At 27.8% G+C, this 262,500-nt stretch overlaps 9 protein-coding genes across 10 annotated transcripts in view; 6 read left to right on the top strand and 3 right to left on the bottom strand.

The window, feature by feature from the left end:
- LOC100213604 (transmembrane protein 272) overlaps positions 1 to 5,182 on the top strand; it is a 21,408-nt gene extending 16,226 nt beyond the window's left edge. Inside the window, exon 5 of the mRNA XM_065788957.1 lies at positions 4,646 to 5,182. Coding sequence (XP_065645029.1) covers positions 4,646 to 4,977 — 332 coding nt within the window. The 3' untranslated portion in view covers positions 4,978 to 5,182. The remainder of the gene's footprint in view (positions 1 to 4,645) is intronic.
- A 33,386-nt stretch (positions 5,183 to 38,568) lies between these two features.
- Positions 38,569 to 39,327, bottom strand: LOC136074638 (uncharacterized). The gene has a single exon (XM_065786975.1). It carries the CDS (start codon positions 39,325 to 39,327, stop codon positions 38,569 to 38,571), a length of 759 nt encoding a protein of 252 aa, XP_065643047.1.
- An 18,039-nt stretch (positions 39,328 to 57,366) lies between these two features.
- On the bottom strand, positions 57,367 to 68,061 carry LOC100212457 (histone deacetylase complex subunit SAP130-A). The gene is made up of 16 exons (XM_065788956.1): positions 67,595 to 68,061; positions 67,375 to 67,406; positions 66,891 to 67,163; positions 66,137 to 66,515; positions 65,967 to 66,031; positions 65,763 to 65,869; positions 65,620 to 65,678; positions 61,872 to 61,982; positions 61,445 to 61,640; positions 61,243 to 61,338; positions 60,911 to 61,132; positions 60,539 to 60,831; positions 59,276 to 59,392; positions 58,919 to 59,016; positions 57,609 to 57,818; positions 57,367 to 57,514 (listed from the first exon to the last, which is right to left on the bottom strand). The coding sequence occupies exons 1-16, from the start codon at positions 67,743 to 67,745 to the stop codon at positions 57,434 to 57,436; spliced, it is 2,490 nt and encodes an 829-aa protein (XP_065645028.1). The 5' UTR covers positions 67,746 to 68,061; the 3' UTR covers positions 57,367 to 57,433.
- A 459-nt stretch (positions 68,062 to 68,520) lies between these two features.
- Positions 68,521 to 74,418, top strand: LOC100208936 (beta-1,3-galactosyltransferase 6). Its single transcript, XM_065788954.1, has 2 exons — positions 68,521 to 69,325; positions 74,016 to 74,418. Exons 1-2 carry the CDS (start codon positions 68,572 to 68,574, stop codon positions 74,306 to 74,308), a joined length of 1,047 nt encoding a protein of 348 aa, XP_065645026.1. The 5' UTR covers positions 68,521 to 68,571; the 3' UTR covers positions 74,309 to 74,418.
- A 347-nt stretch (positions 74,419 to 74,765) lies between these two features.
- Positions 74,766 to 93,417, top strand: LOC100204984 (upstream stimulatory factor 2). The gene is made up of 6 exons (XM_065788955.1): positions 74,766 to 74,814; positions 75,002 to 75,346; positions 81,783 to 81,938; positions 82,536 to 82,629; positions 87,794 to 87,852; positions 92,951 to 93,417. The coding sequence occupies exons 2-6, from the start codon at positions 75,223 to 75,225 to the stop codon at positions 93,271 to 93,273; spliced, it is 756 nt and encodes a 251-aa protein (XP_065645027.1). The 5' UTR covers positions 74,766 to 74,814; positions 75,002 to 75,222; the 3' UTR covers positions 93,274 to 93,417.
- A 19,565-nt stretch (positions 93,418 to 112,982) lies between these two features.
- On the bottom strand, positions 112,983 to 118,111 carry LOC136075528 (uncharacterized). The gene is made up of 7 exons (XM_065788950.1): positions 118,000 to 118,111; positions 115,656 to 115,921; positions 115,307 to 115,417; positions 114,538 to 114,726; positions 114,088 to 114,308; positions 113,786 to 113,945; positions 112,983 to 113,137 (listed from the first exon to the last, which is right to left on the bottom strand). The coding sequence occupies exons 1-7, from the start codon at positions 118,047 to 118,049 to the stop codon at positions 113,052 to 113,054; spliced, it is 1,083 nt and encodes a 360-aa protein (XP_065645022.1). The 5' UTR covers positions 118,050 to 118,111; the 3' UTR covers positions 112,983 to 113,051.
- Positions 118,112 to 129,340: 11,229 nt separating this feature from the next.
- On the top strand, positions 129,341 to 242,860 carry LOC100211630 (E3 SUMO-protein ligase RanBP2). The gene is made up of 32 exons (XM_065788951.1): positions 129,341 to 129,489; positions 129,562 to 129,629; positions 130,989 to 131,030; positions 139,630 to 139,701; positions 143,743 to 143,786; positions 143,933 to 143,979; positions 158,580 to 158,639; positions 159,226 to 159,294; positions 171,373 to 171,433; positions 171,530 to 171,649; positions 172,379 to 172,487; positions 172,601 to 172,742; positions 177,793 to 177,967; positions 178,325 to 178,404; positions 178,851 to 178,907; positions 179,008 to 179,089; positions 181,235 to 181,324; positions 181,769 to 181,866; positions 192,617 to 192,783; positions 193,834 to 193,957; positions 194,086 to 194,142; positions 195,607 to 195,671; positions 197,957 to 198,017; positions 202,399 to 202,536; positions 202,621 to 202,914; positions 203,436 to 203,917; positions 207,481 to 207,599; positions 207,861 to 209,311; positions 209,619 to 209,815; positions 211,383 to 211,657; positions 237,067 to 240,649; positions 241,614 to 242,860. Exons 1-32 carry the CDS (start codon positions 129,379 to 129,381, stop codon positions 242,758 to 242,760), a joined length of 9,687 nt encoding a protein of 3,228 aa, XP_065645023.1. The 5' UTR covers positions 129,341 to 129,378; the 3' UTR covers positions 242,761 to 242,860.
- On the top strand, positions 185,867 to 188,003 carry LOC136075065 (uncharacterized). The gene is made up of 3 exons (XM_065787302.1): positions 185,867 to 186,954; positions 187,108 to 187,351; positions 187,602 to 188,003. Exons 1-3 carry the CDS (start codon positions 186,350 to 186,352, stop codon positions 188,001 to 188,003), a joined length of 1,251 nt encoding a protein of 416 aa, XP_065643374.1. The 5' UTR covers positions 185,867 to 186,349.
- A 6,619-nt stretch (positions 242,861 to 249,479) lies between the features above and the next one.
- Positions 249,480 to 257,822, top strand: LOC136075529 (uncharacterized). 2 transcript variants are annotated; one of them, XM_065788953.1, is made up of 7 exons: positions 249,480 to 249,601; positions 253,291 to 254,247; positions 254,426 to 254,616; positions 254,752 to 254,905; positions 255,019 to 255,128; positions 256,026 to 257,318; positions 257,512 to 257,822. In XM_065788953.1, the coding sequence occupies exons 2-6, from the start codon at positions 254,157 to 254,159 to the stop codon at positions 256,335 to 256,337; spliced, it is 858 nt and encodes a 285-aa protein (XP_065645025.1). In that variant the 5' UTR covers positions 249,480 to 249,601; positions 253,291 to 254,156; the 3' UTR covers positions 256,338 to 257,318; positions 257,512 to 257,822. The 2 variants fall into 2 exon arrangements, with proteins under 2 accessions (XP_065645025.1, XP_065645024.1); XM_065788952.1 differs by having other exon boundaries at positions 249,480 to 254,247.
- The last annotated feature ends 4,678 nt before the right edge of the window (positions 257,823 to 262,500 follow it).

Raw genomic sequence — 262,500 nt, 5'->3', positions numbered from 1 at the left:
ATGTATATATAAATATTAGAACATGTACAAAAAATAGCCCACTTGCTAGATCATGGTGTCACAAAACTGTGCTCTAAGTTTGTTATTATTTGTGTTGTGGTTGCTAATTATATTTATTGTTGTTACTAATTGAATGTTTTTGATATTTTTTGTCTTTTTATCTAAATTATTATAGATTAATCCTTTTTTTTTTTAATTAATTTAATTTACGCTTGCTTTAATTTATTAATATTGCTGTTTATTTTTATGTTTGCTTGTTTATTTTATTTAGGTGTCACTCCAATGAATAGTTTTTAATTATATGAGTGACACTCAACTTAAAATTATAAAAATTTGTAATTTTCAATTTTTGGTAAAATAAATGAATAATACATGTGCAACAGTAAAAATAGTTATGAAGTCTAAATAGTCTTGGGTAATAAATCTTGTTAAAACTTTTTTATTTAATAACATAAGTAATAGTTTTTAACAACTGTATGTTTAAGCTGTTGTAAAAATTTTAATATAAATATAATGCTTGTTGATTTCTCTGTCTCTTTAACATATAAACGTAAAATTATAAATACATGTGTATATTTAAAAAAAAAAATACTAGCTAAAAAAACTTTAGTTTATAATTAAACTTTAAAGTGCAAAAAATTTAAACAACAAATCAAAATTGCCCTATTTATTTTGCTTAAACCTGCTCTAAATGCATTTTAAAAATAAACAATTTTTGTGAATCAAATTATTTTTAATTATTTAAAGTTTTTTTGCAATTGTATAATATACAATTGCGAAAAAATTTTAAATAATTGAATATAATTTGGTTTACAAAAATTGACACAATGTCCAAGTCACAAGTCATTGCATATACAATGTATATGCAATGACTTGTCCTCTTTTATAAATATCATAAAATTCTTTACTCTAAAGATCCATTTAAAAACAATAACATACTCAATATTATTAGTTAAAGATTTACCATATTCCTATTTTTGTGTATAAACTTGACAGGAAAAATAACCACAATAATTTTTAATAAACTTTTCAATATAATTAATTATATATATCCTACAAGGTTTTCAAATTACAACTAAAAGCAATCAAAGTAACAATAAGCAACCTAAAATGCATTATTTGGCTACTAATTCTTCTATTGCTACTGCTGGACTAAAATTATAAAACACTTTATTAAAACAATGACGTCAAAATTGTTCTTCTCTTTTTTTATTTAAATAAAATTTAAAAAAAGTTTTCTACTGATGTTAACAAATTCTTTCTCTTTCTTATCTTATTTTTCTTATTTTTTTTTAAGTTTAATATTTTTATTTGACTATTATTTTTATTTGTCTATATTTTATTTGACTATTAACTACTATGATTTAATATTATTTGTACCTAAAAATAGTAATCTATTTAAATTAAAAGTAGCATATACTATATTTGTATATAATTTTTAAATTGTACACAGTAATTTTATTTTTGTTCACATGAACAAAAATAAAATTACTGTGTACAATTTAAAAATTATAAGACATTTGTTACAATGAAACCACGTTACAACTAACGGGACATTGTGATAAGACAAATATTGTCTTTGCTTTTTCCTGGTCATGTAATTATTATTTAACTTTTAATGGCAAAACATAACCATAAATCATGTTGCACATTAAAAGAAAATCCGTTAAAGTTTCTTGGCCCTTATTACACCAACATTGTGGAAAATCCTTTGAAATAACAGAGTAACTATTCAGAAACGCAGACTATTTTTGTAAAAACAATTTTCAACATTGATTCTGAAAAAAAATATTTCCAACCAATTTCGACTTAGTTGGTTAAAAATATTACTTTTATAATTAAGTGATAATAATCTAAAAAAACCTTGTTTTTAATTTAAATTAAAACCCCAAAAATTTTAATACCTACCTATTTTCTACGTTATTTTAATCTATTAAATAATATGATTTTATTGCATTCTTACATCTATATTCTATTTCATTCTCAATATATTCTGTTTATTCGCGTAAAAATTTATTTAAGTTGTAACCCAGTGGCACAAACGTCAGTGGAACGTCTTTATGACGTCTTATAAACGTCCTCAAAACGTTCTGTGTCTGCCGGGAACACAATACTTAGCGACAAAACAAAAAGTAGTGTCATCTTTCTGCTCCATCCATTAACTTAATTGTAAACTTATGTATGTTAATACTTTTTAAAAAGATAAAATACAAGAGCGAAAGAAAAATTTAAATTACCATTTAAAACGAAAACTCTCAAGATTCTCTTTTTTAAATCGAGGTCGTTATTCATATCGAGGTCGTTACTTATTTAACAAAATACTGTCTAATATCAAATCACTGAAAAAATTTGAATAATGAAAACTCTTAATAATAAAATTACAAAAATCTAATTATTAAATTAAATAATTATAAGAAATTTTTTAAAACTACTTTCATTCAAAACAAAAATCTGAACCAAAACCAAAGTTTAATAACATTAAAAATAAAAAGAATAACAAAAATACTTATTAAAAAATTTTCAAAATGAAATTTCCATCAATTACAAAATGAACTGACTTGTTTATGTATACATTAGACGTGTTACTACACGTCTTGTTTGTGTATACATTAGACGTGTTCTAGCACGTCTAATGTACACATAAACAAGTCAGTATTAACTAACAATACACACAAAAGTTAGTGTAAAGGTACTCGACGGACTGATTTTAGTCTTCTACAAGCTCTCTATGACTAGGTATAAGTAATTCCAATCTAACATTTCTTATTTTAAAAAAAAAGTATAATATTTGAAAATGTTCGATAAATTAATACTTATTGAAGTATTTCACAAGATGAAAAAATTTACAAGATATAGTCATATTATTACAAATATTTTATTTGGAATAATATGAGATATATTTAACGTAGCAGCATTATACATTTATATTATGCTATTGTTCCATCATTTTATTATATTTATTTCATTTTATACCGAAGTTGTATACGACTGTTTCTTGGATACTTTCTTGGAATATTTTAGACTTTATGCTTACGATGTTTATTTTTTTATATATTTATTCCATCAATCTGTTATTTTAGAAAGTTTACTTTGTTACATTGCAGTTATAATATATATATATATATACTTAGGTCGTTAGGAAAGTTCGTAGAACTCCCCTATTAAAAAAAAAAGAAGAGTTTTTTTAAATTCTATTTTATCAAATGTTCAAAATAATGTCCATCGTTATCTATACAAAGTTGCATCCTTTAAAGCCATTTGTCAAACGTTTTTTTATATTCTTCTTTGGGTATACTTTGAAGTAGCTTCGTTATGCGAGTTTTTTGACTTTCGACGTCAGTATTGTCATCAAGGGTTTTTTTTATCAAGTTGAATAGCCAATAATCGGATGGAGTCTGGTGAGTATAGTGGGTGGCGAATTATTTTAATTCCAGCTTGGTTTAGAGAATTTGTGACGGTTTTAGTCACATGGGGTCGAGCGTTATCATGGAGAAATTTGAAATTTTGAGTGCCTGTTATAGGTCTTTGCTAATTTATTTCGCATATAAGAGGTTTCAAACAATTTTTTATATAATATGCCTCAACTCTATTCTTGCGATTTTGATCGGTTAACTCGTGGGGTATCCAACGTGATGTTAGTTTTCTTTTTTTCAAGTGCGTTGTGAATGATTTTGTTGATTGTAAAACGATAAATTGATGTCAGGGCTTCAATTATATCATGTGTTGCATGCGGATTTTCTTCAATAATGGCTCGCACACGTTCAATATTTTCAGCTGTATACGTGGTTCGAGGGTGCCCTGATATATATATATATATATATATATATATATATATATATATATATATATATATATATATATATATATATATATATATATATATATATATATATATATACATATATAAAAAAAAAATAAAAAATAAAAAAGTACATTAGGAACAAATTTTAAAAAAAGTGAAATGCTTAAGAAAGGGTTTAAACAAGTAAAGTTTTATTTATCAACTTGGGACAAGTTAAGTTTTATTCATCAACTTGGGACAAATATCAACAAATTCTGCTAACGTAAATATAGGTTTTAATGAATAGTTTATCGAACACCCCATCCTCCTTCATACCCCCTAAAATTGCCTCTGTATATATGTATCGAGTATCGCTATCACATGTAGCAAACATAAAATTTTCTAGTCGAGTTGTTGAAGAAACACTTTGATAAGTCCTTATAAGTAAAAATTTAAACTAACGAAAGCTTAGCCGTGTATAAACAATTATATTAGGCAACGTATGGTGAATATATCTTTTGAAGAGGTTTCTTGAGTGAGTTTACATGTACAGTACTTTTATAAAGTTCATACGAATAACAATAGGTGTTATTCTTAGGTGAATATAGAATAACACTAGGTGTTATATATATCACCTAATGTTGTTCTATGTTTATACGAATAACACAATGTTATATATATTTTTAAAATTTAATTAATTTGGAGAATAAAAGCAGATTATTTTAACTATATGTTATAAATTTTTTTTATTTTTAAACACTAAAAAATTAGGCATATAACATCTTTATTAATTTTAAAAATGTGAAATCATCTGACTAAAATATAACTTATTTTTAGATATTCTAACTTTTTTCTATTGTTTAGGAGCGTTAAAAATAAACAAGTGTCCAATAGAACCAATGATTCCAATTTATTTGATTATTTCTGGAGCAACTGGTATTTTAACTGTGCTACTCACCTTTATTTCTACTATCTCTAAACAAAGGTGTTGGTATGGTTTAGTATTTTTGACATCATTGTTTGCGTTATGCTGGTTCGTTGCCGGTAATATATGGGTGTTTAAAAACTATAAAAAGAGAAGTTATTGCGACGAAAAAGCATATTACTTAGCATTTTGGTTTATTGTTTTAACATATATTTTTTCAGTTTTAAGTTGTTGTTGTGCACCAATAGTAGGAAAACAAAATGTTAAATAAGTTTTAAACAAGGACGTATGAAATGATAACGGTAGTGAACAATAGGTAGTAAACAACAGCCGAAAATGTGAACATTAGTCGTCTTTTGAAACTCTTTATTTACTTAGACACTTTTTGCATTTTAAGCTATTTAAAAACTAAACTTTAAAAAAGCCCAATAATAGTTAATACTTCTTAAACAAAATTACATTAACAATTAAAACAAGTTTACATTTTTTAAGTTTTAAACACACACATATGCAAAATAAGTACTTAGAAATAACGTATTTAATAATAATTATTTTCCATTCGTGTGTGCTTGTGTGTGTGTGAAAGTTTACTTTATATTATATATCATTATTCTTAACGAAACGTCTTGTGCAATACGTAAATGTACAGTTCTTAAATTTTTTGCAGAACTCTGGATAATTCAAAAATTTTTGTTAGCTTTTGTTTGCCGAAGTAAAATGAAATCTACATTGGAGAATTCCCATTGGAGAATGAAATTATTGAATAAAATCATTGACTAATTTGAACTCACTCGTAAAAATAATTTTCAGAGAACATTTTAGATTATTAATCTTGTTATTTTTGCCTGATTGTTCGTCAAACTCAATTGTGTGCTAATGGCGCATGAACTTTAAGTGTAATTGAAACTCTAAAGGCTTTAAATGCTTTCTAAAAAAAAAATAACTTTTGGAGGAACTGACGACATTCTCGTAGTAGGTTTGTCTGACTGCATCAAATGTTTTAAGTTCAGCAATAAACTTTCCACCATCAAATTTAATCATGCAAATAAAAATAATTTTTCTCAAATAAAAACATAATTTAAGAGATGTTTACAATGATTTCCGTTAAACTTTCCTACATACATTTGTGGTCCGTTGATACTAAATTTGTTTGACAAGTCGGGATCCTTCAAAAAAATATATTTTTTTAATGATTAAATATCCTGTTGGTAAATCTCTGAACAAGTACAACTTGTTCCAAGTGTTCCATTTTCTGTGGTTTACGAAATTATTGTTTATTGTAAAAGATTTTATACCACTTTTTGAGGCAAATTTATATCTTGTCTTTTTTTTTAACCTTATCAAAATAATAATCCAGACTTTTAGAAACCGACCACCTCCGCCAATGTCTACTTTGATCATATCATCATGTGGTATAAAGTCAACGATATTTTTATTCAATCCAACAAAGTCATTTAAAAAAATTATTGAGCGCTGAGCATTTTCATTTTATTTATCGCTATTTGATGTATGCTGTTCCACAAAATATATATAAACACGGAAACTCCAAAAGGGTTTATTTTTTTAAAGATGCAGAAGTCGAGTTTATTTTTTAGTTTTTTTAGTTTTTTACCTTTTTTTAGTTTTTTTAGTTTTTTTAGTTTTTTAGCTTTTTTATTTTTTTTATTAGTTTTTAGTTTTTTTGTAGTTTTTGCCTTTTTTTAGTTTTTTTAGTTTTTTTAGTTTTTTAGCTTTTTTACTTTTTTTATTAGTTTTTAGTTTTTTTTGTAGTTTTTGCCTTTTTTTAGTTTTTTCAGTTTTTTTTTTAGTTTTTTATTCACACTCCGCTTAAAGATGGCAGCTAAGTTTATAAAGGAAAAATCATTTAAAGAAAATAAACAAACGTTTAATGATATTGACAATGTAATAGAGTCTAATAAATTTCTTAGCGATTTTGAAAGTTTTTTACAAGATTTTTCGGAACCACAAGTAATCTTGAGAATGGAACATGCGACAATTTTTGTAAATGCAATAAATATTATTCATAAAAGGAATAAAAGAGCAGATATGGTTACTATTTATGACGAAGTATTAAAACATTTCAACAGCCGACTTAATAAATTACAAGTAAGTGACCCCTATAACATTTTTAGGTTACATTACGTTTTGTAACGTAAACGAGATTCGTTACGTTACGTGCAAAATGTCCGTTATTTTTACGTAACCGAGACGTAAGATTTTACGTAACGACACGTAACATTGTTACGTAACAATACGTGCAAAATGTCCGTTATTTTTACGTAACCGAGACGTAATATTTTACGTAACAATACATAACATGGTAACGTAACGTTACGTGCAAAAATGTAATTTTTACGTAACCGAGATTTTACGTATAACGTACATTTAAACTTAATACGTAACATTTAGACCTAATAAGGTGTGATCATGGTCACCTACGGCGACTTTCAATTTGCGACATTTCGAGTTATTGAATGCAATTACAAAAGCAATAAATGGATTACATATTAGTCACAGCTTACACTTATAGCTGACACAGTTCAGTCTAAACAACAGACACCATCATCTCCAGCGTAAGGGGTAAACAGATACTTTTACAACAATAGTAATCACAGTAAAACTTGAAACAGCAACCATCAATACTAATAAAAATTCTTCTAATATTTAATTGTATTAAAAGCTTACTTTAATACACAATATATAACATAATGCAATTAAGAGCTTGTCAAAATTGACATTATAAACACATTTTTGATTGTGGGGTAATAAAAACAAAAAAATGTAACGTGAAAATTTTTAGAAAAAAGGCAGATTAAAATAGTAAATATAAATTTTTCTTAGTTTTACATTTAAAAGTTGTTTGAAATAAAGAGAATTTGCAAATAAAGGGGGATCGATCGCACCTGATTACCCTCCTCCCTTAGTCTGGCTTCTGCCTTGATTACTGCGCGTTTTGCATGCATTGGCATTCGTTTTAATTGATCCCCGACTGCCTCTGCCACCTTATGGACGTTAATGCGTTTTTGCGATCTTAGCCGCAGAGAACCTTTAAAATATAAAAATAAAATCTACATCTTTAAAGGCATAGAATCGATAAAAAAAAAAAAAAACATTTATCCAATTATATAATTATTGAAATCACATTAGCACAACAGTAAAACTTTTTTTGACAAAATAAATTTAGCGGCATAACACCTCGAAAAATGCCCCAAATTGTCCCCAAATTACTTGACTTTGAGCGCAAGGTAAATCTCAATATTTTGTAAAAAAAAAATTTTAATGTGATTATAATGGTCCAATTTCTTTTTTAGATTATTGTGTTTTCTGGTTTTTTCGTATTTGTTGTTTAAAATAAAATAAAGTTTCGCAAAATTTAGTCAAAAAAATAAAACTTTATTGCGTATTTGCCCATAGTTATTTTTTTCCTAAATCTTTTTTTTTAACTTAAACAACATTTATGAAAAAAACCGGAATACATAAAAAAAATTTGGGTCATTATCACATAAGAAATTTTGTTTTCAGAAAATATTGAGATTTACCTTGCGCTCAAAGCCAAGTAATTTGGAAACAATTTAGCGCATTTTCCGGGGTTTTTTGCTGCTTGAGCACAAGGTAAATGTCAATCTTTTTAGAATTTTTTTTTTGTAATCGAATTTTTTTCATATTTGCTCCATATTGGCTTTCTTGTGTATTTTCGTTTTATAATAAAAAATCTTTTGAACACCCCTAATGTCTAGCTTAAAAGCCGAAAAATTCAAGCATAACTTTAACTATCATTGCTAATTGTATATGTATAAATGTATTTCTAATTAGGAGTCGTTCATTAAGTACGTACGCTTTTATTTTAATCCTTCTTCCCCTCCCCTTTTTAGTACCCTCCACCTCAATAAAAGAATCTACACTTTTAACGTACCTACCTTTTTTTTAGTTTAGTGTCTTCTTTTATAATTTTGACATACGCTTTTTTTAGTACCCCCACCTCAATAAAAGAACCTACGCTTTTAACGTACCTACCTTTTTTTTAGTTTAGTGTCTTCTTTCGTTTATAATTGACCCCTGATCCCCCCTCCCCCCAAACCGTATTTACGCCATTTACAGATATAAATATAAGGTACACGCTCAATGGAGTGTTCATACATCAACTGTGTATTGTTTCATGTACCTCAAAATAATACTTTTCTACCGCATTGAAATCTAAGTTTTAATCAAAAAAGTTGCAAAAAAAACTTGAGTATTAAAAATGTTTTAATATGCCGTCTTCGGATTTATAGATTATATTATAGATTTTTTTGACGTTATGTTGCGTCTTAGTTTACACTTATTAAAAGTGCACTGTTATAATTATAAGTGTCATGGTTTTTTTTTAATTTATATTTATAAGTTAAAAAAAACCATACTGGTATATTTTTAAACTTTTAACAATATACAAAAAATTAGTTCTAATTTTTTTTTATAACAAATTTGTCACGAAAACAGCGTTTCGATTCGCGAAGTTACAATTAACTAATTGCAACTTTGCGATTTGAATTTTTAACAAAATATTTTTCTAAAACTTTTTTTAGTTACTTATGTCTTGACAAATGCATCGTTGAATACCATAACTCATAAATGAATTACAGTATTTAACAAATTTGTTGAATTAACAATGTTGTAAATGCCCTGAATAGATTTGTCCAGACCATTGTAATAAAAAAAGTTTATTTAAAAAAAAACTAACCCACAAGCAATCTAATTCCTTTTATATATGATGTTTACTGTAACCATTAGTCATGTGAAGTTACGTAATAAGTAAAAATTAATTTGCGAATTTAACGCGTCACTAATTTAAAAACTTAAGTTTCTGGGACTACGTACTTTGTCACTTAGGGGAAAGACTATGTTGATAAATTCGTTAGCAATGTCAAAAGTGTGGTTTCTGGCAAACGTACTGCCCGATCCCGAATGGGCAATAGAACGTCTGCATAGAGCCATTTTCGAAAATCTGTGGCAAAAGACCAATTTCAATCCGGTCAAAAGAGAGACACTTTTTTTACCCGTCAAAAGCGGGGGTCTCGGAATTTTATCACCGAAGGAGCAAAGTCTTGCACTTCGCCTCAAAACACTCTTTCAACTGAAAGAATGCGAAGAGGACAAAGCTCATGACTATTAATACTTTTCAAAGTATTGGTTGGCGAGTTCACTTATAAAATTTACGAACCAAAACCAAAGCTGGAACTTTTTAAAGCAGAACAATTTTCCAAAGCACTGGGACAACAAAACGTCTCAGTACTACAAAACAACAATAGAAATATTAGGCAAAAACGGGTCCCTTTTTAACGTCCCCCTAAAAACAATCAAAAACTTTTACTTAGAAGTGGCAAAAAACAAAAAGACAGTGGTCCCAGCAGAACTTTTCTGGAACGGTTCAACGAAAACAACAATGCCGTGGACCCAAATTTGGAAAAAAAACTTCACCTCCCACGCATGCGGACCGACTCAAAACACCCTCTTTCGTTTCTTACACAACAGTTTACCTTCTGCGGCCTTGCTAGCCAAAAGCACAAGGCAGCAGATCGTCAAAAACAACAAATGCAAAACTTGTGGTAAAATCGAGGACAACATGCACATCTTTGCCTACTGTCCTCCTTCTGTAGATATTTGGGAGTATTTTAAACACGTATATTACTCCTTGACATCCCAAAACAACTTTTCTCCAATAAATTCAATTTTCTTGATTGAAACAGCGAATTTATTGGAGAAATCCCCACTTCGCAGCTGCTGTTGACACTCACTCAAACCATCATGAGTGCAATACGGAAAAGTAGATGCCACCACATGTTCAGGAACAAAAAAGTTGACCCAATGGCAGTGATCAGGGTAATCATCAGGAACATCAGGAATATTATTACCTTAAAATATAATTATCATGTCCGTAGAAACACCGTGGACATTTTCTGTGAGTATTTTTGTATAAAAAATGTTTTCTGTCAAGGAGAGAATGGAAACTAAACATATGAGCTAAAATAAAACTACGACTCCTTGCATGTTTAGTAAAGATTTCCTTCCCTCTTGCAATTTTTCCTATGTTATACAACAAAATTATTATTATATATGATTAGCAAATCACTGCCAGCCCTTATTTTATAAACTATAATTTTAACACATAAGTGTTTTTCTATAATGTTCGTCACGTAATGTTTGTGTAAAAGTCCTGTAATTCTTTAAAATTTCTTTTCATCTTAACCCTTTTACCTGATAAATCTTCTTTCAACCTACTTTAGAATTTCTCCTTTTTTTGTAACCTAATCTAAACTCTCGATTTCTTTCCGCACAACGGCAAAAAAATATAAACCAAAAAATATAAAAAAATATAAAACCAAAAAACACACAAAAAAATATAAAATCAAAAAACACAAAAAAATCAAAAAATCAAAAATATAAAAATACATATTATAAAATAAATACAAAATAGAAAATGTACATATTTACTAACACGTGTGAAATCTATACATTGTAAAAGTTTAAAAAATCCTGAGTTAATGTAAATTATAAAGAATAATTGTAAATAATTATTATTTTGTAATAAAAGAAAAAAAAAAAAAAAATTTAATTTATTTTACGTTACCTTACGTCTATCTTAATACTCTTTAGAGTGTAACCAATTAAGACATGTTAAGTTAAAAAAATCCATTTACGTCACGTAGTTTAGTTACGTCTCGAATCTATATTTAGTAACGTTACGTTGCGTCTTATTTGGTTACACTTTATAAAGTTAAAAAGAAAACTAATTGGACGTAACGTTGTGAATTGAATTTTTTTTTTTTTTTTTCGTGACAAAGTAACCAATTGAGACGAAGCTATTTTACAATAAAAATAAAATAAAAGATGATTTTTAGCAATACGGCAATATAAAACAAACATTTACTGCATTATCAAGTTTATATACTTAATATTTAATTAAAAGTTAGAGAATGTAACCTTGTTACCAATTGTAACCGATTAAGACGTAACGTAACTTTAAAATGTTATAGGGGTGACTTTCTTAATATACTGGTATCAAAAAATATTTTTAAATAAAAATTTAATTAATCCAAGAAATGATGAAACTATTAACGACATCCTTCAAAAAAGAACATGTTAATAATTCAATTGATGTTAAAAATAAAGATCGTTTATGTAACGAGTTAGTTAAAGTTCGTCATCAGTTAAACATTAAATATTTAAATTTTAAAAAGACTAATATTTCTAAACCATCTGAACCAACAATTTCTATTAATAATGAAATTAATTTTCAGTCAAATCAGAAATTTAAAAATGTTGAAAACCAACTATCCTTAGTCAGAAAAAAAATGCATTCCGATTTTTTAAATTATAAAAATCTTGCACGAAAACAAGATGCTCGCTCTGATATTGTAAAAAAGGAACAAAAAAATGTGAAAAATAAAAAAATTCATGAAAAACAAATAAGCCATACTGTTAAAGTTTATCCTTACGATAACAATAAAAAGCAAATAAACAATGCTGATAAAGATTATCCTTACGATTACCAAACTGAAGGAACAAACAGGAACAACTTTAATATGTGGAGACTCTGTCTTAATGGAAATTAACGAAAAAAAAATGCATAAGTTAGGAAAAGTTAAAGTTAGAGTCTTCCGTGGTGCTACCATAGAAGACATGTATTCTAATCTAATTCCTCATTTAAAAAAAGTACCAGCTAAAATTATCCTGCATATTGGAACAAATAATTGTATAAACGATTCGTCTGAAACTGCCATGGAAAAACTAAAAGATCTTTTTTCCTTTATTTTGAAATCGAACCCAACTTGTTCAATAATCTTATCTACACCAATTCGTCGATTCGATAATGCAAAAGCTCAACTTACCACGATACGTTTAAACGATAAATTAAAACTGAGTAATTATAATATTATTGATAACTCAAATTTATTTAATGAACACCTGGGGTTACGTGGTCTCCACCTTAATACGCGAGGATCTGGTAGATTAGCCATGAACTTTATTGCATTTCTGAAGTCTATTTGGTAGAAATTCCCATGTGATTTTTGATCACCAAACTTACCTACCAAGTATTAATGAAGATCTTAGTCTAAATTCTGATTTGGATAAATTAAGGGCCAAATATCCAAAAAATGTCAGTCTAGCGTTTATTATTATAAGTTCGATCCGTAATAAATTTTCTGATATTACTACCTTTATAAAAAAACCTGTTGATATTCTTATCATTGGTGAAACAAACTAAATGATTCGTTTCCAACTAATCAGTTCTTATATTCAGGTTATAAAACCCCCTATCGCTTGGATATTTCTCATAATAGCGGAGGCATTCTTGTGTACATCAATGATAATATTCACTCAAAAAGGTTTACAAAAAAGGACTTTCCAAATGATATTCAAATTATCTCTTTTGAAATTAAACTAGGAATGCGGAAATGGCTAGTAATTGCTGTTTATAAACCCCCAAATCAGAATTGTGACTATTTCTTCAATCACCTAAAAGGAGTGCTTGACTTTTATATACAATCACATGTAGATTATATTCTAATTGTACACATAGTTTCTAGTTCCGTCAAATCACACCTGATGATATTATAAAAATTATAGGGTCTATGAATAATAATAAAAAAAACTAGTGGTGATATACCAACTTTTATGTTAAAATCTTATATTGTTCACTTCAGGGATAGCCTTACAGATTGCATAAATAATAGTATTCATGATGGTAAATTCCCGTCTTTTCTAAAAATGGTTGATGTTATTCCATGTTTTAAGAAGAATGACGCAACTGATAAGTCGAATTATCGTCCAATTAGTATTTTACCAGCCCTTTCTAAAGTTTTTGAAACTATTTTATATGAACAAATCTTGATTTTTATTAAGACTAGATTTGTTTGGTTTCCGAAGAGGTTATAGAACTCAGCAGGCCCTTTTTTGTTACTTAATAAGTGGCATGATTGTATTAATAATGGAGGTGTTAATGGATCAATATTAATAGACCTCTCAAAAGCGTACGATTATATCCCGCATGACATACTAATAGCTAAATTAAATGCCTATGGTTTTTCGAAAGAAAGTCTTAATCTCTTGCTATCCTATGTTTGTGGCCGCAAAAGAAGGTAAAAGTAGGTTCTTTGGCCTCAAATTGGGTGGATATATTATCTGTAGTGCCCCAAGGGTCAATCCTTGGACCTATTTTGTTCAACATCTTTATAAATGATTTATTTTTATTTATTAAAGATACGGAACTTTGTAATTTTGCTGATGATAACACTATTTATGCTTGTGATTTTAGCTTTGAGGAGGTTATTGTTCGTTTGCAAAAAGAAGTAACTAATACCACCAATTGGTTTCAGTTAAACTCGATGGTTGCTAACCCAGATAAGTTCCAATTTCTTTTAGTTGGCTTAAAAAACGCGAAAAATATATCGCTAAAAATCGGTAATATAAGGGTTTTTGCCTCCGATAAGGTAAAACTACTTGGTATAACAATTGATAAAGATCTAAAGTTTGGGGAACACATTAAAAAGTTATGCAGTAAAGCTAATGGTAAATATTTTGCTCTTTCACGTATAAGAAATTTTTTATGATAAATCTATTTTGTTGTTTAATGGTTTTATTTTGTCTAAATTTTCTTATTGTCCTCTAATTTGGATGTTTTGTTCAAAAAAAGATGACAAACTAATAAATAGAATTCATAAAAAGCTTTACGTATTGTCTATAAAAGATTTGATTTGTCCCAGGATGAATTATTAAATTTTGATAATAGTCCAAGAATCAAATTTAGAAATTTGAGATTTCTTATGATCGAAACTTTTAAATCTATTAAACATCTAAATCCAATATTTGAATCGGTGTATACAAAAACAGTCATAAAAACTATTTTTTCGGGGAACGAGAAAAAACTTATTAAATCCAAAATTATTACTTTAACGAATTCAAAAAAAAAATCTGGGTGCTTTTTGACATCTTTAAATATTAGATTTGTTAAAATATAAATCAAAATTTGTGATATATATATGTGTTATACATAGTTAAAGTTGTCTGACTTAAAAATAGTTTTTTTGACTTAGAACGTTTTTGTATACATCGATTCATTTATGAGAAACATTTTTACTATAAAAAAAACTTACGTATAAGTTGTAGCAAAAAACTCATTCTACCTTCTAAAGGCTCCATATATAATGCTTCATGCTGTACGTTATATAGAGCCACCTCGCTCTGGAACACTCTAAATATATCATTTTTTTTTTTTTTTAATTGTTATGAGATCATGTCCGCAAAAAGGCTTGAAGTGTTCAAAAAACATATCAAGAAATGGTAATAATTGCGTTTGCAAAATTTGTCATTTTTAAAATTTATTTTATTTTATGCTGACTTATATCTTTAGTTAAGATTGTATTACTATAATATATATAATATATATATATATATATATATATATATATATATATATATATATATATATATATATATATATATATATATTTATATATATATATATATATATATATTTATATATATATATATATATATATATATATATATATATATATATATATATATATATATATACATATATATATATATATATATATATATATATATATATTTATATATAGGGGAGATGGGGGCGCATTGATCGCCGGGGCAGTATGATCTTTTGGCTTTTACTCGTTCATTTTTGCCTTACTAGAAGTGAGGTTGCAATTTAATTAACCATTATGCTTCCCTAATTGATTATTCGTAATATTTTTTCATAAGGTTATCAGCGTCAAAAAAAATAAAGAAAATATTGTTTTTCGTCATAAAAAGTGATTTTTTTAAATCGTACTATAATTCAAATATATTTTTATTATGTCTGTATGGGTTAACAACAATTTTATTTTAAATTTGTAAGTGTTAGGTGTATAATATAATATATAATTTTTATTTGGCTGCAATTTATACAGTAGATATTGCTATCAATATGTTACCTATACCTATTGGGGTACATTGATCTTTGACTATGCGGGGCCCATTGATCGGAGGATCAAAGTGCCCCATAGAAGACGAAGTGCCCCATGTTTTTGTTTATAAGCAATACAGTTAAACGAATGGAATTGTATTTATAATTTAAAAAAAACTATATATAAACAAACAATAGCTTTTAGCATTTCATTTTTTAAATCTACTTATGTTATAAGCTAGTAATAATAATACTATTATTTTATAATATCAGAAGAATAATATTTAACATAATAATTAAAAAATGTTTAACATAATACTATTATGTTAAATATTAGCATTTATTAAAAACATATGTTTTTATTGATATATTTTTTTACAGATCTTAAAATGGTTAGAAATAGAATTAAAAAAACAAATAAAGTTGCTATACCAAGTGAAACAATGAAAGTAGCTGTTAATAAAGTTTTAGAAGGAACACAACTGAATGTTGTAGCGCGTCAGTTTAACATAGATAGAATGACTTTAAAAAGATATTGTCGTAAAAAGAGGCTTAATCCAAAGGAAGCTTTCAAGCCTAACTACAACAATAGACAAGTTTTTACAGCAGAAGATGAAAAAAGTTTATCAAGTTATTTACTAATTGCATCAAAAATGAACTATGGCCTTTCAACTAGGTCAACGCGATTATTGGCATATGAATTTGCTTTAAAAAACAATAAGATATGCCCATCATCATGGATCAAAAATAAAATTGCAGGCTTTGATTGGTTGCAAGGTTTTATGAAAAGACAACCAGAGTTGTCTCTACGAACACCTGAAGCAACGAGCTTCGCTCGATCAACAGCTTTTAACAAACACGCTGTAAGAGAGTTTTTTCAAAATCTTAAAACGGTAAGAAATTGATATAAATATAATCCTAACTGTATATATAATGTTGATGAAACTGGTTTAACAACCGTTCAAAAGCCGGTAAAGGTTTTAGCTGGTAGAGGAAGCAAACAAGTTGGAAGAATCACATCTGCAGAACGAGGAACATTGGTAACTGCATGTTGTGCCTCTAATGCTATTGGAAATTCCATTCCTCCATTATTTATTTTTCCTAGGGTAAAGTTTCATGATTACATGATTAAGGAAGGACCTCCTGGATGTGTGGGATTTGCAAATCCTTCTGGTTGGATGAACTCAGAAATTTTCATAGAATGGATTAAACATTTTGTTAAATATTCAAACTGTTCTCAGGAATCTCCAGTTTTGTTACTTCTCGACAGTCATGAAAGTCATATTTCTGTTAAAGGCTTGGAGCTTGCAATTCAACACGGAATTACAATGATAAGTTTTCCTCCCCATTGCAGCCATAAATTGTTATTGGACCATTGAAAAGGTTTTACAATTCTGCATGTGATAATTGGATGGTTTCAAACCCAAGACCAATGACCATTTATGATATTGTTTCGATAGTTCGAGAACCGTATACAAAAGCTTTCTCACCATCTAATATACAGACAGGGTTTAGAGTAGCTGGCATTGAGCCATTCAATTCTGAAATTTTCAAAGATTACGAATATTTACCATCATCAGTTACAGATAGAGCTGCTCCAGATACAGCTACTATCACTCCTGTCAACAACATGGAATCTGAAATGATACCAGCACATGTTAATCACATAGAGTCTGAAATAACTATAGTAATTATTGAAACAAGTATTTTAAACAAAGTGTCAACAAGTGTTGCTTCTATAATCTCACCTGAGGTTTTAAAACCTTACCCAAAAGCATCTGCCAGAAAAAAAAAAGTTAAAAGTAGGCAGTTAAAAACAAGGATCTTGACTGATACTCCTGTCAGAAATGAAATTCGTTTGTCAAAAGAAAAGAAAATTTTGAAGCAAACCAAAAATCAACAAAAAGTCTCCACAAAAGATAAGAAAGAAACTAAGAATTACTTGCTTAGGAATAAAAAACAATGTAAACCAAAAGCTGCTTCACAACTTGACTTTCACAAATGATGAAATATTCTTAATCAAAATATTGTACTTTTAACAAGTTTTGTAAACTTAAAAGTTGTATTCTTATTTCAGTCTTTATATTTCAGTTCTTATAAATTTCAAGTTGTTGTAAAGTTTTAAACGTATATAAAGCGGGTAGCTTATAGCTGCTGTGATTTATACATTTTTTAATTAAAAATTAGACTAGTGGGTTTAACTGCTATATTTAAAAAATAATTAAAAAATTTAGATGTATTATATGTTATACAATATTACCCTTTGACTAAATTATTTACAAGATTTAGTTACAGAAGTGTTAAACGTTTAGATAATATTACGCATGTAAGATCAATGTGCCCCAAGTCGGAGATCATAGTACCCCATAGTTTGGGGTACATTGATCTTTTGAGAGGGTTGTTTAAAAGTTAAAATTATTCATGTTTATCATTTTTTTAAATCAAAATATTTATATATTCCAAAAGCCAGATAGTTCTACATGTGTTTCGTAGTTAATAAGTTTTTACATCTCTTTCAGGTTCTGCGCAATTTTCAAAACACTGCTACGGCGATCAATGCCCCCCCTATCTCCCCTTTGTATATATACTTTTTAAATTGAAACAATTGTAAATTTTCTTTTTTTTTTTTTTAAATTGTTGTAATTTTTTTCATGACATTTTTATGAGTGTGTGTACTGTCTATATGTGTTAACTAAAACTACCTTGTAAAAATCAACTGGAAATAAAGTTTTTAAATTAAATTCGATGCAAGCTCTTGACTTATTTTGAGCCATCGGTATAGCAGGAGGCGTGAACTTTCTAGATAAATGCTTTTCCTCGGTGCTCTGTGGCAATACCGTTAGGTCATCTTGGGGTAACTAAAACAAAAATTAAACAAAAAAAGCAATCCAAATAAAATTAGTTTTTTTAAATATAAAACACCTTTTAATAAGACATGTACCAGAAAAAATCTATTTTTTACAAAAAAGAATATTTATTTAACTATTGTATTTCGAAATTGAATGTTATATATATTTTAAAAGTACATATATTAATATTCTTAAATTTCACTTTGTGAAGTTTTGTAGGTGAAAGTTTGTAAAGTTTTGTAGGTGAGAGCGCACGCACTTTGCGTTTTACACTCGACATCAGGTTTTGGACAGTCTTCGGCTGGATTTTCTTGGTAGCTCTAATTCATTTTGTTTTTGAATGTTTTCGGCTTCTTTCACATTGAACCTTAGTTTTCTTTTGAGTAGAGCCCAATATCTTTCGATTCTTTTATGTATATTTTGGTGTTTATTGTTCCCGCAGTCACAAAACAAAAGCTTCTTCTACCACATTCACAAATTGCTTGCCAAACTAAGACTTTTTTAGCGAATTTTTGGATTCCAATACATTTATAATTGGAATTCAGTTTCTTGCGATTAATTGCTGAATAAATTGGTGTGTTGGAAGAGATCGGAAATATGCAGCACAATAAGTTTCATCGTCAATAATCAAACAAGATTTTTTGGCACATAATGTTTTTATAAAGCAGCTTTTAGCAATGAATTGCGACATTTTCTTGTTATTCTTCACAACGAGGAATTTCTTTTTATATGATTTATAGCAACAATTTTTCTTTACTCTTTGTATAGTGGAAGCACTTGTCTTAAATTTATTTGCTAAAGTTCTGGTCTCTTAAATTTATTTGCTAAAGTTCTGAGAAATCTCTGGTTTTCTGTCTAAGGCATCTTTCACTTTTTTACCAAGATCTCGTCTAACAAAACATTTTTTTCTTCCACTTCCTGATTTCCTTTTGATTGTACCAGTGTCCTTAAAACGTTTCACAACGCTCTGCACTGTTTTCAAAGCAACCTGCAACTTTTTAGAAACTGTTTTGTTTGATACACCAGGATTTTCAACGAGAAAATGCAAAAATTTTTTCTCGCTTCTTATCTTGATTTGATGACATTTCAATTAAAACTAATTTTTTTGATAACCGAGTTGTTTAAATTTTGAATGACAATATCACAATGGCATTTAAAAACAATTAGCTATTGAAAATGATGCACGGTTTCCGTAAACACCACATCAGAACACTCGCAGATTTTTTCTGGTACATATCTTACAATCAAATATTATAAATCACATTTAGGAATCGCTTATAAAATAGGATCGAGGTCAAAAAATCAATATATCATCTATTAAAGAAACAACTTTTTTAAGCTAATTTTTTAAAGTAGAAAGTATTTGGTTCATTTTTTTTGGGGGGCTTTTTTGCATATAAACTTTGAAAAGATATAGTGGTTAAGTTTATCTTACAATTGAATATAAAGCTAAGAACATTAAAAACATTTAGTAGGTATTTATTAAGAATATTTATTAAGAATATTCATATTGAATAAAATAGGTTTGGCATGAGTATAAAAAATTTTAAAGTTTGTTAAATGTGCTAGATGCTTCTGTTGCCGATAAAGAGGATCCAATTGACTTTTTTTAGTAATTATTGTTGAATTAGTAATAAGTTATAATTGAATTAGTGAGTAAATTAATGCATGTCTGTAAACAAAATTTTTTTCTTTGTATAAACTTCCGATGTTTTTTTGAAACTTTGTTCCGCAAGGCTTTTGTTCTAAATTCAAGTCATAAAATAGTGTTATGACTTGAATCTAGTGTTACTAGACAGGAAAAAGTTTGTGTCGTCAGCAAACATTACTGTCATTAAATTTGAGGCAGTATAAAGATCATTAATATAAATGAGAAAAGAAGTGGTTCAGGTATAGACCCTTGGCTGACACCACATGTTATATCTAGTAAACTTGAAGAGGAGGATAAATCAATTTGCACAAACTGCTTACGATTGCTTAAATTGTTTTTTAGTAAATTTTGTGAATTCTTAATCGAATCCTCAATATTTCAGATGAAGTGCTAAAGTAGTCAGATGAAGTACTGATTGTTTATTTCTATTCAGATGAAGTAAAAGAAAGATTGGTTAGTGAAATTAGTATTTTTAAATCTATATTGATCTGTGTTTAGTATTTTACTTATAGAAAGATGATCATAAATTTTATTATGTATAAGAATCCTTTCAAAAATCTTTGAAAAACCAGAAAGTACAGAAACTTGACGATAATAAGTTATATTTGACAACTCTTTTTTTGAATATTGGTGTAACTTTCTTTTTTTGGCTATCTTTAGTTTACCAAGAAATATTCCTTATTTTATTGAACAGTTAATGATCTGAAAAGAGTATAGTTTTTATGATCTCGTAAGAACCGAATGTTATGTTACCATTTATACCATTATTTCACATTCAAACTCTTTAATGGAAAGTTCAAATTTATTTAGTATAGAATTTACGGGAAGATTAAAATCATTTATTGCTTTAAAACATTTTGTGTGGATATTCTAATTTTTGCACAGACATTTTCCATATATCTTAGAAAGTTAAAAAAATTTTTACGGGTTAATTGGATACTTCATTTAAACTTTCTGGAAACTTTATTTAAAAAAATTTGAAAACAAATGCAGTATATAAGGGGCAGTTTATATGATTCGGGATCACCCGGTGTACCGGAAAAATTAAGACCCCAGAAAATTATGAGTCATAATTTCCTGGGAAATTATGATCAAAGCGGTAAAATAAGACTCTAAAAACTTACAATTCGAAAAAAAATTTACAAAGTAGTCATTCTATTATGCAGTGAATAGAATATACTTTTGAACATTGCGAATAGAAAATAGAATAGAATTTGGAATAGAAAAGTTGATTTGAACGCAAAAAAAAAAAAAAACATGTTTATGCTTAAATAACACGCTTTAACCTTTTTTCAATAACAAATAAACAACTTTCACAAATAAACTTACGTGAGCTACAGTATCGGACAAAACGAATGCAACCAAATAATGCTAATTTAGTTTCTTTATATAAAAGTGCTGTATTTTTCCAATTTAGAGAAATAACTATGTAACTGTTTAAAGACAAAGTTCTTCAAGTTTTATTCATCACAAAGTTCATTATTTGTACACGAAAATTAATAAATTAATCAAAAGTATTAAAAAAAGTTGATTTCCTTCTGGACAAAACATGTGCAACTCGACAAAATGTTGACTAAGCTGTATTTCGCTATCAATATTTCGTAGCGAATCCTTTGTTGTCGATCACAGCCTTGCATCTTCGAGGCATAGATTCGATCAGGTGATCAGTGAAACTTTGTGGAATCGCTGCCCAGGCTTTTTGGATTTGTTCAAACAGTTGATCCTTATTACCAATACCTTCACGATTAATTCTGCGGTTGACGATCTCCCACAGGCTCTCGATAGGGTTGAGATCCGGAGATTGAGGCGGCCCATTTTATTGGCATATTCCATTCAGCATGAGGTAATATAACATCTTTCAGGATATTTTTATACGTGAAACGGTCTATTATTCCATCGTTTCGATGTATTGAACCTAGACCGTTAGCAGAAAAACACCCCCAGACCATTACATTGCCTCCACCTTGCTTGACGGTCTTATGGCAGTAATGTAAATCGAGGCGTTTTCCGGCCGGTCAACGTACACGGCAAATACCCTCGCTCCCAATGATGTTGAACCTCGATTCATCACTGAACAGGACAGTTCGCCATTTCTGCACATTCCAGTCAATATGAGATGTAGCAAACAGGAGTCTTTTCTTCTGATTTTTTTGTGAAATCAGCGGTTTTTTTGCAGGGCGTTGAGAAAACAATCCGGCTTCAACAGCACGTCGTCTGATTGTTCGGTCCAATACAGGCAGCTCTAATTGCTTTTGTATCTCGACTGATGATATCCAGGGATCCTTCTTGATGGATCTGACAATTGTAGAATCCTCTCTAGAAGTGGTGGAACGCGGTCTTCAACCTTTGCTACCTGCTGCCAACTTCCCCGTAGAACGATATTTGGAACATAGTCTTGATACGGTCCATTTTTTCACGCGATATTTATCACAAATACTTTTTTGTGCCATTCCACTTACGTAATCGCCAAAAATTTTCTTTCTTAGTTCCAATCCAAGACTGTCGGGAGCCATTTTTGCCCTTGAAGTTATAAAAATAAATAATCACGTTTCTCAAGACTTACCGTGTTACATTTACCTTGTGATGATACAATAATGCTCTGTGGAACACAACGTCTTGGTTGGATGTGGACTGTATTGATGTAATGAAACACTTGTTGTATTTCACTTCTTGTATTGATGTTCTTCGATAAAACACTTTGATAAAACTTACTTTGATAAAATGTCTTGATAATACTGACTGATTGACTTCCATATACTGACTGAATTACATGTCGATTTACATGTCTCATATATATTAAACCTGTGTGAACCTGTTCTGGAAGATTCTAGATGCTTCTTTTCGATGCTTCTGGAAGCTTCTGGATGCGTCTGGATGTTTCTGAATGTTTCTGGATATTTCTGGATGCTACTGGATGCTTCCAGATGCTTCTTCTGGAAACTTCTGGAAGCTTCTGGATACTTCCTTTAATTATTAAAAAACTTCCGTGACGTTGACCCGGACCAGACTTAAGAAAATGAAACGAAGCAAAAAAGTTGCACTTGTTTTGTCCGCTGCAAAATGGCACTTGTCAACGAAATTCTGCCTGTGTGCTGTCACCTGTCAGCTGATTGCTCATGTCATGGCATGCTATGACTCCATACTCTTAAACTGTTTGCTGTGGTAGTATAGTTCGTTTCGTTTTTAAGACATGTAAAATTACACTTTTTAGCATTGTTTGATGTTGGTTGCAAATGTTTTGTCCAATACTGTACTTCATAGCGAAAGAATGAAAACATTTTGATTTTTATAACATAGAAGATTATCTTAGAAATAAAACGTACCCTTCAAGTGTATGTTTTATTTCTATAATATAGTATAACGTTATCTGTGGAAATATAGTAGAACTAGGTTTTTTTTTTATTCGTTCCCAGTAAACACAGATTGGTTCAGAATTGGTCAATATTTAGTCGAAATCGGTCGAAAAATGGATAAAACGTTTAGCGATTAAAAATCGATTGTTGATTTGAAATGTATATTAAGCCACGACCAAGAGAGTGTTTTTTTTGGAAAACTACAAAGAGTCACCCTGGAATTTGTTCATTGCAATATAAATAACAACAAAAATATAAATTTAACTTTGTTTAAATTATATTCAGTTTGGGAAAATGGTTCAAATATTCACCTTTAATTGAATTTTTAGCCATTTTGACGTTTTTTACAGTCTCGTTTATATTTTTTGAAGCCTTTTTATTTTTAAGGAATATTATTTTATCAACACTAAACTATTGGGAACATAATCAGAACAGTTTTTATTTTGCATTTTTCATAGTAAGCTGTTTTTAATTAAATCGCACAGAAAATTACAAAATTAGATATTCATTTTATAAAATAATCACATTTTTTTATTCTCTTTTCGACTTTGGTTCTTTGCCAAAATGAACTTGTGTCTCTTTTCTTGACCATAAACCTGCTTAGCAGTTTCGGAGGTTAGTTTTACGGCTCTCTCAACGGATTGAGAATTGTTAAGAAAATCAATTAGGCAAAGTTTTTGTCCAGATTTAAATGCCTCCCTGATCTTTTCTGCTGTTGCGCTAAGTGTCGCTAGTGGCTCAATCTGAATTTCATCAACAGAAACAAGAAAATCCCAAGAAATAGAATCAAAATTTATTTTCATGACCGATTTTGGCTTAAGCTGAGTTTTGAAAGTAATGTCTTTTTTTAATTTTCTTATTATAAGAATTTATTTAAGAGCTCGATTTTTTATATGCATATTTTCTTCCTGCAGCATGCAGTAAAGAAAAGTTTCCTGCAAACAACAGTATGAATTTCCCTGTAGATTGGTAAAAACGATACTTTGAATCCTGCTCTCTTGAAGCTTACCAACTAAATATTTTTATATAGGAGTAGACAAGCGTCTTTGTATTGTCCAGAGTGCTTGATACCAAACCACATTACACAGTAAATTTGCACAATATACTTAGTTACTGCTAATAGCTCAAGAGATGGCTACTTAGTCCTAACATATAACATCATATTTCTGAGAGCTAAAGTTAGCCATCTAGTATGACAATCTAGTCCAGGTTTTTTTGAAACAAACTTTTCAGAAATAAAACCTTTTGAAGTACCAACGCAATACTCATAGAGTTTGCGCTGGTCTGTACTAAGATCACTTATAATCTCTCTGTTAAAAAAACAACTCTATCTTTGACTTTATGGGCACAAATTGAAACAATGGCTGTTCATGAAAGTTAGATTAGATGCAGCTTCCCCAATTGGCCCCTTGAAAGAATTAGGACTAATTGTTTTTCCATCTAATTCTGATATGTTGTGTCGCAGTGGCAGTATATTCTGATGCAGCAAACATCCTAAAAGGGGTAAGTTTTTGTTCATAATTTTTTCAAGTTTGACAACCAAACCACTATCGCAACCTGCATTTGAACTTGTATTATCTAAAACAACCGCTATTAAACTCTGAACACTGTTATATTTTAATAAAACATTAGCAGTAGCATTTGCCATGGTTGCACCAATTCCATTAAGTATAACTATATGAGTCAAATACATGGCTATCTTTATACTAACAGGCCGTGTAAACGTACAAAATGTTTGATAAACTGGGGGCCATTGAATAATACAGCTGATTTATGTATTATATTAAATAAACGTTTGTAATAAATTCTTTTGAATGAGAAAACACAGATTTAACATTATTCAAGTAAAAAACAAGTTTAATAATCCTAACTTAGCAATAAATAAGTTAAATCTGTGAAGTAAATGTTTTATTAGCGAAACTAGATTAGATAATTTTGATAAATAATAGATAAAATGCATAATTAAAAAAAGTTATTTTAAAATAAAAACAGTTGGTTTATAATACATTCATTGAGAAACAATACTAGTCTAGAAGGAATGTACAGGGAAGACAAAAAATAAAATGAGTTTAGTAGATAATATGTTCGCAAAAGTCATTAGATTAAGTACAAATACAAATATGAAAAAATATTAAAGTTCTATTTACTTTGACAGCTTTATAAGTTGTTGCTTTGGTTCTTTTGATGATCTGGGATTATACAAAATACTATGGTTATTATACAAAATATTACATAAAATTACTCCATTTTTTTTTTTCATTCTGAAACCATAAAAATCAGAAATAACATAACGAATAATATTCAAAACCACAAATAATCATTTCAGGATTATACTTTTTTGTTCCAATGATAACAGGACTTACTGCATCAAAATGTTCCTGAAGTACATAAACTTTGTTGCTTTTCATCAAAGTATTAAGATATCTCCAACATTCTTCAAGTTGTGAATATGATTTAAATTTGGTTATTCTGTTTTTGAGAAACTTTGGATGATATTTTTTATACCACAATTAAATCCTTCAAAGATCAAATCATTCTTAATCTTTATCAAAACTCTGGGTATTGACGTATTTTTTTCAAAATCAGTAAACTGTATGCATAACGAATTGTTGGTAAAGTACCAAATAAAACATTTCAAAAAATCAAGACTGCCAGTTTTAACCTTATTTTAAAAATGCTCAAAATTGAATACTTTATTTTGTTGATTGAAAAGATGGAGTTCACCTGTAATTATACTGCGTACTTCAGACAAAGTTTTATTGGTTCGAGATGGACCAGGTTTTGTAGGAAAAAGACTTTTTTTCACACAAGTAAACAGTGAAGGTGGGTCACGAGGTCTCATTTTACCATGCTTAATTTTTATATAATTGGGTGGAAAATGACGCTCACATACAACAGTAGTGTCACTATCAAGTATATTATCCCGTGGTATTATAAAAATCCATCGAGCACATTCTTCTTTATCAGTTGGTAACCGAAACACCTTTTCTTTATTTTCTTTATTATAGTTGTCATTACAACTCATCACACAACATTTCTTTGGCATTTTTAAAATTTTATACCAACTTTAAAAACAATCGATACGTTTCTATCTTATACAATATAGTGTAAGTACAACGATTTCCTTTAAAAAAAACTTTTTATCAATATAGTTCTTCAAGCGAACTTCTTAAATTCTGGCTTTTTTAACATTGAATAAAACTGGCCCCCAGTTTTCACACATTTTGCACGTTTACACGGCCTGTTAGTATAAAGATAGCCATGGTCAAATAACTTTGTGACGTGGGTCCACTCTCTGTTGTAAATGTTAGATGATATTCTTCTTTGATTGCAGCAACAATGACTGGATCTCCATTAATGTTATACCTAATAGAATGTGTTAATGTAGACTTGTCTTTTTTTCCATCAATTCAAATGACCTCTAGTTCTTTAACGTCAGCTAAATGTTTAGAGTTTATGATGCTGCTGATTCTTTTATTTTCACCAAAAAAAAATTTTTCCGTTTTTTTTTGTACTTTATTACTCTCTTTAACAATTCCATACCCAATCAATACAACTGTTGCCAATGCAGCTGTTGCAACATCGTTTATTTTAAACCTAAGAGCGGCTTTTGCAAGTTTGTTAAATAAGTTTAATTTCTTTCAGCTGGTGCAGTTAAGGAAAAGTCAGGATCTGTTTCTGAGTCATTTTTATTATCTAAATCACTATCCATATAATGATCACATTGGATTTCTGGAGCAAGTGAGTAAAGCAGATCTTATCTGCTCATTAATTTCACGATCTTGCTTTCTTTTTTCTTCGGCAACTGCTTTTTTATCAATTGTACGAATTTGAAATCGTCCAATAGTTCCAATTTTCAATTTTTGATCTTGAAAATATTCTCTATCTGATAGTGGTACCTAAAAAATTAAAAACTTTTTTTAATTGTAAAACAAAAAGTTATAAAATATTTTCAAGAAAAGAAAAGTGACACGTGACAACTTTTACAATTACTGCACACCAAGTCAATTAAAATTAAATGTATTATATATTACAAAGACATGTAAAAGTCAAACAAAAAATACACATATAATATATTATTGTGTTATATGACAATTATGTGTTTCCTAATAATATTATATAATATAACAAAATGATTTGTTGTCAAAGTCAAAGAAAAGTAATTTTGTTCATTTTCTGGCATGCTTTTGATTCTGACTACTCGATGTTTAACAAACTATAGATTTAAATCAAATTAACTTTCATAATTTTAACTTGTTTACCTTTTTGTTAACTTCACAACTTGTAATCTGGTGGATCCCTACTCTTCACCGATCTATAAAAAAATATATCTTATTTATCCCCCAAAAAAATTTAAATGAAAAGTATTACTGCAAATCCTGAAACTATGTTATAATAAATATTTTTATTTTATAATAATAATAATTTTAAAATATATTAAATTAAAAATAGGTCTTTCCCACCCATCAAAAAAAGTTGTCTACGGCCTTAAAAGTACCGTAAAAAAGTTGTTTTTTTTTATCTTACTTTTATATATATATATATATATATATATATATATATATATATACAGTGGGCAAAACAATTGTCCGTACATTAATGAAAAGTATCTATATTTGATACAAAACAACATTTAAAAGTATTTAGATAGTTGTAATTAAGAGTTTTTAAAGAAATATTATAATATTAAAGTAATTTTAAGTGTATTAGTTAAAAATATATCAATATATGAAAAGTTATATAAGTTTATTTAAAAAGAGTTAAATGTTCAAACAAAAAAATTGTCCGTACACTATGTTCATTTTTAAATTAAAATTAGTTAAAATTAAATTAATATCTTGTTGGAGCACCATCAGCTTCAATAACTGCTCTACAACGATTTTTCATTGATGAGACGAGTTTAGACGTAATTTCTTAATTAATTGATGACCAAACATCTAAAATCAATTCTTTGAGCTCGTTTTTATTCTTTGGAGCTCGATCTTTCATTCTTTTTTCCACCACCGACCATAAATGTTCTATAGGGTTCAAATCGGGCGGTTGTGCAACCCAATTCAACACGTTAATGCCATTTGCAGCAAGATATCGGGTTACAGATCCAGCTTTGTGCTTTGGATCGTTGTCATGTTGGAATATAAATTCCGTTCCAAGTCCTAATTTTCCTGCCAAAGCCACCAAATTTCGTTCTAATATGGATCTATATAAGTGTTGATCCATTTTCTCATCAATAAATTCAATTTTGCCAACACCGGACGCACTCATGCAGCCCCAAACCATAACATTTCCACCACAAAATTTAAATGTTGCCTTCAAACACTTCACATTATATTCTTCTCCGACTCTTCTATAAACTTTTGCACCACCATCAGCTCCAAATAAATTAAATTTACTCTCGTCTGACCAAATAATCATATTCCAGAATGTATCATTCTTCAGAACATGTTCCTTTGCCCACTGCAACCGTTTTCTCTTGTTCACTATGCTGATGAATGGTTTTCTCCGAGGCGTCCGTGCAAAAATATTGGCTTCATGCAGTCTGTTCCTAATTGTTTGTGGCAATAATTTAATATTTAATTCATTTTCCAGCTCTTTTGATACTTCTACGGCATTTTTTCTTCTATTCTGCTCGATTTTTCCAACGATGCACCTGTCAACTCTTGGCGTTGTTGATCTTTTTCTGCATCGTACACCATTATTTGCCACTGATTTTGTTTTTAAATACTTTTCCCATATATATATTGAACAGAGCTTGGTGGTATTATCAACATTTTTGCAACTTTTCTAATTGATAATCCCTTTTCCCTATCAAAAATTACTCGTTTACTATAAGAAAAGAATGTAGTCAATACTATATTCTTTTCTTTTTCCTTCCATCATAGCCACGTAGTTAAGAAAAGGTTTATTTTTATTTATTATAGTATTATTTAACCTAAATGTACAAGATATTAATATAAAAATCATTTATAAGCAAAATTTTACCTTTTAAATCAAATGTACGGACAATTTTTTGGTTTTAAAATTTTTAAAACTTTTAAATAAGTTAATTATAATTTAAATTGTCGGGAGAAAATTAAAGATGGTGTATCGTTTTTATTTGTTTTCTTGTGCGCTATCTATTGGTTTAATTTATTTTTTTCTATCATTTAAAGTTTTAAAGCTTTTTTCAAAAAACCTTATTTTTAATTAATCTACGGACAATTATTTTGCCCACTGTATATATATATATATATATATATATATATATATATATATATATATATATATATATATATATATATATATATATATATATATATAAAGGTATAATATAAATATAAAGGTATATAATTTATATACCTTTCAAAATTAATTAATTAAACAGAAAAAAAAAACTTATTAAAATAAATAATAACTTTTGCATCAATCAAAAATTTAAACAAAAATCAAACTGCAAATTTATACTTTAGAATAATAATATAATAAGTTAGTTAAATAGTAATAACTTATATTAAGTAGTTTGTTCACATAATACATTATTTCTAGTGTAAAACAAAAAGTATGAAAAAACAATAATCTACTTAAAATAAAAAATTACCGCAAACTTTGTTATTTTAATTATTAAGTTTCCATATTATAAGTTATAACACCCCTCGTCCCTTAATTATGAGAATTTACTTAAATTGATATCTCTAAATGATTATCAACTTCTGCAAGTTTATTTTTCTTTAAGTCCAAGGCCGTAGACAACATTTTTTGATGTTTGAGCAAAGCAATTTTGAAACATGAAGAAAACTCCATATTTACGTATGTTCATATATATGAGGAATGCGGATGCTATGCAAAAAAATGCGGTGATTGGAGACTGGGAACAACAAAAAACCCAAAACGTTAGCCCCTAGCCCCAAATAGGAGGGCAATGAGTCAAATTTGTTTGTTTTTTTTCAATCTTAAATTTAATTCATATTCATCGACGAATTTTATATTTGATTCAATTATCTCTTGTTGTTCGGTTTTTATGACCTTATAAAGTTTACACCCACTTCAAATTGAGGGGGCTATAAACTTTATAAGGTCATAAAAGTCGATCAACAAAAGATTATTGAATCAAATTTGAATTTCGTCGATAAATATAAACTAGGTTTCAGAAAAAAAAAAAAAATTTGACTTACTGCCCTTCCATTTGGGGCTGGGGGCTAACGTTTTGGGGTTTTTGCTACTCCCAGTCTCCAATCACCGCAATTTTTTGCATAGCATTCTTATTCCTCATATATATGAAGATGCTTAAATAGGGAGTTTTCTTCATGTTTCAAAATTGCTTAGCTCAAACATCAAAGAAAGTTGTCTACGGCCTTGAAGTCTATATATTTATAGTATAAGAACGAACTCCAGGGTGACTCTTATTTAATCTTGAAGCTGGCAATGCCTTAATATATATTTTTAAAATTTTTATATGCACGTTTACTAAACGTCAATCTAATGTTTAGAATATCGACTTCATTAGTCGATATTGTTAACCTTTAATCGGCATTAATTAAAAGTAAACATTTATAGATTTGAAATCTACGCTTTAAATCTTTTTATCTTTTTTTTTTTTTTTTTTTAATTTTTTTTTATACTGTTATTTAGGTGCCCCAAGAAGACCTAACGGTCTTGTCACAGAGCACCGCGGAAGTGCATTTAACCAGAAAGTTCACGCCTCCTTCCTTACCGTGACGCGAAAATATGTTGAAGGCTCGTTTTGAACCTGGATCTCTTGTTTATAAAGCAAGCGCTCTAACCACTGCGCCACGGCCGCACATCTTTCAATATATATGCTCATTAAACGTCGATCAAACGTTTACGATAATGACTAATATAAGTCGTTATTCCTAACGTTTGATCGGCGTTTAATAAACGTTTATTATATTAAAAATAAAGTAATATAACCATTGGTCAGAAGACTTGCATAACAGCTTAAGTCACGCGGTTTATATAGGCATAACTAAAACGAAAATAAAAACTTATTAAAAAATTATTTTTTATTGGCTAAATAATTAAATGCGTTTTCAAAAAGCAACTGAAAGCAAAACGACTGATAAATAATTATAAACGAGTGTCGGGTGCGCCACTTTAAATCATGGAGGTCTAATAACTAAATATTTATTTTTTTATTTAGCATTATTTATGCATTTTAGCTTGTTCATTATTTATGCATTTTGACTTGTTCTTAAAACTTTTGTGAATATCTCTGAAAAAGGAGTTGCAACATTAAAAAATGCAACTTTAATACTCTTAAGGAAACATACAACATGTATCCCCCCACCCTTAGAGCGTGACGTAATTTATACAACATACAACATTGCTTAAATTAAAGCTTTTAAAGTTTATATTCAAAGGTCCAGAATACAAATTAAAATCAATATTTATTAAAGAATCTGCAAATTTACGAATTTATGCACCAGAAGAAAGTGTTGAGATGATTTTGATTTATGCCATGCAACAATCATAGAACTCATCCCCTGAACACAAGTGTGACCCCCATGCAAGTATCAAATGATCGTCTCTTAATTAAGCTTGTTTAATTGAACGAAAACTTAGCATCTTACTTCCAAAGATATATATTGATACATTGGAACCTTTTTGAAATTTTTTTAATTATAAAATGGAAACAATTTTGTAAGTACAAAAACGCTAACAAGAACTTTTGGAAAATCTATCGGACTTGCTAGCCAACTCTCAAATTGCATAAATGATAGAAATAGCTAGTCAACTATCAAACTGAATAGGTGATAAAAACGGCATCTTGGCTTATCTTGACACCTTAGAAACACTCCTAGCATACCATGCATTGAATCTTCTAAAAAACAAAGGTATGTAAGCTAAACCAATCACCCTTGCAAGTTACTTTTTTATTGCTCAGGAATGAGCTGTATAAGTTAACAGAGGTAAATTCTGGAAAGTTAGGATAGTTGGTTGTACGACAATCTTATGGAAGCAGGGCAAAAGTGAATTTGTAATGCTTTTGGTAGCCATAAAACTTTCCAATTAATATTAAGTGCCAGAAAAAGAACCCAACACACTTCCCAGTTTCTGGAGACCATATTTAAATAATGCACTATGATAGTTGTCATTTGTTATTAACATTCACTTCAAATGACATGGTTACCTGCGCACTAATCTAACATGGAATTCTAAAACGTGTTTAAATTCTCTTTTTAAACTTCTTTTTTTTTTGTTTTTTTGTTTTTGTTTTTTGTTTTTGTTAATTCACCTTCCCAAGACCCAGAAGGTCACTACAGACGAGGTGGCTACTTAATTGTGGTTTTAAGCTCTATATATCCGAAGCATGAAATTTGACAAACAAGGCCGCTGCGCGAAGAAACGACTTGAGCGCAGTGCTACCAGGGACGTGGTGGGGTTCGAACTCGGAACCTCACGCTTATGAAGCGAGCGCTCTACCACTACACCACTACCGCATCTTTTGAATAATAGAAAGCTTGAAGTAACAGCTCTTTGCTTTGGGTTATGCAAGTATTTTGTTGAATGGCAAATCCCTCTTTGATGTTTATATATATAAAAACATTTATTCGTCATTTATAAACATTTTAAAACGTTCTTGTTTTACTACTTTCATCAATAAAATTTAAATAAAAAAATTAATAACCGCAGGCGCAAGTAAAAGACAGAAGTCTTGTCATCAAACCCCTATAGGGTAGACCGGGGTCAAAAGTAACAGGGGTTGGTTGTATCAGTGTGAATATCTCTGTACATACTGTAGATAAGACGCCGCCATATTCGATGATTTTTACCTACAATCGATGTCCACTGTTGCATTAGTTTGTTTGCCACCGGTGCACGAGTCGTTCGCGTATTTTGTGGTGCATGGTGTTTATTTGTGCAAAACTAACATTTTTACACCGTATTTGGAAGACAATAATATAATTTCTGTATCAGGTGAGTACATTCTGTTTTGGTAATTCCAAACTATTGTTATTTTTACGTAATTTAGTGTGAATTTAGATTATCTTTACCACGATTAAATAAAAAATATATATTGTCAAACGAAAATGAACCTACCAAGGCGGTTGTCTCAATGAACGACACAAAATCCCGGGGTCAATTGAACCAATACAACCGACCCTAGGATATCATTTTTAATATTTTTTATATTTTATTTGCATTTGAACTGACGAAATAAATATTTTTTATGTTCGTAGTGGTTCGTAACTCTGTATTTTACTTGTAAGTAACGAAGTATACAGATTTCATATTTTAGGTTTTTTTATATTATATTTCGTAAACGTTGACACGAGCAAAGAAAATGTCAAAAAAAACTTATTGAATACATATTAAACTCATTGTTATATACTGATATGGATTTTTTCAACCTCAGGATGTCCCGAAACCGCAAAAAAAGAACAGATAGGGGTAGCCAATCCCAATCTTCTTACGAATCTGCCTACAATTATGTAGTCAAAGATGGAGTTTCTAATAGAAAAGCTGCACAAAAGCATGGTTTGTGCTATGCGTCATTACGAAGGTATATTTTAAAAAGAAAAACATCAAACGAACCTGTATATGTTGGTTACCATGCATGGAGCAAAGACCACGAAATTTCTATGACGAAATATATAATGAAGGCAGCTAATATATATTACGGATTATCGCCGCGGGAAATTAGAAGACTGGCATATGAAATTGCATTTATATATGAACTCAATATGCCGTTACAAATGGAAAAATAACAAATGTGCAGGGGAAGATTGGTTCAGCGGTTTCATGAAACGACACCCGGTATTGTCAATAAGATGCGCCCAACAAGCTTCAATAAAGTAAATGTGAATAAATACTTTGAAAATTACGAAAAGGTTCTCGACAAACACAAATTTGAACCAAAAGACATATACGACGTACATGAAACCGGTGTCACAACAGTTCAGAAACCATGTAAAGTTGTGACGAAAAGAGGATCTCATCAGGTCGGCGCCTTAACTTCTGCTGAACGTGGAAATCTGGTTACCGTTGCGTGTGCAGTGAATGCTGTAGGAAATTTTATACCCCCTACGTTTGTATTTCCTCGGATTAGATATCAGGATCACTTCGTTAGAGACGGTCCAGTGGGAAGTATTGGTGCTGACAACAGCTGTGGCTGGATGCAGGAAAATGACTTCCTGGTATTTTTGAAGCACTTTCAAAAGTACACATCGTCGTTAAAAGATAGAAAATTCTCCTCCTTTTAGATAATCATTTGTCACATGTTTCAATTCGCATTCACCTCTACTAATATTCAAGCTGAGTTTAGGTTTACCGGTATTTATCCATATAATAGTCAAGTTATTACAGACTTAGATTTTGCGCCATCATTTGTTACGACAGACCAAAGCCAGTAGAAAGACGAATTCTGGAAAACAGACCAGTTACAGAAGACAGTCCATTGATAAACGATAGACAAATGTCAGAAGTGACACCATTGTCAGAAAACAGGCAACAAAATTTTGCAGATGATCCAATACCGTCCATGTAAACAGTTTTTAATCCTGAAAGCGTTCGCCCATTCTTGAAAGCTCCACCTAGAAGGGAAATCACAAGAGGAAAAAAGAAAAGAAAGTCGGCTGTGTACACAGATACACCCGAAAAAGGAAAAATTCAGAATGGAAAACCGTGAAATGGATAAAAACAAAACAAAACATGCAGCTAAAAAAAGAAAAGTAGGGAAAAATATAGACAGCGATGGCGACGAATGTTTATGCTTAACTTGTTTGACGCCTTTCTATAAAAGTAAACCTAACGAAAAGTAGGCTCAGTGCATGGACTGCAAAAATTGAGCACATGAAGATTGTGCAAATCAAACCGATTATTATGTTTGCAACAATTGTGAATCTGAATAAAAGTTTGTTACTTTATATAATTTTGATGAGAAGTTCCTAAATATTTTTAATGTTACGGGATCATTGTGATTTATTTTTGTTTTTTTAGTAAGTAATGTAGTAGAGCCAATTTCAATGTTAATCTTTATTCTTAAATTATAGGTTTCGATGTCGTTTTTTGTTTTTGTGATTGACTGTATATTTTCTTTATTACCTTTTTTGATATTCTTTGAGATATTGTTTTTTATTTGTTAATGTCACAAGAGAGAGTCACAGTTTATTTTTTGGATACAAAAATACTTAAGTAGGCTAAATGTCTCGTTTTTTTATTTTCTTCATAATAATTTTTCACTTCGAAATATTTTTGTCAATTGTTAAGTGAAATAATTCACATTTATAAACTTTTTAGAATTTATAGATATTTTTCATTTGTTGTATTGTCTTGTGGGTATAAAAACATAATAAATTGGACCTCGTTTCCTTTATTGTTCTATTAATAAAAAAGATAAATTGAAAAATCTTTGAGCGAATGTCCCTATGGAAAGACCAGTAATTCCTCAATAGCCTGCCGTGATACAATCGACCCCAAAAGGTGATTCAACTGTCCCGGGGTCCGGGACGGTTGTATCACCTTACCATTTTGTGAATTTTGTTCTATTTCTCAGTTATTTTCTGTTTTGAAATCCGTCATATTACATTCATTAATTAGATGAATATATTAGCTATACAGATACACTGTTGCTTTTTGTGTATCTTGAATAGTCTCTTGGTATTTCGGCTCAAAGTTAAATTGATACATTCGACCCCGGTCTACCCTAGTAAGCGTAAAATATTTTTTACAAATTCCTCATTATATAAATTTACAAATACTCGTTATATAAAACAAGTTAATATATAATTACAACAGGAATACGATAAATTGCAAAAATTAAATAAATACATACAGTAAGAAATATTAAAAGATTTTTTTTTATTTAAAAATACAAAAATATGTTTGTGTCTGTTAATTCAAGTAAATATTCTTTAATTATATTTTTTAAACAATTTGTTGAAGTTATACTTTTCATATTTTCATTAAAACTATGTGTCACAGACGAGGTCCTTTATATGATATTGAGTAATCAGATGTTTTAAGAGTTGACTTAGGTAAATTAAAATTATGGATAGAGCACCTCGTTAAGTTTTTATGATTAATTTTTAGAAATCAGTTATTAAAGAAATTTGGAAGCATGTCATTTTGGTATTTAAACATAAATAACAAGTTTTGGAACACGTTTAACTCATAGACATTTAGAGCTTTAATTTCCCGGAGTAACGACATGGAGTGGGCTTGTTGTGAATGAAATGTTGGGTTTGTTGTGAATGAAATGCGCGTTTACTATATGAAATAAGCGACTTTTAAAGACTATTTTTATCCGTCTTTTGACATGGACATTAAAACTATGACGCACAAATAAAAGTTGCTATGACAACACTGATGCTTGACACTTTTGCTATACTTTTGAAAAATAGAATAAAAAATATACGATAATGATATCTTCAGCACATAACTACATAGCTTTCCATATTAATAAAAATTTTTTTTTTTTTTTCAAATTTATTTAGATGCCCCAAGAAGTCCTTACGGTCTTATCAGAGCACCGCGGATGAGCATTTAATTGGAAGTTCACGCCTACTTCCTAACCGATGTCGCAAAACTTGCCCAGAGGTGGGGTTGAACCACGGATCTTTTGTTTCTGAGGCAAGTGCGCTACCACTGCGCAACGGCTGCTCTAAAATAAAAATTGAAAAGTAAAAAAATCTATGTGTCCTGTTTTTAAAAACCACCTTTTTTTCCCTTGTCTCTTTTTGCCCTTTCTATTCTGACCCCGACCCGTTTTGCATGACGTCTTTCATTTATGACCTCTTGAGCAATTGTTAAAAAAGCAATATTTCAATTAATTAAACTCTATTATTCATTTCTCCTACTTTATATTATACTGATTATCAAAAGTTTAGCAATTTGTTTATCATTAACTTAATATCTTAAAATATCTTGGTGCAAAATATCTTAGTGCAAAGTTCTTGGTCTTGGAAATTTCTAGGTTTTCTACAGAAGTTCCATTTCTCTGGGAAATTAAAACTTGTAGTGTTCTGATATTATAATTTCATCAATCAAGATTTGGAGTTTAATTAACTATTGTTTTACTTATACCTTTAATTTACTTATGTTTACTTAGTTTTACTTTTCATTCTCTTTCTTTGAATCTATGTTGACTTGAGAATTTGAAAAAACTTAAATCATTGAATAGTAAATCGTTGACTGAAGATATAGGGTTGTTGCAGGGCCGGCGCCAGAGTATTTGGCACCCTAGGCGAATCTGACACGCTGCGCCCTTACTCCCTCCCCAATTTACTTTCAAATAGGAATGCTTAAGTTATGTTATTACATTTTATATATACATTCGGAAGAATACATACATCCTTATTCATAAAGAAGTGTATATTCATGTAACTTTATAATATATTAATAAATAACTTCAAAACTTCGCTTTTCGCGCCTTTGTTTTTGCAATTGTAGAAACGAGTTTCGTCAGGGTAATGTTTCTAGTAATATTATGTTCACTTGACAGAGTAGCTAATCCAGCAAGTCTTTCTTGCTGCATAGACGTTCTCAAAAATGTTTTTATCAGCTTGAGTTTTGAGAAGCTTCGCTCACCGCTAGCCAGGAAAACTGGAAGTGTCAAGAGGATTCTTAAAGCTATAACAGTGTTGGGGACACAATCTGTTAGATTATTTTTTAATATAAAATTTAGTAAATCTAGTGGCAATGTACACCTTGCAACTCGTCTTGAAATTGATTTCAGTTCACTACATAGATCAACTGCATCGATATCTTTGGAGTCTCCATGTTGCAAAGCTTTCTCAAGATTCAAGCAATGTTCCATAACTTCTTTGCTAGCTACACTCTGTAAACTGTGAACATCATAGAGAAAACCAAACAACGAACTTATTGTTTGTATAAGAGTAAATCTTTCTTCAATCGATTGTATTGCAGTGTCAAGAATAGCGAATTAAAAGTTTATTTTGAATTTTTCTTTTTTTATCTTGAATAGGTTTGTCATCTCCTTCATACGTAAATTTATTCTTTCTTCTGATACGAGTTGATTCGGGTTCAAAAAGTGCAGGTATCTCTAAACTGACTGCAATTTCAACTACATCAACTAGTATTTTCTTAAACTCCATTTCATTTCTGCGATTTACAAGAAACTTCTTAATTTTTTTAAGACTTTTTTTAAGTTTATAGCTCCATGCATATCTAATTCTTTTGCCTGAAGTTGCATACTAGTCATATTGATCTCAAACAATACGTCGTACCACACAACCAGAAAAACAACAAACTTAAAACTAGAAATAGCGTTTGCAATAAACCGTGCATCAACCCGTGTTGAATTACCAGATGCTCCTGTTAAATTTGTGTCGTTCGCAATCTCTGCCAGAGCATCGTAGATATCACCAAGTCGATAACGGAGAGATTTTAAAGCATCAATTCGGCTTTCCCACCTTGTTTCATTCAGTTTTTTAACAGTGAGATTAGAAACATATTGTGATAAAACTTCCCAGCGACGATTTGATGCAGAAAAGAATACATATACACTTTGCACTGGATCAAAGAAGGCTGTTGCTTCTAAGCAACATTTAACTGCATCATTAACAGCCAAATTCAATGTATGTGCACAGCAAGGAATAAACAATACTCGGGATTGATCTAAAAATTTTCGTTGGACACTCTTATTTTCCCCCCTCATATTTCTGCCATTATCATATTCTTGACGGCGTAAGTTTTCAATAGATAAAGACATCTTGCCTAACTGCGTAATGATAGTTTCAGCCATAACAGCACCAGTTGTCTCCTTTAGAGGCACAAAATCCAAGAAATGTTCCTTTATAGATGTTGTTGCTGCAATGCCATTTTCTGGATTTGAAATCACATCCAAAAAGCGAATGATCATAGTCATTTGTTCAACATGACCCGCATCAGGTGTGCAATCTATAATTATTGAAAAGTACTTAGCATTACGAGCAGATGTTAGAACTTTTTGTTTGATTGCATCGGATAAAAGATGAATCAATTCATTTTGTATGTCCTTGCCTAGGTAATGTACATGTGTTTCATTGTCTTTACCTTTCGAAGATGCTCATCCATAAGTGGGTCAAACAAAGCTAAAAATTCTACAAATTTCAAAAAGTTTTCGTTATCCGGAATAAAAAATTCCGAGAATTTTTTTCTTTTGCCATCGTGGATTGAAATAACAAAGGAAACTGCTAAAAATAATAAAAATGATCACCTCGTGTATTTTTAATATCTTTAAGATAAAATATTATTTTAACTTCTTTATAAAAGTTTTAAAGATACATTTTAAAACTTTTAAAGCTCCATAAATATAAATAATAACACTTTATTAGTATAAAAACACAATATAAATCAGTTAATTTGTTACAATACTACTTCGTAATGGCTATCATAGAATATTTAATTAAAATTAGTTTCTCACTATTTCTGAATAAACACGCCAGCAAAAACAATTTTCTCAATAAAGTTAAACGTGCTAAAATTTTCTATAAATAAGTAATAAAAACTTTGCATTGTTTCAATTGCTACAAAGTTTCATTCTGCATAAAAAGTATAAAAAGAAAAAGAAAATCGCGTCAAATGAAACAAAAGTATCAAAGTTGATTCTTTTGTTTTATTTGACGCGATTTAAAAGAGTACTTTTTCAAATCTCCGAAAATTTAATTTAAAGAGATTTGAAAAAGATTTTAGCAACGTTTTTAATATATTTATTTTTTATGTAGCTAGTTTAGGTGCCGCCCTAGAAAACTTGCCGCCCTAGGCGGCCGCCTAGTTCGCCTAGCGGTTAAACCGGCCCTATATATATACATATATATATATATATATATATATATATATATATATATATATATATATATATATATATATATATATATATATATATATATATACACACACACGCACACGTATATATAAACATATAACATATACGTATACACTTATACGTACATACATACACACATCCATACACACACATATATAGTTGTACATACATACATGTACACACACACATATGTATATATATATATATATATATATATATATATATATATATATATATATATATATATATATATATATATATATATATATATATATATATATATATATATATATATATATATATATATATATATATATATATATATATATATAATACATACAATACATGTGATACATACAATACATACAGTAGGCCTTGGTGAGTATATACAAGTGTACATACAGTATGTTTAACTGTATATACTTTGTTCCAGATAACACATTAGGCAAATATTTTGTTTAATTAAGTTTATACTATGACAACAGTATAATACGTAGGGGAGACCGGGGCTAGTTGGCCGCAAGGGTAAGTTGACGAATTGCGTTTATCTTTAGAGCCTTTCATCAGAAAGTGACAAAAATTACTCAGAAACTTCCTTATTGATCATTTCATCATTCACTGTAGTAGTGTCAGGATTCGCGCATGCGCATGGGAGATATTGAGATTTATGCGTTTTTTGGACAAAAACGTAACTTTTAGAACATCGCTTCCTTATTACTTTACAAAGAAAATATTTAATCGCATGAAAAAAAAATTGTTGTAAAAGTTCTAGTCACAGTTGGTTTACTATATCCAGCCAGACTTTTTTTTCAAAGCTGCCGTTTTTCAGGATCTATAGACTGTTTATTTAAAAAAAGCTTTCGGGGCTAGTTGACAAATTTTTTACGGGGTAAGTTGGCTCATAGCATTTACTATGGAAAAAAATATTTATTCTTATAAAATTAATTTTTTTTTTTTTAATTTTTAACAATATTGAAAATATTTATTCTTACAAAAAAATTAAAAAAAAAATTTTTTTAGTTTTTTTTCCACAGATAAAAGGTGGGTTACTGTTTGGCTTTTATACGGACTAATATTTGGTACCAGCTAAAAGTAATATTAAATTTTGAGATAAAATTGTTGCAAAAATTAATTTAAAAAAAATTTCTATTAATTTTGCACTTAATAGTGCATTAATAATCATTTTTATAGTTTGTGCCAACTTACCCCGTGGTGGGGTAAGTTGGCGCAAATTTTTTTATTTTTGAGGGTCCGGAAACGCCCCAACAATTTTTTTTTGTAAATGAATGCAAATTTTATAAGATATCCTAATCCATACTCTTTAAGACTACACTTTAATATTTTAAAAAAAATGTACTGTTAGGGCTACAGAGCTCATAGAGTAAAAGCCGAGCCAACTAGCCCCGGCCTCCCCTACTTACATAAATGATATATGTAAAAACGCATTGTACTAATTAATTATACAAAATATTTGCCTGATACATAAATACAATAACAATAATAAAATATAAATAAATGCAATAACAATAATTATGATTTTTTAAGTTCGAAAGCATTAACATTGGAGGATAAAATAAAATATGCAAAGAAGAATATCGGTATTGCATCTATATTGTTGTTTAAATATATAAATTTACATCATAAATATATACACTAGTGGCCATTGAATTAAAGCCACTTGATGATTTTGCTGTAAAATGAAATATGTATAAAAAAGTAAGAACAACGTCATGCCGTTCGGTTTGTTTATATATGACGTCATTATTATTTATGTTATGCATATTATGCATATACACGTGTTTGGCTTAGTATTCAATTAAATTTCATGATTTCTTGCTGAAAAACTATAATGTTGTTATTGCTTATTTTAGTGTGATAATGGGGAAAAAGCCAGATATTAATGATTTTGTCAAGGGGCAAATTGTATTATTGAATGCTGAGCGTTATTCTCAGCGTGATATTGCAAAGAAACTGAAGATTTATAGAGGTGCCGTTGAGAATGTTTTAAGATCTGGAGGTGTTTCACGACGTTCCAACTGCAAGGGAGTACGAAAAACAAATCATCGTGATGATCGTTATTTGAAGAGCATTGTTGTGTCTAGTCCGCATACTTCTTTTGCACGCGTTTCAAGCCTAGCTAGTGACAGGGGTATTCAAGTGAGTGCTAGGACTGTTAGGAGACGTCTGTCAAATGACTTTGGTCTTGTAGCTCGCAGACCAGCTAAGAAACCTCTAACCACGAAACAACAACTCCTCCAGCGATTGAAGTTTTGCCGTGCGATGAAAGACAAGTCAAGGGAGTGGTGGGAGAGAGTCATGTTCACAGATGAAAGTACCTTTCAGCAGCTACGTGGCCCTGGTTACAATTATGTCAGACGTCCTGCCTCTCAGCGATTCAATCCCAAATACACCATCAAAATTGTCGAACATCCACCAAACGTCATGATCTGGGGTGGCATCACAGCAAGTGGTCAGTGTGGACTGCACATCTTCGATAAAGGGGAAAAGGTCAATGCCAAAAAGTACTTGGAGGTTCTTGAAAGTAAGCTTCAAATCCACATGAACATCTCAGGAGCAACAATTATGCAACAAGACTCAGCCCCTTGTCACACCGCAAAGGTTGTCCAAAAGTGGTTTTCAGACAACAACATTGAACTTCTTTCCAATTGGCCATCAAATTCACCTGATCTAAATGTGATTGAAAATTGTTGGCAAATTATGAAAAGGAAAGTTGCTGCACATTGTCCTACATCAGATTAAATACCTGAAAGAGGTTTTGAAGCGTGTGTGGACGACAGAAATAACACTGAAATACTATAGAACACTTGTTCATAGCATGCCTGATCGCATTAATGCTGTGCTTAAAAATAAAGGATATCCTGTGAATTACTGACTTTTATTCATCGTTTGAGCTAGAACTTTATTCAGTGTATTGTAAGGTTAAAATTGCATTTGATAATATGCCTGCTAGACCTTGTTGCTAGAGTAAACTGTGTATTTTCCAAAAATTTGCTGCTGGCTTTATTTCAATGGCCACTAGTGTACAAGGTATTCATTATAAAATGACATAATATATACTCTACTATATTATAATATATATTCAAAAGTATATATGTGTATACAGTATTTACACATACATGTTTAACATAAAAGTATAAACTAGGGTTTTAAAAGCAAGTGTTAGTAGAGCTATACTTTGACATTAAAAAAAAAATTGAATCCAATATGCAGAAAAAAGAAACAAATTAAGAACATATTAATCTGAAATTTTAAAAAAAAATTTAAGTTTCAACGCTCAGAATTTTTTTTTAATGAATTGTTTACATATATAATCTCCTGAGAAAGATTAATCACTAGAAAGACTAACAAGACTATTATCACAAAGTACCGTTTGCATATTTTGAAACCCTATACAGGCTCAGAATAGCCAGAAAAATGAGCAATCTGATTCGCTGATTTTGAAAGAGAGGCAAGTGCGATTTTGTTGAAAAATATAATGAAAATCAAAACAAACAGATTTTTGAAATAAATTTCAAAGTAATGATATACTAAGTTTATCAATAAAAGTCATGTGTTACTATCAACACAGGAAATTCATTTTATTTTAGTACTCTTCAGAGTATTTAAAATGTTAAAATCAAAAATCTATTTGTACAAGAGAATTTTCACTCGTAAAAATTTCAATTAAGTTTATCTTGGTGATGAAGATTTTATCTATTGTTTAATTTTAAGAAACGAAAAAAAAAAAACGTGTTGAAGTAAATTTGAAAAAATCTACAAATGTGTTTCTCTTAAAATATGCTCTTGGCCTTTAAGCATTCTCAAATACATAGTTTATATAAGTATGTTGTACGAGACTAATAGTGAAGCACTTTTGCATACAAAGTTTATATGCAGTTTTATGTGACTACTGGTGAAGAACTTTATTTATAAACTGATTTACATGTTTATTATAAAGAGTTGAAAATTAGAGTTTTTTAAAAAAGAAAATTTGCACTAATTGCAAAACTAGCTTACATGTTCAATGTTATTATATGAGCTCTGAGGAGATTTTGTTTTCATGCTTTGTTTCAACCATAGTTTGGAGGAGGCTGATATATTTTTTTATTACGTAACTTTAATAAAACATCGTGTTAAACCATTCAAAACTTTTTTTAAATTTAACAAAATTTAGACAGACTAAATTAAGTTATAATATATTTGAAAATTTAACAAAAGAAGTGATATTTATGTTTGTCTACAGAACAGTAATTTTTGTACAGTTACATATAAACACTGACATTAAAAGCAAGAAAAAGTATTGAAGTCAAATAAGTTAACCAAATAAAAGTGGATTATGGCATAAATAAAAGTGGATTATGGCAAATGATTGTGGCATTTTTTGTATTGCAGTAATTGAAAAAAAAAATGATTTAAAAAACTAAACTAAGTGGTTAAAATCAATCGTTTTAATGAAAAAAGAGTATTAAAAAAAAGAAAAGAAAATTATCAAAAAAAGAACAAAATAAGTTGTCATGCTATGAATATTTTTGCTATTATAAAATGTGTTTTGTATGTATAAACTCTTGAAATATTTCACTTGAATTTGCATGTGTGCAATTTTGCAAGATTTCTAAATGTGTTTCTTATCAAATATAATGTCTGTGTTCTATAAAGCATGCTCGATACAAAGTTTATATCCAATTGCACCAGACTACTGGTAAAGTACTTAAAATATGCAAAGTATAAATTTTAAGCTGAGGTAGAGGTTGTTCTAAGCTCGTTACTGCATCTTTATACCAACTTGTTAATTATAAACAGTTTAACATTTAAAATTTTGGAAAAAGATAATTTTTACAGATGTTTTGCCAAACTAGCTTACATGCTTTATATAAATCTACGAACCCTGAAGAAGTTACTGTTCAACCTAAATTTTAAGAAGGCTGATAAAGCGTACATCAATATTTTTCTTTATATATTATATAGGATGAAAATTGGATATTAATCTAATGTAAATAATTTGAATAATAAATTGGATAATAATCTATTGGAAAATTTAACAAAAAAAGTGATGTTTGTTTTTACACTGAACATTAAAACTTTACTGAGTATTAAATTCAAAAAATTTAACCAAATAAAGGTGAATTATGGCAATTTTTGTAATAAAAATAACTTCATCAAAATTAGCTTTTACATTTGAAGAAGCAAGTTTTCAAAAAAATTGTTAATATTACATCAAAATAAAACATAACGCATCTCTGTTTTTATATTAATATACAAGAGATATTTAGTGAAATTTGAAAAAAGAACACTTGTTTTTATTGGTTATATTAAAAATTATATAATAAAACTATAAATAAAATTGGTAAATATGGAGTACATTTTATTTAAGATTTTTTTTCTAATTTTTTTAGAGCAGACATATTTTCTTTTTCTTCTAGAGTATATAATGTAAAATAAATTATTAGCATTATAAATATGTAAAATTTATCAAAGTTTGCTGCTTTATTTAATATTATTTACCATCAGTTACTATTAAAGGATACACATTTTATATTAATTATAGAATACAATAATGAGTATTTTGTTCAGGTTAAAGGCTATATATCAACAAAAATGTATTGAGTTTTGAAATTGAAATAAACAACAACATGAAATTGCATGTTTGCAATCTTTCTTGTTTCTACCTTTTTACACTTAGTTTTTCATAAAGGTGTGGTAAGTTGAGAGTTATTGCTTTTCAGTAATCAGTTTCCTATATCAAAACACACTTGTGGACATCAGGTTATAGATTTTTTCTAATAGCTTACAATGCTTTGTGACCAAAGGATATCTAAATTTGCTCTTGCTTACAATTGCTTTTAATTTAAGAGTGTTGCAAATCATCTGGGCCAGCTATAACAACCAATAAGCAATATTCTCAAATTTTTTTAGTGTTGTATATAATTTATATATAGGAGTAATAAGTGTAAAGTTCTAAAAAGAATTTAGGCTATTGTTTCAAAATACTTTTCTTGCTAAATAATTGGATAAATGGGAACTTAATTTGAAAAAAAGTATACTAAGTTAATTATAGTCTATTGATATTAGTAAATAAATTTTAAAACTGTTTTAAAAAATCTATTGTATGAGAATCACAGCATAGTCAAGTTTCACCATCTGGTTTATAGTTTGTTACAATGGTTGTCTTTTTTATATCTTAGAATTAGAAAAACAATTAGAAAAACAAAATTATTTTTTGAAATCTTTATTTTTAGAAAAAAATTCTGAAAATTACGGATGTTTTGAGTTGTGAGGGTTTGTATAAGTATTTTTATTATATTGCACAAAATTGGATAGAAAAATCATAATTTTTTTTTGCTATTATTATTTGGTTTTTTATGAAATTACTCAAATTCACTTTTATTATTCAATATGTTTTTTGACATTTGTTTTGATTAAAACATACGCGTAAAATGCCTCTCTTTCAAAATCAGCGAATCAGATTGCGCATATCTCTGCCTATTCTGAGTTTGTATAGGGTTTCAAAATATGCGTACCGTTTACATTGTCACCGTCAGTTCATATCACAAAAAAGAAGATAAAATACAATATAATTCAGATGTCACAAATGCCAAATAAATTAGATATGAATAAGCAATAGTATAAATTTTTTTTGTTTTATCAAAAAATAAATAAAGTTAAAATAAAAATATTAGTAATAATGACTTTTTTCCAGTTTAACAATTTGACAAACTTTTTAAAAGGATATTAAAAAAATCGTTTTTTTTTTCTTTTAAGATAAATTTAGATTCTCTTTTAAATTGTTCTGAAAAGTATAGAAGATAAACCCTGTTTTGTTTTAAGTATGAATGGCAAAACTTGGCATATTTTAAGTTTATAAAAATTAAAGGCATTAAGTTTCCTTAAAAGAGATTCACCATTACCTGTTGTGTTGACGCCAAATAAAAATCCTGCATGCATTTCTTTGTTTACTCACGGTCGTTTAAAAGCGGCAAGTTATTATACTCAAGCGCATTTAAACTTTCAAAAGTTTTTTAAGATTTTAATGATGGCTACGGTCTTTAGTTACGAAAATATTTATTTAATAACAATCATATATTTATAATTTTAGGTATTAATAAATATCTAAAACTTATTCTTTTAATAAAATTATTATTATGATTAATCAGTTTATTGATAATAAAATAAAATAATAAGAAGGAAAACGTCTAAGTATATTAAAATACGTTTTTTATGCAATCATTATGTATTTGTCTTACGTCTCATTTGTTTACTTTTTTGAAAATCATTAAAAAAATTTCTGAGCGTTGAAACTTAAATTTTTTTTTTTTAATTTCAGATTAATATGTTCTTAATTTGTTTCTTTTTTCTGCTTGCTGGATTCAATTTTTTTTAATGTCAAAGTGTAGCTCTACTAAATTAGAAAAAATAGAAGGCCAGTTTTCTCGAAAAGTGTTTTTAAAGAAGCAGCTTTGAAAGTTTAAAAAGATGGTTAACAAATGTTGCGTTGTAAATTGTCGTTCAAATTATCATAATTATGGTGAAGTATCTACAGTAGTATTTTCGTTTCCAAAAAATGAAGAGTTAAAAAGATTGTACACCTACTAATTCTTCCGTTATGTGCATCAAACACTTTGAAAAAAAAATATTTTCAGAAAGGTAACACGAATCAACGTTTTAGATTAATAAAAAAACTAAAGCCTATTCCAACTATTTTTGATTGCACAAATTTGACTTAAGAAGGTTCATCGCAACTTATAAAATCTTCTAATTCGTTAAGAAAATCACCAACTAAAAGAATATTTCAGCCAGATCAAAATGAACAGTTTTTATTGAATGATTTGATTAGTAGCTTTGACGATATTACTGAAAGTCTTGCTTCAGATGGTTTTTCATTCTTGAAGTATCATGATCATGTAATTTTTTTATAAATTGAGTCATAGTACTTTATCTATTCCAGAAGTTACAGAGTGCATTCGTGTAAACAATGAGATGCATGTTAAATTATTTTACAAAGGTTCACCTCTGCCATTACCTCAGTGGTTTCGTCAAGGAAGAGATTGTTGTTTATCTTGTAAAAGTATGCTTCATAATTTTCCTACCTACATTAAATCACTAGCCGAACAATTTTCATCTGTATTGACTGAATTACAGTAAATTAAATATATGAAAAAATCTATTTATTCAGCCAATATTATAAAATATTCACTGATATTACGATATACTTCTATGCAGTCATACCAACTTTTGTGCGAAGAATTACCTTTACCATCACTACTTAAAAAAATAACTAGTGGAAATATTGATGCTCTAAGTTGTGCAAAACGTTTAGAATTAGAAGGTAAGATATCTCAAGACATTTGCTTGATTTTTGATGAAATGTACTTGCAAAAATGTGAGGAGTATTTTGCTGGAGAGATGATTGGTAGTGATGAGTCTGGAGAAATGTATAAGGGAATAGTTTGTTTTATGATAGTTGGCCTGAAACAAAACATTCCATATGTGATTATAACGTCTCCTGACAAAAAAATCAATACTGAATGGTTGAAAGAAGAAATTTTTGAATGTCTTCGTATTTTAACTGAATGTGAATTTAATGTTAGAGTTATTGTGTGTGACAACCATTCCTCTAATGTTTCTTGTTTTAAAAAAATTCTTTGTGCATCGAATCAACAAGCCAAAGATTTGTTTTTTATTTACAATCTAACAAAAATTTACCTTTGTTTTGATGTTGTACATCTTATTAAAAACATCAGAAATAATTTTTTAAATTGCAAAAGATTTTTATTTTCAGATTTTAACTTTAATGGATTTAAAGATCCTATAATTGTATGTGGGGGAGAAATTAAATGGAGCACCTTCCATAATATTTATGAAAAAGACCTCGCTCTTGATGCTGGCTTGCGTAAAGCACCAAAAATAACAATGAAAGTATTACATCCTGGCAATTTTAAACAAAATGTTTCTTTAGCACTTGCAATTTTTGATGAAACTACATCTGCAGCGATTCACTCATATTTTCCTGATCTTAAAAGTAGTGCAGGTTTTCTTACATTATTTAACAAGTGGTGGGTTTTATCAAATTCTAAATGTCAATATTCAACATGTAATATTTTAGGTAATGCAGTCGTTTCTGGTGATAAAAAACCTGAATTTCTTAGGGCAATGGCACATTGGATTGAAGCTTGGCAATCACAAAAGATACCAAACTGTGAGAAGTTTACTTTAAGTGTTCAGACGGCTGCAGCACTAATAAGAACACTTAATAGTCATGCCTTATTGATCGAGGACTTACTTAATGATGGATATCACTTTGTTTTAACTGCGAGATTTCAAAGTGACCCATTAGAAAGGAAATTTGGACAATATAGACAAATGAGCGGTGGAAGATTTTTGGTGGGTTTAAAAGATGTCACTATTTCTGAAAAAATATTAAAAATTAAAAGTATAGTTAAAGAAAGTAATAACTTTGATGATAGTTTGAAAATACTTCTTGAGTCAGAAAATAATTTAACAGATTTGAAAAACTTTCTTCTTGATATTGATAAAGCTGAGTGTACTCCAGAAATCATGACACTTGCATTAGAAAGTAGGGAAGTAGGTGCTCATATTGCTGGATATATAGTATATATATAGTATATATATTGCTGGATATATAGTAAAGAAACTTAAAAAACGTTTTGGTACATGTTGTAAAGAATTTTTATGTTGTGTCAATATTGATGAAAGCAATCCTGATCATACTTATTTAACAACTATTTCTAGGGGTGGTCTCACTATTCCTTCACCATCACTTTTGGATTGTTTGCACATCCTTTGCTATGATTGACTACTCTTATAACAAAATAAAGAAATTTAATTTTCATGCACGACAAGCTTTAGAATATTTTTTAAACCACTTTTATGACTCTTTTCAGACATTTTCTTGTCCCATGTATGAGAAAATTGGGATAAAACTTGCTGGAAGAATTGTTATCAACATTTTTCTTAATAATAAAAGAATTATATCTACCAGCGAAGTAGCTGTTGATCATGTAAAATCTTTTAAAAAGAAAAAATTTGAGAATGTTTAATAAATTATTTATAATATAAATATTTTATTTTTTAATGAAAAAAGAAAAATATTTTAATATTTTTTATAACTGTTCTTGTTTCTTACATTGTTTTTACTAATTCTAAATTTTAAAATAAAGACTCTTTTTATTTATTTATTTCTTAAGAAATGTTCGTTTAATATCTAAAATTATGAATATATACAACTTTAGTGGACTTTTTAAATTTAGAAAGTAAAATAATTTTGAAAATGTTCAAAACGTATTAAGTTTTTGAAACATTACGATTTTAAAAACTGGCCTTCTATTTTTTTCTTCAAAATGCAAAATATCCGGCCGTATAAATAAAGTCGGCCATGTATACACATATATACTTTTAAATATATACAATAATATAGTAGAGTATATAGTATGTCATATTATAACGAATACTTTGTATAAATTTATGATGTAAATTTATACATTTAAACAACAAAATAGATGCAATTTTGATATTTTTCTTTGCATATTTTATTTTATCCTCCAATGTTAATGTTTTCGAGCTTAAAAAATCATAATTATTGTTATTGTATTTATTTATGTTTTATTATTGTTATTGTATTTATGTATCAGGCAAATATTTTGTATAATTAATTAGTACAACGCGTTTTTACATATATCATTTATGTAAGTACGTATTATACTGTTGTCATAGTATAAACTTAATTAAACAAAATATTTGCCTAAGTGTTATCTGGAACAAAGTATATACAGTTAAACATACTGTATGTACAACTGTATATACCCACCAAGGCCTACTGTATGTATTGTATGTATCATATGTATTGTATGTATTATATACATATATATATATATTTATATATGTGTGTGTGTGTGCATGTATGTATGTACAAATATATATGTGTGTGTATGTATGTACGTATAAGTGTATACGTATATGTTATATGTTTATATATACGTGTGCGTGTGTGTATATATATATATATATATATATATATATATATATATATATACATATATATATATATACATATATATATATACATATATATATATATATATATATATATATATATATATATATATATATATATATATATAAATATATATATACACACACACACGCATGTATACACAACCCTCGGAATTAGGAATCGACCTCAATCTTTTAGAGGTCGGCAAATAAAGTTTAACACAAAGGTCTTACCATAAAACATAGAAACGAGGTCGGCAATGTGATTCCCAATAATTAATAGTTAAAAAATATAAAAATCAAATAATATGAAATTCTATTTAGTCTTTATACAAATATATATTCAGTTTTCCACAAAAAAAATCCTACTACTGTTGGTTTCAGCAGTCATTCCATAACCAGTATTCATCTTGAAATCTACTAAAAATACTGTATAAGCAATGCTTATATATTTTATAAACTTTATTCAAAATCTTCTGAATCTTGTATAATATTATTGTATTTTACTTCATTACGTATTATGATAACAGTTGAACAATGGTCATTCTCCTTGTTTTAGCCATGATATATCAAAGGAAGCTATCCACCAATTTTATTTGACATGAAGTGATTAGATAGTGACCCTAAATATAATTAACATTTGAAGTTCAAAATTGTTGTAATAAATGTTGGAATCAATAACATTTTCTCTTCTTGTTTCAAAGATAAAAGAAGATATAATCTCAACAGTTAAAAACATTTATTTGTGAGCAGCAAAGTGACCTGAAAAATGATGTCAAGCAAAAAAGAACAAATCATTAATCAATGGCTTTGAATTTGAATTTTTTTATTTCACTCAATTTAACAAAATTATAAACTAAAATATTTTGCACTTTATTAGATTTTAGTAGTTACAGATTATTAAAAGACTGGAAAATGAATTTTAACATAGTTTAATTTCAATTTTAACTTTTTTGTTTATTGCCTGTATATTATGTAAAGTATTATTCTTAAACTATTAGGTTAATAAATAGCTATTTAGAAAAGTAAAGAAAATTTTGTTGACTTACTACAAAATATCGTCGTGCCCTAGGTTAGGTTACCATTAATTTAGAAACAATTTTTACTTATAAAGGCCTTTAATATCGAGTTTTTTAACATGTGGTTTTTAACAACTTTGTGTGCAAACTTTTTATAAAATTGAAAAATAAATTTTTAAAAAACAGCCTCTACTGAAAAGTTTCAAATTCAATGCAGCCTGGCTCTTCACTTTGATTAAGCTCTTCATTGTCATCTTCACTACCACTTTTATTATTGTCATCATCAATATTATTGTTTTGGTCTAAAGTTTCCGTCTGTTTTACATAAAGTACATCCACTACTGCTAAATGGATTGCATAGCATAGTAAATGTGATTTAGTAGCTTGATTAAACCACCAAATTTAATCATAACGTCTGTAGTGGTAAAAACAATATCACAATTGAGGAGTGGAATTGCAAAACCAGATAATTCGCTTTTTTTGGAGTAAAAAAAAAAGACTTTTTTTTTAAAAACAAACGTTTGCGAGAATATAAGTTTTTATGTGTGCTGTTTTGCTAATTGTTTTATTTTTGTTTATTGTTATTAATTGAGTGTTTTTATATTTTTTGTCTTATTATTTAATTTATGATAGCTTTATCGTTATTATTATTATTATCATTATTTTTAAATTAATTTATTTTATTTATTGTTATTGCTGGTGATTTTTTTTGTTTTTTTTTTAATTTAATTTAGGTGTCACTCCAATGACTAGTTTTTAACTATATGAGTGACACCTAACCTAATTTTGTAAAATTATAAAAAACTTGTAATTTTTCAATTTTTGGTTGATTGGATTAAAAATGAATTAAAAAAAAACGTTTCATAAAAATGGAGGACGTAATTTAAGAAAAAAAACGTTTACAAAAAAAATCACTAAAATCACAAAAGCCATATTTAAATAGTTACAATTGAGTTTTAGCTACATCAATCCTTAAAAAATATTAAACATTAAAATTACTCATTTTCTGAGGCAGAGAGGCGTTTTGCACAATACATCTATCCGATCGGAAAAAACGCGCAGAAATATTGAGGTCTGGATCCAAATTGTGTGGGTTTATAAATAAACTTTTGGGTGTAAAAATAAACTTTTACGTACAAAGGATTTTTTGCGTGTTTCTGGAACATAGAGGGAATTGGTTGCTCGTGTATTTTCTGCCTTGGAAAACTTTATTGAGCCTGTACTAACTGCTACCGAGGCAGTCGAAGAACTTAAAGATGAATATCAAAAAAAACTTTGAATTAATAATGTTAAATGCAGTGATCCGTTTATCTTATTAGATGGTTGGTTACCTGAAGAGGACAGTATTAAACAATGGCCAATGGTTTTGTGTCCAGATATTTTTAACTATCGATTTAAAACCGGCTTGCACAATGGTTTTAAATCAATGGCTTCCAAATCGAAAAGATGTTTTACCTGTTAAATTAAAAATCTAGATTTTAGCAGAAAAAATTTTTCCCAACATTTAAGAAAAGAAAAACCATTTTTTATACAGTTTGTATAAGAAATTTAATCCAATTTCTAATTATTCTACTAAACTTAATCTTCAGGATGTTGCAAAATCTTTTAAAGAAATAGCGCCTAATTCCATCATTTTTAATACTGTCCCGAAACCAGATATTGACTTTAGTTTAGAAGTAGTGAACGACATTAGTACTTTTCAATTAAATCTAATAAGTGTTAATGATATACTGGTAATGTCAAAAGATATATTATCACTTGAAAAAAATATAACACTTCATGGCACTTAATAATATGGCACTTAGAAATATTGAAGAAATTGAGCAGTTGACCAAAGGACAAAATAAAAACAAATACTGGTATGAATATAGAAAAGGTGTTACAACAGCTTCAAAAAGTAACGATATTTGGACAAACATGAACAAATTAAATAAAATTGATGCTGATATGTGGGAGTTAAATCAACGTATATCTGGCATGTCAAATGTTAATTCAAACATACACGCTATAAAGTATGACAGGGAAATGGAACAGAATGCTGTTAACTGTTTTTATGAAATTTTAAAAATCAATCATAAAGGTGTAGCAATCCATGATTATAGGTTATTTTTAGATAGAGATATTCCCTTCATTGCTGGTAGTCCTGATCATATTGTTACTTGTTTGTATTGTCTACCTGCATGTCTTGAAGTTAAATGCCCATTTTCTATAAAATACTTGTCCCCACTTGATCCGAGCGTAAAACTTCCATATTTGATTAAAAATAATGTTGGTATTTCTTTAAACAAAAATCATCCATATTATATGCAATGCCTTGTACAAATGGCTGTTACAAGGCACCATCACTCATATTTTATGGTCATGGAAATTTTATTGAACATATAAAATTTGACAATAACAAATGGGAAGGAATCAAGTGTAAATTTATAGACTATTACTATAAATGTTATTTGAGCACAATTTTTATTCAACACTAAGCTTTGTTGAATAATTAGAAATTGGATTAAATTTGTTATGCAAACTGCCTACAAGTGGTTATTCAACTTATAATCAACCAAACTTTATGGCTTGTGTCATTAATACGTTATGAATGTCTGAAAGCAAGAATGGTTGGGAAAACCATTGGCCATTGTTTAATACTGTCCTCTTCAGGTGACCAATCATCTAATAAGATAACTGATCACTGCATTTTACATTGTAGTATCATTTAAAAGTAGCATTTAGTACAGGCCTGATAAAGATTTCCACTGTTACAATATATGGCAGTTTGTTTTTTATTTGAAAAGGAAAAATAAATATGGCTACATTTCTAGAAATTTCTGTTTTTTCTATTCAAATTCTGATTCTGACTGCCTTAGCTCCCTTAATTTGCGTTTCAGCCCCCCCCCCCTCCAACGATAAAAGTGACAACTATGTCAAAATTATATGACTGTTCCTTTTTTTACATGACCGAATTCCTGGGATCGTCCAACATCAGTCCCGGCATTTCGAGAACGAACGTGCGGGGCGATTAACACCCCCTTTTTGTAGCAATCGATCTCTGCTTCTACCATTTGTCCTCTTTATTGAGTAAATTTTGTTATAAAGATCAAGCAATATTATATAGCAATATTATAAAGTGCCTCTTTTTTGAAAGATCTATGGTTCGTGAGTTATAACTGTTTAAAGTGGGAATTACGGCATAATAAAAAACTTTGCCCTATAGACTCGTAAGCAAGATATATCGTTAGGAAAGTAATTCAACGCGAAGTAAATTTTTTCTTTATTTGACACTATAATGATAATAATCTTTATTTGACACTATAATGACATTTTCATACCCCCTCCCCTCCTGCCACATGGTTTTAATATTATTAATACTTGAAATATTAGTACGCTTTATTTCTAGAAATAAGTTAACATTAATATTAATTTATTTAGAATTAATTTTGTGCTGTTTTTTCATTCACGCTCGCAAACGTGATCACTATTTTTAGGGCTGTTCAACTTTTATATCCTTAGCAGGCCGTGAACGTGGGCGGCGATCACCTTTTATTAATTGGCAAGTGAACATGAACTGCCACCTCAATTTTTTGAGTTTGCGTACATACACTTGTTGAACATATATTGAATTATATATATATATAAAATATATATAAATAATAAAAAAATATTGATAATAAATAATAATCAAGATCAATTAAAACATTTTTATAAATTTTAGCTTGCGAAGTAGCTTCATTCAGGAGGCACCAATTTTTCTTCAACTTAAAGCATCATATTTTTATATTGAATGATTATAAATAATATATTTATTTTAATATACTCTGAATAATTAAGAAAAATAAACAATTACACTCTAGCTATATCAATAACTGAAATAGATAACATTTGCTTATAAGTCACCTAACCTTACTGGTTGATGTAAAGTTAGGTAAAATACTTAAATCATTTCTGTCAATTAATGACAATTCTTTGCTTGCAAAAGTATGTTTAGGGGAAAAATTGGCAACAAAAAAAAAAAAAAATTTAACACTCAGGAGGCACCAATTTTTCTTCTCCTTAAAGCATCATATTTTTATATTGAATGATTATAAATAATATATTTATTTTAATCTACTCTGAATAATTAAGAAAAATAAACAATTACACTCTAGCTATATCAATAACTGAAATAGATAACATTTGCTTGTAAGTCACCTAACAATCACGACAAGAAATGAAGCGATAACAGCATAGTTAAGTGCTGGTTTTATAGTTGTAAAATGGCGCCAAATATCACTTAGTAATTTCTTAAAACTTACTTTAGAAAATACTTGCTTAAGGCAGTTCAATAAGAATCGATACATGTTTTTTACCTTCGATGCTATGATGTTGCTAAAAGGCAGTATCGCTTTCATTGTACTTTTTTTATATGAAAAATAAAAAGCTTTATATAGATTACATTTAAAAATGAATAACTTTTATTTTTCAGCATGAATGCTAAGAAAAATTAAAAAAAAAAAAAAATCGAAACTTTTGATCATACAACCTTAAAGTAAGTTTTAGTATTTTGAATAAAATAAACGTTTTTAAATCTTTATTTAATTGAGCTATTTTTGAGTATAGTTAATGAAATAGTTAATGAAACATTTTATTTAATATCACAAAACTTTTTGACTAATTTTTATACTGTTTTAATGCAATTTTTTAATTTCAAAACATTTTACTATTAGGTGTGGAGAGAAACTTCACTACGCCATACTTGGTTGATAAAATTAAACCTTTTTTTTAAATCTCTTTTAAACTACTACCTTTTGACCAAAATTAATAAATAATAATAATAAATATAATAATATTAAAAATCAAAAAAGAAATAATCACTTTTTTAATGAGTTTTTAAAATATAGCATGACACTTGCGATGAATTGTTGAGACATTGAAAACCAGCGTAAGCGGCAAAAATTTATTTAATGTTATGTAACTTCTATTTTTAAAATTTATGTAATTTAAAATTTAAATCAAAGGTAAGTTATAATATACAGGCACACATCTACTCCATTTTGTAACCGTACAAAAGCAACCCCCTTCCCGCGCAAAAAGAGATACTCTCAGCTTGGATATATCCGTTTACTATGAATTGGTTTATGAAAATATTTACAATAGAGTTGGTAGGTAGGTTGCTAAGAAGCTTTTTTCTTCAACCGAGCTTTCGGCTTGTACTTATTTAGTATATCAATTGCTTTATTCTTATGAACGAGTGCCTAAAAAGATTTCAAGAAAATTGATATTTAAAATTACTATTTTCACAAAATTTTATTTTATTACTATGGTTATTTTTACTAATATTAATATTACCTTGAAAAGATTTTGTTTCGTTTCAACTAACTGCTCCATGCTGCATTTACACCGCTGTATATTTCCTTGAATAAGTTCGTGAATAAGACGAAGCTGAGCATCTTCGCCCGAAAGTGATGTTGAGTGAATACTTGTCGGTGAACTACAGGGAGTTCGTATTTTATCTTTCCAATTAGCGAATTCAGCACTGATTTCATCTTCAATAGAGATCTGAAATTAATTGCAAAAATATTTTAAAATCAAGATAAGAAAACATGTTTATCTTCAATCGCTCTTATTTCAGATTAGTAAGAATTTCTCCCAGACAAGCAATCAAAAATTTTGGTTAATCTGAATATTTTATATGTGACGTTTGTATGTGTTGTAGTATTTTAGACAACGTAGTATTTTGAGAATGTCAAGTGAAATCAAAAGCGTCCTACGACTCTACGGATTAGATATGTAATGAGACCTTTTTTTTTTTTTTCTTTTCAACATCTTCACTTCCAACAAGGCTGCAAGCAACCCTTATCAGAGTTGGAAATTATTGGAAGAGAAAAGAAGAAGTTTATAGAGCAAGATAACGATTGACAGACGAGATAAAACATTGCAAACTATATGAATCAGGAAAGCAAGAAAAAGGATGCGAATTCTAAAGAACTGATGTTCTAGGAAAAAAAACTAGACGAATAAGAATTTTTGTAGCACTTAAAAACAGTCACAGTAAAAGTATGAGACTTGAATTGAATGACAAGTAACACGAGAATTAATTTTAGTAGAGACGCTAGCACTTTAGAACAGTGCCCATTATAGTATTTATAGAAAAGAGAAAGAAAATCAACATTATGACAATGTGATAGTGGTTGGAGGTTGGCTGCAAGAGCAAGTCCAACTATGTTTACAATACGTTTCTGCACCTTGTTTAAAAGAGAAAGGACATCATTAGAAGATCCGCCCAAAAATATGGTATTCCATACAAGGCCGGATTTGGGATTTATAGAGATAGAGAATAGAATCTGAAGTAAGAAAGTGTCGAGCTCGATAAAGAGATGCAACCTTAGCAGATGCTACTTTTGCAACTGATTTGATATATGGTTTAAGAAAGAATGGAAGTAAGAAGTAATCCTAGAAGATGAAGAGTAGATGACTCATCGAGTACCGTTCATACCGTTCGGAAGAACTAGATTATTGTGATAATGATTAGCTGAATAAAAAGTTTTATTTGAACTAAAGTTCGTCAGCCACTGAGAGTCCCATAATATAGCAGAAGTGATCAGTTTTACTACAGTTATTATTAATATTATGTAAATACAGTTAAAAACTTATTTTACCAAGTCATCAATCTGTGTTGTTAAATAATGTAACTTCCAACCAGAGGCTGCTTCGATTGCACCTTTTGTTACCAGTCTTTCTTGAGAAGGCTTTTCCTCTAAAAAAAAGTAATAAATTAAGAAACCTGGATATTCTAAGCTATAAGTCTGTAAGTTTGAAGTCTTTCATCAGGTCTAAGTTTTGTCATTTTGTTGTCACTTTTTATTTTTGCAACGATTGTTTTACAACATAAACTCTGTTGTACAGCAGACATTAACTTGTAAGTTACTCTAGAGAATGTTTTCATATCAAAACTGTTAACAACATTTCTACAACTATTATAAGCATTAATAAAGATTAAAGAGTACTAGCACTACCTTTCACTTTCATATCAGAAGCACGATAGAAATGATTATAAGCAGCTTTTGTATTAATTTTGTAGTCACCAATTATACTAAGTGTTTTGTGACGATAAATAGGATGATGGTGATCATCTAAAGTAATTAAATATTCACATAAATTAGTTATTACAGCTGCTAACTTATCATAATTATACAAGAAACTTTAACAATATCTGCTAGAATAACAGCAGTTCATATTGAAATTCTGTATAAACATTTGTAACAATTAAATAAATAATATACTACTAGATTTAATTATATAATAAATATAAATCTTATCACTTAAGAAATTGTAATGAAAGAGAGGCTATAGTAAAAAGAAAGGCTTTAGTAAAAATATCAACTGACAGGTTAGAGTGTTAGCAAATAATATCTACAAATGGGTGTATCAAAAACCTACTATTTTAAAAAATAAAAACTGAATTAAAAACTAATACTAAAATATACTAATTATATTATGTTTGTAAAAGTAGTTTTTCATAACGTCAATTTTAAATAATTTTTTAAATAATTATTTAAAAAGACTTAAATGAGATCAATTGTTATTTTTTAAAGCTCTAATTTTTTTAAGCCCTAGGTACTTTTGTAATTTGTGTCTTTACTCAAAAACACATCGATAACGTATTAATCAGAATAATATTATAAAAAAAAAAGTTCTCCAAAAGTATATTATTTTGGGTCTCAAAAGAAGCAAAATTTATAAAAATTTAAAACCATCATTTTATAAAAAAATTATTATTTTAAATTTACATCTTACAAAATTACATCTTAACTACTAAAAATAAAAATAATTTTTACAAAAATATTTTATCAAACTTTTTTTCTCTCAATGTTATTTATAAAATGATAATTATTTTTGATATTTTTATATAAGTTTGCTTATTTTGGGACCCAACATGATACTTTCGAAGAACTTTTTTTGTTGTTGATAATATTAGGGACCTGTCTGATGTTTAAGATATTCATGGGAGCCCTGAAAATATTTTTTTTCAAAATTTTTTTAATCCCAGTATTAATTTATTATATAGAACACATTTAGAGGGTGGAAGCAGACATTTTAAACCTTTACAACCTAAAATACATACATACATACATACATACATACATACATACATACATACATACACATACATACATGCACACATACATATACATACATTTGTACATAAAGTGTAAGTATATCATAAAAACATACAATAAAATGTTAAAACATGATATAAAAAATCATAGTATAAATACTTGATATGGTTGAAGGCAAAGTTGAAACAATTCCATTAACTGTGTGACGATGGTTATCAAAATGACTTGTCTCAATTAAATCACTTTTTAATTTCTTTTCAGTAGAAGATGAATTTGCAAGTGTAAAAAGGTTCTTATAACTCATGTTATTAACAGGATACACTGATTCAACAGTGGCTTTTGGAGGACTTATATCCTTCATTGTTTCATTTGATTTTAAAAATTCTTCTTCATCGTCTGTCATATTAGAGTTAATAAGACGCTTAGGTGTATACTTATCTTCTGTAGTGATTCTAAACAACAATCAAACATATTACATCAAATAAATCACAAAGAAAAAAATATTAGAAAGTAAAAAAATTGTATTCATACATTAGCTGTTTTCTTGGTTTTTTTTTTGGAGAAGCTTCAATTAAGTGATTAACAGAATTTGTTAAAAGCTGTGATTTAGAACTAGCTGTACCAGTTATGGCAGTGATAATGCCAGTAGTTGTGGTTGTGAAAACTGCTAATGTTACAGAAGTTGATTTGATTTCTGAAGTTATATTAACAACTGAATGACTAGTCGATATGTTAGTTGCTGATTTATCTTGACTAAATTAAAATTATACATTAAAAGATAATATTATTATAATATATTATACATTTGCTGGTAATTATATACTGGTGGAAAATCACCATCTTACAAAAATGTTATTAAATACCTTATTAGCAGAGGTGGACTTTTAATTTTAGCAGGAGGTAATGAACTTTGAAATAGATCTTTTTTTACAGGACTAGAATTGCGATCTGCTGTATACCTGAAATGAAAATTTGTTTTTTACACGAAAAGAAGCAAACACAATAATTAATTTAAAAAAATGTTCAATACTACATTTTGCAAGCAAATTTTTTTAAAAGTATTACAGCACACTGCTTTCTCCAGGACGCTTTCTTAAAATACTTGGTCTAACTGTTGTTTCATTTGTATTTAAGAGTGATGTTGTGGTAAAAATCGGCTGGAAATTGCTGGGGTATAAAGTATGAATATTCAAACTCCCATGGATTGTCAGACCCTCACTTCGAACAGGTTCATTAGCATGAGAAGATACAATAGAATTATCTAAACAAATTTATTTTAGGATAAATATTTACTTCATCATTTACTAAAAAACTCAAAGCAAACAAAAAGTTTCACATAAGATGTGATATCCATACAAAAAAAACAGCAACAAAAAAATTATTATTTAATATCAAAGCAAATAACTAAAAAACAAAAAAAAAAAACCAAAAAATTAAAAAAAAAAAAATTAAACTATAAAACTATACATTTTCAGTTATACTGCCATATTACCTTTTGCTGGAATAGTTACAAGCGGAATTGTTGGCAAAGTCCTATCAATTGCAAACATTGGCACAGAGCTGGAAGGTGGACGTACAAGTTGATGTGAAAAGCTTTGAATCCCTATTAAAAAAGGTTCATTACAAAATATGATTAAAAATCTCCTATAAAAATGATTCTTTACTTAAAAAATTTTTTTTTGTTAAAGTGAAGATCATATTATAATTTAAAAGTTAAGAAAAAATCAGATTTTAACTTTGAAGTCAAATAAAGAAAAGAAAAAGATGTTAGAGCATAGGGTAATTCCCTGGGTCAAATGATCCAGAAATTTTTGAAAATGTCAATCTATATCTCAGATTTTGTTGATTTTTTACAGTTGAAACCATTTAGTAAAATAAGAATTCCTTGAAAATTCCAGCTTCTAGCTCCAAGAAGATCCTGAAATATGACCATTTTACTTTTAGCAGATATTGTTCAGGTCCCACTTGTCTCCTCAAAATTGCAACGTTTATTTAGAGGTTTCAAGTCGCATAACTTTAAAAATGTTTGATCTTTTTACTTAAAAACTTTTACCTTGTTACTTTCAGTGGTGATGAATCAAATAAAATGGTCAGAAATGTAAAAAATTATTATTAAGTACCTGTGTTTATCAATTTAAAAAAATTTAGGTAAGTTTTTTATATACCTGATGCTCAAGAAACCCATGTACCCTTGATGATATCGAAAAAATTTTTATCATGAGGCTGTGGCACCAGGGCCATCCCCTGGTGTCCCAGCCTTATGATAACTCTGATAATTGATAGGTAGATTTCACTACCTATCAGTTATCATGATAACTGATAGGTAGTGAAAAATCTATTGCAGTATAGTGAAAAATCTATTCTGCTAAAAAAAAAAAGGGCTACATGACTAAGCTCCCAGTCTTAAGCAATTTTAACATGCACATATATCAGCACTTCAAAAATCCCAAAAGTTTCAGAACTCCAACTAGTCTGGAAGGTAGTGAAAAACCATTTGCAATATTCTGCTATAAAAAAGTGACTGTGTCCCATTATCTATATATAGAAATCCATATACTTGCAGATCAAAATCCTTATGTTTTTTGAAAGATAAATGATTATAGAATGTGTAAAACTTTTTGTTTTGATATAATCAAGGTCACATAGGTTTCTTGGGCATTAAAAACAAGTACATAAAAAAATTGTTTAAATTTATTTAAATTGATAAATACAGGTATTAATAATAACTTTTTATATTTCTGATCTTTCTATTGGATTTGTCACCCCTGAAATTAGTACAAGGTACAAGTTTTTAAGTAAAAAGATAAAATATTTTTAAAGTTATGTGACTTGAAATCTATAAATAAACATTGCAATTCTGAGGGGACAAGAGGGGTCTGGCCAATATCTGCTAAATGTAAAATTTTTTAGCAGATATTGGCCATATTTCAGTATCTTCTTGGAGCCAGGGACTAAAATTTTTAAGGAATTCTCATTTTACTAAGATTTTATCTGAGAAAAATAAAAATAAGGATACAACCGTTTATTTTTTTAACTTATTTGTATGTGGCATGTCTTAATGGCCAAAACTCTAAGATTCTGTACCAAGTGAATGCCACCAATATAAATATAATTTTCCCCATTGTTAAAAAAAGTGCAAACTAAATTAAAATTTAATTAAAATCAGACTATTATACCCAATAGATAAAAAAAAAAAAATTTTACTTTCATTTATTTGGTAAAATAGGCAAAATGGTAGCAAAACAAAAATTTACATTTTTATGCACAGAACGAATAAAATATACCCTTATATCTTTAAAAATATCTTTACAAGACGAAATTTTAAGTATTAACACTAGATACATCAATGAAAAGAGGTTTGGTGACTTTTTAAGGTTATGAAAGGTGTAAAAACATTCTCTTTTGTCAAGATTCAATAATAAATCTAATTAGGGACAATAATTAAAAAGAAAAAAGTATTTTGTTTCCAACAAACTACCCTAGATAATATGGTTCTTGTTTCATGTAGAGTGCTCTGAGCCATTTGTTCATTCTGTTCATACAAGTTCCATCTGTTGAGTTAGCTTTCAGATAAGTGAGTTGGATGGTCCAAAAATAATTAGCTTGCAAAAATAAATAGCTTGTGAGTTGTCAAAATTCAACAGCTTAAAGAATTTCTTTATAAATGTCTTCAAAATTTGTGCAACAGACCACAAGATAGTTTGACTTATTGGCATTTTTGGATTGTCTTGAATGTAAAATTGATTAATTAACGTGTGTAAAAAAAAGTCTGATAATTGCCAACCAAATATTTTAACTTTGATTCAAAGTTTGACTCTACAATTTGTGACTTAAAAACTTTGTTAAAGAGATTACCCCTTGGAGTCTAGACAAGGTGTGTTTATTTTATAATTAAACATTAGAAAAAGTTTTGAGTTAACTAAATTCACCAAAACAAATTTTTTATCAAGATTTAACTATAAACTATAAATTTAGAAAAAAACAATTTAGCTGCTTTGTTTTTTTGCTGTCTTGTTTAAGGACTTACAATTCTGCATAGCTTTTTTGATTTAAAAAAATCTGATTTGAAAAAAGAATGTGAAAAAAGAATTTGAAAAAAGAATGCATTCACTGTAAAAAAGAATTTTTTTAAATTTTTTATTTAAACAGAAGTTTGAATTTTTTTTTCTTTAACTAGTCTATGGGGGTTATTATTAAATATTAGTGCTGCATTTCAGTTTATGAAGTCACTGGGGAATTTTGACAAAATTAAAAATGTAATTAAACTTTTTTTAAGCATTTCTTAAAAACTAATTTTATTAAAACATTTTTCAAATGGTTGTTATATTTTTTAGAATTTTATAAATAAAGCTGATGTACTTTTATTTGCATAAAAGAGTACAGTAAGAAATCTAATTAAAATTAATACTTAAACAGCATTCTTTTACATATATATGAGGTCACCTTTTATATACTTAAAAAATATTTTATTTAAACAATGAGAACATTGTTTTAATTTTAACCGGTCTATTTAACGCTAAATTTATTTTTGCCTATCAAAACATTTTTTAAAATTAACTTCAATAAATCAATATCAATCAATAATCAGTATTAACAATAGATATTTGACAAATTGTTAAATTTTTATTAATATTAACAGCTAAATTGACTGTTAACTCGGATATGGATAAAATTAACAAAATATTTTAATAATTAAAATCAAATTGTTTATATAAGGCCTTTTTTGAATGATAAAATGTGCTAATTCCTTCTTATTGTTGTATATAAATTGCTAACTGTATCTTTAGGTTACATATATACGGAAAAAAGCCTTATATCTCAATTTATTTTTTTATATCAGTACTTTCTGCATTTTCATAAACTTTGTAATTGTTTGCTTAATTTTTTTTTAACTTTCACTTTTACCTCTGCATACTCATGCTGAGACCACCATAAATCATGCCCAAAATACCTTAACCCTCAATAATACATTTTAACAGAAACACAGACTTTTAAAAACATGTTCAGAAATATCTGTCAAGCTTAATTCCATTTTTTCATATAAAACTTTACTTTAATTGATAAAGTTTAAACTCTTTTAATGATTGTGAAGAAATTTAAATAATTAAAAAACCTAATATTATAAACTTAACATGTGCAACCTAACAATTCCTTGTATATAAAACTCTTGTCCCATTCTATTTTCGAACATTAAGAAGTAAACTGACATATTATTAAAAATATAAGTGCTAAAAGCATACCCATATCATGCAGAACATATGCAGTATTTATTTGATGATAACCAACTTGATGAAGCGACCTAGAAAAAAATATTAATAAATCAAAAACTTAAAATGGCTATTTCAAGTAACATAAGATAGCTGTTAAACACTTGCGTAAATACCTTGCTTCACTACTTGTAGCCGAATTCGCTGCTATAATTGTCGTAGCTGGATGCAATGCTGTTTGAAAGCGAGTATAAGGTGAAGGAACTATAGTTTGACGTATATCCTTAATTAAATAAAATAGGTTTAAAGTTTAGGCGCAAAATAGGTAATAATAAAAAAATACTTGAAGTTAAAAAAAATTAAACAATAAAACTATTTACTAGGTGATCCGAACGAGAAGTTGTAGCTGGAATAATAATACTTGATGAACCTGAATATGTCTTACCTAATGTATAATTTTAAAAAGATGTATAGTGTGAAATAAACAACATCACAATAAAATAATCACCTTGTAGAAACTAGTTCGAGAAATTAAATATAATTTTTATACCTATTCCCAACTTGAAAGCTGAACCAGAAACATTAGAAGAAATTGAGTTAGACTGACTTGTTGAATTTATTTTCAGCATTCCTGAAGAGGTACCTAAATTCACACCTTTAGTCAAAAAAGAAGCTGGAATTTGTGGTGTATGAAGCGATGCTGTACCAGATGCAATTACTTGTATTGTTGCAGAATGTTGTGATAAAGCTTGTGTGTTTCCTCTAAGTCCATGATTATGGGGATCAGAGATTAAAGCAGCTCTGCCATCATTTCGCTGATCACTAGATTGACCATGAGTAGCTATATTTGGAGAAGCTATTCTGCTAACTACTGCAGAAGTTAAAACAGTTGGTAGTCCAGGAACATGATTACCAATAGGAAGTTGAATCTTAAAATAAAAATTCTTTTATTCAGCGGATTCAGCCAAGTAAGAAGCTTTTGGCTTACAAGTTAAGCTTTTTTAATCATATAACAGTAGCTGTATTTTTTAAATTTAAAATAAAAATTTAGAAAAAAAACATTATTGATAAACTGATCCCTATGCATATAAAATTAAAAAAAAAAAAATTCACAATTATCCAAAATATTTTTAATTGTATGTTTACTTGTGTGTTGTATTTTTATATATTATCAGGTAACAAAATGTTAAAAAGCTCTTAATAAAAAACTAAATATCTTTTGTCTTCTAATAATATACTTAGTATTTTACACTAAAGCTGAATAAAAATAAATTATATGCTACTACAGCAGAAAAAAAAATTACTTGAGTTGAGTTTTTTGTAGGCTTCAATGAAGGTAATCTTTGTGGTCCAGTTGCTCTTTGGGAAGTTACAGATGTTCCAATACCCAAAGGAACATGTGCATGAAATGAAGGCCTTGGATTTATGGATCCCTTAACCAAAGTATTATGGCTTATTGGAGTTGGACTTATAATATGAGTGGAGTTATTTATGTAGTTAGTGATTAGTGGTGGAACTACATGAACTTGAGAAGATCCATGAGTAGCAGGCACAATGTTTCTTGGTTTATTTGCAGTCTATAATAAAATAAAGTTAAGATATTTTTATTTTTAAATCTTTAAATTTAATAAACAGTGTTATATAGTATTTAATTACAATATTATTAGTATTATATATTTTCTATGAGCTAACAAGCTACTATTTCTAATTTGCTTATATTATATACAATTTAATATAACACATTTAAGATGCATTAAATTTTCATTACAAATACTACAAATACAATACCTTAAGTAAATCCACTGCTCTATATCCAGTATCTAAAAAAAAAGTTAGATTTAAAAAAAAAAGAATGGTAATTTGATAAACAATTATAAACAAACATTAATGCAACAAGTTTTATACTTTATAATGTAAAAGATCTAACTTTTATTTGTTAAACGGTTGACAAGCCATAAAAAGATAAAAAATGTAAATAAAAGTAAATATTTGGAAAAGAAGTTTTTACCAAAAGAGTGTTGTCCATAATTGGATTTCTCAAGCTTATCTTTCTCCATCGTTTGAGCAACTGTAATGTTACGAATATTTGCTGGACTAGTTAGAACTACTTTTCGAATGCCACTGAAGATATCTTTCCTTTCCTCATGCATTCGTTTCATAACAACCCATAAGCGCTCTTTAGTTGTAATCCAGTTTTAAAAAAAAGTCCAAAAATTTTTCTTGGTAAATAAACTTATACAGGATGGATAAAGTAATGGTAAAATTGATAGTATTTACAAATTAAAAGGTTAACGAAATGTTCAAATTTACATATTTCATCCTCATTCAAAGAAACATTTGAACACACACCAGCCGCGCATGTCTTCTGTCGGCAAAGGGGGTACATACGATTATCGACATTTCCATCAAACAGTGAAAACTACTAGCTCAAAGTCTTTCCTTCAAAAACATTATCCAATTTAAAAATAACTTGCTAAAGAATAAAAAGAATAAAATCTGTAAATAAAATTTCAAAATTTTATCTTTTTTATATTAAACTAAAAAAACTATCCATTAACAGTCGAAAACTGCAGCCCCCATGTATAATTACAATAATTTATTCGCATAATTAGTTAAAACCGATCTGCAAAAGTTCAAAACAAAGAATTTCATTGGGCAAGAAAATGGTGAGTTTTGCTTTCTCATTTGGCTTAAAGTGCATAAATTAAAAAAAGTATTTACTAATTAAATTAAAAAACATTTACTCATATTAAAAATTTAAATTTCAAAACTCATTCCATAAATTATGTCTTTTTTACTAAAAAAAAACTTATATTTTACAAAAATTTTAATTCAAAGTATTTAAATTTTGTTATCACATTTTATACCAAAAAGTAAAAAAAAAAAAAAAAGAAGTTAATTATGCGCATTAAAAGTCATAAATGTAAATAACTGTAACGTTTCAAGTATATTTTGAAAATTGAGAAATAATTTAAATGGGACAAAATGATCACTAGAAAATTAAAATTCATTCTTGTTCAAAAGTGGTCTCTTTTTGGGTTAATATTATTAAATATATTTCTATTAGGAATTTATTTACGATGTATACTGCAAAGTAATTGCACTCAAAATGTTAATAAACTGAAAAGCTATAGCATGATTGCTAAAAGAAACATAAATAATGGCCCGACAAACTGTTTTTTACTTGTTTTTGTAATATCATCTCCAAGTGGATTTTTACGCAGAAAAACTATTAGAGAAACCTGGCTACAATCTGATATATATAGTGAAGAACAAGTGTGTCGAAAATTTGTTGTTGGAACTAAAAACTTGAGCCCTGTGTTGATAGCAGAATTACATAGTGAACAAAATATTAATAAAGATATGTTATTTCTTAATGATCTTGTAGACTCTTATCATTCTCTTACTACAAAATTACTACAAACTATAACTTGGGTGTCTAACAATATAAAAAGCGTTTATGTAATGAAAGTTGATGATGATTCTTTTGTGCGTTTAGATATTCTTATAGAAGATTTGAAAAAAAAAAGCACTTTAAGTCGAGTTTATTGGGGTTATTTTAGAGGGGATTCAAATGTAAAAACAACGGGGGAATGGGCTGAAAATAATTGGATTCTATCAGATCACTATTTACCATATGCCCTTGGTGGTGGATACTTGATAAGTTATGATTTAATTGAGTATTTAGCTGCCATTCATGATATGCTTCAGTTGTATAACAGTGAAGACGTTTCTTTAGGTGAGTAATTTTTATATATTTTGACATTAGTTATAGTTTATTAACATTAGTTATAGTAATTCCAGGAATATATTTTTTACCACGTTTTCATGATATTTGGAATATTTATTTGAATTGTTCTACAAATTATTAGGAATTTTATTTAAATTGTCCTAATACTTCAACAACAAAAAAAGTCATTGAATTTTGGTAATTTTAAATCCACTGAGAATTCCATATTATACGCAGTGCCATTGGGCTAGCTAACACCTTGATATATATACACACACACACACACACACACACACATATATATATATATATATATATATATATATATATATATATATATATATACATATATATTTAAACAACTTTAAAAAGTATTCTACACAATAGAGTGCTCAATGTTCTTAAAAGAACAGAGCAATTATATTAGTAGTAGAAAATCACTCAACAAAATTTTTTTTCCATTTAACACTGTGTTTCATCAACAAAGATTCATCAGAAATGAATGATCAAATTAATAAAACTTCAATTTATACCAAAAATTAAATGGAAGGAAGTTGCAAATGTCTTAACTACTGTAAATTTTCACACATTTGTGAAATTTGCTGACACTATTATAAAAAGAACTCTTTAGAAATGATTACTTATGCTATTTTTTTAAAATGTTTTTTTAAAAAGGGTAGTTAATGTAAATATTATTTGAACTCATTTATTTTTATAGTTTTTTAGGAGAAACTTATTTTCGTACCTACATTTAGAAATTAATTCCGATCTTTTGTTTAATAAGCATTCTTGATTTGCATGTGTAATTATTTCAAATTTTTCTTGTAGGCATAGTATGCATTTTTTGGAAATATTGTTATATGCAGGCGCTGTTTTAAGGATAGACCAATTCAGTATAAAGTCATCAATATTTTTTTCTTTTAATTCCCATATATATTTTGACAGCATGGTGTCTTTTGAATACTTTTTATTCTTGAAAGATAGCTTATGATTGGCAAAACGTTTTTTCCATTCACCCTCTGTTATGCCAATATATTGTTTATCAGGTACATTCTTAGAGGAAACAACACATTTATATACCACATTTTTTGATAAACAACTTCCACTCATTGGACAATAGATTTTTTGTTTACAATTACAATTTTCTGTAGTTTTTTCATTTAGGATTTCTTTTTTGTTTAACAAAGCCTTATTGTGACCTTTTAAAATTCTTTCCATATTTTTTGTGCAACTGTAGCTAACTTTAATTGTATTTCGATTAAAATTTTTATGTAATTTATTAGATTGCGGGAAATGCTTATCGACCAATTTTAAAAACACTTTTCCTATGTTAGTAGAAACATTTTTGCTATATGGGGGGTTGAACCAAATTACATTTCTAGTTCTATTTCGTTTTTTTGTATTCTTTTTTTCAGGGTCAAATTTTAGTTCAAAATTTTCAAAACCACTTTTTTTAAGGGCATCTTCAAATATTGGTTAAGAGGAATTGAACACATTTTCATTTGAGGAGTTTTGGTTTAGTCTGTTATTAATTGAAATTGGGATTTGTTTTAGAACTTGGGGTGGATGGTTAAAGTTAATGTTAATATATAATAGTTCATTGTTTGGTTTTTTGAAAGGCTTATATGAATTTTCAGAGAGGTTAAATGTGACATCAAGAAAATTCACAATTTTTAAATTTATGTTTATTTCGATTTGAAAGCCAATATTTTTAAAACTTTTTATAATATCTTTTCTAATTTTGTCGAGCTGTGGACCAGATTTTCTACGCATTACTATTAAACCATTGTCGCGATAAAGGCCTAAATCTTTTATATTGATTATTTTACTTAACAAATCTAAAATATATAGTCCAACAAATTCACAAATTTCTGCTCCATCATAACTGCCCATTGTTACATCAAAGCAGTCATGTATGTTTTTCTTTTTCCAAGTTTCCTTATTAAAATAAAGTAAGGTTTTTCTACAATGTTTTATTATACGGATTGTGTCATCAGGAATAACTGTGTGGCTTTTTGCAAATTCAATAGTCTTATCTAAAATATCTGCGGTTATTGAGGGGTAAAAATCATTAATGTCAAATTGAATAAATGTGCAGTCATTTTTATTTTCGATTATGGAGAACCAATTTATAACATCAGTGGTATTTTTCCACTGTTGCAAATTTAATTTATTTCTAAGAACATTATTAATTTTGTCCAATTTAATTTTGCTTATATGTCCGATCTCACTTTTTGAGGGAACCAATAACCTACAAGGAAGTTTGTTTTGAAAATTTGGTTTATGGTCTTTTAGTGTTATGAAGGCTTGGGCAGGGGCAGTTGATTCGATTCTATTATCAAGGTTTATTTTTTTAGCAATACTTTGCGCTTCTAAATTAATTGCCTTTTCCAAACTTTTAGGGGCTTTTTCATAAGAACTAGTAATATTGTCGCGTAAAATTTTTTCATAGTTCTCTGTTGTGAGTTGGTAAATATTATTTGTTTTATCAGCAAAAACTAAAATATTAGGGTTTGATTTAATTTTTTTAACATCTAACTTTAATTCTGTTTCAAATTCGTTAAAACAATTTAGTACATTTTTTGTAATAAGAATCTAGCTTTAAATATATATATATATATATATATATATATATATATATATATATATATATATATATATATATATATATATATATATATATATATATATATATATATATATTTATATATATATATATATATATATATATATATATATATATATATATATATATATCTACATATATATATATATATATGTATATATTGATTAAATACTATATTGTTATATATCATTGGAACGGTCTTTAATTAATACAAAAAATTACAGCATTTTTAGTACCGGATTTTTAATATATTGATTTCTTAAAGAAACTGTGATCAAATTTTAAGTTTTTCTTCACTTAAAATGTCATTTTTAATGAAATAAGGTAGGTGGTAAAAAAAAAAAAGTTTTTAAAAGTATTTAATTTTTACCATGAAATGTAACTTTTTTTTTTCAAATTAATTTAAAAGATAGGAAAAAGTTTAAAAACTTTAAAATTAAAAAAAAAAAAAATTTATTGATAAATTGCCTGCCCAAATCAAAACCCTCGATTGATGTAGCAGCTGTGTTCTACCTATTTGCAATTAATGTAGCAACACTCCTCGCATATTCTACCTGTTTTTCAGTCAATTTAGTAGTACTCTTCACATATTCTACCTATTTGTCAATGTATGTAAATATTAAAAGAATAAAAATTTAAAAAAATTCAATCGATATCTTGCTTCATAAACTTCATCTTTTCTCTTCTAGTAACTTCCAACTCTAATGGTGGTTGCTTGCAGCGATGTTAAAAGTGAAGATGTTTAAATATATATATGTATATATATATATATATATATATATATATATATATATATATATATATATATATATATATATATATATATATCTATATATATATACATACATATATACATATATACGTATATATATATATATATATATATATATATATATATATATATATATATATATATATATATATATATATATATATATATATATATATATATATATCTATATATATACGTATATATATATATATATATACATATATATATATATATATATATATATATATATATATATATATATATATATATATATATATATATATATATATATATATATATATAATTTAAAACCTGTCATAGAATTTAATTAAAGTATAGTATACCTAAAATGTATATTTTATCAAAAGTAGACAACTTTTTGGGGTACTTTTGTTCCATCACCATGATTTTTGTGCAAAATTTTTTCATTTGACTTATTTAGTTTACAAATATTTGAAAGCGTCATATCTAAAACATCAACAACAACAAAAAAAATCCTGATTATTCATATGAGTGTATGCTCTGATAGAATTGCCTCTTAAATTATTTGTCACAGCCCTATGTTGTAAAGAATTTTCTTAAGAAACAAAGTTTATGGTTAAGTTAAAATAGCATCAGTTAATGTTTTGTGTTTGATGCCAAATAGTAATGGAAATTTTGTGCAGGAAAAGTATCATTTATTGATATATTTTAAAGTTATAAAGTTTAAAATAAAGTTGAAAACACTAACAAAACTGTGTAATAAAAATGCTTTTGACTTGATTGGTTTTCGACTTTTTGTGTCTCAGTTGAAGATCAGGATGGGATGTTAAAAAAATTTATTTTATAATTTTCAATAATTCTTTTATTTAAAAGCAGCTCCTAATTATTTTGGCTTGAGGTTTTGGTCAATTTTTTGTTGGTCAAATTTAGGCAATAAGCAAATAATAGTATTAATAATATTTACCCTACCCCAAATATTAAAACAATGGTCAAGAATTATTTTAAATTTATTATCTAAATTTGTATGTTCCTTGATAGATTTCAAATTTTATATAATAATCTTTTATAAGAAATAATCAGAAATTAAGACTAAAATTTAAACACCTTAAGTTTGATTTTGTAAACTTAGAGTGTTAAATTGATCTAATATAACTATGTTGGTCATTTAATTATATATATATATATATATATATATATATATATATATATATATATATATATATATATATATATATATATATATATATATATACTATATATATATATATATATATATATATATATATATATATATATATATATATATATTTTATTTAAAGGAGTTTGGTTAGCACCATTAAAGTTAAATCGAATTCATGATATACGATTTGATACTGAGTTCAAAAGTAGAGGTTGCAGTAATCGACATGTTGTATCACACAAACAAAAACCTGAAGACATGTATGAAAAGCATAGAGAACTTCAATATAAGAATAGACTTTGTAAAAAGGAAACTGAATTGATAATGACATTTGATTACAATTGGAATGTCCGACCATCCAAGTGCTGCAAACGGGTTCCACTCTCTGCATTATCGAATCTAACTAGCAGCATTTATGATAAAATAATTTAATATATTAAATTATTTGTATATGTGAATATGTATACTCAATAATTTTTTTCAGGAAAAAAAATTTTATTTTTTATTTTAGTATAAAAAACTTTAAATGCTTTAAGATGAAATTTTTTGATTATTTTATAGCCTCTGAGTTCTATGCTAAAAAAAAAAAAAATCAGTTCTATGCTGAAAAAAAAGTCAGAATAATAGAACTGGTAGATTTTTGCTTCTTTTGCTTATTTAACTTGTTCAGCTATTTTCATAAATTCGTATCGAAAAGTAGCGGTTATAAAATAAAAATTAAGGTGAAAAGTAAAAAAAAAGATTTTGAAGTACTCTTTGTGAATTGTTTATATTAAATTGATATCAATAATTTTACTAATAGCCGTTTATTTTTAAAGTTTGTCAAGTTTTAATTCACTATAAATAATGAATTAATTGCTTTTACATTTTATCGTTAAATTCATAGTAGGCTTTTTTCACAGACGCTTGAATTTTAGATGACAACAGTGAAAACAGTGGTCAGTCTTTTTTTGGTGATTGTATTATTAAATGATATAAAAATATTTATATATATGTATTATTTTTTCGCTTTTTAAAATATTTTTCTAATCGTTACAAACTTTCTTTGTTAGTATTTATTATGAATACTTTTTTAAGGTTGTGAAGGCAAATAATTTAACACGTGTAAGAATTTTTTTTTAAAAGGTTAGACCACGCATCTAAAAAGGGTGAGGCAATGTTACAAAAAGATTTAGAGGAATTTCTTTCTCACAACACGGAAGGCGAAGGCTTCCAGTCGATCATGTGATATCTTTAATCACGCGGTACAGAGAAACTTCAAAAAACGAATCAAATTATACATTACATCCCATGTGATATAAATTCATCGGAATTTAATACTTAGTGGGTATTTTTAGTACTTACTAATGACAACATTATTCGAGGAAGCGGAAAGTACGAATCCGCCATCACCTTCTCTTGATTTGCTTGACTCTTCTATAAAGAATGACTTAGACTCCATTAGAAAACTTCCTACGTCTTTACAAGCTGGTAAGGAATATAAATCTGTTGTTTAATTTTATGATCTGTGGTTAAATCTATACTATCAATATGCATTTTTTTAAAATTGGTTTAAAACTAAAGTCATTCGAGCCAGTCGAGCTTTGTACTGATATAATAAGCATCCGCAGAATTTTTAAACTACTTCTTCTTTATTTTTCACGGTTTTTCACGATTGTTTCTAAATCTTTTATGAAATAGTTTATTTTTCACGGTTGCTTTGTGTAGATTGTTTCTAAATTTTTTATGAAATAATTTATTTTTAAATTCTTAACTCTGTGTTAATAGTTCATATTATCATCTTATATGGTCACCTTATATGTATGTTGGAAGATGTACATGTATGTCACAATTTTTTTTTTTTTTTTTCACCTCTTTATGCATAATGCATACTGTGCATGTATCTGTGCAGTGTAAATTTTTGGAATGCATTATTGTTTAAAAAAATGAAACACTGTATAGTAAAAATACCCTAGCCATTCTGGAAAATTGTAATAAGCTCCAATATTAAAAGTTCAGTCAAACTAATTATTATCATTAAATTTTCCTTGTTTGAGGATCATTCTATGCCAATATAGTAAATAACCTGGGTTGAACATTGACCGGAGCCAGGTTTAATAAAACAGCAGGTCCTGCGTTTGTGAACAGGACTGCATAAACATTAATACATTCTTAAGTATATATTTTAATTCAAAATTCATGTTATATTTTATATGTATATGTGTGTGTGTGTGTTTGTGTGTGTGTGTGTGTATGCATGCATGTATATTTATATATAAACATCATCATGATCATCATCCTTATGATCATGACCATTATAATCATCATCATCAAACATTGCTTTATAGCCTTTTCCTTTTATGCTGTTTAAATCTAATTAATAATCTTGAGCATTTTTGTTCCTTAACTAAAGCTCATTTATGCCATATGTAATGCTTTTGTTTTTTCTTGTTGGTTTTAAGTCAAGTCTTCTACACCACATTTTTTTCCCATAATAAGGCAGTGTTATTTGCATAAAACTTTTCCTCTTGTTTGACTCTTGAATCAAATAATCATACTCTTCTAGCTATTTCAGTTAAACAGATTAACTTATTGTTAGACATCCAAGTCACTCTGGCTCAACAGTGTTCTCCGGAACTTTCTTCAATCCTCTCTTTAAAATATTAAGTGCTAAACAAATGGTTCCAATATTTAAAAACTCTAGAAAACACTCTGACCTCTCTAACTATCCTAGGACTAGTCTTCTATTTAGTATTAGTTTTTTTGCTCCTCTATTGTTTATTATCTACAATAACAATCTTACATCTGAATTTGCTGACATCTCAACTTAATACTCTTGTCTTGACAAAAAGTCTTGTCTTCACTTTTTGATTGCTTAGAGCAAACATACAAACTTAAATCTGATCTCACTTCTGTAACAGCTTGGTGTATGCAGTGGCTTGTGGGTTTTAACTCCAACAAAGCTCAGTTTTTACTGTGAACAACTCACAATATTATTTTTATTTTTATATTGACAAATAACAATCCTCTCACTCATACAAAGTCTAATAGCACATTATAAATATAGCTGGACCTGCTTTATCTGCCAAGCTTGAGCCATTCTCTGATTGTTTTAAAGTTTTTTTTTTTTTTAAAGAGAGCATTTAACAGGAAATTCATGCCTCTTTCCGTACTTATGTTGCTTGTTGGGCTAGAGCTGGCATCGAACCTAGGACCTCTGGGTTCTGAGCCAAAACTTTAACCACTGCGCCATGGCTGCTTAAAGGTTGATTTTTTTTTCTTTTCTACAAATACTATCATGGTTGCTGCTTAAACAAGTTATCACCTCTAGTTCAATCAAACAAAACTCATTCTCGCTCGGCTTGTAATTCAGTAAAGTCACATCCTTTTATTGTATCCGTTATTTGATGTTATATAAATTTTTATTCGTTGAGTTTATCTCCTTGCACATCAACAAAACCTTAAAACTCTCACCCATCTTTATGTTTTCCTGATCATACAACCTACAACTTTTTAAGCCTTCAGTTGACCGTTTCCTTTCTCTTTCATTTTTTTTCTAGCTCAAAACTTAATAAAATAAGTATGGTAAACATTCTATTGTTTATCAGTGCATCTCGTAATGAAACAAGAACCTTTTATGCATTTTGAATGAGTCCAAAAAACTACTTCCTAAAATACTTTATCTTAAACAAAATCAACTTAAAGATTTCTGAAAAAAATTTATTTTAACTTTTAGACATTACTATTAAAATATTCTTTTAATTTATTTTTTTATTATTACTACAATTATCATCAGTACTTTTTTATTTGTTCATTTTTTCTTTTTTATTATTATTATTATAACCTGCAAATTATGATTTCTACATGTTTGTTTTTAATGTATGCTCTATCTGCTTTAATCTGTGTTTATGGTCCATGTGTTTCAATGTATGTCTTTGCTTATTATTACTTATATTATATTTAAAATTAGTGTGACTCCTTTCAGATTTCTGTTTGAGTGACACATTCCTAATATATCATTAGCTTATTATTATAAATAATTTTATGCTTATAACATCCATTATAATATTTATTATTATTATTTTTCATTGTAATTATGTAAACATATTTATTATTACCATTACTATAATATGTATTAATTTCGTTATTATTTATTGTTATTATTACTATTATTGTTATTATTTATATTTTGGAAAATAAATAGCTTGTTGTTGTTTGTTGTTGTTATATATAATGCCAGTAATTAATAGTAAATTTATGCATAAATTTATAATAAGTAAAGTATTATAAGTTTTTTCCTTGCTCTGGCTATAAACACCTGCTAAATCTTATAATTTTGCTGGGTTTGGGTTTGTAAAAAGTCCTATCTTTTGTGCACTTAATTTAATACTACTTACATTACTTTTATATGTTTTTTATATGTACATATATTATATTACTTTTATATGTACTTCATTATTTACACACACAGTGCTCAAAGTGAAACGGGATGCTATCTCGTCGCCTTTCTATATATATATATATATATATATATATATATATATATATATATATATATATATATATATATATATATATATATATATATATCAGGTCTTGTTAAGAAGCTTTACGCCTTTTTTTTTCTACTTTCCATTTTAAAAAAATTTAATTTGTATTTATTTTATTATATTTAAATTAAACTTATTATTAAATATTAATAAATTTAAATTTTTTTATTGAATTTAATTATACTTAGTTTTACCACTATTTTTTTTACTGCTAAAATTTTTAAAATATGTTCAAGAAAATAAAATTCTTTATAATAAATTTAATTCAAGTTACTTTAAAATGTTTGTTTTGCATTTAACTATTTTGTTTATTTATAGTTTTGAATATATAAATTTTTTTCATTGCACTAAGAAAGTGTTTAGTGCACTTACAACTGTATATAAATGCATTGCCAGATAAACCATAATCAAGCCTGTGGGAAAAATTATTTTAGATAATTTTAATGTAAACTTTATTCATGAAAAGATTTTTTTTTTTTTTTTTTTCCGTTTTGAAAATGCTTTTTAACAAAAGTTTTTTTTTATTACAAATTTTTTAGATTGATTATAGAATAAACATCTATTTAAAATGATTAACTAGTTTATGAGTAATTTATGCAAAGATTTTGATTTAGCCAGAATTTAAAAAAAAAATCTTAATATTCTGAGAAAGCGATTGTTTTTAGAAATAGTTTTTGTATAATTACATGAATTATCTTTTTCGGGATATTTCCGGAATTCCGTATATTTTTCTTAACTTTTAGTATTTCTGGATAACCAAAATGCTTTCCATACATACAGGTTTAAGAATATATTTTTGTAATGAATTTGTTTTTTAAGCTTTCTCACTCATAAAATTAGGTAAAGTTTGAAAAAAAAACTTGGAAGAAACTCAGCTAAAAGCAAAATTAGGAGGAAAATATGTTCCAGATTTTTTCCGGAGACTTTACCAAAACAATTTTCAGGTTTTTTAAAATATGATCTATGATAAATAAGTATAACTTTTTTTAAGCACATTTTTTTTAGAAACATTTAAATTTTATTGATAATTTTTCTTAACATTATTATCTTAACATTAACAATATTGTTTTGTTTGAAAATATTTTATAAAAAACTTTGATTTTTAATGTGGTTTTAAATAACAATGCAGTACTTTAAAATAACAACTAACTTATTTTTAACTTTTAACAATGTAAATATGTTATTGAGTTAAGTTACATTTACTTGTGTTTTCCATTACACAACAAAATCTTGTAACAAGACCTGATATATATAAATAGAGAGAGAATTTTTTTAAATATCATATTATCTCAAAAAGTTAAGTTATAAAATTAACTTTTTAAAAATTTAATACCTGTTAAAAACCATGAAAAATCTTTAAAGAAAAAACTTATACAAAATAACGAACCATTAAAATGGTACTTTTTTAAAAAGTGAATAAAACATCTTAAATTTTTTGGGAATAGAAGGAACTTCATAAGATGACTCTTGACTTGATTTAACTAAGTAAAATTTATACCACATTAAGTATTTTAGATCTTTTTTTTTTTACCGAGGCACCTATTAATTTCATAAACTGCGATATAACTTGTCTTATTAAAGAAATGGTTGCAAAAAGATTTAGCGTGCTACTTTTTTTGTAGCTCACCATAGATATATCATATTTATTACCATAGATACATCGTATCTCTATCATGTGAAAGATTATGGAGGATACAAGTGTGATTAATGATAGCTATCTTATGTATTAGGCCGGGTAAATAAAAAAATGCAATTGCTTTTACTCAGAGTTTTTATAATAATTACTCAGCTCTATGTTAATTAAAATTTGAGCAAAATCTTTCAAATTTTTATTCATGTAAAGCTGAACAGTTACTCCAAATATGCTGAGTAAAAGCATTTGCTTTTTTTTTATTCACCTGGCCTAATATTTGTTTGTTTTGTTTGTTTATTCAGAAATTAATAATATTTATAATTTTTTTAGTTCATAAAGAATAAAATGATATGAATAAAAAGAAAAGTATATTAATGAAGAGGTGCATCACCTTGCACCTCCATGCTGATAAATTGGTCAATGACAAATATAAAGTCTATACTTATACTGTTAGTGCATCAAATTGGCTTTTGAATGTGTCAGTTGAAAAAGGAGTTAACAACGCTTGTCAGTAAGGCATTCCATGCATTTACTAGGCAACCATAATTGCATGGCGAATTTGAGATGTAGTCTAGCATACGATTTGTAAAGGACTTATCAAAGTCTGAGACCTTTGCATCTGAAAGATATCTTAAGCCGACTAAGTACCTGGTTTGCTCTTCAGCCACTGCTTTAACTTGATGCTTGACTTTCAAGTCTTCTAAAACAAAAACACCTAGATCGCGTATGACTGAATTCGTACCCAGTTATTGTCTTTCCCATCTGATCAGTCATTGTGTAGACATAGACTGATTTGTTGAAGCAACCTATGTGCATGCATTTGCATTTGTCCAAGTTGAAGATCCTTTTTGGACCATTCTACTGCTTTTTCAATGTCTAGCTGGAGATGTGCTTTGTCCTTCTCTGTTTTGATGACATATAGTATTTTGCTGTCGTCAGCATACATCTTGATATTGTGAGCTATGTTGTCAGGTCGGTCATTTATGCAGAGGATGAAGAGCAATGGTCCTAGCACGGATCCCTGAGGCACTCCACCTCTTTCCACTCAGATTCAGCTTTGCCAACAACAACCATTTTCTTTCATTTAGCCAGCCAGTTTGATATCCACTTGAACAGTGAGCTGTAAACCATAAGCTCTTAGTTTATGCAGAAGTCTTTGGTGCAGCACTTTGTTGAAAGCTTTCGCAAAGTCAGTGTTTATCATGTCTATGGCATAGCCATGATGTACTGTGTCTGTCAGAATGTCGCAAGCTTAGATGCGCATTCTTGCTTATTTGATGCTAGTGATACCGGTCTGTAGTTTGAGCACTTTCTTATGCTACTGGTCTTGAAGATAGGTGTTATAATTGACAGTTTTCATAGATTAGGTACTTTGCCTTCGGAGAGAGACTTGCAGTAGCTCATTGCTAATGGTACAGAGATCACAGCAGCGCAATTGCAAAGTACACAAGGGTACATTCCGTCATACAGTTTAGATTTTGTTTCAATTAGCTTTTCAAGTTTTTGCTGTACAGTTGCATGCGTGATTGTAGCTTCATTTAAATCGCACTTTGTTTGCGTTCGATCTCTAAAATTTGGCATTTGATCTAGAGGCTTAACAGGGTTGCTACTTAATGGTATTGAGTCATATATTGTAGCGAAATTTAATGAGTCTGAAGTTGAGCTATCAAAATACTCATTAGTTTAAAGTTCATGATAAATATTTTTAATGTCACTGTGCAATTTATTTTTAAATTATTTTTAGGTTCTTTATATGCAGTTGGTGGTGGTCAACTTCAGCAAGTTATAACATCAAGTGAAATAAGCACATTAGCTGCTGTTGCAGTTGATGGAAGCAGTCAAGATGGACCTCGTTATACATATTATCCTGCAGTTCAAACTAGTGATGCAAATCAGCATGGTACTTGTTTATTATTTGAGTCTACTTTTTTATATCTCCTATTTCAGTTAGTTAATCTATAAATAAAAATTTATAATAGATTCTATTTATAATCAATTAATAGATTCTCGAGACTCTTAGTTATTATTTTTATTAAATACTTAATTTTTATTTAAATTAAGATAACTAAGGTTTTCTAAACAAAGTCAATTTGATTCTGAAAAAACGTTTAGTTGAAAAGAGCTTTCAAAAAATAAAAAAATTTCATAATTACTATATCTTTCACAACCAAACTTGTTGTTTGATGTATTTGCACATGCTGTTATCCATCTCATTTTTTTATATAAGTTTTAAGTTTTTCCAAATTTGAGTGGCATGATTGGTAAAAAAATATTTAAATAAATAAATGGCTACTTCTTTCACTACTAAGTTCCAGCTCCAGCATCATACTGAAATATAGCTAGGCTGGGGCTTTGGTAGACCAGCGTTTGTCAGAAGTAATTATGTATATAGACATTTATTGCAGAAAAAAGAATTATTTTTTTTTACTTAAATATGTTTTGAATAAATCTAAGTTTAATCTAACTAAAAATGCTGTATCTAAATTTGTTTTGACAGGACAATTTTATGTGATGATGTCACCACAAGATGTTATTCCAGTCACTGGTGCTGGGCAGAGAATTATTGCTCCTAGAGCACAAAATTTACCATCGTAAGTAAATTTTTATGTTTCTCCTTTTTTTTTGCAACTTTCTCTCAAGCCTTGAACTCCAAAATAAAAGCCTTGACAAACAAGCTTCACTGTTGACTGTTGTGTAGAGTGCATGCTTCTACCAGGGAGTTCTACAACTTGAAACTTCACTTACAAAGTAAGTGCTTTGAAGCGAAATTCCCACTACATCCCTGGTAGTACCATGCTCAACTTGTTTCTCTGTGCAGCAGCCTTGTTTGTCAAGGTTTGTGTTAAAGAGTTTATAGAGGGTTGTAACCACAATAAAGTAGCCTCCTTGACTGTAGTGGCCCTCCCGGCCTTGAGGACATAAATTACATTTTTTTTTAAAACAGTAGTACTTTTTATGCTACATTAACCCATGTTTAATGTGTAAAAATTTATTCTATAAACCATGTGGCTTTAGTTTGCACAACATACACATATGTAAAACCAAAAGCCACTGTCAGTGGCTAGTGGTAGTGAAACAATTAAACTTTCTCAAAATATATTTAAATCTATACCAATCTAACAGCAGCACCATTTTAAAACATTGCCTTTTAGTACAAGTAGCTTTAAAGAAAACTACACTAATTTCCAATTTTTGCCCAAATACAAAAATATAAAATCATAAACATCAGGTCATTAGCTTTATCCCTCCTTTTTCACTTAATGTCAAAACAAATGCAGCTAAGATGTTTTTTAGTTCTCTTTTAATTTTTTGAAAAGTTTTAATAAGGGTATTGTAAACTTTGGTTACAGTTGTCTTCAAAATATCAGCAATAATTCTCACAATAAAATTTTATTAAACATTCTTAACCATGACGTTCAATTATGTGATTGTTAACCAGTTTGTATATGCCCACTTAGAAATATAGAAATCTCTTAAACAAAAACACTTACACCTGTAATCTAAAATCTTGCTAAAGCACTAGGGTTGACATAACATTGTGCTAACAGAAAAAAACATTTAAATATTATTAAAAAATTGTATAGTGTTTGCTTGATGGAAAAGTTCCTCATAATTGTTTCACCATTTGATTTGTTGAACAATAGTCTCAAAGTAGAAATGCCATTGATGATCAGATATAAACTCTCGATTGAAGAGCGTTTTTCTAAAAGGCGCTAATTCACATATTTTTATTGTTTTGAGAAAAACACAAAAAACTAATTGTTCGGCAATGATTTTTCTAATGTCTATAATTTTGTAATCGTAGATAAAGATGATGAACAAATTTTTTATTGGTAATTAACATTGTTAGATATGTGCATTTATCAATAAAAAATTCAAATGTTGAAAAAACTCATTTTTTGAAAAAATGGACTTGGTGCCTTTTAGAAAAATGCTCTTCAATTACAAAAAGTTTAAGTCTAATACAACTCAGGATTACTATTTTTACTATTTTATTCTTTAATTAAAATTTAAATATTTAATTAAACAGAATTTAATTAAACATTAAGATATATTGTCTTGACCATCAATTCATTTGCAAGTTTTGTGTCATGCAACAAAAAAATGCATTTCTATTAGTATTTGGTTTACAGGGTTTTAACAGAAGATACATATGGTAAATTACAGTTCAAGGCAATAAAACTGAAAAATTGCATTTTTTGAGATACATGGTAATCACTTTTCCCTGACAATGTATGTATATACATCAAGAAAAATTTAAAAACTTTCTTATGGTTGATCCAATGGGTCTAAAAATAAGAAATACTTTCATTTGTATACAAAAAAATAGAGGGGCAAGATAACATAATTGTTTTGTTCAATCAAAACTTTAAATTCAAAGATGTTCGAAGAAACTTGACAAGTCTGAGAGTTTTTTTACCTTTTATTTGTCTTGCTTGCAAAACATTACTAAGTTTGGTTTAACAACATTACTAAGGTTGGTAAAGCAAACATTACTAAGGTTGGTAAAACAAACTAAGTTTGGTTAAAAGTGGTATCAGTTGTTATTGTGCAGTTTAGATTGAATTGTTATTGTCAACATGTTTATGAATTGTATATTAGGCAAAGTTGTTTAAAAAAATAGATGAATAGAGACTTTATCTGAAAATTTTTATGTTCGCAGTTTATTAATACTCCTATCTACCATAAATGAGTTTTTTCCTGGAAATCTAGAAATTTACTTGAAATTCTTTTAACTTTTCTAAAAAGTACTGAGTTTTTTGCTATTGATTTGTGAAAAAATAGATTATTTTTTCACAAATCGTTTCACAAAAAACACTCCGAAATTTTTGAAAACTTTAAAGAAAATTAAAGTAAATTTCTGAAATTCCTAGAAAAAACTCTATGTATCTAAACAATAGTACCTTTTTTAAATCTTAAAATTTATAATTAAACAATTTAGTATTCTAAGTTTTATCTAAAACCAACAGAAGTTCGTCGAGAAAAATCACTTGTGCCCAAACCTCCTCAACTAAAGTAAGCCCTTCTGGAGCCTCAAAAAGTAAATAAATTTAAAAAAATATATATGAATATACAATCTATTAAATATTATATCCTAGCTCGTGCTAATGATATTTAGTTGTAGCTGAGGCTCTGTAGTAGCCACTTTAAAAAAGTATGTTATATACTCATTAAATGCAAGAATTGTCAAATGATTTTTATTTGACAATTTGGTATGAAAATCAAATTTGATATGAATATCAAAATTGTTCAAAATCGTGCTAGCCAAGCAGTAGTTAATGTTTGTAAATAATTACGTGGTATTGATGGTTATTAAAAAAAGCCATAACAAAAAAAAAGTTGCTATTGAATTTATAAAAGGCACTTCTTTGGAACTATTTAAGAAAATGTGTTAAGCATAGGTGAGTTTTTTCAGGGAATTCCAGAAATTTACTAAAAATTCTTTTAAGATATTTTTTGGTATTAATTTGTGAAAAGATTATATAAAATTTTAAATATTGTTTAAATATTTAATTAAAAAATATTGTTATAAGCTATTAGTATAAAATCGCATTTATTGTCTCATCTGTTTATTTTTTTTCACTATTCTCTGCCTACTGATTATATGTCTGTATTTTTTTATATTAATATTTTTTTATATTAATATTTAATTAAAAAATATTTTAAATATTTTTTAATTAAATATTAACTTTTGCATTTAAGCAAATATGTTTTCTATAACTAAAATTTTCAAGAGACCGATTTTCACAATAATTATTTTTCTTTTTAATTTTTTTAAATTAACTTTTGGGAATATTAAAAATTCGATTACATAAGAAGTTAATTGAAGATTAAGTCAGCAAAGATTAAGTCAAACAAAGCTATGTCATCATTTTTTTAATAATTAAAAATAAATAGGTACATTTATATTGCCATTCGGCACTCCAAATAACGTACATATTAGCAGCACTTTCACGAATGGAGTAAAGCCTGCCATTAAACCTATTGTAAGTTTTAAAGATCTAAAGATCATCGTGTTTAAAAAAACTTGAAAATGTTTAGAAAAACTGCTTTTTATAAGGGATTGTTCATAAAGTATGTACACTTGGATGAGGGAGAGGGGTCTGCAAATGGGGTATATAAGATGTGGGGCAGGTGGTCTTTTACAAAAGTAAAGAGACACTTAGTTCAAAGCATATTATAAAATGTAGGTGGGTTAAAAGCATCGGCACTTTTAGGGAGGTGGAGGGTACTCAAAAAAGTGTGTAGCAATATGCGAGGGGGGGGGGGTGAATAAAAGCGTACATATTTTATGGATGATCCCTAATCTGTGAGTAGTATTAGGTGCAGCTTTTCATGCTGGACTTGTTTTTGATATGAAAATAAAAAATTCTTCTTTTAACATAGATGAGTGCTTCTCAGCAAAAAATAAAAAGGTTTTTAGTATAAAGTAAGGTTTTTAGCATTTTTTTGCAACAAAGTAAAAAATAAAGATGTATTAAAACACTAAACATCATATTGGTGTGCAGAAGATTTTAAGTGTAAAAAAATATTTGGAGGTTAGTAAAGTTATCAAGTTAAAAGTTATCAAGTTAAAAGTTATCAAGTTAAAAGTTATCAAGTTAAAAGTTATCAAGTTGAAAGTTATCAAGTTAAAAGTTATCAAGTTAAAAGTTATCAAGTTAAAAGTTATCAAGTTAAAAGTTATCAAGTTAAAAGTTATCAAGTTAAAAGTTATCAAGTTAAAAGTTATCAAGTTAAAAGTTATCAAGTTAAAAGTTATCAAGTTAAAAGTTATCAAGTTAAAAGTTATCAAGTTAAAAGTTATCAAGTTAAAAGTTATCAAGTTAAAAGTTATCAAGTTAAAAGTAAGGCCTAAGTATATTAAGTAGTCTTCATGTTGAGCAATCATTCAGCATGATGAACACCATAGTTAACAAAAAGACAAACTGTCTTGATACTTTAGCGTACTCTGCTATATTTATATTTATTGCTCAGTTTAATGTATCAATTATTCGCAAACAAGACCACAGCGGTTTTTTAAACTACGAGATATATTGCATGACGCAGTTAACAAAAATAACTGTGGTCATTTACAAATTGCAAGCAAAAGCTATATTTAAAAAAATGAAATTCCATCAGAAAAACAGAAAAGTTGAAGAAAGGTTTTTGATATCAATTCAGCACAGATAAAAAAAAATAATCGCAAAACATGAACTGTGCAAAATAGCTTTAAAATCTATCATGCAAAAAAATGCAGAAAAAAAAGCTTACAAATGTTTTGCAACAGAAAATGATAAGAATAAAAAATATTGATTTGTGAACCGTTGTCTGACATTTTATATTTTAAAAGTAAATAAATTATTACGCTTTGCAGATTGTTAATGGTAAAACTGAAATAATATATTCGATTTTAGAGAATTTTAGAGAAACATAATAATTCAGAAGTTTTTAGTTTACTTTATTTATCTCTTTACTAATGTTCTAGAATTTACCCACATACCTTCGTTACTTTGTTGACTGTAAAATTTTCTGGGATTTTCATAGTCAAAAACTCAACCATGGTGTTTAAGTCTCATCTACTTTAGGAACTGTGAAAGTAACAATTTTTCAGCTAAATTGTTCATTTTTCTATTTCACATAAAACAAAGGAATAGTTTCTCATTGATAAAAGTTGTTGTGTGAGAAATCTTTGAATTTTTATATGTTGATGTATAACATTAAAATTATTTATATGTTGATGTATAACATTACAAAAATATTTATCTATTGCAGGAAAATGGAAAATTCACGTTCCTCTCGTGATGAAAGGAGGCGAGCTACACATAATGAAGGTGACTATTTTTTTCAGGTATTTTCAGGTTGAACAAAAATATGTGAAAAAGTAAAATAAGTGCAAGTGCTAGAGTTATTATAATAACTATCACATATACTATATAGAGTTATTATAATAACAACTATCACATATTACTATACATATATATATATATATATATATATATATATATATATATATATATATATATATATATATATATATATATATATATATATATATATAATATAGGTTAATATATATATATAGGGTTAACTATAGGTTTAGAGCTACTTTAGCTGCTTTAGAGTTTTATGATTATTTAGTTATTTTTTGATAGGTTTAATATTGTCTAAGATTACCTATTTTTGAATATTCAATTTTATCTTGGATAGACCATATTTCAAAACAAAATGTTTAAGATATACTGAAAAATTAAAACCAAATTTGAAAATTAGTTAAAGATATTTAAAACCTTTAAAGTAATTTTTTAAAAGAAATTCCTAGTTAACTAAAATAATCATATTTAATATTGTAATTAATAATGTAAATTAAGAGGTTTAGTTCTTCTCCCTTTTGTAACACACCATTGGCTGGTAAGCCTGCGTTAGTAACTGGTTAGAGTCACTCCAAATAATTCTACATCTATAGTAATTTACTTTATGTTTGCTTACAGACCTTTTTTATTGCCATACATTTATATGGACATTTATTGGGTCTCAAACAATAACATAGACGGCTGTCTTTAAAAAAAGTTACTTCTGGAACAATATTAATTAAAGTGAAAAACCAGTATTTTAATAAAATAAAGAACAATGACTACAGAAAATTATTATCTTTTTGTTGTTTAGATTTAAGTTAAGGTCTATGGTCTATAACTAAATCTAAAATTTCTCAAATCATAACAATTTTGATTTATAACTGATAACATTGGCTACAACTAATTAAAACATGAAATGCCAATTTTCTGACTGAAATTTCAATTTCTTCAACATACTTATATTTTTGAGATGTAATGAGAATTTTCAGCATACTGTATTATTGATCAACTCATTTTTCAATCAACTTAACAACTGTCTGTTCCAATATATTTTGCATATTAAAGCTTTATTTCAAATTTATGACTATCAAGAATGACCAGAATAAAGATAAAAGTTTAAGAAAGCGTTTTTTTTTTAACTAAAAGAGTGCCTTCTTAAAACTTTATGCTCTGTTAAATGTATGTATACTTCGCTGTGTGAAAAATACGAAAAGTTGAAATGTAGGTTAGTCACTTTTTTATAAATGTTATATAAGTAGACTATAAATGGTTAAAAACAATTCAAACCTCAGTAGGGCATATGAAAATTGTTACTGGTATTATTATTGTTTTTATTATTTTGTTGCAGTTAAATTAGTATGTTATTGTAGATTGTAGACTATGTGACACAGTTTTGTTGATGAACTTTGCTCAGCAGAATTAAAAAGTTATCAGATCAAAATGAAAGTACAAATGGACATTCTTAAAACTTTATGCTCTGTTAAATGTATGTATACTTCGCTGTGTAAAAAATACGAAAATAAAAAGTTGAAATGTTCAAATGGACAGATGTCCAGTTGAAATGTTCAAATGGACAGATGTCCAGTTGAAATGTTCAAATGGACAGATGTCCAGTTGAAATGTTCAAATGGACAGATGTCCAGTTGAAATGTTCAAATGGACAGATGTCCAGTTGAAATGTTCAAATGGACAGATGTCCAGTTGAAATTTTCAAATGGACAGATGTCCAGTTGAAATTTTCAAATGTCCAGTGAAAAATCAATAATTGCTTAGAAGTGAAATAATAAATGTAACAAATATTAAAAAAATTATAAGCTCTTAATGTGCAGCAATCAAAGTTATCTATTGTCATGGTTACAAATAACCTAACTGTGTATGTATAACTTGATACGGATGTATAAAAAGAGGTGAAATAGAATTAATAGTTTTTTAAATAGTGTAGTTATATTTAAAATAGTATAATTAATAGTTTTTTAAATAGTCTCAGTTATTAGCAAGATGCATGTGCATTATAGTTAAATCTGTGTTCTGTTAATATCTGGTAGACAAATATGTATAAATGAATGTCTCGGTACAATATAAATTTGTAGTATACAAAAAAACTTTTATAAAGTTTTTCCTCTATATTTGCACATTATAATAGACAACACCAGGAATTTGCTGATGATCGTACTACATATAAGTTTTATCATCTTCAATAATATAGAAATTTTTATAAGTATACTTGTCATAAAACTTTCTTCAGCAGGCTCTTGCACTTTTATTTTGAATTTCAGAACAGTTAGGCACTTTGATATTTTTGCACGTTCCTTTAGTAAGTGGCTTGGATTATTTATAAAACTGTTAACCAGTTTTATATCTTGATATACCTCCTTTCCACCATTAGCAGGTTTGCATTTAATCAATTTTGTTTAGGAAAAACGTTAAATAACATGACTAACGGTGTAGGGATTTATTTGCAACTTTTCTGCTATTGAATTTCTAAATAGAAGTAACTTCTATTTAGATTTTACAAATATTTATGCAAAATATTTTTTCTAACGGCTTCTTCTTTTGTCATTTTTAAAACTCATTTTTAAAAATTTAAATGGAAAGTTAAAAAAGTTAAATGGGAAAACTAAAACATTTTTTTTAAACTTTTATTATGCCAACAAAATGCAAACACAGTTTAAAATATTTTAATATAACCACTGAAAAAAACTGTTATGTTTTCTCTTTCACATTTATTTTGTGTACACGCTTTACTAGTCGAGAATGAAACATAGCAGAGATAATCGAAATGAGTTCCCTTCGTACCAAACTTTAGCTCTAACCAACTGAGCTATCTTGGCTTTTGAAACTTTTAGCTCTAACCAATTGAAACTTTTTCTTGAAACTTTTAGCTTTAACCAACTGAGCTATCTTGGCTCGATGGTTGATGAAAACCTCCACACAAACCCAAAGATTATAACACAGTGTAATTTCTATATAACATGCATACAGTTGTAAGTTAATTGATTATTGTATAATAGTAAGTACTATTACTGTTTAAAGTATATAATGCGAATAATGGTTCATTTATTCCCAGTTTATATATTTGTATATTTAAAGATGATAGTCATTGTAAATGTGGGTAAAACAGAACATATAATTGTTGAATTTGTCACAAATATAACTTAATATAACATCATTGTGATTTAAAAAAGAAAAATTAAAAGAAAAATTTAAAAATAAAATTTATACAAATTAAAGTAGAATTATTCGTTTTGCAAATAAAAGGCATGTATAGAGTACATGTCTTTTATTTACAAAACTAATTAAGCTGTTGCTAACAGCCACACAAAGATTGAGACTACGAAGTCTTAAATGACATTAGGAAGCATTCCTAATATCTTATAAGATTTAGGAATCCCATCTCCCCCTTATGCATTTGTATGCTTTCAACAACCCTTCCCTCCTTTCTCCCTATCTGCGTACGTACACATTTTTTATTATAAAATTAACTGTTCCCCATGGCATAAATTTTTCAAATTGTTAAAAACAAAAAAGTTTTTAGTTTTTAATTCAACATAACTTATCCATAACATAATAATTATTTTTTAATCTTTTTTTTATTATTATTTTGTTTAATAACTTCGCTTACAACAAGGCGGCAAGCAACCACTAATTAAAGTTGGAAGTTACTGGAAGAGAAAAGATGAAGATTGTAGAGCAAGATAACGATTGACAGACGACTTAGACACTCTAGCTCTTTAGAGCAGTGCTTATTATAGTATTTGTAGAAAAGGGAAAGAGAAGCAACATTACGACGATGTGATAATGGTTGGTACATCACATAAATATAGGAAGATCTAAATTATTGTGATAACGATTTGCTGAAAAAAATTGAGTTTTATCTGTATTGAATTCACCAGCCACTGTGAGCCCCATGCTGTATCAGAAGTGAGATCCTTTCCAAGCTCAAATGCCCCCTCCAAGCAATCAGAGAGTGTTGGTTTCTTATCACGACAAGAATAAATGGTAGTATCATCAGCAAACAATGCCACCTTAGATGTGAGATATCTGGAAAATCTCGTGAAATTCAATGCTTTTGTTTATAGAAAAAAGGAATCAGGTTTTAGGATAGATTTTTAAACCGCGTACGCTGTCTTTAACACTCCCACTCTTTTTGTAAGCATTGACCACAAATTATCGAATGGCGGTTTGCATAAAAGTGAATTTTTTCGGTTTTGCGATGAAGTGCGATAAAAAAAACCTCATCAAATTGCGCTCAGTTTCTTAATAAAAATCAGGTCACAATAAATTGTCCAGCAATTCCATAAATGACAGCATTGCAATTACCGAACTAAATATCGTATTCGTAAGTAAGCGTCCATCGAAATTTACCGCGTTACCGAAATTCGAATTGCGGTAATTCCAGTGCTTAATTCGTACGCTTTTGTGTACCTTCTTCCCCCCCCCCCCCCCCCTCTCTCTCCATACCTTTGTACGTACTTTATGTAAGACCCCTTAAGTAAAACATGTTTTCAGTTACAAAATGCCTCGCTGATGGCTGTATAATGGTATAGAGTTTATTTTTGTTTTGACTTAAGTTTAATAAGTATAGAAAAGAACATTAAGAAAATATTTTTAGATGGTCAATAAAATCTTTGTTTTTAATAAAAGCATAATTGATAGCATGTTGTAAATCACATTAATCTAAATGTATTTAAAGTTTTTACGTAAAAATTTTGCTAGTCATTTTATATGATTTTTGATTTTTTTTTTTTTTTTTTTTACACAATATTCAACGATATATCACATGTTTACACAATATATAACGGTATATCACATTTTTACTGGTCATTCTTTAAATCATGTTTCCTAAGGGGTTTATACTAGGCGAAAATAGATCGACAGAGTAAGAATTTCCAAAATCCATCCATTCCAAAATTATCCATTGTTAATTAAGGATTTAGTCTTGTTTTCTCATTTAAAATATTTTTTATATTCATTTAGTCTTGAATTATTAAAATATATTATAAGGAATTATGTTTCTGTATTTTTAATCTACGATTATTTGACTTTTAATTAGTTATATCTTTATACACGTTTTTAGTTGAAAGAAGAAGGCGTGACAAAATTAATACATGGATAATGAAACTTGCAACAGTTGTTCCTGACTGTCAAATGGATCAATCAAAACAAGGGACCAGTAAAGGTGGTGTGCTTTCTAAAGCTCTCGATCATATTATAAAGTTGCGAACGCAAAACGATAGAATGGCTGACACGATTAAAGAGCAGGAGCGTATTTTAGTTGAAAATCAAGTATTACGTCAACAAGTAGAAAAGTTACGTCAAGATAACGCAATCTTACAAGCAAATTTACAATTTAGGCACACTGAGCATATGGAGCATGACCATAAAATTGAAAGTGATTGAGTTCAACAAATTTAAAATTAGTTTTGTTTTATTAAAAACCTTTTTAATAAAATTAACTTTAATTAAAGTTATATAAATATGATTTGAATAAAATTGGAATCGATGTTGTAAATATTATTTATTAAAAAAGATTACTCCATCTTATTGTCGCCAATGTCACTCATACCATATTACTCGACTCTTGTTTTTAATATATAATTATTTTTTTAATATAATACTTTCGTAAAAAATATTCGCATCGAGATTTCTGTTTGATTTTTTTTACAAAAATTACACCTATTAATCAAGTCGGAAACTAACAGAAAACGACTAACAGACTTACAAGTCTATCAATAAAATTGACAACATAGATATTCTATTCTCACTTTTTGAAGATACAAATTTTTTATAAAATTTTTCTTTGGTTGTTAAAGAGGTTTGATTATATGTTCTTGAAGACATCTTGAACTTGCATGTGAAAGCAAGGACATTTTTCCGTCAAGGATAATCTACAGGCTTATAAAATTAAAGTTCATCAACGTAAGTCTAAGTCACTGTGAACTTCACTAAAAAAGAAGAGTACTTATTAATAAGTGTATATGTATATATATAAGATCAACAATATGGTAATTTCACATTTGACAATCGAAAACAAATATTTGATATCTCAATTTTTAAAACAGCGATTTCATAGCTACAAATAGCTAAAAGCATTTTTATGGTATCAGTATATAATACTAGTCTTTTAATAAATTGTTTTCTTTTCATTCGGGTTTTTTACGATTAATCTAATTTATCAAATAAAGATTTTGCTTTACAAAAAATTTTTGTAATTATTAGGAGTTAAAATCAAAAGACGACTATACAAAATTTACTAACACTTCATTTTGTGGAGAAACTTTACATAGTTAATAGTTGAATCGATGTATACATAAACGTTTTAAGTCATAAAAACTATTTTTTCGGGGAAAAAAACTTATTAAACCCAAAATTATTACTTTAATAAATTCAAAAAAAATCTGGGTGCTTTTTGACATCTTTAAATATTAGTTTAAATATATATCAAAATTTGTGATATATTTATGTGTTATACATAGTTAAAGTTGTCTGACTTAGAACCTTTTTGTTTACATTTGTTAAGGATAATAACAAAAAGCTTGTCTTTTATATATTTATTTATTTTTTGTACCAAAAACTATTAAAAATCAAAGTTCTAACTATTACACATGTTAAATCACACAATGTATAAAAGGACCGATTACAAAGCCTTTGTCAGACACCTCACTGGATATCGTGTTTTTCTTCCCCGCCATTTGTCTCGTCGGTTGTTAGCCAGCTCATGAGTTCATCATAAAAACCACTGAACTCATCTGGAACATATTGCATTTGCCTCCTAATATCCTGCAGTTTCATTCTTTTTATCGGAACAGTACCCAATGGGTAGCACACATTTTGCGGAAACTCGACGATGCGATCGACGACTTGAGACATCTTATAAGTTTTGACCATTAGCCTATCAATGAGTGGCCTACAGACAATTACACCTGGAGAAGTCCCGTAAGTGAAGTGCATTTGAGAACTTATTCCAAAACTTATCTTATCCTAAGAAAGAACTTTCTTTCTCCGTGTTTCTTCCGAAATGCAAGATTTTTTGTTAAATGTTGGCCACCACTTTTGAAAATCTATAATTCTTCTTCAACAGTAAACTTACCAGTAATACTAGAAGTAATGATGAGTTCAGTTATCTGGTGAACAGTGTACACCCTGTCATACTTTTCCAGTTTTCTCTTTATTACAGCAAAGTCCCGGTCACAAGGTAGGTACGAGTGACCTCTTATTGGGTAGTACTGCTCAATTCGATCAAATCGGCCAGTATCTGTGAGAGCCAAAAAGACTCTGTTTAGTGCATGGTTTTTATTTTGGCGTCCACAGTTATCTGAGTAGACATGGACTTCAGTAAACTGTGGAGGAGCATACATTAGGTATTTGTACACCAAAGAGCACACTTCATCAGGGCTTTTTCTGGCTGTGTCTTCATGGTACACATAAACATGACCTTTATTGCATTTCACATTGTGAGTAGAGACGAGGTTAACAGATAGCTGTCTGAGGTAAAAGGTTTCCTGATATTCTGCATGTAGGCAAATGCGATCGCTAAGACATGCGGTTCATTTAGTTTTGTTTCCGGGTTGCTTTCATTTTGGAGTTTGTTGTAAAACTTTTTTGATTGACATTTGTGCAGCATCAGTTCAGCAGCAGCATTTCTCTTTGCTGCATCACTGAGATGAGGGCTTCGTAATTTTAAATTAAGCTCCTCACAGGTGCAACAAGAGTCTATCTGCGGACGGCCAAATCTTAACGTAAAGTTGACCTTAAAGTAGCATAGAAAAAATTTGTAGCTACATTTTGCTTCAGGATGTTTTCCTTTAAACATTGAATACAAAATTTTGACATTTAGTCTAGCATCTAGATAATTGATAGTTTTACCAGCATATTTACTCCGTTTCACCGGATAACTTTCGATATGTTCTCTTACGAGAAGTCTTACATTGCCCCTGATTGCATTCGTTCCTAATTTTTTCACTCTAAGGTCCTTTGGTGATTTTCCACTTGCAATACAAATCTCTACTGCAATCAGTTCCAACAGTAGTAGCAGGTACAGTTCTTCCTTTGTAGTCAATGTACTCTTTACCTTTTACTCTAGCTTCTTTAACAACATTCCTTTTCCACATAGCCTGATTTTTAACCTTTCTTCCACTGCTAGTACTAGGTTCTTCATCCATTATAAGTCTTTTTCATTAAAACAACGAGATGAATTGTAATAATTACAATTCATAACGCAATTTAATTAATAAATTGCGTGGGAGAAACCCTGTACGGCGGATTTGACTGACGTAGTTTCCTTGTGGAAATATAAATATAGCCTAAACGGATTTTTTATGAGCATGTTTGAGGTGTTTTTTAAAGTATAAGTTCAACGAGGAATTTTCGTAGAGGCAGTTTTTTTAATAAATAAAAAAGATCTGAAATCAAAACATTGTGTTCTAGAAAACTACATGAATAATAAAATAAGCCCAAATAACCTCAAACTCGTAACCAAAACAAAACAAAAATTGGATTAAAAATATCTGAAAGCTACCAGCAGAACATAGCTGGTTTTCTCAGTGCTGCCAACAAAAACCTTCTAAGTCACTGACCTAGAACCTTTTAGTTTACAAACAATATTTCAGCTCTCTATTCAACGTGTACGGAGAGGTCTGACTTAGAATGTTTTACTATACAATGGTGGAACTGTCTTCAAAGAACAAATTTTCATCAAAAAGTCAAATATTAAAAAAAATGACTTAGAACGTTTTTGTATACATTGATTCAGTTGTTACTGTGCAATCCGGTTTCCGGCAAAATATGGATGTACAATGTGTCAGCTATTATTCCGATACGGTCCGAAGTGACGAGAGTAGTATAAAAAGGGCATTCCAAGCCAAAAAAATTTCAACCATATACCTATCCATATTCTCATATCATATTTCAAATATATCTATAACCATAAACTCATTATATTTAATTATAAACTTATCTATATTCTCATAAGTCATTTCAATCATTATACTATCTATAAATTCTCATTTCAACTATTGTCCTAACCATAATTTCTGAGCTAAAATAAAATAATATAAAGATAATGGTAGTATAACAACCATAATATATTAATATATTATAGTTACAAACTATAAACTCTGAGCTAAAAAAGTTTTAGTAATTTTTTATAAATCAATTTTTCAGACTTGTCAATTCTTTATTATCAACTCATGAGTTGAACGAGTCAGGATACCCATACCACTTTACTAATGATTTGTTTTTGAGTTTACGAATAACTTTTTCGATCCTAAATATGTTTTGATCAGTTTTTTGCATTTCTTGTTCATAAAAAGTACTTTGTATTTCTTCACTATTATCATCAGTTATTTTATACGTTGGTGGATCTGTGAACTGAACCTGTGGCACTGTAAAAACTTCTTCGGTCCATCTCGGTGTGTATCCTTTTTCAAACGTTCCTTTCAGTTGAATATAACTCAACACCAAGCGCTTTAACATTCTTATTAAAAAACTCTAAGCCTTTATCTATCCACATTTTTTGACACTTTCTTTCTTTAAAGATTTTATTTAAAGCATTAGCAACATCAACTCCAGTTTTACTCTTCAATGGAACAATCCATCCATACTTTGAAAAACATCTATCACCATTAATAAGTATTTTATACCGTCATTGAATTTGGAAAAAGATTTCATATCAACTAAATCATCAGCCCATATTTCATCAATTTCATTTACAATAACTTTTCTTTTTCTGAAATGTTTTACAACTGGTCTATGAAGTTCGTTTGCAAGTTTGTCAGTCTATTTTAGACCCATAAGAATTAATTCTTTATCCTCTTCTTTTTTACTGATCGTTGGTAGTTTTTTTGAGTAATTTTAGTTTCAACACCAAATTCATATGGGTTCAAAGAACCTAATCCAAACTTTGCTTTAGATGATATAATAGGTTTTATAATACCTCATTCAATTCTTTCGCGTATTGTCGGATTTTTTATAGCATCCATTTCTTCGATCATAATTTTATCAGCTAAATTTCTTTTTGCAGTATCATCGAAGTATTTATAAGCAAGATCGTGATGGTAAGCTGCATTATCAACTCTATCTATAGGTTTACTCCATTCTTTATATGCGTCAGTAGAAGTTAATCGTTTATCTAAATTAGTACCGGGTCCTGCAAAGTTCATTCGAGGTAAATGCATAACACCTGGGAACTTTGACCATGGTAGTTTTATTTTACTTGTTGCTGAATTAATTGAACTTACTAAATCTTCTCTTGTTTTTGATGATAAAAATTGAGTTTTTATTTTTTCGCAAATAGCGCAAGTTCCACGTTGCATATTTCTATTGTTTTTACTCACGACATTTTGCAAGTTTAGTGTATTTGTTTTGTTTCTACATTTAACGCAGTACATTTTTATATAGAGAAAAAAATGATTTATAGCATTTTTATATATAAAAATGAAAATCTTAATTATATAAAAATTGATATTATAGATTTGTCATGGAATGCGAATAATATATAATAATAATAAGAGAAATAATAATAAGTTGTTTCATAAGAGTATAAGAGGAATTATTATTGGAAAGTCGGGTTGTGGAAAAACTACTTTATTATTGAATTTACTTTTGAGACCTGGTTGGTTAGACTATAATAATTTACAAGTTTTTAGAAAATCTCTATTTCAACCAGAATACAAAATATTAAAACAATCTTTTGAAAAAAAATTACCAAAAGAAATTATTCTTGAACTATTTAAGCTTCAAGACAAAATAGAAAAATTAAATGCAAACCCTGAGCTTATAATTGAAGACATTTCAAAAAATTTAAATGAGAAAACAGATATGGAGTGTAAGTTTTTTGAAACAGCTGAAGATGTACCAGATCCTCAAGATCTTGATATTCATAAGAATAATTTGATGATATTTGATGATTTACAATTAACAAAGCAAAATAAGTGTGAAAAATATTATATTAGAGGAAGACATAATAATGTAGATTGTTTCTATCTTGCACAAAATTATTTTATGTTACCTAGGCAAACTATACGAGAAAATACAAATTTATTTGCTTATTTGCACAAGATTCAAAGAATTTAAATCACATTTATAATGATCATGTTTCAAGTAGTAACCAGACTAGTCTATGGATAGACTTACAACACAGACATAGACAATTCTGTATGTTGTAATGGACACAACAAATGTTTAATTTTTTGTCCTTGTTGTGTCTATCAAATTTTTGATGGTGTCCTAAGATTGCTCAGTTAAAAAATAATTTTCACTTCATAAGTCTACAAAGCATAATTTTTTGTCTATTTGGTGTCTATGATTTTGTCTAAATTTACTTGATTTCATAAAACCAGAAATATTGATTTTTGCCAATAAAATCTAAATTATCCAAAAAATCCCTTAGAAACAAAAAAGAAAATATACGATACATTATATTTGAATTTTATTTCATGGTAAAAATGACTTTTATGGTGACAAATTTAAAGTGGTGACAAATTTTAGGACGGAATATGACAATAATGTTTACACAAATAGTTGATTTTCCAAAATTTAGATCCAATCATAGTCAGATTCACAGTCTGAGGATAGAATGTTAAGAAAATCAGGATTGATTAGATTTTTTAAATGATAAACTTACCTTCAACTTTTTTGAAGTAATCCCAAACTGGAGAGGGCATTTTAAAAATAAATTTTCACGCACATTCACTGAGAATTGAAAAACAACTGAACTGAGTAATTAATGAACTTCAATTAAGCACAAAATAGTCCATTTTGAGGTTTTTAAATAGACATTAACTTTTTAATCAACAGCACACACTGGACAAAAAATTAAAAAATGAACTTCTGTTAGAAAAATTGTATTTTTAATTTTGTGCTCGTTTTCAGTTTTTGAAACGATGCTGCAGTGAAAATTTAATTACTCGTTATAAGTCCAAATTATATATTAAATAGATCTTCTATACCTCATTAAAAAATCGAGATTGTTCATTTAGTGTCCGTTTTTAAAATGATTGTCTAGAAAGACAAACATTTTTTATAGACAATTCATTTTTGATAGTTGTAATTAAAATTGTTGCAATTAGTGCTTTGTCGAAGTCTATTTTTGTCCTTTTATAAAAAGTCCATTAGAGATTGTCTGGTTGCTAGTTTCAAGTGGTATGAGAAAAGATGAGTTTAAAAATTTTTGTAAGAAAGCTTGGTCAGAGCCTCATGGATTTGTTATTATAGATCTATCTTCTAAAAAAGATTATTGAAAATATAAAAGTAGATTAAGTTGTTTTTATATATCAACTTGTTGAAACTAGTAGTGTAAAAAAAATAAAATATTATTTTCTATATAAAAAAACAAAAAAATGGCATATTATTTATCAGTGAGCGGAAATAGCAATATCTTAAAAACTAAGTTTGCCCCTATTATTATACTTAGAGAAGACAGAGAATATGAAATGGCTCTAGTTAGTTTAGAGACATATTACAGTTTTCCTAATATTAATTCTTCAAACAACAATTTTAGATATAGCGCAAATAATGGATTAACTTGGAAGGATATAAACATTCCAGATAGATGTTATGAAATTAATGGTTTAAATAAAAAATATCCAATTGATTATAACAGGAAATGGTGATGCAAGTTCAGGAGTTGCAAATATTACAGTTGAAGGAAATAATAGTACATTAAGATCAGCTTTAACTATTGCAACTGGTTATAAAGTTGATTTTACAAATTCAATTAGAACTGTTTTTGGTTTTGACAGTGGAATATATTCAGCAGGCTACAATATATCAACTAATATAGTAAACATATTAAATGTTAATAGTATGCGAGTAACAAGTGATATAATAGGATCATCGTATATAAATGGAGGAACTGATAACGTTATATACTCATTTTTTCCAACTGTAGGTCCTGGTTATAAAATTGCTCTAGAGGCGTATAACTTAATTTACTTACCTGTAATACTAAAAAAAAAATATCAAGAATGGAAAAAAAATTGCTTGATCAAAATGGAAATTGAATTTACGAGGAGAAGAAGTAACTATTACTTTTCATATAAAAGAAGTAATTTTTTATATTGTATGTAAAAATAAGTAAATATACTAATATTAAAATAAATGTTTCGCAAGAGGAATTAGAAAAACTTAAACAAGCAATTAAAGATGGTTATGGAGCTAGTATTAAGTTATCACATTCAGATCTTTATGGTGAGCATGTATTAGCTGTATCAGATTATCAATTGAATAGAATTAAAAGAGCATATGAAAAATGTAAAGGCTTAATAATTACTCTAAGTAAAGCACAACTAGCTCACAATTCTCAAATAGAGGGAGGATTTATTGGAGCACTATTACCTTTCCTTGGCACAGCTGGAAAACTTTTATTATCAAGCGTTGCTCCAGCACTTGCAACAGGTTTAAGTTCAGCAGCTGGATCAGCTATGATTGATAAAATTGCTGGAAGGGGTATTGTGTACTTAAAAAAGAATGGAAATGGTTTATATTTGAGACCATGGAGTAAAGGAAGTTCTGTAGGTGATGGATTGTACTTACGTAATAGAAATGGATATACATCAACAGGATCAGGTTTGTTATTAGGACCAAATTCACCATTTGCTAATATTCCATTTTTGAATATGATTCTGTGATTTCTCGAAAATTTTTTTATATGCAATATAAAAAGAAATGCCAAGAAATAATCCGCCAATTCACAAATTTATAAACAAATATATACCAGATGAACCTCTAAAAATACTTCTTCATTCTAAAGTACACAAAGATTTGGAGCACCCTTCAGTATTAATAACTGAGAAAAAATATGAAATATTTGCGCAACACGACATTACAATAAAATCTCTATCACATCAATATATTCTTTTAAAGTTTGGTGTAGTAGTTAATGAAGGTGTTGCGTTGGGGTCATTAAAAGAAGAACTTAAATTAAAAATGTTAAGTTTACAAAACTCTGTAATATCAGAAACTGTTAATGATATTATAATAAATGTTGTTAATAATTCTGATTCTGATCTATTAATTAAAAAGGAGATTTATGTTTTGTGAATTTATTGTAAATATTTAAAAAAAAAAATTTTTTTAAATTATTTTTCTTTTTAAAATGGAGTTTAATTGCAAAAAGATGTGTAATAATATTTATTCAGATATACCAAATGCACAGAGTGCAAATGATAATAAAACTTTCAATAAAATAATAAAGTACTTGCTGATAACTAAATACAATAAGTGACTACATTTCTAAAGCTTTAGTAGATGGAAGTAAAGATGACAATGAATTTAAACTAATACTTAGTGAACTTGAAAAATTTAAAGCTATGCTTGAGCAAATTAGAACAAATTCAAAAGAATTTATTAATGAACAAACTAAAGAATCATTAATTAAACAAGGAAGAGATGAAGCAATTAATATACTCAAAAGCAGATTTAGTATATATGTAAACGTCAAAACATAAAATAGTGTATTAAAATAAAACGTAAAAAAACATAAATCATAAAACGTAAAACATAAAAAAACAGCATAACGATTTATGTTGTGTTTTTTCATATTTCTTATAAAAAACAAAAATGTCATTTCTAAAAATTGAAGATCCGGAAAAATAAGACAAAGTTGTTAAAGATTTCTTAGAGCTTAAAAAAAAGATTACAGAAGAGTAATTTATATGAAAAGATGGATGAAACTAATTTACAGTCAGACTTAGAAAAACTGTACAAGCCGTTAACTGATAGTCAAGATGGAATAAAAGAAAACATAAATCAATTGCAAGATCAAGCTAATAAATTTGCACTCACTTTTTCAAACTCTTATCCTGAAGAAAATAGAGAGATAATGATAACTGATTCTAAAGAGCTATTGCCTTCTCATGAAGAAAATAAAGATATGAGGCTAGGAAAAATTGCAGCAGGTTATCTAAAAATGTATGCTACTAGTGAAAAATCTACAGATACTACATTTGGGATACGTAATGAAGATGGTATATTTTATGTTGGAAAAAAGCCAATACATATTAGTGATGATAATGTAACTATTGACCATGAAACATATTATGGTACTCCTGGTCTTTGGGAGTTGATAACAAAGTTTAATCCTAATAAAGAACTATATACTGAATATGAACTTAAAAAATATCGAGATATATTAATACAAACAGATGAAATACCTTCTGATGCAAACCCATACAAACCAAAGTCATCTCGTAGTAGAAAATACAGAGAAATAATAGCCCCTATTTGGAGATATAAAGAAAAATGAGAAACGTATATCAAAAGGAAATGGAATTGGAGGAAGAACAAACACACAAACTATAATTCTTCCTAGCGACCCTGGTGCATTAATTGAAATGCGTGATTTGCGTATAGCTGCATGGAAAGCAGGTAACACTGGAGCAAGAAATGAACCTGTTGCAATTTGTGATGAATTATTAAGACAAGGTATAATAGATGATTCACAGTATAAAGCAATACAAAATAATTTATAATATATCAGTGTATATAAAAAAAATATATAGTACATAAAAAAATGCTAATTGTTCATAATAAGAGATATATAAAGAAACATTTTATTGGAAGAAGTGGTATATTCGAAAGTATGAGAGATTTATTTAAACGAATAAAAGCGTCAAATGTAACAAGAGTATCATCAGCTATGTTGAAGAAGATGGCTGCTACTGATTTAGGAAAAACTGCAATAACCGCTGCTAAATTAGCAGGAAAAGAACTTTCAACATTAGCGATAAAAGCTGCTAGAAATGCTGCAGTTGAAAAAGGAAAACAAACAATTGATAAAGCATCTTCAAAAATAATTTTACTATCAAAAACTGCTATTAGTGAAAAAAGTAAAGAAATACTTTCAAAATTAATGAAATCTGGATCTAAAGATCTAATAAGTAATGGAGATGAGGTAATAACAAATATAAATAAAATAATGATGGAGTCTGCAATAAGATCAGTAAAAAAAGTATCAAATGAAAATGCTATAAGAACTGAAGATCTAGTTAAAAAAGGACGCGGCCTTCGACTTGCGTAGTATACTTGCTTATTAGACTTGCGTAGCAGACTTTTGTCGAAGACTTGCTTAGAGTCTCAATGAGCTACGCGTAGACTTGCTAAATTTCTGATATAGTTTTTTAAGAATTGTCAATCAAAAAAAAAAAATTTATATTGTATATAAAAAAATAAAATGACAACTTCCGAAGTATTAAATTTTACAGAAATGCCAATAATGGAATTGAAAGATTTGAATTCCATGAATATGAGCCAGTGGCTCGTACAAATCTAAATAGTGTTGGAGAAACAAGAATCAACATTGAGCAACAAGATTTGTTCACACTTCCATTTCTTATCTCTTATTTGAAGGATAATTTGTTAAAGCTGATGGAACAGCTTATGTTAATACAGATGCAGTGACGCTTATAAATAATGGTATTATGCATTAATTCAGTCAAATATCATACCAGTTATCAAACCAAGATATAGAAACTGTTTATCACCCAGGTCAAGCAACTACAATGTTAGGAATGCTTAAATACCCAAATGACTTTCAATTAGCGCAAGGGTTAAATCAATTGTGGTATAAAGATACTGCAACACCAGCAGTACTTGCTGATAACTCAGGGTTTGCATTAAGACAAGCATACATAATTCAGAAACCAACTACAAAAGGATCATTTTCATTTTGCATTCCTTTAAGACACATTTTTGGAGTCTGTGATGATTACTATAAAGTTATTTATGGGTTTAAACATACAATAACTCTTAAGAGAGATAGTGACGATGACGCAATTTTTAAGCTTGCTGCTGCAGCAAGCTTTAGGAAAAGTTATCTTAATAAAATATCATTGTTTATACCACATGTGATCCCATCAGATGTAGAAAGGATTAATCTTTATAAATCTATCGAATCAAAAGTGACACTTCCAGTAAGTTTTCGAGCGCGTCAGTGTGATACTATATCTGTTGCACAATCTAATTCATTTTCTTGGAGATTGAGCGTAAAGACATCTCCTGAAAAACTAAGATACATTATTGTTGCATTTCAAACAAGTAAGGACGGAGACCAAAATGCTAATGCTTCAATATTTGATCATTGCGACTTGAAAAATATCTACATTATGCTTAATCAAGAAAGATATGCTGTTGATTATAATTTGTCATCCCAAATCAGCAATTTTCAAGAGCTTATAGAGATGAAGCTGTGTTTAATGAAAAATTTTATGGAATGAATGAATTGATCACACACAGCAATATAACTCCTTCTTTATACCCACTTTTATTTTTGATGTTAGTAATCAATCAGAAAGATTAAAATCATCAACAAGTTAAAGCAACATTTAATACAGCTGCTCCAGCAGGTACTGATGCATATGCTGTTGTAATATCTGATAGAATGATAGAATTTCAATCAGACGGGAATAAAATGAATATTGTTTATCAAATTTTTTTGCAAATTGATTAAATTTTTTTTTCTTTATCTTTTAAAAGAATGAAATATACAAAGAAAAGTTTAAAAAATCTATTAGAAGAAAATAATATTTCAAAAACACCTGACAATCTCGCTACATTGCTAATGATTGCTATTGAAAATGGGTTATTAGATAAAGAATCCATTATGACTGAAGTGAAGGGAGTAAATGAAAAAAGAGAAGTTGGGAGACCTCGAATACATCCAGTGAAAGAAGTAAATAAGAAGAATCTAGTTGGGAGACCTAGAAAAAATCGTGAAAAAGAAGAAAAAGAAATAGATCCAAAATATGAAAGATTAAGAACAATAAAGAAAAAAACCAGTCACTGTTAAATTAACTAACATAGAAACAGGAGAAATTAAAATATATAAATCATTATATAGTACTATGCGTGAAACTAAGCATGGATGGAGATATCTCGAAATACGTGATGGAAAAGTTGATAATGGATTTAAGATTGAAATATTAAATTCTGAAAAATTAAAAAAATAAAATCTTGTCATATAAAAAATGGAAAATATACTAGATGAACCTATTTCAGATATAACATCTTCAGAAATTTTAACTCCTACACCATTTATATATAGAACATTGAGAATTACAAAAGAGCAGGAGATTGCAAAATATCGAAGTATTACTTATTATTGTAGAATGCGAGGATGGGGATGTATTTAAAAATCAGAATAAATATAAAAAAATAAAGATGTTTAAAAATATTTACATTTGCTTTGTAAATATTTTTAATAATAAAAATACGGCAAGATTTTTTTATTTTGAAAAATCATTTAAAGAAAATGAAAATTAAAAAAAATAACTTGCTATATAAAAATGGAAAATAAAAAAGTCACAGAATTACAACAAATTGCAAAAGAGCGAAAAATTAAATATTATTATAAAATGAAAAAAAGTGAATTATTAGAAGCGTTAGCGCACACACCTGTTGAGCGCAAACAAACGCAATCTACATCAGTCGAACAGAGAAATATATTAGATGATCCTATTCCAGATATATCATCTTTTGTTCTTGATAAAATTAAAAAAACAGCTAATGAAAAGATTGAAGCATTAAAATCTAAAGTTGTAGAGTTGTATAATAAGTTTTACAAAAACCCAATAGAATTTAAATTAACTTAGTCATGTATTAAAAATGTGGCAAAACAATTTACAGCTAAAGGGATAGAAGGTTACGATGCTTTATCCTTCATAAATGCTGCTAAAAATAGTGCTATTAAAGTACTAAAAGAAAATAAAAATTTTAAAGTTTATATAGTTCTCTATTGTGAAATGGAGCCTACTGATATTAAAACAGGAGAAACTATTATCACATCTGCTCCATTTAGAACGAATAATCAAGTTGTATTAGAAACAACAGATTTAGACGAGTTTTATGAAATATCAAAGCAGAAAATTTTCGAATCATTATCATTATATCAACAAGCAGGATCAGGTTGGAAATTTGTTTCTGTTGAAAAGATGGATATAAATATTATTGAGTATAATCCTATTAAAGCTAAATCATATATTCCACTTGATAAAAATTTAGCAAATAAAAATGCGACAATTAATATAAAAAATGAAGAATATAATCAATGTTTTAAGTGGTGTATTGCAAGAGCATTAAATAAAAAGAAATAATCATCCTAAAAGAGTAGATAAAGCGCTTAAAGATCAAGTAAAAAAAATAAATTGGGAAAAAATAGATTTTCCAGTATCATTAAATCAAATTACACAATTTGAGAAGAACAATACAGTGTCAATGTATATGGTTATGAAAACTCAGAAGTTCATATTTTGCATGTATCAAAGAATAATGATCGCAAACATTTAATAGATTTACTACTAATCTCAAATGGTAAAACTAATCATTACTGTTTAATAAAAAATTTAAGCAGATTACTTTCATCACAAACATATTATAAAATTGCAAAAAACACTATCGTAGAAATTGTTTGTTAGGATTTAATTCAGAAGAATCTTTATCTAATCATAAATCGTATTGTGAAACACATGATTCAATACGTATCGAAATTCCACTACCAAATTCAACAATGCAATTTACTAATCACAATAAATCAATGAGAGTTCCGTTTGTAGGATATGCTGACTTTAAAAGTTTTATCAAACAAATTGACACTTGTGAACCAAATCCGAATGAATCTTATACCAGAAGATATCTTATATCAGAAACATATTCCAAGTTCATTTTGTTATTATATTAAATGTTATGATGAAAGTATTTATCAAAGTAAACTAGTAAATTTACTGCAAGTAGTGAAACAGATGATGTTGCACAAATTTTTGTTGATAGCTTAGAAAAAAATATTATCAAAATTTATAACAAGATTAAATTTCCAAAAATGATGATATTTACTACTGAAAACAAGCATGATTTTAATGCAGCAATATCATGCCACATTTGTAGTGAAGATCTTAGATCTTATGGAAAATATAGAGGTGCTGCTCATCAAAATTGTAATTTAAATTATAAAATTCCAAAATTCTTTCCTGCACTATTTCACAATTATCTGGTTATGATTCTCACTTATTTATTAAGAAATAATCAGGAGGAAAATTGAGTTGTATACCAAACAATGAAGAAAAGTATATTAGCTTTTCTAGAGAAATTAAAGTTGATGAGTGTATTAAAGAGGGTAAGAAAGTTGAAGTTAAACGTGAACTTCGTTTCTTAGATAGTTATAGATTTATGCCTTCTAGTTTAGATTCTTTATCAAATTTAAAAAAAGATCAATGCAAAAATATCGAAAAAATTTATTCATGTAAAAAATTAGATTTGTTACTAAGAAAAGGTGTATACCCATATGATTGGGTTGATTCTATTAATAGATTTAATGAGTCACAATTACCACTAAAAGAATCATTCTTTTCAAAATTAAACGATGAAGATATAAGTGATGATGATTACTCACATGCACAAAATGTATGGAATGAGTTTCATTGCAAAACATTTAGAGACTATCACGACTTGTACAATGTTTCAGATGTGCTTTTACTAGCTGACGTCTTTGAAAATTTTAGAGATGTTTGTATGAATTGTTATAAATTAGATCCTGCTTGGTATTATACATCACCAGGATTAGCTTGGTATACTGCATTGAAGAAAGCAAAAGTAAAATTAGAACTGTTGAGCGATTACGATATGATCCTAATGATAAAGAAAGGTATAAGAGGTAGAATTAGTATGATACCAAATAGGTTAGGAACTTCTAATAATAAGTACATGGGTGATGAGTATGATCAAAGCAAACCATCAACATTCATCCAATATTTAGATGCTAATAATTTTTATGGATGGGCAATGAGTAAACCACTTCCAACACATGGTTTTAAATGAATGGATGAAAATGAAATAGAAAAGTGGAAATTAATTTCATGTATACTAGAGGTAGATTTAGATTACCCTGAATATCTAGATGATGAACGTAATGATTATCCTCTCGTACCTGAAAGATTAAATATTGATAAATTTGAAAAATTAGTCCCTAACTTGAATAATAAGAAAAAGTATATAGTACATTATGAAAATCTTGAATTGTATGAAAGATTAGGATTAAAGATTACTAAAATTCATAGATGCATAAAGTTTGAAGAAAGAGCATGGCTAAATGAATACATTTAACTAAATACAAAACTTAGAACTTAAGCAACTAATGATTTTGAAAAAGACTTTTTTAAACTCATGAACAATTCGTATTTGGAAAAACAATGGAGAATGTTGAAAACAGAGTTGATATTAGATTAGTAACAGACAGAAATGAAGCTATTAAACTAGCATCAAAACCGAACTTTGAAAGTAGAACAATATTTGATGAAAACTTAATCGCAATACATATGAAAAGAACAAAATTAAAATATGCTAAACCAATTTACTCAGGAATGTGTTTATTAGATTTGAGCAAAACTTTAATGTACGAGTTTCATTATGATTACATAAAGAAAAAATATGTTGATCGAGCAAAACTGATACAGATTCTTTAGCATACGAAATTAAAACAGAAGACTTTTATGCTGATATTTCTAAAGATGTTGAAAGCAAATTTGATACAAGTGAATTTGACCCAAAACACCCAGCAATTAATAATGTAGATTTTAAAGTTGATGTTAATAAGAAAGTAATTGGAATGTTTAAAGATGAGTCTGGAGGAGCACAAATTGAAGAATTTGTAGGACTCAGATCAAAGTTGTATTCTTACAAAGTACACGGAAAAGATAACAAAAAATGTAAAGGAGTAAAGAAAGATGCTATTAAAAAGTATATAACACATGAAGATTACAAAAAATTTTTATCAAGTAAAGAAAATAAGATGATGAATATGAATGTAATAAGATCACATTCACATGAAATTTACACAGAAGAGGTCAATAAAATAGCATTAAGTGCAGAAGACGATAAAAGAGTTATTTTAGAAGATGGAATTCACACATTAGCATATGGACACTACAAACTAAAAGTAAATAATTTATAAGTCAAAGAGTTCAAAGAGCTCAGAACCCAAAGAGGTTAAAGAAGTTAAATAGGTCAAATAGGTCAAAGAGCCCAAAAATATAAATATATATAAATAAAAATGGAAAAAATTAATAACAATTATCATAAACTTATTAATGTTGAAGAAATAATTTTACCAAATGAACCACTAACAAATTTTCAATTGATCGAAGCAGCAAAAAAACTAAAAATAAAACATTTTAGAGGTGTATTTGGAAGAGATGAATTACCTAAAAATACACAAAGAAAAGAATGTGGAATATTAAATACAGAAGATTCAAGTACACAGGGGTTTCACTGGATTTGCTGGTACAAAGATGGAGATAAAAAACTAAGTTTTGACTCTTATAAACTACCACCACCAGTTGAAGTTGTTAATTATTTAAAAAGTCCTGTTTATTATAATAGTGATAGAGTTCAATTTGGAAATACCTCAATCTGTGGACACTTGTGTTTATATGTTTTAAAAAAACTAGATGAAGAATGTGATTTTCAGAATATTATTAATAATCTTTGGTAATTTTTTTAAAAAAAATATAGTTAAAAAATTTTTCTTTATATATAAAATGCCTGTTGATAAATTGGGACGCGATACTACTTCAGCTGTAGCTGTAGATGATTTAACAATATCTCAAGCTACTAACTTGTTCATTAGGAGAGATGGACAAAATAATGCAGCTAGTAATACTAATATGAATTCTAATAAATTAATAAATGTAGCAGAACCTACTTGCTCACATGATGCTGCTACAAAAAATTATGTTGATAATAAAACACTTAATCTTAATGAATTAGGGATAGTACCAAATTCAAGTTTAACATGCCTTGGATTAAAAAAACAGACTATTCCCCCAAATACAGGTGTTGATGCAACAACAGTTTTTGTACAATCTTCTGGTCCTGGTACTCTCAGAAAACTATGGTTAGCATTAGAAGGATCTGATCCTAATCATAATGTTCCAGGTAATGTATTTCTTAGAATATACGCAGATCATGCAATTTGCATAGGAGATTATTCTACTTCTACAGATAGTGTTGGAGATAATACTATTTCTTTAGCCTGTGATTTTCTATTTACACCTCTAGGTGGACCATTTTATACAAACTCTTTACAAGGTTGTAATGCGTATACAGCTAATGCATTACGAGGATACTTTACACTAGATTTATCATTTACTAATAGTCTAGTGATTTAATTATACAATAAAATTAGTCAAAACGTTACATATTGGATACAACCTCATATTACCAGAACTACATCAATACCTCAATTGTTGTCACCTATTAAATTATACTCAGAAACATTTAGATTTGTGAACACAACTTATGGTAAAGAATATATATTATTAGACACTACAGACAATGCTGGTCTGGGTGTTTATCTTAAATATATTAGAATGCATGTTATTGGAGTATCTGGAAATTGGTGGGAATCTAGAGTACGCATGTATGATGCATACAATACTTTAGTAAATACTAACTCTGTTATACAACCTTGGACACCATATGACGGACAGGGTTATACAATATTTTAAGGATTTGATTCGAATAGTGTATGTGGTAGTATATCATCTGGTTTAGAAGACTTTTATCTTTCTTCGTGGAACGGTGTAAGTATTAAATCATTTAATAATGTATCATCTGGACTATTGTATCAATCAAAAGATGCAATTGACTCTACAACTACTATCTCATTTTACAGAAATTTTAATTTTACATGCCTAGTGTTCATACTGGAAGGAGATTAGGAGTTACATTAAACTCTGGAGATACACAAGTTGGATAATCTGGAAGTTTTACTGTAATAGGATATGCTTCATTTTATGCGTAGATTTCATTTGTGAAATCAATGAGCTATGGCTTAGGCTATATTACATTTACGCTTAGATTTCACTTGTGAAATCAATGAGCTTAGATTTCAGTTATGAAATTATAGCTTAACTTAAAAAAATTGATTTATAAAAAATTACAAAAATTACAAAAAGTTTTTTTAGCTCAGAATTTATAGTTTGTAACTATAATATATAATCATATATTATTGTTGTTATACTACCATTATCTTATATATTATTTTATTTTAGCTCAGAAATTATGGTTAGGACAATAGTTGAAATGAGTTAAGAATTTAAAGATTGTATAATGATTGAAATGACTTATGAGAATATAGATAAGTTTATAATTAAATATGATATGAGTTTATGGTTATAGATATATTTGAAATATGATATGAGAATATGGATAGGTATATGGTTGAAAAAATTTTGTCCTGGAATGCTCTTTTTACACTACTGACGAGAGGAGAAACGTGTACTTATTGTTATTTTGATGGACATATATTTTATGGCTGTTACAGTTGATTATAGTTTATTTATTCGTAGTTAATTTAATTGAGTTTTTTCCTAAAACACTAGTATTCTTCTTTAACGTATTTTTAACAATTGGCAACGAAGTGAAAATGATGCACTTGGCTAATATATCGAGTATTGATTTAGAAAAGGATGATTTTATGGAATACATTGAACGCTTTGCAAATTATTTACTGGCCAATGATATTAAAGATGCAGAAATACAAAAAGCAGTGTTTTTATCAATTGTCGGAGGCATACAAACTTATTCGTAGTTAGTGCGAAAATGACACTAAAAATAAAACTTTTACTTAGATAATAATAATCAATAAATGAATATAACATGGAGTCCCAGTGGGCACGCGGACGTCCATAGTACGTCCAAGGACGTCCAAAACGGTCCGTTCGGACGTCCTTTGGACGTACCAAATGAAACGACTTTCGTCCGTCTATTTCGGACGTTTAAAGTCCGTTCGAGGACGTCCAAAAAAGTCCGTTCAAAAGAATACAATAGACGTCATTTGGACGTCCAAAGGTTATTTTGTCCGTTTAAACTGGCATTTTAATTAATATTAAACGGACAAAATAACCTTTGGACGTCCAAATGACGTCTATTGTGGACTTTTGATCATTAATAATGATTAAGCTGAATAAAATTCAACATTGAATTTTATTTAGCTAATTCTCATACCGACTCGATTTCTAACAACTATAAAAAACGGAGTCATTTGGTGTAAGAAATGAAGTTTTTTTCCCACGGGGTCTAAATTGAATACGCACGTGTTTAGGGATTCAAGACACAAATCATTATAAAAAATAAAAAGAATAATATTTTTAAACGTATATAATAAATACAATCTACAAATAGCAAAGACATTATTTTTTGGCTCGTTTCAATATGTCGCCAATAGCACCCTCGATGCTGCTTGAATCGTAACCAACTTTGTCACCAACAACGGCTTCTAAAGATATATTTGTCAAAATTGTCTTTCAATTATAGGTCACGTTTTAGAAAATCAAAACAAATTTCAATTAAAATCAAAAGCTAAGTAAAATTTAAACCAAAAAATCAACAAATTATTTATAATAATAATTATTATTATAGAATTTAAAGTACATGGTTCCACAATTATATGGCTAAGACGGGTTTCCATATTATCAATTCCTGATGGGAATGATATTATGTATAATTTGAAACAAATTTTACAACTGGATGCCCTTCCAAGTAAACCTATTGTACAAAACATTACCAGCCAATGTTTATGAGCTCCTCCTGCCCATACCATATTAAAGTGGGAATTTGATATTCGAGTTTTCTTTCTCCTAGATGAGTTGTTTCACCACGGCTATGGAGCCTCACATACCCCAATAAAAATTTATTTTAAATGAAAACAACAACAATAAAAATTTATATTACTATGTTATCAGTTTTGGAAGGTCGTACATAAAAAAATAAATTAAAACGGAAAACGACAGCAAATATATTTGCAAACAATGAATAGCGGAAAATAAGCAATGAAATACTGCTTTATGTTCCTCTGCTTAATGTTAGCAAAAATATTCAGTCTTAAGTAAGATGCAATAGCTTTAAATTTGCATTCAATGCTCACCTTTTATGCATTTATAATGAGCAGTGCCTGTAAATTTTCTCTTTCCTTTTCTACCGTCCTTGCTAAACAATGACTGAATACCTTGGGTCATGATTTCATTCAAAACATTTTTAATCGTTTTTCGTGGAGTCGCTCCTCCAACTGCTTTTATTTGAGTAACCTAATAATTAATTTAAAAAATAAAATAAAAACATGGTTAAATATTAGTTATATATATATATATATATATATATATATATATATATATATATATATATATATATATATATATATATATATATATATATATATATATATGTTACCTTGCGTTTTCTTGCATTTGAGCTTGTTTTTAAAATATTTTCAATAATATCGAATCTCTCAATTGAATTTATTGGTTCTTTTTCAATATCGTCAACATTCAAAATAAAATCGACGTCTCCACTTTGTTCAATGTTTTTAAGCCTATCTAGGATTTGCGCTTGCGTATCTTGGAGCTGGCGAAAATTTTTCTGCATATCCATGAACAAAGCATATTGAAATTCTAAACAAAAAATAAAATCAAAAAAATTAGCAAAAAGTAGTTAATGGGTACATCCATGTATCTACAAGATACATGGAAGAATCTTTTAACTTAGAGGAATGTTTTTTATTAGCAGTTTTATATTCTTGGTTTATAGTTGTGTGGCTCAAATAGCCTTGCTGTTTAATATTGTAAAAATATTTAACATATTTTTTTTCATGCAAATAAAAAGCTAACCAAAATAACTCACGTTTATTTGACATCTCTTTAAACGAAACTCCACCATCACTAAATTTCCTTAACTTTTCAACACATTTACAACTATCTCTATTATCATTATCATTATCATCATCATCAATTATTTTACTGGAAGTAGAAGCCACAGGATCCAAAAAACTATCTACTTTCTCTCTTTCTTTAACTTCAAATTTGTTTGAACCTACATTATATATATAAATAAATATATATATATATACATATATATATATATATATTATATAAATAAATAAATAAATAAATATATATATATATATATATATATATATATATATATATATATATATATATATATATATATACATATATATATATATATATATATTTATTTATTGGCAATTAAGCTATATAGACTTATTGGCAAATAAGCTATATAGGGAAGTGACTGTTACAGTATTTTTATCAAGTGAGTTCCAGCGGTTGACTACATGTTCTGAGAAGAAGTTTTGAATTGTCAGATTTGAATCTATATTTAACAAGTGTAAGTGGGTGATCTCTTGTTCTTTTGTTTGTGGCTAATTCATATTTTTTTTTTATATGTAACAGTTGAATACCCATGCAACATCTTGAACACTTCTATTAAATCCAATATGTTTTTTCGTTCTTCAAGTTTCCATAGACCTAGTTTAGACATTCTGTCTGCATAGGATAGATGTGAATAAGTGAATGAAACTCAAGATATATAAATCTTGGCTAGATTAAATTAATAATATAATAGGCAAAGTTAATTATAATCAACTTACTAGAAACATCATCCTCCTCATCTAAATATTGAAATTTTGTTTTCATTCCACCAAGCTTAAGTTTTGGACTAGCCACTCTTTCTTTAACGATAGTTTCAAATTTTTTCGAAACTTAAATGAAAAATTATTAACCTAAATTCACTGTATATGTATATGTACATGTATATATATATATATATATATATATATATATATATATATATATATATATATTTATATATATATATATATATATATATATATATATATATATATATATATATATATATATATATATATATATATATATATATATATCTCAATGTGTCAGTTCCTGACTGAACTATTGATTAAACCATAAATAACTTACTAGGTACATCATCATCCTCATCTTCTGTTTGAAACATTAACATCGCCTGGCAAGTTTCATAGCTGCCAGCTTCAAGAATATATTCTATCAGTTTAAACTCTTGCCAGCCAGCCTCAGGTTCTGCCCATTCAGATAGATAAATGCCAACAGTTTTCCGTCCTCGTGGTGGATAAAACACAATACTTTTACATGGGTCAACCCAATGAGAAGGCACAACAGTTTTTGTATCTGCCCCATCTTCTTTAATAACAATTGTGCTGAACAATCTGAAATAAAAGAAAGTTGAATTTTCTACATGGAACACACTTCATAGGCACAACAAAACAAAAAACCTAACTAACTTTTCTTAAGCAATATCTGTATGCTTTACAAAAATATTTATAACAGTTATATCAGATAAATTTAGTTTTGAGAATTTAATGGTTCCAAAATTTTTTTAGAAAAGTACACAGTTCATAGCTATAAACTAATTTATTAATTACAAGCATAACATTAAAATTTAACATCATTCAATAATGAGATAACTATATAATCATTTTTAAATGGTAAACACAAACATTTCCGCAATAATTTGTCTTTGGTGATTTCACGACTCATACAAACATGGTTTGCTCTAATACAATAAATATTAAGAGTCTTAGACTCAACAAAATCGTCAAAATAATTGTCCAATCTTTCCTTCTCTAAAACATCACAAACTATATTACCATTAACCAAAATTTCTTTTACAAAAATTACATGACTTTTTGTCAAAAAGCAAGAATTTTTAGATGTGTCAATTTTTGTAATAGTTCTTTCTTGACACAAAACACTGCCCTTTGATTCACTGAGATGTTTGGAGATTTCTATTAGAGGATTATTTTTTCCTCTAACTAAATGTTTAAGCATTTGTAAATGATTTTCAAACTGAAAACAGGAAAAAAAATCTAAAGGTGCATCAAAATGTTCCACATCATCAGCAATATGAATGAGACTGTGAATATTATATACACAAAAAGTGTCACCATAATGTTCATGACAATTTGAGACAAAGTAAAGTAGAAGTTGTCTTGCGGAATTTAAATATATCCTTCTTGTTTCGTTATTGTCTTCACATAGCATACGGATGGATAATACTAAACTCAAGAAATGTTTGTATGCCTTATAATCAAGAATACCCTTTAAAACAACTATTCCAACATACAATAAAAACATTCTAAACTCCGTAGCTTTCCATCTATTTAACTCAATTAATGACCTAGGTTGACGTGCAAATTCAGTTGGTAATTTGCCATTTAAATTAGTAAGCAGGCAAGAAATTTGAGCAATGGAAGAAGCAGATAAACGTCCCTTTAAAATTCCTTTATATGCACCTTTAAAATAATAAAGAATACGACGCATGGCTCCCAAACAAACTAAGTGCATATAATCAAGAGGAAAATCGCAAACCATATCAATACTATCAACGTTATATAAAGGAGTCAACGAGTGATGGTGACACCGACCAAAGCTGTCAGCCTGAGAATAAATTCCAGCTTTCAATTCAGTATTTGTTCTGGGTAAAATATTAAATTTTGTATTGGTAAAGACAATACGATTCCTTATTGAAACACCAACTTCATTGCATCTTTCACATGAATGATATCCCGAATGTTCAACAGTACCCTTTAAAAGTGACCTAGCAGGTGAATCGCATGAAATAGCAAATACAGAAATACTATACTCTTTCCCACATATCAAATCAAAATATTTAATATATCATAATCAAAATATTTAATAAGTCATTTACACACTGTCTGGTGCAGCCATGTTTTAAACTCCAGCACTTTAGTTCATTTTTAAATGGTTCTAATGGTACTATAGCATTGTATGGTTCATTATCAATTGGGATATCATGTAAACCTTTTTCCTGGTTATCATTTAATTCTGAAAATATAGTATCTTGAGATGCACAAGTCTTGTATGAAGACTCGTCCCCGCTTAGCATAGAAGCGGAAGAACTATAGGAGCTACAATTAACAGACTCAAGGTTATTGTTTGTTTGAATTGACTGTGAAAGGTTATGTACAGATCTTCTTAAATTCCGCCACTGGGTTATTCGCTTGCTAAATAAATAAAAACTATGACATTATGCAAACAATGCTCAAACTGTTTTATCTATTTGTTTTGTCTAAATGCCAAAATAAATATATTTGTAACATGTATATTTATTTCTTGCTTTTAGAGGATATTTTACATAGAGAATCTTTAATAAGGATGCCATTATAATTTAGAAAAAAGTCATTTTAACTTATCTTTTATAACTTTTAATTGAATAAGTGATAACTTATTTATTCACGAAAACTTATGAGTTTGTCAAACTTACCTTTTTGTAGGAGAAACATGTTGTCGTTTCAATGATCGTTTGTGATCCATATCTGGATCAAGTAATTTTTTTAAACTTTAATAAAAGCTATCTATTAAACATATAAATAAAAAGCTATGTATATACATATATATATATATATATACATATATATATATATATATATATATATATATATATATATATATATATATATATATATATATATATATATTATGACTTTTATGGCATGTGTATATATATTATTATGGCGTTTATGGCTTCTTTTTAATGTCTTCTTTGACGTTTTTATTTAATATTTGTAGCAGTTTTATATACAAATATATATATATATATATATATATATATATATATATATATATATATATATATATATATATATATATATGTATATATATGTATATATACTATTACCAAGTATAAAAATTTGCTATATACTGACATGAAGTAGTTTAAATAAATTTAGAATATATATTTACAATATTATACATATATATTCTAAATTTATTTCAATATATAAATCACCTTGGGCTATTTATATTTAGATGTTGACAACATGTAAATATAAATAGGTACATGTACAATGTACATGTACCTATTTATATATTGAAATAAATTTAGAATATATATGTATATCAATATTTATGACCTTAAAAGTCCATAGATACAATTATATAGAAATAAAGAATAAATAAAAAGAATTAAATAAACAATTTATAAAAACTTATTATCCGGTTAATCTTTTTTTGTTAATAGAATTGAAGGGCTTATTGTGAAACAATGACAAGGCACAAAAACAAATATTTGAGAAAAATGACTTTTAAGTTTTATTTAAATCTATAAAATCAGTGCTTACCTATTATTTTCTCAAATTTATACATCATAAAAATACTAATTGACATTATATATTGGACAGAAAAAAAAAAAAAATTGCGTATACTATTTACCATTATAAAAATGATAATAATTTATTTTTGAAAAAAGTGTGGCTTGTCATTGTTTCACAATAAGCGCTTCAATTCATAGTTAAATTTTTTTAGTTGAGTTTTTTAGCATAAATTGACTTTCCTATCGTTTTTTGTACCATGTTTAAAATGATTTATATTCACGCATGCGTAAAAGTAGAACACGGAGAAGAGAATATACCTCCTTTAGATGTGGACGTCCTATGGACGTCCCAGGACGTACTATTTTGGACGTATTATTACTTGGACTATTTTGGACGTCCATTGGACGTCCCAAGACGTACCATTTTGGACTTGGACGAACAGACCTAAACGGTACGTCCTATGGACGTCCATAGACGTCCTGTGCCCACTGGGGTTACGCAGACATTGTGTTACATCAGTTACATCAGAGTATTGTGAATTTAGTGAGAAACTAAATGATTACTTAAGAGATAGGTTTGTATGTGGATTAAACAATGAAAATGTTTTGCAAAAGTTATTAACCATAAAAAATTTAACATTGGAGACTGCACTAGACACAGCAAGAGCATATAAAGCAGCATATAGAGATGCTTAGACTATTCATGGTACTAGAGAAGGCCCTATGGAGCAAGATGGAGTACATGAGATAGATACTTGAAAAAAAATGATGAAAATAAAGAATGTTTTAGATGTGGCTATACAGGTCACCTGGCAAACGATTGCCATTTTTGCAACTCAAAGTGCCACACATGTAGCAGAATTGGACATATAAAAAGAAGATGTCGATCAGGAAAAAAAAAAGAATTTGATGGTAAAAAAGAAAAGAAATTAGGAGTGAAACAAATTAAAATTTGTAAAGGATCGACTAAAGGAAGCACTGCTGATGCAGATGAAAACAAAAGTGAATTTTTAGCCTTGTATTCAATAAGTGAGGAATTTGAGAAGGTGAACGGACCAGTTTTTATTAATTTAAAAATCGATGGTAAAAAGGTTAGAATGGAAGTTGACACAGGGGCTGCTGTTTCCGTAATGGGTGTTTCCTCTTATAGAAGAATAAAAGGAAATTAGGAGAAGCTAAAAAAGTCTGAAATGGTGTTAAAGACTTATGCAGGAGAACTTGTTAGATCAGAAGGAATAGGGCTTGTTGAAGTAGATTATAAAGGACAATCTTGCACTTTACCTATAACTGTAGTTAAGGGAAATGTGCCCACATTAATGGCAAGAGATTGGATCCAGATACTGAACCTAGAATGGGTGGAATTGTGTAAAGGAATGAGAAATGTCAATGTTTGCAATGGGTTTGATTCGAGGGTAGAAGGATTAGTGGCAAAATTTCCAGAGGTGTTTAATGATAATTTAGGATGTCTAAAAGATTTTAAATGTCACATAACCATACGTGAGGATGCACAACCAAAGTTTTTTTAACCAAGACCAGTACCAGTATGCTTTGAGGACTAGGATTGAACTAGAGCTTGATTGTTTGGAAGACCAAGGAGTTTTGAGAAGAGTCCAGTATTCAAAATAGGCAGCACCCGTAGAGCCTGTTCTAAAAATTTCAAAAGATCCTTTGGGTCCGTTGCGTATATGTGGGGATTATAAAGTTACAATAAATTAAGCTGCCCCTCTGGATATCTATCCAATACCAAACACTACTGATCAGTCGCAGGAGGACAAAATACACCAAGATCAACTTGTCTCAGTACAATAAGTACACATTTCTCCTCTCATCACTTCAGACCGTATTGGAATAATAGCTGACACATTGCACATCCATATTTTGCCGGAAACCGGATTACACAGTTACAACAATCCTCCATCTATAAATCATTCAAACTGTTCACATATTCTGTTGGGATTAATATCCTTGTTAATCGGTTCGCATTCATCATACATGTTATCACTTGGAACTGATGTTTCAGTTATTTGATTGTTTAACAAAGGACTATTCATGCCATCTGCAGTTTTAACTAAAGGTTTAATTCAATCTTTCACGTGACATTTTACAATCTGATCTATATGTCTAATTTGGATACGACCATCCGATGTCAACACTTTATAATTAACATTTCCGACAGCCGATACAATAATGGATGACTTTTCACCTCCAATGTAATTCCTTACATAAACAAGGTCTTTAGGTTGAACGAATCGACTTTTATTACTAAAAATACTTGGAAGCTGTTTTTCGTTGATTTTAGTGATGGCCTCAGGAAGTAGCATCGACATTCATTTCTTAATCTTCTACCTAATAAAAGTTCAGCCGCAAAAACTCCAGTTGTAGAATGTGGTATTAAGCGAAACTAAAAAAGGAAGCGACACAATTGCATCTCAACATCACTCCCTTGAAAAGTTTTTAAAGAATTCTTAAATGTTTGCACCATTCATTCTGCTTGACCATTTGTTATAAATCCGTTAAAGAAGAATACTACTGCTTTAGGAAAAAAACTCAATTAAATTAACTACGAATACAAGAACTATAATCAGCTGTAACAACCATAAAATTTATGTCCATCAAAATAACAATAAGTACACGCGTTTCTCCTCTCGTCACTTCGGACCGTATCGGAATAATAGCTGACACATTGCACATCCATATTTTGCAGGAAACCGGATTACACAGTTACACAGTTAAGTATATATATATAAGATCAACGATATGTTAATTTCACATTCGACAGTCGAAAATAAATATCTGATATTATAATTTAATATATTGATATTATAAAACAACGATTTCATTGCTACAAATGGCTAAAAGCATTTTTATGGTATCAGAGAATATAATACTAGTTTTTTATTAAATTGTTTTCTTTTCATTAGAAAAGGTTTTTTACAATTAATCTAATTTATCAAATAAAGATTTTGCATTACAAAAAATTTTAGTAATTATTTGGAGTTGAAATCAAAAGACGACTATATAAAATTTACTTACACTTCATTTTGTGGAGATTAGAAACTTTACATAGTTAATAGTTTTTTGATAACATTTAGGGCCAACATTTTAGGGTTTTATTACCATATTTTAAGTTTTTTTGGAAACTGTCCATTAATTCTGAGCTTATTGAGTCTGTTTATTAAATCTTTTTATTCAATAAAATCATTAAATTAAAAAATCTGTCTGTTTAATAAATTTTACTTGTTATCAACAAGGAAATTATATCTAAAACTAAAAAAAGACTTGATTTGGTAAAGCAACCTTAAAAATCATAAAATATAACTGCACAAATAAAAATAAAAAATTCCCATCCACCCGTTTGTTAAGTCCTCTTACCCAGTTAGAAATTAATAAACAAGAGCATTTATTTTGCAGCTAAGATAATTTTTGATTAATATATATTTTTGAGAGTATATAAAATAAGCTAATATCAGGGAGGGTTAAGGTTTAGTTTTCTCAAAAACTTTAGGTTTTGTTTGCTTTTTTTTTAATTTATATTTATTAACTTAAAGTTTAACTACAAATTGTATATTTAAAACCCTAAATCTTCATGAATTAAAATATTGAAAAAATTAGATTGTAAAATATTTTACTCGAGTATTGAACTTTTCTAGAAATTAATGTCACGGTTAAGTATGCAAATCTTTTTCATCACTTTTTGAGCCACCTTTCCCCTTGTAATCATTTTTGTTCATCATATCATTCAGTAGACTCACTCTAACTTCAATTATCAACTCCAATTCTCTTATTTAGATATAAATAGAGATCGGGCGCGTTTACAGCATTTTTTTGGTCTTTGAGAGAGCTACCTTTAAGATATGGAGCAAACTCCAAACATTTGTTTATACTTATGTCAAATATTTTCAATATGCTTTGCAAAAAATTGCGATGATTGGAACATGAGTACAAAAAATTCCCAAAATTTTTGCCTCTCTGCCCTAATCATAAGAACAACAAGTTGACAAAATATTTTTTGTACTATTCTCAACTATATTATATTCATCGACAAATTTTCAATTTCATAGTAAAATATTTTAGCGTTCAAAAATTAAGACCTTTTAAAGTTTGAGCCTCCCTCATTTTTTTTCATATGGTCATAATTTTTTAACATAAAAAGATTAAACTATAAAACTTAAAAATTATTGATGAATATAAGTCTAGTTGAGAATAGTATAAAAATATTTTATCAACTTCTTTCTCTCACGTTTGGGACAGGGGAAGAAAACTTTAGAGCTTTTTGTTCCTAGGCTCCAATCATTGCTATTTTTTGCAAAGCATCATTATTTGACATAAGTATAAACATTTAAATGTTTGGAGATTGCTTTATGTCTGGAAGTTAGCTATCTCGAAGACCAAAAAATGCTAGATCCGCCCCTGATATAGATTGAAAGAGTTTTTCAGTAGTCTATATTTTATGAAAGCAACCAAAAAAATTCAATGTTTGCTTTCAAAATAATGCTTAACCTTTTTTTTACACAAATGTTTTGTTTTAATTAACGATTTTAAGCAACTAAAACTGTGGCTATCATCTGTTAAAATTTTTTTACTTCGTTAATAATTATGATTTGAATATTTGAAAAATATAATGATGAACTATTTTTAATAGTTAATAATTATGAAATTTTAGCCTTAAATTGTCTAATACAGTAATGCCGACTCTGCTTATACTGTCAATCTATTCAAGCAAGAAAAGAAAATAAATTTTATATAATTACAACCTAGTATAATGCTACTTAAATGTATAAATCTTTTGTTGATCAAGTAAGTCAATATTGGGTCATAAAGTATCTGATCATTTAGACAATAATGTGTTTTAACAATTTGTGGCTATGAAAATTGCCGTTTAAATTGGTCTATTATAAAGAAGTTTTTATTCGCTTTCTTCATGGTACTGGTTCTTCATTAATCTCAAAGTGAATATCCTCTTAGGAATTGCCATCTTTTATAGGTCTGAAGACTTTTTGATTTCGAATGGTATTATTATTATAGCTAAAATCACAGACAGGTAGATAATCCTTGAAAGAACCAATTTGAGGTTGATGTCCATAATAATTTTCTTGTAGATCTTGATAAAATCCTTCTGTTAATAGATAAGACACATCATTAGAAAGTAAAAATTTTATAAACTCAACAGCAGAATTAACAGTAATTTTAATTCCTTTATAGGTTTGCCACGATATAAACACTTTAGATCTATTGTTTAGAGTAAAATTACCTTGACGGTTATTGATGGAATTCAACCACTTTTCAAAATAATGCAAAAAGACCAATAATAAAAGTTTTGATGTGGATACATTCCTTATTACATGTAGAACAATAACAACCCTCGGAGTTTTCATCAGTTTTGTTTTTTTTATAAGTTATTCCTATTTTAAAAAACAAGCACAAGTATGTCGTCAAAAGCAACCACTGCTCCTATGATCGCATAGGGGAGGATGGTGCTGGTTATGATCAAGGGTAACGTGATGATTTCATTTAACCAAAGAGTTTTTCTTCAGAAAAGCCAGAAACTACTTGGAACAATCCTAATTTACCATTTCATATTACATGGTAGCATTGTAAAATCTTGCGCATGCGCATAAGATATATTGCGTTTAATGTATTTTTTGGACCAAAAACAAAACTTTTGAAGCATTGCTTTTTATTTACTTTACTTAAAAATAAGTTTTTCTTATAAAAAAAAAAGATTTTCTTAACTCGTCAATATTGCAACACACCAAACTCGTCTTGTTCAAAAGATAATGTTAATTAAGTATTCCACAAAATGCACAAAACTTGGATATAAAATGCATGAAAATTTCCCTTCTGCTTAGTTAATAATAAAATCACAATCGTAAATATATGAAGGCAATAAAACTACAACAAAATATTGTTTTTATTATCTACAAAAATTTTTGTTGATAATAAAAACAACATTTGTGCACAAGAGACGTATTTTCAGTAAAACTAATGTAAAGTAAGTTTAGTCATGTAGGTCTTACCACTTTTTTATCAAAACCAACTTTTATGGAAATATGACCGGTATGCCATCATGGGCGCTATGCCATCATGGGCGCCTTTCCACTTTATGAAGGTAAATACTTTGGTAAAAGTTTTGGTTAAGGTTCAAATAACTTGAATATAGGTGCTTTTGTTTTCAATTTGTCAAAGCTTTTAATGCGATAGTTGTTGTTACAGAAGATTATTCTAACGAGGAGTTTGATTGTATATCCCCCCTCCCCTATGCGCAGGTGTTGAAGGATGAAGAAAAAAGTATATTAATAAATAACATAGCATATCATATCATATATATATATATATATATATATATATATATATATATATATATATATATATATATATATATATATATATATACATATATATATATATATATATACAGGGTGGGCTAAAAGTCACTGAACCATTTCAAATTTAAATAACTTTTTTATTTTAACAGTTGTATGCATAAAATTTTAGCAACATAAAGTCAAGGCGATGGAAATTGATTTTTTATCACAAATTTAATTTTATGCTTATCACAAATTTGCTTTTAGTAAGCTTTAGAAACTTTATCGTTAAGCATGAAAAATAACATCCTGCATATGCCTTTCATTTTCTGCTTCACAAATTGCAGCTCTTTCAATTACCTCTGCCATAACCTTTTCCAAAGTTTCTGGGCTTATTTCTCTTATTTCTCTAGTGATGTTTTCCTTTAGCTCCATTAAAGATTGCGGCTTGTTGGTATAAACCTTTTCCTTTAGATATCCCCACAAGAAAAAGTCTGGGCTAGTGAGATCAGGAGAACGAGATGGCCAATTGGCATCACCAAATTGAGAAATAATTCTTCCAATAAAACGTTGCCGGAGTAACTTCATGCTTTCTCTTGCAGTATGAGCTGTTGCTCCATCCTGCTAGAACCACATTCCAACTCGATTTTCAATTGCTTGCCATAAGTAATTTGAAGCATCGCTCTGTATCTCTCTCCTGTCACAGTCACAGCATTCCCATTATCATCTTCAAAAAAGTATGGCCCGATAATTTCATTTGAAGTTATTGCGCTCCATACAGTGCACTTTACAAGGTGAAGTTCTCTCTGATGCACAGCTCTTGGGTTTTCTGTTGCCCAAAGTTTTGTTTATTGACAAACCCATTTAGGTGGAAGTGGGCTTCATCATACATGATTAGTTTATCCAAAAAATTTGGTTATTTTCAGCAAGTTCTTGTAATCGAACGGCATAATGTAGTCTAAACTGAAAGTCCTGTGGCTTCAATTCTTGGATGATTTGCACTTTGTATGGATAAAAATTTAGACTTTTCATAACCCTTCTTAAAGACGTTCGAGAAATTCCAAGTTCCAATGATCGTCTTCGGGTGGAAGTTGTTGGATTTTCTTCAAGATTTTCACGTATCCTTTCTTTGTTTTCATCCGTACAAACAGCTTTAGGTCTTCCAGAATGTGGCAGATCACTAACAGATCATTGATCTTCAAATCTTTTAACAATGCTCTTAATTGCATTCCTACTAGGAGCATCTCTCACATTGAAATGCCTTCGATAAGCTCTTTGGGTTTGAATTATTGAGCCTTGATTTTGATAGTAAAATTTTACAATTTGTGTACGTTGGACGGTACTGAATTCTCCATAATTAATTTCCAGGATCTGAAAAAACAATTTTTTTTTTTACAACCATTAATTATTATATGACAGTATAACAATATATAAACTTGGTATCTAAAATAAAACCAGTTTTTCCAATAATAGGTAACAATTAGTTAATAGAAACAAACTTAACCTGTCACGGTAAAAAGAGGTTAATTGAATTCATCAATAATTTAATTTATAGCTCAGGTAATGAATTCCAATTTTTTATCCAATTGAGTTATGTCTTGTTTCTGATCCTAGTCAGTGCTCGGTTTCTCCATATTCACCCTTAGGTCATTCTGATCCCGGTTTAATTTTTCTTAAACTATTATCTCATTATTCTTCATCATCAGAATCCCTCTACCATCGTACCTTTTACAACTACCTTAAAGCTGACTGGAACTCTTTCCATGATTTTTTTCGTGATGGCTCTTGGGTAAAAATCTTTCGTCTGCTGACAAATGTGCTTTTTATGTAACTTCTTAGTTTCAAGCTGGCATAGAATCTTTTATTTCCTCTTGATAAAGTTAAGCCCAACCTCTTTTCCACGGTTTTCGTCTCATTGTGCTGCTGCAGTTTACAAGCGTAACCATTACTTCCATATATATCACCAAAAAAATTCTTCAGAAAACAGATGTCTGTTTACTATTGCTAGAAACCGTTGTAGAAAGGTTTTGTCTAATGCCAAAGCCTGCTATTTTCAGGCCACAAAATCTCGTATTTCATATCAAAAATTAACCTTTCGTAACTTCTGAAGAATCTTTAACAGTGTCTGTAATAAGGGCAAATCTGTTATTCTTCCTCTCTTGCTTCTAAGAGCTTTTTATAAACCTCATTTCTTGATTTCACTAATTACATCCTACCTGATATAGTCGACAAGGTTGAACAGTGTATCAGGTAACAAAAGGGTTATTGAACCCTTTCTTATCAATCGTAGTATAAAAGTTATTCTCGATGAACAGCACTCTTCTTCATTTCCTGTTATTTAAAATAATTCCTAAAGGTTCTATCCTTGGCCCAACTGCACTTACTCCTGTTTAATTTGCTCATAAACAGCACAATTGCGCCACCCCAGCCTATACAACAAAGTTGAAAAAAATAAGTTTATACTGAAAAATGATTTATGTAGTGTTTTGTTGCAAACACCAAAATACTATAATTAAAATTTTTAAGTGCACTGAACTGCAATTACTTTTAATTTTTTCGGTTTAGTGGCTTTTGTTAAAGACTTTTAAACTTTGCGTCAAATTATCTCATATCAACATATTCGTTGTATAGGCTGGTTTGGCGCTAAGTCATGCAATTGTTATTATTGATTTTTTAATTAACTTAAAGATGAATATGTAGAGCATTTTTTTAAAAAGGTTGTACTATAAAATATACTTATGAAAAAACATTTTGTATACTTTATACGATGATGTTCAAAGTCTACTTTTTCATTTCCTCTTTATTTTTGTGAAGATGTTAAAGTCAATTTCCTCTTTATATTTGTTAAGTGCACTATATTTTTTTTTACTATAAAAATTGCATATCTTTACTTCAAGTTGACCTAGGATTACAATTTTGTATCAAAATTCATTATTAAGTAATACCTTTATAATGGAGTTGTTATGGTTGGAAAAACAAAATTTAAATTTTCTATAAGGATACCTAATTTTGTCGAATGGGAAACTTTTTGATACGGGAGTTTACCTCGCAGTTTTAAGAAGAGTATTAGTTTTGACACGGATGTGGAATAAAAATGCGGGAAAGAAATCAGGGATTCTTAAGTTTCGTTTTATTCTTGATCGTTTATAAATATTGTGATATTATTTTTAGTGTAATGATAAAAATTTTATTGTAGTGATCATATTTTTGTTGTAATCATATTATGTTTGTTGTGATGATAGTTTCACAACGCGAAAAATATATTTTACTGTGTGACACAAGTAAGTTTACATTGAGGCTGTCCAGTAATGCTCTGGATTTTTACAAGTGTCCTTAAATATTCAGGAAAACTACATTTTATCTAAAATATCCTGAAATGTCCTGGAGTTGTTATTTTTTTTGAATAAAATTGGAAAATTACTATTAATATTTGGAGTTTAATTAACTTTTTTAACACTAAATAAAAGAATTTGTAATAATAGTTTTAGTTTAATTTTTAACAACAAGAAAGGGTTTTCTATGATTTATCATTTAAAAGTTTGTTTTTAATTTTAATTATATTGTTGTAATTACTTTAAATTTATTTTGGCTTACATATGTATAGTTCTATAAAAGATTATGATTCAATTAAAAAATTCTTATCAATTATTGTTAATATAATTCTTATATTTTGTAATATTAACAAGTGTTGTTTTTAACTAAGTCAACTAAAAGTTGATTTAGTCAAATTTGTGTTGGATTACTTTAGAATTGAATTGCATTAAATTTTCTGGCTTTAGATCAATTTCAACAATGTATTAGTCAATTTTAGTTAGCATTTAGAAAGTATATTCACCAATTTAGTTAACAATCGAATTATGTAACAATATTAATATTCAAATAATATTTCGTTGTTAATTAAACAGAGAAAAAAATTATGAGCTTTGTTAAAATTAGTTTAATATTCTATTTAATAGTTCTCTCATGATGAGTCCATTATCAATTCAATTTTCGATTTTATTTTATTTATAAAATTTAAAAATCTTAATTTTTGTATTTGTAAAATTTCAAGGCTATCGGACTATCTTATAATCAGACTAATATAATGACTAAATCTTATATATATATATATATATATATATATATATATATATATATATATATATATATATATATATATATATATATATATATATATATATATATATATATAAAGTATATGTTTTAACACTTTTTAATCTTATAATCAAATATTAGTTTATTGAAAATGTTTACTATTTCAAATTCTAAACCTTCTACTCCAAAACGTCTTATGACCTCATATGAAGTTGAGAAATATATAGAAAAAGTACAAAGTCGATTGCAGAGCCCTTTTGATGTAAGTATCTAGAGTAATTACTTTTCAAATGTGATCAAGTATGTTATTTTATAGAAATTGTTATGCTTTTAGAAAAAAACGAAAGCATTTGGATTCGCTCAACTCTATTATGATGCTAAAGATTATGAACTTGCAAGAATGTAAGATTTTAATAATTATGAATATGCAAAACTTTCTAGGAAATGCATTTGCCGCTATTGAAACCAATCGATATTTCTTCTATTAATTGAATAAAACGTTTTTCACTTATTTATGATATAGAGCATCAGTGTGTTAATTATTATTGTAATTATTATTATTAATACAATTTAATTATTATTGTAATAATTATTATTAATACAATTTAACAATAATATAGCAATTAAATATTACTTATTTTATTTTATGATCACAGAATCATAAAATAAAATAAGATAGGGTTGGGGGTTCAAGTCCTCCTCAGTGAAACTTTTATAAGTTTTAATGTTTATATCTAGGAGGTTTTTATTTGTACGCTCGTACAAATAATGTTCTCATTACATTGTCGCTTACATTATTTGTACGCTCACACAAATATTGTTTACATAATAAAAACATATATATTAAAATCCTTTAATTTTTCTCCTTATTGATATAGCAGTGTAGCCATGTGGATGTATTAGATATCTAATTTTGAGGCGCTGATAACAGGATTGCCGGTTCAATCCCTCCTCAGGGTGTTCATTTTTTTAATTTTAATATTTTTTCATTGATTATGATAAAAAAAGTATGTTGGCATTATATTTCAGTTTATATATAGCTAATATTATTGTAAATCAATATTTGCTATATATATATATATTTATATATATATATATATATATATATATATATATATATATATATATATATATATATTTATATATATATATATATATATATATATATATATATATATATATATATATATATATATATATATATATATATATATAAATCAAAATGTGGACAATTTATATTGGTGCAATATTATTAACAATATTTAGCCAACATAACTAGGGAACTTAATCACAACAATAAAAACCATATATTTTTTATTGTTATATTATTATATTAACACCCTTTAATAAAAGTCCAAACATTAAAAATGGTTATAGCATTGGTTATAAATTTACAATAATTAAAATGTTTAAAACGTTTTCTGAAACTTTTTTATTAATTCAACTATTTTTAAAAATCGTTTTAGAGTAACTGTGCACGAAAACTGCAAATTTCATATTAATAAATAATACAACCTGATGCTTTTGAATAAGACTTAAGTTTTTAAAAACATTTATTTAGTCATCATAATCATTAATTAGCAATTTTCAAATTTTTACAATTTTAACTAGGTGTGATGTAGTCTGTTTGATCATTTAATCCTTAAAAGCCTGTATATAAACTATATGTTTTAATATATAATATGTAATTTTTAATGTAATATTATATCTGTATTTTATAAATAATTAAAAATGTTTGTAAAAATTGCTATGGGTTTTTAGATATCTAGAAGATTTTCTTACTATCCAAGATCGTGATTTCAGGTAAGAATTTTCATTTTTTTTTTAAATATTTTCGAAAATAAAAATAAACTCGTTTCTCTGCACTGCGGCAAGTAAATAGCAACAAAAAAAAGGGAAATTTAAAGCCAATTTTGTGGACATTTTAGATGGATATTCTAATACCATATTTATATATCTATGTTTTATTTATCTATTTATATATCTTTAATATTTTAATATTTGTTTTGCTTAAATATTTTTAGTTAAATACTTGATTTTATCTCTTGAATGTTTAATGTTCTTTAAAATTTTAATAATTTTAGATTTATTAAATGTATTTATTAATCTATTATCTTGCTTAATTAGCAATTAGAAGTAAAAAAAAATTGTTTATGTTGAATTAAAAATAATTTGATTAAACAGATAAAAAAATTCAAAAATTAAAAACAGACTGAAAATGTTGAAATATTGATAGATTAAATACATATTTATTAAGTCAATATTAAAAAATGTTAAATATACAAGTAGTTGATAATTTTTTTTTTTCTTTCAATAACATTGATCTTAAGCAACTGCTAATTAAGTTAACAGGAAACAAAGTTAAAGAACATGAAAGTGGTTGACAAAAGACATTAAAAAGTTGTTAAAGACATAAAAAAAACTCTAAACTGTGCGCTAATTGCCTTTTTTATCATGTGGAGTGAGACTCAGACCCTCTAGCCATGGTACTGACACCGGATGAGAATAAACTACTAAGTATAATATCCATTTATGTTATATAAGAAAATTTTATATTTCATGTTAAGAGTAATAATTAAGTAAACAAGAAAAATTGAAAGAAAAAAAAAAAAAGAAAAACAAAAAATAAATTAATTAAAGAGCATATATTTACAAGGCCATACTATATCCGTATATTATACAGTATTTATTGAAAAATATGAAAATAAAATATATAACAATTTGTAATAAAGTAATATTTAAATAAAGAACGAAAAATTAAAAATAAAAGATCAAAGAGTACTTAATTTACAAGAACCATAATATTTATGTATATTTTAAAACTAATTTGTATAAAAGTAAAATAAATAACAATTTATTGATAGTTAAAAAAACAGAAAAAATATTCAAGAACTCAAATTATATTTCAACAATAACTTTTAAGATTAGAGAACACCGTAATTGAATTAATGAAAAAAAAAGTTGATAGATTATAAAAAAAAGATGGATGAAAAAGTAAAGATGATATTAATAATTGCAATAATAATTTAAAAAAAATAATAATATTAATAATAATGTGAATAAAAAAACAAATAGTAACTACATCATGATAACTTTACTAAAAATTATAACTAATGATAAAAACAATGGTAAAAAAAATATAGTAAAGTTTATAACTATGACAGAAATTAATAAAATAAACATAACAATTGCAAAAATTAGGACAATAACCATAAAACTATTACTACAATTGAATCACTATCACTATAAATGATATTAATAAGATTTAAAAAACAAAGATAAATAAATGATTATAGTAAAATTAGTAGAGTTAAAAAAGACAGTATAAAATAAAAGTAATAATTTTATAAATACAGTAATTTAAAAAAAGCAATAATAATAAAAGATAAAACTAATATTCATTAAATATATACTCAAATAAAAATTTCTTAATTTGGTTTCGATTGAGAAGAAGAATGTTGGTAATAATAGGGTATTTAGTTAAAATCTTTTTTTTTATAAATGGTATTATTTGGTTCCAGTGAGTAATACATTGATGTTTTATAGAGCGCTTGCCATATTTAATAGTGTTGAAAAAGGAAGTGTGCAAGTTAAAATTTTCAGTATTTCGCGTGTAATATTTGTGTGTCACTTGTTTTAATAAAAAAATTATTGAAGGAATTTGGTTGTTTATTTTAAAGAAAATCAAATACAAAGAGACAATTATAACGCTTTACAAGATCTTCAAATTTTAGAATTTTTAATTCAGAAAACCTATTTTCGATTTTGATCGTAAGGGAGAAAATGTCATAATTCTTAAGGAAGTGCGTTGTAAACAGTTTATACAATGTAATAGAAAACTACCTTTTTTATATAATTGAATTTTAGTTTAAAAGAAGCATTTAAAATTGGATATGTTAAAATCCATAAGTAATAACACCTGTTTGGATTCATTTTTAAACGGTTGTGTTCTAACTTTTTTCGTATTTGCAATATTAGGAAACTTTTTCCACAAATAAGGTCCATGATATTAAATTAAATATATAATTTGTTTTGAATTATATTTAGGGACGATGTAGTTATTATTTGAAAATTTTGTCGAGTATTTATGTACTACTTTTTCAAAATAGGACTGCAATATTTTAGGAGATAGTCCCATCTTTATTTTATTCATGAGCATTAAAACTTGGCGTTGATTTTATAAATGTTCAATGCGTCAAGCAAATGCAGAAGAGGCTCGCATGGTACACTTTTATCAGCTCCAAATAATATTCTGCACCTATATTTTTGTTTACTATTCAATTTTTTAAATTTTGTATGATTTGTATTTGCCCATGCAATATTACAAAGAATCAAATAACAATGAATGAAAGAAAAATATAAACTTTTTAAAGATTTATTATTTAGAAATGGTTTAGCCCTATATAACATGGCAATATTTTTTGATATTTTTTTCTCAATGCTTTTTATATTATAACTCAAACATAAATGTTCATCTAATATTATGCCCAAAAAGTTTACTGATTTTTCTCTTTTATTGTTAGCCTTATTGATTATTAGATTTGGCAGTTTGACGGGATTATTTTCTAATTTATTTACTTTATGGAATAAAATAAATTTGGTTTTATCCACATTTAGAGACAGTTTATTACTTATAAACCATTCATTAACCTTACCCAATTCTTCGTTAGCTGTTTCAAAAAGTGTTTTAATATCTGAAAACTAATAAATGAAAACTCCTAATGTAAAGTAGTTAGTACATAATGCGTTTGTTATTTGATTGACCATTTCAACCACTGCATGTTTAGTGGAACATTTTTTTTTGAAACCAAACTGTTTTATATAAAACATCGTTTTCTGATAAATATTTAAATGGCCTGTTTAATAATTAAATAGCCTGTTTCTGATAAATAATTAAATAGCTATTATTCTTTCAAGCAATTTGGAGAAACACGATAATATAGATATAGGTCTATAAATAGAAATAATAAAGTCATCGCCAGTCTTAAAAACCGGTGTGATTCGTGCAATTTTTGATTTTTCCGTGACAATACCTGTTTTAAAAGAAAGATTAAAGATGTGAAACAAAAGAGGTTCGATTATATCATAAACAGATTTTACAACATTAACGTTAATTTTATTAAACCCAGCACTTTTATAACATTTAAGATTTATTTTTTAAATAATTTAATATATATTAGTTTTTAGCGACAGACAAGTTGATAAAAACAATCATATATCACATACTTTGCCTCATTCTTGTTGTGCCCTTTAGCAAGACATGAATTATTTTTCATAATGCTTCTAAATTTGTATTTTTTTTTTGTAGAAATTGAAGTCATTTTTATAAAGCAATTAAATTTAAGAGCGTAATTAAATTCAATTTAAATTGCTATAAGAGTGTAAGCAAAAATTGACAAAATATACTGAGTTAAAAATGCTTTTATTGAAAAAGAAATGATCTATACTTTTTGAAGTTTTTAATTCTTTTGCCATTCTATAGAACAACAAAAGAACTCGAAAAACTATACAATTTCGAGAACAGTTAGTTTTAAATGGAATAAAATTATGTTCTAACTTTTATTGTTTTGATTTTTGTTGACTGTTGGATGAATGAATGGAATAAGATAAAACAAACATTACAATGCAATTGGAAATGCAAATTGTGCAGAACTATTAGTAGAACTTTTTATTTAATGTTTTTAAAGAATAGATGTCAAAAAACTTTAGAAATAGCTAAGTTTAAGTATAGAAGTATATGTAAAAAAAAAATAAGTGTATGAAAAAATTAAAAACTTAAAATATGAAAAAAGCCGGACATTTAAAATGTTTTCAGCTTAGCTTGCCAGACAACAAATAAAAAATGAGGACATGCCCTCCTTTTGCCGGATGTCTGGCAATCCTAGATCAGGCCCAACAACCATTACAATACATTTTTGGACCTAAAAGAGAGTCTAATTATAGAACCAGCTCAAATGTGACAACAATATTCCATACAATGATAAATTAGAGATTTATGGAGGTTGAGAATGGAATCATAAATAAGAAAATGGCAAGCATGATGCTTTGCAATAGATTGTTTACACACCTTTTGTAAAAAATCAGTACTGAATGATAAGATTATGATCTTTGTAGGGTAAAGCCTTACCTTACTTATCTAACCTTACTTTTTTTTTATAAAAGAATGTTTGTTCTCAAGATTTTTTTGTGGTTTTTCTTGTGGAAAAGATGAAAAAAAAAGTTACAATTAGAAATGCACAAGAAGTAGAATAGTATAAGGTAATGTTCGGCTTGATTTTAAACTGGCAACAAACAAAAAAACACAAAAGTTTCCATACCTGATTGAATCAAGGAGGTTATAAAAGAGATGCAATTTTCAGCAGAGATGCTGAAAAATATCAGCCTGAGAACCATCATGAAGTCAAATCACACAGTGAATCCCAGTTAACCTTAATGTAGTAGTAATAAGTGTAATAATTTAGTGAATCTGATGTTGAAAAAGTATTTATTGTAGTAAATGTAGTACTATTAACTTGTAATTTTTAAATTTTTTTGTTTACTAGTTATATTTAAGTATTGTATTAAGTTGTTTTTTTATATTGTTGTATTATATTAAGTTGTTTTTTTATTTAACCTCTTTTTATTTAAAATTCAAATCATTTTTTTTAATGTCAATTTCAAAATATTTTTCATTATGAAAATATTTGTCATTTATATTTACACTTTAAAGTGCGTGTTGAAACCAATTCCAAATAAAAATTATGTTTCGTATAAATCTTGTTTTAAGCTTTAACTTGAGTAAAATGTGAATTTTGAAAGTATCTTGATTTTATATCATTTAATTTTTATTAAAATTTTTACTATAGTGTTGTCCTTATTGCTAAAAATATTTCTATTATAATAGATGAATAAGGTTTGGATATTATGTCACTAATGACAAAATGCTAAATTATAGACAGGTTGGAACTTTTCTACATCAACTTATGTGTTACGGATATATACATTTTTTGAGACAGGGTTTTGCAAATTCAAATATGTGCGAAGGTCTAGTGGTGTACCCTCTGGTTTTTTCCCAGTTGCCCTGCAGGCAATTGAAATAATTCTTTTCTTATTTGAGTTGTCTGCTATGATAATCAGTAGTCCACTATAATAATTTTTATTTAGTATTTTTTTCTCGCGTGAAAATATGTCTACTAAGAAATGGTTTAATTAAAAGTAGTATGTTATAAGCTGTTAAAAATATTGTTAAGTAACTTTAGTTACAAAGAGATAAAGGATATTGTTAAGTAACTTTAGGTAAAGAGATAACTATAAATACTACTTTTAAAGATCTTCATTTTTGATGTAGTCAGTATCTGTTTCATACTGTTTCTGTTTGTCAATGTTAAAGGTTTTATTACGTGGAACAAAAAAGTCGAAAGCCATAACCGCAAGAAACTTAAAATAATAATTGAAAATAATAGAATATTTTTTTATAAAATGAAAAATATTCTATTATTTTCTCTCAATATTCAATCAAATCTAATTTAGTTAAATATTTAAAACATGTTTTTAATGTTATAAACATTTTTTTAGAGTTGTCACAAATATTTGGTGACTTCGGTGAATTCAGTTATATTGGCCTATTTGGCTGCTTTATTTACTATTCGGTATTCAGCTGAATATTGCAAACTATTTGGATTGTAAAGAAGAAAAAAATGCGTAAAAATGGATTACAAATAACTAAAAATTTTTATTTTTTGGTGGAGATATATCAATGGTGCTTCTAGGCATCGGTGATGGTTCATTGGTGTCTTTCACTGAGAAAGATTAACTCACTGAATTAATCTTCACTGAATTAATCTTTCTCAGAGCTTTTAAACTTTTTTGGTGTTTTGTTTGTTGTGTTTTAACTAATCTCTTGAAATTAGTTTTTAAAAATGTGCATCAATAAAAAAGACTACCATATAATTAACATTCTTATTAAAGTTAAACTATAAGTTAAACCCCAAGTTCTGGTTGTAGTTGCCCTGGACAAGATAAAATTTTTCATAAGTTTAGAGTTCTTTGTGCTATATCTATCAATAGCGACTTCTCAAATCAGTTTAGAAGTGTAAGTTATACCTGAGGTGGTTGTTTTTGTAATCTTTTTGAACAGTATATATATATGTATATGTATGCATATATATATATATATATATATATATATATATATATATATTCCCTCGGAATTAGGGTTGGCATTCGGCAATGCCGACCTTATATATATATATATATATATATATATATATATATATATATATATATATATATATATATATATATACAAATATATATGTATATATACATATATATATATATATGCATATATGTACATATATGTACATATATATATATATATATATGTATATGTATATATATATATATACACATATATATATGTATATATGTATATATGTATATATGTATATATATATATATATACATATATACATATATACATATATATATATATATTTATACATATATATATGTGTATATATATATATATATATATATATATATGTACATATATGTACATATATGCATATATATATATATGTATATATACATATATATTTGTATATATATATACATATATATATAAATATATATATATATATATATATATATATATATATATATATATACACATATATATATGTATAAATATATATATATATATGTATATATGTATATATATATATATATATATATATATATATATATATATATATGTATATATATATACAACCCTTGGAATTAGGGTTGGCATTCGGCAATGTCGACCTTATATATATATATATATATATATATATATATATATATATATATATATATATATATATATATATATATTTATATATATATGTATATATATATACAAATATATATGTATATATACATATATATATATATATATATATATATGCATATATGTACATATAAGTACATATATATATATATATATATATATATATATATATATATATATATATATATATATATATATATATGTATATATATAATATATATATATATATATATACACATATATATATGTATAAATATATATATATATGTATATATGTATATATATATGTATATATATATATATATATATATATATATATATATATATATATATATATATGTATATATATATGTATATATATATACAACCCTTGGAATTAGGGTTGACATTCGGCAATGCCAACCTTAAAATATTTGAGGTTGGCAAAAAAATACCGACCTCGTTTCTATGGTAAGACCTTTGTATCAAACTTTTTTTGCCGACCTGATGCCAACCTTTATAAGATTGAGGTCGACAAATTATTGCTGACCTCATTTTTCCTAATTCCAAGGGTTGTATATATATATATAGACCTTGTTTTAAATAAAAAATGCCTAACGCAAGAGCGTAATGTGAATTTGACGTCATAAAATTCTCTTTATTTTTTTTATTTTTTAGAGTTAAATGTTAGTTCTTTTTTATAAATACTATAACGGAATGTTTATTTATTATTATTATTTTTTTTTAATATTTAATAGTTAAATTTAATATTACATTTTTAAAAATGTTTGATATTAACAAATTTCTTTCTTTTCTTGACATTTGTATAAATTAGTTAAAATAATAAATTTTTGAGTTTTAAAAAGATTTTTTCCTAAATTTATAATTACGGCTTAGCAACTACAAATGATTTTTTATAAAAAAAAAATTAGCGTTAAAAAAAATTACATTAATTTATTTACTTTATTTATTTAAAAGTTTATTATTTTGTTAACGGTTTTCTTTGTGAAAGCAAATATTATTTTTCCAAACATCATTTATTAAACTATATCGCTGTATGTATTGTTTATTAAAAAATAAATGCTGTGATTTAACTTGCGTTATAAAAAAAAAAGTTTAACTTATATTTTGTACAAATTTTTTATGCAGCCATTTATTTAAAATTTGATTTTAAGTAAAAAAAAATGTTTAGGAAAGAAAACCGATAAAACAGTTGCGATAAAAATGAGCTAATTTTTTTTAAGAACAAATAAAATTTAAATATTGAACAATATTATTATTTTTAAATAAATTTGACTGCTAAGTTAAACTTATGCATCAACTTTAATTTTAATAAACTTTTTTAAATCAAAATAAAATTATATATATTTTTAAATCTAAATTAAATTTTTTTTTATTAGAATAAAATTATATATTTTTATTAAATTAGTTTAAAATTAAATCATATATTTTTTATCAGAATAAAATTAAATTATCTTTGCTTCAAGCTTAAAGTATTAGCGTTTTTCAAGCAAAAAAATCAATCATTAACCAAAATCACTTATATATATATATTTATATATGCATATTCACTATTTTTCTCTTTTTTAATTTTGTCAATTTTTTTTCTAGAGTTTATAACCTTCTCGGTGAAACCTATGAAGCTCTCGATGATTATCAACAAGCATTTAATGCTTACAAAAGGTACACAAGTTTTATATTAATTTTATAATCATTTTAATCTTCAACTGTCTGGTATGCAGCCAATAGTAAAATAGCATTATTACAAGTTACAGCATGTTATAATATACAATAATATAAGAATCCTTTTGTATATCAAGGTTCTAATCCAACCTATGCTTATGAAAGTAACAGCAGCCTTGTTTAAAATAATTTGTGAGGTTTAGAGTTTAAAGAGTAACAAATAATGTAAAAAAAATAGCAGCATCTTCAACTGTAATGGTCTCTTCTGAAACCTTGACTAGGTGAATTAAATAAAGAAATATATGTCTTGCTGATTTTAAATTTCAATCAATATCTGTTATAATAAAAATATTTATTCTTTATATATTTATTAATGAACAAGGATTTTTTTTTTACTGTTTAAAGTTAAGTTTGCTAGTCAAATTTTTATTAACATATATTACTATATATATAATAGAACAAAACACTGATAGTGAATTTGATAAATAATTTTTTGTAAGACTTGATAAGTGATTTTTTGATTCTATCAATAAACGCTTTTATATATAGCCTGAATAGCCTACCTAAAAATTAGGCCGGCACAAAATTTAGAAACAAAGTTCAACAAATCAACAAACTTTACTTATATAGATCTTTATTTAAATTCAATGGTCTAAAAATTTAGAAATTACAGAATTTTTAAAAGGATACATACACTGCTCATGGAAGTTAGGACAAAAAGTGTTTTTTCAAAAAATCGATATTAAAATGTAGTTATGTTATAAAATTATTAATTTATATTAATAAAATTTATGTTTATATAAAAATAAATCAATTTAAATAAAATTTATGTCGCGTATTTTACGTATGAACCATATTTTATATTATCGACTCAAATTTTTTAAGTTAGTTATTTAACAAGTATTTCTTTTGTTTACTGTGTTTTTATATGCATATATTTTGTGTATTTTGTGTAAGTTTTTTAAAAGTTTCAAGTGCAGAAGTTCAAAGGTAAAATTAAAATTTTTTTTTAGTGTACATTCAAAGTATTGGAAAAAATATGCCTAAAGATAAGCCAATAAATGTAGAAAAAAGTACTTACTTTGCTTTAAGAAGACTATTTAGTTAAAAATAGCTGAAAAAATTAAATCTGAGTAAATCAATGGTTAGTTATGCAAATTCGTCATTATCGAGAATCTGGAAGTTTGGAAAACAGAAATCAGCCAGGTTCTTCTTGCATAATAACAAAAACTGATGACCAATGTATAAAAGTCATCAGTAAATGTAATCGTATGTTAACTGCTCCACAAATAACAGCTATTTTCAACTGTGATCAAGAAAAAGTGTTTCTGTCAGTACAATCAAACGAAGATTGCAAAAAGCTAATTTGCGTGGTTGTGTTGCTATCTTAAAACCATATCTACGAAAAGGTAATCAACAAAAGAGATTCTGTTGGGCACATTTTCACAAAAATCGGACAATAGATGAATGAAAACAAGTACTTTGGACCGATCAGTCAAAATTTAAAGTTTTTGGAAATAAGCAAAGAGTTTATGCTAGAAGATCTGCCAAAGAAAAAAATGCTAACTCAATGTCTGGTTCCAACAATAAAACATGGTAGAAGCTCTGTGATAATTTAGGGTTGTTTCTCTCTGGATGGAGTAAGAGATTTGCATAAAATCAATGATATAATGAGAAAAGAATATTACAGAGATACCCTGGAAACAAGTGCGATCCCTTCAGGACTTCGATTAATCAAAGATAATTTTATTTTGATGGATGATAATGACCCTAAAAATACTGCATTATTATGTAGAAATTGTTTAGAATCAAAAAAATGCTGTAAATGTATTACGTATAATGACCTGGCCTCCCCAAAGCCCAGACCTCAACCCCATTGAGTTACTATGGGATGAAGTGGATAGAAAAATTAGAACTGTATGTTCATCATCAAAATCTCATTTATGGAACATTATGGAACAGGACTGGAATAATATTCAGAAAGAAACAATTAGAAAATTAATTGAAAGAATGCCAAGAATAGTTAAAGCATTTGTTAAATCTAAGGGTGGTTTTTTTGATAAAAAGAAAATTTAATTATTATAATGGCTTTTATAAATTTTTATTGCATAAAACTGAAAAATAATATATTTTATATTGAAAATATTTAAAAAAATAATTTTTATTAATATAAATTAAAAATTATTTATTATCATGTAATTACATATTAATATTGTTTTTTTGAAAAAATCTCCATTGTCCTAACTTCTGTGAGCGGCAGTGTACATATATACACACAAATTATGGTAGTTAAGTTTGTAGTTGCTTCGATTAACTAGTGTTCAAGTTATGCTTCCCATCTCCTATAAGACGCAATGTTTGTTAGGTAAAACTATTTTTGTATGATGCATTTTATGTGGCTGTCTTGAACCTGAAGTTGATATTTTGTCTTGTTATTTTAGAATTATTTTTTGTCTCTATGTGTTGCGGATGATTTTGGTTTTGTAGAATTCATTTTAGGATTTTTATACATACATTGTCAATGTATGTATATGTGTTTTTGATGTTATATTTTGCTCTTGTGATTTCTAGACTAATACTGCAAAGATTTAGCATAAAATTGAGAGAATACAAAACACCATGTTTGTTAACTTTTCTTTAAAACATTGATGTTTGCTTAAAAATTTGAAAAATGAGAGCCATTACCATTTTATTAGGATTTGAAATGAAATTTTGCATTGTACTCTTACTTCCGATCTTTTTTGGAAACCATATATCAAATCAGTTGCAAAATTAGCATCTGCTAAGGTTGCATCGCTTTACTGAGTTCGTCACTTTCTTACTTTGGATTCTATTCTCTATATCTATAAATCTCAAATCCGGCCTTATATGGAATACTGTTGCCATATCTGGGGCGGTTCTTCTGATGATGTCCTTTCTCTTTTAGGCAAGGTGCAAAAATGCACTGTAAACATAGTTGGACCTGCTCTTGCAGCCAACCTCCAACCATTATCACATTGTCATAATGTTGCTTCTCTTTCTCTTTTCTACAAATACTACAATGGGCACTGCTCTAAAGAGCTAGCGTCTCATATGCCATCTACTAAAATTCATTCTTGTGTTACTCGTCATTCAATTAAGTGTCATCCTTTTTCTGTGACTGTTCTTAAGTGCTCCAAAAATGCTTATTCGTCTAGTTTTTTTCCTCGACTATCAGCTCTTTGGAATTCACTTCCTTCATTTTGCTTTCCTGATTCATATAATTTGCAACCCTTTAAGTCGTCCGTCAATCATTATCTTGCTCTACAATCTTCATCTTTTCTATTTCAGTAACTTCCAACTTTAAATAGTGGCTGCTTGCAGCCTTGTTGGAAGCGAAGATGTTTTTGTTTTTTTTAAAAAAAAAAAGGTTATAAATTTTATGAGTCAGAAAAATAAAGATTTTATGAGTCAGAAAAATAAAGATTTTATAAATCAATAAAATGGGAAAAACTTTTGTTTTTTTCCATTTTATTTTAAGTAAAGCATTCATTTTATTTTTTATTTCAATTGTTATATTAAGGTGGTACTACCCTGTTAAAATCAGCAAAACAAAAAAAAAAAATTTTTTTTCAAATTCTAACAGTTTGAACATCCTAAATCACAAGAGACACTCTATTTTTCTTCAAAAAATAACAGAAAGTCAAAAAGTTTGTATTCAAAGGCAAGATTAGTTTTGAACAACATATATATATATATATATATATATATATATATATATATATATATATATATATATATATATATATATATATGTATATATATATATATATATATATATATGTATATATATATATATGTATATATATATATATATATATATGTATGTATATATATATATATATATATATATATATATATATATATATATATATATATATATATATATATATATATATATAGATATATATATATATAGATATATATATATATATATATATATATAGATATATATATATATATATATATATATATATATATATATATATATATTTGTGTGTGATTATGTTTTACATTTTGTAGATCATTAGAGCTATGCAGCTCTCAAAAAGATATTCTGCTGAAAGGTATGCTCCCTTCTTAATTTACTTGTGTAATATTGTGAAGGGGACAAACTTCGAGAGATGGTTATGGTTGATTGATAAGGAAAGATAATAAGAATAAAATGTTTTTAATTAAAGTAAATTTTTTAAACTTTTTTCTTTTAATATAGTTGTTGTTTTGTGTTGCAAGTTTCCTATTGATCCTCTTCGTGCTAAGGTAATCTTTATAACACGTGATAATATTTTGTAATAATATAATATAATTTTATTTTCAAATATGTTGAAGTTTTGCTGTCCAAATAAAAAGATATTACTATTGCTAGCTGTCCAGACCCGTAAAATATGGGTCTTGGTAAGACTATTCCATACTGATCATTTCTCTACTTATTCCTAACTTAAACATTTTATACTGCTCGAAAAATGATATATAAAGAGAAATCTATCATATTGTGTGTTAAATGTGTAGACTTAACTAATTACCTAAGCACATTAATAACATAAGTATCTGTTATAGTATATAATATCTTTATATATGTTATGTATATAATATCTTTAGAGCTTTAAAAATGTTTTATTTTGTATTTTAGAAAATTAGAAAAGATAAAAAAAAATTAATGTGCAGGCTAGAAGAACCCTGTGATTCACTATAGAAACAAGCTAACCACTTCTGTCATTTAAGCATACTTTATCACTAACTTTTAACACTATTTAATTTAAAAAATACTTTGTAAAACTTTATGAAACAGCAAATAAGTAAACTTTAAGGTATTAAAAGTATTAAAATTGCATTTAAGTGCCTCTATATATTATATATAATATCTATATATATAGTATCTCTATCATGATATGCACAACTAATTTCTCCTGGTGTTTTATATGTTTTTTAGAAATTTTATGTTTTTTTAAAAATTATCTTACTTTCGTTTGTTATAGTATATAATATCTTTATATATTTTATTTATATACTATCTATAGAACTTCAAAAATATTTTATTTTGTATTTTAAACAATAAAAAAAGATTTAAAAAAAAAAGTGCAAGCGTAAGGGCTTAAACCACAGTGATACAGTTCAAAACTTCTGCAAGCTAAACACTTCGGTCAGTAAGCCAATTTGATAAAGGTTTTAACACTATTTAATTAATAAATAAAAAAAATATGTATATATATATAGTTCTATAGATTGTTGCATTTGGGAATACGGTAGGAAAATAATGATTCTTATGCCAACAAATACGTCACTATTAATTACTTTTGACTTTCGTCCAACATTTGCATGTTGTCAGAAAGTTAAAACCATTAACTTAATTACAAATTAATCGTTTTTCAAAAAAACTGCAAAAACGCAAATTTAATTAACCAATATGTTTTTAAAACATTCTGTATGTTTTTAATAATATAAACAATGTTTTTATTTTTATTTTTTTAATAAAATGTTTTTAGTTTTATTTATTTTTACTGTAAATCATGCACAGAGTGTTGCTACCTCGACTATCTTATAGCCTGACTCGCAACAAAATGCTGCTACATCGACTGACAAATAGCCTGACTCGCAACTGAGTGCTGCTACATCGACTATCTTATAGCCTGACTCACAAGGGAGTGCTGCTACATCGACTGAGGGTTTTCAGTCTATCAGGTTATAGAAAAAAAAATTTCGGTCTTAATTTTTACTTTTTGTCAACAAAATATGGAAAAACTTTCTGACAACCAGTTAGGGGTTTATATATATATATATATATATATATATATATATATATATATATATATATATATATATATATATATATATATATATATATATATATATATATATATATGCATATATATATGTATATATATGTATATATATGTATATATATGTATATATATATATATATATATATATATATATATATATATATATGTATATATATATATATATATATGCATATATATATATATATATATATATATATATATATATATATATATATATATATATATATATATATATATATATATAACCCGTTTTTATATATATAAACCGTTTACATATATATATATATATATAAACGTAAAATATATATATATATGTATATATATATGTATATATATATATATATATATATATATATATATATATATATATATATATATATATATATATATATATATATATATATATATATATATATATATATATATATTAGGGTGGCCAATAAAACAACTTCTTTTTAAAATGTCTGCTCTCACTCTCAAAATGTGTTCTATATAATAAGATAATACTAAAATTAAAAAATCTAAAAAGGTAAAAGAAGCGAAAAATTTAAAAGAAGCGAATTTGTATAAAAGTTTTAAAAATAATCATCGTTTTATAAAAAACATTAAGAAAAAAAATTTTAATGAAATATTTTTGTAAAAATGTAATTTTTAGTTTAAAAATATCATTTTCTAGGCAGTGAAAATAATATTTTTTTAATAAAATCATGATTATTTTTAAAAAATTTTTATAATTTCGCTTCTTTTGAGACCCAGTATGATATACTTTTGAAAAACTTTTTTTTTTTAATTATTGGGACCCGTTTGATGTTTAAGGGTCTTTAGCTACGTCTGAAAAAAATTTTTTTTTTAAATTTTTTTATTCTAGTATTTTATATTATATAGAACACATTTAGAGGGGGAGAGTGGGGAGAAATGGACACCCCCTGCTATTTTTAAAACTAGTGGACCATATTGTTTTGGACCAGAATAAAAAAACTTCAGTAACATGAGATGTTTTTTTCCAAACAAAACCGTTTCATTTTCTTAATTCTCATGCACGTTTTTCAGTTTGTTTTCAGTCACAAAACAAGTATTTTCTTAAACAATTTGCACGTCTATATTTCATTGGATCTACATCAGAATCCAAGGTAAGTTTGTATTATTGTAAAACCAACATTTCTTTATAATTCATAACTTTTGCCTTACTAATTCAATAAATAAAAATTTTATAGTGTTTTAACCAATTCAGGTACCAGAAATGGTCCACAAGAGGTCTGTTCCTCCCCATTCATTTGATTCATGATTGGCAGTAGATTTCTATAGGAATGATATGCTTATAATCAGCATTTTGAATCTATATAGATGTATGTCTTATTTTTACTGTAATAAATCTGTTAATTATTAATGCTGGTTCTATTTTAAGTAGTTTTAACTCTAGATCTAATCTAGATTTTTAAAAGTCAAAACCTAGTTAATGACATTTTTTTTTTCTTTTTTCAGGTAGTAATGCCTCGATAAGGAAAACTGACAATTTCAAAGTGCCAGAGTCAGTTATGATAGATGCTGTAACATCTATCATAACAAGTAACAGTTATGATAGATGCTGTTGAGAAGGACATGACAGTTCGACAAGCGGCAAAAGAATTTAACATTGCCTGATCAACACTGATTAACAACATTAAAAAGGTAAAAAGTAAACAAACTAGTTTGTCCCAACTATCAGCACAGCCTGATATTTACTGCAGTGCAAGAAGAGGTGCTCAAATATGTTTTATGGCCTAACAACAAAAAATGTTTGTGCTCTTGCCCTTGAAATGGCTACAGTGTATAACATAAAATGCCCTGCGTCATGGATCACCAATTCAATGGCCGAAAGAGAGTGGGTTTTTGGATTTATGAGATGCCATCCAGAACTTTCACTCAGACAGCCAGAAGCCATATCACTGCCACGGGCTACAGCGTTCAACAAATTAATGTCAACACATTTTTCACTTTGTTGAAAGAATCTTTCAAAAAACTAAGTATTAGCGGTGATTAGATCTTCAATTTAGATGAAACTGGTGTGATGACTGTGCAAAAAGTTCCAAAAAACTTCCACGAGGTGCAAAAAGTAATTGCACCTCGTGGAAGTATACAAATAGGTCAAGTTACCTCCAGAGAACGTGGCGAGCTTGTGACAATGTGCTGCATTGTTTCAGCCACCGGCAACACTTTACCACCTGTTTTAATTTTTCCAAGAAAGCAATTTAAAAACTTCATGTTAAATGGATCACCAGAAGGCTCTCTTGACTTGCCCATCCTTCTGGTTGGATGACCAGTGACAGTGACAGTGATATTTTATAAAATGGTGTATAACTTCAAGTTATACACCATTTTATAAAATATGTTAGACCAACTGAAAACTACCCTGTGATATTAATATTAAACAACCATCAAAGTCATCTTTCATATGCTGCCCTAAAATTAGCTAAAAGTAATAACATTCATATTATTACCCTACCCCCTCAAGCCATAAATTACAGCCACTAGACTGCGCTGTATTTGGGTCAATGAAAGCTGCATTCAATAATCTTGCTGACTCTTGGCAAATAAAACATGCTGGGCAAACTCTGTCTATTTATCAGCTGGCGGAGCTTGGAGGCACAGCTTTTCTCAAGGCTTCTACAAAACAAAATATTTTGTCTGGTTTTAAAACTAGTGTTGTGTGGCCTCTAGATAAAGACATATTTTCTGGTGAAGAATTTCTGCCTTTAGACATTACAGACAGGCCTATGGTTGCAGACACAGAATTATCAGACATTGCAAAAGCAAGGGCACATTTTAGTTCATCATCACCAAACAGGGACACTCCTTTTGTTCCTGATACAACTCCACAAGCAGACACAATCAGTTAATTTGTTAGTCCTGACAGTATCTTGCAACGCAACTTCACAAGGGGACACATCAATTAATATGTTGGTCCATACAGTATCTTTGGATGAAGCTTCACTAAAAATGTTTGCTTCGCATGAAATATTTGTAGGCTATCCTAAAGCTGCTCCTCGTAAGCATACCAACAGAGGGAAAAAACATGGAAAATGTATGATCGCGACATTACCAATGATGGAGGAAATAAAAATAAAGCAGTGCATTAAATCTGGGGATAAATCCAATATAAAAAAGAATCTATTTGATACTGACATGACTGATGATAGGACAGATAGTATTAGTGACAGTAGCGACAGTAGTGATGGAAGTATTGATGTCAGAGTGGTTAGTGTCGAAAGTGTGAATGTTAACGACTATGTTTTGTGTGAGTTTGAGGCAGGAAAGTAAACAAAATATTTAGTTGGTAAGGTTATGAAAGAAGAATATGAGGATGGTGATATTGAAGTTTCTTTTTTCGGAAAGAGTGGGAAAATAGTTGACAAGTTTTTTTGGCCAACTGTATAAGACATTGGGACAGTCAGAATTATACAAATTAAAACAATTTTGCCACCACCAGTAAATTGCAAAGGTACAAAAAGAACAGAAAGATATATCTCATTTGATGTATCTTTAAAAAAAAATTCTTTTTTATTAATTTATTTAAAGCTGCTTGTGTCTTCCACAGGTGGTCCATTTCTCCCCCAAAGTTGGTCCATTTCTCCCCACAGGTGGTCCATTTCTCCCCATATTGGGGTGGTGTTTTATAATTTTTTTTTCTTATGTATGATAATTTTTATTTTTTTATAGACTATTTTGAAATAAATGGTTACTCTTTTGAGAAATATAAGAAACATCTCGAGTTGTTGTTATTTTTTTTATAGTTGTTGTTATGTTTTTATGTAACTTTTTGTTAAAAAGTAAAAATGGTGGACCATTTCTCCCCCCCCCCTCTCATATGTATATATGTGTATATATATATATATATATATATATATATATATATATATATATATATATATATATATATTTGTGATGTGCGAAACAGAACACAGAACAGAAATGAAACATTATACATTTATATTTAATAACCAATCATATTGCAGTTTTATAATGTAAACAAAATACTAAGCAACACAGACTAGACTCTAGAGTCTAGTCTGTGTCAAATAAAAGTGAATGAAATCAAATGAGATACATCATACAATACAATTACAATGTGTAATAATTCAAGTTAAAAAAAATCAAGTCAAGTACTTGCAATGCAGTGCATAGAATAAAGACTAGGACTAGTATCATATTTACAGTTATAGTTTAACAGGTAATACAATACAAGTAAAAGTACAATGCTATAATGAATGCAAATCCTATACAGTTATGTAAAGTAGTAGTACATGCATAGGCAATTGTTCCAGAAAGTCCAAGACTTTAATCTACAGTGTACTGTACTGACTGTGGCTGGCAGGGCAGTCTGGCTTCGGTACGCTACTGCTATGTGCTATACTACAAATTTTCGTGAATAAAAGTTAGTTCAGCCACATGCTCAGAGAGTAGATTACATCACCTTCTTGTAACAATGTTACCAGACTTCGAGTTAAATCTCTCCGAATTTACAGAAGTTGCTGGAATAGCCAATAGTGCCCTCGCTATTCTTGAGAGTTTCAGCAGACGGTGATGATTAACTTTCCACCAATCAAGTACATTGGCGTTCCTTCCAATAGGAGGTTCAATCATATACATTCTGACCTCCTCTTGCACAGATGCTGCATCATCAACTGGCAGCATCCTATTTGCAGTTGCTGTTGTAAGCATGCTGTCGAAGTCATCCCATAAACTACTTGGCTTGAAGGCTGCAGCTGATGTCCGACCAGGACCTTAACCAAGACCAGCACTTCCAAAAGCAGGAGCGGGAGCACCAGCACTAGCAGATGTTCCTACAAAGTATTATATAATATAAATAGATGTACAACTAAAATAGCAAACAGAAATGAAAGCCTATGCATTATTGTTTTATTATTCATCTGTAATTAAATTAAACCACAATCCAGTAAATCTGAAAGTTAAATCTGAACTGCAGGCCATTACCATCAAGTCTTAATCTGTGTTAATCATGTAACATAAAACGTAATAGTTTTGGAATTGTACCTTGAATTATATTCGTGTCATGATCGCTCAAGGCACAATGTCCACCAACACCAGTACCGCCACGAGATCGGAATTTCTTAGAGTACTGGTGAAGACTGTCTACAACAGTAGCTTGCTGTTGTTCAGAGAAGAAGATGGATTTGTAGCGTGGATCAAGAAATGTACATACTGCATCAGGCAAAGCTGATATGAATTGCGGAAATCGTCAGTCTAGTTTTAACTTTAATTTTCGAGCAACAAGTACACCACAACCCTTATGTGAAGGATCATTGATGAATCGCTGCAATTGCTGATTTAAGCCATGCAAAGCCGTAATTTTCATAGACAACGTTGGGTAGTTCTTGCCACATAATTTCTACTTGCTTGTTCAAATGGAGCAAGAATTGTGTGATAGCTTTCAGCAAGCTTCCAGTTTGCATTAGTCAAGTTATCCATTTTTTCACTTATTGCTAGCTCTGCAGTTATAGCATCTTTGTCTTCGCATAATCTCTTCAGCATAAAGTAATCCGAGTTTCACCTAGTAGCAACATTGATTATCAGTTCTCGTTCTACCTTTCCTAATCGCTTCTGCTCTCTGTGCAAATTCTGTGTAGCCTGGCAGCTATGGTGATAATGTGACACAATACGATGGCTTTTGGAAAGGACAATCTGCATTCCATCAATTTCACTCACGGCATCATTGATGGTTAATTGTAAAGTGTGATCAAAATTATCAATAGTCTTGTCTAAAGATTCAAGAATGCTTTCGCCGGTATGTTCTCCTGGAAACGGCTTGTTTTCTAATGCAAATGTCTTTAGCTCAAATTCAGGGCTTTTATATGACAGACAGAAATAAATAAATGGATCTTGCGCCCTCGAAGTCCACAGGTCAGTCGTGAATGAATATGAAGGAATATCTTCAAAATTTCGATATATTTCATTAGCGGTTTTCTGTTTTACACTACAATATAACTCAGGTACAACTGATCTTGAAAATGTAGTTCTGCTTGGCACCAGATATTGTTGTTCCATTAATTTCATCAGTTCTTTGAATCCTCTGCCTTCTACAAAGTCGTATGACAACATGTCTAGAGCAAGCATGCAACCAACCGAATTCGTTATAGCGATGGCATTTGGATGACTTGACGACCAATGTGCTTTCTTATTAAAAAGGTCATCAACTTTACTTTGCTTCTTATTTTCATTTTTCAGTTCTTGTTCTGCAAGTTTTCTTTTACGATTCTCTTCATTTCTCGCTACACACTCTTTATGCGCTTTCGGATGAGCAGCATGTAAGTGAGCATAAAGACCTGTTGTTGCTCCAGTTGGACACTGAACAGGTAACTTGCATGTTCCTATTTTGCAAATGCCTATAATTCTATTGCCATTTGTTTTTTGTCTACTAAAAAATTCCCAGACAATACTTCAACAATTACCATCATTACTATCCGCCATTGTGGAACTGTATAACTTTTTTCTTTCACTTTTAAACTATAAAATTCGATTAACTTTGGGTTCGCTTCGAAACAAAGATACTATACTTCAAAAATTCGAATTGTTCGAAATTAAAAAAAACATTTGATTCGAAACAAAACTAAAAGTCAGTTTCGAATTCGCAATCGAAGTTTCAAATTTCGCACATCACTAATATACATATATATATATATATATATATATATATATATATATATATATATATATATATATATATATATATATATATATATATATATATATATATATATATATACGTATATACGTATATACATATATATATATGTATGTATATACGTATATATATATAATATATGTATGTATATACGTATATATATATATATATACGTATATACATACATATATATATATATATATATATATATGTATATATATATATATATATACATACATATATATATATAAACATATATATACATACATATATATAATATATATATATGTATATATATATATATATATATATACATATATACATACATATATGTATATAAACATATATATACATACATATATATATATATATATATATATATATATATATATATATATATATATATATATATATATATACATACAGTATGCAAAAAAAATAATCATACACTTAAAAAAAAAATCATAATTTTTAAAATTGCATCAAAAAAATGAGTTTTCCGTTCAAATATTTGGTTGTTGTTTTTTTTTGATATCTTAATGAGTAATATTTTAAGAATTTATTTCTGCATTGGTGAATGAATTGTATTTCAAACCTATTGAATTTTACACAATGGATTTAATGGTGCATAAAATTGAATGCAAAAAAAATAATCTTGGGTCGCTTCTGTTGTTATATTACCCCATGCGCTCAATATAGCTACTTTCAAGTCCTCTTTGCGTGTAAATGCTCGATCGCCAATTTTTCTGTCCAAAATATACCACAAATTTTCTATTGGATTTAAGACTCTGAGATGGCCATTCCAAAACATTGATGCTATTTGTGTCAAAGTATACCTTTGTTTTCTTAGCCGTATGCTTTGGATTGTTATCCTGCTGGAGTATGAAATCGTTTCCCATTCTCAATTTTTTAGTAGATGGTCGCTAAGTAGTTGGCTTTAAGAATTTCACGATACATTGAAGCATCCATTATATCATTAATAAATGTCAATTTCCCCACTTCTTTCCAACTCATACTACCCCAAACCATCACATTTTCTCCTCCATGCTTTACACTACCTCGCAAACAACTCAATTTATAAGCTTCTCCTTTTTTTTGCCACACCTTCTGGACTCCATCCGATGAAACAAGGTTGTATTTTGACTCATCTGACTACAAAATATTTTTCCAATATGATATCGGCATTTTTTCATACTTCTTTGCAAATTCCAATCGACGTTTCATTTGTTTTGCAGTTGTGATGTTGTGATCTTCTTGAACTTTTAAAGCTAATTTAACTGCCGAAACAAATCTATTTTTTTTCACATTAATGATGATATTGTGATCAATTCCACTAGTGGAATTGACCAGATCATGCTTCTTAACAATTGAGGGCACTGTTGTAAAAGGAATTCTTGTTTCTTTTTGTATCTGGCGGTAGGATTTTCCTTGATTTTTCAAATCAACAACAAGGCTCCATTGATGAAAAGACAAAGTTTTTTTTTTTTGACGCCATTTTGCTGAAATACTATTTAAATTTATTTTATTTTATTTCTAGGACAAAAGTGTATATAAAAAATTACTACTTTCAACTTTACTTACTAGTTTGATTGTTCAGTTTAGCCTGATTTACTTTAAAATAACGACCTATTTTATTAGTGTACGATTATTTTATTTGCAGTCAATTTTATGCATCATTAGATCAATTGTGTAAAATTCAATAGGTTTGAAAGACAGTTAGTTCACCAATGCGGAAATAATTTCTTAAAACATTACTTAATGAAATATAAAAAAAAAACTTCAAATAATTTAACGGAAAACTCATTTTTCTGATGCAATCTTAAAAATTATGATTTTTTTTTTAGTGTACAATTATTTTTTTTGCATACTTTATATATATATATAAATATATATATATAAATATATATATATAAATATATAAATATATATAAATATATATATATATATATATATATATATATATATATATATATATATATATATATATATATATATATATATATATATATATATATTAGGGTGATGACTTTTTTACAACCTCACTTCCCTGTATCATTCTTTAATAAGCTTTCGTTAAAGATTAGATAAAATCATTCTTTCAAGGTAATTTGATAAAAAAATGTCATGTATAAAAAGATTTAAAATTTTTTATTTATAAGCTTTTTTGCCTAATTTTTGAGGTGCCTTTGAGCAGTTACAAAATTGAACACAAGTTTCAGAGTCCTACATATGCAACATTTTATAGAGTCATCAAACACACTAGGAAGCCAATTATTTACAATGTCATTGGTCAGGATGAATCTTGTGGAGATGGTCTTTGCTGAGGCAGATGTCATACAGGTCTTGCCAACTTTGATTGCAAAACTTTCGGCGATGTTGATTCGTATGTTTTCTAGTGTTTTTGCAAGCATCTGAAACCTTTTAGATTGTCATTTAGCACAGCAGATAGTTTATCAAAATCTTCAGCGCGGAACAATTGACTGCTAAACTAATGGTTGGCCCATGAGGAGGAAACAAAATAACAGATTTTACACAGGTTTTGACTTGTTTTGGACGTCAGAATAAAAAGACGGGCTAGAATGGCTCGAGAGTTCCAGCGTGCATTGCTGATGTTTGGGATCTGTTGAAAGAAGATACGAGTTAGCTGGTAAAGAAACTTTATGCTGTCTCTCCAGATGTCTGTTTCCTTAATCTCATTTGTACCATTGCTGAAAGCTGCTTTCAATTTGTCATAATTGCTCACCAAGTCCTTCAATGTTTGTTGATTTAGTTAATTCATTGAGCTCATCACCTATGACAATGCAAAAAATGTGTCTAGTCTTGGCACAAGCAGGTTTTTTAGTGGAAACCACCAATGTGGCTTTTGCTCTCATTTTGCTTTTATACAGGTTCTCTTTGCACAACCATTTGTCTTTAACCGTAGTAATGTCAAACAGTTCATTCAATGCATTAAAGTTTTGTTTCTTTCTGCTGGGCTCATAGTCTTTCAAAAGTTTTGTAACAAATTCGTTTAGCAATAATAGTGTTGACACAAAATTAAGGTAATTTAAACTTAACTAACTGCTTTGAACACCTCACTTATATACCAGTTTATACCACACTGCAAAACTGCTAAAAAAACTCTACACGAGCTTCTCGAACGCACAACGTTCTACAATATTCTGAAAACTTCCAAATAGTTCTCCCAAGACAGTACCATAAAAATTTTAAGGGAGGGGGGTTCGTTTTTGTAAAACAAAAAAGTTTAGGGTAAAAAATAAATATTTTGCTCGATATTTATAGCAAAATTTGCGTGAAACAAAAACCACTTGGTACAAAAAGGGGCGTCGATCGCACCTATTAACTCCTATAATATAATGCCCTACATTACATTTCAAATCAGTTTGTGCGTGACCTTTTTCAATATTTCATTGGAATAAAGGTCATTTTAGTCATAATAGGGAAAAGTTCATCCATTTGTGCTACGGGAAATGAATTTTTAGAATTAAATATCTGTGGGCATTGGTCAAGTTATGATAAGTGCAAAATTGTTCATTTTGAAATAAGTATGCAGTTTTGTTATTTGTCATTAGATCTTTCATTCTGTCAAACTATGATTGCTGTATTTCAGGGTTGTCCAACTTTTTTGCAGTCAGGATCATTATTTTATTTTGATGACAACACGAGGGCCATAAATTAATTATTTTATTTAAATAATTATTTTATTCAAACTTCTAATTAAAAACAACTAATTCAATTTCAAGATTGTCAAAAAAATGTATGTAATGGGAAACTTGGCATTGTTTACTTTTACACAAATAATTTAGCTTTTATAGTGGATGATGAAATCTGATGTGTATCAGTGAGGTGTTCATCTTTCAACAATGACTCTACTCTGATTTAACATGTGTCATTCTTGAAAAAAATTGTTCACAGATGTAAGTGCATCCAAAAAGGGTAAAATATTTCATGGTGATATTTTCAATATTTTCTGCAATTAAAAAACTTGTTTTGGTAGCACCGCTAGTTACTTAAACTAAAATAAATTTAGCAATTCCAGCTTATCAACACGAAATTGGCCTTTGAATTTATTATAAGTTGCTGCATATTTTGTAGTATAGTGTCTATTAACATTATGCATTTTGCATACTGCAATTTTTTCAAAACAAATTTGACACAATTGATTTATTTTCTCAATTAAAAAATATTCATTTGTTCAAGATGGATTATGTGTATGACCTCCTTGTCCACTTTCAGTTTCAACTCTACGTCTTTTATTAGCACTAGCAGAAGCCATATTTAAAAAAATATATATATAACTAGGTTCCGCTAACCAAGTATTCAATACCATTTTTACCGGTTTTATTAAAAGTGAGGCTGTAGTTTTAACCATATTGCAATAAATTTTAGAATAAATCTGATCTTAAAAATTATATTAATAACTGTAATTAGCTGTAATTTTCCTGAGCTTAAAGTTAAAAAGAGCTACAGTAAAAAGAGCTACAGTAAAAAATAGTTTTTAAAACATAATCATTTGATTTTAAATGTTAGATAGTGAAAATGTGAGCCAAGGCTAAAGGAAATGAGGGCCACTTTGTGGCTCGTGTGCATTGCGTTGGACAACCCTTCTGTATTTTTAAAGTAAATAATTTATTTTTTATGAAAAATAATTTATTTTTCATTATTATCTAATTTATGGCAACAGATCAAATTTTCAAACTGTTCTCCTGTAAAATCTCATATTTGCACTTATCATAAATTGATCAATGGCCACAGATTTATATATATATATATATATATATATATATATATATATATATATATATATATATATATATATATATGTATATATATATATATATATATATATATATATATATATATGTATATATATATATATATATATATATATATATATATATATATATATATATATATATATATATATATATATATATATATATTATTTTCCTTATATCCCACTCTATTTACTCTATTTAATATTATTTGCCTTTACTTGTTTTTGCACTTTTTGTACTTGTGTTAATTATATTGATTGATTACTATATGTATATTTATATATATATATATATATATATATATATATATATATATATCATATCATATATGATATATATATATATCTGATATATATATGATACATATATAGATGATATATATATCTGATATATATATGATACATATATATGATATACATATGATATATATATATCAAAAAATTTAAAATATATTCATTAAATTCGTTTTCATTCAAATTTTTGTAGTACTATTAATAACTTAAAAGAACTTTTTAATTAACTTTAACTTTAGCTTTAGTTTGTTTAACACAATGCTACATTTAAGATGCAATATTTTATTAAAACTCTAATTTTATCTTGCCCAATTACAAAGCCATTAGTTTTAGATAAAAAAAAATCTTTTTAAAACAGTTGGTGGTATATGTGTCTGTGTTATAAAAACTTGCTTATAAAATTACATATAAGCTGTCATTTTCTGAACCAGTCTTTGAATCCTTCACTTTAGAAATTTACAACAAAAATATATTATCTTGACAACTACTTAACGACCACCAAAATGAAGTTTTTAAAAGTTTGAAAATCACTTAAATATGTATTTTTAAATGTGAAAAAAACGAAAGTACAATTTTATTTTATGGAGACCATAATGTAGATTTTTTAAAAATATTGTTAAAATAAAAAGTACAACAATTTATGCTGGCTTCAATGAGTATGGAACACCCTTAATAATAAGCTAACAAGAATTATACAAAACTGCTATTCTGCAATCAACAACATTTTCACAAAAACCTTTCATTGCGCAATTAAATCTGGCATTATTAAAAATTCTATTGTACGCTATATAAAGCATCAAACATTATATTTACTGAGGACACTTAAATTTATGCTTACAATAATTTTAGCGATCAAAAAGCAAGGAACTAGAACAAATATCAAACTATCAACTGTCTATATTTAAACACTGATCAATTTAAGTTTTCCTTATATTTTTTTAAACAAAATTTTCAATGTATTCCTGCATCTTTACCAACATTATTTATACATTTTTTATTTTGTTTACAAGATTTTTTCTTCAGGTTCCACTGTCTCCTAATTATTATATATATTATAGTATATTTTTTATTTAATATTTTCAAAATATTTTGTAATTTATTACTTGACATAAATAAATAACAGCAATTTAGCTAAAAAAGACAAAAAGACATGAAATTGTTATATGTATATAAATAAATGTAAGCTTAAAAATAAGGATTTACTAGATACGATAAAAACCTCCTGTTTATGTCAGTTGCGCTCATTATTTTCATTGGTTAAGTTTTAATTTGAAATCTTTGTGTGTTCTTTATTATATTTTTATTTTAGGTATGGGCTGACAAAGGAAGTAAACTATGTCCAGGTCATCCAGCCGTTTTCAATTTAAAGGTAGGCATAAAATGTTTGATTTATGATGTACAGTGTTTTAAGTGTTATTTTACTTTAATGCTTTATGATGGATTGTGTTTAAGGATGCTATGTGATGGATTGTGTTTGAGATGGCTGCATGATATATTGTGTTTAAAGATAGATTATTGTTAATTACACACGATATTTGACTTTAGATGAGTAGAAGCGAAAGCCCTAAAAGAATCATAAAAAATCCATATGATTTTGTTGTTATAAATTTTGATATGAATTACTGCAATGTCTGTAATTGCTGTCATATTTTATATATTACAAGTTTTATATTTTTATATAATATACTTTTATATATTGTATATTTATATATTACATATTTTATATATGTACAAAATGATTAGAAGGATCTTTTACTAGCAGTTTACTAAAAAAGCAGTCGAGGCGTTATTTTTGCTAAAATGAAAATAACGGTATGTGGAAAAATCAAAAAGGAAGATCATATCAACCAGCTGTTTATTTAAAGCAATCAAAGTTCTTTTAATTCACAGTGAAATAGTGTAAACACAACTAAATGATTTTTGTAAATGTGTTTTATTTCTTTTTTTTCTTTCAGTGGCATTTACTTTCTCAAGAAAAGTCAAAGAATTATGATGAAATGGAACTTTTACTGTCTGATGAACTGGTAATTTTAATTTTATAATATTAAATGCACTTTTGAGGTATGCTTTCTTTCTCTCTCATATATATATATATATATATATATATATATATATATATATATATATATATATATATATATATATATATATATATATATATATATATATATATATATATATATGAATAGTTTTAAAATGTATTCTAAAAATAGAGTTCTCAATGTTCTTAGGAAAACAGAGTAATAATAAATTAATAGAAAATCATTTAACAATTTTTTTTTAATTTAACACTGTGTTACAACAATAAAGATTCATCAGATATCATTTATGATGTATGTGTAGAAATATATATGTATATACATATATTTATATATATCAAGCCTTCCGGGAAGTGTGTGCGGTCGCACATCTTGCTTAAAGTAATTTTTTTAAACAACTTGAGCATGTTTTTATTTAGTAAGCATTTTAAGAATTCGCGGCAAAATAAAGCTATAAGAAACTAGAGAATATATCAGCAATACTCGAAGAAAAGAACCAAAGACTATACAAAATTGAAAATCTAAATAAAATAAGCTAAAAGTTTATTAATAAAAAAAAAAATTGTTGTCAAAAAAATAATATACCTAAATATTTACTGTTTTTGTTTTCTTATTTTTAGAGCGTTTGTTATTTTCCACTACCAAAATTGATAGTCGAAGAAAAAAGTAGATAAGAATATAAGGAAAATAAAAATATTTTTTGATTAACAATTTTTTTGCTACTTTTTTCAGTAAGTGTATAAAGGAAATACTTTATAAATTGCGCTAGAAACACGGACAATTTTTAAAATTGTTTTTCAAATGATTTGCTAAACTTTACTATTTTTACCAATGCACAGGAAAACAAGAAAACTAATTGCTATTTATTTGTGAAAACTTTTTAACAAGTTTTTCATGTAAAAAAATGAAACGATTCTGTGAAGTTTATTTTTTTTAACAAGTTTTTCATGAAAAAAATGAAACGATTCTTTTAAGAAAGTTCAGTAAATTAATAATGCACTAGTGCATTGTTAATTTACTGAACTTTCTTAACACAATAGGCTAGTGCATTGTTAATTTACTGAACTTTCTTAAAGAATTTTTTAAGAGCCTATTTAAAACTTTTGTTTAAGTTTTTAAATACATTTTTTAAACTGAGCAATCGTAATGTACATTATCTCTAGTAAATCGTATTAACATTGGAAATTGGGCAATATAAAAGAAACAGTTTCATACATTCATCAAAATTTATTAATCAAATAATATTTTTTACAATAAATACCAATTTATTTTCTTATTTTCCTATTATATAAGTATTGAGAAAAAACATCAAATATAGCAAAAACTTTTTTAAAAGCAAAAAGATGTAAAACAAATAAACGTAATAAACAAATAAACATAAGAAAAAAGATTTACAAAATTTCTTATAGTTCTAGCGTACATAGCAAATTAGTTTCTTAATTATATGGAGTGATAAAAATCGTGAATAAATTGCATATCAAAACTTTCAATTGTTGTTAAATCGTTATAAAAGATAATGTTTTTTTCAACAACGACTCTGAAAAAAAGAATACAAAAGTTATTTAAAAAATTTTATAAAAAAATTCTTTTTTTTAATTTACTTTTTTTAATTAACAAACTTTCAAGTTTATTTAATTAAACTTGATATTTTGTTACAATTTTGTTGTTTTTTTCTCAGTAAATAACTTTTGCTTTTTGCTGCAAATTATTGAAATGCCTAATAAGTTAAAAGATGCGGTAATGGTGTAGTGGTAGAGCGCTCGCTTCATTAGCGAGAGGTTCCAAGTTTGATCCCCACCACGTCCCTGGTAGTACTGCACTCAACTTGTTTCTCCGCGCAGTGGCCTTGTTCGTCAAGGTTCATGTTTCAGAGTTATAGAGTTGAGAGAGGGTTATAACCACAATTTAGTAGCCTCCTTGTCTGTAGTGGCCTTCTGGGCCTTGGGAAGATGAATTAACAAAAAAAAAAAAAAAGATGTGAGCTGCCAACGTGGACAAACAAGGCATGCGACCGCACGCGCTTTCCGGGAAGGCTTGATATATACTCTTACCTGGTTGTTTTTAATTTTACCATTGTCAGGTCAGTTTTGGGTTGTTTTTTTTTTTTTTTTAAATTGTTTTAAAGACCAGAAAAACTTTTTTTTTTTAAATTATTATTTGATAGACTGCCTGCCCCGACCAAACCCTCAGCAGGTTGTAAGATAGCTGATGTAGCAGCACTCCTTTGTAGCAGCAGGCTATAAGATAGTCAATATAGCAGCAGGCTATAATGTTAAAAATATTCAAAATATTTTTAAAAACATCCTATTCTTTTAATTTGCGTTTTTATGGTTTTTTGAAAAAACATCAAGTTTAATTAGTTTCTTCAACTAAGTTAATGCGTTTTGTTATGATCTAACTTTAATTTTGTCAGTTTAAATACCATAGACGTATTATACATATAATATTTTTTACCACAAATGGTATATAATGGTATATAAAACACCTTTACTATAGGTATATGTACACAGGCCTCAGTGAGTTGCCACACTCTCCTAAAACGGGAGCAATTTGCTCTTGGAAAAGTGTAATTTTTTCTCTCAAAAGTATTATTATCATTGTAACTAAAATAAAAAGTGCATTCATTTTAATAATTATTTTTAATAATTCCTAAAATCCCTGCATTCTATTACAATAAGAAAATATAAAACTTTTTTTTAAAATATTGCTCATGTAAAGAATTTTTTCATGCTGCAATAAATGACACTTGTTAATCTTGTAATATTAACGTAACAACAAATCTACAAACGTTTGCACATTTGTAGATTTGTCGTTTGTTAAAAAAAAAGACAGAAAAATGTATGTCATGTTTCTTTATTTTTGCATATACAAATGTTGGTGTTTGCTTAAAATTTTTAAAAACATATTACTTCAGCAGTTTTTTTTTCCAAATAATTATGCGATTGATAGTTTTTTATTTATTATAAGAAACAATTACTTACTCAAATTTAAAACACATTTTAAAGATTTTAAAAGAAACCACGCTAAAACATGATTACTTCCTTCATCAATAACATTACTATTAAAAAAATAATAACTAAGTACGCTACCAATGTAACTAATTATGTTTTAGCATGGTTTTTGCATGCGTTAACAAAAGCATACAATATTTTACTTAAAATGAATGGGTTTGCAATTACATTTAAAGAAACCATGCTTTTTTTTTAATTTTCTTTTTTTTCTTAAAGTGAAGTAATGTTTTTTTGCATATTAAAAACACTTTTAAAAGTTTAAAATGAATTTTTAAGTTTTGCTGAAATCTTATAAAATTTATAATCTATTAGATTATATTTATGTTTTAATATGTTTATTATAGTTTTTATTTTTTATTGTGTGTTTAACAACACCAATAATGTGATATTTTTAATTAACTTATTATTAAATACTTAATATGATATTATTTTTAAAAGTTTTAAAAAAGAAATGTCAAAACAACTTTTAATTTGAACTTTTAAAATAAAAAAATAAAAAATAAAGAAATGTCAAAACAACTTTTAATTTGAACTTTTAAAATAAAAAAATAAAAAATAAAGAAATGTCAAAACAACTTTTAATTTGAACTTTTAAAATAAAAAAATAAAAAATAAAGAAATGTCAAAACAACTTTTAATTTGAACTTTTAAAATAAAAAAATAAAAAATAAAGAAATGTCAAAACAACTTTTAATTTGAACTTTCAAAATATAAAAATAAGAAATAAAGAAATGTCAAAACAACTTTTAATTTGAACTTTTAAAATAAAAAGATAAAAAATAAAGAAATGTCAAAACAACTTTTAATTTGAACTTTTAAAATAAAAAAATAAAAAATAAAGAAATGTCAAAACAACTTTTAATTTGAACTTTTAAAATAAAAAAATAAAAAATAAAGAAATGTCAAAACAACTTTTAATTTGAACTTTTAAAATAAAAATATAAAAAATAAAGAAATGTCAAAACAACTTTTAATTTGAACTTTTAAAATAAAAATATAAAAAATAAAGAAATGTCAAAACAACTTTTAATTTGAACCTTTAAAATAAAAAAATAAAAAATAAAGAAATGTCAAAGCAACTTTTAATTTGAACTTTTAAAATAAAAAAATAAAAAATAAAGAAATGTCAAAACAACTTTTATTTTATTTTAGCTCCTTTTGTTTTAATTTCTTCCAGTTTTTTTATTAAATATAAAATTAACTAAATTGAAAAAAATTCATTATTTAGTATCAATGGATAACAATTTACAATTGTGAGGTCATTGCATATTAATTATCATTCATTTGCGTGCACTTTGCAAATGCATAAAAAGTTGTTTTGAAGAAACAAATTCTAATTAAATTCAATAGGAATCATTTATATATCTAATAAATTATTAATTAGAATAAGAATTATTTGAAAATAAAACTTATATAACGTATATCTCTTAAATTAGATGTTCATCATTTAATAAAGATAAAAACGCTCATTAAAAAAATGATTTGTTGCCTGCTTGTAACAGTTGTAAAACCAAAATTTTGTATTTAATAAGTAATTTTTTTAATGAATAAACAGATGGCTTGCACAAAACCCAAAAGCTCTCGTAAGAAGCTGTTTAGATGAGCAGCTCGCATGGCTTACTATGTTCGTTTTAGGAGAGCTTTTCTCCACTCTCGTACTCATTTACTCCCGCCAAGGCCTGTGTATATATATATCCTCTTATTGGCTCTTTTTATTTTATGTTGACAAAATGAAAACTTTATTTAAAAACCATTTTAATAGTTAAAGAAACCAATTAAATTTTATCATTTTTTAAAAAACCACAAAAAGAAACTTGATAAACTAGAATGTTTTTTGTTTTTTTAATTCAGAATATTTTTTTTTTACCTTTTTTATTATTTAATTTTATTTGTTTTATATATATATATATATATATATATATATATATATATATATATATATATATATATATATATATATATATATATGTATATATACATATATATAATAGTAGAAAATCACTTAACAAAATTTTTTTTTATTTTACACTTTTTTTATTTTTACACTTCATCAACAAAGATTCATCAGAAATGAATGATCAAATTAATAAAACTTCAATTTATACAAAAGTTAAATTTACAGGAAGTTGCAAATGTCTTAACTACTGTAAATTTTCACACATTTGTGGAATTTGCTGACACTATTATAAAAAGAATTCTTTAGAAATGATTACTTATGCTTTTTTTAAAATGTGTTTTTAAAAAAGGGTATTTAATGTAAATATTATTTGAACTCATTTATTTTTATAGTTTTTTAGGAGAAACTTATTTTTGTGCCTACATTTAGAAATTAATTCCGATTTTTTGTTTAATAAGCATTCTTGATTTGCATGTGTAAAATCAAGAATGTTTATTCAATCAAGAATGCTTATTAAACAAAAAATCGGAATTAATTTCTAAACGTAGGCACGAAAATAAGTTTCTCCTAAAAAACTATAAAAATAAATGAGTTCAAATAATATTTACATTAAATACCCTTATTTAAAAAAAAAAATTTAAAAAAAGCTTAAGTAATCATTTCTAAAGAATTCTTTTTATAATATTGTCAGCAAATTCCACAAATGTGTGAAAATTTACAGTAGTTGAGACATTTGTGACTTCCTGTAGTTTAATTTTTGTATAAATTGAAGTTTTATTAATTTGATCATTCATTTCTGATAAATCTTTGTTGATGAAACACAGTGTAAAATGAAAAAAAAAAAATTTGTTAAGTGATTTTCTACTAATATATAATTGCTCTGTTCTTTTAAGAACATTGAGCACTCTATTGTGTAGAATACATTTTAAAGTTGTTTAAATATATATATATATATATATATATATATATATATATATATATATATATATATATATATATATATATGTGTGTGTGTGTGTGTGTGTGTGTATGTATATATATATTTTTTTTTACACTTATTCAAGTTTGTTTTCGGAACATTTTTGATAGATAGTGTTTGCTGTAAAACAAAAGTGCTCAATGCTTATGAAATCAAAATATTTTATAAAAGGTTTATTTAAGGATTAACGCAGCAGAGTTTACATACATCAACTGACTTAAATAGGTAGAATATGCGTGGTATACATATATCTAATGACATAAAAAGGTATTACATGCAGGCAGTGTTAAATAATTTGCCTGAGTGCTGCTACATCTTCTAAGTTTTAAATTTTTCTACTACATTACCCTTTTTTTAAAAACCAAATGTTGAGATTTTGTGGGGAAAAAAGTTGAAGACAACCAAGCAATGATATATATATATATATATACACTGCCGCACACGGAAGTTAGGACAGTGGAGATTTTTTATACACTTTCAATATAAAATATATTATTAGTCAGTTTTATGTAATAAAAATGTTCAAAAACCATTATAATAATTAAATTTTTTTTTCTTCAAAAAAACCACCCTTTGATTTAATAACTGCTTTAACTATTCTCTGCATTCTTTCAATTAATTTTCTAATTGTTTTTTTTTGAATATTATTCCATTTCTGTTCTAAAATGTTCCATAAATGAGATTTTGATATTGGACATGCAGTTTTAACTTTTCTATCCAGTTCATCCCATAGTAACTCAATGGGGTTGAGGTTTGGGCTTTGGGGAGGCCAGGTCATTACATGTAATACATTTTCAGCTTTTTTTGATTCGAAATAATTTCTGCATAATAATGCAGTATGTTTAGGGTCATTATCATGCATCAGAATAAAATTATCTCGGATTAATCGAAGTCCCGAAGGTATTGCACTTGTTTCCAGGATATCTCTATAATGTTCTGCTCTCATTATACCATTGATTTTATGCAAATATCCCATTCCATCCAGAGAGAAACAACCCCAAACTATCACAGAACCTTCACCATGTTTTACTGTTGGAACCAGACATTGAGTTAGCATTTTTTCTTCAGCAGATCTTCTAACGTAAACTCTTCGCTTATTTCCGAAAACTTCAAATTTTGACTCATTGGTCCAGAGTACTTGTTCATCTATCGTCCAATTTTTGTGGAGCTGTGCCCAACGGAATCTCTTCTGTCGATTAACTTTTTGTAGATATGGTTTTTGGGTAGCAACACGACCATGTAAATTTGCTTTTTGCAATCTTCGTTTGATTGTACTGACAGAAACTTTTTTTTCTCGATCACAATTGAAAATAGCTGTTATTTGTGGAGCAGTTAACATTCGATTATGCTTACTGATGATTTTTATACGTCAGTCATTAGTTTTTGTTGTTATGCGAGAAGGACCTGGATGATTTCTGTCTTCCAAACTTCCAGATTCTCAATATCGACGAATCGTATAGCTAACTGTTGATTTACTCAGATTTAATTTTTCAGCTATTTTTCTAACTGTATAGCCTTCTTGAAGCAAAGTGAGTATTGCTGTCCTTTTTTCAACACTTATTGGCTTACCTTTAGGCATATTTTTTTAATATTTTGAATTTACACTAAAAAAATAATTTTTAATTTTACCTTTGAACTTCTGCACTTGAAATTTTCAAAACACTAACACAAAATACACAAAATATCTGCAAAAACACAGTAAAAAATAGAAATACTTGTTAAATGACAAACTTAAAAGATTTGAGTTGATAATGTAAAATACAGGTTCATACGTGACCTTTAATGTTTCTGCGTTCTCTGTTTATTTATTTAAAATGAAAAGACTTTAACTTGTGAGTACAATTTATGTTATTTTAAATGTTAGTTATTTTAATATATTTACATTAAAATAAGTTAATTTAGAATTTTTTTGATACAAATTTTATTTAACTTGATTTATTTTCATATAAACATAAATTTTACTAACATAAGTAAATAATTTTATAACGTAATTACATTTTAATATTGTTCTTTTGAAAAAATATTTTTTGTCCTAACTTCCGTGAGCGGCAGTGTGTGTATATATATATATATATATATATATATATATATATATATATATATATATATATATATATATATATATATATATATATATATATATATATATATGTATATATATATATATATATATATATATATATATATATATATATATATATATATATATATATATATATATATATATATTTGCGAATCAAATGTCTCTTTGTTTTGAGATTCGATTCGAAAAAAATGAGTTGTGAAATGTTTTGTTGTTTTTTCAGATATCCAACGCTAAGATGCTATTAAAATGTTTTTATTTATCTTAGCTAGAGTAAAGTAATTGTAATCAATAGTAGTTGAAGAGCATTTTTCTATAAGTCCATCTTTTCTGAAATTTTAAAATTATTATTGGAAAACTAAAAAAAAAAATTTTAATTTTTTAGTTATAAATTAAATTATTTTTAAATATAAGTCTGACTATTTTAATAAGGGCAGAAAATTGAACATCATGATAATTATCAAATGAAAGTTGTTGATATTTTTTAATTGGTCATAAGTCTTATAAAAAAGTGGTAAAAACAAAGCGGAAGTTTGTTTGGAAAATTTTAAAGCGGAAGTTTGTTTGGAAACAAATATTTGAAAAAGATGAATATTGATTTGGACTTGTTTTATTGCTGCTCAACTCCTGGACAATTTCGCAAAAAATAAAAAAAATGTAAATAGAACAGTAAAACCTCAACAGATATTCATCATTTGGAAAATTACCAACTGTAGCTTGCTGGCACAATGACAAAGATGTAAAGCATTATTTTTATGCAACCTGGTTATTTTAAGTAAGTTCATTTTATGGCAATGTTTACTTTTTTTGTAGTTCAAGATTGTTGATACTAGTAAATTATGAGTTTCAAACAAACCTATTAGAGTTATAGTAATCTTATTTCTAATAACTAGTAATTAATAGGGTTAATATAATACTTAATAGGAATACAATATTTTTTGTTAATTTCAATAAATTTTGTTTATACATTTTTAATTTGCTCTTCAAAGTAAAATCAAAAGTGAAAGAAAACAGTTTACTTTAAAGATTTTAAAAGAAAATTTAGTAAATTTTAGTCAAGTAAAAAGGCGCAGATCCAGGAAGGACGAGTTAGTTTTAAGAAAACATTCAATTAGATATAAAATGGCTGACTGCACATTAAAAACAGTTCCAGTTTGTATGAAAACTTTTATATCAATTTACTATTGGATTTGGAAATCCAAGAACAGATATCTGTTCTTTTTGCAAAACACAAAAAGATTTGATTAAAAAAAAATTAAAATAAAAGTAAAGGCTATATATCGGGCTATATAAAGGCTAAATATGGCTAAATAAAGGCTATATAAAGGCTAAATATGCTATATATTGTATTAAGGGCAAAAGTTAAGTTTGCCCTTAATAAGTGAATTTATTCACTTATTAAGGGCAATCATTAATTTCGAAAAATTTGACTTTACAATTTAACATTTGTTCGACATGATGAAACAGCTAAAAATAAAGAAACCATATTTCTTTACACTTGAAAACTCAGAGTGGTAAAGGATCTAATGAAGTGTCTTCAGTCCTGATATGCTACTTGTCTAGCTTAGAAAAAGAGTTAATGAAGGAAGATCAAAAAATTAAACTTTAATTTTCAGATGTTTGTTCATCACAAAACAAGAATTCTATTTTGTTGTATGAAAAAATTTTCAGAAACAAATCATGTTTGCAGTTGTAAAACATTTTTTTTCCTATCAGAGGTCATAGTTTTTTACCTCCTGATCAAGTTTTTGGTCATATCGAAAAAGTTTTATGCAAAAAAGAAATTATTATTTCTCCTTCAGAATTTTACAAAGTTGTTGCAGATCATGGAACTGTCCAAAAACTAGGAGAAGACTGGTTTGTAAAAGATAAAAAAAAAGCATAAAATGGCTGAGTAGATTCTAAAAAGTAAACTACTGTTTCCAATGAGGGATCAGAGAATTATAACTTGTGTGCATAACACATATTCTGCAGATCCTGATTTTGTTTGCAATTATTAAAAAAAAAAACTTTTTAACAACATGAATGAAGCAAAAAGAAAACCATTTGAAAATAAAAAAAAAAGGAAAAAAAAGTAGATGTGAAAAAGTTAATGGCTTTTTTTGAGATACCCGAATGTGCAAAAGACTTCTATGCTAACATTTTTGCAAGTGTCAACAATAAGATGCCATATGAAGTAGTTGAATTTGATGAGAATGAACCATTATTAATATTACTTTGATTTCTAAAAATTGTTTATACTTAATGAAATGTTTTGTTTAATTTTTATGTTGGTATCCTAATATTTTATGTTTCAATAAGAATGTTTGTTGTTATTTTATTACCTGTAAGATCAAATAACTAATCATATGTAAACTGAAATTTTTTAAAAACTTTTTAACAGTTATCTAGTAGTTAAAAAAAAAAAATATCCTTTTTTATTACTGTTGTATTTTTTAAAATTACTGTTTATTTTATTCAAATTTTGTTATTTTATTCAAATATTGTTTATAAGATTTTATTTGTTACACTAATGAAATCTTATAAACAATTTGTAAAAATCTTTTTTTTTCCAAATAGGAAAATGGCTACAAAAATATATTTCCCTAAAAAAACGTTGACTTATGTACCTTCTGCAAAACCTCTCACATTTCAAAGAATTAAAAAGTTGTTTAAAAATTAAAAGAACGTTATTGTATTTGAATCACATTAAATTACTGAAATAAAAAAAAATTATGCAAAAATAATTGATATTTCGTCAGATAATTGGTTTTTTTCTGTTTACTCAAAGTATGTAAAATGTGACTTACCTTTTAGAAAAATGCTCTTCAATTGTAATACTGCTTCTAAACAACTGCTAAAAAATTATTCTTTGCAGAAAATAATTTTTTAGGCAGATTTTTTTATTAAAAAAGATGCTTTAATTTGGATTTCCTCACATTGCTGATTTGATATGTGATTCGATTCGTAAATCAAGACCTGGTTCGATTCGAGATTCGATATGTAACTAAAGATGTCAATTCACGGGACCCTAATATATATACATTTATTTATTTGTTAGGGTGGGTCAAAAAATGTAAAATTTAAGAATGACAAATGAAGATGTCATAAAAAGACTTATCTACATCTGTAATTTCATCCTATAGAAAAACTGTTTCATATATTTTCATGAAAACTTGCCTCATAGTGTTATTGAACATTTTATTTGTGATAAGAGCTTAGATATATATATGTTCAAGAGCTTAGATAATTTTTATTCCTTATTTTTAGTTGTAATTTTTTTTAAATACTTTATATGTAGATTTTGAAGGTTTCAGCATTAAGTATGAGCTTGATTTGTTGTAAAATAAAATTATAGCACTTTGATAAGAAAAGCCGATAAAATAATTTTAATAAGATTTTTCCAAACAATACACGCTTGCGTAATTAATCTTATTAATATTAACAAAAAAAAAGTAAAATCTTGTTTGTACAAATTTTATGGCAAGAATATCAACAACCGTATATATTGTTTGTAGCTAACCACTTCTTGGCTTAAGGTTGCTCCATATAAACTAATATAAGTGGGATACCTGATTTCAAGAATCAGGAAACTTGAGAGAATAGGAAAGAGATCAAATACTGTTCATTTTAACACTCTAAAAAAAAGTCTTTATTTTAAAAAATTTTAAAATACAAAATTCTCCATTAAAACACTATTATAAGTTCACCGCGTGAAAAATTTCCTAAAAAAAGTTTGACAGTAGCTTGAAAATCCAACAAAGCAATATGACTCAATTTTATGCTATTAATTTACAAAAATAAATTTGAACAGAATATTCTTGTTATGGAAATGAGGTTATTTTAAAATTTAGTTAATAGCTATATTTCTTCGAAAGACTGGACTGCTCATAAATGATTATTTATAATAATTAAATGAAATACCTTAAAAAAGTAGTTTGATTATTAGGTTAGAAGTTGATTGATTGTTTTAGATTTTGTGTTTGTTTCGATTATTAGGATATTTTATTATTAAATTACTTTTTTTATAATAAAATTATTTGTATTATAATAAAATTATGTGTATGCATAATTTAAAGTTTTTTTTTTTGCATTTTATTATGTTCTCTTTTAGACTCGGAGGGCTCGTGAATCATCTTTACATATCAAACTTGTCAAAATGTATCTGGATGCAGGTACAAATCATGATATTTATACAAAAATATTTTAGTAATTATTTAGCTTTTATAATTTTTCTTATAAATAAAGTTTACAAATTCACAATCTTTTAGAATCATATGAACAAGCATTTCAACATTGCATATCAGTTCAAAAAACTAGTGTTTTTGATCATGAAATTGATTGGTTAGAATGCATTTGTGAGACATTTGAAGTATATAAAAATATTAATGGTAAGTTTATTCTTTCATATATGAAGTATGTATGTATGTATGTATGTATGTATGTATGTATGTATGTATCTATGTATGTATGTATGTATGTATGTATGTATGTGTGTATGTATGTATGTATGTATGTATTAGGGTGATTGATCTTTGAAACTTTTACCATAATTTAAGTATTATCATGATCACCTTGGTAACATGTAGTCCAGTAAAACCTGCTTGGAAAAATCAACTCTGAGTTTAAATACCCTCTGTCTTGAGACTCATGATTAATTAGATACTGATGTTCTAGAAAAAGTCTAACTGCGACTAAATTAATACCTTCAATAAGTTAAAAAGATATATTATATATGTTGTATAAATATTTTAAGTTCAACTAGGTTATCTTAAAATATATTTATTTCAAGAAGAAATTTTATTAAAAAAAATTAAGTTCAATTGAATTTGAATTGAAAATATTTTGAAAAAGTTATAATAAAAACCTTAAATTTTAATTTTTTGTCAATAAATGCTGTAATAAATCTAAAATTGGCAAGCAAAATAAACTTTTCGAAATTTCTACTGATTAACTTTCATTTGGTAATATTGGTTTCAAATGATTTTGATGGTTCAACCTGTCAAACAATCAATTTAATTGAAAGCAAAACACACTTTTGTGTATATTATATACTTGATGAATTTCCTTAGCTTCTGCAAGTAGCAATGTAGCAAAGTAGCAAGTAGTTTGTATTTTAGATGATCAGAAGATAGTATCTTTACTGCATTATGCTCGGTCTTTGGTTAAACTATTACCTTTGCATCTAAAACAGTCTGATATACCATCATGTGAAAAAGCATTAAGAAGGTGTTTGTTTTAAATTATACTTTTATAAATAGACTTTCATTCTTTTGGACATTTGAAATATTATGCTTATTTATTAGATTATTAAAGTTTAACAATACATATTTTTTTTGTAGACTTGACAGCTTTTATAGTGATCTGCGAAATACACCAATTGACATAACTGAACATGCTGTTGAATTGAAAGACTGCTTAAATGAAGTCAGAGGTCAACTTTATTTATTTGGTGCTGTATATTTTATGAAACTTGCTAAAGAGGTTTGATTTTTTCTTACTTGGTTATGTTTTTTAACATTTTTTTTTTAATTTTGTTTGTTTATGTTCAAGTTGTTAATTTCACATTAAAAATCAACATAGAAAAAGCTTGTAGGTGTATTGTTAAAATAAAGATTATAAAGTTATGAAACACATTAATTCAAAAACATGGACATTTGACATAATTGTCGCAGTTGCATGTTTTAGATATGTTGATTGTATGTTTTGTCTTAGTACCCATGATTATATATCTACTACTGCAAATTTAAGTTGTTTGTTGATTGTATGTTGTGTGACTTGGAAATAATTATACTTACATAAATAATTATAAATATAAATATTTTCTGTTATGCTGAATTCAACTAAATGGGAAAAACAAAACTTGGCTAAGTTATTAGCTTTGGTCTAGGTTCTTATTTACACAGACTTTTAACAGAAAAAGTTTAGAAATCTCCTTAAATGGTTTTGCTTGATGAAAGTCTTAATGATTATTTCAATTTGATCTAAATATTTAGTTTTGAAATAGCAACCTAAGTCATATTGAATCCAGATACTTTAGTATTTAAATTTTGGGCCATCCTTATAAAAGAATTTCCTTGAAAGTACGACTACTTCTTTAGAAATAATTTAGAAATGAAATTAGAAAGAGTTTTGCAATACTTGGTGATTTAGAATCACCAAGTATTGCAAAATTTATTCTAAGCCCAATGTAATAATATCCTTCTTCTTCTTGGTGAGTTTTTACGTTACAAATATAAATAAGATTTTTTGTAAGGCATTTTCCGTTGAGTGGGCATAAGGTGGTTTGTCGACAATTGCATAATTGATTGGTATTTTCATGAGATTTAAATAATATCTTTTTATTATGAGAAGTAATAATACTCTTGATGTTTGGAAGGCAGCTATAACTAACCTTTAAGTTGTTTCGATTAAAAAGTTTGTGAAATTTGTGGCCTTTAGGGAAACATTTATCAATTGTACTCAAAAAGGTTTTGGCTACGTTTGTTCTGACGTTGAGCGAATAAGGTGGGTTAAACCAGATAACGTTTCTTTTTTGAGATTTTGTATTATATTTCTGGATATTTGGAATGAAATTGATCTTATCTTTGAATCCACAAGAATTCAGAGCGTTATTATAAAATGGTGCGGCTCTATCAAAAGCTTCTTTGCTTGAAGATATATTACTGATGCGATTAGAGATCATTTTTGGTATCGATTTAATAATGCTTGGCGGATGATTAGAATTAATGTTTATGTACAAAGGATCATCTCCTGGTTTTCTATAAGGTTTAAAAGAGTTCTCAGAAAGATTAAATGTGATATCTAGAAAGTTTACAGTTTTTAAGTTTGGTCTGATAGTGATGTTTAGATTAAAATTGTCTTTAAAAATTTTTATTAGATTTTTCTTTATTTTTTCCGATTGAGGACCACTGATATTATAGAAGCAGCAAAGACCATCATCTCTATATAGACCGGTAGTATTAAGTCCATATTCTTTGGCAATAGTGTATAAGATATAGAGGCCAACTAGTTCGCATAATTCGGCTCCGTCAAAACTACCCATGGTGACATCAAAATTAGGGTCCACCGACTTTTTAATCCACATATTATTTTCTGAAAAAAGTAAAGATTTCCTGATGTGATTAATAATTTCGAGTGATTTATCAGGAATTTTGGTGAACTGTTTTGCATGGTTTACAGAATCTTGAAGAAGTTGTTTTGAAATGGAAGGGTAAAACTCGTCAATATCGTATTGAATGAAGGTACATTTATTTTTTTCGGGTATGGATTTGAACCATTTTATAACGTCATTTGTGCTGTGCCATTGGTGTACGTGGGTAGCATTCCTAACTTTACTATTGATATCATCTAATAAAATTTTACTTACTTTTCCGAGTTCAGGTTTAGCTGGATTTATTAATCGGCACTGTGTATTGTTGGGGAAATTATCCTTGTGATCTTTTAAGGTAATGAATGCTGTTTTCATGGCTAGACGCTCTAGCCTATCATCTATGCCCAAGTCTTTTGCTATGATTTTAGCGTCTGCATTAATGATGTTATATTGTGTGATATCAGACTTTTTATAGGTTTTAGTAATATTTTCAGTGTAAAGTTTATGATACGAAGGTTTATCTAGCTCATACAGGTTTCTTGATTTATCAGCAATGACAAATCAAGAATCAGACCAAACTTAAAAACCATAAACTTTCTAGATATCACATTTAATCTTTCTGAGAACTCTTTTAAACCTTATAGAAAACCAGGAGATGATCCTTTGTACATAAACATTAATTCCAATCATCCACCAAGCATTATTAAATCGATACCAAAAATGATCTCTAATCGCATCAGTAATATATCTTCAAGCAAAGAAGCTTTTGATAGAGCCGCACCATTTTATAATAACGCTCTGAATTCTTGTGGATTCAAAGATAAGATCAATTTCATTCCAAATATCCAGAAATATAATACAAAATCTCGAAAAAGAAACGTTATCTGGTTTAACCCACCTTATTCGCTCAACGTCAGAACAAACGTAGCCAAAGCCTTTTTGAGTACAATTGATAAATGTTTCCCTAAAGGCCACAAATTTCACAAACTTTTTAATCGAAACAACTTAAAGGTTAGTTATAGCTACCTTCCAAACATCAAGAGTATTATTACTTCTCATAATAAAAAGATATTATTTAAATCTCATGAAAATACCAATCAATTATGCAATTGTCGACAAACCACCTTATGCCCACTCAACGGAAAATGCCTTACAAAAAATCTTATTTATATTTGTAACGTAAAAACTCACCAAGAAGAAGAAGGATATTATTACATTGGGCTTACTGAGAAAACCTTCAAAGACAGATGGTATAAACATAAAAACTCCTTTGTTTATGAAAGTAAGGCCAACTCCACTGAACTTTCAAAATTTGTGTGGGAATGCAAAAATAATACTTTCGAACCTATATTAAAATGGAATATTCTCGATCAAGCGGAGCCATTCAAACCTGGTGGTAAATTTTGCAATTTATGCTTGACAGAAAAATACCACATTATCACATCACCATTAGATTTGCTTAACAAACGAACCTTGCGTCAAAATGCCGCCATGAAAATAAATTTCTAATTAAAAACTTTAATGTCATCAAAGCGGACACTCCATAGCATTTTTTGTATATAATTTTTGTCGTTATTTTTTGTTGTTGTTACATCTGATGATTGCTATTGCGTGAAACTTTAAGTAATGTAATTGAAATATCTATTAATAATTATTTAGTTTTCACTATATATATATATATATATATATATATATATATATATATATATATATATATATATATATATATATATATATATATATATATATATATATATATTATTAATTAATAAGTTTTTTAGTTACATTGCTTGTTTATTGCATAAAATCTTAGTGACATATCAAATAGATGCCCCATTGATTCCATATTTCTTTTTTGATTTGTTTTTAACTGCTAAAAGGGTTTAATAATCAAACAAGATATCTTAAGCTCCATCATTATCAATGGGAGGCAACTTCAACAGTTTGATTTCAATAAAAAGTTAAATTTCTACTGTTAAAATTGATGACAATTGAATTTGCTGCAGAGTGCAACAGAATAGAGAAGAAAGGATGTGTTATCTTAGGAAGTGATTAATAGATTTATGAAAGATTGTCATATTATCATTAGAATCCTTGGGAAAATATTCGAAATATTTTCTAAGTTATTAAAGGAAATCTCATCTACTCTTCTTCCAGCATTTAAAAATTGAGAGGAATTTATGCATCAACAGCTTAGTTAAAATTCTCTTGTTGCACTATCAAGGAATTCATGGTATATAACAAATTGAAGTTTCACCAAGTAGAAATAAATAACAAAATAATAAAGACCATTTTAGTGCATGGTTGAAGTTTAAAACAACCTAGAAAAAAATTTGAAAGTTGCAAGCAATGGAAAAAGAAAATAATGTGATGGTTTTGTTATATAAAGAAGGGCTTCTCTATTTTTAAAAGATTCAAAAATTATTTCTCATTGAGATTTTTAGTGGTGTGGAGTTTTTATTCATATTAAATTGGACATTTTCATGTTTCCATATTTTTATATCATGACATTCCTTATGTTTAGTATTAGTTTTTATATGTTTCTTATATTATATCTGGCTAATGTATAAATATAATAATAGAATAATAATGATGTAAAATGAAATGTTATATGGTGAAACAAATTTAAAAATCTCATCTCGTATTTATTAACATTAAAATAAAAAACATGAAAGAAATTGGGAAAATTTAGCAATAGCATAACATTTAAAAAATTGCCATGGTAATTTTGCATGGAACAATAATAATATCATAAAAGTAGTGGTCAATATTATTACCAGAAAAGTGTGAGACATTTGAAATACTATGTCATAAGTGTATACCTTCAGACAATGGTTTGAATCTGGATGGTGGAGGTTACAAGTACAAACTTCAATGCTTCGGCAAAAAATTTTATACTGGTGAAACAAAGTTTAAAATCTCATCTCATATTTACATTGAAAAATACACACACAAAAAATTAGGAAAATTCAGCAGAAGCGAAACATTCAAAAAATTGCCATGGTAGTTTTGCATAGAACAATAATAATAATACTATAAAAGTAGAGGTCAATATTTTTAACAGAAAAGTGAGAGAGGCACTTGAAATACAGTGTCATAAATGTGCACCTTCAGACAATGTTCTGAATCCAGATGGTGGAGTTTACAGAAAGAATTCCTATTTGGAACCAATGTTTCGATTTTTGCATCAAAAGAATCTATTTTAATGATTTGTTCTTGTATTGTTTTTAATGGTTTAATGGTGTATGTATGTATGTATTATTGACAATATGTAAAATTTGATTAAACTTTTGTTAAGATTTTCTCAAAAAACTACTTGAATAGAAAAAATACATTAACAGTATTTTTTTATTTTTTTCATTGACAATCAGCGAAACGAATTTATTTGCATTATATTTCACTAAATCTAAAAATTTGAAAAACAATTATTTTAAAACTCAGGACATACTTCCATGGATGCAAGCTGCTCGTATGGCAGTATCCTATCTTATGGCAAGTTGGCAAGTTAAAGCTCCTTTAATTACTTCAAAATTATTTTCTCGTCATTCTCCACTAAAAAAATCCAGTGTGCCATATCATTGGTCAGTAATGGCTTGCTATAGACTTTCCCAAGCAGGTATATCACTTATATATATTAGAAATGTTTGTTACATTATGATATTTAAAGTAGCATTAATTGACCAAATCATTTCATTTATACACATTTTAAAGTGTAGTTAATAAATTTTATATCGTTGATAATCCACTTTAACTGATTGACCACTGTATTATTTTTTGGTTTTACACTTTTATAGATTGACAACTTTATTATAATTTGGTTTTACACTTTGATTGGTTGACAACTTTATTGTATTTTGGTTTTACACTCTTTTTTTTTCAAATTTGTTTGATTTAAGTTGTTTTTTGATTTTCATTTAAATATTAATTTTTCAATAAAAAAAATGATAATTTTATGTTGTGTTTTTTTTTACAGGGCATCTCATCTTATCATTTGAATCTCAATTTGGTGAAGAATGGTTAAAAAATTGTATTAATGACTATTGCAACATGCAGGTAGATGTTTGTGTTAATTGTGATATGCAGGTAGTTACATACATGTAAATGATGGTATTAATTGTAACATGCTGGTAGATTATTAGTTCACTAGATATTTGTGTAGTTATTTTGTTAAAGAAGTTTAAAGTTTTTTTTTTATTATTATTTAATAAAAATCTAAAATCAATACAGTGGAAAAGATTTTTTTTTTAGAATGTTAATTAATATTCTAAAAATTTTAATTAAAAAAAAAAGTCATTAAGTATCAGGGAGGTAAATTGATTTGAGTTAAAAAAATCTTTGTTTAATGTTCTTAAAAAAATCTAGTAAAATAAAAAATTTATGGGAAGGAAGGAAATTGATTAATTATTTTTATGTATATTATTTATGAATAAATTTCTATAGAGAATAAATATAATCTAAAATTAGTTGATATTTTATTTTTTTAAACATTCTTAAATTAGGGTCAAAAGACATTAGTAGATACTTTATACAATAATCAAGTATCACAATTGTCCCAAGTAAGTGTTTTAAACATTACTTAAATTTAGATAAATTTTGTTTTAAATATATATAAATATACAATTAAATCTACTTTTTTTTTACTGTTTTTATATTTAGTCATTTCTAGCTACAGATGAAACATTTCTTCAAGTGGAAGCTAAAATTCCAGAACCAAATTTATTAATACAGTTTAATGAAGGTACAATTGTTTAAAAGTTTTATGGCGCAGTTGTAAATGTCAGGATATTTTTTACTTGATTCAATTAGTAAATAGTAAAAACCAACACAAGTTGATTAAAAAATTTTACAATAGATTTTTATTTTAAGACTGCCCAAATTAAAGCATAATGGGTAAACACAGTGAGTCTACTTCAAATGTATAAACATTTGAAGTAGACTCACTGTGTTTACCCATACAAAAATCATTTGGTGTATGTACTCTACAAATGTACTACATGTTCAAATAGCTTCTACATTTTCTTTTGCATCTTTTTGAAGATGTATTTGAAGATATCTAATATCAAGGTTCTTTAATGATTGTTAATTTGCAACCATGGTGCTTAAAAACAATTAACTCAACAATTTAACTTGTGCTTTCAAAAATTCTTTTTTTTTAATTAAAAGATCTATAGTTTTGTTACAATCCTAAAAAATTACTTAGGTTTGATATGTCAACAATAGTAAGTTTATGAAATTGTTGAACAAGAAAAACTATACTCCAAATTAATTTATACTCCAAAAGAGTTTTCAATATAACAACAAAATGCAACAATTTTGTGAACTTATTTAAATTTAGAGTAAAAATTACTTAGTGGTTGCTTGCTCGTAGGTCCAAACAAAAGTACAAATTCAAAGGATATTTAGTTAAGTATATCGTTTTTTCAAATTTAATAAGTTTATAATTGACCCACCCTCAACTTCATGGAAATCTAAAAATTTTGATCTCAAGCTTTACGTTTTTTTAAATTTTTCTTAAAAAAAAAGGTCTAAAGTGGTTTAAAAAAAAAATTGAGAACATTCTGTAAAACATTTTTTGGTCTGAGAAGCAATCAAAATTTGAAAGTAAAAGTTGAAATAATTTGTCAAATTTTCAGATTGTAAATTGCAAATAAAGAACCAACATTAAAATTTTTACAACTAAGAAGTATTAAAAACGCCATTTTCAAGATTGCAAGGTGGTATAAGTTTTTAGGAAAATATTCCCGCCAGGGAATATTTTCCTAAAAACTTATATTAAATATTTGTTTAGTATAATGGCTGAGTCAATTAATATACCTACAAAAGTACCATAGAATCATGCTTAGTTCCATCGATTCCATCTAAGGCAAAATTTATTTAATCATTTTTGTTATTTTCATCTAATTTTTTTATTGTAAATCTAAACAATCAGATAATTCAAAAGCACATAATATTATTGTTCAGGGAAAAATTTTACCAAAGATCTATAATGAAAAAAATTAAGTTTGAACAAGTTTAAACTCCGATCTCAATTTTATGGGTTTTTTAATTAACATTCCCCCACCTCTTACCTCCACCCCCTCTAAGAATGTGGTTATTTTTGGTTTGTAAGTAATGATAACAATTGCAAATTACATACATGAAAAGATTTTTTAATATTAGCTTAGACATTAACTCCCCAATAAAGAGACATTAACTCCCCAATAAAGTTTAAAGTAATAAAGTAATAATAAAATAATGATAAAATTATGAAATACCTTATCACCTCAGTTTATTTCAACATTTTCATCACATTTTTTGAAATATTTTTTATAAACATTTATTTAAGTGTTTTTAACCATTTGTTATGCTATGTTAGTTTTTATATGCAGGGGCTAATCTAGACCCTTTTCGACAGCATTGAATGTATTCGGGTGACATTTAGGAGCCGTTTAAATTCAGACATTAAGGACCTTTTTAAATTTGGCAAATGTTTTTTTTTTCGTGAAAAAATGTTTATATACGGCAAATTTTCATGTGGCAGAGTGCTGGCACGAAGGGTACCCTTGCCCAAATTATTTCCCTAGAATAGCCCCTGATATGTTATGTAAGATGTTATTTTTCTTTAATTTTTTTTTCTTTTCTTTTATTTGTTGTTTTTTTATTAAAATTAAATTAATTGTAATATTAATAGTAAATTTATAATTTAGATTTTTTTTGTTTTTTGTGATTTTTAATTGGATTTAAAAATAATTTTTTAAGTTATGTTTTAAAAAACAAATGAAAAAAAAACAAAAAAAATGGTAGTAATAATTTGATTCAATATTAGTTTAATAATATACTAAGTTGAAATACTATATTAATAATATGTTAAATAATAATTGTTTTAAATATCAAAAATATTTAGTTGCTGTAGCTGAAAATGCAAGTGATCTTCATCAAATCATATGGCTTGGTTTACACTGGGACAATTTGAATGAGCACATTAAGCCCGGAGGTTTTATTTAAGCTTTTTTTTCTCCATATTTATAGTTTAATAGTTTTTTTTTTTTTTTTTTGCACTGTTATGTAAAATAAAGTAAATTAAAAAGAAATTAAAATAAAACAATAGTGACGATATAATAAAACAGTGACGGATTCACGAGTTTTTTTTTTTTTTTTTTTGTATTTTGTACCATATTTGCTTCTCCTAAAAATTAAAAAAAAGGTCCTCAATTTCTAAGATATTTTTAGAACTTTCAGATTCTGGTGGTGGTCATGGTGGGGTTGGGGTGGGTGGGGGGATGCATACCCCTATATTCCGCCCCCCCCCCTCCCTCCTCATTCCCTCCTGGATCTGTCATGGTTGTATGCATAAGGCTCAGAACTAGTGTCAAGTAATAGTTTCTTTAGTTTTAGTTAACTTACTGACTTGCTAAAGCAATTGAGTTTTACATTTTAGTTGGTGTAATTGTGGGAAGGCTGTTTGAAGGAATTTCACTGGATGTAAAGAATATGAAAAATTGTCATTTCTCAAATCTTTGTTTAAGAGATATTGAGGTAACATTTCACAAACTTTGTAAAATATTAAAGGAGCTAATATTTTATTTTTTTTTCTATGCTTTTAGTTTTGTAATTTATATTTTGAATTGTAAATCAAAAGTACAACAATAGTACAATTTTTTGGATTTTCTAAACTTATTTTATATTTCTTGATCATTTAATTCATGGAACAACCATTATAAATTAAATAAAGAATCTATTTCTTTTGCTGTATTAAATCTTCTTGTCATATTTCCAATGATGCTATCCATAAAAGCATTGAAAATATTAATTCTAAATTCTTCTGTCGGCCTCCTTTTTTACTTGTGTGCTGTTTTTTTCCTTTTAGTAAATTTTTTCCCTGAAAAACCTGTGTTTATCTGTAAAGATGTGCCCAACAATCTATATTAATTTAAAATAGTGTCCTAACTATCTCATAAGCAGTCGCATTTAATTCAACAAGAAGATTTGACAAGTTGGTTATTTCTACATCAATTGTTATAGCTGCAAGAACTTTGTCATACTTTTGCCAGCACATTTTGCCAGGATTCAAAAGATTTTTTTATTCTGTTAAGATCTGATTGAGTTTCTGACATTAAGTTTGATTTTGAAACAGAATTGCATTTTTAATTTCATTAATTTTTTTAGCAAATGGTTTAACACTTTAAAATCTTGGGAACCAGTGTGTATTTAACATAGTGTGAAAAGAACATATTATTTTTAGTATTATTTTTTATTATTTCTCATCTTTGTGAATTACTATAAAATTTATTGCATAATTTTTGTATAGTGCCAAAAAATCTCACAACTTGAATACCATATAAATTTAAACTATAACATACACTAGAAGAAAATTTAGCCATTGGATTAGTTTGCAAAATGTGATCTTGTGCACCTTTATATGATGCACTCATGTTGGATCTTTTATCATAACCTTGTGCGCCACAGTCTCATATAATGTGACTGTGGTGCACAAGGATATAATAATGAATTTTATACTTTTTTAGTTTTTCAAAAATTAAACTAACAATATCTTCTTCAGTCTTCTTATTGCAGTCAACAAATGTAAAAATAAGAAATCTTTCTATAATTACAAATTTGTTAGTTTCAACAAATTACAAATTTGTTGAAACTAATAGTAGCGTAAAATAAATATAGTTTGTTCTACGCAGAATTGGGTGTTGAGTTTACAATAAGGGAATAATATTTCACAGTTTTTCTTTCCTTTAAAAAACAAGTTCTCAAATAATCAACACAGTGTGATATGAATGCATTTTAAATGTCTGCCGATAAGTAATAAACTTTGCTTTTTGTTTTGTGTCTGCTTTATGTTTTTTTAAGTGTTCTTATAAAAGCGGATTGCAATGACTTAAAAGTTCTAATAATCCTAGAAAATATCAGTTTGAATCTCCAATTAAATGATTAACATCCCTAAAGGCTAATCCACGCTCAGCAAGAAACAAAATTGCATTTAATAATCATTTTAATAAGTCTTTCCATTTCTATGTCTCATTTTGTATTTATTTTACTATAAGGCAATCAGTTGTGATATGGGTCAGATCATTATATTTCAACCAATTTCAAGAAAACTTTGTGGGGTACCATCTCTGATTTTCCTGATTTTTACATATCATTATCTAAATGATGTAAATAGGTTAAATGTGCAATTTCAGAGTTCCAAGTGCAACGGTTTAGAAATTATAGCCTTACAAACACTCTCAGGTAGCCCCCCTCGGTTCCTCGAATGGTAAAAATAGACAACTTTAAGGCCTTATAACTTTTTTCTAACTTTCAGCAAGTGGCTCATTTTTTCTAGAACTATTCTCTAGATATTTCTGTCTTAAAATTTGTGATTTTCATTAGCTTGTATCATGTTAGAAAAAAACTACAGCCTCCTAAACTTTGGAAAAATTCTGAAAAATGCTAAATAAAGGCAAAATGAAGTTAACTGTAGTATTTTTCTATTCATCAACAAGTCCTTACATGTTAGTTTTCTAATTAGCTACAACGGTCTACAACAAATTGGCAAAATATAAGCAGCTTGTTACATTTTAGAAATCAGTTTTATCTAAAAATATATAGTCCACTTTACTAAAAAGTCCCATTTTCAGCCATTTGGGGATGGCTCGTAAATTTTTCTAACACTTTGTATTGATCTGATATTAACAGCAAATAAGGCCATTAGATCTAACTATATAAAAATGTAAACATCACAAACTTGTCATGTTCACAACAAAAATGGCAGCATTTTTTATTAACCCTATTTTTCAATTATCAGGGCAGAATAGTGTTATTGGAAACCAGTGCCCCTCCAACCTGCTTTCTGGCCCATGTGAGGGATGTAGCCTATCATAAGTCATTTCTTAAAAAAAAAGAGATATGGTTGGTTACTTTCTCCCTGATCTGGACTTTATACCAGATAGGAGCACAACTAAAGGGGTAATAACTATATAGAGCCTGCATTATTATTAAAAGGTGACACTCAAAAAAAAATTTAGTTAATCATAAAATTGCGATTTAATCTTTATTATGATGATTTTTTTATAGTTGATTGAATTGCTAATAATTCAAGGCAATTGTAGGACAGTGGGTTCATACATTACTGGCAATATGAAGTATAACAAGACTAATCAAGCCATTACGATATTGATTTAATGTTTTGTTTAAATAAGTTTTTTAACAAAGTATGTGTTTCAATTTTATTAGTTAATTTTAACTATTTATCTAAAAATGCAATGATTCTATATAATATACTCTTTTGCAAATGTAAATATATAAGCATTTATAACTCAAAATAACTTACCTTGATATTTTTCTGTTCAATAAACTTTGCTATTGCAGTTTGTTTCCATTTTTTTCATTACATTATTTGTATGTGTTTTTAATTGTTGGATCTTATGTATGTATGTATGTATGTATGTATGTATGTATGTATGTATGTATGTATGTATGTATGTATGTATGTATGTATGTATGCATGTATGCATGTATGTATGTATGTATGTATGTATACATACATACATACATACATACATACATGCATACATGCATACATACATACATACATACATACATACATACATGCATGCATGCATACATACATGCATGCATACATACATACATACATGCATGCATACATACATACATATATATATATGTATATATATATATGTATATGTATATATTTATATATATATATATATATATATATATATATATATATATATATATATATATATATATGTAATCAAATCATTATTGAACTTACTTCTCCTATATAACTTCATAAAAAATTATACATAAGAAGGTTCAATAATATTTCATCTTAATTAAATTTATTAGATAAACATGAATACTTGTTCTATTGGTATTGACATAAAGTTAGATTGTCATAAAAATACATACTGCAGTCAGTCTGAAATTTCAGAAATAATAAATGAAGATAAATACCTGCTGACCTTAAGAACTGGAATAAGAAATATTCATTTGCATACAAATTGCACTCACCATAGGTTACAATTTATTAATTACTATTCAACATACCATAAATCATGTTGTGACCCGTTCTCAATTCATTCAAAGATTGTTAAAGGAAACCTGACAACTGTCACTCTGGAGCATAATCAACTGGACTCTAATTTAATTCCTAAGAAAAAAATATGTTTTGGTTGTGTAAGAAAAATCAAGAATGTTGAAGAAGTTGACAAGAGACATGATCCAGATTCCATATCACCTGATAACTCTGTCACACAAATTGATACTATAAATCCTTGTCTTGTTAAATTTGGTGTGTCTCCTATTAAAAGATCATCCAGCATGAGTATGCTACAAATAGACAATAAAATAAAAAAGAAAGTTAAGTTGCTAAATGAATCATTGAATGCATCTGAACGAGATGAGCTTCAAATTAGTATGCTCAAAAGTTACGCTTTAGATTTTATTGTAGAACAGCTTAAACAAAAGTTTCGTAATGAGATCAATATTTCACAAAAAATAAAACTGCTCACTTTAGCTCCAGTCCATTGGACTATTCAGTAAACAATAAATGAATTTAAAACAACACAATATATGGTGAAGCAAGCTAGAGCTTTGCGGGATGTTAAAGGAATCCTTGGTGAGAGATCAACAGACATAAGAAATCCTAAAAAATTGACTACTGAAGTTGTAAATCAAATTGTCAACTTTTATGAGGATGATAGTAACAGCAGGTTATTGCCAGGAGCAAAGGATTACATTAGCATAAAGACAGTTGATGGTAGACAGCACATTCAGAAACGACTCATACTATGCAATCTTTCAGAACTTTACCAGAAATGGTTAGAAGAATCAAAATCTAATGGTGTAGTAAAGGTGGGACTGACATCATTTGCTCTTTTAAGGCCACAACATTGTATTGTTGCAGGAAAATCTGGCACGCACACAGTCTGTGTTTGTATTGACCATCAAAATCCAAATCTTATGGTTAAATCATTAAAAAAATGAAATAAAGTCAAAAGATCTGATGGCCTTAGCTGTATGTTCAATAGAAAATAAACCATGTATGTTTCATGAGTGTGAGAAGTGTCCTGGAAAAAAGAGAATCGAAAAAAAGTTAAATGAACTGTTAGGGGATTCAGCAAATGAAATAACTTATAAGCAATGGTTGAAGACTGATAGATGCTCCTTGGAAACTATAGTTAAAAGTCCTGATGAGTTTCTAGAAGAGTTAACAGACAAGTTATATAACCTCACAAAACATCATTATGTCAGCAAATCACAGACATTCTTTTTAAACCAGCTCAAAGAAAACATGAAGCCAAATGAATGTATTATGCAAATGGATTTTGCTGAAAATTTTTCATTTATTATACAAGATGAAGTTCAGTCATCCTATTTTTCCAAAAATCAAGCAACTCTCCATCCATTTGTCATATATGTGCAATCTTTAAATGGAAACCAATCACCAGAAAGCAAATGTTATTGTGTTATATCTGACAATCTAATTCACAATACTGAGGCAGTTTTCAGTTATGTTTCCAAAATCATACCAATTCTGAAAGAGGAATATCCACAAGTTCAGAAGATCAATTATTTCACTGATGGTGCAAGCAGCCAGTATAAAAATAGGTTAAATTTTCATATCACAATATTTTTAAAAAATTTTGATAACAATTACCTATTCTAGACAAACTATTTTCAGCCCTTGAAATGATGTTTTTGAAATTGGATACAAAATTGATAATCTTTAACTGAATAGGTTTTTTTCTTATTGTATTTTAGGTTTAATTTGAAAAACCTGTGTTTTCATGAAAAAGACTATGGACTAAAAGCAGACTGGCATTTTTTTGGGACTGCACATGGAAAAAGTGCATGTGATGGAATAGGTGGTACAGTGAAAAGAGTTATTCATAACCTATCCCTTCAAAGGCCAATTGGCAATCAAATTTTGACACCGAGGGACATGTTCTTAGTTGCTAAAGAAAAAATTAAAAACATCGGGAATATATCATGCTATTGTCAAAGTGTATGTACATTTAGGTTATGATATTTTTTCAAATAATTGATGTCTAGTATCCTAATAATAAAAATAACGTATGAATGTTTAGTTATAAAAAATCAAATAGTATAGAAAAGGATTCCTTAAAACAAGACCTTACTAAATACATATTTGGAAATAGAATTATGATTTACGTTAACTCTTTTTCAGATTTATCTACATTTCTGAAACCGAAACAGCTGCTATTACACATGAAGTGCTTGCTAAATGATTTGAGAATGTTCCTGCCATCAAAGGTACTCGCTCATACCATTATTTCTCACCTCAATCATGCGGTTTAAAAGCTTATGTAACATCATTGAGCAGTACATTTGACTCTTTTCACATGCTGGAAGATACTTGCATTAATACACAAAAATCGATGAATATTGATATCAATATTAATGATTGGGTATTAGTGAATTATTTTGGTGAATTCTTTCCTGGAAAGATAACTGATCTTAAAGGTGACAAAGTTTGTATTAGCTGTTTACAAAAAGCAGGCAATTATTTCAAGTATCCAACAACCACAGATATCCATTGGTATCCAGTTAGTGACATTATTGCCGCGTTACATGACCCTGAGCTCAAAAACACTAGAGGATTTTACTCTTATCTTATTAAAAAAAGGATGAGATGAATTATCATATATAATTGTTTTCAACTACATTATTATGTATTGCCATTATTAAGGGAGAAAACAAGAATTTTGTAAAAAAGATAACTATGCTTTTCACATAAACAACAATGCTGGGCTAGAAATGGTTTTTATAGCAATTATATAAAATTTTGTAAAACAAATTACAGATAGTGGGTTACATCCCTCACATGGGCCAGAAAGCAGGTTGGAGGGGCACTGGTTTCCAATAACACTATTCAGCCCTGATAATTGAAAAATAGGGTTAATAAAAAATGCTGCCATTTTTGTTGTGAACATGACAAGTTTGTGATGTTTACATTTTTATATAGTTAGATCTAATGGCCTTATTTGCTGTTAATATAAGATCAATACAAAGTGTTAGAAAAATTTACGAGTCATCCCCAAATGGCTGAAAATGGGACTTTTTAGTAAAGTGGACTATATATTTTTAGATAAAACTGATTTCTAAAATGTAACAAGCTGCTTATATTTTGCCAATTTGTTGTAGACCGTTGTAGCTAATTAGAAAACTAACATGTAAGGACTTGTTGATGAATAGAAAAATACTACAGTTAACTTCATTTTGCCTTTATTTAGCATTTTTCAGAATTTTTCCAAAGTTTAGGAGGCTGTAGTTTTTTTCTAACATGATACAAGCTAATGAAAATCACAAATTTTAAGACAGAAATATCTAGAGAATAGTTCTAGAAAAAATGAGCCACTTGCTGAAAGTTAGAAAAAAGTTATAAGGCCTTAAAGTTGTCTATTTTTACCATTCGAGGAACCGAGGGGGGCTACCTGAGAGTGTTTGTAAGGCTATAGTTTCTAAACCGTTGCACTTGGAACTCTGAAATTGCACATTTAACCTATTTACATCATTTAGATAATGATATGTAAAAATCAGGAAAATCAGAGATGGTACCCCACAAGCCATTGGTTGAAATATAATGATCTGACCCATATGTTTATTAATAATATTTTCTAAATTTTGCCACTGGCTATAACAAGATTTATGATTGCTAGATTTTTCATAGCCTGCCAACCATATTTTGTAGCAAAAATTTATCTTTGCTCATGAAATGTATACAATAAATGACAATGAAAAAAAAACAGTGCAATTTGAGATTTGCTTTAAACTAACCAATCATGAAGAACTGTTTTTTTTTTTTTTTTTAAATAAAAGTTATTTAATAAATATGTAGTACAAATATTTAATAAATATGTAAATACTAAAATACTAAATACTAAAAAAAATAATAAATACTAAAAAAAAAAAACTTTTTTCTTTCAAATTCTCCTAATATAAAAAGTTTCAGTTAGAACCTTGTCAAACCAACGTGACGAAATAAGAATTACTTAATAACGTAATTCATTTTGTTAACAAAAAATTGCCAGAACTTTAGTAAATCCGTGTAGTTTTAACTTACCTTACACAAATTTAAAAAAAAATGTTATTTAACTAACCATCGTTATTCAAGATTTTTAATGTAAAAACGTAGCATTAAAAGGGATCTTAAACTCCCAACATATGCTGTTTTTATATTTAAGGTAATATTAAAAAAAGCTTTTCTGATAAAAAACAAATAATGAATCCATACCGAGAAAAACTAATCTTGTTGTTTTAGCCAAACCTCGCCTTCTCCATTGTACTCAAAAACTTTTTAAATTCTACATTGCAATCTATAGACTGCGGCGATTCCTTTGAAGTGCGTTTAATTCATTAAAGTTTTAGTATTTGATGTCACAGGTAGACTTTAGACAAATGAAACTCTGGAAAAATTTTTATTTATTTTTATTCATAAATTTTTTCATTATTTTTTTAGTTATTTATTTTCTATTTTTAACGTTTAAAAACCTCAAATATTTTATGCTATAAATGGTTATTGCGCTATATTTAATGTTAATAAATGATGAATATTTATTATCTCAATAAATATTCTGATAAAAAATTGTTTTATATTAATTACCTGTATAAAATTAGTAACAGCATTTTTAATTGGTTAAACAATATTTTGTCTGAATTTGCTTTGCATGAAGTTCGGGAAGTCAAGGGAAAAAACTTAGTTTGAATAATCATGTCAAAATATATTTATAACAAATGATTTTAATGATTGGGGTACTAAAGTATTTTTATAACAAATGTAGGTAAAAAAGTAAATAACTAAATAAAAAGTTCAACATTAAACTTTTTTTTTTTAATTATATTGCAACTGTAAATATTGAAATATTAACTTGAACTAAATTTACTTATTATTTAAAACAACTAAGCAATAAATAAAAAAACCCTAAAATTATGCGATATTGTGTTGTTTATTTGATTATTGTTGTTGTTTATGTTGATTATTTTCATCAATATCAAAATCTTATTTCATCGCGCTTTTTACGAAAAAGTAGAACAAAAGAAATTTAACTTTGAATAAATAAAAGTTAATTAAACTAATTAAACTTTGAATAAATAAAAGTTGTATAGAATTTTTTTTTTTTGCATCACTCATTCTTTTTTTAGATGAGAGAAATAAAAGTTTAATTGTAACTTTTCTTTGAGTAAATGGGAATTGGAAGAGAAAATTGCCTAAAAACTTGTATTTGTCAATTTTGTTAGGTTTTAAATTTTCCTAGAGGCTAATGCCAAATATGACACATAAATTGGGAAATACCAAATATAATGCTTTTTAACGCACGTTACGACATTTTGACAATTTAAATTACCATCTATCTTGAACTATTGCCATTAATTAATGTGTTAATTAATTAATAATAATTTGTCTGTTAATTAATAATAATTTGTCTGTATTTTTGTTAAATGTTAATTGTATTAAAGGGCAAAAATATATGTACTTCATGCTTTTAATTTGATGGTTATAAAGTATTGAACAGTAAACTTGTAATCAAAATTTATAATGCCGACTTGTGCTGTTATTGGTTGTACTTGTAATGCAAAACCAGGATCTCACATATCCTTTCACGATTTTTTGTATCTGATACGTCAACTGTATTGTTTAGTGTATTCTTGTACTTTTTTTTCATAACCTTAACAGGTTCTAATTGGTATGTATGAGTTGCCAACATTTTTAAAGTTTCGTTACCAAAAATCAAATACAAAATATATTTCCTTTTTATCCATATCCAATTCAGCAAAGTTAGCAATTTAAATTAAATCAGCATAATCAAAAATTTTTTATAATAAAATAATTTAACAGTTCATCAAATATCTCTTATTAATACTGTCAGTTAATAAAAGTAATTGTTAATAAATACTTTTTTTTGACAGGAAAACAAAAAAATATCATAGCATAAAAATGATCAGAGAAGTGAGAAAATAGTCTCCATTGTTTAATTAAGAATAAGTAAGATTCAGAATAAATAATACTGCGCTCTCTTGCACAAAAATGAGAAACCGTATATATAGTGTTCTATATAATGTAAAATACTCGTATGAAAATCATAAGATTCGTAAGTAAAGCTTTATTATTTGTTTTAATTTAAAAACAAAAGAAATATAAGTAAGATATATAAATCTAAAAATTATTAAGATATCTGTAAAAAATAAGTTGCTCCTTTAAAATAAAAATAATTTATTATTTTTAATTTTTACAAAAATTTTTTTGCGATGTTTAGAAAAATAATGGAAATAAATTCATTTTGCTGTATGTTAAAAAAATACTACTACGTACTTATTGAATTAAAGTAGAAAAATGCAGCTTTTTTTAATTACATTTACCAAAAGTCTACTGTGATGTCAAATACTAAAGCTTTTATGAATTAAATGTGCTTCAAAGGAATCGCCAAAGTCTGTAGTTTTAATTTAACGTATAATTTAAAGAGTTTTTGAGTAAAATGGTTAAAAACAACAAGATTAGTTTTTCTCGGTATGCATTCATTATTTATTTTTAATCAAAAAAACTTGGTTCAAACCTTTTTTTTTAGCATTATCTTTAATATGAACACAACATGTGTTGGGAGTTTGGGATCCTTTTAATGTTCTTTTGCATAATTTGTTAAAAAACATGATTTTAACTAAATTTTAGAAAAAACAAAACTTAATTATGTTTTTATTAACTTACGTTACATGAAAATTGCAAAAGTTCTTTCATTATTTCCTTGAAATATATATATTTTATAAAGTATAAAATCTGACCAATACCAATTTGAACATGTTAGCTCCATTTTCAGGCTATATTAATTTGGATTATGCAAATAAATTCATGGTTAAAATAACATTTTACAAACTTTTTTTATCATGCGACAATTATAAAAACCGTAACTTTCAAAAGCATAAAAATGACTTAAATTAATTAGTTTTAGTACCAAAGGTATAATTTAAATAAATTTTGACGTTGTTTGTTTAATAAATATACGTAATAAACGTATATTTATTAAAAACAGTCTAATTGTTTAATAATTGTTTGTATTTTTTAATTGCGAGAGGAATCATCATATAAAAAAAGGTTCAGTTCAATAAAGTTTTTGCGGTAATTGAAAAAAAAACATTTAATTTTATATGCATTTTCTATTAATTTAGTGGTTTTAATTTTAATAATTACTTTATATGTATTATAGTTGCGTTGATTTTGTATTAAGATAATAACTTTTTTTACTTTGTTTATAAAAAGGCATTTATATATGCGGTGGTACGTAGCAGTAAAAGTATTCATTTGGAATGTAGCAAAAAAGGAGATGAACTGAAGTTGTTACCTGTAGAAATATGCCCAAATCTTGTAACTTCTATGCAGCAAGAGTGGTGGCATGCTGCTTATGGACTTTATACTGGAAAAATTGGGTATGCTTTTATGTAACAATTTAGTATGTATACACACAAACACAGAAAGGTTATTTTCAAAAGTTTTATATTTTATAGGTTATTTAAAGGTTATATATCAAAAGCTATGAACATAGTTTTTTCTTCTGTGTTATGTTATAAGAATAAATGGATTGTTTGTTTGTGCAACATTTAGTTGTACAAAGATTAAACCATTTAAGGTAGCATCAGTTTTTAGTATTAGTTTTTTGCATCATGCTCTGCTGCTTTGTAGGATTTGCTTTTTTAGGCAAAGGCTAACAGAGGAGACCTCATTAAAAACATCCAGGTTTTAGGTCTTGGTTGAGGGTAAATGTTAAAGGTGGTGTCTAAAAAAAAACAGTCATTTTGCACAAATGTTAACTACATCCAGCTACTGTCTTGTAGAAAACCTAGGAAAAAACTTAAAGGTTAAGCAGAAAATGTCTGTTGACCTTTTCTGCACTCATCTGTTTGATAGACATTTTATGATCTGTTTGATCATAAATATAAACCTGTGTTGCAGTCTTTCCTACCTATAATAAGACTAGATTTACTTGACTCTACTCAAGGGTTTTTGTCTTGATGGTAGTGGTTATGTAACTCTATCTTTTATATACTAATGGCTGCTCAGCTCTAAAACTCAGTTTCATGATTTTTAAGCCACCTGGTAGTTTCCCAACTTTTGTGGTAGCTCTCTGTGAAGCTCCATCAAAATCAAAGATATCTCTGTCACTCATCTGAAATTGTTAAATGTTGCATTTTTAGTATTACCTAAAAAGAATGTCTTAATGAAGTTAATTTAAAACTGTGTTAATGAAGTTCATTTAAAACTGTGTTAATGAAGTTAACACAGTTTTAAATAAACTATTTTTATAAAGTATTTTTAAAACAGTGAATAAAATAAAACATTTTTTATATTTAATAATATGAAGAGTATTTTCTTACTTTAATGAGTTCTCACTTTCTGTTTTAACTAGCTAAGTTTAACTAGTGTGAAATACTTGTTATTGGCATGTTATGATACCCTGAAATGTTGTTATGTTTTTATAGAAACTTATGTGCTGCCAAGTTAAAAGTTATTTTACAAAAAGGACTTGAGACCATACGTTGCATGCGTGACCACAGCATTGACCCACGTATTTTAATGTATATATCAGTTGCATTCTTTGAAAAAGTAAGGAATTTTTTTTCTTTCCATTTTATTATATTTTAAACTTGAAATATGTGAAATATATTTTAAATACAGTTAATTAGTTAAAGTATACAAAATGATAGTTAAAAATGGTTTTTAAAATAATATAGGTCGTCTCTATTGAGTCCTCCAAAAAACATGAGTATGATTACCAAGACCACTGGGAGGTATTTTTTTTTTTTTAATTCTCATATTTTTAAGTACTTCATCTTAGTTTTGTTTAATTTTTGTTGAACTAAAGCAATTTTTCATTTTGTTGAACAGACAGAAATAATTTCTGCTCTCTGATTTGAGCATCAATAAAATATGTAAACTTTTTTGTTTCTGTTTTCCTTGTAATAACTTGGATATTTATTTTTAAGAAAAACTCTTAAGACATCTTTACATAATAACCAAGTTATTCTTGAAATAATAAACAATTTATCTCTCAAAGATTGTCCAAGTGAACTGGTTATCTTTGATGAGCTATTTGCCGTTGATCACATCAGCCCTTATTGTTTTTATTTTAATGTTGCGGAAATTCCAAAATTCTGTACTTCAAACAACTACCATCAGTTGAGGATACTTTAACGATTTGCGAGACTTTTTGCTTTAGACTTTTATGTGCAGGCTTGGGATATTTTTTCCCCTTGTCAACAAGTGAATTATGTAGAACGTTGGTGTCTCCATGCTTAAGACCTTGAAAGCTAACTCAATGCTTTTTTTGAGCTCTGTATCAAACTTTTTCTGAATGTGCTATCTCACAAACAGAGAAGGCAGGGATATTTTGTGACTACATTGTTAACCAAGAAGAAAGAACACCATTTTATGGTCAACATAGATCATCTGATTACTTTTTTCATACTGCAGTATCCCATGTTCTACACTATGACAGAATGCTCAAAAGGTACTGAACCAAATAAATGGCCATTGTGTAGAAAAAAATACTCTAAGCTCTACTTTTAGTAATTAATAAACTTTTGCTGTTCATTTTGATTGTAAAGATTGTAAAGCCTAATTCTTTCATTTTCAATATATTGCAGAAAGGTTTGTATGGTTTTGAATGTATTGCAGAAAGGTACTTTTAGTACCATTTAAAGGTTTTAAATGATGCTCATGATGCCTTCACTCTTTATTTTAAGTAGGTTTCCTTATTCAATCATGATGCAAGGATTTTTGAAACTTTTTTGAGAGGCTTAAGTGCAAGATTATTTTTTTATTTACTCTTTCAAAAAAAAAAAAAACAAGATTGTTTAAATGACTAGAAGTATCAGAAGCAGACATGATTTGAAACAGAGGGGATATATTTCTGCTTAAAAAAACATTAAGAAGGAATAGTTACAAGATTGGAAAACTAAAAATAAACAGCATAAAATGAAATAATATAAAGTTTATTTACAGTCCTATTGTGTAGCATTATCGTATCTTTATAAATTATTATAAATGTCAACAGACATTTATAATAATTTATATATTATTATAATAATTTATAAATTATTATAAATGTCAAATTTTTTTCCACTTTTGCCTCAGTTCATTCATGTTTTGTTTAATTCATTCATTTTTTTTCTTTATTTTTATTTAGAAATTTTTTTTCCACATTTTTTTATTAAATCTATTAAAAATATATATTAAATGATTTTTTGAAATAGAGTTTGAATTCTCGAGCAATCTATTACATGAAAGAAGCCATAAAAATTTTAGAAGTTTACAAAAGGTAAGAAAACCTAACTTTAGTTAAAGTATTTTCAGCTACATATTTGTTCAATCAACGATTTCAATTGTGACTTGCAAAATTAATCATAAAAACTCATTTAGTTTAACAAAATGTTTGAATTCAATTGTCCAAACTGATAAAATCTACAGTTTATTTTTTTCATCGAGATGTTTTTTAACTTAAAATATTTTTCTGATTGGATTGATCCTGATTCTGAGCTAGTTTCTAACATTGTTATAAAAATGTATTAATTTGTCATTATTAACTACTTTTCTTTGTACTATTTTTATCATGGTTCATTTTTGTTGAAAGCAAGGAGAATCTAATATGCAAAAAAAAAAAAAAATGATATTAAAAAATTACAAAATTCTACCATGCAAAAAAATTAAGTTAAGACACTAAAGTAGTAATTTGTTTAATCAAAATACCTGGCTTTCTGTTTTTTGCTGTTATTTGTATTATATACATTTTGTCTGCTTAAACCATCAGTCAATGTATCTAGGGTAGACTGGGGCTAGTTGCAACATGGGTAAGTTGCAACAATGTGTTTTATAGAATGGCTTTAATATATTATTCCTAAATTTTTTTTTACATTATATAACTATAATTATAACACGCCATCTATAAAAAACTTATAGTTATAAATTACAAAATTCAAAAGTTATCAATAATTTTGTTTTCGTTATAAAATTCTAGTTTTTGTTTTTGAAGTTTTTTGGGGTTTTACTGTAAACTTAGACCATATATGACCATAATAAAATAATAATAAGTTAAAAAAATCTTTCTCAAACACAAAAAGATAAAAAAAATTAGATTTATTTAATATAATTAATTACATACATTGATTAGAATGATCATGATGCCTACAGGGTAAGTTGCAACAAATTGCTTGGAGTAAGTTGAATCATAAAATAACTGCAGGTTTTATTGATTTTACTTATCTAGTTATTTCAAAAGTAATGGACATTTTTGTACTGAAAAAATTAGTTCGAGGAAGGGAAAATCTGCTAATTACTTTTACATCAATAAAAAAAAAAAAATTTAACAATCTAATTGTTGAATGGAAATGTATAAATTCTTTAGTTTTTGTAATACTTGTTTGTGTTTTAATGAAAGTTTATTGCTAGAAAGTTTTCTTTTTGTTGTTATTTAAGTTAGATTTTTTTTTTGTTTTTTATGAAATTTTGTTTAACATTTGTTTTATTATTTTTCATTTTAATTTTTTGTTTTTAAATAAAATGTTGTGTTTTTAATTCCTAAAAACAGAACTTAAGTATCCTAAAAATTTCTCTTGCATTTTTCTAAACAAATTTATTGTTTATTACCTATAAGAATAGTTTTTTTTTCAGAAACACTTAAGTTAAAATAATAAATTACTTTAAACAATATTCCTTTTTATTTAATTTCTTCAGTCATTAAAATCTTTGAGTGTAATTATTTTACTAAACAAGGGTATATGTGAAGTCTCACATAGTTAAAATAATGCAGCTCAACGAAAATACTAATTTCCTTTAATGTAACTATAAAATTTTTAAGTTAGTTTAATGCGTCACTCAGATCTATTTTATAACCCCCTGATAAAAAATAAAACAAAAATCTAAGTTATAGGAGATAAGTGCAGTTTTTTAAGTTTTGTTGCAACTAGCCCTAATCTCCCTACTGTCAGTCAATGTATGTACTAAAGCTCTCACAGATGGCAATTTTATACAGTGTGTATACACATACACAAGTGCACACAAAAACAATTTCAACATTCCATTTCAATTTTCCAAACAGTCAAACCCAATTTAAAATAAAAAAAAAAACAAGATAATGGTTATAAAATTTTAAAAGGCTTTTCATTAAAAGAACACCTGCTCTAACCAAAACATGCATTCAAGGTAAGTTCACTTGGCTGCCTCTATTCCTAAAAAATCAGTTTGGATGAATGCACACACCACTCCACTTAAATAAAAAGTAAAAGTATAAATAAAAACTAATTCAAATTTAAAAACAGTTTAATAATTACTAGTGAAAACTAAGCGACAGAGATAGATAATTAGGGTGGTTTAGACCTTATTTAAGAAATTATAGAGGGGTGTAATGCACCCTGGCATAACTCCACTAGCACTAACACTTTTCCAATGTGCATGTAACAATATCCAGTCATTTCCTTTTTATCATTGTTCAATCTTTTTTTTTACTATTTTTCAGTAAGTCAGTATTAATTTTCAAAAAATTAATAAGTTATTGTTATAATTAATAATTTATTATATATATTAATTGAGAAGTATTTTTTCTTTTAGCAATCGTGTTTTACCAGCAACAGATAATCCACTTATACTACCTTTGTCTGAGCCCATTCTCGTAAGTTTTATTTTATAAAAAAAAATATTTTGTAACTTTAGAAAACTAAAAAAGAGATATCGCTAATATTAAATTTGTTATTATTATTTTTTACATATTTATTAAAATATTATAAAAGTATTAAAGCTAATGTTAGCGCTAATATTAAATTTGTTATTGTTAATTTTTACATATTTATTAAAATATTATAAAAGTATTAAAGTTAATGTTAGCGCAACACTTTTATTTTTTTTATTAGTTTTGCAATAAATAAAATATGGTTTTATAAGATTAAATAAATTAACATTAATTTTATATATATTCTAATTGAATTAATTAATTGATATTTGATTGGTTTAATCATCTATGACTTAATCATTAATCAAATAATCATCTAAACTTAATCATCTTATTTTAAGACATCTAATTGACTTAATTAAATGTTTTAAAATAAGAAGTAAGTTTTTGATATTTTTATTAATTATTTTATGCTTCACTAAAAATAAAAAAAATAAAAAAGAGATTTATGCACATAAATGTGCTGATTTTAATTTTTTTTTGAAATCCAAACACAAAAGTTTAAAGTTTAAAAAAAAAGTTTATAGTTTGATTATAAAAAGTTTTTTAAAAATTATAACACTAGTATTCTTTAACTATGACTGTTTATACATATGTACACATAGGTTTATACATATGCACACCTACGTTTATACATATGTGCACATACGTTTATTCAGTGCTTTCAGAAAGTATTAGCACATGCATAATTTTTTTTTATCTTGGTCAACTTCAGATGAGTGTTGTTTGAAAACAATAAAAGACTGATTGATCTTTTTTTTAAAAAAATTTAATGATAAAAGAAAACAGAATTACAAAGTGTCAAATATTAAAAAAAAAAAATTTATTATCTTTAATTTAATTAGAATAAAGAGTGACATAATAAAAGATACCTAAAATTGTTGTGCACTTATAATCTTTTAAATTCTAAGAAAACTTAATATTTTATTTGGCCGCTTTTGTTTTTATAGCATGGCAATGCTCTACACGAAATGGAATCTATACATTTTTTTAATTAGATCTTGTGGCTATTTCAGTATATATTATACAGTATTTCACAATACTTGCATTTGAGTTTTGAGCTGCACCAATTTAGTGGGCTTGCTTTTTTAAAATTTGCAATCCGTTTAATTTCAAAGATTCTAAAAAGTTTTTTAAACTTTTAAAATTTGCATGGAAATCCAAGAGAGTAGGCAGAAAAGACTTTTGTTATTAAAACTTGAATGAATGTGTTCAATATGCAGAGACAAGTTGAGGCTTGTGTTTCTGCCAAAGCCTGTGTACATATATTTTTATTCATATGTAGACATATGTTCATACATACTTACGCATACCTTTTTACATATGTACACATATGCTTATACATATGTACACATAGACTAGAAATAATTTCTTGAAAAAAAATTTTGTAAATAGTAAAATGACTTTGATTAAACATTTTTGTGTTTTGGTAATAAATGAGGTATATAATTTTGCAATAAAAGACAACAACACATACTGTTTCATAACAACAACACATACTGTTTCATAACAATAAATAACAGTGCATAGCATCATGTTAGAAAAAATATTAGCTTGTTAAGATTTAAATAATGATTATTATATCATTTATATATATTATATCAGGAATTTTAAAAATAAGATTTTTGAAATGCCTTTTTGTGTGAACTTTTGCGAATTTTCATTATGACATGGAAAGAAAACACACACGCACAAAAACATTTAAGATGTAGTATTTAATGAGTAATTAATTAATTTTTTGTCTATATGATTATGTTTTTATGTTTAAAATATTTAAATATTCTTATTTAATAAAAATAATTGTAAAATTTTTTATATTATTTTTTCACTGTATTCACCTCCATTAGACCAACACCTCACAAGACCTACAGGGCCCGAGTCGAGGTTACTATTCCCTTTATCAGCTTCATAGAACAATAAATTATTACAGTTTATAAGAATAAAAAATTTTAATTGTTACATTATTACGGACATTAAAACATGAAACTTAACATGAGCAAAATGTATTCGGGCATTGTGAAACTAAACCAGCAAAAGTATGTGTGTACAATATATATACATATATATATATATATATATATATATATATATATATATATATATATATATATATATATATATATATATATATATATATATATATATATATATATATATATATATATATATATATATATATATATATATATCACCATCAGTAGTTTCCTGATGATCCCACTGATGCTGAAACAACTTGTTGAAGAATATTAGTTAAGTGTTTTTACTAATTAATTTATATATATATATGTGTGTGTATATATATATATATATATATATATATATATATATATATATATATATATATATATATATATATATATATATATGTATGTATGTATATATATGTATATTTATGTACAACCTTTAGAATTAGGGTCAGCATTGCTGACGTAACTGCCAACCTAAAAGTTTTTGAGGTTGGCAAAAAGTTGCCCTCCTCGTTTCTATGTGTGAATTTTTTTCACACATAGAAACGAGGAGGGCAACTTTTTGCCAACGAAAACTTTTTTAGAAACGAGAGGGCCGACCTCTAACAGTTGAGGTTGGAAATGAATTGCCGACCTCAACTGTTTAACCAATTCCAATCTTAACTCCATTCCATTACCGATCTCAATAATTTAAACAATTCATTCAAAACTTGTAATACGATTAAAATTGCCAGGTCAAAATGAAATTCTATATTGATAATCACTAAATACTATACTATTTAGTGATTTTTAATTAAAATTCAATAACAATAGTATTATTGAGGTTTATGATTGTAACTATTTAATTTTAAATCACGCCTGAAGTATTTAACTCTTTGATTTTACCACTGATTAAGTAAGGGAAACTTTATAATTCCACTCAAGGAAACTTGGGACTATTTTAACGGTGCATGTGCATTTTTTGAGGGAAATCTTTCAAAATCTCTCAAAGCATAGAAAATAAGACATAAAAGAAAGTAACACTAGAAAAATGCACTATATAGCCATCAAACATTTTTTTCCGAAAAAAAATCCAAGATTTCTAATTAATGTACTGTTCCAATTACAGCAAGAGTCCTCTATACACATACACTGACAAGAAAAAACTTTCGCATACATTGGTAAGAAAAAAACAATGAACAGTAACAAATTTCTTTAAAAAGCAAATATATTTAATATTATTAAATAAAAATTTTACAAACATTTTATAAATTTTGAAAAATATATATTTAAAAAATATACTCATAAAAATAAACAACTTAAGATAAACAAATATGGTGGTAAGTCGCAAAAAAAATTAATTTTTGAGTTTTTATCCATTTATAAATTTTATATACTAAAACCTATCATCTATTTAAATATTACATTTAATAATTGACTTTCCAAGTAGTTTCATTTTTTTGACTTGAGACTTTTTGCAAATCTGCCCTGGAAAAATTATAATGTTTAGCAAGGGTTGATAGCCGGGGCTAGAAATAAATTTATAATTCTTTATATATTATAATTTTATACTTACATTTACTATTTATTAAATTCTGGCATATATTTATGCCAGTATTTAATAAATAGGGACAGATACAGTAAAAGTATGCAACAACAAGGAAGAACCAAGCAAGAATGAGTTTTGGTTTATTGTAATAAAGATGATAGCTTATTTGAGCATTGACCGTGATTAGAGAAACAGCATAAAAGAGGAAGGCTTAAGCCTGCTGATGATGATGATGATGATGATGATGATGATGATGATGATGATGATGATGATGATGATGATGATGATGATGATGATGATGATGATGATGATGATGATGGCGATGATGATGGTGGCAATGATGATGATAGCAATGATGATGATGAAGATTATGATGATCATGATCATGTTGATTATAATGATGTTTATAAATGCATATATATATACAAAATCAAACATAAATTTTGAAAAAATAAAATGTACTTTAGGATGTATAAATGTTTATGCGGGCCCAGTCACAAACCCGGCCCCAGCAATATTTTATTAAACCCGGCTCGGGCCCCAGTCAAATATCAACCCCAGTCATTTGCTCATACATATATATATATATATATATATATATATATATATATATATATATAGATATAGATAGAGAGAGAGAGAGAGAGAGAGAGAGAGAGAGAGAGAGAGAGAGAGAGAGAGAGAGAGAGAGAGAGAGAGAGAGAGAGAGAGAGAGAGAGAGAGAGAGAGAGAAATAGAGAGAGATATATAAATGAATTTAATAATTTATATAAGATTTTCAAATTTAAAGTTTAATTAAGAAGTATAATTCCATTGATTGTTTTAATAGCCTGATGATGTTGTCAACATGTTGAATAAAAATTACATTCGGCTTGCTGATGCTAGCATGGTAAATAATAATTTAAAAGATGCCCTGAAGTACTACAATGAAGTGAAAAGTCTTCATTCAATGTACAACCAAGCACAGGTAATGGTTTTTAAGAGTCTTTAATACTTAATTATGTAATTTATATTTTCTACATTTTTGTAATAACTTTTTTTTTTATTGTAGATTTATATTCAATTAGCATCTCAAAGTGATTTAGAAACTTTTGAGGGTGAGAAAGATTATTTATATTATGTGACTAAAGCAAAAGAAAAGTTGTCTATATGTATATCTAATGCAGACCATTCATCCGAACTTAAGCAGAGTTTAATTAAACAGCTCCAAGATTTGCAGCTATTAAATGATAAGACACCATCAACTAAAAGATCTTTATTTTTGCAATCACATTCAAATGCTCTTTTACCAGAAGATGCTGATGTTTATTTGGAGAATTCAATGTTTAACACATCTAGTTCAGAGGTTTGGAAATTCAAAATTTTTTGTTTCAAATTTTGTTGTTTAGTATTATGAAATGATAAGTTAAAAAGAATTTTTGACAATTATTTGAGACATAAAGAAAGGATAATAAATAAAAAATAGAGCTTTGATCTCTGAAAAAGAGGTCTAAAATCAAAATTAATTTTATAGTTTTTAATATTGCACTTAACATATTTTATAGAACTGAGCGAGGGGGTAATAAAATAAACAAGCTCTTTCATAGTGGTCTTTTTGATTTAAATTTTTTTTTTCAATTTAGAAAATTAAAAAAATAATTTAAATAAGTATAAGTTATGTATCAAATAAATAATGATAATAAATTGTTTTTAAATAATTTAACTAAACATAAATATATATTTATACTATATAAAATATATACCATATAATTCTATATTATAAATATATCTATACTATTTAAAAATGTGTACAATATATATCTATATTATAAATATATCTTGTTGACTATTTTGACAATAAAAATTTAAAATTAAAAAAAAATTTAGACTTCATCATTTGAGAGAACCATTCTTCAGCAGCAGCTGGACGCGAAAGAATCAGAAAATCAAAGTTTAAAACAAACTCTTGCAATGTACAAAGCACAAATCGATAATATACAATACCAGCAGCAAAATGTGATTCATGCGTATCCATCACCGGGTTATATGCCACCTCATGTCCATCCAAGTTTAATTGTTCAAAGTGGTATTCAACCTGCTTTAATACCTTTAGATGTGAATAATACACTTAATTCAAAAATGACTCCTAAAGTATCTGTTATTAAAAAAGGTATGGTGCCTTTTACACCTCCTGCAGTTCAACCAATGGATTCTCAAGTTAATTGTAATCAATCTTTTGTTTATCAAAATGCTCAACCAATTTCATCTAGTATTTTGCCTCGAGTGATTCAAACTCCAGATGCTTATAATATGCTTAATGTGCATTATGCTCCACAGCAAGTGTATATGCCAACAACTGCTCATACTAGGTAAAGTTTTGAGTTTAGTTTTTTTTTAAATGAAACAGAAAACAATTTGGTGATGTTGTTAAGGTGATATATTAGAATTAGAAGTATTAAGTTGTTAAAATTAGTTTAGAAATTTAGTAATAAGTATCAGAGTTATTTTATTAATAGTAATAAATTTGATCACAGTTGTACAAAATTAGTAAAAAAAAAAATTAATTTTTTTTTTAAGTCTTTTATCAATTGTTATTTTGTTCTTTAATAATATTATTTGTTTTCTACTCACAACTTGAATCGTGGTTACTTGCAGCCTTGTTGAATGTAAAATAAGTTAAAAAATATTTTTCTAATTATGGTGTAAACTCGTTTCAAATATCAAAAGAATAATTGATACTCTGGGTTCCCACCAGTTCTGGAAAGTCCTTGAATTTGAAAATCCTGGAAATTGAATTTAAAAATCCTGGAAAGTCCTGGAATTTTTTTTTAGTTATTCTAAAAAATTCCTGGAAATTGCTCATTTGTCAATTTATTGTTTATTTCAAATATCTACTCTCTTTTTTATAAGTTCAAAAAAAACCTATTTGCTGTTTAGATTTAAAAAAAAAATATTTAGATTGCTATTGAGATTAAAATAAAAACAGCAAAAAGAATGCTTTGAATTCTATATAAAATAATTAAAAAAAAAAAAGAAAAGCAAGACAAACGTTTTATTTTAATTCAAAAAAAAAAAAAAAAAAAGCAAGACAAACGTTTTATTTGAAATAAAATAAAAACATCAAGTTCTAAATTAAAGTAATTAAAATATAAATGTCAAAAAAAAAAGCAAAAAAATATTTAAATTCTAGATGAAATAATTACATTAAATATAGAAAAAATGAATGTTTTATGTAAATTCTAGATAAAATACTAAATAGTGTTTTCAAAATTTTTTATAAATGTATTTGATGAACAAATAAAATTTGTTTCAATTTTAAAAAAGCACTTCTGTTTTTTTGGGTGAAAAAAGTAATGCTTTTTTTTTTTTTTTTTTTTTTTCGACACAAGTCTTTTTTTACAAATGATATAGTACAAAAGAGATGTCAAAAATATATATATATATATATATATATATATATATATATATAGATATATAGATATTTTTAATATTTAACATATTTATTTTACTTTTTATAAAAATAAAAGGTATAATATTACAGTTTATAAAGTTTTGGCTTATAAACTGCTTTTTTTTTTATAGATAGTTAAAATATAGAATAGTTAAAAAATATCTTAAAATAAATATTTTTTTCAAAAAATATTTATTATTCTTAATATTGTGTATTCTAAATATTCAATGAATTTTTAACTGATTCTAGAAAATTATTTATTAAAGTGTTTCTAGATAGTGACATTACTAAGATATTTCAATGTGGACCCACCAAGGCCAGTTATATTGCAACATTTGGACTTGCTCCCTTATTTATAAATTGAATTACTATATACATTATCTAATGAACCATATTACACTGTTTCATTTGACGAATTTATAAACCAAATTTTTCAGAAGGGTCAAATTTTAGTTTGATTGACAAAAACAACTAAAAGTTAAAACTATGGTTAAAACTTGTTATCTTAAATCAGGGTTCAAGTAGCGGTCAACTGCATCTGAGGTTATGCAAGCATTCCTAAGCTGTATTTTTAAAATAGATAAGTCGAAAATTTTACAGGTATCATCAGGTAGGCCAAGTGTAAGTTTGCTTTCTCTAGATAATTTATTGGAACAGAGGAAAGAGGAAAAACTTCATCCATTTATAGATATTCGAACTTGTAGTAACCACATCATTCTTGGCAGTTTTAAAGCAGGGGCAAAACCAAGTAGGTGGGAGCTAAACTGTTAAGCTATTAAAATTAGCTATTAAAAGAAATGTGGGAATGGAGCTATTAAAAGAAATGTGGGAATTTTTACAAGAATCTCCTTGTAGACAAACAACCTTTAGAAACATCACTAGAGCACTTAGTTATCCAATGCAATATTGTTCATATAGGTGGTGTGAAAATGAAAATTGTGCTAAAAAGACTGAATTTATTCTGAATTCTGAATTTTCAGAAAGTTATTTAAATAATTCAAATAATTATGATATTAATTTGTTTTTAGTAAAAAGTAAATTAGTTCATTGTAAAAACTATTGGTAGCTCTTTACAGGATCAACTTCTGATTTAGTAAGTATTAATTCACTGACAGAAAGATTGTTAAGAATTGCATCCAAAACCATTTTTATCTTCAGATATATTGAAAGTATTTTGATCATAGAAAGTGTGATCATAGGAAGGGTTTTGATCATAGAAAGTGTGATTATAGAGTTCCATTTATTATCAAGAATCATTGATTCAGGTGAATATGTTCAGCATCTATCAACAATCAACAATTTGATAAATAAAATTTTAATGTTAAGCTTGTATTGTTCAACATAGCAACATAATATAATGTCAATACCAACTGATATCACTCAATGAAGCTGTATTTAGTCAATATTAGCCTTATGTTGGGGTCATGTTGGCATATGATCCATTGCCACCAAATAAAATAAAGCTACCAAATTTTAAATAGTTTTATACCACAAGCCACCAAAATCTGTTCTTAAAAATGACGAGTAACGAGTTTCATTTTATATTATTTGTATAAAAGATGGTCAAAAAAATCAAATTACTGCAAATTACCTTTAAAGTTTTTTTTTTTTAATAAATTTGCCTCCCTAAATAAAAACATTGCTGACAGTGAAGTCAAAAACAAACCAGGAAATAATGTTGCAATAATAAAATAACATTGTTCTCAAAGCTATAGTCTAGGACCTTCTCTAGGGTTAAAACTGTAAAGTACTTAGAGCATTACATTGTTAAATTAGGCAGTGTTAAAAAGACAAACTTGTTTTTATAACACTGCCTAATTTTAAAAAAGCTGCAACAATCTCAATGGTGAATAGAAAACCTTTAAGTTTATATATTTTTGTGGAAGAATTTATATTGGAGTAATGAAAATGAGAATTTTACCAAGAAGAATTAAGCATCTAGTAAAAAGCATAAACTGCTAATGGTATGCATATCAAGCTAATGAACATTGTAAAGAGTGTCATGGTATATTTGACTAGATGAAATGCTGAAAAATATTATCTGCAGATAATCATAAAAAAAAATAATTTGAACAAGAATAAAAAAACCTCTTTACACAAATATTTCAATTATACTTAAATAGTTTTAGACAGGGACAATAGTGTAAAAACTGCATTGAACAGTTGGAGACCTCTATTTAAGAAAATTGTAAAAATAACAATATTTTTTATTTGATATGATCTTTGCATTGTTTTTTTAATGTTTTTTTTTATTTTATTTTCTCACAGTTTTTATTACATAATTTTTCTGTTGTTGCTTTACACCATATTATACTTCATGAGCAACAAAAGATGTAACAGAGTTTAGTTTAGTTTCATTATACTTAAAACTTTGAAAGTTTTGAAAAATGAAGAGTATTTCAAAAAAACACATTGCTTACACATTTATTTTTTAATGTTAGTCATTCCTATTGCGATTTTAGAGCTATATCTCTATTTTAGATCCTGTTCTGGTACAATGACTCCTGTTGTTAGCAGTAATGGTGTTGATTCACAAGGTTCGGATATGTGGTGGGATTCATTTTCTCCTCAACCTTCTTTTGAAAAAGGTTACTTCTCAGGTGTGTATATTTGTTTAATCTCAGTAAAAAAAGTATTCAGTGTTTTCAGTAACAGAAATACTTGGATATTATTTTTCAGTTTTTTTTTTTTTTAGTTTTTAAAAACTTCTTTGAGTAAAAAATTTTTATTATTCCTTTTTATAAATAAGTTTATTTATATTTTATTATATTATATATAAATATACTATCAAGCATTCGTAGTTGAACTAAATTTAGTAATAAAAAAGTATTCAAACAAAAAATTAAAATTTTAACTTTAAGGTCTTTCTGAGCATGTCGAGCAGCTTCGTGAAAAAAGTGGTGATATCGAAGCTCCTACCTTAAAAGATGATACTAGCAAAACGCCTCAGGAGAAAGAAAGACCTTTATCTGTTAAAGGAACACCAAATACTCCTGCATTAGAGTTAGATGATATTTATGTCGAACCTATTGTAAAGTTAACTTCACAAAATAATCTTGTGACAGGGGAGGAAGGAGAAGAAGAAAAGTTTGTGCATCGTGCAAAGCTCTATCGTTTTGATAAAGATAGTAACCAATGGAAAGAGAGAGGCATCGGTGAGGTCAAAATACTATGGAATGATGTAACAAAGAAAGCTCGCATAACAATGCGCAGGGATCATGTTTTTCGTGTTTGTTGCAACCATGTTATTACACCAGAGATGTTTTTAGAAAAAAAAGCTGGCACTCAAGCTGCATGGTCATGGTTTACTGCAGCAGATGCTTCAAATGAAGATGTTAAACCAGAACAATTTACTATAAAATTTAGAACACAAGAAAAGGCTGATGAGTTCCAAGAGATCTTTTTAAAGTTTCAAAAATTATCTGGAACAGAAAAATTCATTTCGAAAGGTCCTGATCAGAATGTTAAAAGTAAACCAATTCAAATACAGTCAAAGTTTGGAAGTTGGAGTTGTAATACATGCTTAGTATCAAATCCAACTGAGGTCAATGAATGTCTTGCTTGTAAAACAGCTAATCCAAAAACTGCATCAAGTATTCATTCTCAGAATTCAGAAAATAAATCAACTCAATCAACTCCAGTGTTTTCATTTAATGTTACAAACAACATTAAACTGTCACCTGAGGGAAAACCTGTCTTTGTGTTTGCAAATAAATCATCTACCAATACCATTAATCCATTTTTATCACAAAAAACCCCACTGATATCAGCTACTGAATCTTCTTCAGATTTCCAATTTAAATTAGATCCATCTTTTTCGGAAGAAAAAGTTGTTGAAACTAAGCCAAATCCATTTGCCGGGTTTTCTTTTAAATTTAATACTACAACCACTTCTGAAATAACTTCTACAAAAACTAGTTCAATATTTTCTGGTTTCAGTTTTTCATCATCCACCAGTTCGATTGTTTCAACAGGTAGTGACATAAGTGCTCAAAATTTTCCAATTATGACATCACTTCTGTTAAAGCAGACTTCAAACAAACCAACAACCCCAGTTAAACCCCTTATACCAGGAATGGAGAAGCTACCTGTTTTTGAAAGAGGTGTAGTAAATAGTTCTGTTGATCCATCGTCATTTTGGACTTCTGTCTCACCACAAAAGACCTTTTTCACTGGAAATACAACAGGTCTTGATTCCATTGGACATCAAGAAGAACCAAGAGTAGATGATGCTGAAGGTGCTTCTTTAGATGAACAAAAGAATGATGATAGTTATGAAGAGGATTATTACTATGGTGAAGACGTTGAACAGGTCTTTTAATTTAGTTCCTTTTTTTTTGTGTGTATGTGTATATATATGTGTGTATGTTTGTGTGTGTGTGTGTATATATATATATATATACTACTTCTGTTACATTAATTTTTGTAACGTAGCAGAAGGCTATTTCAGTGTGTCTTCATAGGTGTTATCCAAACAGGAATTCATAGTTGTATATAGGAATGTATATGTATATATGGTGTATGTGTTTATATCATTTTACAATAAAAAATGTATAATGCAAGTCTAAATATTAAATCAACATTTTCCAAAAACATCAAATATTTCAAAATATATTTAGATTGATTATTATGATGATGATGGCAATTATTATGATGAAAATGGACAGTACTATGATGATGAAAATCCCTGTGAAGATTATGATTATGATCCAGATGAAGACTTTGGTTATGAAAATAATGAGTATGAACCTTCTTACGCGAGTAGTAGCAGGCGAGAATCATGGGAAAGTAAAGAAAATGAAGATAATGACTTAGAGTAGGTTTTTTTTTGTTTATAGAGAATTTTTAGGTTTTTTTATAATAAGTTAAGATTATAAACAGTTTACTGACTGGCATTCTTTTTGTAGTTTTTTCTTTGACTTTTGGGCTGATGAAAGTTTCATCTAATGTAATTTCTTTGGCTCATACAAACATGAAAACTTTTATTCCTTCTTGTCGATTTTAAGCCTCACTCTACCACATGGTTTTCTCCTCCTTATACTGCTGCTATTTCCTATTGTATTTTTTTCTGGTCATGTCAAATTTTTTTTTGTAGTTGGTAAAGAAGTGGATTTTAATTATTTTGCAGTTTTATTAGTTCTTCAAAATATTAGTGTCTTTCAGTTGACATTTAACCTATAAACTATAAAAATTTTCTATATCGTAAATTTGTTTCTAATTGTTTTCCTTGCTTGATTTGATTCTTAGTTCAAATAAATAAGGTTGAATAGACGTGTTGGAAAAAAATAAAATTTTTGCAACACTTTTTTTCACTCATTATAATTACTAAACTAATTAAAAATTTTACTTAATAAAAAACTTTACTACTTAAAAGGATAAGGAAATATTGAGTTAGTCACTAAAAAACAATTTGTTGTTAGCGATAAAGACTTTCTTTACCATAAAAAAAAACTGTATATATCATATATATGTATATCAAACTTATCTTTAATGTTGTTTTTTATTGAAAGAATATAATACTACTCAGAAATTTGTGTATAATTTAATCATAAATGGCATATGCTAAGCTTTTGTTAAGGGTTTCATTATGTTTAATTGAACTTTTGTTAAGGGTTTTGTTGTGCTTAGTTGAACTTTTGTTAAGGATTTAACAATTGAACAGAATTTAAAGAATGGCTAAAAAATAGTCAATAAAGTAAAAACATGTCAACAAAATCTCTCCAAAAAAATCTCTCAACAAAATTCAAGTTATCATATTCTGTAATAGATATAAATATTATATAATAAATATAAATATTTTATAATAAATATAAATATTACATAATAAATATAAATTTTCTTTAATATTCTGGTTTCGTAACTTAAAAAGAAATCCACAATGATAATTTTTTTTTATTCCTTTTTTTCTTTTTATAATAATGCTGTAAAAGCTTAATAGTTTTGTGGATCTCTACAAAAAAGTTATGATTTAAAACAAACTTTAAAACTATTAAAAAAATGCCGAAGCAATGCCTGGGCTAATGACTTATCAGACTTCAAAATTTCAGATAAAAAATCATGAATTTGTAAAGCTTTTTTTATATATTGCAACATGACAATATGTTAAAATTACAAGTTGCATGATATACTCAAATTTCTTTTGTGTAAGTGCTTTAGTTTTTTACTATGATTTAAAACAATGTGTGTAGAATAATAAATTAACAAATTTATTATTTTATATAAACACTATATGTTCATTAATGAAAAACAAAAAATTAAATTCTATAGAAATATTTCTATAGGATTCAATTCTTAGGATTTAAATTAAAAATTGCTTATTTACAATTGTTGAAAATTTATTAAGAATAATTTAAAAATAATAGTAACTTAACATATATCTATAGGACAGATAATTTAAAGCCATCTGGTTCAGAGCTTGAAGAAGTTATCAATGATGAAGTGCAAATTACATTAGATGTAAAACCATCATTAGAGCACAGGGATGAAGCAAAACGTCTGCTACTCCCTGTAACCTTTTTCTTATATAAAAATCACAAGCCATGTACTGGATGCAGTGGATGTGTTGGTAGTTCATCGAAGCATAAAGCTAATCTAAGTAAATGTAAAGCCAATATTTCTAATGATGAGTTCACAATTCAGAAAGCAGAAGTAAAGAAAGGTAAAGAAAGTCATTTTTTTAAATCATTTTATAAAAGGTTATTTTTTAGAAAAAAATTATTTTTTAGAAATGAAAAACAAACTTTAGTTTTTCTAAAAAACAGGTTTTTGCTTTAGATAAGGTTGTTTTTGAAATGAAAATATCGAAATTTGTAACTAATTTTGATAATAATGAAAAGTTATACAATGAATCAATAGTAGTCTCAAGCATAATCAATATATTAAATAAAAAATTTAATGTTTATAAATATAGATAAAAATATAAAATATAGAATCAAACTAATGTTGATAAACTTTTATATTCAATATATATACATGGCATAAAGTCATGACTCTATAAACATTTTTTTATAAGGCGTTTGATGATTGCTAACTAATAAATGTTTGGTTTTTAGAGTTTTTTAAGTTTTTAGAGAAACTTTATTGACACACTGTTAGCAAATTTTTGTCAGTGACTTTTGTCACTTTTTTGTGATAATTGCTTGTTTTTTTAATTAAATTGTTTATTACATCAACTTTTCAGAATCTTTCACTATTGTTTTATAATCTCTTTTGGAATGTGTTTGATTGTTATGTTAAATTACTGTCTACTTATAACTATTGTCATAAACATCAATCAGTGACTTCAGTAAAATTAATTAGTATTTAATTATTACTTCTAATTTATAATTATCAGAATTACTTATAATTAACTTATTAAAAGCATTCAATCTAATTATTTAAGAAAACTTTATTAGATTGCATTTTTAAGGCTCATTAATTTGAACACATTTTCAAATTGTCTAAAAAAAAATTGCATGTGTATCAATTGTTTCGTTATTTCATGCATACTTTTTGAACAAAGGAGTTGGTTGGATTAGCATTGGATACTTTTATTCTTTCACAATGTCCTACAAAGTGACAAATGCTTGTGCCATAGATGAATCCCCAGAGTAAATCTGCATGCAGATTTACTTGAGACCTTGAGTGCTGTCCATCAAGGACAACTTTATTTTAAGATTGGTAAGGAGGGATTCAATAAGATGTTATCTGGTAAACTAGAAGGAGAAGGCTTGTGGAGGAGGCCAGCATGCCGAACTTTATCAAAAGCTTTGGAAATGTTGTAAGCGATAGCATCTCCACATCTATCTAATGCATGATAAAACCTATTGGTTATTATCGTTAACAAATCAGCAGTAGAACGAGAAGATCGAAATCCATATTGATGGTCAGAAAGTAAGTTATATTCGGGATAAGAGATTAGGTTTTCGTTAATTAAAGACTCAAAAGCCTTGCTTGTGATAGGAAGAAGACTAATGGGACAGTAGTTAATTGAGTAAGATTGCTCTCCAGAATTGAAAACAGAAATAACAGATGCCGTTTTCCAGCAGGCTTGAATACAAGGCTCTGATAAGCACTTGTTAAATAGTTTTGAAAGTATAGGCGACAGCTCCGGAGAACACTTCTGCAAGACTATAACAGTTATGTTGTCTGGACCACAAGACAATAGTATACAATAGTCAAGGAATGGATCAACCTGTTTGTTGGCTATATCAGGTAGAACGCAACTAGTGGAATCAAGAGATGATATTGATGAAAAGCTCTTAGCAAACAATTCAGCCTAGTCTTTAGGTGAGTTGACAAAATCCAAACCATACAAGAGAAGTGGAATAACAGATTTTGCCCTTATTATAGATACTGTTAAAGATTTTCCAGAATTCACAAGAGCCTAATTTTTGAGATGAAATACGAGACTTCATGAGAATAGTAAGCTTTGGCGTTAGAAAAAAATTTTTTACAATGGTTTCTAGCAATAGTAAACAGATTTCTGTTTTCTGGAGAATTTTTTTGCTGATAGATATGGAAGTAATTGTTTCAATTAGAAATTGCAGCTGCACAATGAGAGGAAAACCATGGAGAAGAGTGAGGCTTGACTTGGAATCATCGAGAAGGAATAAAAGATTCCATGCCAGCCTGAATCCAAGAAGTTATGGAAGAAGCACATTTGTCAGCAGGAAGAGGAAAGATTTCTAACCAAGGACCATCACAAAGAAAATCATCAAAAGAGTCCCAGTCAGCTTTAAGGTAGTTGTAAGTAGTACGATGATATGGGGATTCTGATGATAAAGAAGAATGAGATAATAGTTTTAGTAAGATAAAACCATGACTAGAAGCTAATTCGCTTAAAGGTGAATGTGGAGAAACTGACACTAACTAGGATCAGGAACAAGACATTAATCGAGTAGAGAAGGTAAATGATTCATATTGTCTGGAAAGCGAGTTGGAAAGTTGATTATTTGAGTAAGAGATTGAGAAATTCAAGCCATTCAGTGTAATGAGCATTAAATTCACTAACTACAACGCTATTGGCTGGAGGATACAGAGAATTGACTTGGTCAATTCTCTGAAAATTTTTAGAAAAAACATCGAAAAGAGTGCAGTCTTGAGATAAAGGAGAACAATATAGAACAAAGAGAAAGGTAGTAGAGTAAAGTGGTGCTAAATGAAAACACATAAAAGAATAGTCTGAATTCAAACCTAGTTTCTTGACAGATGGGTGAATTCTTACAAATGTAAATGCCCAGGTTAAACATGTGACTATTAGAGTCTTAAAGGAAGATAACCATCAATACTAAGATCACAAGGTAAGACAGCCAAACTCAAATTAGTGTCACAAAGAGCAAGTAGGTCTGGTGAACTTTGCAAGAGATAAGATTCAACAGAAGAAAAGTTACTTCAAAGACCACGAATATTAGTGAATGATAGGTTTAGAGAACTTGGTGATAATGATGGTTTTTTGTGTTTTATAGTTTTTGTTATTTTAGTTATTTTTAAATTTGTTTAAGAACTTGACTAAAAGCATAGATAGTACTCAGAACACTGTTTAATAGCCCAAGCAATTGCCTCATTACTATTAATAAACTCTAAGCCATAACAAAAAGCTCCAAATGCGGCCTCCACAATGCACACCAAAAGTACAAACAGGGACACCATCCATGCGCAACATGGCATTGTTAATACTTTGATATTTTTCAGCTGTTGATAGAATCAGCCTCTCTGAGAGCTACCACAGAGTTCGGGAAACCTGACTATGAGACAGCTTCAGAACCATAAAACTGAGTTTTAGAGCTGTACCCTCATTAGAAGATAATAGAATGAGTAGTCTTGTCATAAAAACAGATACACAAGCATAACTTATGCATGGAGTCAAGAAGCTTCAGCATTCAACATCCTAAGCTGGAAACAATATATTATAAATACATCTATGCTAGCCTAATAGATCTTATCTCAGCAGTTGGACTCTAGAGGCTGTCAGATAATCTTTAGCGTAAAGATTATCTGACAGCCTCTGTCATTAACAAGTCGAACATTCCATCTTGTATTCATGGGCCTGATCTTATTAACCCTCCCACGAATAAGACAACTATTTGGAAAAAACCTATCTTTTAATTCAACTCTTGAATCTAATGACCTACAGTTGACTTACTATCTGCTGTGAATGGTAAATTCTCTCAAGCATTAAATGGAGGCAACAAGGCAAAGGCTGTTGCTCTTGACATATCAAAATCTTTTGATAAAGTTTGGCATGTTCATAGTGCCCATAGTCCTGGAAGATCCTGGAATGTCCTTGATTTTTACAAGTGTCCTGGAATGTCCTACAAAAATTTAATTTATTTCAAAAATATTTTATCCTTTGTTTTGCTAAACTTAAGAAATAACTATAATATTGTAGTAAAATTAAATTTTTTTTTTTTGCAAAAAAAAAAATATATAGAATTAAATTAAAATATATAATTTTGATTTAATTTTAAACAACAAGAAAGAATTATCTATGATTTATTATTTAATTAAAAGGTTTTCTTTACTTTTAATATATTGCTTAAATTACTTTGAATTTGGTTCATTTTGTTTATTTTTTGTTCTTTTTGAAATTGTGGAGTTTTAAGTCTTGCTAATTAAATTATAGTATTTAAATATTTTAAAGTTTTAAATTACTTTTGATTTATTATCTAAATATACAAATTTTATTTTGGAAAAAGTGTAAATAGTAAAAGTATAATTAGTAGAATGCCTCAAGATTCATATTTTTTAAATGTATGGTTGCAAGCACCTGAATATAAAAGTTGTATTATTGAAAAATGACAGTTGCAAATGTTTGTTTTGTAAATAAGACATTTATGTTATAAATATGGGTTAAAAAGTCCTCTCAAAAGTAAAAAATATAAGTTATTGCCTCCTATATTTAGTTCATTATGTAATTATTTTTCAGAATCGTATATTTCATCACCTTCAAAAACTAGTACAGTTCAGATTATTGAAAAGCCATCTACTTCTAAAACATTAGGTACAGTATTTATAAATGAACAAATAATAACTGCTGAAATTAGATGGGTATCACATGTGGCTTTATCAAAATCTTTTCAATGATCACGTGAAGGACTAAACTCGCTATTTATATCAATGTTTTCTGATAGATCGCAAAATTATTGTATGATCATTGTACAATTCTGGAACCATGAATCAAATCAGATTTTTACAGGATTTCTTGGTTCAATTTTTAGGAGGTGCAAATTCAGATCAACTTTAAAATGCTTATTTATCAAGGTGTATCTCGACTTAAGATACAAAAAATGATTCAGATATCTTCAAATGGGCCTAGTGTCAATTTAAAATTTTTAAGACTTGTAAAAGAAAATTGCAAACTTATGGAGTATTCAGCCTTAATAGATATTGGCTCGTGTGGCCTCCACATAGTTCATGGAAGCTTAAAAATATCAATCAATCTGAATGGAAGCTTGGTAAAAAATTGTAAGCAATGTGGAAGTTTTTAAATAAATGTCCTTCACAGAGAGAAATCTATGAATATGCATCTTCGATAAAGGTTTTCCCTTTACCTTATTGTGGCCATCGTTGGTGTGAGAATCAAAACTGTTGTAAACGAGTAGCAAGTGTTTTTCCTGGGTATTTAAAGTTTTTTGAATGCTTACAAAGTTTACCAAACTCAAAGCAACCTCACCTGGTTTAGTATTTTAAGCAATGCAATAAAAGATCAATTTAAAACATCAAATAAAAATTGGACCAATAGTTCTATTTTTATTTGATGTTTTAAAAAGCATACTAGTTAACATTCTCAGTGTGTTTTTATTAAATTATGTATTAGAAAAACCTGATGTAATAAAAAAAAATAATGAAGCTAAATCTGACAGATCCAATGTTATTCAAAAAAGAAGATATTGGTATTGGTCTGTTTGCCAATATGTAAGTTCAAAAATACAAAAAATTATCAACATGTCAGGTCAGGTTATCCTGCTACTGGTAACATGTAACCCTGTACAATCTGCTTCATGTCCTGCTGCCTTATAGAATACAGCTTTTTAGGCAAAGGCTAGGAGATGCCAACTCTGACTTAAAACACCTGCCTTAAGGCTCTTGGTTGAGTAAAGGCTAGAGATGGTGTCTCGATAAAAATACTCATCTTTGGCAGATGTTAAATGCATCCGGCTACTGTCTTGTAGAAGGTCTCTTGTAAAAGACTTAAGGAGTAAACAGATTCTATCTGTTGACCAGCCTAGCACCCCTTCTTCATCTGTTAGGCTGGCGCAGATGTATTTTTAATACATTGTTTCCAGTTTAGGATGTTGAATGCTGGATCTTCTTGACTTGCTTGTGTATCTGTTTTTATGACAAGACTACTCATTCTATTATCTTCTAATGAGGGTACAGCTCTAAAACTCAGTTTTATGGTTCTGAAGCTGTCTCATAGTCAGGTTTCCCGAACTCTGTGGTAGCTCTCAGAGAGGCTGATTCTATCAACAGCTGAAAAATATCAAAGTATTAACAATGCCATGTTGCGCATGGATGGTGTCCCTGTTTGTACTTTTGGTGTGCATTGTGGAGGCCGCATTTGGAGCTTTTTGTTATGGCTTAGAGTTTATTAATAGTAATGAGGCAATTGCTTGGGCTATTAAACAGTGTTCTGAGTACTATCTATGCTTTTAGTCAAGTTCTTAAACAAATTTAAAAATAACTAAAATAACAAAAACTATAAAACACAAAAAACCATCATTATCACCAAGTTCTCTAAACCTATCATTCACTAATATTCGTGGTCTTTGAAGTAACTTTTCTTCTGTTGAATCTTATCTCTTGCAAAGTTCACCAGACCTACTTGCTCTTTGTGACACTAATTTGAGTTTGGCTGTCTTACCTTGTGATCTTAGTATTGATGGTTATCTTCCTTTAAGACTCTAATAGTCACATGTTTAACCTGGGCATTTACATTTGTAAGAATTCACCCATCTGTCAAGAAACTAGGTTTGAATTCAGACTATTCTTTTATGTGTTTTGGCTTAGCACCACTTCACTCTATTGCCTTTCTCTTTGTTCTATATCGCTCTCCTTCATCTCATGACTGCACTCATTTTGATGTTATTTCTGATCAAATTGACCAATTCCACTCTCTTTATCCATCAGCTAACATAGTTGTTGTCGGTGACTTTAATCCTCGCCACTCTGAATGGCTTGGCTCTAGTGTCAGTGATTCTGCAGGCATTAAAGCCCACAACTTTTGCCTTTCTCAATCCCTAATTCAAATAGTTAACTTTCCAACTCGCTTTCCAGACAACCCGAATCATTTACCTTCTCTACTCGACTTATGTCTTGTTTCTGATCCAAGTCAGTGCTCAGTTTCTCCGTATTCACCCTTTGGTGCTTCTGATCACAGTTTGATCTCTCTAAAACTAATATCTCATTCTTCTTCATCACCTTAATCCCCCTATTATCGTTCCTCTTACAACTACCTTAAAGCTGACTGGGACTCTTTCTGTAAATGTCTTTGTGATGGCCCTTGGATAGAAATCTTTCCTCTTCCTGTCAACAAATGTTCTTCTTACATAACTTCGTGGATTCAGGCTGGTATGGAATCTTTTGTTCCCTCTCAACGATTCCAGGTCAAGCCTCACTCTCATGGTTTTCCTCACACTATGCTGCTGCGATTGTCAATCGAAACAGTGACTTCCATATCTATCAGCAAAACAATTCTCCAGATAACAGACGTCTGTTTGTTACTGCTAGAAATAATTGTAAAAAGGTTTTGTCTAACGCCTAAGCCCGCTATTCTCAGGTCATGACATCTCATATCTCACCACAAAAATTAGGCTCTCCTGACTTCTGGAGAATCTTTAATAGTATTAATAACAAGGGCAAAGCTTTAATTCCACCTCTCTTGTATGGTTCAGAATTTGTCACCTCACCTAAAGACAAAGCTGAATTGTTTGCTAAAAACTTTTCATCAATCTCATCTCTTGATTCCACTAGTTGCGTTCTACCTGATATAGCCAACAAACAGGTTAATCCATTGCTTGACTATCGTATCACTCCAGCTTCTGTATTTAAAGTGATTTCCTACCTAGACTCTTCTACAGCTTGTGGCCCGGACAACATACCTGTTATTGTCTTGCAGAAGTTTTCTCCGGAGCTGTCATCTATACTTTCAAAACTATTCAACAAGTGCTTATCAGAGTCTTGTTTTCCAGCCTGCTGGAAAGTGGCATTTGTTATCTCTATCTTCAAAATTTCTGGAGAGAGATCTGATTTGTCTAATTACCGCCCCATTAGTCTTCTTCCTATCATAAGCAAGGTTTTTGAATCTTTAACTAACAAACACTTCATCTCTTATCTTGAATCTAATAACTTACTTTCTGACCATCAATATGGATTTCCATCTTCTTGTTCTACAGCTGATTTGCTAACAGTAATAATCGATAGGTTTTATCAAGCATTAGATAAAGGTGGAGAGGTTAAGGCCATTGCTCTTGACATTTCAAAAGCTTTTGATAAAGTTTGGCATGCTGGTCTTCTCCATAAGCTTTCTTCTTATGGTGTATCTGGCAACATCTTTAAGATTATTGAATCCTTCCTTTCCAATTTTAGTATAAAAGTTGTCTTCAATGGACAGCAGTCCATTTTTTTCTGTAACTTCAGGGGCTCCTGGAGGTTCTAAACTTGGCCCTATACTCTTTTTAATTTACATTAACAATCTTCCAGATATTCTCACATCTAAGGTGGCATTGTTTGCTGATGATACTACCATTTATTCTTGTCGTGATAAGAAACCAACACTCTCTGATTGCTTAAAGGGGGCATTTGAGCTTGAAAAGAATCTCACTTCTGCTACAGCATGGGACTCGCAGTGGCTGGTGAACTTCAATACAGATAAAACTCAATTTTTTTCAGCCAATCGTTATCACAATAATTTAGGTCTTCCTATATTTATGAACGGTGATGTAATTGATGAGTCATCCACTCTTCATCTTCTAGGATTAACTCTTGCTTCCGATCTTTCTTGGAAACCATACACCAAATCTGTTGCAAAATTAGCATCTGCTAAGGTTGGTAATTTTGCAACAGATCTCTTTATCGAGCTCGACACTTTCTTCGGATTCTATTCTCGTTCTCTATAAATCTCAAATCCGGCCTTGTATGGAATACTGTTGCCATATCTGGGGCGGATCTTCTAATGATGCTCTTTCTCTTTTTGACAAGGTGTAATAACGGATTGTAAGCATAGTTGGAACTGCTCTTGCAGCCAACCTCCAACCATTATCACATCGTTATAATGTTGCTTCTCTTTCTTTTTTCTACAAATACTATAATGAGCACTGCTCTAAAGAGCTAGTGTCTCTTGTGCCATCTACTAAAATTCATTCTCATGTTACTCGTCATTCAATTAAGTCTCATCCTTTTTCTGTGACTGTTCCTAAGTGCTCCAAAAACTTTTAATCGTAGAGTTTTTTTCCTCGAATGTCAGTTCTTTGGAATTCGCTTCCTTCATCTTGCTTTCCTGATTCATTTAGTTTGCAATCCTTCAAGTCGTCCTTCACTTGTTATCTTGCTCTGCAATCTTCATCTTTTCTCTTCCTGTTACTTCCAACTTTAATTAGTGGTTTTTTGCAGCCTTGTTGGAAGCAAAGATGTTTAAAAAAAAAACATCAAAATAATACACTTTATGTTTAAAAAGAGATTCTGTTGTTTGAGTTATGTCTTTTTTGTAAATATTTTTGTTTATAGTTCCATTAGAGAGTATGATTTTAATTTAAAAAACTCTGTTTAACTATTATATATACAGTATGCATAAAAAATAATTGTACATTTAAAAAAAAATCATAATTTTAAAGATTGCATCAAAAAAATGAGTTTTTCATTAAAATATTTGAAATTTTTTCAGATATCTTATCAAGTATTGTTTTAAAAATTTATTTTTGTATTGGTGAATTAATTGCTTTTCATACCTATTGAATTTTACACAATTGATCTAATGATGCATAAAATTGACTTCAAAAAAAATATGATGTACAGTTCAAAAATAATGTCAAATTGATCAAGCTTCATGGAAATTAGTATCGAGTGGGGCCTCCTTTGACCTTGATGGTCTCAGCTAGACAATTTGGCATTGAGTTGACCAAATTTTGAGTCTCTTCTGTTGTTATATTATCCCATGCGCTCATTATAGCATCATCTTTGCGTCTAAATGCTCGGTCACCAATTTTTCTGTCCAAAATATACCACAAATTTTCTATAGGATTCTAAAGTCCGAACTTTGAGATGGCCATTCCAAAACATTGATGTTATTTGTGTCAAAGTATAACTTTGTTTTCTTAGCAGTATGTTTTGGATTGTTATCCTGCTGTAGTATAAAATCAATTCCAATTCTCAATTTTTCAGTAGATGTTTGCAAGTTGGCTTTGAGAATTTTACAATACATCAAAGCATCCCCTTTTTTTATTAATAAATGTCAATTTTCCCCTCCTTACAATTCATACTACCCCAAACCATCACATTTCCTCCTCCATGCGTAACACTACTTTGCAAACAACTTAATTTATATGCTTCTTCTTTTTTTCACCACACTTTATGAACTCCATCCAATGAGACAAGATTATTTTTTGACTCATCTGACCACAAATTTTTTTTTCAATATTATATCAGCATTTATTTCATACTTCTTTGCAAATTCTGATCGACATTTCATTTGTTTTTCAGTTAAAAAAGGTTTTTTTCGAACTACTCTACCTCAATATCCTTTTTCTCTAATATGATTTCTAGTTGTTTGAGGGGTTACTGTGAATTGTGATCTTCTTGAACTTTTAAAGCTAATTTAGCTGCCGAAACAGATCTAATTTTCTTCACATTAATGATGATATTGCGATCAATTGCACTGGTGGTCTTGTGTTTTCATCCTCTTCCAGCCACACTAGCTACAGTTCCAATCAGATTATGCTTCTTTACAATTGAGGACACCTTCATAAAAGGAATTCTTGTTTCCTTTTGGATCTGATGATAGGATTTTCCTTGATTTTCCAAATCAACTAAGAAGCTTATATATATATATATATATATATATATATATATATATATATATATATATATATAATATATATATATATATATATATACAGTACCGTGAATAAGTTTCAGACCACTTACATTTTTAAAAAAAATCCCGAAGAGTTCTTTAATATTTAAGTTTGTAGTTCTAAATTATAAACTTATTAAAACACATGTATTTCACACAAAATATGGAACAATTACAAACTTTTTAATGTCAAACTTCATAAAAAACTCCTAATATTTACTATGTCCTCCTTTTGCCTCAATTCCAGCCGATATTTGCTGGGAAATAGATTCATACAAATTAGTTATAAAATCCTGGGGTATGTTGTGCCATTCTCTTTGAAATACTTCATTCTTCACCATTTCGGGGAGCATGTTCGACCTTCTTTCTGTCCAGGTAATCCCAAATATGCTCAATTATATTCGAAACTGGACTCTGGGAAGGCCAGGTCATCAATTCCAGTACTCCTTCCTCTGCCATTTCATTGAAATAATTTTTTGCCACTCAGGAACAATGTTTTGGGTCATTGTCCTGCTGCAGAATAAAATTATGACCTATTAGTCTCAATCCGGATGATACAGCATGGTGCCTTAGGATATCCACATAACGTTTCCCGGTAAGTCGCCCCCTATTTTGATCAACTCACCTACTCCAGATGAAGATAAACAGCCCCAAACTTGCTAAGAGCCTCCTTTGTGTTTAATAGTTGGGTTTAAACACTCAGGTTGGTAGGCTTCTTCTATTCTTCTTCAAACATATTGGCGTCCTTTTGTTCCAAAAATTTCAAATTTGGGCTCATCGGTGTACAGAACCCGATTAAACACATCCTTGGTCCAATCTTTGTGTTTATAAAGAAAAACAACTTAAATATGCAAAACAATCTTTGTTTTGCATATTTAAGTTGTTTTTCTTTATTGCCACACCGTAATAATGGTTTTCAAATTACAACACCCTCTTAATTCCGATTAAGAAGGTGCTGTCAAATAAAAGAAGAGCTGACATTTTTCCCAGTTGCTGTGTTAATGTCTTTTGCCAGCTCGATTGATGCTTTTTTTGTATTTCTTAAAGATCAGGTTTTTAAATATTTATTGTCATCTTTTGTTAGCTTAGGAGGTCTGCCATTTTTCTTTCTATCTTCAAGGGAGCTAGTTTCTCTAAACTTTTTAATGATTTCTGTAACAGCATTCTTTGAATATCCTGTTTTGGATGTTGTTGTTACGACACATCGTTTTAATAAATAAACAAACAAATCCCTCATGTTTCCTCATCAATTTTGTTTATTCAAAACAGTATATTCTTTCAACTTTTCTTATATATTATTAAACTCAAGTACGCTTTAAAAAAATTACATAGAAAAAAAATTCTAAATACGTCTAATTATACAATTGGTCTAAAACTTATTCACAGTACTGTGTGTGTATATATATATATATATATATATATATATATATATATATATATATATATATATATATATATATATATATATATATATGTATATATATAATGCGGTAGTGGTGTAGTGGTAGAGCGCTCGCTTCATAAGCGAGAGGTTCCGAGTTCGATCCCCACCACGTCCCTGGTAGTACCGCCCTCAACTTGTTTCTCCCCGCAGCGGCCTTGTTCGTCAAGGTTCTTGTTTCGGAATTATAGAGTTGAGAGAGGGTTATAACCACTATTGAGTAGCCTCCTCATCTGTAGTGGCCTTCATGGCCTTGAGGAGGTGAAATAACAATATATATATATATATATATATATATATATATATATATATATATATATATATATGTATATATATATATATATATATATATATATATATATATATATATATATATATATATATATATATATATATATATATATATATATATATATATATAGGCAATTCCATTTTTAACTTATGTTACATGGGCAACAACTTTATCAAATATTTGCCTATTTAAACTGTAAATTAAACTTTTAGCTATTTTGTACAAAAGCTGTTAGTCTAAAGAATAAAATGAGCTAAATGAGAATAAAAGTTTTGAGTTTAGACAAAAGAGGACAAACTTATGATTGAAAATGCCACTTAATTTATGTTACTCGGAAAACAAGGTAAAAAAATTACTTCAACTTTTAGGTCAGATTTCTGTGAATCAGTAAAGTCGTTTGTATTAGGATCTTTCAAAAGATGTTGACAACTCTATACTAATTTAAGAAATACATAAAAATTTATCAGAGGTGACTGGCTAAGGAAAATAAACTTGTTTTTTGATACTTTGTATTTAACTTACGTTACCGAGCAATTGTTTTCATGAATTTTTTATATCTATTATTAAGAGCTACAGTTATGTAACAAAAAAATTGCGAAAGTGTTGAAATCATTCATTAAAAATAATTAACAAAAGAATTTTTAAAAACTGGTGGCACTTTTCCTGAGTGATTTCATGTAACATTTATTGAAGTTTTTAAATCGAAAACAGTTTTTCCACAAGACCAAGAGCAACTTTAAAAAATTACTATAGTATTACACCTTTATTCGTACTAAGTCATTTAAATAAGAAAATCTTTGGTTTGCCAAAGTTTTTACTTCTTTTGTTTATATTTATTGCCTTATTTTCATTAGATTGAATTTTTAGAATGCAAAGTATTTACATTTAAAATCTCTTAAAATATTTTTGACGTAAAAACTACTTTCACAGTTTAGGAGGGAGAGGGATATGTGTGATTGTATATGTTCAGGTATATGTGATCGTTTGTGACAGGATGGAAGGGGTTGAGAATTGAGAAATATAGGGTGACATACTTTATGGATGACCCTCCTTAATTGCATTTACTAATGATTTGTTTTACTAAAACTAAAAAAAGGTTTTAACTGATTTTTTTATATTAGGAGAATAGCAAATTATTCTTTTCTTTTTTTAATGTCTAAATAAAAATATTGATATAGTTCTTATTTTTATTTATTTATCTATATTCTCCTAATATAAAAAGTCTCACTTTGAACCTTGTCAACCCAACGCGACAAAATAAGAATTATGTAATGATGTAGTTCATTTTGTAAACAAAAACTTAACAAAAAAGCGCCTGAACTTTAGTAAATGGATGTAGTTTTAACTTACATTACACAAAATAAAAATGTGCTTTAACTAAACATTGTTATTCAAAACTTTAAATGTAAAAACGTAACATTTAATATTCTTTCGCATATATTCCTAAAAACTTAAGTTTCTTAGCTAAATTTTATAAAAAACAAAACTTTATCATGTTTTTTTTAACTTATGTTACATGAAAATTGCAAAAGTTTTTTTTGTTATTTTCATGAAATGTATGTATTTTATAAAGTACAAAATCTGACTAACAATAATTTGAACACGCTAGCTCCATTTTCACGCTAAATTAATTCTGATTATGTAAACAAAGTCATGGTTAAAATAACATTTTACAATGATTGTACAATGACTTTTTTTAACATGCAACAATGTTATGGTCAGAAAGTTACAGTTTTTTCGAAAATTACAGAAAAACCGTAACTTTTAGAAGCATAAAAATGACTTAAGTAAATAGTACTAAAGGTACATTTTAAATAAACTTTTATGTGTCTACACCAATATTCATTTGCTAAAAGTTGACAAAAAAGAGAATAAAATTTGCCTACTTTTTCATTTTCCGCCATGGAATTGCCCATATATATATATATATATATATATATATATATATATATATATATATATATATATATATATATATATATATATATATATATACACACACACACACACACACACAGATATAGATATCAGTACAAAGTCTTGGTTTCAAGACTCATATTTAACTGTCTTGGTACTGGTCTTGAAGCCTTAAGTCTTTGTCTTAGTCTTGGTCTTGAAAACCTAGAGTATTGGTCTTGGTCTTGGACCTCTAAGACAGAAAGGCTCTTGGCCTTTACTGTCTTTACTTGTGTGTGTGTATATATATATATTGACTTGTGTGTGTGTATATCTTATACTGCTGATTTAGGTGAGCAGTGTGACATCATACTGAAATAGCCTGCTGCTAGGGGCTTCAGTACATAAATAGCCTGACTCGCAGTGGAGTGATGCTACATCAACTTAGGGTTTAGTATGGGGCAGCATTCTTTTCATTCAATATTCTTTGTTTTTTTCTTCTTTTTCTAAAAAACCCGTATCGATTTAGATAAGCAAAAAAAGTGAGAAAGTGCTCACTTAAATATGCTAAAGTAGATGCGTGCATATATATATATATATATACACACACACACACACAGGGGCTGAAATCAGAGAAAATGTGACGCAACTTATGTATTAGAGGCCTCAATATATTAGTTTACTTTTTTCTGTCTATATATATATATATATATATATATATATATATATATATATATATATTCATATATATATATTGACAGTTTTAAAAATGTCTTAGTTGATTCAGTTGACAGACAAACTCTAGTATTAACATATTATTCTATTATTCAATCAATATGAAAAAAATATAATAAAAAGATAATTGATAATGTTCATTTAATAGAGTATAAAATGTCCTGGAAAATGCAGCAAAAAGTCTTGGAATGAATCTTGTGACCACCATGCATGCTGGTTCTCTTGATAAGCTTGCTTTATATGGTTTATCTGGGATAGTCTTTGAGATTATCAAATCATTTTTTTCTAAATTCAGTAATAAAGTCATCCTCAAAGGCTAAAACTATTATTCTTTTTAAATAACTTCTGTGGTACTGCAAGGTTTTATCTTCAGATCTTCCTGACAATCTCAACTTGTTTCTCCTGATAGCCTTGTTCTTCAAGGTTGGTGTTTTTGAGCTATAGAGTTAGGAGAGGGTTGTAACCATAAAGTCTCCTCGACTGTCGTGTCTTTGTTGCCTGGGGGAGGTGAATTAACATTAAAAAAAAAATCTTTCAGCTAAAGCATCTCTTGTTGCTGAAAACTCAACTTTATACTCCTTGAGTATAAAGTTGTGTCACCAGCAATGATAGCTTGCAGTGACCTTTGAATTTTAATAAAATAAAAGGAATAATAGTACAATTTATACATCTGTCTTGACAAAAAGTCTTAAGATTGCTCAGAACATGCAGCCAATTTTGAATCTGATTTCACTTCTGTAATGGATTGGGGCTTGCAGTGGTCTTTGAATTTCAACTCAAACAAAACTCATTTATTTACTGCAAACAACTATCAGAAGCTTTTTTTTGGCATTCCTATATTGATAAATGTCCTCTCAATAAGTCCTCTTCTTGTACGTACTTCTTTTCGGATTACTTGAATCACTTGGATCACTTCTTGGATTATTATATACTACTGACCTCTCATGGAAACCATATGTACAATCAATTGCAAAGTGATACAAAGTTTATTAATTATAATATTAATTAAATTTGAAATAGCCCCAGTCAAAGCAAAATGTAATTTTCCTGGTCATATAACTGTAATTTGCTCGTAGTAAAATCAAAGTATTTTTGTACTTTTGTACTCATTATGATAAATAGTTTTATTTACATGGTTCTTTTATTTATGATTTATTTTTTAAACACTTTATTTTTGACTGGGGCTATTTAAATTTTATACTGCATTTAAAAGCTCAATGAGTGAACAATTGGGTAAGAAAACAACGCAATTTTTTTTTTTTTTTTACGTGTACTAGTTAGCTGTCAAAAATAAGTTGTCAAAAATATGCTGTAAAAAGTTTGTTAATTTAACTATATCTTTTAAAAAATAAGCTTTTATTAAATAAGTTCAAAAAAAATTATTTGTATCACTTTGCAATTGATTAAACTTGGCAGATAGAGTAGGTCTGACTAAATTTGTAACAAGTTTTTGGACCTTTGAGAGAAAAGGCATCATTAGAAGGACAAGCTTAAATATGACAAAATTATTTCATACAGGGACAAATATGAGGATTTTAGAGATAGAGAATGGAATAAAGAGTAAAGAAATGGAATTGCAAAAAAAAACATTTTTTTTCCTTTTGCATTTTTTTTTTTTGGTATTTTTTTTTTTTTTTTTTTTTGGTGTTTTTTTGCTTTTCTTAGTAATTTTTTAGTTTTTTTTTAACATAGTAATTTTTTAACATAGTTGGAAGTAGTTTTCTTTACTCTTTATTCCATTCTCTATCTCTACAACCCTCTTATTTGTCCCTTGTATGAAATAATTTTGTCATATTTAAGCTTGTCCTTCTAATGATGCCTTTTCTCTCAAAGGTCCAAAAACTTGTTACAAATTTAGTCAGACCTACTTTATCTGCCAAGTTTTATTAATTGTTTAATTAATATTATAATTAATAATATAATTAATTAAATATATTATAATTAATAATATTATATGTTAATTATAATTATAATTAATGTTAATTATAAATTAATTAATTATTAATTTGTTCGTTTATGCGACACAATGGTCGCAAAAAGTGACCAACGGAGCCGTCCAGTTACGTAGACCAGGGAGATGTGAAAATAAAAACAGATTGTAGATGGTGTTATTGAATAAAAAAAAAATCATAAGAAAATATAAAATGTGTGGCAAGACTTTTGTGAAGTAGAAAAACGTAGAATAGACGATAAGGGGGTATGGGGAGGAACAACTAACGCTCTAGTCACTCTGAGTGTTGAACATATGCAACAAAGAACAAATATTTGATATACTGATTTTAGAGACTGTTGATGTCTACAGGTGTGATGGTGTAGTGCATTAGTATGTACCGTTTGGTCGTCTCATCTGGTCTCGTTATGTTTTCGTTAACTTTCAAATCGGGTGAATAGAAAGCTAAACACACTCACTCCTTGTGCTTATGGGCTAGCACATCAGAGCCAGACGTAAGACCTACAGAATGGATTTCAATTGATCGAATGCACACATTAGTCACCGTAGGTCACAAGCCATCGCTCTTAGTCAAAAGAGCTACTGCCCCGTGCTGGTGTGGAATGATGTGCTATGGAGTGAGATTTTAGATCCGAGCACATAGTCAGCGAGCGCTGATCCGATGTGCATTGTGGATCTTCCGAATGAACGTGTGCATGAGTGTTAGCGTAGCCATTAGGTTATTGAGCGCCGTAACCACATCCAGCGGGATAGCCTAATGTCCGTTTTGTCGTTGTAGTGTACATTGGAAGAAGTTGGGGCTCACCAGACACAAAGAATAAATTTGTTTGTTTATGCAACACAATGGTCACAAAAAGTGACCAACGGAGCTGTCCAGTCACGTAGATCTGGGAGATGTGAAAATAGAAGTAGATTGTAGATGATGTCATTGGGTGAGAATCATAAATGAACGTAAAGACTATTTTGTAGGAGGAAGAAAATTTTAGGACTCAGGGATTAGGTGAACAATAACTCACGCTCTAGTCATACTAAACAAATGATAAAACAATGGTCTATGAGTAAACAAGTCAATATCGATCCGCTGGTTCATTAAAGGCAACCATGGCTAAAATTATCGCACCATACAAAAACAATATAATAAGTAGATAACAAAATATAAAGTAAAATGATAAAAAATATAAGTACGAGCAATATAAAAAGAAAAAATAGGCTAGTAAATGTGCTACTATATATGGTCTAAACACTAGATAACAAATTGAAATCTGATAATCACCGTGTGTGAGATAAAAGTATATAAATGTCGTTAATGTAACAAATTCATAATATAAAGCTCACAAAGCGCTATAATACGTGGGTGTAAGAGGTAAAGAAATGTTTGTGCCATGGTAACCAATCAGAATTAAGTAGTGGATAATGGTGATACCCCTCCTCAGGAATGCACTGCGATCACCAATGACGTTTCGGAGAGCCCGAGACCTGCACTAACGCCACTCGTCAGGGGCGTGTCTTTGCAACAGATCTCACCGCCTGCACTCTACGTCATGCTAGTCAATATTGCAATATAACAGGACTACACTACAAAAGCCAAAAATCCCAATCCCTATCCCAGTTTTTAATACAGCTCCAACATTCTTAGAGATATCATGAGGGTGGTAAGGGATGCGCGTGGTGTGAATATAAGCAAATATGTTAATACATATAAATATCATGTACACTTACATTAGAAAAGACAAACGTGTACACATGCATGTATGCGTATGTATAAAAATAAACAATTTAATGTATAGAAATAACGCAAAGCAAATAGTAAATAGTAATTAATAATTATGAGTAACTTACCGTTTCTTTTATGGCTGAAATATGTCTTACAAATATCATAAGTAAATACCACGCATAAACATCGAAACTAAGTTAAGATGGTTTGTGGTTAGTACAAAAGCAGTTAGTAGAAAATATGGTAGAAAATATGGTGACTCCAATAGTATGAGAAATATAAATCTTGCCTGATAAGTAGAGACAAAAGCTATCACACAAAACAGACTCAGATAAATTAAAAAATGATTAGCCAGAGATAAATGAGATTGTGATATGTCTAAACTTATCTAGTGGTATAGTTTTGTACATACAAACCAAGAATACATTTGTTATAAAAATACGCTATAGTTATACAAAGCTTTCAATGCAAAGTTAGCATTTGCTAAAATTCTTTTTATAGTGCTCCTGATTTTACTCCTGATTCCATTCTCTATCTGTGCAAATCTTTTTTTTTCCCTTTATGGAATACTGTTAATATATATGGGCTGGTTCATCTAATGATGCTCTTTATCTATAAAGCAAGGTCTAAAAATTGTAAATGTTGGACCTGCTCAATCAGCCACTCTCCCATTATCATAAGGTGTATTTATGTAAACTATAAGTGTAGAAGGCATTAATAGGCATTTTCATTAAATGCTGTTTTCTGGTGCTCTGTTACAAGACCATTAAGTCAATTTGGACCAAAATAAAGTTTTATTATACTTTAAAGTTTATTTTCTTAAATTAATCTCAGATGCCAAATAAACAAAAAGGGATCTGGGAGAGATAATAATAATCTTTTTTTGGCAATATTAATAATTGAGGGGATAGAGAAATCATGAAAATAATAATAAAAGAAATTATAAAAAATAAATAATAATACAATTGATACATGTTGAATACTTCTAGAACAGGTGAGGAGAGAGGATCTTAAACAAGTCTCAAGAGCCAAATAAGCAATCTTCTTTAGGAGAAGGTTAAGGTTAACTTTTTTTTTTTGAACCTCAACTCAAACGATTCCAAATAAAAAAGGGGGGGATCTAAATTATATGGTGTTAAAACATTATATATATATATATATATATATATATATATATATATATATATATATATATATATATATATATACAGTTGTGGCCAAAAACCTTAGAACAAAACATTTAAAGACCAAAAAAATTTATTTTTAGTCTAAAGTATAATTTTTGAAAGTTAGATGCTTTTTTTAATTATAGCATTTAGTTTAAAGTTATATATTTGTATATTGCACAAATAATTTTCGTTTTCTATTATTTATAAGCAATTTATCAGCTATATTTTGCTAGAACTTTCACCTAAAAAAAGAGGAGTTGTTGCTGCATTTTATGAGTAGGGTTTAGTTCAAAGGGAAATACCTGAAAAGCTTGGTTGTTCATTATCAACTGTAAGTAGAACTTTAAACTGGCATATAGAAGAGCCGTAATTAAATTTTACTTCAAAGATGAGATCAGGCAGGCCCAGAGCAACCACCTCAAGAACTGACAAACTTATGGGCCAGATTAGCCATGCAAATCCACGGCACATGTGCAAATCTGCACACGAGATTTCAAAAGCTATTTTTATTGAGAAAAAAGTAAGTGACAGAACAGTTAGAAGAAGGCTTTTGGTTGATTTCAAAATGAAGGCATGCAAGCCAGCAAAAAAACCTTTTTTATCATTAAAAAACCTAAAAGATCGAAAAACATTTTGTCAGCGCTACAAAAATTGGACTGGAGAAAATTGGTCTAAAGTTCTTTTTTCTGATGAAACATGTATTAAACAATTTAATGTTACAAACAACTTTGTAAGAAGACCAAAAAACTGTAGATATATGCCAAAATATACAGTTAGCAGTGTCAAGGCTCCTGTGTCTTGTATGGTTTGGAGTGCTATTTTTGCCAAAGGACGTGGGCCATTATGGATAATGCCCAAGAATACCACAATAAACAGCAAAGTCTTTTTGGATGTTATGAAGGAGAAGTTGCCACCTTTCATGCAGATCTTATACTGCACTTATTTCCAACAGGATGGTGCACCATGCCACACAGCCAAAATTGTAAAGAAGTGGTTTGCTGATGAAGGAATTTAAACCCTTGAAAATTGGCGTGTGTCATCACCAGATCTTAATGTTATTGAAAATTGTTGGCATATTATGAAAGTAAAAGTTGCTGCCAAAAAGCCTAGATCCTATAATGATTTAGTTGAAGCAATCAAATCAGTGTGGATCCATGAAATTACACCAGACTATTGTACAAAACTTGTTAACAGCATGCCAAAACATATCCAAATGGTAATTGACAATAACTATGCTTCCATTAAATATTGAACTTTTATTATGTATGTGCATGTACCTATCATCTTTAAAATTGTTATAAACACTTATTTTATTGTTTATATAAATTGTTTTTCACACAAATATATTGATTTCATAACATAAAATATGATGTTCCAGGACTTTTGGCCACCACTGTATATATATATATATATATATATATATATATATATATATATATATATATATATATATATATATATATATATATATATATATATATATATATATATATATGTATATATATATATATATATATATATATGTGTGTGTGTGTGTGTGTGTGTATATATATATATATATATATATATATATATATATATATATATATATATATATATATATATATATATATATATATATATATATATATATATATATCAGCAGAAAATCACTTAACACAATTTTTTCTTCATTTTACACTGTGCGTGTGTAATTAAATCAAGAATGCTTATTAAACAAAAAATCGGAATTAATTTCTAAATGTAGCACAGTGGGCCAGTAGGTGGACAAAATGGGAAAAATTTTAGTTGTCTAATCTTGAAAACCTATTTAATTTTAGTATCTACATATATTAGGAGAAATCTATTGATAATTTATTTATATTAAATCCCTTAGTTACCAGGACTCTAAGCATTTGAATATTGAGATAAAATAAAAAAAATAAAAAATTATAAATAAGTAATTAACGGTAACATCAACGTTGTGTTATATTTCAATTACATCTACGTTTTTGAAACAAAAAATTAGTACATGATATTCTAGAGTATTTAGAGATAAGAAAAACCAATGTGTGAAATAAATTTGTTATAGCATGTTATCTCAGTTATACTTTGAAAATCACAGATTAAAAAAAAAAATTTCTTAAGAAACTTATTTTTTGCCGCACAATAACTAATAATTACCACAATTTGCCATGTGTTGTCTTATATTTATTTGAGCTATATGATGCTTCAATCGAGTTTTAATTGATTGCTCGTCCCCTTAAATCCCCGTTCAGATTTTATGTATGTTTTAACTTGGTTGCTATGGTACTAAATTTTGCATAGCAACAACTCATTTTTACATTAACGTTGTTTTAACAGTATTTTACTTGCGCTAAATACACAATATTGGGGGTATGTATTAAAATGAGATTCAAAATTCTTATGAGGTTAACTTTTTTTGGTTACTATGGATACCTTACTTTGCATAACATAGCAACAACATATTTTCGGTAGTTGTTAGTAATTTAATTACTAACACTGACAGTAATTTAATTACTTTTAATTTTAATTACTAACACTTGTAGTAACTTAATTACTAACAAGTATTAGTAGTCCAGGCGGCATATATATTATAACATTTTACTTTAAAATACAAAATACTTGTTACAATAATTATTTAGATATGGTTTTGTTAAACTTAGACATTCATAATTTTCTCCAAAAAAACAATCTTAGTATTTCAAAACAAAATATTACTGAGGATATATTAAAATTTATTCAGCCAAAATTTGCTGATTTTAAAGACGTTGATTTTAGACATGCTGTTCAACGATTTGTTTACTTGTATAAAAAAAAGTGGAAATCTGCAAACTATACTGTGAAAAATTTTGAAAAGAAGTTTGTGAACTGGCTTAATGAATATTTAATTGTCAGAAAAAAAGACAATAAACCAACTGCAAGTAGACGTGGTCGAAAACCAGTTGCATTTGATAATAGCTCTAATAATACTAAAAAACGGCGTGTATCTTGTTTAATTGAATCTCATTCATCCAATGAATTATTTTTTGCTGCTAATAAAAAATTTAGAGATGAATCTGTTGTTATTGCTGCCAAGAATGTTTTAAATATATCAAATACAGATAAAGCAACTAAATATTCAGCAGACGAAGCACTGGCTTTAATAATTGATGCAAGTCTGACAAAAGCTTCCTATCAATTGATTAGAAGCGGAGCCTTGGAGAAAGAATATAACATCTACCCCGCTTACAATGATGTCAGAGATGCAAAATTGAAATGTTATCCTGCAAACATAACAGTGGAGGACTATTCAGCTTCAGTTCCTTTAAAAGATTTAATGACTCATACTTTGCAAAGAATCTGTGCAGTTCAGGAACCTGTGCTAAGGCACTTGATATTGAACGACAAAGCAATAAAAACAATGACACAAACGTGTAAGGCTGGTTTTGATGGTGCTACTGGCCAAAGCATTTATAAACAAGTTTTATCAGAACCCGACATTAACAGAGATTTAAAGCGTGAAGAATCATTATTTATTACTTGTCTTGTCCCATTGGATTTGACTGGATTTAACAACAGCAACAAAAAGGTGCCTATTTGGAGAAATCAAAAGTCGTCCTCCACAGCCTATTGTAGACCCATAAGATTTGCATACAAAATGGAATCGAAGGAATCAGTGATTGAAGAAGATCAGTACATTAAAAGTGAGATAGAAAGCTTGGGTATGATTTTATTAGAGGTTTGCGGATCTTCTATTGAAGTGAATTGTATTATTGAACTTAAAATGATTGATGGGAAGGTTCAAACAATATTATCTGAAAAAAATAACTCATACCAATGCTGTTCAGTGTGTGGTGTCTCTCCAAAAAATATGAATAGTCTTGATATCCTTAATATAGATTATACTAACAGAGAGTTCAAATATGGTCTTTCCAGTCTTCATGCATGGATTCGATTTTTTGAGATGTTATTGCACATTGCATATAAAAAAGAAACAAGAAAGTGGCAAGCAAGATCTAAAGAACACAAAGAAAAGGCATCTGTAGCTAAACAAAAGATTCAGACTGATTTTATGAACAAAATGGGACTTGTTGTTGATTTCCCTAAAAGTGGTGGTTCTGGAACAAGTAATGATGGCAATACCTCAAGGCGTGCTTTTGCAGCATATGAACAAACAGCTGAAATTCTGGGTATTGACCAAAACCTTATATTCAGATTTTACATTATCTTGGTAACGCTCTCTTCAGGATATGAAATAGACTGCTTAAAGTTCAAGGATTATTGTTTTGACACTTTTAGACTATATGTGTCCCTTTATCCATGGTATTACATGGCTCAATCAGTTCACAAAGTATTGATACATGGACATGACATAATTAAAAGCCTTACATTACCCATCGGACTTATGTCAGAGGAAGCTCAAGAGGCTAGAAATAAAGACTTTAAATCTTATCGCAAAAATTTCAGCCGAAAAACATCCAGAAAAGCAACAAATACTGATCTTATCAATAGACTCCTAGTTTCCAGTGATCCTGTTATTTCATCATTGCGTAAATCAACATCACACCAAACAAATCATAAAGCATTTCCTTCAGATGTTTTACAATTACTTAAACAATCTTCAAACGATATTATTGTTTTATAATTTATTGATGTAATTTAAAATTGATAATGTTTTCTTGCACTATTTTTTGCTTTTATTATTCCTAAAACATTATTTACCTAAATACTCAATTTTTATTCAATATAGGTGGGTCAAAAATCCGATAAGATATTCAAATATCAATTTACCACTTTGTAACTAAGGAAAGTATCCGGTAACTAAGCAATATAAGTATCCATAACAACTAAATTTAAAAAGTTATCACTTTTGTAAGAAGTGTGATCTCATATTGGTACTCATGCCAAATTTAGTGAATATAGCACTTATAAAATATCTGCAGATAACAAAAGTAGGTTGTTGCTAAGCAAAATAAAGGTATCCATAGCCACGAAATAAAAAAATATTACCTTCATAAAAAGCGCAGACATCATATTAGTACTCATACTAATTTTAGTGAATATAGCTCTAATATTAAATTAGTTATGAATTTTGTCCAGTAAAAGTGCATTCTGGCCCACTGTGTGTAGGCACAAAAATAAGTTTCTCCTAAAAAACTATAAAAATAAATGAGTTCAAATAATATTTACATTAAATACTCTTTTTTTTAAAAAACGTTTTAAAAAAAGCATAAGTAATCATTTCTAAAGAATTCTTTTTATAATAGTGTCAGCAAATTCAACAAATGTGTAAAAATTTACAGTAGTTAAGACATTTGCAACTTCCTGTCATTTAATTTTTGTATAAATTGAAGTTTTATTAATTTGATCATTCATTTCTGATGAATCTTTGTTGATGAAACAGTGTAAAATGAAGAAAATTTTTGTTAAGTGATTTTCTGCTGATATATAGTTGCTCTGTTCTTTTAAGAACATTGATATATATATATATATATATATATATATATATATATATATATATATATATATATATATACACACACTTAAATATTATATATATTTCAACTTTATATCAATTGAGGTTTGCAAGTATCACAAATATGTTCAAATTAACAGTTTACATTATTTATAAATCTTAGTTACAACTGTTTATTTTAATTATTTTTTTTAAAGTTGAAAAGTCTGAATATAAGTTTATTTGTAATTTCTATTTTTTTATAAAATTTGATCAAATTTAAAAAAGTTATATTTAGACAAAATAAGACCTCCAACTACAATTTTAAAAATTTTTAGATTCCTTTGCAAAAAATTTTAATTTCTTTGCAATTTATTCTTAGATATTTTTGGTGGAAAGCAAGTTACTGGAAATGCTGTCAATTTGTTTGCTGAATTAGCTGCATTACCTGGATTTAGTAGTCAAGCTTCTTCTACTTTCAGTGGTGCTGGTACTAAGCTTTTTGCTACAGAACAGAATGAAAATGAAAATAATGAAGCAGAAAGTGAGTACGATCCTCATGTGGAATCAATTGTTCAAGTTACAAAGTTAAAAAATATTCAAACTGGTGAAGAAGATGACGAGGTTTTGTTTAAGCACCGTTCTAAACTTTATCGTTATGTCAGTGGACAGTGGAAAGAGAGAGGTGTGGGGGAAATAAAACTAACAAAAAATATTGTTACAGGATATCGAAGAGTTATTATGAGGCGGGAAGTAATTCATAAGTTATGTGCCAATCATGCCATTATGCCCAATATGGAGTTAAAGCCACTGATGTCTTCAGATAAGTCATGGGTGTGGTTTACTCCTTCTGATTATTCTGAAGGACTTCCTCCTATATCATCACAGTTTTGTGTAAAGTTTACCAGTATTGAGATAGCTAATCAGTTTAAAACAATTTTTGAAGAATGTCAAAAAGATATGGTTAATGTGCTTTCAAAAATTGAACTTAAAGGTATTGAGTCTAATAGTTTATCAAAGACTAAATCAGAAAATGAAAATTCTTCTGAAAATAAAACAAAAAGTGAATCTAGTTCAAAGACATTAGCTTTTAAGTTTTCTATTCTCCCTGGACAGTGGGAATGTGCTATCTGTTTAGTCCGAAATGAGAGTAACAAATCTATTTGTATTTCTTGTGGCACTATGAACTCTAAAAAACTTAATGTTGATGAAAAATCTGATACAATAATGAGTTCAACTCGCTTGCCTGAAAATGTCTCATTGACCTCATCTACTTCATCACCAATAGTATCAACACAAAGTTTTTCTGGCTTCCAATTTAATGTAGCTTCTACCATTTCTAATATACCTTCTACCGATTTGAAGACTAGTTCTACTCCGCCTCTGTTTTCCTTTTCATTAAAAAAACCTGAACCACATACTTCAATGTCAGTTGTATCCAGTACATTGCATGCTATGTCAAGTGATTTATCAGTGTTCAATAAAACAAGTCTCAATGATTGTAAAAAATCTATTACCCAATTTATTGACAAGAATAAGCCTGCAGTTGCACAAGAGGAGCCTGTACACGAGGAGGAAAATGACATATTTGTCGAAGCTATTGCTCATGTTTCAAAGCTTGATCAATTGATTACTGGTGAGGAAAATGACGAAGTTATGTATTCAAATAGATTAAAGCTTTACAGATATGATTTGACTACTAAAAGTTGGAAGGAGCGTGGCATTGGTGAGTTAAAGATAACTAGGGATAAAACTAATAACAACTGTCGCATTGTGATGAGAAGAGAGCAAGTTCATAAGTTATGTGCCAATCATGCTATCGTTGCTGATATGGAACTAAAACCACAAGGTAAATCTAATAAAGCATGGGTTTGGTCTACGCAAGCAGATATATCAGATGGGGAAGCTAAGTCAGGACAATTTTGCGCTAATTTTAAGACTTCCGAATCAGCCACTGATTTTAAGTTATGTTTTGACAAATGTAAAGTTATTGTATCTTCTAAAAGTACTTCAAGTAATCAACAAAATATTGAAGCAAAAGTCAAAAACTTAAAGTCTAAGTTTGTCAAGGAAGGAAGTTGGAGTTGTAATACTTGTTTAGTTTCTAATCAGATATCTGCACAATGCTGTGTTGCTTGCCAATCTCCTAATCCAAATGCAAGCAGTTACCCGTCTTCAAGTGTTGATACTAGTTATCAAAAACCAGAAGTTGCTTCGAAGAACAATCTTTTTACTTTTGGTGTTTCTTCGAGTTCCGCAACAAGTTCAAGTTTTGGGGCTTCTTCTAATAATCAACAAAATATTGATGCAAAAATTAAAAACCTCAAGTCTAAGTTTAATAAGGAAAGCTATTGGAGTTGTAGCACATGTTTAGTTTCTAATCAGTTATCTGCACAATGCTGTGTTGCTTGCCAGTCTCCTAATCCAAATGCAAGCAGTTATCTATCTTCAAGCATTGATACTAGTTATCAAAAATCAGAAAGTGTTTTGAAGAACAATCTTTTTACTTTTGGTGTTTCTTCAAGTTCCACAACAGGTTTTAGTTTTGGTGCACCTTTGAATTCTCCATCAGCTGGTTTTACATTTGCACCAAAAACTAATATGTATACTTTTGGTGCACCAGTCACTAGCTCTCAAATAAATGAATCATCTATTAAACTTGATAGTAAATCTGTATTTAAACAAAGTTTTGAGGCAGATCTTAATACTTGGGAGTGCCCAGCATGTCTATGTAAAAATAATGGCAGTCGTGATGTTTGCAGAGAATGTCAATCACCTAAACAGAAGGCACCTGTTGTTCGTTTAGACCCTGAACAATTTTCTAAACCAATTAATTTTAAACCAGATATTTTAGTAAATAAAAATGATCAGAGTATTGAAGTGAAAAGCAGCATATTGAATTCACCTTTTGATTTTTCTACACCTTCTATTATTGATTCCAAAAATAAAGCTCATATTGATCAACTTTTGATGCCCCCACCAAGTTTCTTCCCTAAAAAGACAGATATTAAAGAAAGCGAAAAGCACTCTGCAAAAATTGATTCGTGGATGCCTAAAGGTCTTAATACAGACTTTACGTTTACATTTGGGGTATCATCTTCCCCAAGTCTTTCTGCTGCAAGCAGTATTGATGATCTTAGGATAAAACCTGATTCTGAACAAGTGCAGTCTGTTTTTGGAGATAAACCATTTGCTTTTAAATTTGATGCATCTAAGGAGCTTTCTACAATTACTTCTAACAACCTTGCTCCATCCATTTCATCCCCAAATAAAACTTTAGAAGTTGAGGACACAGAATGCTCAGCAGAATTTGCTCCACTTGTCTCTCTTTCACACATAAACTATTTAACTGGAGAAGAAGATGAAGTGGTTATTTTTAATGAGCGTTCTAAGATGTTTCGATATGATGGGCAATGGAAGGAAAGAGGAATTGGAGATCTTAAAATATTACAGCATAAAGTTAATAAGCAGTACCGATTGTTATTGAGAAGGGATCAAACTCATAAGCTGAGTGCAAATCATATGTTAGTAAAGGGAATGGTAATTCAACCAATGGGAACAAGTAAAAATGCATATGTTTGGAAAAGTACTTCTGATATTTCTGACGGCGAAGCTACTGAACAAACATTTGCTGCTCGTTTCACACTAGAGGAACGGGCAAAAGAATTTTCTGATATATTTAAATCCATTTGCTCAATTAATTCCTTTGAATCAAGCGAAACTAAAGTTACTCAAGACGTTATTGTAATAGAATCCGGCGATGAAAGCTGTGAACGAGATGAATTTAAAGATGAGGATGTTGAAGTCACATACGAATCGAAAATAGATAATACTTTAATAAACAAAGCAAAAATGCTGCTTCTTCCAGAAACATTTTATAATCAAATAACTAATACTAGACAAGTAAAGTTTAATGGCGCTGAAAAAAATGAGTTTAATGCCACTGAGAAGAATGACAAAGAAAGGTTTCTTTTTTTGTTTTTTAAAGATTTATTATTTATAATTGGTTGACAGTAATAAAATTTGGATTATGATTAATAATAGCAAAAACTGTTTGGTTTTGCAACTTAAGTTAAACTAAATATTAAAAGCCTTTTGTTGTTTTGACCTTTTATTATTTGACGGATCGTTTTGCGACCCATCAAATAATAAAAGTTGTAAATAATTAAATTGCAAATTTGGGAAATTCTGTCTAAATATTCAGAAATTTATAACAGTTGTCTTAAATAGAATTTTTTTTTTTTTTTTTTTTTTTTTTTTTTTTTTTTTTTGTAAATTAAAGCAAAATAAGAAACACTTATAATAGCTATAGAATGCAAAGAAAAAAATATTTTATTTAAAAAATGTTCCATTTAAAAAATGTTTTATTTAAAAAATGTTGTTTAAAAAATATTTTAAATAGTTATTGAATTTTTTATAAACTATCAAGTAAACTATTGAATTTTTTATTTTTGAATGTTTAAAAATTTTGACTTTTTTGAGTTACACCTCATTTTTTATAGCTTTACGCAAGTTTTGATATTTAAAATTTCGATGTTTAAAATCTTAACAAATTTCTATAAATAAAACAACTTTTATATATTACTACTTGCGTTATTCATTTATATTCATGATATAAAATTTTGCCCAAAACTTGCGTCAAAAAGTCCTTCAAACCGTAAAAGGTCATGAAGAAGCAAACGAAATTTTCTATTCTTTATTTGTTGTGTCGGGATATTATATTTGGTCCACCCTTTAAATAATTTTTAATTCAAATTAAGTAAAAAAACAAGTATTTCAATTTCCTCTAGGCTCAACACGTTTTAACTGTTTATTATAACCAACCATTTTTGTTATTATTACGTTTGTTGTTATGATTGTTTTAATTTTAAACAAAAAAAAATTTAAAAACTTTTTGAAATTACACACACACAAAATCTGGTTTTTTAGTAGCGATTCGAAAATGGCCGAAGAATCTTCAGATTTTAACGAATCACACGATTTTAACGAATCACACGTCTTTTTCGACCCTAAAGTTTTGTACAGTACTAATGGTCATTTATTTAAACATGTAGGTGACGAATACCAAGAATATAAAGAATTGAATGAAATTAATATTGTGAAAGAAACCAGAGGTGAAACAGCATACTACATAACGGTGGTTGACCCAGCAGGTAAAAAACAATTAATAATGAAAATTATGAAAAAACATGAACTGAAAATGCCTAAGGATTCCAAAATTGTATTCAAGTTTGACACATGCTACGGAAAGTACGCATTAAAATTTCGTGATATGCCTGATGCAGAAAATTTTTTGTTTAATTTTGAAAACGTAAAAAAGTCGATCGAAGTAGAAGAATTGAGCGGTGATCACAAAAGTCCTCAAACTGATGTTGATAAAAGTAATAAAGTTGAGTCAATATTTGGTGGTTTTTCTAATAAAATATCTTTTGCGTCATTAGCAAGTTGTGGAGAATCTGGATTTTCTTCTAATCTTGGCAAGTCTTTTGTTGGTTCCGGAACAACTCTTTTTCAAACAGTTGATAAAACGGATAATCCTGAAAATGATAACGAAGACGAAGTCAATATTTATGTGGAACCAATTGTTCAACTAAAATCTATAACTGTAGAGAGTGGTGAGGAGAACGAATGCGTTATGTTTAATGAACGATGTAAACTATATAGATATGATGATAAAAAGTGGAAAGAAAGAGGTGTCGGTGAAATGAAACTATTACGTCATACAGAAACCGGTAAAGCGCGGCTAGTTATGCGTCGAGATCAAGTTCATAAAGTATGTGCAAATCATCTTGTAACTTCGAATATGCGTTTAGAACCATTCAAGAACAATGATCTTACTGTTACATGGAATGCGTTTTCTGACGTCAGTGACGGATCACCGATCGATTGTATTTTTGCGGTTAAGTTTAAGAACCTTGAATTGCTGTCGTCTTTTAAAGAAAACTTTTTGGCACTTAGTGAAAGCAAACTATTAGATCACAAGTACACAAACGTTGTTTCAGAAAATTCAGAAAACTTACCTCATGTACTCGGTTCATGCGATCCTAGTTTGAGCGAATTTATAAAATCTTTATAAACGAGGAAAAAAAAATTTTTGAAGAGACTTTTTTCTATTGTTAAAAAAGAATTTAATTATGTACTGACAATAATCGTTTAAATTGTGGGTTAATAATGAATGCCGAGTCCTTGTCTTAATTGCGCGTTTTTGTTTTTTTTCGTACTGTTTTTTTCGTTTAATTTAAACAAAATTTGTGTATCTGATGTATGTATTAAAAAACTGTGTTTTTTAAATTCTATACTAATTTTCAGAATATTTATAGATAAGTTTATTTAAATTGCTAAAATGAACACAAATGAAACTTTTTTTTTCCCATTTATTCAGGTTAACTTTATTAAGGGTTTATTTTTTCAATGAACATAATACTTTACGTTCATTAAAAAGAATAAACGCAAACAGCAGTTGTTAGCAAACCATCCCAAAAATGAAAAAATGAAGGTTTCAAAAATGAAGATTTCAAAATCACTTTTTTGCTTTAGGATATCCAACTAGAATGCCATGGACCAAGATACCATATTTTGTAAATACAATAGTCGTTTTTAAGTTTTAAAGATCCTGGAAAATCGTAAATAAAATTTGCGATTTTATTCAAAAGTATTTTCATATGACTCACAAAAAAAAAAAGGCTTTAAAAATGACATTAGAATCATCAGCATTGCTATTTTTACATAAGATATCAATTAAAATATACAAAAAATAAATAAATTTCAAAATCTTGTTATTTTTAAATAGTAATTTGGGAGAAATAAATTCTTTATATTTTTAGTTTTGATTAAATTTTCGAGCCCAGAACTAAAAATCTTGCTAAAAGCCGCACCTGTAAAATCAATCACAAATTCATTCTTGATATGTACGCATTCTGTATTCTAGAGACAATAATCTAATTTATAATCTAAATTTAATACTCTATTACAGCAATTGATAAAACATTGGTCCTGATCCGGTCCCTGGGTTTCTGCAATTCTTTTTACTTCGGAGGGAAGCTGCTATTCCAACTTGAAAGAGAGTAAAAATCGTGCGTGCGGGAGAGAAGCGGCTGTAAACACAAATGTGTGAAAGATATAAAAAGAAGAGAAAATGGTTATTTAAAATAGTATTAAAATATTATGTATGCTGAATGCAAAAATTGATTAAAATGGTTTCATGATTTAAAATTACTTTCAAGTCACATCTAACTTTTTTCACCAAACGCAGTTTTGATAGATCTACAATCCAAAGTCATTAATTAAAATCCCTAATTTTAACTTTAAAGTTTCTCTGAAACTTTTAGGTAAGGAAAGAGGGAAGATCCTGTGTTTATACTCAAAACCGTCATCAATACTATGCTAGAAACCTATTAGGTTCCGGTTTATCTTGGAGAACAGAGGGATTGTGATAAAGAAGGTAGAGCTTATCACTGATGCTGATACGGCTCCAACAATGATTGATACTATTTTTATAAAAAATAAAATGGGACTTGCCATGATTGATGGTAAGGCATGGATACTGTTCTCAGCGAGCAGTATTTCGATTCGACAGTTTTGTTTGTAAATGCAAACCGCCATTAATAATCAATCTAGGTGTAATAAAATTCATAAACAAGAACCTAAATCAAAACAATTTTGTTCGTGGGGTTTTATGAAGACTTGGAAGACCTTAGGGGAAATATCTTAGAAGCATGTTAATAAGGAGAATAAGAAAATCCAAAGAGGTGCCACTGCGAAAGAAATCGATTTTGATTGTAAATGCTTCCGGATTTAGAGCTTCTGCATTGATATAATGGAAGTACAGCTAGAAGATTCTTTAAAGTAAGGATGAATTTATCAGCCCTAAAACCCCTATTTTGATTATAGTATGTCCATATATAGTTTTAATACAGACTTGCTATTATCTTGCATGTTCTTGCTAATCTATTAATCTAAAATTATTGTCAAGTAGTTACTGTTTAAATTAAAGCATAAATTCTCAAAAATTTAGGATTTAATTTGTGCAGCCGAGGCGCAGTGGTCAGAGTTTCGGCTAAAAACCAACAGCTTCGGGGTTCAACGCTGGCTCTAGCCAACAAACGACATTAGTAAGAAAGGAGGCGTGAACTTCCAAGTTTAATGCTCTTCCGCGGTGCTTTGCGATAATACCGTAAGAACTTCTGGGAGTACCTTAACAACCACACATAAAAATAAAAAAAATCAAGTTGGGAGATTCTATTATCAATCTTTTATTAAAACCAAGTTTAATTTAGATGACAGATTGATATACAAAATTAAAAAATGTATTTTTTACTTTGTATTTTTCAAACTTGAAGTTAATTTGTCACCAAAAGTTTTACTAGATGATTGAGAGTCAAAATTTAACATAAAATTTAAAATTTCATAGTTTAATAAAGGAGAATCAAAATGTAATCAGTTTTTTAGTAACGTCAAGTCAATTCATCAGAATATTCAAGTAAGCTAACAACTTTGTTCTAAACCATTGTAACTTCCACTTCAGTAACAGTTTTTCTTTTTATCGTTTTTCTTGTTGATTTTAAATACTAGTTTCATATCAGAAGAAAAAACTTCTTTGTTTTACAACCAGGTTTTTTTTGACAGGTTTTTTTTTCTTTACTGCCGTAGATGTTGTCATGTCTGTTTTCAAAAAAATATTGTTTCAATAACTATTTAAATGCTAGAATCTCATGAAATAACAATCTTATATGCTAGAATCTCTCATGAAATAATAATTGTCTTGAATTTAATTTTTTTTAAATGTTTTTAAAATGATTAGAGCTATTAACTAAAAAAAATAAAAGTGGTTGACTTTGGATATAAAGGTTTAAGGTTCAAATCAAATACCTCTGTTAGAAAGCCGGATAAAAAAGGCAGTTTAATAAGAAATTTGTGTGTTCAACATTTTATGCAATTTTTATAGAATTTTTTAGATATTTTGAAAGCAACACTAGTTTATAACATCTGTTAAACAATATATACCAATGAAGCAAAAAATTGGTGTAACACGCTGATGGTCAAAACAGGTGGCTACGAGATGAATTTGCAGCAAGTCCTAGTGACGGCGATTCCGAAAAACGGAACTCAGTCTCAGAGTTGGATACTTCAATAAAAGCTACTGAAAATGAGAATGACAAAGGTTTTTAGAACTTTAAACGTTGTTTAGAGTTTTGTAAAAAATGTTTGAAATATTTCTATAGTACTTTATACAAGTATTCCTTCAAGGCAACCACTTATTCAAACTTGTTTCTGACTTACGAATAACTATTAACACTTTTATTCTTATAATTGAGTTGTGAACGGACATTTAATAAATTAAAAGTTGTCAAAACTAGGCTGCGTTCCTCACTAGGTAACAACAAGCTTGCGACATATATGTTGATGCCGCTAGAGGATGTCGTTTTGGATTTAATTGCAGTTGACAACTTAGAGTGCCCCTCCCTCTTACCCTCCCAGTAGGATATGCAGCCCCAGTCCGCTCCTGTTCTTATGTATTTTAAGTGTTAATTTTTTAAAACCTAAAATTAAAGCTTTCATAACGATATTAAAATTTGTTACCACATAGTACCCAACAAATTTTAAATTTTTAGCAGACTTCTGGTTTAAGAAAACCAGAAGTCTGCTAAAAATGCAATGCAATATTTTTTTCTAGAGAAAATAAATAAAATGAGAAAAACCTTCAAGACGTTTTTTATGGCTTTGTCTCTAGAATCCTGAGTACCCTCAGGTAGCATAGTATGATTAGTAACAACCCAATTAGATTTTTTTTAAATATACCAACCAAGGTGTGTAAATTTTTTGTAGTTTTATTACATTTTACAAAATAAGTTTCTTGAAAAAAGCGTAATAAATATGTTTATACGCAAAACCGTTAATTTTTAAAGAAACAAAAAACCCGCCATTTTTGGATCTAAATTATCAAAATACGTACTTGAAAATAATTTTATATAGAACTGGGCAAAAAAAGATTTGGTTCATAAATATTTAGAATAGATTGTTATGAATAACATTTAAGATATACCATAAGGCATGGTGAATAAAAATGAGCAATTGCTTTTACTCAGTAATTGATCAGCTTTACGTGAATAATAACTAAGGAGTTCTACTTAAATTTTTATTCACGTAAAGTTAAGCAGTTTACTCAGTAATTGCTCAACTTTACATGAATAAAAGGTTAAGCAAAACTCCTAAAGTTTTTATTTACCTAAAGCTGACCAATTACTGAGTATAAGCAATTGCTCATTTTTATTCACCCGACCTTTAGATCTCGCGGGTTCACAACTTTTTCAACGTTTAAAAAATTTGTCCAAGAAAATAAATAAGTTTTATTGTTTACATTTTTGAAATCACTTTTCAGATAAAAATTAATCGAAAAAATTAGTATAAAGTAAAAAATAAGGACGCACAGAAATTAAAATGCCCAATAAGTTTTCCAACATACTAGACAAGTATAATAATTTTCTGCACTTTTAACTTTCTTTGGTTTCAATCATAAATTGTTATATCCTTTGGATAGCCAGGATATTTCTTCTAACATGCATCTTTTGCAAATGATAAGAATTTTTTAAAAAGTACAAATTCTGATAAGTTTAGTGACTCTAACTCATGGGTACTGTGTGGCTGGTAAAACAACATAGCTACACTCAAAAAAATCTTTCCTTGCGTAATAAGGAAAAAAATTCCCTTATCTGTTTTTCCGTAAAATTTCCTTCGCGGTAGTATACTTTCTATAAAAAGTATTCCTTGATTTAAGGAAACTTATTTCCTTTTGTCCGAATTAAGTAAATAATGGAGAATTAATTTAAGGAAATATTATTTTATAATAAAGGCGCTGATATCGTGTATGATAAAGGTTCCATAAGCCTTATGATAAGATATTTTTAATTAAGATATTATTTTCTTCATAAGAATATATAATATATATTCTTATGTCATAAGAATATTATATTCATATAAGGAATCTATATCATATAATATAATAATATTATATTAAGTTATGGAATCTATATCATACAATTATACTATTATTATTATAGTTTAAGTGATTACTGTATGTTCAATGCAAGGCTGGTTTGTGTAAGTAGGCTGTTGTGTAATGTAGGGTAATTGTTAAATATTCATGAATAATATATGAATGTTTCACAATTATACTTATATATACATATATATACATATATATACATATATATACATATATATATATATATATATATATATATATATATATATATATATATATATATATATATATATATATAATATAATATATTATATATATATATATATGTATGTATGTATATATAAGTATAATTGTGACACATTCATATATTATTCATGAATGTTTAACAATTAGCCTACATTACACAACAGCCATAAATATATATATATATATATATATATATATATATATATATATATATATATATATATATATATATATATATATATATAATATAAGATATATAATATATATAAATATATATATATGTAGATATATATATATATATATATATATTATAAGTTTTATATTATATTTATATATTATATTATATTATTATATTTATATTATATTTATATTTATATATACTTATATATATATATATATATATATATATATATATATATATATATATATATATATATATATATATATATATAATATAAGATATATAATATATATAAATATATATATATGTAGATATATATATATAATATAGTAATATATTATTAATATATATTATATATATTATATTATATGTTATATATTATTATATATTATTATATTTATATTATATATATATATATATACTTATATATATATATATATATATATATATATATATATATATATATATATATATATATATATATATATATATATATATATATATATATATATATATATATATATATATATAGTTTCAGAATTTTACTTATATATATATTATAAAATATATATATATATATTATATATATATATATATATATATATATATATATATATATATATATATATATATATATATATATATATATATATATCAGTGATTTGATTATAAAAGTGAATGTTATAATTTTATTCCCTTGGAGTGAGTTAAATTTATTTATTTCAGGTAGCAGTTAGTAATGAATCTACTAAAATTTCGGAGTTTTATATTATATATATATATATAAATATATATATATATATATATATATATATATATATATATATATATATATATATTAGATATATATGTAAATTGTAAATTATGTTAGTATATTTTACAAATAGAGTGCTCAATGTTCTTAAAGAACAGAGCAATAATAAATGAGTAAAAAAAACTTATCTAGCTTTTTCTTCAACTTTAAGTTTCACCATTGCTGGATCATCAGGAAGCAAAAAGATATATTTTAATAGCAAAAAGCTATAATTTTATTTCTTTGGAGCGAGTTAAATTTATTTATTTCAGGTAGCAGTTACGTTAATTAGTGAATCTACTAAAATTTTGGAGTTAATTTAAAAATTTCAATTAAGCTCTATTTTTCATTGAGAGTTTTAATTTACATAAGTACCTTATATATTTAAATACTTTTGTAGGTGAATGTATATATATTTTTTTCATAATAGTTATAAATAGAAGTTTTTTACGTTATTAAAATACCTGATTTTGTCAGGAACTCTATTTATTAAACACAAATATTATTTTATTAATAGTATTAACTATTTTTTGTTATCGTAAATATTGTTGTTTTGAAAAATATATGGTTTTACATTATATTGTAAATATTTATAGTTAGTTTAATTGTTATGGACAACTCTGTTTTGCTTATACACGTTTACAATCAAGATCGTTCGAAAAAAAAATTAATTCCATACAAACCTGAACAAGGTGTTGACGAGCTTTTGTCAACAGGTAATACTCTATACTATTGACAAAGTGCAGCAGCCTAAAACTGATTTTTTATCACTATTGAAACAGTAAATACTAACTGTATTTTGAAACTAACTAAAATAATATCTCCAGCAACAATTAGCCTATATTATATTATTTATTTATTACTATTGTTTTGCGGTAGAAAGAGGTTTAAGAGGTTATCAATTTTAGCTTTTTAAGGTCCATGCCAGACTGTATTTTTCCAGTGAAAGTAGTTAACTCTAAATAATTAAATCAGTTTAAATCTTGTATTTCTTTTTTAAGAGTAAGTAGGGATAAAAACAACAAAAGCTTTAGTCTGTATTATTATCTCCAGTGGCAATTGTTGTTGACTTATTAGTTAAAATATATTTTAACAACTCACTCAGCAGTCTGCATTATATTCAATTAGGTGTATATTTTGAGAACGCAGTGACAGTGATTCTATTAGGACATTGAATTGTTACCTGTGCCAAAAGTCCTTTGGGTCTGTTAATATAATGTTGTGGCACCTAAAACGTTTGCACACAGTTTCTCCCCATACTGATGTTCGATGTGGGCAAGGCGACTGTCCTAAAATATGTTCAAGTTTTCGTAATTTGAGAATACATATTACAAAACATCATCAGGAATTATATGTAGGTGATTTTGCATCTGTACCATTCTCCTCTAGTCAATGTGATGATTGTGAAACAAATGAAATCCAAATACATGAAAAAACTATGGCTGATGTAGATTGTGATAATGTAAATGATGTAGTTTTTGATCAAATAAGTATACAGGGAAGCATGCAGGGTTCTTTTATTGCATTTATTACTAAGTTGCAAGCACGTTCTAATGTTCTTTTGACAAATACCAAGTTTGTAACTGAGAATGTTCAGGAGTTGCTGCAAGATTCAACGCAGTTTACAATGCAGCGTATTCGATCTGTTTTTAAAGAACTAGGTATTGACGAAAATGTTTTCTGCGTACAAAATCTTTATAAAGATCTTGAAACAATGTCTACTTCTGTTGACAAAGTTGATACAGAACATAAACAGCTTGCTTATTTAAAGCAGCAGCAGTTGTACATTGAGCCTCAACCCGTACCTCTAGGAGTCAGGAAAGAGAGTTGTAAATCAGTTTTATCAGGCAATCGAGAAATAAAGAGTTTTGTAGATACTGCTCAATATGTTCCAATTGAAGTTTTATTAGCACGTATTATCATTGAATGCAAAAATACTTCTTTAAGTTTAAATTGTAATAGCCATGCCAGCAATGATGGAAACATTACAGATTACTTTGATACTAACACATACAAGAAACATCCTTTTTTCTCTAAATTTCCTGACACTTTAGTTTTACATTTGTACATCGATGGATTTGAAACTACAAATCCACTTGATCCACATACACAGATACATAAAATGGAAGGTCTGTACATGATGGTGCGAAATTTACCTTCCAAGCTACTTTTAAAGGAAAGTTCTATTTTTCTTGTGGGTATGTGGTATGCCCAAGATGCTAAAGATAAAGCACTTACATATGATATTATTCTTGCTCCCCTAGTAAACACATTAATGAAGTTAGAATCGGATGACGGCATAGATGTATCTGTGTGTAATCAAACAATAAAAGTAAGAGCAGCATTAGCACTTTTCTCAGCTGATAATTTGGGGTACCATTCATTATTTGGCTTCTTAGAAAACTTCAATGCGCGCAAGTTCTGTAGATTGTGTGAGGCAACTAAAGATCAAACAAAATTTTATGAGACTGATTATGTTAAACGCACTAAAGAGTCATATGATGAGTCAGTTAATTCATTAGGTCAACTTGGTTATAAAGAGTCTCATACCGGTATTAAACATGGATGCATTTTAACAAATTAAAATACTTTCATGTGACGGAGAATTTTGCGGTGGATGCAATGCATGATCTATTGGAAGGCATTATTCCTATTGAATTAAGTGATATTTTAGGCAAACTAAGTGATGGTGGATACATATCTCTAAACGAGTTTAATTTGTTATTGACAAAATTTAGTTTTGGTTCTTCAGATGTCAATAGTCGTCCCACAACTTTTTCATCTTTGATACATTTAAAAATGACTGCTTCTGAATGTTGGTGTCTAATGCGAAATCTGCCATTTATAATAGGACACAATGTCCCATGTGACGAACCTCATTGGAATTTACTTTTATTGCTCAAAGAAGTTGTAGATATTGTTTTATCTCCACGGGTTAATGATGGTTTAGCAAGTTATTTGTCACATTTAATAGGTGAACATCATCAAACTTATCTCAATTTATTTCCTGAAAAGCGCTTAACACCCAAGCATCACTATTTGGTCCATTATCCTACAGCGCTCATAAGATGTGGTCCACCGTGTAGATATTGGTGCATGCGATTTGAATCTCGGCATAACTTTTTCAAACAAATTTCAAGAGGTTCTCATTGTTTCAAAAACATAGCGTTTTCATTAACAAAGCGATCTCAAATTGCACTAGCAAATGCTTTTCTTGCTCACTCTCTGTTCAGCAGTCACACTGTTATTGGGACAACGAAGGAGAAGATTGTATGCCAAATTGAACCATGTGACGTTTGCCAGTTTATGTGCAATAATTTTCTGTTATCCAAAGCAGAAACAGTTCATGTTGCACAATGGATTGAGGTTGGTCATTACAGAATTGAAAAAAAAAGTGTAGTTGTGTGTGGTTTCTATGATGGTATACCCGAGTTTGGTTACGTCGAATGCATTGTTTACCTTGGTAATATTGCATTTATGTTGTTAAGGTGGCTTACTGTTAACTACTTCGATAACCATTTTCATGGTTATGCAATTGACTACAATCCCTGCTCAAAGCTTTTTAGCACTCAAGTTGAAGAGTTGAAAGATCATATTCCATTAAACATTCATTCCATCTTTTATGAGGGTAAAAAATTAAAACTTGTTAGTCCCAGATATGTAATCTTTTAGTCAGCTATTTTTCTTTGTGCTATATCTTCTTTTTTCTTTACATTAGCTGTTAAATCATGCTGACAATCAATTTTCTCATTTTTGTGCTTATGCAAATTATATTGTGTTATTTTGTCAGCATATTAAAAAATATATAATGGAGATTTAAATCCAAATTTAAATAATCTTAATACAAAGGAAGATAGTGCACACTATCAATTTGAGCCTTTTAAGCATCAAAAAAAATTATCCATTCGTGTTTTTTTTACCAAATTCATAAGGAATTACAATTTCGGCGATAATGAGTCAACACTAAAAAATGCTTTTCTTGCATAACAGTAAATGTAAATTACAATTACTTATATTATTGTGTTTATTATTTTTCATTCTTCTACTATGACATCTTTTAATATATTCAGAAACCACAATTCTGAATATATTTTCCTTTAATTTATTTTGATTAGTTACATACTTTTACCTTTCTTAATACGAAAATTTAGACGCCATAAAATTCTCTCAATAATTTATTATGCTAAGGAACAATAGTAATAATTGTAATATTTCATTATTGACAATAAAAACATACCTAAATCAAAACAGCCAGGAAAGACTATACACAGCAAGAGGTAGACTAATTACAGCTGATCAGAAATTAAATGATTGAAATTAATTTTGGTTAAACTTTTCTGACTTTTCTTTTTTACGAATTTAATTCGTTATGTACTAATAGTCTAATAGCTGCATTTTGTCTTAGTATGTCGGAAATTTGACATTGGTGCACATAGCAGTCTAAAGTTTGTGTTGGATAGTGATGGATGTGAAATTGATCCTGATGATTTTCCAATAGTTTTAAGGTCTGATATGTCGGTGGTTATACTCAAACCAAGCGAATGTTGGAAAGATTTTGTATTTTATGTGACTGTGTACAAACATAATAATTTATGAGTATATTAATGTATGCTGGACAAAAAATGCAATGGCTCTGCAAAATCATCAATTGTTGTGCACTTTTACAACAATTTTGTGAATTGTTTTAATTTTACCATTGTTTGTCTAGAAAGTACAAGAATGTCAATCCACAACAAAGGACACATTATTTTCGAGAACTAATGTCAGCAATGAAGGTAGCAATATTTCGCAAGTGACTATTCCTACTACTCCATCTAGCGAGGCTAGTAACAGAGACATAACTGGTATCAATGAAAATACTCCTACTTCTTCTGCATCAGGCATATTATCCAATCAAATGTCTCTGGAGTCATTCTTGTTACAGCATACAAAAACTAAACACCACATGATAAAATTGAAAACTGGAACCTATGGAATATCTGAAAGACAAGCTATAACATTTGTGATTGCTGCTAAAGTTATCGACTGTTACAGGAATTACCCGCCGAAAGATAAAATGAAAATGGTTAGCATATTTCTTGCCGGGATTTCAGGTCTCAAATCGGAAGATTTCTTTGAACCAAAATCTCACAAGGGTTTTTTAGCTAAGTGCATTGAAAACGCACGCGCTAAACTTAGCAGCAATGATGGACGTGGACTCCAAAAGAGGAAAGAGGTAAAGCTAGACAGACTTTGCAACAAAGTACTGCACCACTGTCTGATGCACTCTCTATGAATTCATTGATAACTACAGTTCTACAAAATGATGAGTTTATTTTCACAGGTTGCTGTCGAGAATTGGAGGAGTGTGAATTCTGTGAAGGTTATTAGTATAATGTACTTAATTCAAAAATATGTTTTCTTTTTTTATTTGTTTTTAAATAGCTGTTTAACTAATGAATATTGTGTAAACGCATTCATGTAGATTTGATTTTATTTTAATATTATTTAGTACTACACATTGTGTTGTGTAAAACATAAAATTTAGCTTTGATTTACAGGTATAACAGGTGATAATTTAAAAATAGAAATGATCAAATTAGCCACCTTGTCGGTATCAGTTTTTGGTGAAGACCTTTTACTATCAGCGAAGAAAACGTTCTGCTACAGACGGAAAAAGATCGAAGAATGTCATCCATCATATTTAGAATGTGTACATCAAATACCATGTTACTTGTCTATGCTACAAATGGTTAATATTTTGTAATATATAATGATATTGAAAACTAAATAAAACGGTTTTCAGTATATAAATTTATATTCACGTAATTATTTGTGTTTTTTCTTATGAGTGAGCTTATGATGTACAGATTTATTTAATGTTTAGCTGCGGCAAGATTTTTGTCGTATGTACCCTGATGCAGCTGATCGCTTTGTTGTGTGTATGGAAAATTTGATATCCTCTGTGCTACTTTATTGTTCCAAATCAACAGTTGAATACCTTCAAAAATGCAACACAGAGGGAATGATTGGAGGATCCAGTAAGTTAATATAAAAGTGGTATGAGTAGTGTTTTATGTTAATTTGAGGTTGACTGTTATTAATAGAGATAAATTGCTCATCATTACAGTGAAATTTATTGCATTTTTTATAGATGGAAAGACTATAGCTACTGTGAAAGCATTGCTATACCTGTTGCCGATGACAGGAAAAAAGCGCCTGATGGCAAAGGAGTCGTTTGATTTGCTGATCGCATATGGGACGGTGAGCATTTTGGATGCATTGTTTTTCATTTTTAAAAAATGTCTTATGTATTTCTGCAATATTTTAATTTGTTGCTCTTTTTCTCTTTTAATAAATAAATCTACAATTTGTCACATAAGAATTATAGTGTTCTATGTGACATTTTCAGGGATTATCTTTTTCCTAATATTCCAGGAATTCCGGATAATTTTTCTCATTTTTTTTCTGGATATTTAAAAAGTTTGCCGTAAATACAAATTTAAGTACCGTATTTTTTGATGCCCTTCTTTCATTATTGACAATATTTGAAATTTATTATTATGCATATAAGAGCTATGAGTGGCTCTTAAAAAATACAACTTTAAAATAATGTTTAAATAAAAGGATTTGATATAATGTTTGATATTATACAGAGGAAATTAAGGGAAATTTTTTTGAAAATTAAGAGGAAATTAAGGGGAAAATCATTATGGATTTTTTCCAGATATTTTCCGCAAACAATTTTCCGGATTTTTAAAATATGACCTGGATGATCTATTTTTCTATATTGTGAGAATTTAACTATCGATTTTTTATTGTTATAATGTTTCATTATATTTATAAATAATACGTCGTTTTTGTTATTTATCTTTCATAATTAAGCTGTTAATATGATTTATATAATTTTTAATTGTTTTTTTTTAATTATACATTATTAATTAAACATTTTTATTAATAAATTGTAACATAAAAAAAGCAGATAGTACCCTATAATTCTCATGCGACGAATTTTCTTATTAAGTTTTTATTTTGTCAAAGTAACGCTAACTTTGCACTAACTTAAATTAGTATTAATAGCACAAATTGTGAATATTTTAAATTTGTATATAATTGGAAATGTCATAATTTGCAATACATGTACTAATTGTTTATGTTTAGCCTGGCACTGGCAATTCTATAGATGTTCCACAAAACCTGGCTCATCCAAAGCTATACCTAGAGTTTTCCTTGAACGATGAAGACAAGATCACTGGGAGAATTGTGTGTGACGGAAAAGTTTGCTTGGCTGGATGTTCAATGGTGGAATGCTTGGATTACATGTTTAAGTTGTTTTGGATTTTCAATTTGGAGTATCCTAGCGGTTTAGAGATGTTTTTTAAATTTTTGCAATTTATAATATATAAGTTAACTTTTGGCAAAGAAAGAATGGTTGGGACTATCAATAGTGTAGCTCGTCTCTTTCAACTATAGCAATACTAACTAGTGATCAACACTGAAGGTGTATGAAAGTTGCTTTGTATGGTTAACAGTAGAGTATAGTTATAACTATAGAGTATAGAGTAGAGTATAGTTATATTCAACTATAGTTGAATATAAGTGTCAACAAAGTTGTACAATTGCTTCAGTTTTTTTCATTTTGTGTACTCATCATGCTGCAGTTATTACTTTTTATTGTATTTACTTGAATATTTAGTTGTTTAAGTTGCTTTATAAAATTCAGTGTATATGCTGCATTTATTACATTGTATTTACATTAATATTTGGTTATACAAGTGGTTTTGTGTGCTCTTGTTACAGTTATTACATTGTATCAACTTGAATATTTAACAGTGTAAACAATTTTAAACTTATTTTCCTGCATTTTTTATTTGAGCATCTTTAAAATACTTTTTTAATAGTTATTGAACTTCTTGTGTTGGAATTTATTGGTAGCTTTTGCTTGGTATAATCAAAATATTATTCCAATTCTGGTGTTAAAATAGCAATGTATAAACAAAGGTTTATTGTATTTTCAGTTTTAGATGCGATGTATTAAATTATGTTACTATTTAACTTTTTAAAACTATATTTCTTTATTTAGCAACTTAATGCTAGTTTAGTAACTTTTACAAAATAAATGTTCACTATTTAATAAATTGAGTATTATGTTTGAAGTAGTTTATGCAGCTTGATTGTTGGAGTATCAGTTGTACGTATCTACAAGATCATTGTATATAAAGGAGTTAAGTTAAACTGTTAATATAGTTAAATAGTTAAGTTTAAACTAAACTTAGATTTTCAGGTTTCTGTGCTATTACTTTATGCTGTGCTAAATTTAAAATTGCGTTTAAATTTTTTTTGATATTTGTTTTGTATGCAGCTTGATTGTTGGAGTATCAGTTGTACGTATCCACAAGATAATTTTATATAAAGGAGTTAGTAGTTAAGTTTAAACTAAACTTCGGTTTTCAGGTTTGTTATGCTTTTAATTTTTGCTGTATAATGATTAAAGTTGCATTTAACGCTTTACATTCTACTTATTAATATTACAATAAATTAAATCTTTTTGTATTGAAATAGGTAATATTTCAAAACAAAAGGTAATAGGTAATATATATGGAAATTTTTAATTTAGCCAAGTACCTCTTGTTTTTATTTTTCATAGATGCTCAGGTTACGACTCAGGTTACGGCTGCTATTAAAGCATTGATCTTTTTGTTACCGATGACTGGAAAAAAATGGTTAACAGCAAAAGAATTTTAACAGTACAAAATTGAACTATTAACTTTTGTTATAAAAGTTCATTATATAGTGTAGATTCACTTTTTAAACTGAACTAACAAATTTTGTTGTCCTGTATATATATATTTATTATTGTTTAAAATGTAACTATGCCAATCTTAAGTTGTGGTCTCGACATTTGTAAATTTTTACTGTGTACTATTTGTAGATTACAATTAATAATATCTATATGTACTTTGTTGTTGTTTTTATCGATTATACGTTTTTCGAAAATAGATTTAAACTTACAATAATAATTACAGTAAGGAAGTTTTACTCTAACTGCTGTCTTAAAATAAAGAAATCTTTTTTTCAGTCTTGATCTTACCGAAAAAATATCACGTAAAATAATCAAATTTTGCCTTGAATGAATTTTTTCTATTTTAAGAAAATTATTACTTATGGATTTGCTTATTTTAAGGGAAATAGTTTTAAGGAAAAAAATTTCCTTAAAAACAATTTTCCTTAGTTTAAGGAAATCTTTACCAGTGCTGTTTTTAGGGGATTATTTCCTTAGTTTTTCCCTTAAAAAATAAGGAAAGATTATTAAGGAAAGAATTTTCCTTAAAAACCAATTTCCTTAGTTTAAGGAAATCTTTACCAGTGCTGATTTTAGGGGATTGTTTCCTTAATTTTTCCCTTAAAAATAAGGAAAGATTTTTTTGAGTGTATTCCATTTTAAATGGATAAGTTTCAAAAAGTGTTTTAAAATGTAAATAAGAGCGTGATTTTCTAAAATCAAATCAGAGTTTTATATTTATTCGAAGGCTTTAGATGTCTAATAAAATATTGCATAAATGTTTTGAATTCAATATTTGTGACCTACCCACTTTCATAACTTGCCCCATTTCAGTTGGCTGGAATAAAATAATCTTTTTGAATTTTGTGAGGAAACACAAACATTTTTTTTAACATAACACTTGTAGACATGACAACGTAAATTCGTTTAGAATATATCCATAAAATATAGACTCTATTTGCAGTAAATAGTTTTTTAATAAAATTTTGCGAGTGTATGTTTTGTAATTAGGAGAGACCGAGGAGGCTTCGGTATCTTTTAACATTTGAACTCTCTTTATATTTCTTGATTTTCAATGTTTAAAAACTTTCAAAATTTTAAAAAGCTAGTCAAGTGTCCAAAGTTATCCTGCACGAGGTGTAACTTCAGACATGTATAATGGAGATTATGGGCATCACATGAATAAATACGCAATTTCAATCATTAAGGTTTATTTCTTATTTTTAAATTATTGTACTCATCTAAATTGCACTTAAATTTTATCACGTTCTTAAAACAAGACCTCCTGCCCTCTGTAGGAACTGGCAATGCAAGCACTATATTGGTATAAGCGACGAATGCAGGTTTATGATTAGTTCTTATAAAATTTCTTCCCAATTTCCCCTAACATTTTGTGTGGAAATGGGCTTGTGTTTTTGTATTATATTCATACATACACACATATCACTGTTATATATCAAAAGTAAGCTGTTATTTCACCTAGTTAGGCCACTATTTAAATATTTTTTGTAGGAAACTTACAGTTTATAGCCTGCAGCTTGTAGAAAAGTAATGCAGTAGTGTTTCTAACAATCATCATCAAGTAGTGCAGTAGTGTTCCTGACATCTTGGTGTAACCAGTAGCAAAGAAATTTTGTTAAGTAAAAGTTACTTTTTTTTTAATCTTAAAAAATCTTTAAAAAGGTTTTTTAAGGTTAAAGGTTTTAGGGTTTTAATAAAATGCTAAAAGTTGTTGAATTACAAGAGCTTATGTTGTTAAACAAGTTATTATTTCAGTTTTTAACAACGTTGGACAAACGTATTCATGCTATCTGGGAGGCAAATCTCACATTGTAGTAATTTTTTAATATATTTCTTTCTGCGATAATACTATTTTTGCTTTATTTTAAAATAAAACAAGGCTGCTTGTAATGTTTTCAGAGACCCAGAAAATGGTGAAATAATGTACACGGAATATTCTAGTAAAGTTAAGTAAATAATGTATATTTATATTTGGTTATATATACTCTTATAACGACGGTTCTTAGAAACTGTCGTTAAGTTTTTTAATCACTTGAGTTTTATTCTTTCTCCTGTCAAATATAATTCTTCAAGTGTATTTTTTTTTGCTCTAAATTTTTTTGATTTCTGATGCTTTTTTAAACTAAAAGTTCTAATAGAATGTATTGATTTTTTATGTTTAGCTAATGCCCATTCTCCTGTTCATTTATTCACCGCCTTTTCACGAATTGGGTAAACTTAAAGTTCATAAAATTATTTTTATTAATTCATAAAATTTTAATGTTGGTTTTTGTTAAATAGTTTGTTTTCAAAATTGACCGTAGTAAGATGAAAGTATTGTTATTGTCGTAGTAAGATGAATATATATATATTATTGTCTTACGGAGCGGAGCACCGTAAATGGTTTTATATGTTATGCTTAATGTTCTAATGTTTCATAAGCGTATCAGACTCAATAATTTTTAATTTTTTAAATAAGAAAAATAGATTTCTAAAAGTTGTATAAAACTCATAAAACTTAATTTCTTCTTTGACTGTAACACGAACATGCTTGTATTTACTAGTACTACATCACTGCGTAAGTTAACCAAACCAGTTTTGCCTTTTTTACGGCAATCTTCCATTTTTCATAGCTATTTTTTGCAAAGCATCCTTATTTGACATAAGTATAAACATTTAAATGTTTGGAATTTGCTTTATGTCTAGAAGTTAGCTATCTCAAAGAACAAAAAATGCTAGAATCCGATTGAACGAGTTTTTCAGTAGTCTAAATTTTATGAAAGCAACCAAAAAAATTCAATGTTGGCTTTCAAAATAATGCTTAACAAGGGACCTTTTTTTACACAAATGTTTTGTTTAAACTAAAGATTTTAAGCAACTATATAAATAAAACTGTGGCTATCATAGGGTTGTTCGCTGTAAACAAAAACTCACGAAAATTTCGCATTTTTATCTTCCGTATTTCAAGATGCTATTGCGGAAGTTGTACTTGCGCAAATTCACCTTCCGTAATACATTATACGAAAAAAATAAATAATAGTAATTCCGTAAAAACCATTTACGAAACTTGCGAAGCAAATCATTTCAAAAGAATACTTGCGATACAGCTCCTTACGGAAGGAGCGTTTCGGAATGTGCGCTTACGGAATAGACTAGAAAGCATTCATTAAACTGTTATACAAAAAAGTGTTATTACTTATTATTTAAATAAAATAATGTTGTTAAATGATTCTTCAATAGTTTATACATATATATCTGATATACATATATATATACATATATGAGTCAATTTCTCATAAGACGGTTTTGTCGCAACTAATGTTGCATGAAAATAAAGTTTGGACTATCTATAAAATTTTAACAAGTATGTTAAATTTCATCATTAGGAATGTACAAAATAGATTTGGTTTTGCACGAACCTGCTTTTTAAATGTTTTTGGATATCATCAAGTAATGAGGCCCAATAATTTTTTCCACTCCGTTACCGTAACATAAATGTAACTACATCTGTGAATTATTATTATTTTTGCAACAAATTCGATTTTTGTAATGAAATATACTGGGTACTATAACTACAGCCTACATGTTAAGTATATTAGCCAAATTTAATGACATAAAAAATTTAATTTATGTGACAATGTCTGCTCCGTTACTGACATTTGCTAATTATTTATTATTTAAAAGCAAAACAGTGTAAGTTACATTTTAAATTAAAGGGAAAATTTTAGTATACAAATAAATTCAGTACATTGTCTTTTTAAAAAGGTAAAGCGTCTTTAAAAAAAGAAACTAACTCGACAAAAATCTTTTTCAGATTTAAATTGTACAAATACTGTCCACACCGTTACTGATCATTACCATACATCATTAATGTGAAGAAAGTCGTGGTCGCTTACAGCACCATTTGCTTCAATCAACAAGATATTCAAATTTTCATCGAAATTAACCAGATCAATGATATTGTTGCTTAAATGTTGAAATTGGTAATCATTGACATCCATTGCATTGGCCGAAGTAATACTTTCATCACTGTTAAAATTCTGCAATATTAAAAAGAAATTCACGGAAGTACTTAAAATAAATTTAATTATTATAGAAACAAATAAATTAGCAAAATAATAAAATACACAAATATTTTTTTACCGTGTTTTCTAGTGTTTTCTCCATACAAAACATTAAATTTTCTGTCTGTGTGCAGCTGATGCAATTTCATTGTGCGTGTAATAGCCTTTAATGTTTTGGAACATTTTGAGTCAAAGGAAGTAATTTTGGATCCCTCAATATAGTAAAACTTTATTAATGAATGTCCATTGTTAAGAAAACTATATAAACTTTCTGCATCTGGAAGGTCACAACCCATATTAAGCAATTGATCTGCCTGACGTTTCACAGATCCTCCTAATACATCTTGTGCTCCCTTGCCACGCCCACTTTCAAAAAAATTTTAACTGACTAAATTAAATTTTAATTCGTATATCAATGTAGAGAATAAGAAGAAGTTTTGCTTATTCCTATATTGTGTGGTTGGTCCATCAGAAAAAAAATGAAGATCTGTAATTTGTGGGTTATCTATCTTGAGTTCAGTTAGCACGGGTTCCAGATGTGCCCATATAGAAGGAGGATCGTGCCTCAAAGAGTCGGATGTAGTTGTAAATGACTGATGTCCATCCATTTTATAAATTACTCCTGTATGCAATGTAGCTTGTTTGTTACTTGTTCCAAAATGTGAAGATTGAATTGCAGCAAAATTCTTGCACACATAGTTCTCAGAAAAATATATATGTATAACAGCTTCGTTCACATTTACTGTTTCTTTTAATTGTTTTTACATTCTGAACTGGTCTTATTATAAAA

The sequence above is a fragment of the Hydra vulgaris genome, chromosome 01 (assembly GCF_038396675.1).
Source record: "Hydra vulgaris chromosome 01, alternate assembly HydraT2T_AEP".
Taxonomy (NCBI): Eukaryota; Metazoa; Cnidaria; class Hydrozoa; order Anthoathecata; family Hydridae; genus Hydra; species Hydra vulgaris.
Note: the sequence above shows the minus strand (reverse complement) of the source record. Positions and strands in the feature narration are given on the sequence as shown.

Excerpts from the sequence above, each read along its gene's own strand:
- LOC100204984 (XM_065788955.1), top strand. The coding sequence starts at position 75,223 with ATGACAACATTATTCGAGGAAGCGGAAAGTACGAATCCGCCATCACCT. Across the intron at positions 82,630-87,793 it reads AGAGCACAAAATTTACCATC|GAAAATGGAAAATTCACGTT; the intron begins GTAAGTAAATTT and ends TATCTATTGCAG. Across the intron at positions 87,853-92,950 it reads GCGAGCTACACATAATGAAG|TTGAAAGAAGAAGGCGTGAC; the intron begins GTGACTATTTTT and ends ACACGTTTTTAG.
- LOC136075529 (XM_065788952.1), top strand. The coding sequence starts at position 250,102 with ATGTTGTGGCACCTAAAACGTTTGCACACAGTTTCTCCCCATACTGAT.
- LOC136074638 (XM_065786975.1), bottom strand. The coding sequence starts at position 39,327 with ATGACTATGATCATTCGCTTTTTGGATGTGATTTCAAATCCAGAAAAT.
- LOC100212457 (XM_065788956.1), bottom strand. The coding sequence starts at position 67,745 with ATGAAACGAATGCATGAGGAAAGGAAAGATATCTTCAGTGGCATTCGA. Across the intron at positions 59,017-59,275 it reads TTCTGATATGAAAGTGAAAG|AGGAAAAGCCTTCTCAAGAA; the intron begins GTAGTGCTAGTA and ends ACTTTTTTTTAG. Across the intron at positions 57,515-57,608 it reads CGAAACAAAATCTTTTCAAG|GCACTCGTTCATAAGAATAA; the intron begins GTAATATTAATA and ends AAATCTTTTTAG.
- LOC136075528 (XM_065788950.1), bottom strand. The coding sequence starts at position 118,049 with ATGGATCACAAACGATCATTGAAACGACAACATGTTTCTCCTACAAAA. Across the intron at positions 115,418-115,655 it reads TGAGGATGATGATGTACCTA|TTTCGAAAAAATTTGAAACT; the intron begins GTAAGTTATTTA and ends TTTTCATTTAAG. Across the intron at positions 113,138-113,785 it reads TCATTATAAATGCATAAAAG|AAGCCGTTGTTGGTGACAAA; the intron begins GTGAGCATTGAA and ends ATATATCTTTAG.
- LOC136075065 (XM_065787302.1), top strand. The coding sequence starts at position 186,350 with ATGGCCTTAGCTGTATGTTCAATAGAAAATAAACCATGTATGTTTCAT. Across the intron at positions 186,955-187,107 it reads AGCAGCCAGTATAAAAATAG|GTTTAATTTGAAAAACCTGT; the intron begins GTTAAATTTTCA and ends ATTGTATTTTAG. Across the intron at positions 187,352-187,601 it reads TATCATGCTATTGTCAAAGT|AATGTTCCTGCCATCAAAGG; the intron begins GTATGTACATTT and ends AAATGATTTGAG.
- LOC100208936 (XM_065788954.1), top strand. The coding sequence starts at position 68,572 with ATGATCACTAGAAAATTAAAATTCATTCTTGTTCAAAAGTGGTCTCTT. Across the intron at positions 69,326-74,015 it reads CAGTGAAGACGTTTCTTTAG|GAGTTTGGTTAGCACCATTA; the intron begins GTGAGTAATTTT and ends TTTTATTTAAAG.
- LOC100211630 (XM_065788951.1), top strand. The coding sequence starts at position 129,379 with ATGTTTACTATTTCAAATTCTAAACCTTCTACTCCAAAACGTCTTATG. Across the intron at positions 178,405-178,850 it reads ATGACTATTGCAACATGCAG|GGTCAAAAGACATTAGTAGA; the intron begins GTAGATGTTTGT and ends TTCTTAAATTAG. Across the intron at positions 193,958-194,085 it reads CAGTTGCATTCTTTGAAAAA|GTCGTCTCTATTGAGTCCTC; the intron begins GTAAGGAATTTT and ends AAAATAATATAG.